The sequence below is a fragment of the Pipistrellus hanaki genome (assembly GCF_964339955.1).
Source record: "Pipistrellus hanaki genome assembly, chromosome: 3".
Taxonomy (NCBI): domain Eukaryota; kingdom Metazoa; phylum Chordata; class Mammalia; order Chiroptera; family Vespertilionidae; genus Pipistrellus; species Pipistrellus hanaki.
Window position 1 is genome coordinate 140,763,466 of NC_140505.1, and position 225,303 is coordinate 140,988,768.

Here is a 225,303-nt window from a genome sequence, read left to right on the forward strand (position 1 = left end):
CAGCTCTAGGCAGTTGAAAGTGGTGGAAAGAGCACAGGACTTGAATTCAAAAGAATAGGGTTTAAGCCCTGGCTGGGTGGCTCAGTTGGTTGGAGCATCATTCCAGGCACCAAAAGGTTGAAGGTTTGATTCCCGGTTGGGGCCTGCACAGGAGGCAACCAATCTATGTTTCTCTTTCATATCAATGTTGTTGTTGTTGTTCTCCTCCTCCTCCTCTTTCTTCTTCTCCTTCTCTTTCTTCTCTCCCTTCCTCTCTCTCTAAAAATAAATGTAAAACATGACTTCCAGTGAGGATTAAAAAAACAAAACAAAAAAACAGGCTTTAATACTGGTACTGTCACCCTTAAATTATGTGATCAGAAGGGACTAAAGAACAGAGAAGCGAAATGACTTCTGCAGGTCACACAGCATACCAAAGGCAGGGCCAAGTCAAGAACTCAGTTCTCCACTGTACCAATTAATTGTGGAGGCAGTAAGTGTGGAATCAGACTTTCTGGATTCAAGCCTTGTTTTTCTTATTAGCTGTTTCCTCTCTGTAAAATGGGGATAATAATTATACCTACTTCATAGATTTGTTGTTAGGACTTAGATAACTTATGTAAAGAAATCAGCACAACATCTAGCACATAATAAGTATTCAATAATAGCTGTTTTTATTATGGTGATGAACATAATATAACTCACCAACCTGAATGACACAAATTGGCCAATGCCTGTAAAATGCTTTGTAATTTAATCACTAGGCCTTAGGGAAGGAGTGAACACTGCTTTGAAATTGCCTTGAAAAGACAGTAGGCTCTCTGTTTTAATGCCTCTAAAGACCACTTCTGCCCTCAAACCAGTCTTATGACAATTAGAATTAGGCTCATATAGGAGGGGTACACCTGGAACAGTTGTACCAGGGGCTCCTTGTTTAGCCATTTCATTCATTCATTGAATACCTCGTTGAAAAGCAGCATGGTTCATCAATCCATCAAACATATATTGAGGGCCCATTATGTGTGCAACACTTTTATAGGCAGTTATCAAACCATGAGTCCATAACATTATTAGCTTCTCTAGTAAAAAAAAAAAAAAATATATATATATATATATATATATATATATATATATATATATATGCATCTTTGAATCCCAAACACAGTTAAGGCAAACGGGAACTCAATAAATGTACACTGAATAAATAGACCCCATAAGAAAGAGAAGAAACATAGATCTTCCTTAATAAGCTTAAACCCTATTTGGGGAGAAAAGACTTGCACACATGAAAGAGTTAGAGAACAATACAAGATAGCAATCATATTAAGACCATGAATAAGTTCTAGGTGATAAAAACTAGGAAGAGCTCAAGAGAAGTGGGGGATGGTGGTGGGCAGGGATGCTCATGAAAGGAGTGGACCTGAAATAAAGAGTAGAGTTTGGAATGGGAGAAAAGGAGGAGGAGAGTATTCCAGCTGCAGGAGTAGTGAGAGTGACAGCACTTGATAAGAATCCATACACACTGTCTCTGTGTTTGAAACAGTCTCAGGAATATGCCGCCTGCCGGTGTTGCTCAATGGTTGAGCATTGACCCATGAACCAAGAGCTCACCAGTTTTCAGATCTGGGTTCCATTTTTCCCCAGTGAGGGGGCATGCAGGAGGCAGCCAATTCATGTTTATCTCTCGATCTTTCTGTCTCTCTCTCCCTTTCCCTTCCTCTTTCTCTAAAATCAATAAAAACTTATTTTTTAAAAAAGAAAAGAAAAACAGAATCCATTTTTGCAACCATATGTTTCTCTGACCATGTTGCTGGTCATCAAGAAAAGATGTTTGGCCGAAGCCGGTTTGGCTCAGTGGTAGAGCGTTGGTCTGTGGACTGAAAGGTCCCGGTTTCGATTCCGGTCAAGGGCATGTACATTGGTTGCAGGCACATCCCCGGTAGGGGGTGTGCAAGAGGCAGCTGGTTGATGTTTCTCTCTCATCGACGTTTCTAGTTTTCTATCTCTCTCCCTTCCTCTCTGTAAAAAATCAATAAAATATATTTTTAAAAAAAGATATTTGTATTTTATATTATTTTAGATTATTCAGACTTTCCCCTATCTGAAAACTAAGAACAAAAACAGTAACCAGCTGCTGCTGTCAGCAAAACAAACAGATTGTAAAAGCAATTATGCCATTATTATTTCTCATTTATCTGCATCCAAGATAACTTACTCTTCCCACATGGTCCCAGCCAGAGCTAGGATTATTACTGTCTCCCTTATAAACTTCTTTTTCCTAGACACACTCCTCCCAGACAGCCTTACCTAAAAAGACTTTATTTTTTTTTCCCCTCCAGCTTCCGTGGTTACTGTGAAGGAAGTATGGTAGTGAGTGGAAAGAAAACAATGTGAATGAGTGGTGGTTATTAAATACCAGGTGCTCTTCACATATTAGCTTATTTAATCCTTACAATAACCCTATGAGGGAAATATTATTATTGTCATTTTGCAAGTAAGAAAACAGGCTCAGAAAGTTTGGTCAGGTTCAAAGAAGAGTTCATAAATATAACAGGAATTCAAATTCAGCAAGAAGGACCTCTTCTACCCCAGATGTCTGTTTCAGACAGTGTCTCCTCCTCCAGAGTGAGGATAACTTAAGGCCAAAGAGTTGTGCCTACCCGGAGCTCCTATATCAGGCTCCAATTGCCAGAGTCCCCTGCCTTGCAACCTCAATCTCACTTCCAGGGCCTCTTCGTTGGGCCCCATCTCCTGAGAGTACAAAGGAGCTGCTGGAGGTCACACCACCAGCCCTGGAGTGTGGGTGGAGTTTAAATGTGTGGCTGCACTGAGCACACACTTTTGTGTTGGGCCCCTCAGGTCGTGGGACAGAGCCAGGAATGCTGGCTGGAGGAGTCCCAGAATTCTAAATATAAATCTCCCAGTTAGTATTGATATACAAAATAAAAGGGTAGATGTTTTATTTAAGTTTGTTAGCTTTGGTTTATGACTCTTACATAGTTAGATATTTGGTATATAGGTTTATATATTTTTATCTTGCCCTAAGCTCCACAAATATGAGCAATAGGCCAACGCATCTCACTATAACATACTGACTCTTTGCCTCCTGCTTTCTATCCTTTCTGCTCAGAAATCCCCAAACTTGCCCACCAGGCAATTCACCCCTCTTCATTCTCAAGGCTTTCCAAATCCACCTTGCACCCGAAACTTTTCAGCTTATTGCAAAAGGAGGTGCTGCTTTCCTCTCTCCTGCCCTCTCAGAGCAGCCAAGATTTTTCCTGCTATTCCCAGACTGAAGAGGATGTAACTAACTCACAGTGCACACCTGTGGTCATTTTACTGTCTGTGCTGCCATTCTCCTGTTCTTTATTTCTAAGGGTCTTCAAGCTGCATAGAGCACACCTCAGAGCTCAGGCCACCACCATCTGTGGCTGGCAGGAGCCACAACCCTGCCTTAGCCCCTGTGGAATGATCCTTACTGTATAAGCTCTCAATCTAATACACAAGGCAGGGCCTAATGACTTGGGCAGAGTTAAAAAAGCAAGGACACAACCAGGGGATCTATGGTAGTTTCAGTTTCATTTAGCAGGGAGAAAATGGAGGGAGCAGAGCTCAGAATAAAGGTCAGATTCCTGTAGGCTCATCCAGTACAGGACCAAGCTTAGAGCATGGTCAGCCTAGGGGCTGGGGTTCCTATGTTGTGGAGCAAGCCCATCAGGGTGGTTCATAGGATGTGGAGGTGCAAAAGGACTAGGCTTGGAAGAGAGTCAGGAAATGGCACCACTCAGGGACTCAGGCCAGAACACTGAGCACCATCTTTATCTCTCCCTCAATCCTCCATCCCCCACAACGATCAATCACTGAGGCCTGATCACTTCTTTCTAAACCTTCCGAGCTCTGCCTACGTCTCTCCATCCCCACTGCCACCTCAGAGCTCAGGCTACCACCATCTCCCACCTGAATTATGACAACAGCCTCCTATTGCCCTCTGTACCCCCAGTCCAACCCCCAGCCCTGCCGCCAAGCCATTCTTCACACGAGAGATAGAATGATCTTTCTAAAATGCAAATCTGAGCTTCTCACTCTTCTGTTAAAATAATTCCTTGCTGCTTTCGGGATAAAATTCAAATGTCCTAGCTTGATGCTCAAGATCCTTTGGGATCTAGCTTCTAACAACCAGTTTCACCTCTCTGCACCTTGCCACTCCCACAACTGTTCATTCTGGCCGTACTGAATCACATGTAATCCTCACTTACTTATTGTTTCTTCTCTATGGGATAGCCTCCTATTCCCTCCTTATACAGGGCTTTCAATTGTCTCATAAATGTCACCTCCTCCTGGAAGCCTTCCTTGACTACCAGTTTTCAGAACTGGATTCATGCTCTTCCTATGAGCTCTGATAGCATCAAGTACTTACCCCTCTTGTAACACTATTGTACGGTATTAAAATAATTTGCCTTTTAATTTTCTGTATTCCCTGCTAGACTATTGACATTTTAAAGTCAGGGACTCTCTAATTCACCATTCAATCATTCATGAAATTTCCTTTGAGAGCCTAGTATGTGCCAGGTACTGTTCTAAATGCTGAGGATATAGTGGTCAACAATGTCCCTGCCCTGGTGGAGTTTATCTTCTGGGGGGAGCGGGGAGAAGAGAATAAATAAAAATAAAAATGTAATAAATGCTAAAAAGAAAAATAAAGGAGGATAAAGAGATAAAGAAGGGAAGGTGATGGCTATTTAGATTGGGTGGTCAGGAAAGACTTCTCTAAGGAGATGATATATATAGTACTGGAAAACTATTGGGAGGCTTTTATTGATTTTTCACAGAGAGGAAGAGAGAGGGACAGAGTGTCAGAAACATTGATGAGAGAGAATCATCAATCAGCTGCCTCTTGCACACCCCCTACTGGGGACGTGCCCATAACCAAGGTACATGCCCCTGACAGGAATCGAACCTGGGACCCTTCAGTCGGCAGGCTGATGCTCTATTCACTGAGCCAAACTGGTTTTGGCAGGAGGTGATATTTGAGATAAGACCTAAATGAAATGAGAGAATGAGCATGATTTGGAGGAAGAATGTTCCAGGCAGAGGAAACAGCAAAGGGCCTGAGTGGGAATAAGTTTGGTAATAAGTGGGAATAAGGATCAGGAGTAATCTAGTGTAGCTGAACCCTGACATTTCTTCTGTGAGTACTGGAAAACTATTGGGAGGCTTTTAGTTACATTATCTGACCTACATTTTAAAATATTACTGTAGCTACTTACTGTGTGGAAAGTAGACTAGGGCAAAGCCAGATTGGAATCAGGAAGGCTATTCTAGTGGTCCAGCAAGAGATGTCAGTGGCTTGGACCCAACTAGATTTTGGAAGTGGTAAAGGGTGAATAAATGTGGGATTGTATTTTCAGTGTCTAGCATGATGTCTGGCTAGACATTCAATAAATATTTAATGAATGAATTAAGAATTAATTAATTCAACTAAATGAGGGCTCTGAGCTGGAACTGAAACCATCCATCCTTTAAACCTCACTAATAGCTGCTACTAACAAAGGATCAGTACTAGAATATATATATATACATTCCTATAAATCAATATGTAGATGACAAATAACTCAATAGGAAAAAAGGCAAAAGGCATACACGAATAGGCATTTCACAGAAGAGAAAACATGATTGACCAATAAATATATGAAAAAGTGCTCAACCTGCCAAAACCGGTTTGGCTCAGCGGTAGAGCGTCGGTCTGCGGACTGAAAGGTCCCAGGTTCGATTCCAGTCAAGGGCATGTACATTGGTTGCGGGCACATCCCCAGTAGGGGGTGTGCAAGAGGCAGCTGGTCGATGTTTCTCTCTTATCGACGTTTCTAGCTCTCTATCTCTCTCCTTTCCTCTCTGTAAGAAAAATCAATAAAATATATTTTAAAAAAGAAAAAAGAAAAAGTGCTCAACCTCATTAATAACTAGGCAAATAGAAATTGAAACCACCATGAAATATAATTTTTATATTCAACAGATTGACTAAATACCAAAATTGGTAAGGATAGGATAGCAACTGAACTCTTATATACTTTGATAGGTATAAATATTGGAAAACAATTTGACATTATCTAGAAAACTTAAAGATTTTCATATCTTACAATCATATATATATATATATATATATATATATATATATATATATATCCTGAAGAAACTATTGTCCATGTATACCAGGAGACATGTACAGAAATGTTTTGAGAAGCATTGTTTGTAATGGCAAAAAGCTAGAAACAAACTTAACTACTCATCAACAGGGTAGTTAATCAATAAGTTGGTGGACTATTATACATCAATGAAAATGAATAAACTACAGCTGCCTACATCAACATGGATGAATATTAGAAACAAAATGTTAAATAAAAGAGCAAAAAAAGAAGTCTAAAAATAATATTATACCACTTTTAGAATGTTTTCTAAAGGGTGGAGCCCAAAATAAACAATATATGTCAACTATATCAAGAAAAACCTTGAAATGGTAAACATAAACTTCAGGGGTTACTATAGGAGAGCAGCTTGTTAACCTCCCTCCTTGCCCCATGGAACTAGTATTTTTTTTTTTCTTTTCTTGAATTTAGGGTGGTTTAAGGGGTGTCCATTTTATTATTATGCTTCATCCTTCTTATAATAAAAGCCTAATATGCTAAGTGTCTGGTCAATGGGTCAACAGTTCAACCAATCAAGGCAGAATATGCTAATGATATGCTAAGGCAGCTCAACCCTTGCTATGATGTGCATTGACCACCAGGGGGCAGATGCTCCAACCGGTAGGTTAGCTTGCTGCTGGAGTCCTGCAGATCAGGACTGAGACAGGCCAGATTTGTCCTGGAACCCTCCTATGGTCCCTCCCTAGCCCCAATCATGCACTGGTGGGGGTCTCTCAGCCTGGCCTGCACCCTCTCACAATCCAGGACTCCTTGGGGGATGTCAGAGAGCCTGTTTCAGCCCAATCCCACAGGCCAGGCTGAGAGACCTCACTGGGGCATGAATTCGTACACTGGGCGATTTATATAAAATGATTTATATAAAATGTCAGCTAGTGATTTATATAAAATGTCAGCTCTGGGAAGGCAAGGGATTTCTGTCCTGTTTTGTTCAGAGCTATGTTTCCAGAACCTAGGACAGTGCCTGGCACATAGGATCTCAATAAATATATGTTGAATAAATGATATTCATTACTTGCAACTTTTTAAAATATATATATTTTTATTGATTTCAGAGAGGAAGAAGGAGGGAAAGAGAGATAGAAACATCAATGATGAGAGCCATTGATTGGCTGCCTCTCGCATGACCCACTGGGGATCAAGCCCACAACCTGGGCATGTGCCCTTGACCGGAATCAAACCTGGGACCCTTCAGTCCGCATACCGATGCTCTATCCACTAAGTCAAACCAGGTAGGGCTCGTTACTTGCAACTTTTATAATTCAAATACTTCATGATTTCTAAAAAGAAGAAAAATACCTACTTTACTCATGGTGCCCCATTATAGCTGAATGTCATACTGCCTCCTCAACTCCTATTACCCATTGAACCTATTAAATTTTGCCACATTTATATATGTACACATCTTTCTTACTATAAATTTATAAAGGGATTATTTCTTCCTCTTTATTCTCAATATGTAGCACAATATCTTGCACACAGTAGATACTCAATAAATATTGGTTGTTTAATTGAAGTCATAGGATCAAGGGCAAACCAAGAAGAACAAATATATGCTATTTATATTTAAAACTGAAAGAGAACAGTCACCTAGTGTTTTTCCTACATTTTGCAAGAGAAAAAAAAATGAAATTCTATAAAGGGGAAGTGATTTTCCTAAAGTCATATGATGAATTAGTTTCTAAAATCTAGATTCAGAACTCTAGTTTGCTGCCCATAGCTCTTCACAATATATCACAATGACTTTTATTTTCTGTTTTGTCTGTGCGTGTTCCTCGGCTTGGGAACCTGCAAATGGCAGGGACCAAATCTGTTCACATAGATACTCAATCATGGCTTCTAGGTAAACATACAGGACCTGTACAAATTCATCTTACAAATTCAGAAGAACTTAGATTCTTCCCCAGCAAAAATGTGTTTGGCCATCCTTTTGCCCCCAATTCTCCCTCAGAGGCCTGGACACTAAGGATCCTTTTCCTTCCTTCATTTACTGTTTTCGGAATAAGTTGGTTTGCTAATTGATGGCTTCACTGTTCTGCTGTCCCAAGAAACTGATTTAGTACGAGAAAGTGTAAAATCCAGCCAGCCTCAGGGGCTTGAAATTAGCAATCACAAACAGAGGATTTAAGACCTAAGAATAGTCCTTATTGGCAGTGCAAAGGTACCCCTTTGACTTGTACAAAATCCTTGGTTAGCAGAAAGAAAGGGACTCCTAGAAGGTTAACTCTGGATGGAACCTTAGAAATCACCTACTTCGCTGTCCAACTGGGGAAACTGGAGCTTTGGCAGGTGGAGTAACGTGCAGTTACTCAGGTAATTAGTAGCAAGGCTGGGACCTGACTCCCAGTCTCCTGCCTCCAAGTCAGCTATTCTTCCCATTGCGTGCTGGCAACATGTGCATCTAGCAAAATGCATCACAAAGTAGCCTCATCTTAAACCATCAGGAATGAAAAACAAATTATGCAAACCCCTCCTCTCCTCTCTGGCAATTATTTTTCTTTGTATTTCCCTGTGTCCTAGTCTCTCTCTCTCTTTTTACCCCTCTTATGTTTCTCTCTGTGAATCCCTTCCTCTGTTTGGGGTTTCAAATTGAGCTGTAACGTGCCTGCATGATTCTCTTGATTCTTCTTCACTAAACGACTGTGTCTTTCTAAAAGCAAACATGCATAAACCTATCAAGACTCTTGGTGACCTCTGTGGAAAAGAACACAGAATATCCGTATGAGAGGTGCTGGACCTCCCTCCTCGCCTACCCAGTCAAATAAAACGAGTCCCTAGCCCGGATGTGTTAACCAATCCTGAGAAGGAAAAGATCAATCTCCTTTCTTCGTCACTGCTGAGCAGGGAAGCGCTAACCAGTCAGAATCTGCCACCAAGAGTCATTAGAAAAGCTGGCCAATCAGACCAACCTTGTTACATGGTCTGGTAGGAAAAGGAAGGGATTGATTGGGAAGGATAGTTCTGGCTCCACACCCTTTCCTTCCTGGACCGTTTTCCCCTCATTGAAGCGAGAGAAGGACTCTTTCCCAAGTCCTTAGTAAAGAAAATCCCTAGGCCCCTTGCTAATGTTCTCCTGAGTGATCTTTCCACCACTCACTCACATACCTCTGTCCACTTTTTGTAATCTCATTGTTCCCTTATTGATATAACATCTGGCTTCGGACCTAGTAGCAATAACCCCCAGGATTCTCAGCCTTCCCCCCCAGATCTTCAATCACCAACCATGTCAAATCACTTGTTTTGGATGATTGATGTAGGTGAAAAAATGTAGTTAAGTTACAGTTGAGTATATTCAACCATCATTGAAAGAACCTTGTAATAACGCCTCTTGAGGAGCAGTGCAGAATTGAATGGCAATGCTAACACTAATAGTAATAATAATAATAATGCTGTTACTACTATTACTAGCATTAGCTACACTCTGAGTTCCAAGCACCTTGTTAAAAGCTTCACGTTTATTACCCCAGTGTTCGCTGTGGTGTACGCACTAATATTATTCCCCATTCACATAGAAGGGACTCCATCTAGAGGGGCTAACCAGCTTGCCCAAGGTCACGCCGAGATTTGAGAAACGAGGTTTGTCTGATTCCAGGGCCCGGTGAATGGGAGGAAGGGGGGATTGGACATGGCAAGCTGTAACAGCTTTTGAGAGGGGCCAGCGTTAGCCCCTCAGAGCCCCTTCTCCACACCTCCTTGGGGATTGTCAGCGGTATCTGAGAAGGTCAATAGTGTCCCTCAACAGCTGCAAAACCATTTGGTGGTAGCGGCCCTGAGAAGCATGAACTTTTTTTTTTGCCTCGGAGGACCTGGAGCTGGGAGCTCAAAGGCATTCCGCAGGGACGGAGTGGGGGTGTCTGGGGACCCGAGGGGCCCCTTGCTCGCCTGCCTTCCCTTGTTCCTCGGCATCTGGCAGCGCCCGGCCCTGCCTGGACCTCGGTAAATACCTGTTGATTGATTCGCAAGGCTTCCGGCTTCATTCCTCACTCACCCTCGTACCCCCAAGACACCCCCTGGCCCTGGAGGGAGATGGGGGGTTTCAGGGGAACCCGTGAGAATCCTCATGCAGCTGGAGTCGCGGCTTTGGGGGGGGGGGGGAGGGAGGTGCCCCCACCCGCTCCCTGCGCCCGCGTCTCCGGTCTCTCCCTGCTCCTTCCCCCCCCTTTCAGGAGCTCGGGGCCATAAAAATGCAGATGGAGGATCGGTGTGAAATAACGGGCCCATATAAATCCCTCTGCCGCCCGCCTGCAAGATGGATTGGCCACATTGAAATTCCTCCGCGAGGATAATTAAACTCGGGGCCTCATCCGGGCAAAATTACATTCCTGTAATGGCGTCGCTCGGGGTCCCGGGAAATTGCTCCGTGGGCTTTCAGCGGCGGTTTTTATCGCCGGCCGGGGTGTGCCTGGCTGCGGCTCGCCTCTCCTTCGGGACCGTAAAGCTGCTGCCGTGATTTATCCTCCCCTTCTCCCAAATCCGATTAAATGGAGGAGCTCGGGGCCGGGGCGCCGCGGGGCCCGGGAGCCGGGAGGGGGCGGCGGGAAGGACGAGGCCAAGGAGGGGAGGACAAACGGCCCCTCCGAGGCCGGTGGATTTGGCTTTATTTACAGCCGCAGCATTCTTTTTATTTTTTATTTTTTTACGGGGGTTTGGTGAGCTTTCCCCGTCTTTCTCGTGCTGCGTGCACGCCCGCCGCCTGGACGCCGGGGTTTGGACAGGAGGGCGCTGGGCAGGCCTTGCACCGCCTCTTCAGAGGCTGTCATACCCCGCGGGAGACGGGGGCCCGGAGGAAGCAAGGGGGCCGTGGCGCCCCCACTTCCTTACGCGGCCCGTGGAAGGACAGGACGAGGGGAAAGCTGAGGGGTCTTCATGAGAGCACTTCACTGGGGGTCTGCTGGTCTCAGAAGCCTGGGCAGAGAATGGGCATGCCTGGCGTGACCTCGCAACCTCACTGCAGGTCAGTTTCAAGCGTTAGAGTCAGGAGCTTGAGTCCCAGCATCTTTAGCCCCTGTCTTCTGGTTCGCTGATGCTAGTTTCCTCGTGGCTGATCACTGGAATTGGGGGGGGGGGGGGGAGGGGTGATCAAAGCAAAGCCACCAGAGATAGCTGGGGTGTTTTGCTCTTTCCCCATTGAGCAGGTTTGCCATCCATAAAGCCAGAGTTTCAGGGGCAACAAAGCAAGAACCCCGCTACATTTTGGGCACTGAACCCCAATCCTGATTGTATGCTATTTAACATTGAATTACTAGGTAGATTTTTTTTTTCTCTCAACGTGACTACGCATGCTCGGGAAGGGAGCGCGAGTCCAAGATCCCAAAGGCTGTGCAGACCGTACCACAGGCCGCATAAAGGGTCGGCGGAGTTAGCCTTATTTCTTCAGTCCGCTCCGCCTGCAGTTCCTCCTCTACAACGCCAGGTGGAGCGATTGGCCGGATGCCGCCACCGAGGTGGCAGGCGGCGCTGTAGCGCCTGAGCCGCCGCAACATGGCAGTCACTCTATCCTCGGCGGAGCGACTCGTTGGTCCGGGCCGCGCATGCGCCGAGCCTTCCTGTCGCTCTTCCAGCCCCCCCGCCCCTCTCTGTCTTCTCTGCACTGGGAGCAGGTAAGGTTTGGGCCCTCGCGCCCGCTTGCGCCGCGCACGCGCGCGGGGTACCCTCCCTCGCGCGGCTGCTTTGAGGCCCGTCCCTTGCATGCTCCCACCCGGGTCCTCACGCCCTTCCTGGCTCCCGGTGTCCCCGCGTCTTAAGATCTGCCCCTTCCGTGTGCCGCTGACCTCCAACCGCGCGGGCCTGGCGCCATCTTGGATGACTCGTGGTGGGAGGGCGCGCTGGAGCTGGCGAAAGTCATGCCGCAGTGCTCCTTTCACCTGTCGTGACTCAGCCCTTGCAAACGCTCTTTTCTCACCCCCGTGCCCTCTCAGAGTTATCACAGCCCCATAGAGTCTCCCCTCCAATCTCTGCTGTATCCTCTCATCCTTACTCCGTGCCTTCCTTTATCCTGAAACCTCCAGACTTTCAGGACCTCAGGTTCCGAGCCATGGAGATAGTGGATCATCCAAAGCCACCAACCCCTCTAGTCAGCACCCTTCCATTTAAAAAAAAGTAAACCGTGAACGTGGTAGAAGTGGACAAAACAGTCAAAACATCCCCTTCAGGCTGTGATCTGGGCGATCTATTGCAGAAAAGATAGACTTTGGAACCTTTGGTTGTCTTCCAGGACCGCTCTCTTCCTTTCTCTTCGGTGAAGTTGGGGGGAAAAACACACAGTGGACTGATAGTGAGGTTTTCTGAAACACACAGTGGACTGATAGTGAGGTTTTCTGTTGGAGGCAGCAGGCTCAGAAGGGTAGGATGGGATCTGCATGGGATAAGGTGCACCTGCCCGCTTTTGTCAAAGGCTCACTGAGAGTCCCTGGGCTCTGCCCACAAAAGGAAAAAGAAAGGTTAAGGAAGGGAATGGTGAAGTGAGCAGTCCAGTAACTCAGTGACTGATCTGCACGGAGGAGGAAACCTGTGCTGACGTAGGTCCTCTGGTTCCGGATGGTCCCGTTGCCTGGGGTGTGGTAGGCTAGCAGTTACAGACTTGCCAGGCTGGGTGGCCAGGGGAGCGAACGCTTGCTGCAGGCTCCCTCAATTGTCACCCTTGGGTGTGGTCTGACTATGGGCCTGCACCACATGAAGCTCTTTACATAAGTAATTTCATTTAATCTCCCTAAGAACTGCATTTTACAAATGATGATAATTGAGGTTTAATCCTTGGGGAAAACCAGTCCTCCCTTTTTTTAAGCTTTAAAGGAATTTTGGATGTGACCCAAGAAAACCCAAATAGTTCAGCACAAAGTTAGGTTAGAGTTAAATATGGGCAGAAATAAGAGTTCTTGACAGGATAAGAGTTGAAGACCTCCATTAATCTAAAAGTAACTTTAAAAGATTCTGGATTCCCAAGAGTAACCTAGGAGTCCAACTCCTTTAAGGAAGTGTCACTTAACAGGCCTAAGCAATCAGTGAGTATTTTAACCTTTAGCATATTATAAAGCTTTCATTTATTAGTAAGGAGAGTTAAAGCCCTGGCTTTACCACTGTCATAATTTAAGATTGGTTGTTAGATGGTGCCTTTAGGATGGATAGGAATCACTTGGGAAGCTTGTTTGAAATACAGGTGCTGGCCTTAACCCCAGAGATCTTGACCAGGAAGGGCTAAGGTGAAACCCAAGAATATGCATTTTTAATACATACACACATCCTTACACCTAGATAATTAATTCAGGTGGGCCTTTTGCCTCCCTTGGAAAAACCCTGCCTTTAGATGTTTAACTCACTCGGTATACCTCTTAGATAAGTTCAATTCTACCAACTTAGGCACCTACAGAGTGTCAGCATTGTTTTAGATCTTGTGTATACAAAATTGAATGCCCCTTAGTGTGATGGTGAAAATGAATACTTTAACAGTTGTTGCTAATTAGAGTAATGGCAAAATTCCTCATTGATCTTCGCCCTGTTAATTGATAGAGGAAATGGAGAATCAAATGCTTAAAGGTAATTAAAAAATCATTGGTGACCCTTCCAGTGTTTTGGCTTTCTGCAAATAATTCCCAAGAGTCTTTACAGGGCAACTTTTTTAGGCCCAGGTAATGAGGTCTTAAAAAGGGTTCCTTTTGAATAGAAACTGAGGAAAACTTGGGCAAATGACAGAGTAAATTTCCTCTTGACAACCCCAACTCTTTAGGCTATGGAAGTAAATAATGGGTCTTAAAACGGACCAAGTGGCTATTTGCTCAGACCACGGAAGTCTGTTGATTATAAGGAAATCTTGCCTTCATAGTTCTGATTCCATCTCTTCTAAGACTTTAGGTCAGTCACTCTGCTCTCTGGGCCATTTAAATTTTCCAGAGCCCCCTTTATGCGGATAAAAATGTCATTTGGTGAGCAAGGACAGTGTTCACAATGTGCTTCTGTAATTCCAGCTCCCCTCATCCCCTGAAAATGTATGCCTGCACCAAGTTTGTCTCCACCCCCTCCCTGGTGAGTACCTGCCTTTTCTAGGAGACTTTTCAAGAGGGGCATTTTGTCTCTTCCTTGCAGCACCTTGTTCTGGACAGTTGGGCTGGGGGAAGATCCTTTGCTATGCTAGCCTGACAAGAGACAGTGAATGCTTACCTGCCCCATATCCTTTGGATGCCAGTTAATTCTTCTTGTCCAACAATCTCAGAAGAGTCTAAGTGAGAATCTAGACTGAGATCAGGTTATTTCTAACCCTAAAACTGTCTGTAACCTGGAACCCAGCCAGAAATGGTAAACATGAAGTAGATTGCCTAACTTGCATTGAGTATGCACTGTGCACAGGATTTTGTCCTGTCGGAGAGCCATGGCTAAGAGACCCTCTGGGAGCTTAAATTTGGGTGGGAAGCTAACATACATGTAAATACACATTGGAAAAATCTTTTACTCAGAAGCACTAGCATGGAAGAAATTACAAATTATTAAATGGTGGAAGTGATGCTATTGGTGGGTACTATTTATTGAGCACATACTAGGCCTTGCTCTGAGTTTACCAGTTTGTATATACAATCTTTTTTTTTGTTAATCTTTACCCGAGGATATTTTTCCATTGATTTTTAGGGAGAGTGGAAGAGATAGGGAAAGACCAAGAAACAAAACACCAATGTGCCTGCCCTTGACTTGAATTGAACCCAGGACCCTTGAGTCCGCAGGCCAATGCTCTATCTACTGAGCCAAACCAGCTAGGGCAGTGATCGGCGAGCCACATGCAGCTCTTTGGCCCCTTGAGTGTGGCTCTTCTACAAAATACCATGGCCTGGGCAAGTCTATTTTGAAGAAGTGGCGTTAGAAGAAGTTTAAGGTTAAAATATTTGACTCAAATGTCAATCGTTGTACTGTTGATATTTGGCTCTGTTGACTAACGAGTTTGCCAACCACTGAGCTAGGGCTACACAACCTTTACTCCTCAAGTCAACCTTGAAATAGATTATTTCCATTTGAAGATGAGAAAGCAGGCTTAGATATAAGTGATTATCCTAAGGTCACACAGCTGATTACAGAGTAAGATGAATCTAGATATATCTGATTAAATCCCTGGCTGTTAACCACCCTGTCTGCCTTGGAGATACTGGCTTGAGCTTAGAAAGGCTAACAGAAGGTGGTGAATTTAGAGCTTGGATCTTTGTGCCTAACTTTAGAGGAAGGATGTATTTAGGGAAAGACACTCCAGCCATTGGCTTCCTTCTTATGGGCTAGCCAGTACCAACATAAATCTCTTATTGAGGGAAGCAAATCCTTCTGAGGCTTATATCTTTTCCCATTCTCAAGGCCTGTGGAAGGATACAGTGAGGGTAGCCCCTTACAAAGTAGATTTCCTTCTCTTAAGCAAAGGAGAAGCCTGGGAAGCAAGAGAGAAATGATGAGTTTCTTCAATCTAGAATTAGCTAAAAGTAAAAGAATGACCCAACGTTCTGATTTAAGTTTGAAAGAATGAAGGAGCATTGAATAACAACTTTGGGTTGTTCTGAAACTCCTCTCCAGAGCCTTTCTTGACTTTCTTGTCCTTGTGTCATTCCTGCTAGGTCAGGAGCGCCTCTCAGCTGAGCAGGTCAATGTCTGCAGTGGTGCTGAAACGACCAGAGACACTGACAGATGAGGTACCTTATAGGTGGAGTTGGGCCTGTGGTTTGGGTTAAGGGAGTGTGGGGGTTTACCTAGAAGAACCAGTAGGGGGAGTGCTGGGGGCAGTCATCACAGGAAAATTAGTGAAGGATGGAGGCCATTGGTTTTAGGTGGAGATGCAGAACAGTTGGTAGCATATATGCTCTAGTGCTCCAGCCTGGCACTGGTAGCACATGCTTATGTGTGCTACTGATGACTGCCATTACTTGGCCTAATTTACAGATTTCATTTGGAACATACCAAGCACAGGCTAGGGTTTTGATCTTGGAGACCATACTTGAATTTTAAAGGTATTTGAAGTTTACCTCTTATATTAAAAAGTTTTCCTTGGCAGCATTTCAGGAAGTTTTCTAGAAAGTAAAAGATTTTCTGTTTGGGGGGGGGGGGGGGGGATGGGATTTGACAGCATAAAGCTCTCTTTAAGTTTACAGAAGTTTGCAAAGCAAAAAGGGGATTCCTAAAAATGTTATCTCCTATATTCCTCCTCTTCACAGAGCCGCAGCAGCTTGGCAGCCCCACGTCCCCTGACCTCGCTTGTTTCTAGCCGCAGCTTCCAAACCAGTGCCATTTCAAGGGACATCGACACAGCAGCCAAGTTCATTGGGGCTGGGGCTGCCACAGTAGGGGTGGCAGGCTCTGGGGCTGGAATTGGGACTGTGTTTGGGAGCCTCATCATTGGTTACGCCAGGTAAGATGGGCCCTCCATTGGTCTCTGATATGTTTTCCAAAGGTTCGGACAGAAAAATTTAGGGATCTAGAGCTATATTATCCTATATAGTAGCCACTAGCCACATGTGGCTATTTGAATTTAAATTTCAGTTAAAAGTACACCAAGTTTAAGTTTTTTGTTTTTCTGTCACACTGGCCATATTTCAAGTGCCTAGTAGCCATGTGTGACTAGTGACTACTAGACAGTGCAAATATATGTTATTGAACAGCTTTGGTTTAGAGCAGGAGTAGACAAACTAAGGTGGGTGGGGCCATAACTTGTTTTTTATAGCTGAGCTAAGAATGGGTTTTACATTTTTTTAAAGGGTCATGGGGGTGGGGGGAGGCAACAGAGACCATATCTGACCTGCAAAAACTAAATATTTACTGTCTGGCCCTTTACAGAAAAAGTTTGCTACCTCTGGTCTAGAGCCCTCTAGAGTCAGTAGCGTTTCACTGCTGTTTCTCCCCATCCCCGAGAAGTCCCCTCTCACTCCTGGGAAAACTGCCTTCGTAGCCAGGCCCACTGCTCCCTGAACACTTGGGACTGCTTGGTCCCCACCAATTCTGGGCACCTTGCTGTTAAAACTAAATTTATTCTCTAGAGGCCCTCAAGTTCTCTTAATGTCTTTGGGAAAATGAGTTTGTTTTAAGGTTTGTGTGAAACAAGAAGCCTAACTGCTTCTGTGTCCAGAATTCTGTTCAAAGCTGATGTCGCTTTACTTTACCATGAAGGCTTCCGGAGATGACAGAGGAAGGGAAATAGAAATTATATATTGGCTTTCAGAGTTGGGAGTTCTTTATACCATTTTGATTCATATCACCTAAACCCCATAAGCTCTGTATAACTTCTTAAAGTCCTAAATCTTTTGACTATTTTGAAATGAGAGAAGGTATTTTCCTCAGACTCCCTTGTCCTCTAGAACAGTGTTTTTCTAATTGTGCTCTTAAAGCCCTAGGGTTCTGAGGGTAAACCCCAGAAACTGTCTTAGAAGAATGAAGGGGAGACCAGTCAAACAAACTTTTACAATCCCCCACTTTTTTTACCTTTGCATTTTGGCTTTTATATATTTTCTATTTCGGGGTTCTGCTGTTTAAAGTTTGAAAATACTATGATAGGTCATGCCCCTCCAGATACCTCTTCCATCCTGGTTGGGCCCTCGATAGGTAAGTTCCAGGCCCAGAGGTCTTAAGTTATGACCATGACATGGGTGACCCAGTAGAGGGGTAAAGTTCGTGCTTGGGCCATGTTATACAATTTTGGATTGTCCACTCCCCTCATTTAGTCTCTAGACCTTGATGTGTCAGGTCAAGAATTTGGGAATGATAGTATCACCCTGAGAAACCTGTTTCATAAGATGAGCTTGAGGAAATGAATTCTCCCTGAGCCCACCTTTGATGTTTATGCTTTTCTTTATGTGGACTAGAAATTGAGTCTTTTTTCTTCCCCTTCTCCCAGGAACCCTTCTCTGAAGCAACAGCTCTTCTCCTACGCCATTCTGGGCTTTGCCCTCTCAGAGGCCATGGGGCTCTTCTGCCTGATGGTGGCCTTTCTCATCCTCTTCGCCATGTGAAGGAGCTGTCTCCACCTCCCATAGTTCTTTTTCCCGTGTCTTGTCTGCCCTGTATGCACCTTTTCCTATACCTCCCAGGCAGCCTGGGGAAAGTGGTTGGCTCAGGGTTTGACAAAAGGAAGACAAATAAATACTGTATTAATAAGATGTTTCTTGAGTCTCCTGTGTATATTTCTTTTCCACAGTTGGCTGAGTGCCTTGGTGAGAGTATAAGGCCTCAAGGGTGGTGATGATTCTAAACTCAACATGGGTCTGGCCTCCCTTGTTCCTCAAGCTATGTCAGGGACAGCTTTATTCAAATTAGGTAATAATTTGATAATTTTCACCTGCCATGGCCTGTTATTTACCTTAGATCAGTGGTCAGCAAACTCATTAGTCAACAGAGCCAAGTATCAACAGTACAACGATTGAAATTTCTTTTGAGAGCCAAATTTTTTAAACTTCTAATGCCACTTCTTCAAAATAGACTCGCCCAGGCTGTGGTAATTTGTGGAAGAGCCACACTCAAGGGGCCAAAGAGCCGCGTGTGGCTCACAAGCTGTGGTTTGCTGACCACTGCCTTAGGTGATTAGGTCAGTGGCAGCTTAAGTGCTGGCTTAAAATTATGACTAATAGTCTCTGTTTCCACTGTGGCTGTCCTGGCTCAGACCCTCATTGCCACCAACCTGGTCTGTTGCAGTAACTTCATAACTAACCTGCCTCTAGTCTCTTCCTTTCAGCTTTACTTCTACCCACCACTGCCAAGTCAATCCTCCAACATAGAACTGGTTTTACCATTTATCAATTCAAAAAACAGTCTGACCTCAATTTTCTCAGCTCAATGTTTTATTCCATACATTACCAAAAGTGAACTAATTGTCATTTTCTAAATATTTTCCCTGTGTTCCTGTCCTTATCCTATCTTCAGGCCTTGCCCTTTGGCCATCTCTGCTTTCTTTCTCTGAATCTTTGCTTACTTTTTTTTCAAACTCTCCCTGTTATTCTGAAAGACATAGCTTAAATGCTACCTCTTCCATGAAGCTCTTACCTGGTTTCCTTCATTCACCATCAGTCAAATGAACATTAACTCATAAAGGACTATAGAACACATATCCGTTATAATGTTTATATGGTCTATGATAAATTATGGATTTGTATATGCCTTATCTTCCATATTAGATTGTCAAGTTTCTTGGGGCAAAGACTATGTTTTGTTCATCTTTGTATTTCTAGAATTTGTTATTTTCCCAAGAAAGAAAGGACAAAATAAGGAAACAAATATTTTCCTTTAAAAACACATCAATAGGTCCCCAGTCGGTTTGGTTCAGTGGAGAGAGTATTGGCCTGTGGACTGAAGGACCCCAGGTTCAATTCTGGTCAAGGGCATGTACCTTGGTTGCAGGCTCAATCCCCAGTAGGGTCTGTGCAGGAGGCAGCCAATCAATGATTCTCTCTGATGTTTCTATCTCTCCCTCTCCCTCTCCCTCTCTGAAATCAATAAAAAAAATTTTTTTAAATCAATGGGGAAAATATCCTCCAGTGAGGATTAAATCAACAACAAAAAACTTATCTAAAATGCCATCAATAGGGACTCTGGACAGTGGAGTTAGTATCAGGTTTGGTAAAGAATTATATTTTCTGCCGAAACCTGTTTGGCTCAATGGATAGAGCTTCGGCTTGGGGACTGAAGGGACCCGGATTCGATTCCGGTCAAGGGCATGTACCTTAGTTGCGGGCATATCCCCAGTAGGAGGTGTGCAAGAGGCAGCTGATCGATGACTCTCTCTCATCGATGTTTCTAACTATCTCTCCCTTCCTCTCTGTACAAAATCAATAAAAAAATATATTTAAAAAAAAAATTATATTTTCTAAAGGCTGGGTCAACCTTCACTAAGCTTTATCTTGCATCTGTTTGAAATAACTGAGTAAAATCTTTTCAGAAATGATAATGTATATCACCAAAATGTGTTTTCTTGTAGTTCAATCAATACTATAAAATTAAAGCCCAGGGCAGAGACTTGATCCCAGGGTAGACAGATACACAGGAAACAGGTCACCTCAAACCATTCACCCTTGCCCTTTTGCTGTTGTGATCAGGGGTTGATAGGAATCCTATCTACAATTGGCTTTCAGATTGCTATACTATTCCCAAATAACTATTCTGGTCTGTGGGGCTCAAAATGGACCTCACAAAAACCCCAGTCAAGAGTTCTACAATTGGGAGAGGATCCAAGATGGCTGCTCGGGTATACACCTAGCCGCAGCAGCTCACAACAATTTCAAGGGAATACAACTAAAATGTAGAGTGGACATTGCCCAGAACTACAGGTAGTCGACTGACTGAAAACTCTACAATAGGAAGGAGGGAGAAAACCAGAAGGAAAATCAGAGGAGCTGAAAAAAAGCCTAAGGTACGGAGACATGCTGCGCGCTGGCACGCACGCGCGCACGGAGAGGTCGCAGCCGGAGAGGAGGAGAGGGCTGGGTGCTGCCTGGCGTTCCCAGCAGGAAGGAAATAGAACCCCCAGCCTGGGCTGAACCCCCGAACCGGCAGCGCTGAGCCCCAAGGTATGTGCCAGAACCTGGGGACCCAGGCTCCGGCAGGGGGAGACAATCCCGGAGGACAGCGAAATGCAGGGCGCGCAGAGGACTGAATGTTGACTCTGATGCTGGATTACCCTAGCCGGAAGAAACAAAGCCTCCAGCGGCAGCTCTGAGCCTCAGTCCAGACCGCCCCGAACTCCAGGTCTGGGCCAGTCCCTGGGGACCCAGGCTCGGGCAGGGGGAGACGGAGCTGTGAGGTGGAGTCCTGGGAGCGCAGCGAAAGGCCGAGCCCCCGGAGTCGCGCACACTGTGCGCAGAGGACAGTCTGTCGACTCTGATCCTGGACTCCCCTAGTGGGAGGGAGAAATAAAGCTCCAGACTGGAGGAACGCCACGAGGAGCAGGAGCCCCTGCCGGACACCGGCCAGCCGGGCGCCAGCAAGGAGCCGGGCGACGGGGCCCCCAGTGGGGGGGGTGCCCCTGAGCCTTCCACTGCTGAGCGCTGGCAACGGAGCCAAGGACAGGGGCTGCTTCCTGGGCGGCGCCGACCCCGGCAACAGGCTGGAGCAGCGCGGGAGCCCGCGGAGAACAAAGGGGTGCCACAGGCCAACCTGCTGAGCTCCCAGGACAAGGAGGAAGAAACCAAAGAAGTTCTCAATGTGAAGAAATCAAGTGAGAGCAAATGATAGTAAAATTACTTAAGAAAGAATACAAAGAAGATCTTGAAAAATCAAAGACTAAGTCAGAACTCAACGCACCAGCCAACATTGCAACATAAATGCGTTTTGTTTTTTTTAAAAAAAAAGAAAAAAAAAAAGAGAAAAAAGGGACAGAATGTTGGAACAGCGGCGACCAGGCCTAGAGTGGCCAGGCACAAGGCAGTGGCAGCTGGGCCCGGAGCAGCAGTGGCCAGGCCCCAGAGCAGCAGCAGCCAGAACAAGAGCATCAACGGCCAGCACTGGAGCAGCCAGACCTGGGGCAGTGGCAGCCAGGCCTGAGGCAGAGGCGGCCAAGCCCAGGGTGGCCAGTCCAGGAACACCCAGACACGGAGTGGCTGGGCCCGGAGAAGCCCGGTCCAGAGCAGCCGGTTGGGAGCAGCCAAGCCCAGAACAGCAGTAGCCAAGCACGGAGCATCCAGGCTGGGAGCGGCCAGGCTCAGAGCAGCCGGGTCGGGTGCGGCCAGGCCCGGAGCAGCAGCGGCCAGGCTGGGAGCGGCCAGGTCCGGAGTAGCTGGGTCTGGTGTGGCCAGGCCCGGAGCAGCGGCTGCCAGGCTGGGAGCGGCCAGGCCCAGAGCAACAGCTGCCAGGCTGGGAGCGGCCAGGCCCGGAGCAGCCGGGTCTGGTGCGGCCAGGCCCGGAGCAGCGACTGCCAGGCTGGGAGCGGCCAGGCCCGGAGCAGCCGGGTCTGGTGCGGCCAGGCCAGGAGCAGCGGCTGCCAGGCTGGGAGCGGCCAGGCCCGGAGCAGCAGCTGCCAGGCTGGGAGCGGCCAGGCCCGGAGCAGCCGGGTTTGGTGCGGCCAGGCCAGGAGCAGCAGCTGCCAGGCTGGGAGCGGCCAGGCCCGGAGCAGCCGGGTCTGGTGCGGCCAGGCCAGGAGCAGCGGCTGCCAGGCTGGGAGCGGCCAGGCCCGGAGCAGCCGGGTCTGGTGCGGCCAGGCCAGGAGCAGTGGCTGCCAGGCTGGGAGCGGCCAGGCCCGGAGCAGCGGCTGCCAGGCTGGGAGCGGCCAGGCCCGGAGCAGCCGGGTCTGGTGCGGCCAGGCCCGGAGCAGCGGCTGCCAGGCTGGGAGCGGCCAGGCCCGGAGCAGCCGGGTCTGGTGCGGCCAGGCCCGGAGCAGCGGCTGCCAGGCTGGGAGCGGCCAGGCCCGGAGCAGCCGGGTCTGGGGCGGCCAGGCCAGGAGCAGCGGCTGCCAGGCTGGGAGCGGCCAGGCCCGGAGCAGCCGGGTCTGGGGCGGCCAGGCCAGGAGCAGCGGCTGCCAGGCTGGGAGCGGCCAGGCCCGGAGCAGCAGCTGCCAGGCTGGGAGCGGCCAGGCCCGGAGCAGCCGGGTCTGGTGCGGCCAGGCCAGGAGCAGCGGCTGCCAGGCTGGGAGCGGCCAGGCCCGGAGCAGCAGCTGCCAGGCTGGGAGCGGCCAGGCCCGGAGCAGCCGGGTCTGGTGCGGCCAGGCCAGGAGCAATGGCTGCCAGGCTGGGAGCAGCCAGGCCCGGAGCAGCGGCTGTCAGGCTGGGAGCGGCCAGGCCCGGAGCGGCCGGGACCGGAGCAACCGGTCCCAGAGCAGCCGGGTCGGGTGCGGCCAGGCCTGTAGCAGCAACAGCCAAGTCCAGAGCAACTAGGTCAGGAGCGGCAGTGACCAGACCCGGAGCAGCTGGTTGTGGAACGAACCAGAGCAACAGAGGCCAGGCCCGGAGCAGCCAGGCCCGAAACAGCTCGCTCCTCGCCTGTACCTGCCCAAGGCTGCCTCTCAGACATGGCTGGAAACTTTTGCGGGAACTTGAGGGTCTGCTGAATCAAGTGATGAAGGCTTAGATCTGGATGTGTTCAGTTAGTATAGCGCTGGGGTGTTGATCTGTGAGTGCCTTGGGTGGGGCCTGGATGAGGCTGGTTGACCTATTTGGAAATGTCTTTTGTGTGAAGTGTATCATTGGGCATGTGGAGGTATTATTGATATGAGAAAATGCTAAGTAACAGATTTACTATCTGAAAAGGGATTTACTATCAGGGAAAGGGAGGGAGGAAGAGACTGAACATAAACTGTGCACCTATGGATGAGGACAATGGGGGATGGGGAGGGGGCAGAGGTTGGGGTGGGAACCTGGTGGAGGGGGGAAGAAATGAGGAACCTTTGTAATAATATGAACAATAAAGATTGATTTAAAAAAAAAATAAATAAAAAATAAAAAAATTTAAAAAATAAATAATAAATAAATAAATAAATAAATAAATAAAAAGGCAAAAAAAAAAAAAAAAAAGAGTTCTACAATTGGCTTTCAGATTGCTATACTATTCCCAAATAACTATTCTGGTCTGTGGGGCTAAAAAATGGACCTCACAAAAACCCCAGTCAAGAGTATGTGGAAGGTATCTATATATTTGGAAATGAGGAATACCCCTCCTTTTGTTGGGGTCCCCTGGGTTTGAACCTCTAGTAGTAGCCTCAGTCGCCCATACCTTTCCCGAGTCATCAGATCAGAGTAATCTGTTTTCTTTCCTTGACCCTCTTTGGGATTGAATCTAGCTAACCCCTAACAACGTAGGTGCTTGGAGACAGCACAGCTTGGTGGCCCACGTGTTTTTGTTCTCTCTTGAGGTGAATGATGAGATGTGCTGCAAGAAGCTTGGAAGCAAATTTCTTTAAGAGGAGGCAGGCAATCTGGATCCTCTTTCAGGCCCCAAGAGAGATGGCAACACAGGTGGCCAACAAAAAGGGGTAGAGGAGTGCTATGTTTTAGCCGAGAAGGTCCAAGAGCAAATTTGCTGAAGATTTTTCCAATTTTGATAACATTATGGAGTGAAAGCTTTCTACCTGTCCTTGTAGTTAGAAAGTGCACATGATTTGAAATTAGGAGATATTAGTTCTAGTCTTTCTTATACTACTGTCCATTGTGACAATGAGCAGATCACTAACAAATAACTTTTTCTAGGACCTCAGTTTCTCCCAGTATAATAAATAGGGATAATAATTCACATCCTAGGAATTATTTGTGTGCAACAGAGATACATTAAGTATTTGGAAAGAATGGTGCCATCATAGTCTAATGTATATTGATTTTTAACTTGCTTTCTCATTTTTCATGGAGTTCAGAGTACATTATGGGCATTTTCTAGACAGCTTATACCTATTACGGGTATCATAGACCATCTAAAATTTAAAGTCTGGCTGTAAAGCATTTGGAGAGAGAATTCTGGGATTCTGAAGGCAGCAAGGCTTACTTCCCTCTTATTCCTCAGTTTCAAGATTCCGTTGTGTTTCTTCAGTACCAGGGGAGAAGTGTCTGTAGGTTTCTGCCATCCTAATCTGAAATCATCTGAATGCTTAATAGCAGTGATGAGGAATGGTTCCAGCCTCCCTTTCAGGATAGATTTATTAGTTGGAAGCCTTTTCAGATCATCATGATGAGAGAGCTGTTAAGGAAACAACACTGTTGATTTAGCTGAAGTTGGTGTCCAGGAACCTAAAGGCTACACTGCCTTCTTAACTCCATTCAAGAGAGATGAGATGAAGGAATGTGAATTGAATTCTGAAATAGACAAAGAAGAGTAGCATCACACTGATGAGTACAGAATATTGTCCTAGTCCTCCCAAGTTTTGAGCAATGAAACTTTTTATTGAGCCATACCTAAAGATATGCATTTTTCAACATGTATTCTTAGAACACACTATGGGCCACTTTATGTTCTGAACGTTTGATGAGAAAAAACTAAAACATAGGAAATTTTTTTTTAGTCCCCAGGCATTCCTTAAAATGTCTTTATCTCGAGGCACTGTGAGTACTAGTACATTGTTATTAAAGCAGTCACTTTATAAATGGCAGAGTACACGATGGATAGAATACCAGGGATAAGGTCAGGCCTATACTCAAATGCTTGGCTTCTCCTAGTAGTGTAAATGGTTAGATAGTTTATTCCCACTTCCTCTCTCTCTAAACCCCAAAAGAGATAATTTTCTGTCATCTTTTAGTAAGTGCTATGGTAGGCAGGATTTTTTAAAATGACCTAAAATGTCCTGCTCTAATCCCCAGACCTATAAATTTCATTGGATATTACACTTATGGTTATTGTGAAAGAAAAAAGCCACATGCTAACCTGACAAGCTCAGGGAAGGCCTGCGTGGCAGTCTTGCAAACCCAGAGACCTAAGATAACCACAAAAGATGGTTTGAAAATTAAATATCTAACAGGTTATAGTAGGTAGTCATGTCCCAGATATTTTCCCAGACAAAGATCAACTTTGATCTTTTTACTGAGCCCATTTGCCTTTTTGCTTCTAAGATAACATATCTGTGAGATGTCTGGGTAACTTGTAACTTCCCTTTATCCGGAGCCCCTGGGGAACAACCAACTGTGGAGGGCCCCAGGACAGATGCCTCAAATTCCTTCTTTATCATGTTAATTGTTCCTGCACTCACCTGAGTACCTGCCCATCATTTTACTTTTTATCCAATCCCAGGAGTTTCCCACCACTTTGCTTTCTCCCGCCTCCTTACTCCATCACCAATGAATTTCATGTAACTCACCTACGTCCCTCCTTTGATTTCAGTGTATAAATAGAGAAATGTAACCTGCCATTCTTTGGAGCATTATCTCAATCCGTTGAGGTTCTGCTTCCCGGCAATTGTCGACAGTAAGGCTCAAATAAACTCTTTAAAAAATTCTTTACAGGTTTCAATGGTTTTTTCGTTAACATTATGTATTACATGGCACAGTTGACTAAGTGTAAGATTGTCCCTGTGGACCTGTTCTAATCACATGAGCTCTTAAAAGCAAAGAGCTTTCTCGGGTGCCAGGAGAAACAGATATGAAGGAAGGTGTGCCGTTTCTGACTTTAAAGATGGAGGGGGCCATGTGCAAGAACTGGAAAGTGGCCTCTAAGACCTAAAATTGACCCCCTAACCAACAGCCGGCAAAGAAATGGGGACCTCAGTCCTATAATTTTAAGAAACTGAATCTGCCTGGCCGGTGTGGCTCTGGTTGTGTGTCAACCTTTGAACCAGGAGGTCATGGTTTGATTCCTGGTCAGTGCACATTCCTGGGTTGCAGATTTGATACACAGTTATGGGGGTGTAGGAGGCAGCCAATCAATGAGTCTCTCTCATCATTAATATTTCTGTCTCCCTCTCTAAAATCAATAATACACACACACACACACACAAGAAACTAAATTTTGCCAACAGCCTGAGTGAGCTTGGATTCACTCAGAACCTCTAGATAAGAGCTTAATTCAGTCAGTACTTTGACTTAAACTTTGTGAGACCCTAAGCAGAGAACCCAGTCAAGCCTGCCTGAATGGATATGTTTTATTATTATTTTCTATTATACTTGACGTTAGATATTTAAGTGGCTATTGTTTTAAACCACTAAGTTTGTGGTCATTTGTTATGTAGCAATAAGAAGCAAATATAAGTATAGTCTTCTAATCTGCAAAAGTAATGAAGCTTCATCTGAATCTTGCATTGAAAGGAAACTCTAAAAGTTGACTTCTTTGACCCTTCTAACGTAATTCAATCTAGCTCAGAAGGGTTCAACATAAAAAGACTGTTAAGCAATAATTGTATGCCATGTTCTTTTACTATAGCTATTTCATTTGTGTGAAGTAGATATTTTTCTCTGTTTTAACAGATGACAAAAAACAAAGACTCAGGTTCTAGAACCACGATTTAGTCTTCGAGGTTATCTAGGTAGAAAGTGATAAAACAGAACAGATTCCCATTACCAAAACTTGTATAATGCCATGTCACAAGGTATAGGGACTACAATATCACTGGAGGAAAGAGAAAGACAAATCTGGACAGTTTTTTAGATTTCGTAGTGAAGGCAATTGACTTGTTTTTCTTTCTTTTTTTGTTTTGTTTTGTTAATCCTCATCCAAGGACACTTTTCCATTGATTTTTTAGGGAGAATGGAAGAGAGAGGGAAAGACAGAGAAACACATCAATTGATTGCCTCCTACATAAGCCCGGACCAGGGCCCTGGCCGGGAAGGAGTCTGCAACCAAGATACGTGCCCTTGACCAGAATCAAACCCCAATCCCTTCGGTCCACGGGCCGATGCTCTATCCACTGAGTCAAACCAGCTAGGGCTTCTTTCTTCTTTTTTAAAAAATGTTAAAATAATTTTTATTAATTTTAGAGAGGAAGAGAAAGAGAAAGATTAATGATGAGAGGGAATCATCAATCAGCTGTCTCCTGCACACCCCACACTGGGGATTAAGCCTGCAACCCAGCCACATCAACTACTGAGCCCCGCCACCTGGGCTCTTCTTTCTTTAAAGAAGAACCGGTAGAAGCACTACCCTTTGTTTGGCAATTACCATTTTCTTCTTCTTTTTATTCTTTTTAAAGATATTTTACTGATTTTTAGAGAGAGAGAGAAACATTGATGCAATGGGCTGCCTCCTGCATGCCCCCTACAGGGGATCAAGCCCAGAACCTGGGCATCTGCCTTGACTGGAATCAAACTGGCAACCTTTTAGTGTACAGGAAGACGCCTAAAGAACTGAGTCACACCTGCCAGGGTGACCTTTTTTCCTTATAATTACCATCCCTGTTGTTATCTTGCAGATAGTAGCATTTTGTCTACTACTGGTTTCATTTTAGCCCTCTGCTCCTTTCCTGGGTTCCTGGGCAGGCTCGGTTTAGTTGGCTCGTCTGTCTCCAAGACAGATATTTTTAACCATTGTGGATTAGAGCCTTCCAGGAACTGTGTGGCTTCTTTTACAGAAATGGGCTATGCAGATCTTGCTGGCAGCAGGAGTATGGGGTTGTATGTATGTGTAGATATGGTATCTGAGCCTAAATAGACTTGTCTCTCCTTTGTACTTGTAAGGCATTAACATCCACATCTAACAGCTGGAACAGGGACTTTTAAGTTTCCAAAACATAGCTGCAAAGGGTAACAAACAGCTAGTCCATAAACTCCCTTAGCAACAAGAGAATAGTCAGTGGGGATTTAGCTCAGGGAAAATTTGTGCAGGGCAAAAGACCCATAAAACTTTCAGAAAATAGCGTGGCCCTGTGGAGTTGACCAGATTGAAAGTCCCAGAATCCTGGATTCAAGTCACTTTGGGTTAACTCTTTGTACTTTTAAGTTCCTCCCCTTGTGTGAAATTGGCACATTTCTCTGAGATGGGCCTCCTGGAGGTTTCATAAAGTAAGTAAAATTAGACTTCTTTAAACTTCTCATTGGAGACCCAGGTCTTGTAAATTATCTGTCTCTGCTGTTTCTTAGTCACCCATTTTATCAGGAGTAACTTAACACTAGAATTCTCTGCCAGTACTAAAATTAGACTCTACCACTCTGGGGCTTCCTTTTCTCCGTTTGTTTTTAGAGCTTGAAGAGAAACATGTGCTGCTGGAGTCAGTAAACGAAAGACTGAAGAATACTTTTCCCTCTAGAAAACACTGTTTTCATCCTTCCCACCTTATCATCCTTTTAAAGAAGGAACTCAAGTCCACCCAGGATTTTATTATTTGATTCACTCATAGAAATGGACCTGGGAAAGCCTAGGAATCCCTTGGGAATGAGAAGGAGGAATGAACTGAATTGGAACGGAGACAAGCGAGGCTCCTGATCTCTCCAATCAGTCTCCCTTTCCCAGCCTGACCGGCTTCCTGCCACTAAAACTTTGAAGTTCTCTGTTACTTCAAAAAAGAGCCTGGAGTTACTCTTAAGTGTGCTGACAAATCTGGACAGCTTTTTAGATTCAGGTATTGGGCACTTTTCCTGACCAGGGGTCTGGAGAAAAGGAACAGGCAAGGAGGGAGTCAATCTTTCCCAACTGCAACGTAGAGAGAAAAGGAACAAATTCTTCACCAGGAAGATTGTGTAAACAGAGCCTTTGGCTGCAGCCATAGACTTGGGGAAGCAAAGAAAGGGATCTTTGTTCTCCCCTAACCCAGCCAGAGCACAATCGTAGAGCTGGGATTGTTTGCTTTGGCGAGGTACTCCCTGCCTGAAAGGACTAGGCATTCCAGAGGCTGGTGAGGCCTCTGTTGGGTTTCCCTTATGAAGCTGAGGAGAGGACAACCCCCAGCCTAAATCTTTTACCCAAGGAAGTGAGCTGGGAAGCCTGGAGGGACTAAGGCATCTGGCCCATTCTTCTCCAGCTTTGTTCACCTCCTTCCCTTCCTACCTTTATGCACTACAGGATGTTGGTTAGCCCCAATCTTCCTGCCTTTGAGGGTACTTTTGGTTCTTGTATTCGTGTTCTAGCCCTCAAGAAGCTATATTTTCACAGGGAGCAAGATAATCCAGGGGCTCTTTTCTAAGGAATCCAACAGGAAAAAGGGATCATCTCCATCTTGTGACTTTTATTTATTTATTTTGAATATATTTTATTGATTTTTTTACAGAGAGGAGGAGAGAGGGATAGAGAGTTAGAAAATCGATGAGAGAGAAACATTGATCAGCTGCCTCCTGCACACCCCCCACTGGGGATGTGCCCGCAACCAAGGTATATGCCCTTGACTGGAATCGAACCTGGGACCCCTTGGTCCCAGGCCGACACTCTGTCCACTGAGCCAAACTGGTTTCTGCCATCCTGATACTTTTAGGTTGTATATTGCACATGACCCTGATAGTTGCTGTCAGCCTTTCCAAAAATCTCCAGAAGTATTCCATTTTCCTTGGGTAGCATTAGTGTTTCACAAATGCAAAATAATATTTATGTAGTGCCTGCTTATCCCAAGTGTTGTGCAAATGCCACTTCATTTTAATCCTTGTGACTACCCTAGTAGGTAAGTACAATTACCCTCATTTTACAAATTAGGACACTAGACATTAGCAAGATAAAGTAATTTGTCCAAGGTCACACAGATGATGTATTAGTTTGTTAGGACTGCCATAACAAAGTATCAGTAACTGAGTGGCTTGATATTTATCACCTCACAGTTCTGGAGACTAAAAGTCCATATCATTGTGTTGGCAGAGTTGGTTCCTTCTGAGGCCTGTGAGACAGAATCTGTTCCATGTCTTGCCCCTCGCTGTTAGTGGTTTGCTGTTCATCTTTGGCATTCCTTGACTTGTAGATTTATGCCTTCACATTCAAATGACATTGTTCCTGTGTGCATATCTGTGACCAAATTTTTGTTTTTATAAGGATACCAGACATGGATTAGGAACCTACCCTACCCTAGTATGACCTTACCTATATATTTTTAAACATTTTTGTTTAATCCTCATCCAAGGACTTGCTTTTTATTGATTTAAGAAAAAGAAGGAGGAGGAGAGGGAGAGATTGAAACATTAATGTGTGAGAGAAACATTGATCAGTTGCTTCTCAGAGGCACCCTGACAGGGATGAAACCCACAAACCAGATATGTGCCCCAATTAGGAATCAAACACAAGACCTTTTGGTAGAGCCACACCAACTAGGGCTTGGCTTCATCTTAACTAATTACATCTGCAATGACTGTAATCCTAAATAAGATTGCATTTGAGGTAATGGGGGTTAGAACTTCCACATGAATTTAGGAAGGGATACAATTAAACCCATCATAAGATTTGAACTTGGATCCATCAGATTCCAGAACCATTTATGTTCTTTCTACTTACTATATAGACAGTTCTCAACATAAGATGGGCTGACTTACAATTAGTGTGAAAGTGATGCACATTCAGTAGAAATGGTATTTTTGAGTTTTGATCTTTTCCTTGGCTGAAGTATGATACTTTCTTGTGATGCTGGGCAGTGGCTGCTGCAGATCCCAGACTTTGTAGTGGTTAACAGTGGCATTCTTTCATGCCTCTTTTCAGCCTACTTTCTCAAAACTCTCCCTCCATTAATCACCATAAACTCTAACCATACTGACCTATTTGCAATTTCTCAAACACATTATTCTTATATACTTTTTCAGGCCTTGACTTTATCTATTTCTCCCAATATGTACCTTTTACAGTTATCCTCATAACAACTGTTCAAACAAAACAAACAAACAAACATTACTGATTCTTCTACTTCCTTCACTCTATACATCCATCTCCACTGTCACCACCCTAGTCTAAGCCACCATCACCTTTTACCTATGCTACTAAAATAGCCTCCGGTCGGGTCTCCTTGCATTCATTCTTGACCATTCCAGAGTGAAATGATTACTTAAAGGGACATTTTGGTTGTTATTCTTCTGAATAAAACCACCAGCCCGGCTTAGACCCATGAAACAGGAGGTCACAGTTCAATTTTCCGGTCAGGGCACATGCCGATGTTGTGGGCCCAATCCCCAGTGATTATTTCTCATCATTGATGTTCCTCTCTTTCTCTCCCTTTCCCTTCCTTTCTCTGAAATCAATAAAAAACATATTAAGCTGAAACCGGTTTGGCTCAGTGGATAGAGCGTTGGTCTGCAGACTAAAGGGTCCGAGGTTCGATTCTGGTCAAGGGCATGTACATTGGTTGCAGGCACATCCCCAGTGAGGGGTGTGCAAGAGGCAGCTGGTTGATGTTTCTCTCTCATCGACGTTTCTAGCTCTCTATCCCTCTCCCTTCCTCTCTATAAAAAGTCAATAAAATATATTTTAAAAAAACATATTAAAACACACACACACACATACACACACCAATGGCCTACCATCCATTGGACTTAGAGTTAAATCTGAAGCCCTCACAATGGCAATAATTCTAAAAACTCTGGTCCCTATCTACTTCTCCAATTTCACTTCAAATTATACCCCCATCCCTCAGTATATTAGCTATCCATAATTGTGTAGCAAATTACCCCAGTCTTAGTGGCTTAACACAACAAATATTTATTATCTCTCAGTTTCTGTAGGACAAGAATTTGGGTCTGGCTTAACTAGTTAATTCTGGCTCAGGATTTCTTGTGAGATTGCAGATATGTCAGTCAGGGATGCAGCCCCAGTTGACTCAAGGATTGGGGCTCAAAGGTTCAATTCCAAGATGTTTCACGCACATGATTGTTGGCAAGAGGTGCCAGTTCCTTATCGTGTGGGCCTCTACATAAGGCTGATGAACGTTCTCACAGTATGGTGCCTGGCTTCCCCCAAATCTCAGAACGAAGAGAAAGCAGCAGTGCCTTTGGTGGCATATTCTCACAGGTCACACACCATCACTTTTGCCATAGTCTCTTTATTAGAAGTGTGTAACTAAATCAATCCTGCCCACGCAAAGGGGATGGGATTAGGCTCCATCTTTTTGAAGTGAGGCGTGCCAAAGAATTTATGAACACATTTTAAAACCACACTCATTGCCAGAGTTGGTTTTTTTATTTTTATTTTTTATTTTATTGATTTTTTACAGATAGGAAGGGAGAGGTATAGAAAGTTAGAAACATCGATGAGAGAGAAACATCGATCAGCTGCCTCTTGCACACCCCCTACTGGGGATGTGCCCGCAACCAGGGTACATACCCTTGACCGGAATCGAACCTGGGACCTTTCAGTCCACAGACCGATGCTCTATCCATGGAGCCAAACCAATTTTGGCCCAGCGGTGGCTTTTTAACTTCAGTTGACTGAGGAATAATCTCTATACAGTAAATTTACTACTTTAACATATACCCTGTTTCCCCGAAAATAAGACAGTGTCTTATTTTCAGGGGATGTCTTATTTTTCCATGAAGAAGAATATGGTACACATTTATTGTTAAGTGAAAATAAAGGAAATTTATTACCTGTATACGGTACGGTAGTACAGTAGTTGTCAACACAAACCAGACAAACTGAATCCTACAGTATCAAGAATTTACTCATTTATTCAATGACAATCATGTCATTATCTTCTGGAACATCATCAAAACAATCCAATTCCTGAATTTCCTGGTGAATTTCTTGTGACTCCATTTCTTTCAGAATCAGTGGACCAAATCTCTCATGTTTAGCAATAGCACTGTCTTTAAATGAGTACTTCTTGTCAAGGTAGCCTGCTCACAGTGCATTTGCAATGCAACTGTCAGTGATTTTCTCCCATGAATTCTTCACCCAAGTCACAACTTCTTGCAGTTTAGGTTTCACAAAGTTTCCACTCTGATTTCTCTCCATTCTATTTTCAATGTAGTCATTAATTTCCATGTGCAAATTGTCTTTGAATGGCTTGTTTATTGCAATATCAAGAGTATGGAGATAGGCCGTCAATCCTGCGGGGAATCATTATCTGATCTACTTTTCTTTTGTGAAGAAATGTCTTCATGTCTTTAGCGCGGTGAGTGCTGGCTGCATCCCAGACTAGCAGACCTCTTTGGCTCCCTCGCATAACAAGCGGCAACATTAAATCAACCCACTTCCTTATAACTGCCTGTGTGGCCCAGGCTTTTTCAGTTTCAAGAAATAAAACGCCCAAAACACATTCAATCTTTTCCTTCTTGCCCTTAGAAATGATTAAAGGTGGGATTTTAGTGCCATCCAGACGAATTGCCAAAATACAGGAAACACGTGCACTTTCGTAAGCAGTGGAGGGAATGTACACTAAGGAGGCACCCCTCTGTTCAATTGTTGTTTGAGATGATTGGCCCATAAACACTGCAATTTCATCCATAGCAATCATGTTGGAAAGATTGTATTTAGAGAAGTCAGTATCATCAATAAAGGACTTGAATGCAAGTGCTCGCTTAATAACTTGAGTATCTTCCAACCTAAACAATGTTGTAGATCTTCTTAAAGACAGTTCACTTCGCTGAAGGAAATTATCCAGCCAGTGTTGTGATGCTTTGAAGTCTTTGGGGGCCATGTCAAACTGTGGTGCCATTGCAAGGGCAAATTCTTGAATCTGAGCCCTATTCACAAGCACAGCCTCTGCTCTCCTGTCAATAACCCATTCACAGATCAGGTCTTCCAGCTCGGAAAATAATGGTTGCCGACCTAATCCACACTTGCGCTTTTTAGCATTTCCCTTGTCCACTTGTTCAATGAGGTTACCATACTCTGCTCGCCATTTTCGAACCAATCGGATACTCAACATCTTCTCTTTGCAGAAAGCAGTAAGATTTGGCCCCAAGAGTCTTCCACGATTCCTTTCTTGTACTCCATGGAGTAGCTTTTTCTTTTTGCGCTCATTTCTAGGGGTAAAAAAAAGGAATTGGGGTATCAAGGTAGGGGGAGGGGATCACTTAAAATGACACAGGGGGGATCAGAGGGGGGAATCAAAATGGCACAGGAGAATCAGAGGGGGGATTACCATTTTAGTAACCCCTTTTGATCCTCCTGTGTCATTTTGATTGCCCCCTCTGATCCTCTTGTGTCATTTTAAGTGATCCCCGTCCCCCCACCCCTGTGCCACTGAACACCTTCACCAGACATCCCCCCTACCCCTTTATCAGACATTTACCCCCTGGGGCTTGCCTGAGACTGTCACTGGGCTTTCTGGGGCCTGGATCTGGGCTGGAGCAGGGTCTGCCACTGACTGAGAACCTTCAGTCATCATTGTGGGCAGCCGCGAGCATCAGGTAGGGTCACCAGAGACAGACCAGCACTCACCACCTTCGCTGTGTCCCATCTGCTCTAATCCTCCTGTTCTTCTACACGCATCTGCGAAAGTCTCCTCCTCTCTCCCGCCCCGCGCTCACCGCTCACTCCGACCTCTGCTCCGCCTCCACACAGCAGTGACGTCAGGACTCCATGTAACCTCACTGGTTGCTAGACGCCAGTTGGGGCGGCCCTAGTGACCAGTTTACGGTAAATTAATTTTCATTCTGAGACAGAGCCTATGGGGCTTAATTTTCTGGGGATGCCTTATATTTCACTCAGAAGGAAACCTGTAAGTAGGTCTTATTTTCGGAGGATGTTTTATTTTCGGGGAAACACGGTATAATGTTTTGATTTGGGTAGATGTGTACAATAATGTAGCCATCACAATTGAGATATACGACATTTCTATGACCCCAACAAATTATCTTATGCCCCTTTGTAGTCAGTCCTCTCCACCACCACCACCACAGCCTCTAGCAATCACTGATTTGATAATCCTGTCTCTATAGTTTTGTCCTTTCCCAGAAAGTCAGTAAATGGTATCATACAACAAATAAGGTTTTGTGTCTGGCTTCTTTCACTTCTCATAAAGCTTTTGGGATTCATTCATGTTATTACATGTATTATTCTTTTCTATTGCTGAGTAATATTTCATTGTATTGATATACTATAATTTGTATATATATTCACCTCTTGATAAGGAATTTCTAGTTTGGGGTTATTACAATAAAGTTGCTATGAACATTCATATACAGGTATTTGTGTGGGCATGCTTTATTTCTTTTTAAAAAAATATATTTTTTATTGATTTCAGAGAGGAAGGGAGAGAGAAAGAGATATTGAAACATCAATGATGACAGAGAATTATTGATCAACTGCCTCCTGTACACCCCCCACTGGGGATTGAACCCACATCCCCAGCATGTGCCCTTGACCAGAATCAAACCCAGGACTCTTCAGTCCATAGGCCAATGCTCTATTCACTGAGCCAAACTAGCCTGGGCTATTTCTTGATAAATATGTATTCAATGAAAGGAATTAAGGCCTTAAATATATTGCTTCTTCAAACTGAATAATCCTTTACCTTCCAAATTTATCCATTAAAACAGCTCAGTCAAAAGCCTAAATTTGTCAACTCTCTTTAGAGTCTGTTGTTTCTTCTTCTATGTGGCTGTACATACATTTATTATAGCCTTACTACATCATATTATAATTATTCATGTATTTGTGTTAGCCACAAGATTGTGAGTTCCTATGACATAGTAGACACTCGATAAATATTTTTTATTTTTATTTTTATTATTATTTTTTAAAAATCAATCTTTATTGTTCATATTATTACAAAGGTTCCTCATTTCTTCCCCCCTCCACCAGGTTCCCACCCCACCCTCTGCCCCCTTCCCCTCCCCCATTGTCCTCATCCATAGGTGCACAGTTTATGTTCAGTCTCTTCCTCCCTCCCTTTCCCCGATAGTAAATCCCTTTTCAGATAGTAAATCAGTTACTTAGCATTTTCTCATATCAATAATACCTCCACATGCCCAAAGATACACTTCACACAAAAGACATTTCCAAATAGGTCAACCAACCTTATCCAGGCCCCGCACAAAGCACTCACAGATCAACACCCCAGCGCTATACTAACTCAACATATCCAGATCTAAGCCTTTATCACTTGATTCAGCAGACCCTCAAGTTCCCGCAAAAGTTTCCAGCCATGTCTGAGAGGCAGCCTTGGGGCGGGGGCAGGTGAGGAGCGAGCTGTTCCGGGCCTGGCTGCTCCGGGCCTGGCCTCTGTTGCTCTGGTCCGTTCCACAACCAGCTGCTCTGGGTCTGGCCACTGCCGCTCCCGACCTGGTTGCTCCGGGCTTGGCTGCTGCTGCTCCGGGCCTGGCCACACCCAACCCGGCTGCTCTGGGCCCGGCTGCTCCGGGCCCGGCCACTCCGGGCCTGGCCGCTCCAAGCCTGGCAGCTGCTGCTCCAGGCCTGGCCGCACCCGACCCGGCTGCTCTGGGCCTGGCTGCTCCGGGCCCGGCCGCTCCGGGCCTGGCCGCTCCCAGCCTGGCAGCCGCTGCTCCGGGCCTGGCCGCACCCGACCCGGCTACTCTGGGCCTGGCTGCTTCGAGCCCGGCTGCTCTGGGCCTGGCTGCTCCCAGCCTGGAAGCTGCTGCTCCGGGCCTGGCCGCACCCAACCCGGCTGCTCCAGGCCTGGCTGTTGTTGCTCTGGTTCTGGCTGCTGCTGCTCTGGGGCCTGGCTGTTGCTGCTCCAGGCCCGGCTGCCACTGCCTTGTGCCTGGCCACTCTAGGCCTGGCCGCCGCTGTTCCAACATTCTGTCCTTTTGTTTTTATTATTTTAAAAACGTATTTATGTTGCAATGTTGGCTGCTGAGTTGAGTTCTGACTTAGTCTTTGATTTTTCAAGATCTTCGTTGTGTTCTTTCTTAAATAATTTTACTTGATGTTTGGTTGATGTTTGCTCTCCCTTGATTTCTTCACATTGAGAACTTCTTCGGTTTCTTCCTCCTTGTCCTGGAAGCTCAGCAGGTTGGCCTGTGGCACCCCTTTGTTCTCGGCGGGCTCCTGCACTGCTTCAGCCTGTTGCCAGGGTCGGCACCGCTGCCCAGGAAGCAGCCCCCGGCCTCGGCTCCATTGCCCGTGCTCAGTGGTCAAAGGCTCGGGGGCACCTCCCCCCCCGGGGGGCCCGTCACCCGGTTCCTTGCTGGCGCCTGGCTGGCTCCTGCTCCTCTTTGCGTTCCTCCAGTCTGGAGCTTTTTTTTTCTCCTTCCCGCTAGAGGAGTCTAGCATCAGAGTCAACAGACTGTCCTCTGTGAGCAATGCGCGCGACTCCGGGGGCTCCGCTTTTCGCCGCTCCCCCAGGACTCCACCTCACAGCCCCGTCTCCCTCTGCTTGAGCCTGGGTCCCCAGGGACTCTGCTTTTTGCCGCTCCCCTGGGATTCCGCCACACAGCCCCGTCTCCCCCTGCCTGAGCCGGCCGGGGCTCCTGTTTCCTTCCCTCCAGGGCAATCCCGCATCAGAGTCAACATTCCTTCCCTTGCGCACAATGTGCGCGATTCCGGGGGCTCGGCCTTTCACCGCTCTCCCAGGACTCCACCTCACAACCCCGTCTCCCTCTGCTTGAGCCTGGGTCCCCAGGGATTGGCCCAGAACTGGAGTTCGGGGCGGTCGGGAGTGGGACTCAGCACCGCCGGAGGCTTTGTTTCTTCCCGCTAGGGCAATCCAGCATCAGAGTCAACATTCCGTCCTCTGCTAGCAATGTGCGCGACTCCAGGGCCCTGCTTTTCGCCGCTCCCCTGGGATTCCGCCTCACAGCCCCGTTCCCCCTGCCCGAGCCTGAGTCCCCAGGGTCTGGCCCATAACTGGGGCTCAGAGCTGCCAGTTCGGGGGTTCAGCCCAGGCTGGGGGTTTTATTTCCTTCCTGCTAGGGAACGCGAGGCAGGCACCCAGCCTTCTCCTCCTCTCAAGCTGCGACCTCTCCGCGCGTGTGTAGGTGCAGGCGCACAGCATGTCTCCGTACCTTAGGCTTTTTTCAGCTCCTCTGATTTTCCTTCTGGTTTTCTCTTTCCTTCTTGTTGTAGAATTTTCGGTCAGTCGACTACCTGTAGCTCTGGGCAATGTCCACTCTACATTTTAGTTGTATTCCATTGAAATTGTTGTGTGCTGCTGCAGTTAGGTGTCTACCTGAGCAGCCATCTTGGATCCTCCTCGAAAAATATTTTTTAAACAGCCGAAACCAGTTTGGCTAAGTGGTAGAGCATCGGTCTGTGGACTGAAAGGTCCCAGGTTCGATTCCGGTCAAGGGCATGTACATTGGTTGCGGGCACATCCCCGGTAGGGGGTGTGCAAGAGGCAGCTGGTTGATGTTTCTCTCTCATCGACGTTTCTAGCTCTCTATCTCTCTCCCTTCCTCTCTGTAAAAAATCAATAAGATATATTAAAAAAATATTTTTAAACAAATAAATGAATGAAATATCCTACATTATTGTATGTTACAGTTTATCATTCTCTAAGATGGGGCAACTTAAAAGCAAAAAAAAAAGGAAATATACACACATAAAATAAAAAGTAGGACCACTGTTAATATAAGATGGTTTGGTTCAGTGGATGGAGCATCTGCCTGCAAACTGAAGGGTCCTGGGTTTGATTCCAGTCAAGAGCATGTACCTTGATTGTGGGTACATCCTCGGTAGGAGGTATGCAGGAGGTAGCTGATTGATGTTTCTCTCTCATCAATGTTCCTAACTCTCTATCTCTCTCCCTTCCTCTCTGTACAAAAATCAATAACATATATTTAAAAATATATCAGATGTAAGTAATAAAAATGGAATAGACCCTGGCTTGGTAGCTCATTTAGTTAGAGCATTGTCCCCATACTCTAGGTCAGTAGTCAGCAAACTCATTAGTCAACAGAGTCAAATATCAATCAATAGTACAATTGAAATTTCTTTTGAGAGCCAAATTTTTTAAACTTAAACTATATAGGTAGGCACATTGTTATTAACTTAATTAGGGTACTCCTAAGCTGGACTTTGCTAAAAACTCAAGGGGCATGTGGCTCACGAGCCATGGTTTGCCGACCATTGCTCTAGGTCACAGGTTTGATCCCAGTCAGGGCACAGACAAGAAAACAACCAATGAATGCATAGAGTGGATAAATGGTGATGAAAATAAAAAAAATAAAAAGTTTTAAATGCATAAATGAGTGGAACAATAAATCAATTAATGTTTCCCTCTGCCCTCCCCCCTTCCTCCCTCTCTAAAATAAAGTAGTAAGTACAACATTTAAATATATAAAAATATCCCTAGCTGGTTTGGCTCAGTGGATAGAGCATCTGCCTGTAAACTTAAGGATCCCAGGTTCTATTCCAGTCAGGGGTACATGACCAGGTTGCAGGCTCAATACCCAGTAGAGGGTGTGCAGGAGGGAGCCGATCAATGATTCTCATTATTGATGTTTCTCTCTCTCTCTCTCTCTCTCTCTCTCTCTCTCTCTCTCTCTCTCCCTTCCTCTCTTAAATAAATTTTATATATATATATATATATATATATATATATATATATATATATATATATATAAAATCATGGATGCAGATTAACCAAACCTAATCTAATAATGAAACCTGATTTTTCTACCACAAGTAAGAGTAACCAACAATACTCATGTGAATGATAATCAGAAATTAAAATGATTTGAGGATTTTTTTTCTTCTTAATTAAAAATAATTATGAGCCTACCTGTCTTCTTCCTCCTTCCTTCCTGAACAATTCAGTTGAAAAACCCCTCTGTGGGTAATGTAGGAGTCCAGCTAGATGGGCAGCAATAGTGGCCCACTGGGGGATGTTGGAACCTGAGGAGGGTAATGATGTTTCTGATTCTGTGTGGTGGTATCATTGTGGGAGCCTGGCGTGGGTGTTGAGCTCAAACAGGCATTCATGGTTGGGGGGAGGGACAGGCACCAACAGAAGATTGGCTATGTGTAAGGGAGATTGATTAAATGAGTAAATAAATAGATTGTAAATGGAACCAGGTTTCTTTTGCCAGACAAGGGTCTCAAGTTGGAAAAGGAGAATATCAGAATGAATCATGTAGCATGAGGTTAGAATGAGAGGTATCAGGGTAAAAATATATAAATATATATCATATATAAGATATATATCATATGTTATGTCATATATATAGACATATATGTGTAAATATACACATACACACTCACACATAAATTTTCCTCCTAATTCTGTTCACTGAGAGGGCCTGGGAATAGTGGCACTCCATAGGAGATTACACCTGATATTGGTTTTTAAATACCATTCTCCACTAGAAAACATCATTGCTCCTTGAAGAAAGGACTGATTCAAGGGCTTGGGAAGGAAAGTACAAGGTGAGCCTGAAATATGTGGTTGTGCCATGTAAGTGTGGAATGCTCAAATAATAATGGGGATATGTCAAAGGGAGACTAGGGTCTGCTTGAAGGGACTCCCACTGGCCAAATCTGGGACAATTTGAACATCAAACTAAATAAGAACAATAAAATATTAGAATCCACTGAATAAAACAGGAATCTGAGTCATTCTGATAGTAATAAATTAATTAAATGGGAAGAAAAAAGACTTTCTCAGGAAATGACAACTGATGAGTGTAGTAGGAATGATGGAGTTAGAAAATGCCATTAAGTGACCATTGTAGAAATAATTAAGCCACAAAACATCAATGAACACTAAACACAGTGGGTGAAAATTTGATGAGATGTAGGATATTTTCAGTCTCAAAGCACTTTCCCAGAAAATACTCATTAATTACAAAAAGAAAAATAATAATTTTACAGTGGAGAAACCTGACAAACATCACCAAAATCAAGGGATCAAACTTAACATTATCATTAATGGGACAAATCAATATAATCTTTAAGCTGATTGCAATTAAGGGTTTCTGTATTCTGCTTGAATGGGGCGGAGTCTCGGGTTGGCAGCGACCTGAGGATTTTTTTTTTCTTCTTAATTAAAAATAATTATGAGCCTACCTGTCTTCTTCCTCCTTCCTTCCTGAATAATTCAGTCGAAAAACCCCTCTGTGGGTAATGTAGGAGTCCAGCTAGATGAGCCGCAACAGTGGCCCACTGGGGGATGTAGGAACCTGAGAAGGGTAATGATGTTTCTGATTCTGTGTGGTGGTATCATTGTGGGAGCCTGGCGTGGGTGTTGAGCTCAATTAAGAATGCAATTAAACCATCACTTCTGTTATAATTCCTGACAAAAATATATAACCCAAATCTATCTAATCATGTGGAGTGATCAGACATACCCTACTGGGGAACATTGTAAAAGTATCTGGCCTATATTGTTTTAAGAGTTAAGATCATGAAAGTCAATGAAAGACCAAGAAATTTTCATACTGAAGGAGAGTAAAGCAACATACAACTAAATGTAACATGTAACTCTGGGCTGGATTCTTTTGCTCTGAAGGATATTTTTGGGACAACTGGCAAAACTTGAACGGGGTCTGTGGATTACATGGTAGTGATATATCAAATACTAATTTTCTGACTCTGGAGTCTCTATTTGGTTTTCTAGGAGAATGCCCTACTTAGTAGGAATCATACACTAAAGGTTTCAGAGCTGATGAGACATTGTGTCATCAACTTATTCTCAAATGGTTGGTGGGATTTGGGGGTAATTATTTGTACTATTCTCTCATCTTTAAGTTTGACATGAATTAAATTTTTTTTATATGAACCATTTGACCTTGGCTGGTGTAGCTCAATTGGTTGAGCGTCATCCCATTCACTGAAAGGTCGCCAGTTGAATGTGCGGTCAGAGCACATGCCCAGGTTGTGGGTTCAGTCCCCAGTAGGGGTACGTGCAGGAAGCAACTGATCTATGTTTCTCTCTCACATTAATGTTTCTCTCTCTCTCCCTCTCCCCTCTCCTCTCTCTAAAAATTTTTTCAATAAAAACATTTTTTTAAATGAATCATTTTAAGCAAATAGAAATGCATTGAGAATTATAGAGATGTCTGCTCTCACCACTTATATTCAATATTATACTCAAGATTCTAGTTGGTACAATAAAGAAAAAAAAAAGCATACATTTTAGAAAGTAAGAAGTAAAATTGCTTTTTTTCATAGATAATATGAGGGTTTATATAGAAAATCCTATGAAATCTAAAAAAAAAAAAAAAAAATCACTAGAACTAACCAGTAATTTAGCAAGGTTATAGGATACAAGTTTAACATGCAAAAATCAATTGTATTTATACATATTAGCAAAAACAATCCGGTATTGCCACCGAGCAGATTCTGTATCTGAGTCTTAAAAGCCATTCTACTGTTCTGTTAAACTAGCTACTTCAGCATGGTGGGGGAACATGATAACACCAGTTTGGTAAGCAGAGGCCCACTGTTGCAATTCTTTTGCTATGAAGTGAGTTCCTTGATCAGAAGCATTGCTGGGTGGAATACCATAACAGCATTCCTTAAGTCCTTTGATAGTAGTTTTGGCAGAAGCATTTCCTGTAGAAAAGGAAAATTCACATCAAGAGTGTCTATTACAGAAGGACCAAAATGCTACCTTTTCCATGCTGGAAGTGGTCAATGTAATCAACCTGCCACCAAGTAGCTGGCTAATTACCTGGGGAATGATGCCATATAGGGCATTCAGCAGTGGCCATAACCACATTGGCTTTGATGAATGGAAGTCCAAGTTGTGAACTCATGCATAACCTCCATCCCTACCACCTTGGTCCTTTGTTCATGAGCCCATTGAGTGATGGCAGGAGTGGCTGGGGAAAGAGGCTGACTGGTATCCACAGAATGAGTTATTCTAACCACTAGATTATTAACATCCTCTGCTGAGGTCATCCTTTATTGGGCATTCACAAGTTACACAAAGGCCTTTATGTTCTTTCCCCATTCAGAAAGGCCTATATACATCTTCCCCAAGTTTCTTTGTCACCATTTTTTCACTCATGTTGTGCCCATCCAGCCAAACTTTTGATCGTAAACAAATGGAAAACCATATATTTCTCTAGCAAAATGAGTGTTTTTGGGAAAAACAAAGAATTGCAATTCAGGTCATGAGGTGTAATGGCAAATCATGTGCAAGTCCAGAGAAACAAAGGAGAGGAATGCTTTTTTATGGACTTGGGAGGAGTGGTTATAAACAAAGAATCTATTAGAGGAAACTTAAACTCACCCAGAAACACCCTTATAGACATGATTAACTAAATATCTGGGTACTCTATGTCCCAGGCAAGTTGACACATAAAATAAACCACAACAAAAAAAATCAACAAATTGTGTTTCATCAAAGTAAAAACCTGTTGTTTTTCAAAAGACACTTCCTATATAATAAAAGTGTAATATGTAAATCAAGTGGTGAGCAGGCAGCACCAGGCCAGCCAAGGCATATGCCAGCAAGCAGAGGGAGGGGACAGTCCCCTGATGGGCCCACAGGTCACCTCCCAAGAGGGAGGCCAGACTGTGGCTTAGGCTTGCTCCCCGTGGGGCATCCCCTGAGGGTTCCCAGTCTGTAAGAGTGCGCAGGCCAGGCTGAGGGACAACCCCCCAGACCCACCGAGTGCACACATTTTCATGCACTGGGCCTCTAGTAAGAAAGTAAAAAGGCAAGTCACCAAATGAGGGAAAATACTTGACAACCAGCCAAAACCGGTTTGGCTCAGTGAGCATCTGCTTGGGGACTGAAAGGTCCCGGGTTCGATTCCAGTCAAGGGCATGTACCTTGGTTGCAGGCACATCCCCAGTAGGGGGTGTGCAAGAGGCAGCTGATCGATGATTCTCTCTCATCGATGTTTCTAACTCTCTATCCCTCTCTCTTCCTCTCTGTATAAAATCAATAAAATATATTTTTTTTAAAAGAAAGAAAATACTTGACAACCAGATATCTGAAAGTATGTAAACTACTGTAAATAACTCTTAAAACTCAATAAAAAGACAACCCAATTATTTATTTATTTATTTATTTATTTATTTATTATTAAATTATTATCTGTGTACATATTTTAACATTGCTCCCCCCCTCCCATACATACCCTCCCTACCCAGAGTTTTGTGTCCATTGGTTGTACTTATACAGTATGCATGTAAGGACAACCTAATTTTTAAAAATTAGCAAAGGATTTGAGCAAATAATACAAGAGAAGATATGTGGAGGGCAAATAAACTTAAAAAAGAATAATGTCTATATAATTAGCATATTTTTAAAAATTCTTTATTGTTTAAAGTATTGTATATGTATCCTTTCCCCTCCCCCATTGACCTCTCCCCAGCCCCTTCCATCCTTTCAACCCTCCCCCCTCAGCAAATAAACTCTTGAACAGATGATGAACATCATTAGTATTTAGAGAAATGCAAATTAAAATCGCATACCTATCAGAGCCAATCCAACTTTCACACACTCCTGGTGGGAATGCAAAATTATATATTCACTTTGAGAAACAGTTTGGAAGTTGATTTCAGAGAGGAAGGGTGAGAGAGAGAGAGAGAGAGAGAGAGGGAGAGAAACGTCAATAATGAGAGAATCATTGATCAGCTGCTCCTGCACACCCCCTATTGGGATCGAGCCTGAAACCCAGGCAAACTGTGACCTGGTTCATAGGTCAAAGCTCAATCACTGAGCAATACCAGCTGGGCTAGAAGTTTCTTTCTTTTTTAATATATATTATTGATTTTTTTACAGAGAGGAAAGGAGAGGGATAGAGAGTTAGAAACATCAATGAGAGAATCATCGATCAGCTGTCTCTTACACACTGCAACCCAGGTACATGCCCTTGACTGGAATCGAACCTGGGACCCTTCAGCTGCAGACTGATGCTCCATTCACTGAGCCAAACTGGTTTCGGCTAGAAGTTTCTTCTTTTTTAATAAAAAAATTTTTTTTTAAAATATATCTTTATTGGGCTGGCTTTAGCTCAGCGGTTCCTTCGAGTAAATATATCTTTATTAATTTTAGAGAAGAAGGGAGAGGGAGAGAGAGATAGAAACATCAATGATGAGAGAGAATCTGATTGGTTGCCTCCTGTATGTCCTCCAATGGGGATGAAGCCCATAACCGGGGCATGTGCCCTAACCAGGAATTGAACTGTGATCTCCTGGTTTATAGGTCAACGCTCAACACTGAGCCATGCCGGTTGGGCTATAAGTTTCTTAATTAAATAAATATGATAGTTCTTCCCTTATCCACAGGGAAAATGTGTTTCAAGACCACCAGTGAATGCTGAAACTATGGATAGTATGGAACCCTATATTTGGTACTAAGTGACTTATGGTCAGATAGCATATAAAACAAGGATATACTGGATATATCCTCATGGTGAATGGTGTGGGACCCCTCAAAATTTTGCCATGCTATCAGGACAGCACACAATTTAAAACTTATTGTTTATTTCTGGAATTTTCCATTTAATATTTTTGGGCTGCCAGTAAATGAAACCACAGAAAGCAAAACTGTGGATCATGAGGGACTATTATACACAAGAAATGTATTCAGCAATTTCTCTCCTAGGTATTTTCCAAATGAAAGCATATGTATATGGAAAGATTTGTATATAACCTGTGGTATACCCAAACAATGGAGATCCATTCAGCAATAAAAATAAATAAACTACTGATAAATGCACTAGTATAAATGAATCTCAAAATAATTATGCAGAGTCAAAGAAGCCAGATTAAAAATAGATGCAAGCCATAGCTTGTTTGGCTCAGTGGATAGAGCATTGGTCTGTGGACAGAAGGGTCCCAGGTTCAATTATAGCCAAGGAAACATGCCCAGATTGTGGGCTCGATCCCCCGTAGGGAGCATGCAGGAGGCAGCCGATCAATGATTCTCATTATTGATGTTTCTATCTCTCCCTCTCCCTACCTCTGAAATCAATAAAGAAATATGTATTTTTAATTAAAAAAATAGGATGCATATTGTATTATTTTATTTATACAAAATTCTAGTAAATATAGGCCAATCTATAGTAATAGAAGAAAGAATAGCGGTGGCTTGGGGAAAGGTTTGGGAAAGGGTAGGTGAGAGGTGAGAGGTTACAAAGGAACAGGAGGAAGTTTTGAAGGGTGATGTTTATGTTTATTATCTTGATTGTGGTGGTGGTTTCAAGGGATAGTAAAAATCTATCAAATTGTACATTTTAAATGTGTGTACTTTATTTTGTGCCATTTACACCCCCAATACAGCTGTAAAAATACTCAAAAATGTAAACTGAGCCCAGCCAACATGGTTCAGTGGTTGAACATTAACCTATGAACCAGGAGGTCAATGGTTTGATTCCCTTCCCCATGAGGGCACATGCCTGGGTTGCAGGCGTGGTCCCAAATGGGGGAATGTGCAGAAGGAAGCCAATAAATGAGTCTCTCTCGTCATTGATGTTTCTATCTATTGCTCCCTTTCCCTTCCTCCCTGAAATCAATAAAAATATCTTTAAAATTATCAAATTTTCTCCTTTAAAAATATATATTTTATTGATTTTTTACAGAGGAAGGGAGAGGGATATAGAGTTAGAAACATCGATCAGCTGCCTCCCATACACTCTCTAATGGGTATGTGCCCACAACCAAGATACATGCCCTTGACCGTAATGGAACCTGGGACCCTTGAGTCTGCAGGCCAATGCTCTATCCATTGAGCCAAACCAGTTAGGGCCAAATTTTCTCCTTTTTTAAAAAAGTAAACTGATAAGTAAAAATATTAATAAACTAGAGGCCCGGTGTATGAAAATTCATGCACTGGAGGGGGTTCCCTCAGCACACCTGCCCCCTCTTACAGTCCGGGAGCCCTCAGGAGTGGGAGGCGAACTGGCAATCAGGGGAAGGCGATGCCCCCATCACATTTCTGCTGTTGCCACTGCCAGCAGCACAAGCCTCAACCTGGCCCTGGTTACCTGAGCCTCGGGCGTCCTGATTATCTGTGCCTCGGGCTGGCCCTGGCTGGCTAGGCAGCCACCATCCAAGGTTTGCCTGCATCTCGGCCATCAGCTGGGTAGTTGCCATTCGAAGCTTGCCTGAGCCTTGGGCCAGCCCTGAGCAGCTTTGGGGCTGAAGGGACTGGGGCACTCTGGAGGCAGGTGCATGGAGCACACGCCTGCCCTCCCAGCCAGCGTGGCTGAGGGGACTGGGCGCTGCCATCTTTGAGGGCATGGCAGTCAATTAGCATATTCCCTCTTTATTAGATAGGCTATAAAAATTTTAGATACAGACACAACTCTACTTACCAGTCCTTTCCCTTTTTACACAGATATAATCACATTACTGACATTGTTATGTATAATTTCTGTGTGTTTTTATACTTTTATAACAGATATTTATAAACTATATATACTATAAATTATACATATTGTTTAGCATATTTTATAATTATAAATAGCACTAAATTGTATGTATTCTTTTTTAAAAATTTATTTGACAGAGAGAGAGAGAGAAGCATTGATGTGAGAGAGAAACATTAACCAGTTGCTTCTTGCAGATGCCACAACCAGGGATTGAACCCACAACCTGAGTATGTGCCATGATCAGGAATCGAGCCTGGCACCTTTTGGTGTATGGGATGACACTCCAACCAACTCAGCCACACCAGCCAGAGCATAGATAACCTGCTTTTTTTGTTCAAAGTTACTTTCTTGAGATTTGTTCATGGTTTTTTTTTTGAGACTTTTCCATAAATGTAAATGTAATTCATTCCTTTTAACTGTGTACAGTAGTCCATTTTTGCACTGAAGGAGAGTTTTCAACAGTGTTCAATGAACATTGTTTATATGTCTCCTTCAGTGTAAATACTTCTCTAGAAAGACTTCTCCAAATGAAATTACTAGATAATGGAGCACAGTTGACTCTCCATATCCACAAGTTTCACATCCAAAAAGACCTGGGCAGCCCCGACTGGTTTGGCTCTGTGGATAGAGCATCAGCCTGCGGACTGAAGGGTCCCAGGTTCGATTCCAGTCAAAGGCATGTACCTTGGTTGTGGGCACATCCCCAGTGGGGAGGTGTGCAGAAGGCGGCTGATTGATGTTTTTCTCTCATCGATGTCTTTAACTCTCTCTCCCTCTCCCTTCCTCTCTGTAAAAAAATCAATAAAATATATTTTTTAAATGTATTCAGAAAAAGTGTTCCAGAAAGTTTTAAAAGGCATTACACTGATCCCCAATGAATGATGTGTAGACATACCTTACTGTACATACTATACCATCCTATCTAACAAAAGAGTAATATGTAAATTGACCATCACTCCAACACACAAGATGGCAATTCCCATGTGGACACAAGATGGCTGCCACAAGATGGCCAGGTGGGGAGGGCAGTTTGGAGGAACCAGGCCTGCAAGGGAGGGCAGTTGAAGGGGGACCAGGCCTGTATGAGAGGGAAGTTGGGGTGAGCAGGCCTGCAGGGGAGGGAAGTCGGGGGTGACCAGGTCTGCAGGGGAGGGCCGTTAGAGGTGACCAGGCCGGCAGGGGAAGGCAGTTAGGGGTAATTGAGCTTGCAGGGAAATAGTTAGGCATCAATCAGGCTGTCTGGGGAGTGGTTAAGGGGTGATCAGGTTAGCAGGCTGAAGCAGTTAGGGGCAATCAGGAAGGCAGGCAGGCAAGCTGTTGGGAGCCAGCAGTCTTGGATTGTGAGAGGGATGTCCATCTGCCCATTTAGGCCTAATCCTACCAGGCAGTCGAACATCCCTCGAGGAGTCCCAGATTGGAGAGGGTACAGGCTGGGCTGATGGACACACACACACACACACCCATGCACAAATTTTGTGCACTGGGCCTCTAGTTTTATATAAAGGACTTGAGCATCAGCATATTTTGATATCTGCAGGGATCCTGGGACTAATCACCTCCAGAAAATGAGGAATGACTGTATGTGTATCTTTAGCTTTATGACATATTGTCAAATTGTTCTCCAAAGAAGCTGTTCCAAACATTCCCACTAGCTTTATCTTTGCTAACATTTACTGCACTTACTAATTTTCATCTGCCAAATGGTGTGAAATGGGATCTCATTATTTTAATTTCCACTTCCTTAATTACTAAAGAGACTGAGCATCTTTTATATGATTATTATCTGTCTCAGTTTCTTCCCCTTCTTATCCTTTGCACAGCCTTCTTTCCTATTATGTTCATTTTACTTTATTACTGATTTCTATGAGTTTCTTATAAGTTCTACACACTAATCTTTTATGTAGATTGCATATATTTTCTATTCAGTGACTTGTCTCTTCACTTTATGGTACATTTTGATATATAGGATTTCAGTATTCTCAGTCTTTTCCTTTATAGGTATGTCTTCTTAATTTTGTTTAGCAATTCTTCCCTATCCTGTTGTCATAAAAATATTCTCCCACATTTTTTTCCCTAAAGTAAATTATGGCTCTGTTACTAACTAGCTATGTAATCTTAGGCAAGTTTCTTAATCTTCCTGGGCCTCAGAGTTCTCATCTGTAAAATGGGGGTGGTAATGATGTCTATTTCACAGAGTTGTTCATAGAATTTTTCATTTGGATCAAGCAGGGATCAAAGAAAATAGATGTCACTCTTAGGATGATCTGAGATGGTTTATTTACAAAGATATAGGTAGAGAGGAAGCACAAGGGATAGTATAATATCCTGAGGGTAATAACAGCAGAGAAGCTATGGCCACAGGGAGGAGGAGGGTTGGCAGTAGTTACTCCACATACAGAGAATCACCTTGGAGAAATAGTAATCTTAGATCCAGGGACGGGGTAAACCTGAGGCAATTTGGCAGGAAGGAATAAATGATCCAACTTCACTGTCCTTTTTTTTCCTCCAAATTTCTACTGGGGTTCTGGATGGGCTGAAGCCAGAGGGCAAAGAAATCCACTGATGTTGTCCATACTAGATACTGGGAAGAAGCGGGAGAGTGAATCTGGAGGAGCAAGTGAAAGATATTTGCCATACATTCAACCAGAGTTTATTGAGTGCCAACATGACCCAGGTACTGTTTTAGGCACTGAAGATGTAACAATGAACGCAGTGGACTAAGTCCTTGACTTTATGAGCTTTCATTCTAATGGGAAGAAATAGACAATAATATTAGTAAATATAACATGTTAGGTAGTGATGAGTGGTAGTAAAAAAATAAAAAATAAAGCAAGCCCTAACCAGTTTTGCTCAATGGTTAGAGCATCTGCCCTTGGACTGAAGGGTCCTGAGTTCTATTCTAGTCAAGGACATTACTTCTGTTGCAGGCTCAACCAATCAATGTGTCTCACATTGATGTTTCTCTCTCTCTGTCTCCCCCCTCCCTTCTACTCCCTCTAAAAAGAAAATTAAAGGAAAAAATATCCTCAAGTGAGGATTAAAAAAACAAAACAAACAAAAAAAGGAAGCAAGATGAAGATAGAGATAGGGGCATGAGGTGTAGAGTGGTCAGGGGAGCATGTCAGAGGAGATGTCATTTGAGCAATGATTTGAAGGAAATAAGAAAATGAGCCATGTGTATACCTGATAGAAAAAATGCAAAGGTTTTGAAATAGAACTATGCTTGGCAGTCTGAGAAAAGAAGGTATCTATACTAATAAAAGGATAATATGCTAATTAGACCGGACATCTTCCGGACGACCATCCAGACATCCTTCCCAACAAAGCTGGGCCTGGGTGAAGCCGCCCACCCATGGTCCTGGGTGCCAGTGCTTGCAGCTGTGGCCCAGGAGAGGGAGAAAAGCTGCCTGCCCCACTGCTGTGGCCGGCCCCGGTGAAGCTGGCCTGGTTTCCGGGTGCTTGTGGCCCGCCAGGGGGAGGGAATCCTGGGTCCTGGGTGCGGGGCCGAGGCAGAGGTGGTTAGGGGTGATTAGGCAGGCAGGCAGGTGAGCGGTTAGGAGCCAGCGGTCCCAGATTGTGATGAGAGGCAGTCAGACATCCCGGATTGGAGAGGGTGCAGGCTGGGCTGAGGGACCACCCCCCCATCCCAACCGACTCCCCCCTCACCCCCTGTCCTGCCCCATGCAAGAATTTCATGCACTGGGCTTCTAGTTAGAAAATAATAAGTAAGGGGAGAGGAGAGGCTTACATTAGGATGGTAGTAACGAAGACGGTGATGAGTCGTGGGATCCTGGATATATTTTGAAGGCTGAGGATTTGCTGCCTCTACCGGATTTGCTGATGTGGGATGTTTCAGAAAGATAGACATCAAGAATGACTCTAACGGATTTGGCTGAGCCCTAGCTGGTTTGGCTCAGTGGATAGAGAGCATCAGCCTGCAGAATGAAGGGTCCCAGGTTCGTTTCCGGTCAAGGGCATGTACCTTGGTTGTCTGCACATCCCCAGTGAGGGGTGTGCAGGAAGCAGCTGAATTGATGTTTCTCTCTCATCGATGTTTCTTTATATATATATATATATATATATATATATATATATATATATATATATATATATATATATATATATTTTAAACCGAGAGAGAGAGTTTTTAAATATATATATTTTATTAATTTTTTACAGAGAGGAAGGGAGAGAGCTAGAGAGCTAGAAAAGTCGATGAGAGAGAAACATCGACCAGCTGCCTCTTGCACACCCCCTACCAGGGATGTGCCCGCAACTAACATACATGCCCCTGACCAGAATCGAACCTGGGACCTTTCAGTCCGCAGACCGACGCTCTACCACTGAGCCAAACCGGTTTTGGCTCTCATCGATGTTTCTAACTCTCTATTCCTCTCTATATTTCTGTAAAAATCAATAAGATATATAAAAATGTATAAAGGATTTGGCTGAAAAAAAACAATTAGAAGGAGTGAAATATGCAAAAAAGAAGTAGTAAGGACCCCTGAAAATCCACTTCCGTAAAAGAAAGGAGCACATTGGCAAAATTGTCAGGATCAACCTTTTAAAATTTTCAGAAGTTAATCAAAAATTTGCAGTAATGGCCGAAACCGGTTTGGCTCAGTGGTAGAGAGTCGGTCTGTGGACTGAAAGGTCCCAGGTTCGATTCTGGTCAATAGCATGTACATTGGTTGCGGGCACATCCCTGGTAGGGGGTGTGCAAGAGGCAGCTGGTCGATGTTTCTCTCTCATCGACTTTTCTAGCTCTCTATCTCTCTCCCTTCCTCTCTGTAAAAAAATCATTAAAATATATTTTTAAAAATTTTGCAGTAATGAAGAGCGTATGTATGCAAGAAAAAGGACTGAGCCAGGCTGGTGTGGCTCAATGGTTGAGTGTCAACCTAAGAACCAGGAGGTCATAGTTCGAAGCACAGTTGGGACACATGCTCGCATTGTGGGCTCGATCCCCACTAGGGGGCATGCAAGAGGCAGTCAATCAATGATTTTCATCATTGCTGTTTCTATCTCTTCCTCTCCCTTCCTCTCTCCAAAAGAAATAAAAAAATAAAGAAAAAGGACTGAAACTCAGTAAGTGGCATTTTAATTTTCTCCATTCCTATCTTTCCCTCTCCTCAGCTCTATGGTAATCTTGAAAACCAAAACCCTTTAACCATGATGAAAACCAGCAGTGTGACAGCCACTAGAGGGAACAGATTCAGGATGGAGCTCCTCCAAAGCCCATTCTCAGAGAATTATCATTACGTGACCTGTCTGGTGGTTCCCTGGGAGATCCCACTTGTGGCTATCTTTATTTGACCAGACACTGAGCTCGCCTCATGCAAACAGCTTTTTTCCTGAGGGCATTTGTTTAAAACAACGAGAGGCATAATGTCTGACCAAATAGAGAAATATTTCTCCCTCACATTTATGATTTTCACTCTCTCTCCTCCTTCCTTTCTCTCTAAAATAAATAAATAAATAAATAAATAAATATCAATAAAAAAAAAAAAGGAACAGAGCCTCAGAGACCTGTGATATGCCCTCAAGTGTACCACAAAAAGAGAGGAGAAATATAAAGAAAGAATATTTGAAGAAATATGGCTAAAATTCCCCAAATTTGGTTAAAAACATGAATCTACATATTCAAGAAGAAATTAAAAAAGATCCACACTTACACATATCATAAGCTCACTGTCAAATGACAAAGAGTGAATCTTGAAAGCAATGAAAGAGAAGTGATTTATTATAGGTGAGATATCCTCAATGATTTCTCATTAGAAACCATGGAGGCCAGGAACAGTAAGGTGACACATTCAAAGTATTGGAAGAAAAAGATTGTCAACCAAAATTCTATCTCCAGCAAAGCTATTCTTCAGAAATGAAGGCAAGCCCAGCCAGCTTTGCTCAGTGGTTGAGCATTGGCCTATGAACCAGGAGGTCATGATTTGATTCCTGGTCAGGGCACATGCCTGGGATGCGGACACAATCCCAGTGGGGTCATGCAGGAGACAGCCGATTCATGTTTCTCTCTAATTGTTGTTTCTCTCTCTATCCTTCTACCTTCCTCTCTCTAAAATCAATAAACATATGTTTGTTTATTTTTAAATGAAGGCAAAATCAAGATATTTCCAGATAAACAAAATTAGAAAGAATATATCACTAACTAACCTGCCCTATAAAGAAATACTAAAAAAAAAAAAAAGTCCTTCAGGCTGATATAAAAGAACACCAGACAGTAACTATAGTCCATATAAACAAATAAAGAACACAACAAAAGGTACCTATAATACATAGCTAAATATAAAAGAGAATACAAATGTAATTTTTGTTTGTAACTCTCTTTTTCTCCTAATGTATGCATAAGGACAATTGTATAAAAAAATAATTATAAATTTATGTTGATGGGCATGCAATGTAGAAAGATGTAATATGTATGACAATATCAGCATAAAAGATGAAGGAAATAAAGTTGTGTAGGAATAAAGCTTTTTTATGCTATTGAAATTAAGTTGGTATTAATACAAACTAGGTTAACAAAACGAAAAAGAAAAGAAAAATATTATCTCACAAACAGGCGTTGCCAGTGATGTGCACTTCTGGTGGGATTGCAAATTGGTGCAGCAAAACAGTATGGAGATGCCTCAGAAAATTAAAATTATTTAAAAAAAAAAAACAACTACAATATTACCCAGCAATCCCACTTCTGATTATTTATCCAAAGAAATCCAAAACACTGACGTTCATTGAAACATGCTTTACAATAGCAAAGATATGGAAACAGCCTAAGTGTCCATCAATAGATTATTGGATAAAGATTTGGTAAAACCCTAACCATTTGGCTTAATACTTAGAGCCTCATCCAGAGGACTAATGGGGTAAAGGTTTGATTCCAGCCAAGGCCACATACCTTGATTGCAAGCTCGATCTCTCTCTCTCTCTCTCTCTCTCTCTCTCTCTCTCTCTCTCTCTCATCAATGTTTTTTCTCTCTGTGTCTCTCCCCTCACACTCTCTCTAAAAATCAATTTTAAAAAAAATCCTTGGATGAGGATTTACAAAAAGAAAAAGAAAAAAGATGTGGCATATATATGCAACAGAATATTACTCAGCCATGAAAAGAGTGAAATCTTACCATTTGCAACAACATGGACAGATCTAGAGGGTATTGTGCTAAGTAAAATAAGCCAGTGAGAGAAAAACAAATACCACATGATTTCACTTATATATGAAAAACAGTAAGTGAACAAACAAAACAGAAACAAACTCATAGAAACAGAGAATAAACTGATGGTTGCCAGACGGGAGGAGGATTGCAGGACTGGGTGAAAAAAGAGAAGGGATTAAAAAGTACAAATTGACAGTTACAAAATAGTCATAAGAATGTAAAGTACAGCATAGCTGATACTGTCAAAAATATTTTAATAATTATGTATGGTGTCAGGTGGCAAACTTATGGGGGATCACTTTGTAAGTTGCATAAATGTCTAATCACTATGCTGTACACTTGAAACTAATATAATACAAAGGAGAAAAGATAAATTGGCTCTTACCAAAATTAAAAATGTTTGTGTTTGGAAATACTTTACCAGAAAGTAAAAAGACAACAAACAATAGGAGAAGACAGATACAAATCATTTATCTGTTAAGAGTCCAGTATCTAGAATATATAAAGTACTCTTACAACTCAATAAAAGACATATAAGTAACCCAGTTACAAAATGAGCAAAGTAATCAAAAGGTGTATAGATGGCCAATAAGCACATGAAGTGATGTACAACATTATTAGTCATTAGGGAAAGGTAAATTAAAACCATTGCCCTAGCCGGTTTGGCTCAGTAAATAGAGTGTCAGAGCTTGGTCATCGATTCTGGTCAAGGGCATATACCTCAGTTGTAGGCTCCATCCCTAGCAATGACCTTGGTCAGGGCACTGCAGGAGGCAATCAATATATGTGTCTCTTTACATTGATGCCTCTCTCTCTCTCTCTCTCTCTCTCTCTCTCTCTCTCTCTCTCTGTGTGTGTGTGTGTGTGTGTGTCTTCCCCTCCCTTCCACTCTCTCTAAAAATCAATGGGAAAATATCCTCGGGTGAGGAGTGACAAAATAAATAAATACACGAAGAAAGAAAGGAAGGAAGGAAGGAAGGAAAGAAGGAAGGAAGGAAGGAAGGAAGGAAGGAAGGAAGGAAGGAAGGAAGGAAGGAAGGAAGGAAGAAAGAAAATAAAAATAAAAGTTACCAGCTCAAATAAAGAACTAAAAATTCAACAAAACAAGCAACTCAATAAAATTGGGGGAAATTAAAAAGAAAAAAACCACTAAGATACCATTTCACAATCACTTGAATGGCTAAAATCAGAAAGATGAACAATAACGGTGTTGGTATGAGGATGTGGAGAAATTGGAACCTTCTAACAGTGCTAGTTGATGCAGTTGCTGTGAGAAGCAGTTTGGCAGTTTCTCAAAAAGTTAAACATAAACTTACCATATGACTCAGCAATTTCATTCCTCAGTATATACCATGAGAATTGAAAACAAGTCTATATAAAAACTTGTACATGGATGTTCAAAGCAACATTATTCATAATAGCCCCAAAGTGGAAACAATCCAAATGTCCATCAACTGAGGCCCAAAATTCAAGCACTTGGAGGAGGGGGTACCTCAGCCAGCCTGCACCATCTTGCAGTCCAGGACCCCTTGCTCCTTACAGCTCGGTTCGCTTCTCCTTAGCACTGCCACCACTGCGCACCAGCCGTGAGCTCAGCTTCTGGCTGAGCGGCCATTCCCCCTTGGGAGTGTACTGACCACCAGAGGGCAGTCCTGCATTGAGTGGCTGCCCCTGGTGGTCAGTGCACATCATAGTGACTGGTCATTCTGGTCATTCCATGGTAAAGGTTGCTTAGGATTTTATTATATAGACTAGAGGACCAGTGCACGAAATTTGTGCACACAGTAGGGTATGTCCCTCAGCTCAGCCTTCACCCTCTCCAATCTGGGCAGTCGGACATCCCTCTCACAATCCAGTAATGTTGGCTTTCAACTGCTTGCCTGCCTACCTTCCTGATTGCCCTTAATTGCTTCTGCCTGCCAGCTCGATCACTCCCTAACCACTCCCCTGCCAGCCTGATCAACACTTAACTGCTCCCTTGCTGGCCCAAATGCCCCTAATTGCCCTCCCCTACCAGCCTGGTCACCCCCAACTGCCCTCCCCTGCAGACATGGTTGCCCCCAACTGCCCTCTCCTGCTAGCTCAGTCAACTCTAACTTCTCTCTCTTGCCAACCTGGTCACCCCTAACTGCCCTCCTCTGCTGGCTCAGTTGCCCATAACTGCCCTCCCTGCTGGCCTGGTCACCCCTCACTGCCCTCCCCTGCAGGCCTGGTCCCCCCCAACTGCCCTCTCTTGTAAGCCTGCTCACCCCAACTGCCCTCCCCTGCAGGCCTAGGTCCCCCCCAACTGCCCTCCCCTGCTGACCTGATTGCCCACAACTTCCCTCCTCTCCTCGCCATCTAGTGGTGATCATCTTGTGACCACATGGGGGTAACCATCTTTGACCACATGGGGGCAGCCATCTTATGTATTGGAGTGATGGTCAATTTGAATATCACCTCTTTATTATGATGTCCACAGATAGAAAGTAGACTTGTGGTTGTTAGGAATTGGTGGGGACTAAATGGAGAGTGATTACTTGTATGGGGTTTCTTTTGAGAGAGATATTCTGGATTTAGATATTGATTTTAGTTTCATAACTATGTGAATGTACTAAAAATCAATGAATGATCCACTTTTAAAAGCTACATTTTATTTTATGTAAGTTATATCTCAATTTAAAAAATATAGCTGGAGGTACCTTTTACTAAGAGAGGGAAGACTAGGGAACTGTCACATATGGAAGAGAGAGGAAGAATTTGTTTGGAAATAGTAAGTTGGAAATACTGATTAGACATCCAAGTGGATTTATTAAGTAGGCAGTTGGAGATATTAGTCTGCAGTTTAGGGGACAGATATGTGTTGGAGATATAAATTTGGAAAAAAATTAATACCCATAAAACAGAATGCTGTCTGGAGCAAAATAGGATCTATGAAAGTTAAGTATTATATTTATTTTGTATGTGTAGAGTAATATCCATTATTCTAACACAACTATAGAATCCCTTTCTCTCTGATTTGTAATGCCACCTCTGTTATATACAAATCTCGCATTTAGATTGAAAATTATATTTTCTATAATTGCATTATTTTTAGTAGTAATTGTTTTATGGGAGAGTAGATTGGAAGCTAAGATTCCTCTCAACTTTTCTTAGTTCACTTTATAAGAATATAAATGATTCTGTGCTTCTGTATCACCTTTGCTACCTAGAGAAATTACCTGGATTCTTTCTGCCTTTCAGAGGCTGCTATGAGGATAGATGAGATCCTAGGCAGGGATTTCAGAAAGCTGAGCAATACAAAGCTGCAGAAAGGAAAAGAGATTCCATAGGCAATATTTTGAATTAACTCTCCTTATAATTATATTTTAAAAGTTTTATCTTAATTGGTGGCAAAAAAAATACACAACAACATAAAAATTATCATCTAGGTAACCAACCATACGAGAGTAATTTTAATACGGTCTTTGCATTTGATGTTTCACCCAAAATCTCCCCAAGGTTGTTTCCTCGTGGTTCAATTCCAACTCCTGGTTCAAACACTACTTCAAAGAGGCCTTCTCTCAACACCAGGAGCAAAGTTGCTTCCCCACTCCTGGTCTCTTTCTGTCTCATTACTCTGAAACACTCTCCACTAACTGAAATATTTGTGTTCTTTTAATATATGTTTTTATTTGCGGGGGAGGGGGGCATTAATTGGTTGCTTCCATGCATCCCAATAGGGACTCGAACCTGTGTATATATGATCCTTCAGTGCACAAAAGGGTGCTCCAACCAACTGAGTCACACCAGGAAGGACTTACACATTTGTGTTTATTGGCTTATTAATTGTCTCCTCCTTGCCACTAAAATATAAAATATACCACAGCAGGAGCCTGGTCTGTCAGGCTCTTCTCCCCATGCCTAGAACATATGTCCTGATATATACTTGTTATAATAATTGCTGAGTAATAAATATAGTGCTTTTTAATTCTCAAGCAGTTTCAAATATATTATCTCATTTGATCATTTCAACTCTTTGAGCAAAATGGGAATGCTAACTCAATTGTAAAGAAAAAGGCAGAGGACTAAATGAGATAGGCTCGTTATGCTGGGGGTTGCTTTTTTCAATATATTCACTCAAGTTCTAGGGCTAAGGGTATTTTACACTTCCTTGCCATTAAGGAAGTGATGACCCTGGAGGAGAGTGGGAACAGCATGCACGTTTTAAAAGTTGCCAGTTCCTGCAGTTGAACCCTTCCCACTCTCCACCCCGCCCCCTTCCGATTCCCCCCCCCCCACTCCGCACCCGCCCCCGGCCCCCCCCCCCCCCCCCCCCAGCAGATTGTGGCCACAGTGAGGCTACTCAACATGCAAAGAAGAAAATGCAACTACTCGACTGTTTGGAACCCCGAATCCCTTGCTCCCCCACCCCTGCCTCCGGTTTTCCCTCCACTTTTTTCTTTTTAACAGCTTTATTCAGGTATAATCTTGTCTGGTTTTTTTTTTTTTTTTTTTTTTTTGTGTGTGTGTGTGTGTGTGTGTGTGTGTGTGTGTGTGTTTAATGCGTCCCTTGGGATAATCTCATTCCCTAAATATTTACTTCACTTTTTGGATCTCCACTACTACAGGCACCTGTAAGGATTCCTCCTTCTTTTCCTTTCCCCCTACGTTTCGTAACCGGACACGTGTGATCTGTGTGTCCCGAGCTCGCTCAGCCTCGCTCCCCAGACCTGCCCACTGAAAGTCTGGCCCCTACATCTTCCCGGAGCCCCGCCCTCGGCCCCTTTCCAACTCAGGCCCTTCGGATCTCGCCCTTCCTCCAACCCCCACCCCCCCACCCCCCATATCTCGCGAGAGATGCGCGCGCCTGGCCGGACGAGAGGAAAGTATCAGCTCCGCTGAGGGGGGGAAGAAGGAGCTGGAGACAGATTGTGGGACCGAGCGCGGGCGGGCGGGAGGCGACGGAGCTGCCAGCGGGTGAGTCCTGTTAACATTAGCTAGCCCGTGAAGTGACGAGAGTCTCTCCTTCCACTCCGATCCCTCCCAGCCTCCCAGGCCGGGGTCTCCCCTCCTAGGCTGTGTTGGACGGGGGCGCTGAGGCGGTGGCCGGGCCCTGTCTGAGGAAGAGGGTGGGGCATGGGCGAACGCTGACCAATGGGAGAAAAGGAAGCTAAGATTGGCGGCGATAAACACTAGTGGGAGATCGTCTTTACCTCGCGGAGTGCCGCCCCTCTCTCCCTCCTCCCGCCTCCTTCCTTTAGGGGGGGGAAGGCGGGGCCAGAGGCCTGAAGTGTGGGGAGAACTTGGGGGTAAGTAGCCCCGGGGGGCACAGGGCGTGGCAAGATGTGGGGAGTTGACTCCTGAGGGAATGGAAGTGTAGTGGTGTAGCCCAAGGGGAGGATCCTGGAATTGGGGTGGCATGGGAGACAGGGGAGGGGTGCTAGACTGGCTTTTGGAAGAGTGGGGTTGGGGACTTGGCATTGGAAGAAGCTGGAGGTAACAGGCAGAAGAAGGTAGGGATGAGTAGGGGAAATCATGGCAGTAAGTGAGCCTGGATAGATAGCTAGGGTTTAGTCATTGGAAATGAGAATCATGGCATTTCGATTGAGTTGTAAAGAAGACTATCAGGGACATGGTATCAGGGAGAGTACGGAGTTGGAAAAAATGAAGTGAATGAGTTTAGGAAGACACCATAGTGGTGGGCTTGGTGGCCAGAAGACTTCCCTTTGAGAAGAGTATGGGGGCCCCCCGAGGTGAAAGGGAGGTGTTTGAAAAGGAAGCGGCTGACATATGCAGGTTTTGAATGTAGATATCAGAAAAAACTTGGGGACTGTTTTTGGTGGATTTGACATCCAGTCTGGTGATCAGCCTGCAAGAATGCTGGATAGGGATTGAGAAGGAGAAAACACTCACACACACACTTTCATCACTTCTACTCTGATTTCCTTTTTCCCTCTCTAACTTTTCCCACATTGAATCTCTTCCTAACTCGGGGGTGGGGGCCTGGGACGGAAGCAGTCCCAGTTGGAGTCCCCGAAGGAGTAATATGTTGCTCGAGTTGCTTGTTTATGTTCCCTGACGAGGGTGTTTACTACCCAGAGCACCTCCTACCCAAATTCCCATTTAGCTACTTTCCTAACTTTAAAAGTTTGTTTTCTGCTTAGTGGGCGTTTTAGTATCTCTGAGGGTTGTGTCATAAGTGAAGGTTTGTGGGAGTGTGCACAAGCAAGCCCACTTGATTCCTGTGTTTAAAAACTTTGCAATAGTGTAAGTAATTTCTGTAGAGACTTCAGTCTTTATAGGTTTTCGAAGCACAGAGAAATAGACTACACTGGAGGTGTTTTGTTAAATGTGTCTTACCTACTCATATTCTTTAAGAGTTATTAAATGGGTGGTTGCAGTTTTAATTAGCTTATGTTATATATTTTTAAATGGTGTAAATAAAATGGACACATATTTCAGGAAAGTGAAAATTTTCAGTTTTTTTTTTTTTTCCTTGGTGTCCAGACTCAGAAGCTTAATATATGTCATTATATCTTAGGGCAAGGGTTGGGGAAATCAAACACAATTTGTACTTAAACATGGAGGATGTAAGGTAAGTGGAGACTATTACGAAATGTAACATGTCTGTAAGGAAAGAAAAAGAAACTGAAAAAAGTTTGGCAGCTATACTAAGTAGTTTTACCAGTTCTTAATTCTGTACAGAATAATGACAGTCCTTTGCTCTTTGTTTGATAGTTGTGGATTATTTAATGATGAATTGGACTAATAATATAGCCAATTAATAACTTCTTTATTATTACATATATTTATCTTTTGCATTCCTTCTCTTCTCCTTTTACTTTTTTAAAAAAAATTGTTTTTATTGATTTCAACGAGGAGAGGGTTAGAAATATTAGTGATGAGAGAGAATCATTGATTGTCTGCCTCCTGCATGGCTCCTACCAGGATTACACTTGTGGGGATTAAGCCCACAACCTGGGCATGTGCCCTTGACTGGAATTGAACCTGGGATTTTTCAGTCCGCAGGCCTACGCTCTGCCAGGCAGGGGTCCTCAAACTTTTTAAAGTGGGGGCCAGATCACGGTCCCTCAGAGAGCTGGAGGGCCGGACTATATGAACTACTAATTCCTACTGTAACACCTTGGCTGCGCTCACTGCCCAAAAAACCTGGCGGGCAGGATCAGACTCCCCTGGGGGCTGCATGTGGCCCGCGGGCCGTAGTTTGAAGACCCCTATCCACTGGGCCAAACCAGCTAGGGTGCTTCCTCCTTTTACTTTTGAGAAAAAAATTACTAATAGCTGAAATACTGTTAAAGCTGTATATGAAGAGAAACCAGAATATGTTGTTTTGTATTAACCTTTGGTTCTCAGCTACCATTTGAAGCTTTTTCTCTTGGCCCGGAAGTTGCCCACATGGTACACTGAGACCAATTGATTGCTGATCTTGAGCTTTCCTTAACTGCATTTAGTTTGGTAGTTCACATTCAGAACATTACTATTGGACTTTCCGACATTTTCACAGTTTGCCTGACGATAGCACACAGAAATAATCCAACAAAACAGCAAAGCCCCTTGTTTTAGTCTTCTGTGCTAGAATTTGGGCTGGCTTTGACTTGGGCACTGTTAAATGCAAGATTTGTTTTTCCCATTTCCCATTAGCGTTAGCAGAAAGTTAGAGAGCGCTCATCTTTCACTTTGTGAATCAAAGGTACCATCCCATGATGGTTTCCGTGTTGTAGTTAGTAAGCATTCTTTGTTTATTATGGATTTTAAATATTAATGGATATCATTACTGTATCTCCTTTCTTTTTTCCTCTCCCTGCCTTCAACCCAAAATTGAAATCCTTTTTTTTTTTTTTTTAAACAAATTCTTAAGCTACTACTTTGCCTCAAGTAAAGTCCCTGGCTCTGTCTGAACACAGCTGCTCTGAAGTTCTCACCAGTTACTGTTTTGTACATGTCAAGACTGAGTTTTTCCTAGGCTGCAGCAGGAGGGAGTCAAAAGGAGGGAGTTGCAGCAGCCTCCTCTCCACGTCTGATAAGGAGGAGCCTTCTCCTTGGGAGGAAGTTTTGGGTGGAGCAAATAGCATTGCCATATAAATATCTAATTAAGACAACTCTCTTTGTGGGACTAGTCGGCAGTCTGGAGTATAATTGTCCCTTATTCCTTGATAAACTATAAAATTAAGGTGCAGATGTTTCTTTAAGAGAAAAAAAATGCAGTATTCATTTAAAAAGAAGAAGCATTAATTTCTTTTGTTGGTTTCTCTGAAAATGGTACTGATTTTAGAGTTCATGAAAAGTTTTCCATTTCTTTAGAAACATGTGAAAGGAAGCAGTTTTAAGTTTCTTCGCTGCCTTCCTTCCTCTTAGCAGGCTTATTTTGGAATCAAGTATATTCATGAAATGTGAAAAGGCATCGTATTTGGAATCCCTGAAGCATAGTCTTTTTACCTTCCGAATGCTATAAGACAAAGATCCTCACTCACTTCACGGATTCCCTGTTCCTTTTTGGAACTCTGCTTTCAGAACATTCTGTACATTGTGCTGAAGCTCTTTAATTCTGCCATCTCAAGCTACAATAAATAAACCTAATTCCTTGTCAGCATGGTCGTCCTTCAAATATTTGATGACAGTTATGTCTTGTTAAGGCTTCTATTCCTTAAATGACATTTTTAATAAAGTTCAGGTTCCTCATCAACTTAGTTGCCTAATTTTTTAGGGCTCTTGTCTAGGTCTGATTATAACATATCAGATATCTGATCAATAAAAGTACAGGGGAGAGTGGCCTCTTTTTAAAAATGTACTCTATACCTCTAAAGCCTAAGATCACATTAATTTGTGTAATTGATTTTTAAAAAAATGTATATATTTTTTTATTTCAGAGAGGAAGGGAGAGGGAGAAAGAGATAGAAACATCAATGATGAGAGAGAATCATTCATTGACTGTCTTCTGCGTGCCCCCTACTGGGGATTGAGCCAGCAACCTGGGCATATGCTCTGACCTGGGAATCAAACAGTGACCTCCTGGTTCATAGGTTGATGCTCAACTACTGAGCCACACCACCTGCCTGTATTATTGATTTTTTTTTGTAATTGATTTTTTTAATGTAATTGAGGACTTTACATTGATCCCAGTAACTGTCATCTCCTTGGTTTTGGTTTATTGTTTTAGCTTGATAATGTTATTTAGCCTCTTGGGCATTCCTCATATTTTTGTATCGATAGATAAATGTGATAAACATGACTTCTATGGTGTGTGTTTTCTTAATTTAATTTTTTATTGTTGACAGTATTATAGATGTCCTAACACCTAAGTTTTTGTTTAGTGACTGGTAAAATATATAAGGGTGAAGTAATGCTTTAACATCATACTATCATTAGATTGATATTAATCCATTAACCAATCTTTTGGATAAAATTCATTTACAAATCCACCTACTATTTTATCATCTAACCTATATTTCTTATGAAGTATTAAGAGTTTCCCTGTTGTAATCTAAAAGTAATCTAAAAATATTCTATTTCTGGGCATATACCTGAGCTCCTTGGCTAGAGACCCTGTTAAAAAAAGAAAATGTCCCTAACTGATTTGGCTCAGTGGATAGAGTGTCAGCCTGCGGACTCAAGAGTCCCAGGTTCGATTCCGGTCAAGGGCATGTATCTTGGTTGCGGGCACATCCCCAGTAGGGGGTGTGCAGGAGGCAGCTGGTCGATGTTTCTAACTATTCCTCTCCCTTCATCTCTGTAAAAATCAATAAAATATATTTTTTTAAAAGAAAAGAAAATGAAGTTAGACAGTTACTATTTTGCCATCTTATGCTAATGTTTATAGATCACTGCATTACTTGCCAGTTGTTTAAAACCTTCTATTTAATAATTCATTTTATAATCTTGGTAAACAATATTTCATCAGTCTATAATTTCTGGACTCTACCTTCCCTGCTCCCTATTTTTTTCAAGTATGTTTACCCCCATTTCAAAGACTTCTGGTCCTGCTTCCTTTTTTTGATTAAATTAATATAGAATGATTAACAGTGTATCTTTTGTATGCTTTTTGTCATCAGATGAAATTCTGTTGTAGAAACTATTTTAGGACAAAATGCTATTCCCTGAACATTTTAAGTTACATATTAAAGAATTAAACTATTGTCCACATAACAATTGTATTATAGTTTTCCATAATGTTGACATCTCCAATTTAGACCTAACTTTATTTTTTGTTTGGAATAAAAATTTGTACCACCTGTAAAAAATACACATAAATACACACATGTAATTGCCATTTATAATTACAATTTATTGGTGTGGTGGTCAGTATTTGTCATCCCATGTGCTGTAGGTGAAATGGTACCACAAATAAGATAAGACATCAGAAGACATCTCTAAGGACTAAGACTTTATGTTGGCAGCCAACAACTTTTCTATGTGTTAATTTTAGACCTGATAGTTGAATTTACGTTTGAGCAATTTAGCTGGTAAATGCATTGTTAAAGCACCTTCCTCTTTGGGGGCTTTAATTTTTACTTTCATTTTTAGAAAATTGCCAATTGTGAGTGTAAATGTTCATGTGGAATAAAGTAACATGCTGTTAGGGAATGCTTTTCATTTTCTTTTGATACCTTCTATCCATCTGAGATTGTTCAGTTATGAATTCTCCTGGAAAAGTAGAGGGATGGATATGATGACCTCTCAAGGTCCTTGCCAGTCCAAACATTCATAAATAGAGCTCATCTCAGGAAACTTACTACTGAAGAATCAGGAAGAAAAATGGACGGTAAAGAAAGTAAAATTAAAATGGTTCTACTGATCCAGTAGGAATGGATAAACAAAAAGTAAGGAACATAAATCGCAATAAATAACTCTTGAGCAAAAAAGAAAAAAATCAACACCACCAACAACAAATATTTTGCATTGGACATTTCATGTCTTAAAATATTTTGTCATGACATTTTCTCTTCAGAATTTCCCTGGTGGACACTTTCTGTTGAAAGAGAGTTGTTGTTTTTCTATTAAATCATAGTATTTGGCTTCCTTTCCTTCCCTTGTTTGTCCTTTTGTTTAGAAACTTTTTAAATCTGAATATACTCACTGTCTGTATGTAATGAAGCAAAATTCAGTTCAGTTTGAAAGTAAAGATATTGTATGGCTTCTTTGGAAAGGAAGGATGAAGTGTTACTATTCAGGAAAGGTTTTAAGAAAAGATAAATTTCACTAATTTCTAAAACTTTGTAGGCAGACATCTAGGAAAGAGTCCCAACTAAACCAAAGGTGAGTTACTGTATTAGTCTTATGCGGAATATAGAGACACTTACTAGGAAATAAAACTCATTACAAACACATGAATTAACTTTGTTAGTTTTTTTTCATCTTTGGGTAATTTTAATCCTAAGTGTTCTCATACATTTGAAACCCAACTGTGCAAATAGTTTCTCTTTTCTATTCAATTCTGCACTTATCCTTAATAAATATCAATTTATGAAAGTAACAGGAACCAATATGTAGCTTAAAAAGTCATTTTTGAGCTTGTGGCTTGGGCCTCTGTGGGAACAGTACTATTTTATCATAGTCCTACCTCCTCAAAAAATCCAACTTGCTTTCTTTGAGTAGAATTACTTACTAATATCTTATTATATGACTAATTACTTACTAATATCTTATTATATGACTAAATTCGTGCATGGGGAGGTGTGTCACTCAGCCCAGCCTGCACCCTCTCCAAACTGGGACTCTTTGAGGGATGTCCGACTGCCCGTTTAGGCCCAATCTTAAGAACCCAAATAAAATGGGCAGTCGGACATCCCTCTCACAATCCAGGACTGCTGGCTCCCAACCACTCGCCTGCCTGCCTTCCTGATTGTCCCTAACCACTTCTGCCTGCCAGCCTGATCACTCCCTAACTACTCCCCTGACAGCCTGATTGATGCCTAACTGCTCCCCTGACAGCCTGTTCACCCTAACTGCCCTCCCCTGCAGGCCTGGATCCCTCCCAACTGCCCTTCCCTACAGGCTTGATCGCTCCAACTGCCCTCCCTTGCAGGACTGGTCCCTCCCAACCTCCCTCCCCTGCTGGCCATCTTGTGGCGGCTATCTTGTGTCCTCATGGGGGCAGTCATCTTTGACCACATGGGGGCAGCCATCGTGTGTTGGCGTGATGGTCAATTTGCATATTACTTTTTTATTAGATAGGATATAGTGCTTCTTTCTGACATAGTGGACAAAGGAATCTTATATGCTAAATTAGCCAAATTTTATTGGGGTTCTTAAGTTCATACAGTAGAAAAAATTTTTTTTCAGATTAAAAATAGAGCATAATGCCGAAACCGGTTTGGCTCAGTGGGTAGAGCGTTGGCCTGTGTACTGAAGGGTTCTGGGTTCGATTCCAGTCAAGGGCATGTGCCTTGGTTGCGGGCACATCCTCACTAGGGGGTGTGCAGGAGGCAGCTGATCGATGTTTCTCTCTTATCTATGTTTCTAACTCTCTATCTCCCTCTCTGTAAAAAAACAATAAAATATATTTTAAAAAATAAAAATAAAAATAGAGCATAATCATTCTTTTTAAAACAGGAATAAGCCTGACTATATTATAAAAAGCCGATGATTTCTTGAATATAACATAATTGCTATAAATGATTTGTGTTGGCATCAACTTTCTTGCCACTAGTATTTATTTAAGCTTTATCAAACTTGAGTAATACCATGTTGGTTTTCTTTAGCATGTATTTCTGGTACTAACATTTCTCTTCTAGTGCTGTTTTCTTTTCTTTTTTATATTTTTTAATTTATTTTAGAGAAAGAGGAAGGGAGAGAGAGAGGGAAAAAACATTGATGTGAGAAACATCCATCTGCTGCCTCCTGCATCCCTTCCCTATTGAGGATCAAACCCACAACCCAAGCATGTGCTCTGACCAGGAATGAAACTGGTTTCCTTTTTTTTGGTGCATGGGACAATGTTCAACCAAATGAGCCACATCATTCAGGGCTAGCACCATTTTCTTGCTTTTTGTTTAAGTTTTTTGTTGTTGTTGTTGCTGTTAATCCTCACCCAAGGATATATTTTCCATTTATTTTTAGAGAGAGTGGAAGGAAGGGAAGGAGGGAAGAGAGAGCATGAGAGAGAAACATTGATGTGAGAGAGAGACACACACATCGATTGGTTATCTCTTACAGGTGTATTGACTGGGCCAGGGATTGAACTTGCAAACTATGTACATGCCCTTGATTGGGAATTGAACCCATGACCCTTAGTTGTGTGGTCCGAAGCTCTAACTAGTGAATCACACTGGCCATGGCTTTAAAAATTTTTTTGGTCAAGCAGTATTTTGCTAATATTTATGCATCTGTGTTTGGGACTGTTGAAAGTTAATCAGTGAGCATTGGAATACCCCAAATAGATCACTGTGTTGCCAGTATGTGGGCAGTCTTAGAAAAGATTTTGTTAAATTGATTTTAGAGAGAGAGGAAAGGAGAGGGAGAGAAACATTGATATGAGAGAGAAGTATCAATCTGCTGCTTCCTGCACACTCCCTGCTGGGATCCAGCCCACAACCTGGGCGTGTGCCCTGACTAGGAATTGAATCAGCAACCTTTTGGTGCATGGATGACACACACAACCAACTGAGCCACACTGGCCAAGGCAAGTCCATGAAGATTTCTAACCTATTTTTAAAAATTAGCATTTTAAGGTTGATTAGTATTCGTTTATTGCTTTAGGGATCCCTACTTTGCCTGAAAATGAATAGGAAAAAACTGAAACACGACATTAGATTTTGACAGTTTACTAATATCCAGGAATTTTTCTGTCTTTAAAATGCATGTTGAGGCCAAACATAGGTATAATGTTCTCTATTTATTTCTAACTCTGCTTCCTGCTATCACTTTAGCAAGTGGTTGCTTCTTTGTTTTTGCTTTATTAACTTTTCTGAAGATAGTTCAAAAATAGTTCCTTGAATCCTCCAAAAGCCTAGAGAGATAAAACTTCTACTCAAGTAGTTGGCTCTATGAAGCTGCTTCCAGAGACAGGTTCTAAACTTTGGCCACGTGTTGCCTATGACTCAGCTTAATTCTCACTTCCATCTGCTTTTTGTCATTTGCTACAAAACTATTTGGTCTAGTTAATCTGGGTCCTTTGTTTGAAACCAGTTCCTGCATGTCTGAGCCTAAAATTCAAAATTAATTTCAACTTGCTCTTTGATTGATCAATCCAGGGTGGTATTACTGTTTATGTATTTCTTAAAGCAGTGGGTTTCCAATTGCTTTTGGTCTTAGATTCCACTCTTTTTTTCTTCTTAAAAATTAATTGAGGACTCCAAAGAATTTTTGTTTACCTTGGTTATATCTATTGATATTTAGTATATCAGAAATTAAAATGGAGAACTTTTAAAAATAGATATAAATAACATAAATAACAATAGTTTCCAAAAGATTTTTTTTAAACATATGTTTTTATTGATTTCAGAGAGGAAGGGGGAGAGAGAGAGAAAGAGAGAGAAACATCCATGATGAGAGAGAATCACGGATTGGCTGCCTCCTGCATGCCCCACACTGGAGATTGAGCCTGCAACCCGGGTATGTGCCCCTGACCGGGAATCGAACCTGTGATCTCCTGGTTCCTAGGTCCACGCTCAACCGCTGAGCCACACCGGCCAGGCAATTTCCAAAAGATTTAAGAGAAGAGCTTTAAATCTCTTCAATGTCTGATTTAATAGAAAACAGCAGGATTCTCATATCTGCTTCTGCATTCAATTTGTTACGATATGTTGTTTTGATTGAAGTACATGAAGAAACTGTGGGTTCAGACAGATGTGTAATAGGAAAAGAAAAGATTCTTTTTCAGATAATTATAGATAGTCTTTATCCTTTGATACTACACCAAAATTTGAAAAGTGATAGTTTGTTAAAGGTTAGATGTGTAAAATCAAAAACTGTATCTGTGAACTTTTGTTACTCTGTTACAGTAAAATGCATTGGACATGCCTGGGTTGTGGCTCAGTCACCAGTAGGGGATGTGCAGGAGGCAGCCAGTCAATGATTCTCTCTCATCATTGATGTTTCTCTCTCTCCCTCTCTCTCTCTCTCTCTCTCTCTCTCTCTCTCTCTCTCTCTCTCTTTCCCTCTCTTTCCTCCCTGAGATCAATAAAAATATATAAAATGTATTGGTCCCAGCAGATGTGGTTCAGTTGATTGAGCATGGACCCATGCACCAAGAGGTCTCAGGTTTGATTCTCAGTCAGGGCACATGCCTGGGTTGCAGATTTTATCCCCAGTAGGGGGATCAGCTATGCAAGAGGCAACTGATTGATGTTTTTATCTCTCTCTTCCTCTCTTTCTAAAATCAGTAACAACAACAATAAAACATTTAAAATGCATTGGCCTGCCTTGCCCTTTAAGTAGATCTTTAGCCACGTACAATTTAAACACCCATGAACACTCTGAAAGGGATCAATAGGGATCCCTAGAGCTCACTTTGAGAACTATCTAATAGTACCTAACTAGAAAAATACAGCTACTTACCACATAGAAGGAATATATGCTCTACATTTTAGTGCTTCTCAAAAGGTGTCAGAATTACCCAAGGCGATAATTCTTGGAAGCCAAAGCCAAGTGAATACAGGAGGCCTAGGAATCTGTTTCTTAATGAGGTGCTAGGTGAATATGCTAAATATTCAGAACTAGGGTTAATTTTTTTTAAAGTATTTTTTGTTAGGTTTTGTAGGCATGAGGTCTCTATTTAATGCCGGGACCGGTTTGGCTCAATGGATAGAGCGTCGGCTTGGAGACTGAAGGGTCCCGGGTTTGATTCCGGTCAAGGGCATGTACCTTGGTTGCTGGCATATCCCCGGTAGGGGGTGTGCAGGAGGCAGCTGATCGATGACTCTCTCATCGATGTTTCTAGCTCTCTATCTCTCTCCCTTCCTCTCTGTAAAAAATCAATAAAATATATTAAAAAAAAAAATTAAAACTATGAAACTCTGCTACTGTAGCACAAAAGTAGTCATAGACAGCATGCAAAGAATAAGTAGGGCTGTGTTCCCATAAAATTGTATTTATGAACACTAAAATTTGAATTTCATACAATTTTCATATGTCACAAATTATTCTTTTCATTCATCATTTAAAAATGTAAAAACCATTCTTAGCTTGTGGGCCATACACAAACATGTCACCAATGAGATTTGGGCTATGGGCTAACATTTGCCAATCCTTTATTTAGACTATAACTGGATTATTAATTTTCCAGTTATAGTCTAAATCAACAGTCGCCAACCTTTTGGACCTCACAGACCACCAGTGGTCCGCAGACCACCGGTTGGCGACTGCTGTTCTAAATAAAGGGAGTCAACCGATCAATGTTTTTCAATGTTTGTTATAGTGAAATATACTTAATTTTAAAACTATGGACATTATTTTATTTTCCTAGACAAATAATACTCCAAGAACTTGTAGTCCCTCAAACTAATGTTTCTGGACATTCATTTATATTATAAACATAACGGAGACACCTGTTGTATGTAAACTTTTGGAAATACACAATTCAGCAGTCAGTCTACAATATGCAAATTGTCATCCAACTTTTAAAGAGTTATAAAAAGATGTGGTGTCCATTTTTTATCTTACTTGGGGTATGTGAGAACAGGTAATTTAGGGTTCAGGCCAACCTCAACTTCTTGATACATCTTTTGCCTATGTTTTTTGTAGCTCTCTGCCTCAGTTTTCAAGTTAGCAAAGTGCTTTAGAAAAACCTGATATAAACAATAAGGCTAATTAGTATAGGTTATAGTAATATATAAGCTTTCTATATAATGCTTTTGGGGCCTTATTGATTTACCTACTAGCAAACTGTTGTTATGCTAAATAATACAGTGGAAAATGGACCCAGAATTTAGGAACAGAGATTTCAATTCCTCATAATCTACTACATGAGCTTTCTTTGTTTTCTGGGAGTTCACATAACCTGCATTATGGTCTAATAGTTCTTACGTTTACTGGAATCTTCCTTAAGTCAGTTTTTTTTTTTTTTTTTTTTTTTTTTAATATATTCATTTCAGAGAGAAAGGAGGAGAGAGTTAGAAACATCAATGATTAGAGAGAATCATTGATTGGCTGCCTTCTGCATGCCCCACTCTGGGGATTTAGCCCACAACCTGGGCATATGTCCTTGACCTGAATCGAACCTGGGATCCTTCAGTCTGCATGCCAATGCTCTATTCACTGAGCCAAACCAGCTAAAGCAGTTTTAAGTCAGTTTTCTAGCAGCACTGAGTATTCTATGGTGAATAAAATGTTGAGTCTGTCAAGTTGTAGAGATAGTGTTTGTACTCTGCTTAGCAGCAGCTACATTATCTTAGTCTTTGAAACTTGGTCTCCAAAGTTGTGTTCTTGGAAGAGATTTGTTTGTGTATAATTTCTTTTTAATATCAGAAAGTAATGGGGTCTATAGAACTTTGATTGTGTGCCTGTCTAAATTTTTTAGGTTATTTATAGCTGAGCTGAAAGGCATTCAGTACCTGGTAAGCTTGGTAATCAGCTTGCTTTATTCCCGCTGTGATAGATGGTTGAAGAAATTTCTGTGTATGAGTAATACTCATTGTTAGGAGCATTCATGGGATTCTGAAAATGGGTCCTTGAGGGCAACAAAGGAGGAATTATCTTGAATCGCTTGATTTACCTTGTGTATTGATATGTTGAAATTTCCACCATCTCTATTTCTATATGAAGCTATTCCCTTATACTTTTAGAAAGGATTTTTTGAGTCAACTTTGAACTTAATTTGTCATTTGATTCTGTTACTTTGTAATAGAAAATAAACAACTTTGTATGATTTGTAAATATACTGGTTAGTGCTTTGAAATAGTCCAGCAGAACCCGGCTGGTATGTGTTGGTTGGAGTGCCCCCCTGTGTACCAGCAGGCGGTGGTTCGATTGGGGCCAGGGCACATTCCCAGGTTGCACGTGCCCCGGTGGGGGGGCATGGTTGGGGTGTCTTCAGGGCACAAATGGGAGTCAACCTATTAATGTTTTTCTTTTTCATTCTCTCTCTCTCTCTCTCTCTCTCTCTCTCTCTCTCTCTCAACAACAACAACAAAACAGTTAAAAATGTTACTTAAAATAGTGTAGCAGATATGGGCCTTTTTAAAAAGCATATAACGTATTTTTTTAAGTCATGCAGATTGACATTCTTTTTTATTATTAGATTACATTATAGTTTTAAAAATCAGCCTGTGATTATTATAGAGACCTTGGAAGATACTGAAGTACAAAGAAGAAAATAAAGTAATCTGGAATACCATTACCCATTCATAACCATTATTAACATTTGATATTAATGTTCTCTTTTTCAATGTTTATTATTTTGTTTGCTCTTTTATAGATTTGAAATTATGGTGAATATGTAATATTATATCCTGCTTTCCCCTAACTTAGTGTATAGCATTTTCTAATGTCATTAAATAGCTTTCAGAAACATTCTTAACTTAAATATAGTCTGTTTTAAGCCACAACTGGTTTGGCTCAGTGGATAGAGCGTCGGCCTGGGGACTCAAGGGTCCCAGGTTTGATTCCGGTCAAGGGGATGTACCTTGGTTGAGGGCACATCCCCAGTAGGGGGTGTCAAGAGGCAGCTGATTGATGATTCTCTCTCATCGATGTTTCTAACTCTCTATCCCTCTCTCTTCCTCTCTGTGAAAATATATTAAAAATAAATAAATAAATAAATAAATATTATATATATATATATATATATATATATATAGTCTGTTTTAAGGGAGTATCTTAATTTATCCCTTCTTAAACATTTAATTTAATTTCTGTTTTGTTTTTGTTACAAATATGGCTATGATGAACATTTTAATATATAAATAGTCTGTATTTCTGGTTTTAGCTTCAGAATAAAGTCCTTAAAGAAGAATGATTTGTTCAAAGGATATGAGGCATTTTAAGACACTTAATATAAATATTGCCAGATTGCTTTCTAGAATTATTGTCCCAATTTGTACTCCCAAAAGTCATATATTAAGCTGACCTTTTTGCTGCATCCTTAATTAGCATTTATTTTATACTTGAAAATATAGTTTAACAACCCTGGACTAGGTTTTATTTTCAAGGGGCAATTAAGAGTTAACTTGAGCCAAAATCAGTTTGGCTCAATGGATAGAGCGTCGGTCTGCGGATTGAAAGGTCCCAGGTTTGATTCTGGTCACGGGCATTGGTTGCAGGCACATCCCCAGTGGGGGATGTGCAGGAGGCAGCTAGTCAGTTTCTCTCTCATGGATGTTTCTAGCTCTCTATCCCTCTCCCTTCCTCTCTGTAAAAAATCAATAAAAAATATAAAATAAAAAAAAAGAGTTAACTTGACAGATACTTTCTCCCCACCCACCCTCTGCCCTTACCTTCCCCCCATTGTCCTCATCCATAGGAGTATGATTTTTGTCTCCCCCCCCCCCCCCCGAGAATTGTCAGTCCACTCCTTTTCTATGTCCCTGAGTCTATTATATTCACCAGTTTATTCTGCTCATCAGATTTTTTATTCACTTGATTTTTAGATTCACTTGTTGATAGATATGTATTGTTCTTAATTTTTATCTTTACCTTTTTCTTCGTCTTCCTCTTCTTCAGCATTTCATATAATACTGGTTTGGTGGTGATGAACTCCTTTAGCTTTTTCTTATCTGTGAAGCTCTTTATCTGACCTTCAATTCAAATGATAGCTTTGCTGGGTAGAGTAATCTTGGTTGTAGGTTCTTGCTATTCATCACTTTGAATATTTCTTGCCACTTCCGTCTGGCCTGCATAGTTTCTGTTGAGAAATCAGCTGATAATCGTATGGGTGTTCCCTTGTAGATAATTAACTGTTTTCTCTTTTACTTTTTTTATTTAAAAAAAATTTTTTTAATTGAGTTTTTACAGAGAGGAAGGGAGAGGGATAGAGAGTTAGAAACATTGATGAGAGAGAATCATCGATCAGCTGCCTCCTGCACACCCCCCACTGGGGATGTGCTCACAACCAAGGTACATGCCCTTGACCAGAATCAAACCCGGGACCTTTCAGTTCGCAGACCAACACTCTATTCACTGAGCCAAACTGGTCTCGGCATGTTTTTCTCTCTTAAAAAAAAAAAAAAAAAAAAAAAATATATATATATATATATATATATATATATATATATATATATATATATATATAAATTGATTTCAGAGAGAAAGGAAGAGGGAGAGAGAGAGAGAGAGAAACATCAATGATGTGAATCATTGATTGGCTGCCTTCTGCATGACTCCACTGAGGGTCGAGCCCACAACCCAAGCATGTGCCCTTGACCAGAATCGAACCTGGGACCCTTCAGTTCACAGACTGATGCTCTATCCACTGAGCCAAACCAGGTAGGGCTAACTGTTTCTCTCTTGCTGCTTTTAATGTTCTCTCTTTGCTTTTTGCTCTTGGCATTTTAATTATGATGTGTCTTGTTGTGGTCCTCTTTGGATTTCTTTAGTTTGGGGTTCTGTGCACTTTCTGGACTTGTAAGTCTATTTCTTTCACCAGGTGGGGGAAGTTTTTGGTCATTATTTCTTCAAATAGGTTTTCAGTATCTTGCTCTCTCTCTTCTTCTAGCACCCCCATAATTAGGATGTTGGTACGCTTGAGGTTGTCCCAGAGGCTCCTTACACTATCTTCAACTTTATGGATTCTTTTTGCTTTTTGCTTTTTCAGTTGAGTATTTTTTGCTTCTTTGTATTTTAAATCTTTGACTTGATTCTTGAAGTCCTCTAGTCTGGTGTTAAGTCTCTGTATAATATTTTTTATTTCAATCAGTGTATGTTTAGTTTCTAGTTGGTCTTTTTTTCATATCCTTGAGGGTCTCACTAAATTTATTGGCCTTTTCTAGAAAATTCTTGAAAAACCTTATAACCATGGTTTTGAACTCTATATCCAGTCGTTTGCTTTCCTCCATTTCTTTCATTTGTGATTTTTTTCTTTGTCTCCGCATTTTTGCTGCTTCCCTGAGTTGGTATAGTAGCTTTGTGTGCTAGGTGTCCTATAGGGCCCATAGCTCAGCCTCCCCAGTTACCTGAGGTGGACACTCTTGTTGCACCCCTTTGTGGACCGTGTGCACAGCCTTGTTGTAATTAAGTCTTGATTGTTGTTGGTATCACCTCCAGGCCAATTGGCTGTGAGGATCAGCTGTGTCTATGCTGAGAGAACTTCTCTGCTGGAGACACCCTTATGATATGACTTGCAAAATTACAAAAGCCTGTGTGCTCAGCTTGAATGGGGCGGAGTCTCAGGGTGGAGCAGACAGCCTTGGCTAGCCCTGCCCTATGAGGCCTCTGGGTCTCAGTGTCCCTTGGAAATCGCTGCAAGCACCTCTGAGAGAAAGCCGCCCTCGAGTTTCGCCCACTGCCAGACAGTCCAGATTCCCCCTGAATGAGTTTGGGTTCCCAGAGTCTCGCTTGGAACTGGAGTTCAGCACAGTTAGGAACTTCCGTCTCCCCTTCTGCTTGAGAAAGCCAGCCACGCACTCAGCTGCCAGTCCTCCCTACACGTGCGTCTCTGTACCTCAGCCTTTTGCAGCTTCTCTGATTCTCTGTGTGGTTTTCTCTTTCCTTCTAGTTGTAGAATTTTCACTCAGCCAGCTTTCTGTGGTTCTGGACGATGTCCGTTTTGTCTTTTAGTTGTAGTTTTGAAATTGTTGTGTGAGGCAGCAATTTAGGTGTTTACCTATGCTGCCCTCTTGATTTCTCCATGATTTTTGTATTTTAACACATTTTTTGCGGGAAATGAGTAAACTAGTCATATCGCTTTTTGTACCAAAGCGTGGGAGACGAGTTAACTCGTTTTGTTCCGCTAAGCGGTGGGGCGTGGGAAACTTGTAAACAAGGGCGCCAAATGGGTGACGGACTACGCACTATCTATTGTCTACCTGCCGATACAATAAATTTGGGCCTGAACAAAAACAATAGCCATAAAAATAAATAGCGGTAATATTTACAAAAAAACGACACAGTGATTCCAACAAAGGATTTAGTTTTTGCATTTTTGTTCGTTTCTCCAGTGACTCCATTATACTGCTTTCGTTCGGACATATTAGGTTATAGTTTTTTTTATAAGATCTGTTGAAAATTTCGAAAAAATATTGTAATTTTGTATGAATAAAATTATTTTGATTGTGAAAGAGTGTTTTTTTCTATGTTTACCTAGAATGTAGTAATTTTGTGTACATGAAAAATAGAATAACACATATTTTGCAAAGTAAATAAATAGAGACCTCTTTTTAAACTAAAACACTGAAAGTTTCATAGAAAAATATCAAATAGATTGAAAGATATGAATATTTTACGAAAAGTCTAATTTTGGCTAGAAAATATAAAAAAAAACAACCCCGCGTTACGACGCGATTTGGCGGGGAAATGCCCAATTACAAAGTGTAAGCACAGAATTGGTTGAATATAGTCACATAAAATGCCTTAGACACAAAGTAAAATTTCTTCTCTGTGACTAGCTTTAACTCCATAAATAACTGCATAGCAATTGTTTTGTGGTCCCAACAGCTTTCTTCAAAAACTCAATATATACTTGAGCAAAGTATACTTGAATATCACCATTAAATTAAATAAATATTTACTGAACATCAACTGTGTTGTAAGAGGAAGGGCTTCCAGGAATTTTAACCTAAATTTCTGTATTCTATCCCATTCCCCTTTGGTCATAAATAATATAGCCATTTCCTTTTTAAAAAAATATATTTTATTGATTTTTTTATAGAGAGGAAGGGAGAGAAAGAGTTAGAAACATCGATGAGAGAGAAACATCGACCAGCTGCCTCCTGCACACCTCCTACTGAGGATGTGCCCGCAACCAATGTACATCCCCTTGACCAGAATCGAACCTGGGACCTTTCAGTCTGCAGACGGATGCTCTATCCACTGAGCCAAGCTGGTTTCGGCAGCCATTTTATTTTTATTCATAAACAAAGTAGTCCATTTCTAGACACTAATGTCACTATTTAATTTCTTTCATAGAATTATTTGTTATTAATCTAAAATTATTTTGTTTATTGGCTTAATATTTGTTTTTTTCTTTTAGACCATAAGCACTATAAGGGTAGAAACCTTGTCTGTCTCATTCACTGTTGAATTTGGGGGCCTAGAACATCTGGCAAACACTGAAAAAAATATTTAGTGAATTTTAAGCTGAGTAAATTTACTTTTTGGCCTAAAAAGTAAATTGTGGTTATTAGTTCCAAACTTTTTCCTTGTCAGATCTTTTACCAAGACTATTAACCCCTCTTTTTTGTGCTCTAGTTTATACTCAAGAATTGTTAGCAAAACAATTTGATGAATGACTACAAAGAATAGGTGAAATAGCAAGGGGACTAATATGTACAATGATCATCTCTGACTAATTGAACTTATAAATTAAGCCACCATTCTTACTACTTACCTTACATCTTTCCTGTTAGATGACGATTCTTTGCCTGTCCAAATTTTAAAAAAAAAATATATTTTATTGATTTTACACAGAGAGGAATTGAGAGGGACAGAGAGTTAGAAACGTCGATGAGAGAGAAACACCGACCAGCTGCCTCTTGCACACCCCTCACTGGGGATGTGCCCACAACCAAGGTACATGCCCCTGACCGGAATCGAACCCGGGACCTTTCAGTCTGCAGGCCGAGGCTCTATCCACTGAGCCAAACCGGTCCCGGCGCCTGTCCAAATTTTAATGAGGCTCTCGAATCTTCTTTTAGGCCCATCTATGTATGTACTTCTTTGTAAAATCCATTGGTTTTCTTTCTTTGTTTTTTAAGTATATTTTTATTGATTTCAGAGAGGAAGGGAGGGGAGATAGAAACATCAGTGATGAGAATAATTGATACGCAGCTCTGCACACCCCCCACTGAGGATTGAACTCACAACCTGGGCATGTGCTCTTGACTGGAATGGAACCTTCAGTCCACAGGCTGAGGCTCTATCCACTGAGCCAAACCGGCTAGGGCGTAAAATCCAGTTTTAGTAAGAACTGCCCCCTCCACCCTGATATCTGATCACCCTCAGATCTGATCAGGTTCTTCATCCTCCACATCTACCAGGTGATGTCTGATCACTCTGGCCTGTCTTCAGCAAGAATCCTGTTAGGTCAATTTAGCCAGAATCTCCCTTCTCCTCTTAGTAATTTTCTACCCACCGAGGCCCCCCTGGTGCTTGGCTATGTATTCCCACTTGCCCATGCTATATTTGGAACTGAGCCCAGTTCTTATACTGAGATGTCTTTTTCCCTATTGCAATAATCCTGAATAAAATCTGTTTTACCACGTTACTATCCAGCTCTGGTTTTCTTTGACATAGAATATATATATATATATATATATATATATATATACACACACACACACACACACACACACACACATATTTATATTTATATATTTTTTTTATTTTTTTTATATTTATATATTTTTTTCAGAGGTCTATTATCTTTTTATTTTTATGTCCACTTTCCCTTGCACTTAGTAGTTCCTTAGTAGTGTTTTTTGAATGAATGAGTAATAGCTAGTGTGAACCCCTTCTAGATTTTCATGAATCTTTGATATTTATAATATATGTGCCCTTCTCATTTTTTGTACCTAGCAACAGTTGCTTTTTGTTATTAGGAACCTAAGAACAGACCCTTGGGTTTGTTTATATATGGCTTTTATTCCTTACTGAAAGTTGGGTCATCTTATTAACATTAGTTGATTACTAAAGAAATAATTACATTATAACCAGGTCTAGAGAACTGACTCTTTGGACCTCAGTAACAGATTCCATTTTTATTTTATTTTATTCATTTTATTATTTTATTATTATTTTTTAATCCTCATCCAAGGACATGTTTCCATTGATTTTTAGAGAGAATGAAAGAGAGAGGAAAAGACAGAGAAATATTGATGTGAAAGAAACACAGTGATTGGTTGCCTCCTATACCAGTCCCAACCAGGACCCCACTAGGGGCCTGGGCTGGGGAAAAGCCTGCAACCCAGATAACATGCCCTTGACTGGAATCAAACCCAGGACCCTTCAGGCTGATTTTGTATCCATTGAGCCAAACTGGCTAGGGCTCCATATTTATTTTATTTTAAAAATATAAAACAAAGGGAGAGAGAGAAAGATACACATATATGCACAATAGAGAGATAGTTTTTTTATTTGTACATTGACCATTCTAGATTATACTTCTGGCTGTGACAAAATTATTTAACATAGGTTTAAGAAATTATCCCAGTTATTAAAAATCATTCTCTAAATCTTGGGATTTCTTCAGTTCCCTCCTAGCATTCTGATAACTTGTATTTTTTAAGTAAATACTAATTTTTATCATTTATGCATTCAGCTGCTTCTTGAGTATTTGAGCCTTTTCCTTGGCAGACTTGGTCTGTAGGATAGCCTTTTTATGCATCCTTTTTTTTCCTGTTCTAAGATCTCTACTTCCCTTAGGAGATATCTCTAAATATAGGATGTCCTCCCCAAAAATGAATGCACACACTTTGAATAATTATAAAAGGCAGTGTTTATTAAAATATATTTCATTTTCAAAATTGAGCTGTCAGCTTTTAAAGTATATCTACATTTTTGGGGGACATCCTATATATTTCCTTTGCCTATTATTTATTGCTTAATTCTATAACATGCTTGAGTTTCACCCTGAAAATCAAGAAGCATATTATGGATGTGAGTGCCATGGCCAGACACATGACCTACTTGTCAAACAGTACAGTTACAAATGAACTGAGTTAAATTTTAGTGAATGGCAACATGATTATTGATTTCACTTTTTCTCTCAGTCTGTTTATACTATAGAAATGCTTTTTTGTTTTTGAGAGGGCATCAGTCTGACCTCATAACTAGAGATTTTTTTAAAGTATGAAGTAGAAATAAGCAATGTCATTCATTGTAGATAGCAATTGATGCAACAGACTGGGAATGGAGGAGAAATTATTTTTGTTTTATTATTTAAATTTTTTGTTTTTTATTTATTTTGTCAATTTTTAATCCTCACCTTGCTTTTACTGATTTTGGAGAGGAAGGAAGGGGGGGGGGCGGAGAGAAACATCCATGTGAAAATAAAACATCAACCAGATGCCTCCTATTCACACCCCAACTAGGAATGGATCCTACAGCCTAGGCTTGTGCCCTGACTAGGAATCAAACCTTTTGTTGTACAGGGTAATGTTCCAACCAATGAGCCACACTAGCCAGGGCTAAAAAGTAAGTCTTGTTGATTTGAGAGAGAGCGAGGAAGAGAGAGAAACATCGATATGAGAGAAATTTGAGAGAGAAACATTGATCGGTTGACCATACTGAACATGCAACCTGGGCATGTGCCCTGACCAGCAATTGAACTGATCTGCATGGGCCAGGAATTTATTTATTTATTTTTTTTAATGTAAGCTAGAAATTTCTTAAAGTAATGTGACCGATCATTATTGTTGCTAAATATTTAATATTTTAAAAAGATAAATCATTTTAAAGTGAAAAGCAAGAATGATGAACAAGAAAAGGGGCAAGAGATTGAGAGAATGATTTAAGAATAATTGTGGGTGCTTAAAGTGGGCCTCCTTCCTCCCATTGTGATCTCCCTTTGGTGAAAATGGCAAACAAAAGCCAGCAAATAGGGAAGGAAGCCGGAAATCCTAGTTAGGGGCTGTCAGATTAGAATATTTAAGTCATAAAAATGCATGCTTCTGTTACATTTTAATGCTTTCCCTCCCCCCAACTTGGTTTTGCTTCCCTTTAAATTGCTTTAAAAAGTTATGGTTTTTCATCTCTATTTCCTTGTAAAGAGTCAATTAAATAAAATTTGGAAGGCATCTACAGTATTATAATGTGATTGTGAAAAACCAGGTAAATTTTTGAATTTTGTGATTTTTGGGGAAACCATTCTAGACTTTATTTCATTACTTCCTATGCCAACACTGCCCCACTCCTCAACCAGGACTCTTTTCCTCCTCTAGGTATAAAACGGAAAAAAAAAACCAAAAAAAACCCAGCCTCAAATAACAAAACTAAGATAAAAAATAAGGAATCTTGTCTGGTCCTTATATCTTCTCTATTCCTTGTAGTTTATTACTTCCTGACTGAAAATATGCTAGAGAACCTTGTTGAGATAAAAATCTCATTTTTGTGATTATATTCAGAAAGCAGGTTCTGGGATTAGGAAGTGAAATTATCTCCAGCACAGCAGTTGTAGGATTTTTTCTGGAGATAAATGGCTTTTCAGAAATACTCTGAATTTTCAGTCATAATGACCTTGGTCTTTGCATTTATTTGTATTTTTTTTTTGTACTATGTTGTAGTTCCAGAAAGTGCTAAAAAACCATCATGTATTTAAAACAAACAAATAAACCAGAAAAATCCCCTGTCCTGAGGCTGTGCGAAGAAAAATAAAGCTCTCATTTTCCCAGTACCCAATCATCAGCTTGAGCTGGCCTCTCAGGAACACAATTTATTGAAGCAATTTATCCTGGCTAAATGCGATATAAATCTGTGTACACCTATGTACACGCGAGCTCTCTTCCATTACAGCAATAATGCCGCGGCACCGGCTTCTTCATAGTTAGACCCTGTTCCTGTCACCCTGAAAGGTGACTAAGAAGCCCTTTCTATTTTACAGACACCCCACAATTTTAAACACCGATTGGTTGTGGAATTACTGATCAGACTACCAGAAATACTGTTTTCCAGCCCCAGAGTGAGTCTTAAGAGAGTTGAAGAAGCGTTGTTACCTAGCTACCCTCGGAGTTTTAAGCATGGTATTCTGATTTCCGGATCTAGTCTAGCACTTTCATATTTTATTTTAACACAGGCCTGCCTGAGGTTAACCTGACATTTTGGTTTGTCTCCAAGATAAAAATGTGAAATTTGGTTATAATTCTGAAGGCATATTCAAATTTTAGTTCTTTCTCTTTCACCTTCTCTTGTTCATATTTCTTCACATACCTTTCTCTCTCAGAGAAGGACGTTTGAAAATGTCCTTTAAGAGTTTATCGTATAAAGACTGTTTTTATGTCCCTCTCTCCCCCTGCCCACCTTTTCAAAGTACTGCTTTATTTATTTTTTTTATATTTCTAATTTTTGTTCACCTCCACCTCTATTCTTATTCCTAGGAGAGATAGGAAAAATTCCTCCTGCACATTCGTATTGGAATTATTGTTCTTGGACAAAGAATTTCTATCAGCATTGCAAGAGTTAGCTTCAATAATTAAAAAACAACAACAGTATAAACCCTGTTAAATTCTTTAGAGAAATAGAGGGGATGGATGGGATGCCTTTTAGTGCCATTTCTTTATCCCCTGCAGCAGCACACATCTGCTGGCTGCTCCCGATCAGCCCAGGAACTCTGGCCGAGAGCAGCACAAACAGCCGGAACATATTCACCCAGTAAACCCCCAAAGAGTCGACATTTGTTTTATTGCTGCTTTTAAAAACCTAGCCATAAATAGAATCAGAGGGGGAAGGGCACCGATATTTCTCCATTTGCCACAGACTATTGGTGGGGGGAGAAGGAGGCTCCCCGTGGGGAGAGGAGGTTTTTATTTTTATTTTTTATTAATGAAAATTATTTCCCGTGTAGCCCAATAGGATGGGTGCTTTGTTTTCTTTGGCAATAATCTGGGATAAACGGCCCTTGCCAACCGTCTACTAGTTTATACACCAGGGAGCCAGATTATAGCCCTGTAAAATGGAGCACCCCTCCTATAATCCCTTAATTAATTAAATGACAAATTTTGGTCTTCTCTAGTTCAGAAATATGGCTTCCGCATCGAGCGTTCCGTGGATTTATTGACATAGGGAACGGCACTGGTTGTAATTCAGCAGACTGGAGAAGTGTGTTATATACTGTAGCAGAAAGAGGGAAAATCTAGCAAAAAAAGGTTTGAAATTCCTTGCCTATTTAGGTCTAAATTTTTCTAATTAAAAGTTTTAATTGAGGCACAGGAGATCATATGCCACCTGTCTAATGTGTCTCCCCTAAGTAGCCTGTGTTTACAGCTTTGATAGATGGCATTCTTAGAGCACCTGTTTCTAGGGTTGATATTTTTGAAGCACTTTTTTTTAAAACTCCAGCATATTTAACATAACTTTCCCCCCTACCTCCTCCTCCTCAGCTCCGCTCTGCTATATGAAATATGGGAGACGACAGACCGTTTGTGTGCAATGCCCCGGGCTGTGGACAGGTACGTTTACAATATACTTTATTGTGAATGTCTCGTTGTGAATCAAAGTGGCTGTTTTATCACTAAGGCAAAGAGTTTAAAGCCGGTATTTTACGTGATCACTGGAGGTAATCAGATCAGAGGATTTGCAGTGTGTAAATCCAAGTTATGAGGAAGTGTAGGCACTCTACCGTAATGAAATCTGCCTTTCTCTCTTTCGTATTGTTATTCTACTGGTGTTTGTTTCCCAACACCGTGTTGAGGAATACACGTTGCTCTCTCTCCTTTCTAAACCTATCCATCTAAATACAAAGCCAAGCTTTGAAATATCTTCTCCTCAACGTTCATGGATATAAAAGTCAGTTTAATATATTTGGATAGGCTGCTGAGAACGCATCCATTCATTGTTAACCCCAATTTACCAGAGTCTATTTGGATTTTTTTAATATGAAAAAAACACACACACGTTTCTTTTGATTTTGATTCAGAAAATCACTGCCAGCTGCTATGGCATATATCTAAGAAAGACAAATCCAACATAGAACCTGAGATCCCATAGCAATATATAAGCTGCAAGACTTCTCAGCCATTTTCCCTGCTGCCATGTTATTGTTTGTGGATGTGTATATCATGTGTCAGATGTTTTTCATCATATGCTTTTTTAATAAAGTAATTTTTTGAAATTGCCCTTTTCCCCCATTTTGTACTTTCTTGACTCTTCTTCCTATACCCTCCCCTATTTCTGTGTCCCACAAAGGATGAATAAAGGAATACAAAGAAAGTTTTCTCTGTCTTCATGAATTGATTTTATGGATCCTGAAGGGTTGAATTTCTGTTCAGTTAGAAATAAGTCATGTGACTGTCCAGTGACACTTACTGGTGGTATGTGAGATTGCAGACTAGTTCTATTAAACATTGTAAATACTTCGACAAAAAAAAAAGGGAGCGATAAGTTCCAGAGATTCCTAAGAATTGGAGTTTGAGAGGTGGATGAGATGGGAATGGTGACAAGGAATAGGCAGAGGTTGATTTCAAATTCCAGGAAATGCTGAAATTTTCAGAAAAGACTGAAAAAGCATTGAATTTTGAAGTATTCAGCATTGTAGGGTGTATTTCCTTCCTTGTCAAAGTTTTCGGCTATATTGTTGACTACATATTTTCTCCATGTGGTTTTTATTTATTTATTTATTTATTTATTTTTTTATTTATTTAACAATAGAAGCCACTTGGGGATATAGAGTAAATTTGTTTCACTTTTCAGACATCTGTATTGAAGTACATATCTGAATCTGATTCCTCCAAAATTTTGTGTGAATTTATTGCTAAAAGTATTTGATGTGACTCCCATAATTGATACCTGGTACTTTTTTCACTTTTCTTCTTTACTTTAAAAATCTACATTTTTGGTAAAAATATGTATTTTTCTCATATGTACATTTATTTTTAGTCACTTATTATTTAAGCCACTCTGTGCCTATAATCTCTCTTATATGTTTTGTACCTAAAACCATCCAGACAAGGACTTAAAGAAATAAAAATGGATGATAAAAATAAAGGGACACACAGGAAAAGCATCTCTTAAGCTCTCTGAGGATGAAAGTTCTGAATAATGTTTCTTCAAGCTATCTTATCAGAAAAGGGTAGTTTTCACTGAAATTTGAGAGCTGGAAGTTTTTTTTATTTTATTTTATTTTTTTGTGGGGTTGTGTTGTGTGTTTTTTGTTTGTTTGTTTGTTTCATTTTGGACTAGAGGTAAGAAATCAAGGTACTTTTCACTTTGGTTTCTTAACATTGTTGAGTTGTTTACCATAAGCCTTTTTCTTCACCTACTACTTCTTCCCGTTTCTGAGCTGTTTGTTGGTGTTTGGGTTGTTAGGATTAATGATAAACTCTGGGGTAGGTCTTGAAGACTTTCCCCCTCAGTAGTGCAGAACTTCGGGAGACTGCTGCATTCTTTTGGAAGTCACTTACTTGTTTCATAGTAAGTGATAAAAAAGATAGAAAGTTACAACTTAAGGCTTTGAAGGTAGCCAGATTTTTTTTACCTTCTTGCATGCTAAAACTTTATGGTCAGGTGAAAGTGTAGTTCTTTAGTTATATTTTAGTCTTCTTCCAAGTTTTTCCCAATATCTGGTAACAAATAACTATAGAGTGGGATCCCTGCAAGATTTACTGCTATTATGAAATAGTGAAAATCTAGCGGAGAAGATAAATTTGGTACAGTGAACTACCCTTGGCCTGTCATCCTTGGAAATGGTTTCATTCTGGAGACACCTGGAGGCCTTGAAGCTATTTATAGACCTTTGTCATTGATTGAAATTCTTTATTCCAGAAATAGTAAAATAATGAAAAGCTAAGTCCCAGAAAGGATAATAAGGACTGTGGTAATTCTTGTTCTGCATGGTTTAGAATTTAATGCTCTAGAACCGTGGTCGGCAATCTGCGGCTCTTTGGCCCCTGAGTGCGGCTCTTCCACAAAATACCACGGCCTGGGCGAATTTATTTTGAAGAAGTGGCGTTAGAAGAAGTTTCAGCTTAAAAAATTTGGCTCTCAAAAGAAATTTCAATCGTTGTACTGTTGATATTTGGCTCTGTTGACTGATGAGTTTGCCGAACAGTGCTCTAGAAATCTCAAAAAACCAGTGGCTTCTACCAGTTAGAGGAAGAAAGAATGTAAACAAATTATAATTCAAGAGACTGATCCTTAAAAACCAACCAACAAACAAAAACTATAGGATTTTTGCATTATGTTAATATCTGTTGCCTGCCCAGGCTTTACCCCAGGTACCTCCAAACTCAGAAAACATCTTACACTTTAATATTAAGTTAGGAAGGTGAAAGGAAAATTCACCTAAAATAGACTAGTGGATTATGCTCTCCACCATATAATCAAAACCACCAGGCTTTCAATGGATACATAAACATGTTTTGGTTGCTAGGTCTTTAATGGCTGTTATTTTTGGATTCTATTCATGATCCACTTCCCAACAGTAAGTCTGATGTGACACAGCTGAGTTCTAAATATGCTGTCTGTACTTTTTTTTAGAGATGGCTGCTAAAGGTTGTGTTCTCTGCATTCTTATCTGAAAAGACAGGTGATACGGCTTTTCTCTGTTGAGACTCTCTTTCTCTTGAGCCTCATCACCTTCATGAGGAGGAATTCAGGGAAAGCAATATTCCTACTGATACCTCTCTGTGGACTGCGGCAGAAGTGGTAGTTAACAGAGCTGCCTCCAGAGAATGGGTTAGTGTTGTTAAGGCAATTGTGCCCAGATTCCGTGTGACAAAGGACTGGTTAAAGTTGAGTTGAATTGTTTTTTGATGTGATGGTTAAAAAATAGCATATATTGGGGGGTGGGAGTAGATTTATAGTTGTTTGTATGGAAAATACTACAATAATAAATAAATTATAATACAAGAATAACCTCTGTGTTTTGCATATCACAACTGTAAACCTACTTTTGCCAACCGTTTATTTTAAAAACGTGACTATAAAATGGCTTTGCTTGTGTGTGAGTGTTAAATAATAGAAATACAGTTTATGGCTGAATCCAGCAAATCTTAAGATTTTTTTAATGCTTTAAGGGGCACTTTTATTTGAAGATGGATTATAAAGTAGGAAAAATTACTGTGTATTGGTCAGTAGTCTTGGATGTGAGATATTATTCCATGAGGATGCAGTTAGATAACATATCTTTTGGATGCTTTTTGTCCATTTCTTATTTCCAGTAGTCAACCAATTTCATATTTCAATACCTCCTCTCAAGCATAGGTATTGTATTACAGTACAAATTATTCATATTCAAGTAGACTTTCTGGTTATCGTAATCAAGTCCCTGAGCAGAAGCTGATCATATAAGCTTATTACTCTTAAAATGACTATTTCCTTAAAAATGAACGCATTTCTATGAAGAGATATATTTAATGGACAGTATGATTCTATTAGTCATTGAGAAAGGTTTCTGTAGTAACTGCTCTGTATCAGTGCTGTCCTTTGAAGGAAAAACCCTTCACTTGTTTCTCTGTCCAGTGGGACCTGAGGAGCTGCTCCTCTTCCCTCCCCTGAGGGTGTCTGCCACCAGAGCTTTTCTTCTTCCGGAGGACATTTAGGTACAAGTTGAGGTTCCCACCTATCTGAGACATGGAATATAACTTGCTCTTGGAACTCGTGTTTTCCCTTTCTAAAGCCAAGAATAACAGTGGAGCCCTAGTTGTGGTGGGATTGAGGGCAGTTCCTTGTACCTCCTTATCTTGTCATATAGTAGGAAAAATGTTTATGATGCTGTAGTCCTGGCTTCACTTGGCATTTAACCAACCTCCAATGCTGTTTATTGCTTCGTATCCTCTGCCTCCATGAACATTATCCCTTAAATCTCTATTGCCTTGTAATATATGAGGCAACAAATAGCTTCTATGACTGGTTAAATGCTGGCATGCTACAAAGGTATATGTTTTACTGCCTATATAACACAGATCTAGAGAGATTATTCCTGTTATCCCAGCCTTCCCATTAAATGGGCCATACTGATACTATGGGACTCTGGATTTTTAATTCTGTTCCTTTGGCAAGTTTCACTATTAACTGGCATTAGCACAAAAGAAAGGCAAGGAAGAATGGGTTGGCGTTGATTACTGATTTTTTTATATTCAGGGAGCATCATGAATTGGAGAATAGCAAGGGGGAAATGGCTCTGGCAGGTAAATGCCATTTATGATGGTATAGGCTATCTTTACATGCTTCGACAGGTGAGGGCAGTTTCAGGCAAACAAGAAGCCTTTCTTCCTCACCCTCTGCCAAGAGTTTAAAAAAAATTCAAATTTTTATTTAATAATTCATATTTCATTCAATAATTCATCCAGTTCCCATCTGGTAACAGTGCCTGCATGCTGTCAGGCAGCTGAAAATACACTGCATTATACACAATTAGGCCAAATGCTAACCTTGTTTTTTGTAATAATATGTTGATTTTGCAATAGCTTTCAGTTCACTCTGAATATGCTGTAGTTTTATGTAACCTTGTGATGGTAGTAGACCAGTGTTCTGCTTTGTGAAGATAAAATTGGGACTGGGGTAAAAAAAAAATGTAGAGGTTTTACGAACTAGGAATTAAATCCAAGTTTTTAAATGTCAGATCTGGCACTCTTGACACTTATTTTTAGAAACATCTAGGTGATTATTTTAGTTTTCCATGTTATATTTTTATTATATTACTAAATGCATAGTAGATTAAAAGCATTCTTGTTCCAGTCCGCCTCAAAAAAAGCTGTATAAATCTAATTGGAGTTATACCCAAGAAATCAAGGTAAACTTTTTTCATTTATTCAGTTATTTTTCTTGGATATGACTTAATATTTGGAATGAGAGCCCAGAAACTGTTCTCAGAGTATTGCTGTTAGGGAAAAAAAAAAAAAAAATCCCGTATGTTTATATCTATTATATAAATTAGGAGAGGGACGCTTTCCGGCTCCCTTTTTACAAACTGCCAGGTTTATAAAGTGCCTTCTGGATCTGAGATCCTGTCCTTTACTAATTCTCATTTGCCACCCCTGAAAAACCACATATGGGAGGGTTGTTCACTTACAAGATATTGTCATCATTGTATAGCATTCTTCATTCTTTTATGAAACACTCTTCCAGCTAATGTGGCAGATAAAAGAACAGCCAGTGTGCTCCCACTCTCTGGTTAGTGTGTTTCTTTAATGCAGATTGACTTGCTCAGCAGTTGCATTTTGTCTGAAGCCCTTGCTAGGTAGGGCCTGCTCTGTATGTGGATTCATAACACATCTGTGTGTACATCTACAGTGCTGTATAAATAATAATAAGTAATCACCAGATGGCCTATAACTGCTCCTCTGGACCCACTGGGTCTCTTGAAGCTGTTAGGAAAGTCTTCTGGCGTTTTGCTGGGGAAAACATGTCATAGATTTATTTCAAAAAAAAAAATTCAACTCACAACTGGTGTTTAGGACCAGATATTGCTGTCTGTGTTGTAAATATTTAACAGGCTTTGTGCAATGACAAGTAAAAGCGCCATTACTAACCACACACAGTGGCTGTGGAGCTCTTCCCTCCCGGCCATTTAGAAAGGAAACGAAATGCCTGATAAATTGCGCATTATGAATTAAGGTGCAAGAGCTGCTCTTTCTCAGCTCGCTCATAAGGAGAAGAAAGAGAGCTTACACATTCTGCTCAAAGGATGTAACTGGGCAAATTTAAGCTTTTTAACCATATGCCAGTGATTTGAAACATGATGCCCCTTTTAAATTAGACTTTATAATATAAGAAAAGCCCCTTGAGCTGGAGTTTGGTCAGAGCCTGATTTTTATCTTAATTGAGTCTTTATAACCAAATCATAAAACCCTTTGAAAGGGTTACAGTTGTGTTAGTAAATCCTTAGCTACATTTTTAGATTTGGTTATATCTAAAAATTTCACATACATTGTTTGCCAATATTGTTTATAAAGCAAAACATCTTTATTTTGTCCTCCTTTTTTTTGTTAAAAGGGTTGTATTTTTTTTTTTGGGGGGGGGGGTATTCTGGTTTTCGGCTTATACTTTCCTGTGTTATATTTTGCTGTTGCTAACCCTTTTGCTCCAGTACCTTTTCCAGGGTACTTGGTCACTATAGTAATGCATGTTTATAAAAATCAAAATAGAGGTGATTACCTCTAAATTTTAGTGTTTTTAAATTTTTATAGTAACAAACAGATTTTAAACAGAAATTGGATATCTTAGGTTTCTAGCCTAGTTTCCTTTTGTTGTTGTTTTTTTGTGTGTGTGTGTTTTTTTTTGAGGGCTGAATCTATTTAACCACAGAGGAACTGTCCTATAAATCATAGCCCATGGCTGTTATTTTTGAGTTAGGATGTGTAGAAAGCTTTTTTCTTTCAAAAGCTCATCTTGAAGAAATGACATACAAATTGTGAGAAATAACAACAAATGCTGTTGTTAATAGATTGTTGTAGATAGGTTTCGCTTGTTAAATTTTCTCTAACAAAATTATCAGGTTAATTATAGGATTTCAAGAAAGAAAGAATTACAGAGAAAAGATGGAAGTGTTGGGGTTTATCTCTTTGTAATAGTGCTTTTGTGTTTTTACTTTGAAATTTCTTTGTGCAATGAACTATGTAAGCTTCCTAAGACTATGCTTTGGTAAGAATCTGGACTGTTAGCAATTGTGGTGTGAAAGTACTACAGAATGAGGACGACTTTGTGAAATTAGCCCATTCCCAGTCTGGCACACTACGTGTCCTGTGTTGCTCCTGATTTTGCTGGCAGATTGAAGCGCTGAACCAACTTCTGCTCTAAAGACTAAAGTTGCCAGCTATCATTCCAGCTTTTAAATCTTGTAGTTCACATAGATGATGTCAGATTTTGAGCAAACATAGTTCTGTCTTTCGATCCCAGTTGAAATTTGCAAGTCCCTGGGTTGGAAGGAAAGAGTTCATCCTTTTTGCCTTTGAAAAACTGGAGCAGCTCTGCAGGGAAAGTCTGCAGAATAAATCCTTTGAGTCATTGTAGAACGCTTGACTGCTCTGCTTGGCATTCAGCAGACTGGCTGTCGGAATCAGAGGTCTGCTTATCAAAGACATGTCTCTGGAAGAATCATTTATGTTATTCCAGAGAGAATCATCCTGTGGCAAAAGGAACGCCCCCTTTTTTCCCCCCAACAGGTCAAATCTACTTTTGATAGTGGGTAATTATCTCTTGATTTTCCTGGAAAAAAACAAACAAAACACAAAAAACAACTTAAATCTACCATAAAGATTGGCACCAGCTCAGGTTGCGGACTTGGTTTCAATGACAAACTGATTTCTTGGCTACAGGAAGGGGCATCAGGGTGACACTCATACGTATGCTTGAGGCTTAGTGGGGATTTTTCTGCCGAGTATCTCAGTGCCTCTTCTAAGTTTGGTTTCTCTTTCTCTAAGGACTATAACATTTGCTTTAGTTTTTGCACACCAGTCACTATAAAAATGCTGTGAGAATTGTCTTTTTCTTTTTCTCTCACTTCCTCAAGCCTCTTTCCTTGTTTTTAGTTACTGTCTTCTCCAGTTTGTGATCAAGCGCTATAATCTAATTTTTTTTTTTTTACTTTTTGCCTTCCTCTTGCACAGCTTGCCTTGGCTTGTATTAGCTATTGTACCTGGTAGGGATTATTAATCAGCATTACCTCTAACTTAAAAAAAATAGTAGATTCTCTTTTAGATTAGTTTTATTTATTTATTTATTTATTTATTTATTTATTTTAAAAAGAGTGGAAAGTAAATACAGAGTTCCCACATACCCCCATCACTCCACTCTCCCTACCACCAAATTGTTTTACTGTGGTACGTTTGTTACAATTGATGAGCCAGTATTGATACATTATTATTAACTAAAGTTTACATTAGGGTTCACTGTTTGTGTTGTACATTCTGTGGGTTTGGACAAATGTATAATAACATGTATCCATTATTACAGTATGGTACAGAATTGTTTAAGAATTCTTAGCTTTCTTTTCCCTCTCCTCAGCCCCTAGTAATTCTTGATCTTTTTGCTATCTCTATAGTTAGAGTCATGCAGTCCTCTAATTTTGTAAAGTTGTAAGCAAATAATCATGTGATTGAGAATAGCTGGAGAAAGAGGGAGAAAAAAATTAGACATGTGAGGTCACAGCTCCACAGTCCCTCTAAAAGTAAAAGTCCAAGAATCTATCCAGAGATTTAGATGGCCACTCTTTCTTATCTCTTTGATGTTAAAAGATTTGGCTTACCTAGTGACAGTCCTACTGGTTCTAGGTATTCAGAGAAGGACAGAATAAACACTTAATTGGCTATATTTGGGGTGTCAAGGTATTAGGGCTGGGCAAAGCAAGAGGAAGTAGAGCCCTTTTTAAAAAAAAATATTTTTTTTTCATATATTTTATTGATTTTTTACAGAGAGGAATAGAGAGTTAGAAACATCGATGAGAGAGAAACATCGGTCAGCTGCCTCTTGCACACCCCCTACTGGGGATGTGCCTGCAACCAAGGTACATGCCCTTGACTACAATCGAACCCGGGACCTTCAGTCCGCAGGCCGATGCTCTATCCACTGAGCCACACCGGTTTTCGGCAAGTAGACCCCTTTTCATTTGTTGAGGACAATAAAGTCTCTCCTCTCCCCTCCCGAGTCAGCCTTATATGTGATTGAAAAAAATCAGTGCAATTGGAAAGTAAACAGGAAAGATTCCATATCCAGAAATAAACCCTTGTACTTTTTCCCCCTTACGTTTATTTTATACTAGTATTCCAGTGCACGGATTCATGCACATTAAAATGACACACCCTGGAGCCAACATCCCAGGACCCATCCCCAACGGGCCGCACCTGGGGCGGTGCCATGGTTCGAAGGGCTACTATGGAGTGAGCGGGGTCCCTCCGGCAGGTGGGGTCCCTTGGCTTGGTCTGTGGGGATAGACCGCTACTGGTCAGAGCGTCTGCTCCCTGGTGGCCATTGTGTATCATAGCTACCCGTTGGACAGTCGCTTAGCCTTTTATATATAAACCAGTAGCCCTGCGCACGAATCTATGTGCCATTAGCTCTGTGTGGGGCCTGGCTGCTCCATGCCCACTGCCCAGAGGTTCTCAGTAGCCCAGAGGCCCATCCATGCCCCAGCCTGTCCAGAGGCCCTCCGTGGCTAAGGTGGAACAGTTGCCTTGTCACCATGGCAACAAAGCAAGCATTTTGCCAGGCTGCTCACGCTGCTTGCTCTCAGTGGCCACCCCACCCTGGGACTGGGGGACTCCAGCAGGGCTGAGAGGACTGGGTGTCGCCATCTTGTGGCTATGGGCACTGCCATATTTGTGACAGAGTGATGGTTAATTTGCATATTATCCTCTAATAGATAGGACTAGGGGCCCAGTGCACTGTGGTGAGGGTTCCCTCAGCCCAGCCTGCACCCTCTCCAATTGGACGTCCCTCTTGCAATCTGGGACTGCTGGCTTCTAACCGCTCACCTGCCTTCCTGCCTGATTGCCCTCAACTGCCCTCCCCTGCCAGCCTGATCTTGCCCCCAAGTGCCCTCCCCTGGTGACCTGGTTGCCTCCAACTGCCCTCCCCTATTGACCTGATCTTGCCCCCAATGGCCCTCCTGTGCTGGCTTGATGTCACCCCTAACTGCCCTGCCTGCTGCCTGATCTCACCCCCAACTGCCCTTCCCTGCTACCTGATTGCCCCTAACCCCCTGCCGGCCTAATATCGCCCCTAATTGCTCTCCCTTGCCCACCTGATCACCCCTAACTGCCTCTTCCTCAGCCCCCACCACCATGGCTTTGTCTGGAAGGAAGTTGGACGTCTGGAAGATGGCCAGATAATCTGGTCTAATTAGCATATTACCCTTTTATTAGTGTAGATAGATTATATAGGATAGGATTGCTGAAATGGGGGTAGGGGGGAAGAGAAGCCTTTTCCAGCCGGAGGAGATGCTCTTGCCAGACAAAAATATATAATCCCTATATCTGGACTAATAGCCAGCCATATGCACTATACTACCAAACCAGTCATGAAAAAAATTGAACTGCTTTCTTAAACCTTATACCAAACAACTGTTGCCCTTAAAACCCCTCCTCAGCCCCCACCTTAGGTTTTGCCTTCACAGGTCATCCAGATTAAGTTCTGATTGGTTGATTTCTATGCCAGTCTGTGTCAAAAGCTCCACCTCCTAGGCAGCCATTGGCAACTCGCACTTCACCCAGATTTGGTTCTGATTGGTCAGTTTCTATGCCAGTCAGCGTCAAAAGCTTCACCTCCTAGGCAGCCATTGGCTCCTGGCACTTCACCCAGATTTGGTTCTGATTGGTCGGTTTCTATGCCAGTCACTGCCTCTGGGCTTATCTCTGGGCCTAATCAAAGAGGCAGGGATGATCAGCAGTCCCTGAGGAGGCCAGAAGAGAAACAGAGGCGTGGGTGCTGGTGAAGCTGGGAGAGAAAGAGAGGCAAGGACTGACCAACAGCTGCCACAGAGGCTGGGGATCAGACCCTGCCTCTCTTTCAGCAGGCCTCTCTCTGGGCCTGATCCACAGCCCCCTCAGCAGTCAGTGCTGGGTCGCTGTGAGTGCTGGGTCGCCACAGCAACCCAGCACTGACTTCCAGTGTTAGGTTGAGCCTTGGTCATTACAGACCCTGGCTCTTTATATATATAGATTTTTATTTTTTTATAAATCTTTGTTGTTGAATAAACCCATGTACTTATACATTAAATAAAAATTCATGTAAATTAATGTTGTTTAGCTCTGGCTAGTATGGCTCAGTTGGTTGGGCATTGTCCTGTGCACCAGAAGGTCACCGGTTCGATTTCTGATCACGGCACATTCCCAGGTTGTGGGATTGATTCCCAGTGGGAGCTGTGCAGGAGGCAGCTGATCGATGTTTCTCTCTGTCTCTCCATTTCCCTTCCTCTTTCTCTAAAATCAATAAAAACTTTTTTCTTTTTTTTTTTTTTTAAGTATGGGTGCTATAATTCACTCTTTAGTACAAATTAGTTTAACCACAGATGTAATATTGGCTACATAAAGTTTTCATTTGGGGTTAGGAGATAATAGATAAGAATTGGTTTAGGTGGAATGGCCCCAAAGCAAAAGAGACATGGCAACTTATGAGAATGTTTTGGGCTATCTCAACATCCTTCTATTATATGCTTGGTGAGAAGTGTAAATCTTAAGAGCTTACGAGCCCCAGTACACACTAGAAGCAATTTAATTCTCTTTGGACAGAAAGAGAGACATTGTCTCCTTTTCTTGCTCTGGAAAATTTAGATTGATAAAATATGGGGAAATGAAAGTGACCTGATTTCTCTAGTTTTAGGATTCAAGTTTCCTGTATACTTAGAATTCAAACTACCTGGTATTGGTATGGTCTCTTTTCATAGAGATATTGATATTTTATCTACTAAATTTGGCTACATTGAGAATTTTCCAGTCTTGGCCTTAATACTAATTTAATTTTCTTATTTATTGAATCTAACTGACTCTGAGGTAAGATGAATATTGGCCTAGGAAAGTTCTATACCATGATGTTCAAGATTAACATAATTAGTGCAAACCAACAGCTCATGTATACATACATACCCATACAACTTAGAGGAAATGTTGTGTTTATATAAAGTGCAGAAAAATTACAATATATTTCACCCAGGGATCATATGGGGGGTATGGGAGAGAACAAATTGCAAAGAAAATTGTTTAACTTTATCAATGTGATAACAGTAATAACAGTAACAATAACAGAAGCTAACTGAACTCTTATTCTGAATTGTGGAAAAGTGCTTTCCTGGTATTATTTAATCCTAGAAATTCCTTGAGGGAGGATAAAATATTATTCCCGTTTTACAGATGAGAAAAGAGGTTCAGGTTAAATAACTTGTACAAGGTCACACAATATTTTGTGATGCAACTGCAGTGCAAACCCAGACAGATTAGTTTCAACTGCTTTCTTATTTTCCATATACATGTAAATATGTATATATAGTATAGAAAAATATGGGTAAGTAGTGGTTTTTTGGTAAATGGGACAAATGCAGTTAGTTAAGGAAGGTATACCTATGGTTTGCTGCTGATCTAGGCCTGAATGCCATACCAGCGAGAGCTGGATTGACTGCTGAGCTCTGCCTGTACAAAAAGATAAGAATTCTTAAAAGACCTCTCTGCAGAGGCCTTAATCTATAATGTTGTTTTTATCTGCCTGGGAATGCTACTGAGATGTAGCTCTCTGTGAGATAAACAACCATTGTGTTGCAGCAGGGACATGATTTTTAGGTGGGAAAGAAAACTAATTCTTTTTAATCCTCACCCATTGGTTTTTAGAGAGTGGAAGGGAGGGAGAGAAGGAAGAGAGACAGAGACAGAGACAGAGAGATGTGACGGAGACACATCAATAGTTTGCCTGCCACATGCACCCGGGATCTGGATTGGAGATCGAACCTGCAACCCAGGTACATGCCCTTGACTGGGAATCGAATCTGGGACCCTTCGATTTTCAGGCTGATACTCTAACCACTGAACCACATAAGCCAGGGCAAGAAAACTAATTTTTGGCCAACTAGAAATACAGAAAACTGGAACCTAAAAATCACAGTTTCAGCATCCTCCATTAATAGGCCCAAAGAAGCATGTGGAGTCATCTTTGTGAGTTCTAGACTGGATCACTTCCTGATTCATATTTCCTTCTTCTCCATCTTAGTTTTATGCTTGTAAGTTCCCAAATGCAAAGAATGGGTTCTGGGTATCTTGCTTTGTGTAGTGCCATGTAGTAGTGCAGCTTTTGTTAGAGTAGCTGTTATACTAATTGGTAACAAGAGGAAATATGACTAAGGTGGAATTAGGGTATGATTTGAAGTACTTTAACAGTGCAATGAGATGTAGTTTTATCCAGTGATTGCTAGCTTGTTTATTCTCTGATGTTTTTTTACATATATAGATACATGAAGGATCTTACTTGTTGAATAATGTAATTATTTTCCACTTATATTTCACATCCTCTCCTTCTTTGACTTTATAGCACTGCCCTATATCTGCTCTTTCTTTACAAACTGTGGTGTGCTAATGCAGTGGACAAAAATTTATTATTGGAAGTGAAAGTTTATGATTAAATAGATACATGAAAATATTTATGTGAAATAATGTGATAAAAATATGTTGAAGTACACATAAAGGACCAAAAGAGATTGGAGTCTCATAGTTTATATTTATAGTAAAGGAATCCTTTGTATGTTTTGTTTGAATATCTTTATCTTTTATTGGAAAGTTGCTTAAAATATATATATTCCTTCTTGATTCTGATGATTCATTGTATAACTGAGGACTATTTGAAACTAATTCTGCATTCAATTGCAGGAAATATCTGACTACCTTATCTTTTCTACCTTTGATGGTGAAGTCAAATTCTTGGCTTCAGAGCTGAGAATGCTCTTTTGGACAAGGTAACAAACTATAAAAATAATGACTATAGGTGTCCAAAGATCTCATTTGTTTATTTTACTGGATGCTTCGGACAGGCCAGTTAGTTATATGTATGCATATACGTGTGTGTGTGTGTGTGTTCCCTGACAAGAGTTCCTGTAAAACGATAAATGCAAAGGCAAAAGGTATTCAAGGCAGCAACAGACTACAAACTTGGCTCCTATGAGGTTATTGGACAGACAGTGACAGCTCAATAGAATGGATGATTTTTTTATTTTTTGGTTAATCCTCACCCCAGGATATTTTTCCATTGATGTTTAGGGAGAGTAGAAGAGAAAAGGAAAGACAGAGAAAAACATCAATGTGAGAGAAACACATCGATTGGTTGCTTTCTGCACAAAACTGACCAGGGCTCCGGTCGGTCAGGGAGGAGTCTGCAACCAAGGTACATGCCCTTTACTGGAATCGAACCCAGGATCCTTTGGTCTACAGGCCAACTCTCTATCCACTGCGCCAAACCGGCTAGGGCTGGATGATTTTTTTTAAAGGTCTATGTTTGTTTATTTGTTTTTAATATATTTCTTATTGGTTTCAGAGAGGAAGTGAGAGAGAGGGAGATAGAAACATCAATGATGAGAGAGAATCATTGATCGGCTGTCTCCTATATGCCCCCCACTGGGGATCAAGCTCACAACCCAGGCATATGCCCTTGACCGGAATTGAACCTGGAACTCTTCAGTCCACAGGCCAATGCTCTATCCACTGAGCCAAACCGGCTAGGGCTAAAGGTCTCTTTAATGCTAAGCCTCAGTTACCACCTTTTTGTGTCTCTGTTATCAAGCTTGATGACCCTCCCCCCCACAAACAAAAAAATAACACCTTTAACAGGCATGAGTTATATTTGAATCAAGTGAAAAGAGTTGCTGAGATAGTTTTAAAGATCTCAGTTTAGGTGGAGTTATCTGTATAATACCAGAATGGGCAGATAGTATTAGACACCTGTCACTTCTCTGGGCATCGTTTTTTTACACAGTGGTAATCTGTGTGCATTCATTTTCTCAGTGTATTGTGTTTATAACTTCAGACATTTTAGTTCATTTCCAAGGTATTTCTTAGGATCAAGGAAGAGATTATAGTCCACTTAGGCTGAATTGGAAGGGGACAGTAAAAGTGGTTACTCTCAAATGTTCAAGGATCTAGGTTCTAAATATGTGTTTATAAGGCACTGTATTAGATTTTGGCTTTTATTGATTTTTTACAGAGAGGAAGGGGGAGGGATAGAGAGTTAGAAACATCGATGAGAGAGAAACATCAATCAGCTGCCTGCTGCACACCTCCCACTGGGAATGTGCCCACATCCAAAGTACATGCCCTTGACTGGAATCGAACCTGGGACCCTTCCGTCCGCAGGCCGATGACGCTCTATCCACTGAGCCAAATCGGTTTTGGCAATCAGTTGCCTCTTGCACACCTCCCACTGGGGATGTGCCTGCAACCAAGGTACATGCCCTTGACCGGAATTGAACCTGGGACCTTTCAGTCCGCAGGCCGATGCTCTAGGTTTTGTTTTTTTTTTAATTTAGCTATTCCCTCTTAAGCCTTTCCTTTTCTTCTAAGTTTTACATATAGGTAATTGCAAAAGTGGAAAGGGGAGACTTTAGTTCAGCATTCTTGTACTTTATATGCATTTGAAACTACAGCCAGATCAGGCCTTATGAGGCCTTTACTTTCAGTCGTTCACATGCAACTTCTCAGAGAGAGAGAGAGAGAGTAGTGTGCACATATTTAGCATCTCTTGGTAGAGCTGTGGTTAAAGGTTCGAACATATTGTACCTTGTTGGCTATTCCCTAGTCCTATGGGAGGCATTTTGCCCCTCCACAGACAGTAATCAGCTTGTCAGAGTTGAATGGCTCTTTGTTTTTTCTTTATCTAGTAAAATGCAGTAGGCTAAGCCTTTCTGGGAAGCAGTTTCTTCTTTACCGCATGAACAGAAGGTCATGGATGCTGTCTTGAATCAAAGGGGAAATGGTGATAGAAAAATCAGTGGCTGGGGCATAATTGGATTGGAGTCTGTCAAAGAGATAATTCTTGCTTGGAAGCTGGACTTTCTGCTATGCTGTGCTTTTCTGTCTTAAATTAGATTAAATAGCAGTGAGTATTCTACTTCAGGCTTAATTTTTGAGACTTTTTTCCTGAGCACTCTATGAGCATAAAAATGCAACAAGCTATTTACTTTTACTTCGTGGTTCTCAATTTCTTAAGAGTATTTTTAGAGCTATTTTAGATTCACAACAAAATTGAGCAGAAAATACAGATACCCCATATATACTAGTACATCCCTTTCCCCAACTCATAACACAGCCTCCCCCGTTATCAACATCCCCCACCAGAGTGCTGTATTTGTTACAGCCAGTGAACCTACACTTACTTAAAGACACATCACAATCACCCAAAGTCCATAGTTTACCTTAGGGTTTGCTCTTGGTGTTGTACATTTGATGGGTTTGGACAAATGTATAATGATATGTATCTATTATTATCATACAAAGTATTTTAACTGCCCTCAAAATCCTCTGTGCTCCACCTGTTCACACTCCCCTATCCCTTTCCCCACCTCAGGTAATCTATTGATTGTTTTTTACTGTCTCCATAGTTTTTCTTTTTCAGAAAGCCATATAGTTGGGGTGATATATAATAGTAAGTAGTCTTTTCAGATTAGCAACTTTCACTTAGTATTATGTATTTAGGGTTCTTCTGTGTCTTTTCATGGCTTGATACCTCTTTTTCTTCTTTTTTTTCTTAGCACTGAACACTATATCATTGTCTGGATGTACCACAGTTTATCCATTCACCTACTGAAGGATATCTTGTTTTCTTCCAAGTTTTGGCAATTATAAACAAAACTGCTGTAAATATCCATGTGCAGGTTTTTGTGTGCACATAGTTTTCAACTCTTTGGATAAATACCAAAGAGAACAATTGCTATATTGTATGGTAAGAGTATGTATACTCTGATAAGAAACCGACAAGCTGTCTACCGAAGTGACTACCATTTTCCATTCCCACCAGCAATTAATAAAAGCTTCTTTTTTACTAATAAATCTTTATTGTTCAGATTATTACAGTTGTTTTTGTTTTCCCCCCAATAGCTCCCCTCCACCTGGCTCTCCCCCGACACCCTCAGCCCTTACCCCCCTCCATAGGTGTACGATTTTTGTCCAGTCTCTTCCCACACCCCCCACAGTCCTTTCCCCCGAGAATTGTCAGTCCACTCCCTTTCTAGGCCCCGATTCTATTATATTCACCAGTTTATTCTGTTCATCAGACTTTTTAGTCATGTGATTTTTTAGATTCACTTGTTGATAGATATGTATTTGTTGTCACTTGGTTGTTAATAGTTTTTGTCTTTACCTTTTTCTTGTTCTTCCTTTTCTTAAAGAATACCTTTCAGCATTTCATATAACGCTGGTTGGTGATGAATTCCTTTAGCTTTTTCTTATCTGTGAAGCTCTTTATGTGACCTTCAATTCTAAATGATAGCTTTGCTGGGTAATGTTGGTTGTAGGTTCTTGCTATTCACCACTTTGAATATTTCTTGCCCCTCCAGTTTGGCCTGCATAGTTTCTGTTGAGAAATCTGCTGACAGTCGTATGGGTACTCCCTTGTAGGTAACTAACTGTTTTTTCTCTTGCTGCTTTTAATATTATCTCTTTCTCTATTTCTCATGGAATTTTAATTATGATGTGTCCTGGTTTGGTCCTCTTTGGATTCCTTTAGTTTGGGGTTCCGTGTGCTTCCTGGACTTGTAAGTCTATTTCTTTCACCATGTGGGAGAAGTTTTCTGTCATTATTTCTTCAAATAGGATTTCAGTATCTTGCTCTCTCTTCTGGCACCCCCATAATTCTGATGTTGGTATGCTTGAAGTTATCCCAGAGGCTCCTTACACTATCTTCAACTTTTTGGATTCTTTTTTCTTTTTGCTTTTCTACAATAGTTAGGTGTTCTGTTTTTTTTGTGTGTGTGTATGTGTGTGTGTTTTTTTTGTTTTGTTTTGTTTGTTTGTTTTAGTATGTTTTATTGATTTTTTTTACAGAGAGGAAGAGAGAGGGATAGAGAGTTAGAAACATCGATGAGAGAGAAACATCGATCAGCTGCCTCCTGCACATCTCCTACTGATAATGTGCCCACCAACAAGGTACATGCCCTTGACCAGAATCAAACCTGGGACCTGTCAGTCCATAGGCCGACGACACTCTATCCACTGAGTCAAACAGGTTAGGGCCCAGTTGGGTGTTTTTGCTTCTTCGTATTTCACATCTTTGACTTGATTCTTGGGATCCTCTAATCTCCTGTTGTATCTCTGTATATTTTTCTTTATTTCAGTCAGTGTATGCTTAATTTCTAATTGGTCCTTTTTCATATCCTCAAGGGTCTCACTAAATTTCTTGGAGGTTTCTAGAAGATTCTTGAGTTACCTTATAACCATGGTTTTTAACTCCATATTCAGTAGTTTGCTTTCCTCCATTTCTTTCATTTATGACCTGTTTCTTTGTCTGCATTTTGGCTGCTTACCTGTATTGATAGAGTGACTTTGTGTGCTAGGTGTCCTATAAGGCCAAGTGGCTCAGCCTCCCTAATTACCTGAGGTGGACACTCTTGGTGCACCCCTTTGAGGGCTGTGTGCAGTCTTGTTGTAGTTAAGTCTTGATTGTTGTTGGTATCACTGGAGGAATTGACCTCCAGGCCAGTTGGCTGTGAGGATCAGTTGTGTCTATGATGGGAGAACTTCTGTGCTGGAGACACCCTTATGAGATAAGACTTGCTTCAGTAGGGCTTTGGCACTCACTGAGTCTGCCCCCTGAGTGTGTCTCTTATGGATCTGAAGAGTTGTAGTCTGGATGGTCTCTCTCTGACCACTGGGTACTTTGGATCTTGGATCTCTAAGGACAGAGGCCATCCAGCAGGAGGTACAGAGAGATCTTCAGATTCCTTCTCTTTGGGTTTGGAGGTGCCCAGATGAGGCCCAGCTGTGAAGCAATGCAAGCTGCTGTCAAGTGTTGGGTCTTCTTTTGGAAGCTTTTGGGCTCTTTGACCCAGCTGCATACATTAGGTTTCAGATTGCAAAGGCATATGCAGAAGCCTCTACACACAAATTGGATGGGGTGGGGTCTCAGGGAATCACCAGGGTGGAGCAACAGCAATGGCTGACAGCCCTGCCTGGAAGAGGTCCTATGTCTCTATGTCCTGTGGCACCATGCAGGAACAATGATCGCTGAGATCTCTGAGAGAAAGCCGCCCTTGAGTTCTGCCCATTGCCATACAGTCTGGTTTCTCCCCGTATGAGTCTGGGTCCCCAGAGTCCTGTCCAAAACTGGAGTTCAGAACAGTTGGGAGCTTGTGTCTCCCTCTCGATTAAAAAAGACAACAGCGCCCTAGTTGGTTTGGCTCAATGGATAGAGCGTCAGCCTGCAGACTGAAGGGTTCCAGGTTTGATTCCAGCCAAGGTCACATGCCTGGGTTGCAGGCTCGATCCCCAGTAGGGGGCATGCAGGAGGCAGCTGATCAATGATTCTCTCTCATTGTTGTTGTTTCTATCTCTCTCCTTCTCCCTTTCTCTTTAAAATCAATAAAATATATTTAAAAAAAGAAAAAGACAACAACATACTCAGTTGCCAGCCCTTTCCTCGCACGTGTGCCTTCCTCCAAACCTCTGCACTTCACTTCTGCACCTCTGCTCCTCCTCCGAGTCTCAGTGTGCTTTTCTCTTTCCTTCTAGTTGTATAATTTCCACTCAACCAGCCTTCCCGAGGTTCTGGATGGTACCCGTTTTGTCCTTTCGTTGTAGTTTTGAAGTGGTTGTGTGAGGCAGCAAAATCTTCCAAGTTTTGGCAATTATAAACAAAGCTGCTGTAAATATCCATGTGCAGGTTTTTGTGTGGACAGAGTTTTCAACTCCTTGGATGAATACCAAGGAGAACAATCGCCATCTTGGTTTTCTAATAAAAGTTTCTATTGCATCATATCCTCACAAGCATTTAGAGTTGTCAGGGATCTGGATTTTAGCCATTTGAATAGGCATGTAGTGGTTATGTCATTTTTATTTTAATTTACAGTTTCCTGAGGACATACAATGTGGAGCATCTTTTCATTTGCTTAGCTGCCATCTGTATATCTTCTTGGTGAGGTCTGTCAAAATCTTTGGCCCATTTAAAAAAAAATTTTTTCTTATTGTTGAGTTTTAAGAATTCTTTGTATATTTGGGATAACAGTCCTTTATCAGATTTATTTTTTGCAAATATTTTTTATTGCCATGTGATTTGTCTTCTCATCTCTTGACATTGTCTTTCACAGAGAAGTTTTTAACTTTAATGAACTTTAGTGTATCAATTTTTGCTTTTGTGGAGTAAATGCCTTTGATATTTTTTTTTCTAAAAAGTCACTGCCAAACCCAAGATTATCCAGGTTTTCTCCTTGCTATCTTTTAGTTTATAATTTTGTATTTTAAACGTATGCCTGTGACTCGATCCCCAGTAGGGGGCATGCAGGAGGCAGCTGATCAATGATTCTCTCTCATTGTTGAATTAATTTTTATGAAGGGTGTAAGGTCGATGTCTATATTTAATATTTTGCATGTGGATGTCCAATTGTCCCAGCACTGTTTGTTGAAAAGATCATGTTTGCTTCTTTGTATTGCATTTCCTCCTTTGTTAAAAATAATTATGTGGGTATATTTCTGGGCTCTTTTCTGTTCCATTGATATTTTTGTCTGTTGTTTCAGTAATACTATCTTGTCTTGATTACTATAGCTTTATGTCTTGAAGTTGGATAATGTCAGTCTATCAGCATTATTCTCCTTCAATATTGTATTGGACATTCTGAGTCTTTTACCTTTCCACATAAAGTTTAGGGTCAATTTGTTGATACCCACAATATTACTTGCTGTTTTGTGTGTGTGTGTTTTTATAGAGATTTCATTGAATCTATAGATCAAGTTAGAGAAGAATTAATATCTTGACAATAAATATATATTTAGTTCTTTGATTTTGTTTGGGTTTTTTGTTTTGTTTTGTTTTGTTTTCATTTCTTCTGGATTTTCTACACAGACAATCATGTCATCTATGAAAAAAGTTTTATTTCTTCCTTCCCAAGTTGTATACTTTTTATTTCCTTTTTTGTTGAGGATTTTCACATCTATGTACATGGGAGATGTTGGTCTGTAGTTTTCTTTTTTTGTAATGCCTTTCTCTGGTTTTGGTATTAGGGTAGTGCTGGCCTCATAGAGTAAGAAATAAGTAAGAAAGTATTCCCTCTGCTTCTAATCCTTTGGAAGAGATTATAGAGAATAGGTATAATTTTTTCCTTAAATGTTGTCTTTTTTTATTTCCTTTTTTTTTTTTGAAGGAAATATTTGGGCCTGGTGCTTTCTGTTTGGGAAGTTGTTTATTGATTCAATTAATTTACTACATAGAGGCCTATACTTCAGAATGTGACCTCATTTGAAAATAAGATCATTGTAGCTCTAATTAGTTAATATGAGGTCATGCTGGAGGAAGGTGGGCACCTATCCAATATAACTAGTATCCTTATAAAAAGAGGAAACTGAACCATATAAAGATTGGAGTTAATTCTGCCATAGCCAAGGAACAACAAAGATTACAAGCAAACCACAAGAAACTAGGAGAGAAGCATAGAATGCATCCTTCTGAAGAAACCAGCCCTGCTGACGTCTTGATTTTAGACTTCTAGCCTCCAGAGTTGTGAGACAATAAATTTCTGTTGTGTTTAAGGCACCAGATTTGTGGTACTTTGTCAAGGAAGCTGTAGCAACTAATATAGTAGCCATTATCAGCCTGCCACACTGGGGTTGAAATCTACAACTTGCTGTAGTGAGTTGTTACCAAGAAGTGAAAACTAAGAGTTACCAGAGTCTTACTTCTTCCCTGATGCCCATTAGTCTGCTTTTATGTTTATCCTTACTCCTTTCCCAAACTAACAGATGGGACTGTTGTAATGTTAGATGAAGGTTAATAAGAACCCATTAGTACCTCCTGGTTTGTCTGCATTCTGATATAATAGGGTGGGAGATTGTATATAATAACAATTTGTTATCATTTTAAACCACAATCACAAATTGAATATGAGTCTATTGAAATAATAAAATGGCATTTTTTCCCCTTTGTGTATTTTGCCAGATATCTCCAATTTTGAATAAGTCTGGTGGCTGGTTTCCTGAAACTAGCTCATGAATAATTTTCTCAATTCAGTCAGACCTCTATTAGCTCTTGTGAGTTCAATTAATTTTTAAAAATTTGAATATCTATAATGTAATATCTATAATTGCAGTCAGGCACATAACTGCAATTAAATTAAATTATAATATGATAAATGTAATATAAGTACAGTATTTTCAAGTACTGAAAGGTCTGATAAACATCAGGAAAAGTTTCATGGAGGAAATTTTGTTTTAAGTGGTTTTGAAAGATAAAGAGAAATTTGCCAGACAGAGAAGGTGGAAAACATTCCACACACAAGAGAATGTCAGACATGAAAGAAATAAACAGTACATTCGGAGAACTTGTAGGTAGCTTGCTGTTGATGGAGCACAAATGGTGATGGAGAGCAGCAGGAGATGAGGCTGGAGTGGTTAGCAGGGGCAGTTCCTAGGGAAACTGATGTATTGCTTTAGTATTGAATCACTACTAGTATGACAGTAACGAAGCATGTGGATAAGCATTACTCCTAGGCAGCATAGATTCCATTCTTTTCCCCTGCCTGCCTGTTGTCCTTCTAGTCAGTGGCCAATATTCTAAAAAAATATCTCATGACTATAAGGCAAACATTCAAAATTTAAGGAGTTTCCTATTTGCCTGGTTTTATTTCAAAACCTTACAAGTAGACACAAAGATAATCAATAAGCAAAATAAGTCAACAAGTAATGGTAAGAATTTTTTTCTGCATTAAATTAAGGTAGCAATATATCCATGCCTCTGTTTCTGTTTTGTCAGTTTATTTTGTGCATTAAATTCCATATTTAAGTAGGATCACGTGATACTTGCCTTTCTCGGACTGGCTTATTTCACTTAGCATTATACCCTCCAGGACCATTTATGCTGTTGCAAAAGATAAGATTTCCTTCTTTTTAATGACTGAGTAGTATTCCATTGTGTAAATGTACCACTGCTCTTTTATCCACTCATCTACTTGGGCTGTTTCCATATCTTGGCTATTATAAATAAAGCTTCTATGAACATAAGGTTGCATATATTCTTTCTGACTGATGTTTTGGAATTATTAGGGCATATTCCCAGAAGTTGGGTTGCTGGGTTCAAAGGCAATTCTATTTTTAATTTTTTGAGGAAACTTTATACTGTTTCCACAGTGGCTACACCAGTCTGTCTGTATTCCCATCAACAGTGCAGTTCCCTTTTCTCCACATCCTCACCAGCATTTTTTGTTTATTTATTTATTGATGGTAGACATCCTGGCAGGTGTGAGGTGATAATTCATTGCGGTATTGATTTGCATCTCTCTGATGATTAGTAATATTGAACATATTTTCACATGTCTATTAGCCATTTGTATGTCCTCTTTGGAGAAGTGTCTGTTCAGGTCCTTTGCACATTTTTAATTGTTTTTTTGTCTTATTGGTGTTGAGTTGTCTAGATTCTTTGTATATTTTGGAAATTGAGCCCTTCTTAGATGTTCTCGGATACAGTGGGTTCTGTACGGGAGAACATGTTCTCCCATACAGTGGGTTCCCTTTCCATTTTGTCGATCGTTTGTTTTGCTGTGCAGAGGCTTTTTAGTTTGATGTAGTCCCATTTGCTTGTTTTTTTCATTTATTTCCTTTGCCCTAGGGACATATAGGCAAGGATATTGCTCTGAGGGATGTCTGAGCACAATGGAATATTATTCAGCCATAATAAAGAAAGGAAATCCTTTCATTTGCAACAACGTGGATGTATCTTGAGGGCATTATGCTAAATGAAATATGGTAGACAGAGATAGATAAATAAAGTATGATCTCACTTACACATAAACTTTAAAATAGCCAAACTCATAGAACCAGAGAACAGAATCATTACCAGTGGCTGTGGATAAGGGAAACATGAACATGTTGGTCAAAGGATATTGCATTGCACTATATAACTGCTTTTGTTTTATTGTAGTCACTACTAAGTTGGCCTGACTTTTTCTTTCATGAGTCTATCATTTTCAGTTTTTCCTTCTGCATTTCATACTAACATATACTCTGTTAATATAAAATTTAAGAACATGTCCATTTTTTAAAAAAAATAGCATTTAGTGTGTGAAATGCACAGAGCTAAGTGTTTGATACTTACAATTGAATTGATTGTTGCTAATGATCATATGAAGAGAATACATTTCTTCTTACAATTTGATGAAAAAACAGAAGCTTTGTGAGTTTAGGCAAATTGCCCAGATTACAGTTCATAATGAAAATATAGAGACATAAACTATGTTTAGTCTGAATCAAACACCTATGCACATTAAAATTAAGTAGTCATTAAAGTAAAGATATTTAATAATCTTTACTACTTTTATTCCCTGGTCCCTAGAAATTATGCCTTTTTACCATGTCTCTGACATGGGGGGAAAGTAGCTAGCTCCTTATAGTTACTTCTTCCGTTTTTCACATGAGGGAAATACTACATTAGGTAAAGAAACGGGAGGGGGGTGCCAATTGGGGAAAAATGAGACATATATAATACTTTAAACAATAAAACAAATAAAAATAAACTGGGGAAAAATTAAGGTGGCAAGCCAAATTCAGTACATCCTTCCCTACCTACAAGCTTCTGGTTTATTCAAGAGACCTGCCAAACCATTTAAGTCTTTGTCTATTTCTTTACCATCCTATAACCTCTTGCTAAGGCTCTGGAGACTTAAGCTTAGGTAACTTGTTTAAAACAAAAACATTGCTGCAGTTTGGAATTATTTGTGAGTGAGTGAGTGAGTTTGGAGACTGAAGAATATATCTTTCCCCACCCCCCCCTCCCTTCCTCTCATTGTTTCTCTCCTTCCCTCCCTCTAGCCTCTTCAGCTTTAATTTTTATTTTGGCTTAACCATTATAGTACTAAATTGTATAAGCCCTTAAAGTCATTGTAGGCTCGATACTGTGACTTGTATATGCTCTGCTCAGCTCATTGTAAGCATTCAGAATCTCCTGTATTATCAAGAAGTGTTTAGAGCAGGAATGGGGAATCATTTTCTGCCAAGGGCCATTTAGATATTTATAATATCATTTGCCGGCCATACAAAATTATCAACTTAAAAATTAGCCTGCTATATTTGGTCAAACATTTAATTAATTCACCCCTAATGCCTTGGTAGGGCTAGACCGATGATTGTGGCCTGCGGGCTGGACGTTCCCCACCCTAGATTAGAGAGTTCCTTTTCCATAATGAAAATTTTAGTAGCCCAATTGAGAAAAACACAGTATAGTAGGTTTGCCTAAATCTAATGGTTATGGTCCATGTTGTTCACACTGTATCCTTGGCCTTCCCAATCCATATGTGAGCTCCAGGGATGGCTTTGCTTATTACTGTGGAGCAAAGTAGAAGATAAACATGTCCGATGTGTTTTTCGAAAGCTCTATACCTCGTAATATTCTAATAATAGTTTGAGAAGAGAGATGATATTGAAAAATATAAATGGGTAATGTCGGGACTTTTACTGAGTGATAATCACTTTAGCCCAAAAAGAAGCATTCCTTGCTTTGTTAAAAACTCAAGTTATTCCTTTGGGAACTTTAATGGTACCTCCACTAAGCAGAATACTAAAAAGTCTACCGTTAAAGCAAAAGCAGTTAGCTATGTAACTGACACAGAACCAAGCCCTGCTGAATTCTGTTGGAATCTTTGTGCTCCAAGGCACTGATCCTTTAAAGTTTGTTGAGCACTTAATCCATCCAAGAAAGTAGCTGCCATCCAAGGAAAGATAATGAATATTGTTGTTAATTCTTAAGCATAGTTCCCAAGAGTGGCCTGGAGTTTAGTAAAGAGCCAGCCATTATGTATTGAGGGAGGGGAGCAGCCAGAACTAAGAAAAGATGTGACTCAAGCTAAAACTCCAAACCTTAGAGAAGAGTGATTTTTAACTGCCTCAGTTTCAAGAGCAACATCATAAGTTGCTTCTCTCTTACCATTTCGGCCTTCCAAAACCCCCCAAATAGTATGTAACCATTGTTTTTAAGGAACCCTGCGGCAATAAGAAATGATGAGATAGAGTAATTTATTTGGTATACTATGTGAAAGTGAAAAATGGAAGTCTGCATTAGAGTACAATTGATAGATACTCATGAAGATATAGAATGATATACTTCCTTACATATTTCAGTTTCCAAGTTCCTTAAATAGAAAAAGAGGAAAAATCTATATATCTTGAAAATCATCATTTATTGGTTAGGAATGGTTGCAGCTGCAAAGTACCTAACAGTAGCTTTAAATTTTGTGAACCCTTATAACAAAAGAAGTCTAGAATTAGGACTTTTAGAGCAATTAAGCAAAAGGATCTAGGTTCTTTCTACCTCTCTGCTTCACCACTTTTAGCTTTTACCTTTTAGTCTCAAGTTTGTCACCTCAGAATTAGGGGGTGAGGAAGAAAAGAGAAGGAGAAGCACAGGGACTCTCCTTTTCTATCTTTCTCTTTTCTTTTTTAAATATATTTTTATTGATTTTAGAGAGGAAGGAAGAGGGAGAGAGAGATAGAAACATCAATGTTGATAGAGAATCATTGATTGGCTGCCTCCTGCATGCCCCCAACTCGGGGCATGTGCCTTTGACCAGATTGGAAGCTGGGACCCTTCAGTCCGCAGGCCGATGCTCTATCTACCGAGCCAAACTGGCTATGGCTAGGGCTACCTTCCCCTTTTCTTTAAAAAAAAAAAAATATTTTTTTTAGTTTATTGATTTTTTTTTAGAGTGGGGAGAGAGTGAAAGAGAAACATCAATTTGTTGTTGCACTTATTTATGCATTCATTAGTTGATTAATGATGTGCCCTGACCAGGGATCAAACCTGCATCCTTGGTGTATCTGAACAACTGAGTAGCTCTAATCAGCTGAGATACTATCTTTCTCTTTTATAAGGAAACAAAAGCTTTTCCAGAGTTACAGTCTTCTACTGCCATTGGATTTCTGTGTCTTATTGACCTGAATTTTTGTGACAGGTTTAATCTTAGTTGCATGGGAGGCTGGGAAACGAGTATCAGACTTGCTTTTGTTTTTTGTTTTTTGCCTTTATAGTAGAAGACAAGGGAGAAGAGTTGGAAATGAGGGTGGGTTAAGAAACCAATGGTGCCTTCGTCAAACCTATTGCCTCTTCCCTTTCTCTGTCCTTCCCCCAAGCAGTCTAGCAAGTAAGACAACAGTCTTTTCAGGACCAGAGAGGCCTGATAAGCCAAGTCATACAGATTTCTAGTTTCAAAGTAATTGGACACAGAATTTAGTTTATGGCCTTACTGAAAAAAGTCACAAGAGAATATTATTAAAAAGAAATGAACGGATTCTGGGAAGATGGTAGGATAGGAGGTACAAGGAATCTGTCTTCCATCCACACAATATATCAGGCAGGATCTGTCTGATATAACTGTTGTGGCACTCTGGAGTCTGTTGAAGGCTTGCAACTTTCAGGGTAAGAATTAAAGAAAAATTGTGGCTAATTTTAGTCGATTTCAGGAGAAGTTATACATCCCCATTCCCAGTCAGGCCATTGTATATATGTTCCTGGAGGATGGGGTCATTTTTGCCTTTCCTCTAAATATCAGAGATCTGTGCTCTGATTGCTGATTGTTGCTTCTGATCATAGAGGTGTAGACAAAGAGGTTGTTAGCCATTTTGTGGCACCTCCCTGCGTTGTGATAAGCCCCTCTGGCTGATGTGACTTCTAAGGCATTTAAAGCACCTTCCCCCTTTATTTTTAACTATTTCTCCTTTCAGAAACCAGGCATTAAAGACTAGGATATTAAAAAACAATTGCATATGTGGGGAAAATTAGAAAGTGACTGTGCATGCCTAAGGAAAGGCTCATAAAGACCTTAGAAGACATTGAATGTACACATCAGGCCGAATGTTGGCACACAGGTTAACCCTAAGCAATAAAAAAACACAAAAACAATTACTACAAAAAACAGCAAACCCTGGGGAAAGGGTAGAATCTGATTTTCAGGGTTACAACTTTGTTAGAGTCAAATGACCTATGTTCAACAAAAAGTCACAAGGCATATAAAGAAAGAGCAAATTCTGACCCATTAAAAGGGGGGAAAATAAGCTGTTGTGCAAAAGACCTGATGGCAGATCTATTAGACAAAGACTTTAAAACAACTGCCTTAAAGATGCTCAAAGAACTAAAGGAAGATGTGCAGAAAGTCAAGAAAACAATATGTGAACAAAACAGAAATATCAGGGAAATAGGAAACCTAAAAAGAAACCAAAAAGAAATTCTGAAGCTGAAAAAGTACAATAACTAAAATGAAAAATTCACTAGAAAGATTCAGAGCAGATTTGAGCAGGGAAGAAGAGAGAATCAGTGAATTTGAAGATAGGAGAGTGGAAATAATTGAGAGCAAGAAGCAGAAAATAAAAATATTTGGAGGCCAAAAGACAGAGGACCAATATATGCAAAATCCTCTATCCAGCTTGACCGGCAAGGCTCAGTGGTTTAGCATCCCTCGACCTGTGGACCAGGAGGTCACAGTTCGATTTCTGGTCGGAGCACATGCCTGGGTTGTGGGCTCAATCCCCAATTTGGGGCATGCAGGAGGCAGCCGATCAATGATTCTCTCTCATCATAGATATTTCTATCTCTTCCTCCCTCTCTTTTCCTCTCAAATCAATTAAAAATATATATATTTTTAAAAGAATCCTCTGTCCAGCACAACTGCCCTTCAAACGTGAGGGAGTAATTAAGACATAGATACACAAAGGCTGAGAGAGTTTGTGACTACTAGACCTGCCCTGCAAGAAATGCTCGAGGGAGCCTGGAAAGTAAAATGAAAGGACACTGGAAAGTAAACTCAGAGCTGTGGGGGGAAATCAGAATCTCAAGGAAGGTAAGTATATGGGAAATTATAAAGCTAGAATTTTAAAAAATATATTTTCTTGATTCCTCACAGAGAAGAAGGGAGAGGGACAGAGAGTCCACAACACCGATGAGAGAGAAACACCCATCAGCTGCCTCCTGCACACCCCCTCCCAGGGATGCTCCCGCAACCAAGGCATATGCCCCCGACCAGAACCAAACTCGGGACCTCCCCAGTCCACAGGCCGACGCACCATCCACCGAGCCAAACCGGTCAGGGCTAAAGCTAGAATTATTATAATAATGGTTTGTTACTGCACTTTCTGCTTTTTTACAGGATTTAAAAGACTAATAATACTTTTTTGTTGTTGTTAATCCTCACCTAAGGATATTTTTCCATTGATCTTTTAGAGAGAGTGGAAGAGAGAGGGAAAGAAAGAGAGAAACATCAATGTGAGTGAAACACATTGATTGGTTGTCTCCTGCACACACCCTGACAAGGCCTCAGAAGGAGCCGGCAACCAAGGTACTTGCCCTTGACCAGAATCGAACCTGGGACCCTTTGGTCCACAGGCCAACACTCTGTCCACTAAGTTAAACTGGCTAGGGCAAAAGACTAATACTTTTAAAGAAAAAAATTAATGCATAAGCTAATATTACTGTAACTTTACTTCTTTTTTTTTTTTTTTCTGTTAATCCTCACCCAAGGATATTTTTTTCCATTGATTTTATTTTTAGAGAGAATGGAAGGAAGGGGGAGAGACAGAAAGAGAAACAGCAATGTGAGAGAGACACATCAATTGGTTGCCTCCTGCATACACTCTGACCAGTGCCAGCGATCGAACCTGCAACTGAGGTATGTGCCCTTGACCAGAATCGAACCGGTGATTCTTCAGTCTGCAGGCCAACACTCTAACCACTGAACCAAACTAGTTAGGGTTAATATTACTGTAACTTTAACTTGTAACCTCAAATCTTCTTCATAATTTAAGAGCCTAATGTATTTTTAAAAATTATTAGTTTATGTTTGGGGGCCTACAGTGTATAAAGATGTAATTTTGTGATATCAGCAACCAAAAGGGGGGATGAGTTAAGAACTGTAAAGGAGCCGGGACCGGTTTGGCTCAGTGGATAGAGCGTCGGCCTGTGGACTGAAAGGTCCCGGGTTCGATTCTGGACAAGGGCATGTACCTTGGTTTCGGGCACATCCCCGGTTGAGGGTGTGCAAGAGGCAGCTGATCGATGATTCTCTCTCATCGATGTTTCTAGCTCTCTATCCCTCTCTCTTCCTCTCTGTGAAAAATAAATAAAATAAAATAAAAAAACTGTAAAGGAGCACAGTTTTTGCATTTATTGAAGTTAAATTGGCATAAATTCAAATTAGACTATTATAACTTTAGGCTGTTAAATGTAATCATCATAGTAATCACAAAGAAAGTAACTATAGAATATACACAAAAGGAAATGAGAAAGAAATTTAAACATTTCATTTAAAAATCAACTAAAAAAGAAAACAGTAATGAGGAACAAAAAAGCTATAGGTCATATAGAAGACAAAGAGCACAATGACAATAGTTCCTCCTTATTAGTAATTACTTGTAAAGCAAATGGAATAAACTCTTCCATCAAAAGAAATGGATAAAAACGTTATCTAACTATTTGCTGTCTCTAAGAGACTCAGTTGAGATCCAAAGACACAAACAGGTTGAAAGTGAACAGATGCCATCCCTAACCGGTTTGGCTCAGTGGAAAGTGAACAGATGCCAAAAATGTCCCATGCAAATGGCTACTAAAAGAGAGCAGTTGGTAGCTATACTAACAGCAGAATAAGTAAATCTTTGATCAAAATAAGTTATAAGAAATAAAGAGGACATTATACTAATAAAAGGGTAATATGCTAATTAGACCGGATAGACCAGACGTCTTACAGACATCCTTCCAGACAAAGCTGCGGCAGCTGCGAGAGCCGAAGAGGGCTAGTGGCCGGCAGTGGCGGCGGCAGCAGTGGGGTGATGGGAACGGCGCCTTCCCATGATGGCCCGGTCGCCTCTCACAGAGGGAAGCCAGACTGCAGGGAGCGGGCCCAAGCCGTCAATAGGACATCTCCTGAGGGCTCCCGGACTGTGAGAGGGGGCAGGCTGGGCTGAGAGGACCCCTGCAGTACATGAATTTTTGTGCACCGGGCCTCTAGTATATTAACAAAAGTTTCAACACAGCTAAAGGCTATTACAATTATACACATTTAAATACCTAATGATAAACTGTCAAAATACATGAAGCAGAAACTGACAGAATTTAAGGGAGAAACTAACATTAATAGTTGAAGAATTCAATACTTCACTCACAATAATGGATAGAGAGACAAGACAGAAAATAAGAAAATAGAAGACTTAACACAACAAACCAACTTGATCTGACAGGCATATAAAGAACACTCTGACCAACAATAATAGCATACACATTCTTTTCAAGTGCACAGGGGACATTTTCCAGAGTACATCATATTTTAGGCCACAAATTAAGTCTTAATAGATTTTATTTTTATTTTTATAATGATAGCATTTTATTATTATTTTTTAATACTAAGTATTTATTGTTGAGAGTATTACAAATGTACCCCTTTTTTCCCCCAATACCCTCCACCCAGTTCCCACCCCAACCCAGGCCTTCACCACCCTATTGTCTTTGACCATAGGTAAGGCATATATGCATATAAGATACTAGAGGCTCATTGCACAAAGATTAGTGCAAAATAGGCCTTCCTTCCCCTGGCTTTGCTCCCAGCTGCTCGCTGCTGGCTGACACCCAGGAGCCTTTGCAAATCTTTGCTCCCGGCCGCTGCCCAAGAAACTTTGCAAGTCTTTGCTCACAGCTGGCCAGAGCCCCGCTCCTGTAGCTCCCCCCGCCCCTCTCCCCCGCCCTCCCCCTCATAGCAGGCATCCTTGCCCACCTGGCCACTTCGTATCTGTGTATGCAAATTAAGCAACCATCTTTGTTGGGTTAATTTGCATACTCGCCCCTGTTTGGCTGGTGGTAATCATGGAGGAATTGTCAATTTGCATATTTCTCTTTTATTAGTGTATATTGATTAATCTCGTCCTGCTTCTCCTCCCCACTTCGCTCTCAGAGTCATCAGTCTGTGCCATGTTTCCATGCCACTGATTCTATTTTATTCATCAGTATATTTTGTTCATTGGATTTCTTGTTCATTTATTTTGATTTGTAGATTCAATTGATAGATATATATTTAATGCCATTTTATTGTTTATATTCTCCTCCTCCACCACCTCCTTCTTCTTCCTCTTCTTAAAGAATACCCTTCAACATTAGTGATGCTCAACATCACTAATCATTAGGGAAATGCACATCAAAATACAATGAGCTACCACTTTACACCCACTATGATGACTACTAAGAAAAGAAAATAGGCAGTGTGCTTGTGCCAGGACAGGGGGCGCTGTCGCCCCTCGACTCCTAGCTGAACTGTTGGAAGGAGCCCAAGTGGGCGCTTGAAGGAATCAAGGTTGAGGACCACCTTGACCTCATTGTCTCAAAGCCTCAGGAAAATTCACTGTTGCCATTGCCAGAAAGAGCTATTTATGGCTTTTGTTCTTTTCATAAGCTCCCAATTTGGCTTCGTCCTGTATTTCATGTGGAGTTTTGTTCCCGAGTTTTGGCTGAACACCTTAAGCTTGACCTATTGGCCTCAAAAGTATTGGGCAGTTGCATTGCCTGTCTACTTCCTCATTACTATAGTAATCGGGTATGTACTCTTATTTGGAGTAAACATGATGAGCACCTCGCCACTCAACTCCATTCATACTGTCACAGATAACTATGCTAAAAATTAGCAGCAAAAGAAATACCAGTGAGAGGTCATCCCAGCATTAAAAGATATTTCTATTAGTGAAATAAATCAGATGTACTCTCTGATTGCCAAAGGACCTTACACCAAAAACTGAATTGTATATGTATGTACTATCAAACATTTATTATAAGTTATGACATAATAATTTTGACCATAATTATCTCTCTTATTAATACCCAGTATTAAAATATTTTGAAAAATTTAAATTGAACTTCTCTTACATTAAGCTCCATTAATATGATAAAAGTTCTCAAATATTAGTTATTAATGGACAGAATATTTATCAAATATTTTTTTAAAAAAGAAAAGAAGGGCCAAAACCGATTTGGCTCAGTGGATAGAGCGTCGGCCTGCGGACTGAAAGGTCCCAGGTTCGATTCCTGTCAAGGGCATGTACCTTGGTTGCTGACACATCCCCAAAAGGGTGTGCAAGAGGCAGCTGATCAATGTTTCTCTCTCATCGATGTTTCTAACTATCCCTTTCTCTTCCTCTCTGTAAAAAATCAATAAAAATATATATGTAAAAAAAAGAAAAAGAAAAGAAGGTTAGCGAGGATGTAGAGAAATTGGAACCTTTGCATGCTCTTGGTAGTAGTATAAAATGGTACAACCAATGTGGAAAACAGTATGGCATCTTCTCAAAAAATTAAAAATAGAATTACCATATGATCCAGCACTTTCACTTCTGAGTATATACTATTATTATATGGAACTAAAAGTATTGAAAGCAAGGTCTCAAGAGATATTTGTACACCCATATTTATAGCAGCGTTATTGACAATTATCTACAACATGGGTGTCCATTGACTAATGAATAAATAAAATGTTGTAAATACATACAAGGGATGGTATTCATACTTTAAAAGGGTTGGAAATTCTACCCTAGCCAGTTTGGCTCAGTGGATAGAGCGTCAGCCTGTGGACTAAAAGGTCGTGGGTTCGATTCTGGTCAAGGACACCTACCTCGGTTACAGGCTTCTCCCCGACCCAGGTCCTGGTTGGGACTCAAGCAGGAGGCAACCAATTGATGTTTTTCTCTCACATCAATATTTCTCTCTGTCTTTCCCTCCCTCTTCCACTCTCTCTAAAAATCAATGGAAAAATACCTTGGGTGAGGATTTTTAAAAATGAAAATAAAAAGATTGGAAATTCTGCTATATTCTACAACAGGATGACCCTTGAAGACATGCTAAGTGAAATAAGTCACAAAAGACAAATACAGTATGATTTCACATGTTTGAGGTATTTAGAGTAGTCAGAATTATTTAGACAGAAAATATAGGCCTTGGCTAAGTTGGTTAGAGCATTGTCCTGATACGCCAAAGTTGCGGGTTTGATCCTGGTCAAGGCACATGCAAGAATCAACCAATGAATACATAAATGGAACAACAAATCGATGTTTTCCTCTCTGTCTACCTTTCCTACCCCACCCTCCTTTCCCTTCTCCCTCTAAAATCAATTAAAAATCAAAAAAGAAAGTATGGTAGCTGCCAAGGGGTTGAGGGTTATTCTTTAATGGCTACAGAGTTTTAGTTTTACAAGATGAACATTGTTATGGCGATGGATGGTGGTGATGGTTACATAACAATGTAAATGTATTTAATACCAGTGACCTGTACACTTAAAAAATTGTTACAGTGGTGCCCAGCTGGTATGGCTTAGTGTTTGAATGTCGTCCTATGAACCAAGAGGTCATGGTTTGATTCCCAGTCAGGGCACATGCCAGGATTTTGGGCTCGATCTGCAGTGGGGGATGTGTGGGATGTGCAGCCGATCAATGATTCTCTCTCATCTTTGATGTTTCTTCCCTTCTTCTCTGAAATCAATAAAAATATATTTTTAAATGGTTATGATAGCAAATTTATGTTTTGTGTATTCTGCCCCAATAAAAAATAAAAGAGAAAGAGAGGAAAAGAAAGGTTTGTACTTACTACTTTACTGTGATACTAGGCAATCCCATAGAGGAAGTTTAGATGACCAGGCTAATTGCATTGAAACCTGGAGTAAGATTGTATTTCTCAATCCTCCTCAAGTATTAAGCAATATTTAAAAACAAAATACCTAACCTTTCCCAACTTAAACTGATAAGAAATTATATTTTCTATCTTTTTTCCTACACTTCCCAGTTTCTTAGAGTTGGCCTATATTACCTTTGGAGCTCAGTTGCCTTTTTGCTGTAATTTATTGGGCTCTTGCAATTTACTTGGCACAAGACACTACCTATGGGGCTCATGATTTTTCACATTTGTCACAAATAAGAGGAGGGAACAGGAACCAAAATAAAAATGAGTGATCAGCTGTGACTGGGTGTGTAATACTTCTGTTACTTAGAATAGTCGTAGCATTGGTCTGAATGATGTAGAATAATGCATTGATATTAATCTCAGGTTATAATGATGAACCAGCAATTCAAGGTTGACTATGGTTTTAATATTCTTTTCTTACCCCTTTCCCCATGCTTATTAACATGATTGTAATATACCGTATTTTTCGGACCATAAGACGCACTTTTTCCCCCCCAGAAATGGGGGGGAAAAGTCCCTGCGTCTTATGGTCCAAATATAGCCTACACATATACTGTAAAAAAAAAGTTTTTTTACTTGCCCGGCTCTGTGTGGTCTCTGTGTGCTTGCCCGGCTCTAAAATGGTTCTAAATGCTGCTGTTTACTTTACAGGGTTGATTACATGTGTTTATGACTGTGATGTTGGGTTTTAATGCACATAAAATATTTTAGGACACTATTTGTTTCAGAATCTTTTTTTCTTCATTTCCCTTCTCTAAAAACTGGTGCGTCTTATGGTCCGAAAAATACGGTACCTTTTTTCCTTGTCAGGTACCGTAGAGTAAACTTTATAAAATGAGGAATCACTGCCCTAACCGGTTTGGCTCAGTGGATAGAACATTGGCCTGCAGACTCAAGGGTCCCAGGTTTGATTCCGGTGAAGGGCATGTATTTTGGATGCAGACACATCCCCAGTAGGGGGTGTGCAGGAGGCAGCTGATTGATATTTCTCTCTCATCAGTGTTTCTAAATCTCTCCCCTTTCCCTTCCTCTCTGAAAAAAAATAAAAATAAAAATATATTAAGAAACAAAAAATGAGGAATCAGTTCTTGACACAGCTTGACTTCTGTGAGTTGCTGATATTCTGCCCTATAAAATTCAATTTATTTGGATCCTAAAAGAAAATGTTTAAAATGATGTAGTTAAAATTACTACTAGTAATTTGGGGAATGAAGAAGGAAAAGGTTGCTGTTTATGAATTGACATTTTTTATACAAAACATTTTCATTGGTAAGAAAATTAAGTTCAATGATAGAATCAGATACCCAAAGAAAATGAATTGACCCACAATACATGACACCAGTGTCCTGTCATGCACAGTGGTATAACTCCAGCATACAAAAATTGTCCTTGGTGCCTTTCTTTAATAAAGGGAATCTGCTATCTAATAAAATAAATAAATAAATAAATAAATAAATAAATAAATAAAAGTAGGAAGGTTATACTAATTCTCACTTACTTGCATAATGAAATATACTTTAGAAATGGAGATGCGTCCTGGCTGATTTGGCTCAGTGGATAAAGCATTGGCCTACGGACTGAAGGGCCCTGGATTCAATTCCAGTCAAGGGCACATGCCTGGGTTATGGGCTTGATCCCCAGTAGGGTGCATGCAGGAGGCAGCCAAGTCAGTGGTTCTCTCTCGTCATTGATGTTTCTCTATCTCTCCCTCTCCCTTCCTCTCTGAAATTAATTAAAAAAAATTTTTTTTAATATATATTTAATTGATTTTGTACAGAGAGGAAGGGAGAGAGATAGAGAGTTAGAAACATCGATGAGAGAGAGTCATCGATCAGCTGCCTCTTGCACACCCCCCACTGGGGATATGCCTGCAACCAAGGTATATGCCCTTGACTGGAATCGAACCCGGGACCTTTCAGTCCCCAAGCCGACGCGTTATCCATTGAGCCAAACCGGTTTCGGCTAATAAAATTTTTAAGAAAGCAATTTGATTTCAGCTGGTCCTTGGAAAAATTGGTAGGATTTGGATAAACTGAGGGAGATGGGAAGACATGTATGAGAATAGGGAGATTATGTAGAGGCACAAAATTGAAAACAAGTAGACTTTGCATATCAGTAGAGATCCTGACCTGGATAGAAAGCATTAGTGGAAAAATAGGAGCAAATAAAGTCACAAAAATAAAAGAAGTCCAGAAAACAATGATGTATTTTATACTCCTTTAAAATATTTGGGAATAGTTTTTTGTTTTGTTTTTTTATGTTTGTTTGTTTTATTGAGATATTGTAGACATAGAACATGTAAGTTTATTGTGAAATGATTACCACAGTATGTTAGTTAAACCTCCAATCTCTCACATATAATTACTGTTGTTGCTTTTTTGGTGTGGTAACATTTAAAATCTCTTTTAACAACTTTCAAGCATATAATATTATACAATATTACTAATTATAGATAACATGTACATTAGACCCCCAAACTTATTCACCATATAACTGGAAGTTGGTGCCCTTTGATCATCTACCTGTTTTTCCCATCCCCAAGCCCCCGCTGTCTTTGGGAATGATTTTAAACCTTTCCCACTCAGTCAAGAAATTCTTCCTATTGATTTTGTTTTATTTTATGTTGTTTTAAATTTGTCTTTATTGTTGAAAGTATTGCAGGTGATCCTTTTTATCCCCCCTTAACACCCTCCACCCTTCTCTAGCTTCCTCCACAGTCCTTCCCTGCACTATTGTCTCCTTATTGATTTTAAATTCCCTTTGCTGCCTCCTCACCTTCCTTTTAAAAATTTTTATTTAATTTAGTTTTTTAAAAATTTTTAATTGGTTTTTAGATAGAAGGAGGGAGAGAGAGAGAAAGCAATCTCCATGCAAGAGTGGCACATCAGGAGAAACCAAAATGGCGGCATAAGGTAAACACCTATACTGCTGCTGTGCACAACAATTTTAAAACTGCAACTAGAAGACAGAGCGGACATCGTCCAGGACCACTGGAAAGCTGGCTGAGTGGAAATCCTACAACTAGAAGGAAAGAGAAAAGGACACTGAGACTCAGGAGCTGTGGAAGTGCAGAGACCCATGTGCGCGGAAAGAGCAGGTGGCTGAATACGCGGCTGGTTTACTTGTTGCACACGGAGAGGGTGGGCAGCAAACTTGCGGCTAGCTTTTTCGTTTGGGAGGAAAATAAAACCTCTCGACTTCACTGAAATCCAGCACTGGGTGAGACTCTGGGAACCAGACTCATTCAGGGAGAAACTGGACTGTCTGGCAGCAGAGGTGCGCACAGCCATTGCCACGGGACACTGAGAACAGGGCCCTCTGCTCCACCCAGAGACTCCACCCCATCCAAGCTGAGCACAGAAGCCAACGGAAACACTGCTGATCCTCACAGCCAATTGGACTGGAGGTCAACTCCTCCCAATGATATAAACAACGATCAAGGCTTAACTACAACAAGACTGCACACACAGCCCACAAAGGGGTGCACCAAGAGTATCCACCACAGGTAACTGGGGAAGCTGAACTACTGGGCCTTCCTAGGACACATAGCACACAAAGCAACTCCATTAATTCAGGGAAGTAGCTAAAATGCAAAGACAAAGAGACAGGCCACAATTAAAGGAAATGGAGGAAAGCAAAAGACTGGATATAGAGTTCAAAACCACAGTTATAAGTTTCAAGAATTTCCTAGAAAAGGCCGATAAATTTATTGAGACCCTTGAGAATATGTAAAAAGATCAACTTGAAATCAAGCATACACTGACTGAAATAAAAAATATTATACAGAGACCTAAAAGCATAGTAGAGGATCACAAGAATCAAGTCAAAGATTTGGAATACTAAGAAGCAAAAAACACTCCTCCGGAAAAGCAAAAAAAATAATCCAAAAATTTGAAGATAGTGTAAGAAGCCTCTGGGACAACTTCAAGCTTTTAGAATTAAACATCAGAATTATGGGGGTGCTAGAAGAAGAGAGAGAGCAAGATACTGAAAACCTATTTGAAGAAATAGTGACAGAAAACTGCCCCCACATGGTGAAAGAAATAGACTTACAAGTCCAGGAAACACACAGAACCCAAAACAAGAGGAATCCAAAGAGGACCACCCCAAGACACATCATAATTAAAATTCAAGAGCAAAAGACAAAGAGAGAATATTAAAAGCAGCAAGAGCAAACCTATAAAGGCACCCATACGATTGTCAGCTGATTTCTCAACAGAAACTATGCAAGCCAGATGGGAATGGCAAGAAATATTCAAAGTGATGAATAGCAAGAACCTACAATCAAGATTACTCTACCCAGCAAAGCTATCATTCAGAATTGAAGGTCAGATAAATAGCTTCACAGATAATAAAAAGCTAAAGGAGTTCATCACTGCCAAACCAGAATTATATGAAATGCTGAAAGGTATTCTTTAAGAAGAGGAAGAAGAAGAAAAAGATAAAGATAAAAATTATGAACAACAAATACATATCTATCAACAAATGAATCTAAAAACCAAGGGAATAAAAAATCTGATGAACATTGTTAACTGGTGAATATAATAGAATCAGGGGCCTAGAAAGGGAGTGGACTGACAATTCTCAGGGGGAGTGGGGAGTGCAGGAAGAAAAAGCATACACCTATGAATGAGGACAGTGGTGGGGGATAAGGACAGAGGATGGGGTAGGAACATGGTGGAGGGGAGCTATGTGGGGGGGAAAAAGAAGAACAATTGTAATAATCTGAACAATAAAGATTTATTAAGAAAAAATAAATAAAGAGTGGAACATCAATTGGCTGCTTCTTACACACCTCTTACTGGGGATTGAGCCCAAAACCTGGGCATGTGCCCTGTCTGGGAATCGAACTAGCAACCTTTCAGTGCCTGGGATGATTCCCAACTAACTGAGCCACACCAGCCATGGCTATTTTTAATTTTTTTCAATTACTGTTTACATTCAGTATTATTTTGTACTAGAGGCCCGGTGCATGAATTCGTGCATAGGTGGAGTCCGGCCAGCCTGGCCAGGGGGAGGGGACATGGGCAGTTGGCCAACCAAACTCGTGGTCAAACTTGTGGTCAAGGGGACAGTTTGCATATTAGCCTTTTATTATATAGGATATACACTGAATGGCCAGGGTATTATGCGTTCAGAGATCATAATAATATGACCACTGAGTGTATATGTACCACAGGTTTTTTTATCCATTCATCCATTTATGGACACTTGGGTTGCTTCCATAGTTTGGCTATTATAAGTAACTAGAGGCTCAGTGCACAAAATTCATGCACAAGTAGGGTTCCTAGCAGCTGTGGCCGGGGCCTTCCTTCATTTCGTGCCATCCCTTGGTGGTCAGTGCACACCATAGCAAACAGTCAAACTCCCAGATGGTTGAACTCCCAAGGGGACACTTTGCATATTAGGCTTTTATATAGAGAAATGCTGCAGTGAATATAGGGGTACCTATATTTTTTTCAAATTAGTGTTTTATGTTTCTTTGTGTATATAAATCCAGCAGTGGAATTGCTGGGTCATATGGCAGTTTCATTTCCTTTTTCTTTTTCTTTTCTTTCTTTTCTTTTCTTTTTTTTTTTTTTAAGGCAGTTACATTTTTAATTTTTTGAGGAACAATGATGGCACCAATCTGCATTCCCACCAACAATGCTCAAGGGTTCCCTTTTCTCCACGTTCTTGCCAACACTTCTTGAATTATTGATGATAGCCATTCTGATAGTTGTGAATTAATATCTCATTGTGGTTTTCATTTGCATTTCTCTGATGATTAGTGATGTTGAGCATCTTTTTATATGTCTATTGGCTATCTGTGTGTCCCCTTTGGAGAGTGTTTATTCAGGTCCTTTGCCATTTTTTTTATTTTTTATTTATTTATTTTTTTTTTAATAAGTTTTTATTGTTCATATTATTACAAATGTTCCTTTCCCCCCCCCCCACCATTGCTCTCCTCCACCAGGTTCCCACCCCATCCTCTGCCCTTTCCCCACTCCCCATTGTCCTCATCCATAGGTGCACAGTTTATGTTCAGTCTCTTCCCACATCCCCCTCTCCCCTTTTCCCCAAGAATCGTCAGTTCACTCCCCTTCCATACCTCTGATTCTATTATATTCAACAGTTACTATTGTTCATCAGATTTTTTTTTAATTTCCTTGGTTTTTAGATTCACTTGTTGATAGTTATGTATTTGTTGTTCATAATTTTTATCTTTGTTTACTTTCTCTTCTGAAAGAACCCCCTCCAGCAATTCATATAATTCTGGTTTGGTGTTGATGAACTCCTTTAGCTTTTTTTTATTAGTGAAGCTCTTTATCTGACCTTCGATTCTGAGTGATAGCTTTGCTGGATAGATTATCTTTGGCTGTAGGTTTTTACTATTCATCACCTTGAATATTTCTTGCCATTCCCTTCTGGCCTGCATGGTTTCTGTTGAGAAGTCAGCTGACAATCGTATAGTTGCTCCTTTATAGGTAACTACCTTCTTTGCTCTTGCTTCTTTTAATATTCTCTCTTTGTCTTTTGCTCTTGGAATTTTAATTATGATGTGTCTTGGTGTGGTCCTCTTTGGATTCCTTTTGTTTGGAGTTCTGTGCGCTTCCTGGACTTGTAAGTCTAATTCTTTCACCAGGTGGGGGAAGTTTTCTGTCACTATTTCTTTCAGTATGTTTTCGGTATCTTGCTCTCTCTCATCTTCTGGGACCCCCATAATTCTGATGTTGGTTCGCTTGAAGTTGTCCCAGAGGTTTCTTACATTATCTTCAATTTTCTGGATTCTCTTGCCTTCTAGCTTCTGTGGAGGAGTGTCTTCTGGCTCTTTATGTTCCAACTCTTTGACTTGATTCTTGCGATCTTCCCTTCTGTTTTTAGGACTCTGTAAAATATTTTTTATTTCAGACAATGTATTCTTTATTTCTTGTTGATCCCTTATCATTTCTTGATGACTCCTTATTAATTCTAGTTGATCTCTTTTCATATCCTCATAGGTCTTATCCATCTTTTCTAGGAAATTCTTGAAAAACCTTATAAGCGTAGATTTGAACTCTATATCCAGTCGCTTTTTGTCCTCCATTTCTTTCGTTTGTGATCTATTTTGTTGTTGCATTTCGCAGTTACAGATGGGACGGGGTTTCAGGGTGGAGCCTGCAGCTTTGGCTTTTGTCAGCCCCGCCCTATGTGGGTCCTTCAGTGCTCGCTGCCAGCGCCTCTGAGAGAAAGGTGCCCTCGATTTTCGCCTGCTGTCAAACAGTCTATGCTCTCCCCCAATGAGCCCGGTATTGGGGTTCAGTTCAGGTGGAAGTGGAGTTGGAAGTGGTTTTCAGAGCAGTCCGGAGCTTTTGTCTCCTTCCTGCCAGAGCAATCCCGCAGCACAGCCAACCGTCCCTTCTCTGCGCGCAGTGTGCGCACCTCCGGGACCTCCTTTCGCCGTTCCCCGGGGTGCCTCCTTACAGCCCAGCTCCCTATGGCTGAGCCTGAGTCCCCGGGGTCTGGCCTAGAACTGGGGTTCAGAGCAGTCAGGGGCCCAGCACAGTCGGAGTTTTATCTCCTTTCCGCTAGGGAACGCCAGCCAGGCACTCGGCCTCCCTCCTCTCCGGCTCCGTCCTCTCCGTGCGCCCCGTGTCTCCGTACCTTGGGCTTTTCCAGCTCCTCCGCGCCTCCTTCTGGTTTTCTCCTTGCTTCTCGCTGTAGAATTTCCAGTCAGTCAACCTTCCTGTAGTTCTGGGCAATGTCCATTTTATATTTTAGTTGTATTTTATTGAAATTGTTGTGTGCGGCTGCGGCTAGGTGTTCACCTGGGCGCAGCCATCTTGGATCCTCGCCATTTTTTAATTGGATTGTATTTCTGATGTTGAGTTATGTGACTTCTTTATAAATTTTGGATATTAACCACTTATCAGATGTATCATTGCCAAATAAAATTCAATGGATTGTCTTTTCGTTTTGCTGTGAAAAAGAACTTTTTAGTTTGATGTAGTCCCATTTATTTTTCTTTTGCTTTCCTTGCCCAGGATATATATTACTAAGAAAAATGTGAGTTTATACTCCCTACCTCTATAGAGGCCCAGTGCATGAATTTGTGCACCAGTGGGATCCCTTGGCCTAGCCTGAAGGATTGAGCCAAAACCAGCTCTCCGACATCCTCTGAGGGGTCCTGGGTTGTGAGAGGGCACAGGCCAGGCCAAGGAGCCCCACTGGTGCATGATTGGGGCTGAGGAGGAACGTGGGAGTTTGGCCAGGTGGGAGGGACTTCGGGAGGGCTCCAAAGTGTGTCTGACCTGTCTCACTCAGTTCCAATCAGTTGGACCCCTGCCGGTTGGAGCATCTGCTCCCTGGTGGTCAGTGCATTCATAGTGACTGGTCAACTGGCCAACTGTCTGCCCCTGGTGGTCAGTGCATGTCATAGTGAGCGGTTGAGTGACATTAGCATATCATTAGCGTATTACGCTTTGATTGGTTGAACAGATGATTAGATAACTGGACACAGCATATTAGTCTTTTATTATAGGATGTTTTCTTGTAGTTTTATGGTTTCAAGTCTTAACATTTAAGTCTTTTATCCATTTTAAGTTTATTCTTTATGTGTTTTTGTTTTTGCAAATCCCACCCTAGGATATTTTTTTCATTGATTTTTTTTTTTTTTTTTTTTTTTTTTTTTTAGAGAGAGTGGATGAGAAGGGAGAGTGAGAGACATTGATGTGAGAGAGACACATCAATTGGTTGCAAACAAGGTACCCACCTTTGACCAGGAATTGAACCCATGACCCTTCGTTGTGCAGGCCTGACTACTGAGCCATGCCAGCCAGGGCAGGCTCTCTATTCTGTTCCATTAATCTATATGTCTGTTTTTGTGTGTATGTTTTTAATATGTTTTTATTTATTTTAGAGAGAGAGAAAGGGAGAAGGAGAGATAGAAACATCGATAATAGAGAAACATCATGCCGAAACCGGTTCGGCTCAATGGATAGAGCGTCGGCTTGGGGATTGAGGGGACCCGGGTTCGATTCCGGTCAAGGGCATGTACCTTGGTTGCAGGCATATCCCCAGTAGGGGGTGTGCAAGAGGCAGCTGATCGATGACTCTCTCTCATCGATGTTTCTAACTCTCTATCTCTCTCCCTTCCTCTCTGTACAAAATCAATAAAATATATTAAAAAAAAAAAAAAAAAAAAAAAGGAGAGAAACATCAACATTGATCAGCTGCCTCCTGCATGCTCCCTGCTGAGCATGGAGCCTGCAACTTGAGCATGTGCCCTGACTGGAAATCGAACCCATGACCTCTTTCTTAATGCATGGGTCAAGTACAACCACTGAGTCACACTGGCTAGGCCTTTATGTCTGTTTTTATGCCAGTACCATGCTGGGTTTTTTTTTTAAAGAATCAGATTCATGTTTAACATTTATTGAGTAATTACTAGGTGCCTGCTATGTGTTATATCTTTTCACATGCCATGTTGTTGTTTTTTTAATAAGTTTTAAAAATATATATTCTTATTGATTTCGGAGAGGATGGGAGACGGAGAGAAAAATAGGAACATCAATGATGAGAGAGAATCATTGATCGGCTGCCTCCTGCACACCCCGCACTGGGGATTGAGCCCACAACGTAGGCATGTGTCCTGACCAGGAATCAAACCGTGACCTTCTGGTTCATAGTTCAACTTTCAACCACTGAGCTACCCTATGCTGTTTTGATTAGTATGGCCTTGTTAGCATGATTCTTCCAACTTTGTTCATCAGGATCTTTTGTGGTTCTATATAAATGTTTGGATTCTTTGTTCTAGTTCTGTGAAATATTCCATTGGTATTTTGATAGGAATTGTGTTGAACCTATAGATTGCTTTGGATAGTATGGACATTTTAGTAATGTTAATTCTTTCTATTCATGAGCATGGTATATGTTTCCATTTATTTGTGTCTTCTTCAATTTCTTTCTTCAGTGTCTTATAATTGTCAGAGTACAAGTTTTCTACATCCTTGGTTAAATTTATTCCTGGGTTATTTTATTTTGCTTTTTATACAGTTTTAAATGGGATTTTATTTATTTATTTATTTATTTATTTATTTATTTATTTATTTATTTTAATTTCCCTTTCTGATAGTTAACATTTTGCTGCCATTTTGATCTTTTCTTACTCTCTTAATTTTTGGAATTCTATTTGTTTCTTATTCTAAACTCCTTTTATTGGAGCATTCTTAGTCTTAACTGGGCTCAGACTTTAGTTCCATAGGAAAGAGCTGGTATTTAAAATTAACCAACTCTCCTTTTGGATATGGACAATGAAAATTCTCCCGTCCATATCCAAAAGGAGAGTTGGTTAATTTGTACACATGGACAAGTTGGGAATACTTGGTAGCACTTCAATGAGTTATGCTAGTTGACATTTACTTATTCAGCAAATATTTATTAAGCACCTCCTGTTCTAGGTGCTTGGGATCTTCTACAAATAAACAAATGAGCATCCTTGCTCTTGAGGAGCTTATGTTATACCATATGACTTTACTGTTAGACCAACTACCAATAATGTCTTTGCTCTCAAAATTCCTTCTTTTTACAATGGACTAATTTAATCAGCTATTAGAATCTTCTCTTTAAGATACTCAAAACAGTCATCCAAACAGAAAATTCCTCAATCCAGAGATGAAAGAATTTACGTTAAATTCAATGGGTGGGTTTTCTCCCCCTCCCTTTAGTTTGTCCTTCTTCATTCCCCTCACAATATTTCCTTCAGAGTATTTTGGGATGAAGTTTCCTGTTCTTATTTTTCCTCTATAAATTACCTTGCTCACACATGCAGCCTATGAGCTGTTGCTGCTGTGGTTGTATTTATTTGTTGAACAGTTCTGTACTTTGAAATGATTCATTCAAGAGCTATGAAGCATTCAAAGCAGGATGTGTGACTCATTTAATAAACAGCAGCATCTTGAAGTAGAGAGCCGGAGCCTAGGATTGACTATGGTACAGATGAAAGTTAAGTTGGCTTTGAGGTGTGGGTGTTTAGCCTCTTCCCTTCTTCTCTCTTCCCTTACTTCCCCAAACATAAGTGATATCTTGCATTGGGAATAGAAGCTTTGCAATGAGGGTGCAAAGCCTTATCAAGACGTTTGCAGGTCTCTCAGTTTCTTCTTCAGAATATATAATGAATTGAAGTGATGAAGTAATGTTCAGAGAAAGGTCAGTTATTCTTTCTACCCTGCTCATCACTAGTATCACTGTGCTAGAGATTGCTCCCCATACTTTCTCTCCAGCTTCTTTATACTATTTTCCTTCATCAAAATGTGCAACAAAGTACTCGATACTGTAGTAAAAGAAAGCTATTCTGCTCATGAAGCCCTGCCAAACCCAGGAACTTTAGAGAAGTGGGGATAGATAGGTTTCAGCATAAGCGGCTTTTCAGTCTATCACAAATATAAATTCAATTCCTTGTATTATTCCCTAATAGTTTAGGCTTTCAGTGCTCATTTCCTAAAAACTAAAGAGTCCTGATTTGTCTCCTTCCCCCAGTCTACTCTTCTAAAACAAGGAGAGGGACTTGAATTAATCATAGGTCAGGATATAAGAGCATTTTTAAATCTGAGGCAAATCCACATGGAAACTGGAGGTGTGGTGGCCAACAACAACATTTTAGGAATGAATTTGGCTAAGGGTTGAGTGCATATTGCACAAAAATTTCATTGGTCACTATACTTTACCAAGGATTTAGCTTGAAATGATTACATTTCTAATGTCCATATGCTTGTCTTTGGCTCAGAGTCTACAGACAAAAATTTAGCTTTAGTTTGGCCTGAGTTGTCATGTGCCCCTGAGCCTTCTCTTCAGTACTGGTTAGCTGCAATTTCAAAAAGCTTCTCAGAGACTAATATCAACAGGATTAGGAAAAGAACTCTCACTAAACATTGAATTATTTTTCAAAGAAAAACTAACTTTCACTAAACTACCTGTCTTCCTTGAGGATCAAGCCCACAACCTTGGCATGTGCCCCCTGATTGGAATTGAACCTGGGATCCTCAGTCCACAGTCCCATGCTCTATCCACTGAGCCAAACCAGCTAAGGCCATTCCTTAACTCTTCACTTAACTCTGGTCATTTAGTCAGTTTGCTGGTAGGTAGGATTCCAGATTCTTCTATCACAGAAGGACGGGTGAGATTGAAACATCCTAGAAATGGAAGGTGGTTTGACCAAAGATCTGCCATGGAAAATTGTTGTTTTTGTTGTTGTTTGTTAATCCTCACCCAAGGATATTTTTTTCCATTGATTTTTTTTTTTAATCCTTATCTGAGGATATTTTTCCCATTGATTTTGAGAGAGAGTATAAGGGATGGGGAGATGGAAGGAGTGAAGGAAGTAGAGGTAGCCGATGAATGATTCCTTCTCATTATTGACTAAAGACCTGGTGCAGGAAATTTGTGCACAGCAGGGGGTGAGTACCATCAGCCCAGCCTGCATCCTCTCTAATCTGGGACCCCTTGAGGAAAGAGAACTCATTGATCAATTGATCAGTTGCCTCCCACATGTGCCCTGACCGGGGCCAGGGATCAAACATGCCACCAATGTGATTATGTCACAAGTACGTGAGATTTTTTGCATACCTGCTCCGTGACATACCATCACTCTCACTATAAGAAGGAAGACAAGATACTCATTTTGTCTAAGCTGAGAGTGATACTTTCTACTGTTTTCATAGCATTTATTAGTATGTTAAAACTGTGTGTTCCTGGATTTATCAGTGATCTATAAAAGTACATTTTAAACATTTTAAAAAATGTGCAACCCAGGTACATGCCCTTCACTGGGAATTAAACCCTTTACCCTTCAGTGCGCAGACCAACTCTCTAACCACTGAGCACACTAGCCAGGGCATGCCATGGAAAATTGTTAACACGTTTAGCACCCAATCAGTCCACTATTGACTGACACTATATTTTCTGTCCAGAAGACAAAACAGGCTGGGCGCTTAATGTGTTAATAAGAAACTATACTTTCCCTGCTCTGGCTCATTTGTCTGGGTGTCATCTTATGCAGCAAGAGGTTGTTGATTCAATTCCCTGACAGTTGAATTCCCTGTTGGTGCATGTCTGTTTTGTGGGCTCGATCCTCAGTGTGGGGCATACAGGAGGCAGCCTCTGGTGTTGCACTCTCCCATTGATGTTTCTCTCCCCCCCCCCCTCCTTTCCTCTCTCTCTAAAAATCAATAAACTGTTCTTTTTAAAAAAAAAAAAAAAAAAAAAAAGTATGCAGTGGGGGGGGGGGGCAATGGTAAGATATGTACACAGATAATAATTTAATTTTAAAAAATAGTATGCTTTCCCTGCCTATTCTGCAAGACCAGTTTTCAGATTGACTTCCTCATAGCCCTGATATTTCATTTTCTTAACATTTCTTAAACTAAGTAAATCTCTTTTCTCACTAATTTTTTCTCCATTGGGAAAAATCTGAAGTAGCCAAACTTGTTTTGATTTACTTCTTCTGTTTTATCTCTTTGTTACTATCAAGGCAGTATATGAGAATTTCATTTAATCTGTTCTCCCAATTATAGTGCCTTCTGTCTCCATCTTCCTAATTTCCCTAAGTATTTGCAGATCTTGTAATACATCAGCCATTTTATAAAGTGAGGTTGGAAGTTTTCTGCCTTGGTTTTTTTTTTTTTTTTCCAAGATTCAGATCCAAAAACATGTGTTGGCAGTTTGGCGAGGATAACTAAAAAACAGCCTTTTGTTGTTGTTGTTTCTTCCTTTTCCTGTTACCCTGTAGCAGGGTTTCTCAACAGAGGCACAATTAACATTTTGAGTCAGATAATTTGTTTTGGTGAGCTGTCCTATGCATTGTAGGATATTTATCAGTATCCCAGACCTCTACCCTCTAGAAATCAGTAGCATCTCCCCACTTATGACAAGCGGAAATGTCCTCAAACTTTGCCAAATGTCCCATGGGGGTGAAGTTGCCCCTGGTTGAGAGCCAGTGCCATCCTATATAATAAAAGGCTAATATGCAAATCGACCAAAGGGCAGAATGACTGGTCGCTATTATGCACACTTGACCACCAGGGGGCAGGCGCTCAATATAGGAGCTCCCACAGGGGGAGCGCTGCTCAGCCAGAAGCCGGGCTCGCCAGCTGGAGAGCACAGTGGCAGTGGCAGGAGCCTCTCCTGCCTCCGCAGCAGCGCTTAGGACCCCTTGGGGGACCACCAAGAGGGCCCTGAGTGCAAGAGGGTGCAGGTTGGGCTGTGGGACAACTCCCACCCAGTGCACAAATGTCATGCACCAGGCCTCTGGTATAATATAAATTGCATTTAGGGGAAATGAGTTTGGGAGGAGAGATTCAAGATTGGCATAAAATTAAAATTCCTATAAGATCTTTGAGCATATTATTTAGATCAGAGCTGTTCAAAAGAAGTAAAATGCAAGCCACATATGCAATTTTAAATTTTCTAGAAGCCATATTAAAAAGTAGAAGTAAGCCCTAGTGGTTAGAGCATTGGCCTGTGGACCCAAAGGGTCCCAGGTCAATTCCAGTCAAGGGCGTGTATGTTGGTAGCAGACTTCTCCCCGGCCCGGGGAGGCCCATGCAGGAGGCAACCAATCAATGTGTTTCTCTCACATCAATATTTCTCTCTCTCCAAAAAGCAATGGAAACATATCCTCAGGTGAGGATTAACAAACAAAAAGATTATATTCTTGTGTTACCATATAAATCTTCTCTCAAGGCATATAAACTGCCTTCTCCTGATCCTGTGTGACTCAAATTCTTCAGAACCCATTTTGAATAATGCCCACCTTCTGTGTCTTGGAAATTTCTACACATTTACTGAAAATTATCATTTTCCCTTTAACCAGAGTTCCCTGAGTGGCTCTTTGCCAAAACCTTAGTCCTAGGTAAAACCAAACAACAAAGGAAGACCCATTAACAAGGATATTAACAATGGGACAACTAGATTTTTAAGTGGCCAATAACAAAAAGGAAATTTTGGGGAGAGCTCCTCCACTCATTGTAATTCAATGTGTTTTAAAAACACAACCAACATTTCATCACCTAATAATTTTAGGTACTTAGAAAATTTGCTTACAGAGGGATAGTTTCCTAGGCATGCAGTTCAAGACTAATCTAGAGAATTATTAAGAATTAACACTTGCTGAAACCGGTTTGGCTCAATGGATAGAGCATCACCTGCGGACTGAAAGGTCCTGGGTTCGATTCCCATCAATGGCATTTACCCTGATTGTGGGCACATCCCCAGTAGGGGGTGTGGAAGAGGCAGCTGATCGATGTTTCTCTCTCATCAGTGTTTCTAACTCTCTATCCCTCTCTCTTCCTCTCTGTAAGAAATCAATAAAATATTTTTTAAAAAGAATTAACTCTTAATAATGAGAGGGAATATAAAGAACAATGGAATAAAAGCCAAATTGACATTCACTTTGATAAAAAGCTTTACTAAACTTTTATTCTCCCCCTCCTACTCTAGCTGTACAAGAATTGTGTTAGAAATATCAGAGAGCCCTGGCAGAATAGCTCAGCTATTTAGAGCAATATCCGAATACTCCAAGATAGCTGAAACAGGTTTGGCTCAGTGGTAGAGCGTTGGTCTGTGGACTGAAAGGTCCCAGGTTCGATTCCGGTCAAGGGCATGTACATTGGTTGCGGGCACATCCCCAGTAGGGGGTGTGCAAGAGGCAGCTGGTCGATGTTTCTCTCTCATCGACATTTCTAGCTCTCTATCCCTCTCTCCTCCTCTCTGTAAAAAATCAATAAAATATATTTAAAAATAAAAAAACACATACCCCAAGATTGTAGGTTCAATTCCCAATCAGGACAGATATAAGAATCAACCAGTGAATGCTAAATAAGTGGAACAACAAATCTGTGCTTTTCTCTCTCTATTTCTGTCTCTAAAATAGATTTAAATAAATAAATAAATAAATAAATAAATAAATAAATAAATAAATAGAAAGAAATAGCAGAGACAGATGACTGGAGCCCTGCCTTGTAAAATTCAGCCCATTTTGGTCCTCTTCCTGAGTACACTACCAGGTGTAATCAGGGATTCTTAATTTCTGTGGTGTCATGACCCCCATTGGGAGTTTGGTGAAGCCATAAACCCCTTCTCAAAATCATGTTTTAAAATTAATAAAGTGTAATACATAGGATTACAAAGGAAACCAATTATTTTGAAATACTAGTGACCCATTGCATGAAATTCATATACATTAAAAGGGAATTAATTAGAGGAAATATTTTAATATTGCTATTTGCCCTTCCTGTCAGAGATGAAAGAAAATTAGTAAAATGTATATGAAAATATTCCTCCTTGTCAGAGTCTGGGGTGCACCATGAGAATCAGAGTCAAGTCCCCACCCACCTATGTGTGCCTCAAAATTACACAAGATTCAGACCTGACTGGCCCCAACTCCGTCAAGCCCTGCCAGGTGGGGGGGTACAGCCTCAGGTCCCCCATTCCGGCACTGGGCAGGGGCATGGCCTCAAGTCCCTCGGCCTGGCATCAAGGCAGGGGACATGGCCTCAGGTCCCCCGTCAAGTCCTGCCAGGTTGGGGGCACGGCCTGAGGTCCCCTGTCAAGCCCTGCTCGCCTTACCTGAGGTCCATCAGGCCGGGAGGCACAGCCCCAGGTCCCTGCTCTTTAAGGCTCATTTCAGGAACTCAGCCTCAGCTGTGGGCGCAGCCATCTTGTGTTAGGGAATCCCTGCCTCCTCTGTGTGCACAGCCATCTTGTTAAGGTGTGATGGTCATTTTGCATATTTCCTCTTTATTAGATAGGATAGTTGTCAAAATGTTTTTTAAATATTTTATAATATAATATATGTGGTTTTTTAGTAATCCATTAAATAGCAAGTTCTAATGGTAGTTCTGGTGACTATCATCATTTCAAAGTAGTGAGGAGTATAAAGGATATTTTGAGATTTTTAATAGCTGTAATATGATATGAAAATATGTGTGATTGCTATTTTGAATTAGGCATGTTAGGTTTCAGATAGAATTTATGAGAATTAATATGGAATTTTTTTCCCCTATCCATTTTCACAGTTATCAACCCCTCTGAGATGCTAATGGTGGGAGCTCTCTTCACCACCTTTAGTTCTCTTCAGCCCCAACTTTTGATTTGGGGAAAAATAAATAGCTCAAGAAGAAAAGGATGTCATAGAAGGGAGCGAGGTGCAGCAAAGAGGAACAAGAGCTAGAGGACAAACAAAACAAGTCAGGACTGTGCCGCAGAGTTGTAACAGAAGGGGAGTTGCTTTTTAAAATATTAAACCATCCTAATCAGAGCAAAGCCTGGTGGAGGTTTAAAATCTTTCTCTCAGCTCAGTTTTGAGCAAACTGTATTTCTGATAATAGAAAAATACTTTCTGTTTCAAAGTTAGTCTTCTAGATTCTAGAACATTGTGCAGAATTTTCCAAGCTCCCTACATGAAATTTTCTTGAAGAATTTATAAACATACTTTTGGAAAAGATTGTTACAACATTTCCAGTGCATTTTGAAAATTTATACCCCTGTCTAGTTCACTACTATTCTTTTCCCTCCAAAATGGTACTTTTTCTCTATTGTAGACTAGATTCTGCTCTTTTCCTTTTATAGACCACTTGGCAGTCTCAGTGACTTGTTTAACCAATAAATATCATATCGTGGGTAACAGACTATTATTCCTTCCTTTCTCACCCTACCCCATCCTTTTTTCCTTAAGGAAAAAGCTGTGTTGGAAAAAATTCTTGCCTAGGGTTAACCAACTAGTAGAGAACATGAAAGCTCTTGGCTAAATTTCCTAACACTTGATTCACTGGAAACCACTAAGACATTCTTCTTTTGACTGTTTTACTTGTTGGTTCTTTATGCTTTTAGTGATTAAAAACAATTTTTTTTTTAAGAGAGAGAAACCAATGTTAAAGAGAAGCATTGATCGCCTGCCTCCTGCACATCCTACTGGGGATGGAGCCTGCAACCAGGCACATGCCCGGACCGGGAATCAAACCAGTAACCTCTTGGTGCATGGGACAATGCTCGACCAACTGAGCCACACCAACCTGGGCCTTTCAAATTTTAATTGAAATTTCCCTTTGTCCTTCAGGCCTGTGCACCTGACCTAGAAGGATTTTAGGTCTTAAGCTGGCTTTAGTTGTGATAGGGGCTCAGAGAAAACTTGGGGTAAGCCAACTTTCAGGTAAAATAAAGGAACTTAAACAATTTAATGATGCTTACTTGACTTGATAGTAGCTGAGATGAGGCTAACTCCTCTCTGTTAGTTTACAAGCAAGAAGAGCTGTAGGACCGAAACCGGTTTGGCTCAATGGATAGAGCGTCGGCTTGGGGACTGGAAGGTCCCGGGTTTGATTCCGGTCAAGGGCATGTACCTTGGTTGCAGGCACATCTCCAGTAGGGGGTGTGCAAGAGGCAGCTGATCGATGACTCTTTCTCATCGATGATTCTAACTATCTCTCTCCCTTCCTCTCTGTACAAAATCAAAAAAATATATTTAAAAAAAAAAAAAAAAAAAAAAAAAAAGGAAGAGCTGTAGGGGCTCTGGTCGGGTACCTCCGTTGGTTAAGAGTATCATCCTGATACGCCAAGATTGCAGGTTTGATCCCTGGTCAGGAAACATACAAGAATCAACCAATGAATACATAAATAAGTGGAACAACAAAGATTGATATTTCTTTCTATATAGTTCTCCTTTCCTCTCTCTTTAAAATCAATTTAAAGAAGAAGAGCTGTGGAAAAGAGGACTAAAGGTACAGTGTTTGGAGGGAAATAGATATTTAATGAAGCGAGTAAAAAGAGGGAACTAACCAATCAGGTTTTTTTTTTAGAGACAAAAGGAGTGTGTTTCAGAGCCTAGCTGGTGAAGGAACTGTAAAAAGCTGCAGCGTCCACGCTGTTATGTGTTGTAGGTGTGTTTTAATGAGGGAATGTGGCCAGCCAGCCTCAAAAGGAATGTTGAGGATATCACTCTTTTGAATTACTGCTGTTCATCTGTTCTCTTCACCTCCCCCTTTTAAAGAGCACGTCCGAGCATAAATTATTGTCCAGTAACCCTGTCTTATTTAGTCATAAACTGAGGCAGACCTAGCCTCACCTTTTCATTGTCCTTTCACCCAAATCCCTAAATAAATAAAATCTCTATACCATCTTCTTTTCCCTTCCCCTCATCATGCCTACTGGCTTCTCCCTACCCTAACAACAAAAAAAAAAATTCTGCTTGCGTTTTTATTCTGCCACTCCATAGCCAGCAGCACAGCTCTGGCCCCTTTATGGCTCACGGAGCCCAGGCGGGCTGCCCAGTGAGGGGAGACAGCATTTGGCCAATGGGGCTGGTGTGTGCCATTACTGCTGGCCATTGGGTCTCTGTCCTCTACGGCTCCATCCTGACTCATTAAAACCCTGAGCCAAATAGCTGGGCAGGCTCCTGCTGCAGCATTGTGGGGCCAGGAAGTTAAATTGTTCTCCTAATCCTGCATAATTTATCTCCCTGTTACCCCCTCATAAATAGTCCATTTCAGCCCCACCGTGGAGAGCTTACTTCTGAATTTCCTATTTTTGTGATGACCAATGAGTGCCCAGCCTTTCCCTTCTCTCTTTATTATTATTATTAAAAATTATTTCCCCCTTGTTCACTATAAGTTTGCCTTAATGTTTTTGTCCCCCCATTTGAAGCCTCCTGCCTGGATCCCACTTCAGCAACAGTCTGTCCATTTCTCTCATTTGGACCTAATATTACAGAGCAGTTGGTGCTACACTCTGCCCCTTCCTCTCTCCTCCCAGCTTTATAGTGCCTCTTTTTCTCCTCCCCATTTTCTCTTTTTAAACCTATCACCTCTCCTTTCCCCTCACTTCCAATTTTTGCCTCCTTTCCAGTCCCTGTTCAGTCCCTCTTTCCAGCAACTAACCTTATCACAGGATGTTTGGTAGGACATTTTAAAAGGGCACTGAAGTGCTGTTGTTGTTGTTTTTACACATCTCCATTTCTGTTTCGTTTCAGAGATTTACAAACGAGGACCACCTGGCAGTTCATAAACACAAGCATGAGATGACATTGAAATTTGGCCCAGCCCGAACTGACTCAGTCATCATTGCAGGTATTTGCTACCCCAGAAGCCACATGCCTTGATATCGCCCGACAGTTAAAATTAATACCAGGGACCAGATGTACTGGGAGCTACCCTCCCCTTCTCCCATTAAGAGCCCTTATGTGATCTGCATTTAATCAGGAAAAAGGAACACTAAAAGCTCCCAAGTTTCTATTGTGCCCTCTACTCTCTATTTTTAATACAAGATTGGGTTCTTTGGTTTTTGAGGGTAGGTGTGTTGAGGTTTTGTCTTAGCTTTTTTTTTCAGTCTATTTCCTCCTTGCCTTCTTTTTATTAAGACTTTAGAAGATTTATAGACAGAAGATGCCTTTGACATTTCTCCCTACCCATAATAAAGGGGTGAACAAAAGCAGGGAAGCCGACCTCGTCTGGCTGCTTCTTATCCACTGGGTGTCAGTTTTCCCCAAGCAGGCAGATTGTCAGTTCATAAATTCAGCTTCCCTTGTGAACCCAGACACCATTGAGGGCACATTTCCAAAGTTCAAACAAGACATTTGTCAGTGGGACTTTTCTGTGCCAATTTGGGTGACCTGGAACCTCTCACTGGTTGTTTAGAATTTGTCTTGCTTACATACGCTATCTCTAGGGACCATTCTCAGCAAACTCTCTCAAACCGTGTAGCAACAGTTCTGTTGTGCCATTTTCAGCTAGACAAGCATACAAACCAAAGTGGGCTTTTTCTCTCAATACCATGAGGGGTTCTGATTTAGCCTGAGTTAAGCAAGCTTGCATCAGTATTGAACCCCTCTCTCCATATTTCTATTCATGAAGAAGGGTATTTGCCCTTACAGATCTCCAATTCCTTATTAATGAAGCAAATATTGACTGAATATCTACTTTGCTAGGAGCTTGTAATTCCTGAAAAAGGACGTGAGTAGAGATCTTTAATGACCCTTAAGAAAGCTCAGGGGAAGCCGAAACCGGTTTGGCTCAATGGATAGAGCATCGGCCTGCGGACTCAAGGGTCCTGGGTTCGATTCCAGTCAAGGGCATGTACCTTGGTTGTGGGCACACACCCAGTGGGGAGTGTGCAGGAGGCAGCTGATCCATGTTCCTCTATCATCGATGTTTCTAACTCACTATCTCTCTCTCTTCCTCTCTGTAAAAAATCAATAAAATATAAAAATAAAAAAAAAGAGAGAGAGAGAGAAGAAGAAGAAAGCTCAGGGGATCCCTGGCTGCATAGCACAGTTGGTTAGAGCGTTGTCCCAATATGCCAAAGTTTTGGGTTTGATCCCCAGTCAGGGCACTTATAAGAAGCAACCAATGAATGCATACATAAGTGGAACAACAAATTGATGTTCTTTCTCATCAATAAATAAAAATGTAAATTTAAAAAAGAAGGAAGCTAGTGGAGGTTTTAGACAAAAGAGTGACTATAGGATTTAACATATTCAGGTAACATACTTAAATTTATTAAGTCAGGTCATATATTCATGAAAACAATTTTAGTATTTGTAGTTTAATATAAGTGAATAATACAAACAAAGCCGAAACCGGTTTGGCTCAGTGGATAGAGCGTTGGCTGCGGACTGAAAGGTCCCGGGTTTGATTCCGGTCAAGGGCATGTACCTTGGTTGCGGGCACATTCCCAGTGAGGCTGTGCAAGAGGCAGCTTTTTGATGATTCTCTCTCATTGATGTTTCTAACTCTATCCCTCTCTCTTTCTCTCTGTAAAATCAATAAAATATATTTTTTAAAAGAGAATAATACAAACAAATACTAAGATAATTAATATTAAATGGAATTAGTCATAGATAATTTATGAAAGAGGTAAATTTGAGGCAAGGTTATCAAGTTGGAGAGGTTATTAGAAATGGTGTAAAGGCCTATGCTGAGTCTCCAGGAGTGGTGAGAAATTGATACAGGACAGTCCCCAGGAGAGAAAGTGATTTCTGTTATTTTTTACATGCTGTTCTGGAATGCTCATCCCATTGCACATAACTTCAGCTATTTTATCTAGGCTGCTAATTCTCATATCTGTAAATTATGACTTGGTGTCTCACATGTATTCCAACCCCTAATTGAACACTTAGCTTGGCTGGCTTTCTGTCATTCAAATCTTCATGTCGATGACCAAATTTATCTTTGTCCTCTAAACCAACTTCTTTTCCTTTGTTATTCAGTGATGATATTCTCAAAATTTTGAGTTGTTTTATTTTTCTCTTCAGATTCTCTCTCTTCTGTTCTATCCTGTTCTTCCTGCCACTACCCTCATTGTGCTTGAATTCTCCTCCATAGTCTCCTACCTGGTCTCTCTCCTTGACTAGTCTATTATATAATCCATCTTCATTCTATTAAAAAGCCAATCTCCCGCCCTAGCTGGTTTGGCTCAGTGGATAGAGCATCGGCCTGCGGACTGAAAGGTCCCAGGTTCGATTCTGGTCAAGGGCACATGCCTGAGTTGTAGGCTCGATCCCCAGTAGAGGGCATGCAGGAGGTAGCCAATCAATGATTCTCTCTCACATTGATGTTTCCATCTCTCCCTTCCTCTCTGAAATCAATCAGTAAATTAAAAAAAACAATCTTCCTTAAATTCTTCTCCTCCCCGCAAAATCTGTCATTTTCCCATTTTCTCTTACTTTAAGGCTATTCATACTTGGATTTTCAGACCTTCTGTAACCTAGCCCCATGGTACCTGCCCAACTTTATATACAACTAATATACCTAACATAATTATCCTTTGACCTAGACATACCTTTTTCTTCTCAAATATACATAATGCCCATGCCCTGCCTCTCTCTATGCCTTCACCCACCTTAGCACCTGAAGCCATTCTTGTAAGACCCAACTCAAGTCCTCCTAACTACTTGTCATTAATTTATCTTTATTTACTTTCTGCAATAAGTTTATTTTTCTACTGCACATGACTTTTGTATACTATGATGTTATCTATGTATAATTGTTTTATTTCCTCATCTAGAAAGTATTCTCTTATTCTCTAGGGCAAGAGCCATGTTTTATATTTGGGCAAAACTCCTATATTCATATTTCTCTTCTCCCCCAGATTTCTACACAAATGTATGCATGTAGCACCAAAAGATAAAAGGTATTCAGTAAACACTTGTTGATTGCTTCAGAATCATCAGAGCAGGTTAAGGGTTTTCTTATACATTGTTCAGGAATGGAAGAAGTTTGTATGAGCCTCCTGCACAGCCATGCCCTTAGCTGCCCCATCCTGGTTCACTTGAGTGGTAATTTTTTGTGTGTCCTTACTGAAGTGCTCTCTAAGCATAAAGGATGATATTACCTCTACTCACCCAGGGATGGAGGGAAAGTGGCTTTATTGTTGGCCAACCAAAGCTGCCAGAGAAGCTTTTAAAACTATTTTGGGACGTAGTGGTAACTTTTCCAAACACTCTGATTCAGAAGAGGTTTTGTTTAAAAATTTTTTTAAATTATGTTGTTTCCATGGAAAATCCCACTGGATTATTCCCAATTGATCATGCTAGAAGGAGCAATTTTAATACTAGGTGTCACTCCTTGAAATATTATTTAAACATTGTTCTATTTCTGTCATTCAACCTAGTGCTTTGGGGTATGAGATAAATCCATGAGGTAACTATCATGTCAAGGAAAACTATCTAAAAGTGTTAGGATCAGGCTGAAACCAGTTTGGCTCAGTGGTAGAGCATTGGTCTGCGGACTGAAAGGTCCCAACTTCGATTCCGGTCAGGGGCATGTACGTTGGTTGCGGGCACAACCCCGGTAGAGGGTGTGCAAGAGGCAACTGGTTGGTGTTTCTCTCTCATCGACGTTTCTAGCTCTCTATCTCTCTCTCCCTTCCTCTCTGTAAAAACTCAATAAAATATATTTAAAAGAGTTAGGATCAGGGAACAAGATTCAGCTGACCTAAGAGAAAAACTGGATAAACAGAATGGGGAGAGAGAAGTTCAAATCTAAAATTCAAGCTGCTTGGCCCTAGCTGGTTTGGCTCAGTGGATAGAGCGTTGGCCTGCAGACTGAAGGGTCCTGGGATAGATTCTGGTCAAAGGCACATGCCTAGATTGCAGGCTTGATCCCTAGTAGGGATTATGCAAGAGTTAGCCGATCAATGATTTTCTTATCTTTGATGTTCCTATTTCTCTCTCCCTCTCCCTTCCTCTTTGAAATCAATAAAAATATATTTTAAAAAACAACAGGTTTAAACATTTATAAACAAACAAACAAATAAATAAACAAACAAACAAACAAATAAAATTCTGGTTGCTTGAAAAGTTGCCATGGGTTACGGAGAGCTTTCTTCATCCCAAGGGTAGAGAGGCACTGTGTTGAGGTGAGATTTGTGCAGCCCCTAAGAGGATATTTTGGCTGGCAAGTCTAAATCCAAATATCCTGATTTCCGGAATTTACTCTGGGCCCAGGTTTCTGTTCTATTGTTTGCAGTTTCCTTTTCTAGCTCATGATCTTGCTGTCTCGTTCCCTAGATTTGCCTGAAATGCCTTTAGAAGGTAACAGACCTTACCGCAGTGATCACTGAAAGGCAGTACACCATTTCTCATTTGGTAGTGTTAGCAAACTACCACCTGAGCCTCAGTTTTTTCTCCTCAGATTTTAACATTCATCTGCTTATAACTGCTCACTTCAGACCTAGCAGGGAATATATTTAAAGAGAAAATGTCACTTAACTATACTTGGTTTTCAGATCTAAAGGTTTCACAAGCTCTACCTGGGTGGGTGGTTTGGTTTGGTTTGGGGGTGAGGGAGGTGAAACCAGCCTCTGGGAGAAAGGTGGTTACATGGATGGTCACACAGCAAAACATTGTTCTGTCTTCCCTCTGCTGGCCTTGAGGCAACACAGCACAGACACCCTCTGGTGGCCTAGCACCAGCCTTCACCTACTAGAGATCCAAAAAGCAAATGTGCCCTAACAACGAGACTCTCTCCAGATAGAAGAATGAAATGTGCTCTCTGCATACTCCCAAGTTTAATTTGAGGTCAAAACTAAAATTGAATTTCTTTTCTCTTCATGTCTACAGATCAAACTCCTACTCCAACCAGATTCCTGAAGAACTGTGAGGAGGTGGGGCTCTTCAATGAACTAGCTAGCTCCTTTGAACATGAATTCAAGAAAGCTTCAGATGAGGATGAGAAAAAGGTGAGAGGCGGGATTTATACTGAAAAACTGGTGGTGTTCGAATGTAGGCTATTCTCATTGTGCCTGGGATAATTTGCTTGATTGGTTAAAGCAGAATTACAGGTTTGGTTCTATAGAAACAGAGAATACCCACTAATCCTAGTCAGCCACCCCGGTCTTTCAGGGTCCACATGATGAATCAGCACAAGTCTGTCTTCATGCCAGTTTTAGGGGCCTCCAACCTGCTAAGGTTGGTTATGTGGTTACCCAGTTCTTCGATGGATTTTACCGGCTCATTCAGGTAGTGAGTCTCAATGAAGTCAAACAAATGAAGGGCATTTTTTGTCAGTGGCAAGTTTGTGCAATTCCAGTAGTGACTGATTCATTCTTTTTTCCAAGTGTAATGCACACCCCATTGCATTCTGCCCAAACTTCCAGTCACTGAGGTCTGGTTTCTTGATACCCTGGAGGACGATTCGGCCACCTAGTTGGTTCTGGAGCTTCATCAGTTTCTCAGCATGTTCCCTCTCCTCATGAGATTGGTGAAGAAAATATTTGGCAAAGTTCTTCAAGGCCACATCATCACAGTCAAACTAGGAAGACGTGGACAGGTAGTGTAGGAAGCATAGAGCTCCAGGTGGATCTGGCAGTCGATGGAGGCCTCCAAGTCCAGGTGGCAGTTCTGGCAAGCCTGTGAGGTGGACACGGTCCTCAGGGTGGGTGGCTGAGGAGGTGGAGGGGTGGCATTGGAGCAGTGGTGGCGGGGCCTTGGGGCAATCCCAGGGTGCTGTGAGGAGGTAGTGGAAAGCTGGATCTGGGCAGCTGGCTGGGATGGGGAACAGTACTGGTTCCATGCAAGCACTGTTGAAGCAGGAAACCACAGCAACTCTCTGCGAAGACTGTTCTGCCTGTTTTTCTTTTTATGTATTGATTGATTTGAGAAAGAGAGAGACATCGATTTGTCATTCCACTTATTTACATATTCATTGGTTGATTTTTGTATGTGCACTAACTGGTGGGTCAAACCTGCAACCTTGGCTATCAGGACGACACTAATGAACTGTTTTATTTATTTATTTATTTATTTATTTATTTATTTATTTATTATTGATTATGATATCACATAATTGCCCTCATCCCCTGAATCCCATCCCAAACCCCTCCCTACATATGCCCTCACCCCCTCTTCCCTCCCCCCGTTGTCCATGGCCACTGGCCAGGCCCATATGCATGCACACAAGTCCTCTGGTGAACTGTTTTCTTAAAGTGGGATGTTCTTACTGCTTTCCAAAGGAGATCATCTAGACTGGTGAAAGAACTAGAAATTATGTCACTTTAGGAATATTTATAGAAATAGAGAAGTTTTTCTTGGAAAGAGAAGACTTAATATGAACAGAAGTTCAGTCTGAAATATTTGAAGAGTTTTCATGTAAAAGAAGGGTTAAATTTATTTTTATGGCTCAAAGGTAGAAGTATGGCCAGCAGGTGGAAGCTGTCACTGAGTGCATTGAATTATATGTAGGTCACTCAGTGTAGATACTGTGGAAAGGATTAAAATGCTGGAATGCCTTTGCATCCTCAGTTGCTGTTGTTCTGATTTTAGACTTTATATTCCAAATCTATAGAGAATCTTTCAGTTTGGAAGACCAGAGGAAATAGTTCAAGAAGCTGAGTCAAATAAAAATAATTCCCATGGTACAAGGGATTTTAGGGAAAAGGAAACTGAAAAGGTCAAAATTCATTCTACTTTAGAATTGAAATTCTGGGTTACTGGTCACTTTAAAATCAAGTATGTGTTCCATAATAATTCAGAAAAATGCCAGTATATGATCTCAGAACATGTACACATCAACCACATGTATGCTCCACAATTGCATGACACAGTAAGACATGAAATCCCATCAGAATATAGCAGAACCAGAATATAAGGGGGAAAAATGTCCAGGAAAGCTGTTTCCTTCTGAAAGGGAATTGTACATGATTTTTCCATTTAGCTTAAATTGTAAGAATACGAGATAAAGTCTTTACAAATTCCATAGCTTTCTATAAGTTTCTTTTTATGCTGCCTCACTCAAACTAAAAGAAGGCAGGGCAATTCAGTGGCATGTATTTGTAGTTCTATTTTCAAAAGGCAGAACTAACCTTCTCATTCTTTTTCTTTGGAGACACAAGTCTCTCTTTTAAAAAAATATGTTTTTGTCGATTTTAGAGGAAGGAAGAGGGAGAGAGAGATAGAAACATTGATTGGCTGACTCCTACATGCCCTCTACTGGAGATCGACCCCACAACCTGGGCATGGACTCTGATCAGGAATTGAACCTGCAACCTCGTGGTGGATGGGAAGATGCTCAACCAACTGAGCCACACTGGCAGGGCAGTCTCTCATTTTTCAGATGTTTCATCATATGTGGTATAATTTCTCCCTCCCCCAAAATAAAGAAATCAGTCAATTGATCAAGCTGAATTACAAAAAAGAAAGAAAGTAAGGGAGGGAGGAAAGGGGGGGGAAATATGTCAAATTGTTCCCACTAGAATGTGAGGGATTTTAAATCAAACTCATTATAGGCAAATTCAAGAAAATTAGCCTCCCATGAAAAATGTAAGGTCTTCTCCGTGGCCATTTTTGCTCTGTTGACACTTCTGAGAAGCCTCTCAGAGTTGGTGAGGCTTTCCTCGTTGAGTATCTCTTGGCATTTCCTCCTGCCTGTCTTCCCCTCACCTTGATGAGAAGCACAGATTCAATGTAAGGTTATCTCCAGGAGAGTTTGATGAGCCCACAGCTTTCCTGAATCACAGCTTTTCTGGGAGATGCCCCAGAGGGACTTTAAACCTGTGGTTGAGAGGCTTCTCCTCCCACCACCCTCTGGTTTCAGGGATCCCAGGATTAGCTCAGTTGAGCCTGACATCCTAGAAATGTAGAAAAAATTAGGGCAGAAGTGAAACCATCTTTGCTATTGCTAACCTCCATCATACTGGAGAAAAAGAACCATGACCACCTTCTCTAATGTGGTAGACATCAGACTAACTTCCATTTGCTCAACTACCAAGAACATTTTTAGGGATTAAGGTAGCAAGGGAAGAGTTAGAAACAAACTCCTCTTTCACCTAGAATTGTAGGATTTAGGAAGACTAGAACAAAGGACCGACGTAGTCATAAAACTGAACTGCAATGCCATCAGTTCATGCCCCTGTCATGGTGCAGTGTCAGGGCCATCATCTTGGATTGTTCTTTTCCCTGCAAAGCCACTATGGCTCCACGGCTGTGTAAGGTGGTGGCACCAATGCTAGGAATGTACTCTCTTTTCTTTCTGGTTTTCTCCAGTCCTACTCCTAGGACCAACTTCCCATATCTTTCACGGATCAAGTGATCAGCTTTTCCTTTCTCTGTTACCCTGAAGCCCTGTCTTCCTAACTTTTAGCTTCTAGCTCCAGATTTGGGGGTGATATCACCATTAAACATGGGGCATATCCTAGAAAAGGTCTTTCTTATGTTGTTTTTGGTAATCATCAATTTGTCTTTATTTGCTTTTGATAATTGGATAATTTATCATCTGGTTGGCAGAAAAAGTGTTCACAATTCTCCAGTGGCCAATTGAGCTGGTTAGGAAAAGATAGGCACTGGATTCAGGAATTATTTTACTTTCCTGAAAAATAATATAATACTTGGATGGATTTAAATCACATCTTTTTTTTTTTTTTCCTTTCAGGGTCTTTATAAGCATTGTGAGTATTTTTTCCCTTTCAGAATCTTTCTAAGTATTCACCCATGGTGAAGCAGGTGTTATTTCCATTTTATAGTTAGGGAAGCAGAAGCTCTGAGTTGAAAGGATTTGGCCGAAGTTGTACATAAACCTTGACTTCACATTTCTTTGACTTGCAGTTTGGCACTTTGATCAAGGACTAAACTTCTTAGAAGTTTATTCCCTCATCTTTTTTTTTTTTAATATATTTTATTGATTTTTTTACAGAGAGGAAGAGAGAGAGATAGAGAGCCAGAAACGTCGATGAGAGAGAAACATCGACCAGCCGCCTCCTGCACACCCCCCACTGGGGATGTGCCCGCAACCAACGTACATGCCCTTGACCGGAATCGAACCCTGAACCTTTCAGTCCGCAGACCGACGCTCTACCACTGAGCCAAACCGGTTTTGGCTATTCCCTCATCTTTTAATTGGGAAGATATAGATTCAACTTGAAGGGAATCTTGAGGTTAAACTATGCTCATTTCTCTCTTTCAGCAGACTGCTGCAGGCCCCCTTGACATGTCTCTGCCTTCCACACCAGACATTAAAATCAAAGAAGAGGGGCCAGTGGAGGTAGACTCATCCCCACCTGACAGCCCTGCCTCTAGCCCCTGCTCCCCGGTGCTCAAGGACAAGGTAAAAGTCTCTATCAGAAGTCACCCCACATGTTAATTAATAGATTACATTTTGCTTCATTAGTTGTATAAATAGTGTATGATACAGAAGATGGAATATATTCAAATAAATGTTATTTGTTCAGAAGATTTATATAAATTACATCTACTCCATGACCCAGCAGTTCTTCTAAGTCCATGTAGAAATTAGTGTGTATGTCCACCCAAGGAAGTGTATGAGAATGTTCATAACAGTTTTATTGATAATAATAAAAAAGCTAGAAGTAGTCCACCAACAAGAAAATTAACCAAGTATAGTATATTTATAAAATGGAATAATACATGGCATTAAAAAAAAATAAGCTAATGATATACACAATAATAAGGATGAATTTCACAAATTATATTGAATAATAACAAAAAAATTCATACACAGAAGTACATACTGTGTAATTTTATTGACATCAGGTTCAAGAAAATGCAAAATTATTTGATGGTGATAGAACTCAGAATAATGTTTAACCTCTTGTGGGGAAAGGTATACATGAGAACCTCAAATGTTGTTATAAATGGGCTCTGTCTTGATTCACATATGTAAAAAGTCATTTAGTTGTATGTTAGTCAATGCACATTACTGTATCTATGTAGTACTTTAATTAATAAGTGAAAGAGAAAATCAGTTTATAAACTGGACATTAAAAGGTTTTTTAAAAATTTTTCCCGGAAGTAAGTCTTCTAGAGACTTAAAGGGAATATCTGCTAGGATTCTGAAAAAATTTTTAAGAAAATATTTTAAGAAGTGTTTTTTTAATATATTTTATTGATTTTTTACAGAAAGGAAGGGAGAGAGATAGTTAGAAACATCGATGAGAGAGAAACATTGATCAGCTGCCTCCTGCACACCCCCTACTGGGGTTGTGCCTGCAACCAAGGTACATGCCCTTGACCGGAATCGAACCTGGGACCTTTCAGTCCACAAGCTGACGCTCTATCTACCGACCCAATTCGGTTTTGGCTAAGAAGTATTTTTTATACATTTATTGAAATATAGTACATATACAGAAAAGTACATAAATTGTAAGTATACAACTCACTGAATTTTCACTAAATTTATAGACTTTGTAACTAGTGCCCAGGTATCATCAAAACCTCAGAAGCCCCCTCATGTCTCCTTCCAATCTCTACTGTTTTACCAGCAGTTATTAATTTTAATATCCACTTTGAATAGTGCATCTATAGATCATTTTACTTCCCTCCAAATTTGGTTTGATAACTTCTAAAACCATTCCCTCCATAAACATTACACCACCACTTCCCCCACCTCAACTCCCCCACCCCTACCCAAAAAATTACAGCCTTCCCCTCTCTCTCCTTTTCATCAGCAACCAGGTCCTAGAAGCTGTCTGGAGATGTTTTCATGGCCAGTGTGGTAACTTAAGAACCTAACAGAGGGAAGCATTTGTTTTATTACAATCTGATCATTATTTAAACTTCCATAGCCGTTTTTTAAAAATATATATATTTTTTTATTGATTTTTTACAGAGAGGAAGGGAGAGGGATAGAGAGCTAAAAACATCGATGAAAGAGAAACATCGACCAGCTGCCTCCCGCACACCCCCTACCGAGGATGTGCCTGCAACCAATGTTCCTTAAGTGGAATCGAACCTGGGACCCTTCAGTCCACAGACCAAAGCTCTATCCACTCAACCAAACCAGTTTTGGCCATAGCCCTTTTTTAAAGAAGATATTGAGTTGCCTTATCACCAGTCTTATACCTGTACCTGCCATTTCCTGTTAGAGAACAAAGGACACAAAGTTTAGAATGACAGTATCAAGTTTAGAATGACATTATCTAAACTGTAAAAAAGCATAACAATTTTTAGAATTTATATGATACTACAATGCTTCTACAGAGATTTCACGTGATTTTTCAACTGTCATCTCATTCATATGGGCATCATCCCTGATGAAAGGGGGATAGCCAAAAGGTCTTAACTCAGCATTTTTGTTGAATGTGTGAGTATGGTCTGTGACCCTAGAGCGACATGACTTGCTCTGTGCTCTTTCCAATAAATTTGTGCTGGATTTTACCAGCTACATATTTCTCTATAAACAGCCCCTTAAAGCTCTTTGTGATCTGTTGGTCTCTTCTCCCCCAGGAAATTGCCCCAAAGTCTGTTGTGATATCTACCCCAACGCCTACCATTGTACGCCCTGGCTCCCTGCCTCTCCACTTGGGCTATGATCCACTTCACCCAACCCTTCCCTCCCCAACCTCTGTCATCACACAGGCTCCACCATCCAACAGGCAGCTGGGGTAAGTAAAGAGCAGAGAGAAATAATAAGTCTGAATTTTTTTCTGCTTTGTAGAATTATTTGATAAAACAGGGACTGTTTGAATACTCAAAGAAAATGAGTTACTATGATTGTCTCTTTTTTAAAAGTATATTTTATTGATTTTTTTACAGAGAGGAATGGAGAGGGATAGAGAGTTAGAAACATCGATGAGAGAGAAACATCGATCAGCTGCCTCCTGCACATACCCCACTGGGGATGTGCCCGCAACCAAGGTACATGCCCTTGACCGGAATCAAACCTGGGACCCTACAGTCCTCAGGCCAATGCTCTATCCACTGAGCCAAACCAGTTAGGGCACTATGATTGTCTCTCAAAATAAATAGATTCCTCTCCCTTTTGAGTAGATCAGCAAGTATTTATTTGAGGATAATACTTGATTAATTTAGAGATTTAATACTTTTTTATTTTTTTAATTTAGTAAATCTTTATTGTTCAGATTATTACAGTTGTTCCTCTTTTCCCCCCTATAGTTCCCCTCCACCTGGTTCCCATCCCACTCTCTTCCCTTATCTCCCCCCAACACACACTGTCCTCATCTGTAGGTGTGCGATTTTTGTCCAGTCTCTTCCCGCACCCCCCCACACCCCTTTACCCCCAAGAATTGTCAGTCCACTCTCTTTCTATGCCCCTGATTCTGTTATATTCACCAGTTTATTCTGTTCATCAGATTGTTTTATTCACTTGATTTTTATTTTTTTAATATATATTTTATTGATTTTTTACAGAGAGAAAGAGAGAAGGATAGAGAGTTAGAAACATTGATGAGAGAGAATCATCAATCAGCTGCCTCTTGCACACACACACACACACATATGTGCATGCCCTTGACTGGAATCGAACCCGGGACCTTTCAGTCCACAAGCTGACACTCTATCCACTGAGCCAAACCAGTTTCGGCTATTCACTTGATTTTTAGATTCCCTTGTTGATAGTTATGTATTTGTTGTTCATAATTTTTATCTTTACCTTTTTCTTCTTCTTCCTCTTCTTAGAGAATACCTTTCAGCATTTCATATAATACTGGTTTGGTGATTATGAACTCCTTTAGCTTTTTCTTATATGTGAAGCTCTTTAGCTGCCCATCGATTCTGGATGTCAATAGTTTGTCTCCCATATGCACTTCAACCAGGGATTGAACCCACAACTTGGGCATGTGCCCAGACCAGGAATCAAACCGGCGACCTTTTCGGTGCCCAGTATGATATTCAACCAACTGAGCAACACTGGCCAGGGCAATTATTCAGAACTCTTAATAGGATTTGCTTCCCACCCATTTGAGTTCAGTGGTATTTGCTTAATTTGCAAAGTGTAAAGATCTCGAATCATTCCCTGCTTTTCCACCTTCATGAGGGTGTCAAGATTACACAATGTTGCCCTTTAGCTTCTGTAACTGGAGAAGATCCATAGGCAAAAGGGTCTGTATTGTGAGCATTTCACTCCATGTGTCCTCTAGGTCTCCCACTGGCTCCCTTCCTCTCGTCATGCATCTTGCTAATGGGCAGACCATGCCTGTGCTGCCAGGGCCTCCGGTACAGATGCCTTCTGTTATATCGGTAAGCTCTGTAGCTGGGACAGCCAGCCCTACCAGCACACACTCCCTCCCTTCCACCTGAATGCTCTTAAACACGGGAGCCCCAGGGAAAAGTGGGCTCTGGTCTGTATTAGTGGGGCATGGAAGCCTGCCCAAACACTTCACTAACCTCTGCCAACCCAGTACTATGGAACACTAGACAAAGGCTCATCTGGACAATTGGCTCCTTGTCTAGGAATTGATCTCGCCAGCCTGCTGATTGGTTGCTTTCACTTGGCTCTTAGAACCTTCCAAATTGCCCACCACTTGCCTCAATATAGCCCCAGCCTTCCCGTAGAAGTTGTCATAGCATTGGAAGATTAGATTCAGTGCTGTGGGGGGAGGTATTTCCCAGGATCCCTGTATGCCCTGTGGGCAGGTTGCACAGAACAGGCCCTGATGTGCCAATCTCAAAATCACTGCATTTTGGGAAGCTGTTGCCCCACCAATACTATTATGTTCCCTTCTGGTTTTTCTTCCTTCTCTTGATCCAGCTGGCCAGACCTGTGTCTATGGTGCCCAACATTCCTGGTATCCCTGGCCCACCAGTTAACAGCAGTGGTTCCATTTCTCCCTCTGGCCACCCTATGCCATCAGAGGCCAAGATGGTGAGTATATTCCAGCCTGGGGCAACAGTGGCTCTTTGTAAGAAAAGTGGGATCAGCCCAGGTTTTTCAAATGAGCCAAGCAAGGGACCCTTCTGGGACGTGGCAAAGCTAAAGATACCCTGTTGTGAGGTCTGTAGGAAAAGAGACCCTGATTTCGGACTCCCATCTCCTCCCTTCCACCTTTAGAGCCTGGTACATAGACCATGGCAGTGAAGAGGAGCACAGATTGTTTGGGGAGGAACACTTGCTGTTTCAGTTCCAGGGTGACAGATGGAGGGTGGATGAGTGGGCAGGAGAGCTGGCCAAGAGGTGAATAGCTGCGTAACCAGCGCCTGGCCGGGCTCCAGGAGAGAGCTTTCATCTGGACTCTATTGCCTCAGCCACCCCCACCCTCCAACTGTGCCCAGGATGACAGCCAGGGAATAGAGCAGGCATTTTAGGGATCCAGGTGCACACTCTCTCCCCGTCATTTTCTTTTATTTCCTCTGTTAAGGGAAAATTGTTATGGAAATTTTAGCTATTTGTAAGTCAGTAATAAAATCCAAGCCCATTCTTCCCATCCTTGATAGAATCTCAGCCTTGAAAACCTTTTATTTTTTTTTCTTATCTTTTTCCACAGAGACTAAAAGCCACCCTAACCAACCAAGTCTCCTCAATCAATGGAGGTTGTGGAATGGTGGTGGGTACCGCCAGCACCATGGTGACAGCCCGTCCTGAGCAGAGCCAGATCCTCATCCAGCACCCTGACGCCCCATCCCCTGCCCAGCCACAGGTCAGTTGGGCCCTTAGATGGGGGAACCAGCTATGTCACCATTGCTTTTTAAGTCCTATGTTTTTCAATGAGCAGAAAATTTAGAGAAGAATAGATTTCAGCTTTCTGGACACCTTCCTGTGCTTTGATTCTTGTTGACAATTTGACAGTAGTAAAAAGTACCATTCTTTATCCACCCTTGTGTTATACTTACATGTAAGCAGACTAGATAATACAGAACTGTCACAGAGGAGGTCTTAATTTTTGGTGTAACCTATATGAGAATGATGTATGTGTACCAGCCAAAGGAGGTTCTCTTAATCTCTTTCTCATCTATTGTCTTAAAAACACACACACAAAAAAAAAAAAAAAAAAAAAAAAAAACCCACCTGAGCAATGATGAAGTGGCTCGAGAGTTTGTGAAGCTCATATCAGAGCCTCTTTTCAGGGAGGAGGGGACCTGAGCCCCTGAGCTCCTATGCCAACCAGATGGCACCAGTTCCACAAATCAGGGCCAGTGAGAGTTACTGTGTAGCCAGCTTAGGTCCTTATAGTTAAGAGACTGACTCCTTCCATTATAGAAATTTAAAGAAAATTTTGGGGTGGTGGGAATTTGGCTTTCCACAGAAAGGGTCATGAATCCTTGACTAGGAGGTCTGTGGTGCTAGGGTGTTACTGCATAGGGAGATTTTCAGTTGTTTGTATTTATTGCTTGTTCAAATCAGTGATTTGTAAACTTTTTATTCCAGACTTGCTAAAAGTTCCCGATATCCTTCTTTATGCTTTCCTTCCCTACAAGATTCCCTATAAGAAACAAAAAGTGATCCTGGGTTCATTTTGTCTATCTGTCTCAGATAATCAGTTTCCAACTGAGTTCTGGTTGTATACGTATGGGACTTGAGAAGACTGGAAGGAAATGGGAGGCAGAATGAGGGAACAATTACAAAAGAGAAGCTAAGGGTATACATAGTGATGAGACTTGCTGTGGTTACAGAGATTGATACATCCCTTTACAGGTCTTACCAGTATACCTTAACACCAGGTTTAATTCCTTTCAAGTAACTCCGCTTCCTTCTTGGGCAACAGGTCTCCCCAGCCCAGCCCACCCCCAGCACAGGCGGGCGCCGGCGGCGCACGGTGGATGAAGATCCGGATGAGCGGCGGCAGCGCTTTCTGGAGCGCAACCGGGCTGCTGCCTCTCGCTGCCGTCAGAAGCGGAAGCTGTGGGTGTCCTCCCTGGAGAAGAAGGCAGAGGAACTCACTTCTCAGAACATTCAGCTGAGTGTGAGTGGGTCCTAGATGGTTGTCGAGATTGTTGAGTCTTGAAAGTGTTGAGTCAGAAAAAAATGGGACAATATAATAGAAGATGGTAATTATTTAAGTTAGGACAGATACAGAAGATGTTCCAGGAAGAATCTCTTACTGCCAGAGTTGAAATCTCTTCCCCAGGGATTGGAAAAGACATCATCGATTGCCAAATCTGCTACTGGGATGATTTATTCATAGACCCATTTGGATGAAGGGAATTAAATTAAGCACCCCAGGATGCTCTTTTAAGTCATCAGTAAACTCTGACTGGGGTCATGGAATACCCGAAGGGAAATGCATTTGTCCCAGATAAATCAGCTTAATAAAAGAAAGAAAAAGCCACACAAGCAAAAATAGAACAATTATAATCCATACATTTTCTTTTCTTTTTTTAAATATATTTTACTGCTTTTTTACAGAGAGGAAGGGAAAGGAATAGAAAGTTAGAAACATCGATGAGAGAGAAACATTGATAACCTGCCTCCTGCACACCTCCTACTGGGGATGTGCCTGCAACCAAGGTACATGCCCTTGGCTGGAATCACACCCGGGACCCTTCAGTCCACAGGCTGATGCTCTATCCACTGAGCCAAACTAATCAGGGCCATACATTTTCTTGAATATTATTTTTCCTTCTGATTATTTAAAATATTTCATTACAAGATAATATTTTCACATACATACACACAAAGATGTAGAAGAAAAACACCGTCTCGCCCTGGCTGGTGTTTTCAATGGTTAGAGCAGTGGTCTGTAAACTGTGGCTCACGAGCCATATGCGGCTCTTTGACCCCTTGAGTTTTTAGCAAAGGCCAGCTTAGGAGTACTCTAATTAAGTTAATAACAATGTACCTACCTATAAAGTTTAAGTTTAAAAAATTAGGCTTTCTAAAGAAATTTCAGTCGTTGTACTGTTGATATTTGGCTCTGTTGACTAATGAGTTTGCTGACCACTGGGTTAGAGCATCTCCGGACTCCACCCCACATCTGAGCACCTAAGGGTCACAGGTTCAACTCCAGGTCAAGAGATATACCTGGATCATAGGTTTGACCTGGCCCCCACGATTGGGCGCTGCTGCAGGCAACCAATTGATGTGTCTCTATTTCACATAGATGTTTCTCTCTTTCTCCTTCTCCCTCTGAAAATCAGTGGAAAAAATCCTCAGGTGAGGATTAACAACAACAACAAAAAAAAAACACCACAAAATCCCTCTTCAGCATGCCTTTCCAAACTTATTCTTTCCCCTATAGGTAAGTTTGATGTGCACCTACCAGACACTTTTTTTAGAAAGAAAGAAAAGAAAGAAAGAAAGAAAGAAACATCAATTTGTTATTCCACTTATTTATGCATTCGTTGGTTGATTCCTGTATGTGTCCTGTAACTGAACCCACAACCTTGGTGTATCAGGATAATGCTCTAACCAGCTGAGCTACCCAGCCAGAGTCCAGACATATATGTATTTCTAAATACTATCTTCATTTATAGTTTTTGTAGGGGAGTCAGGGAGGGATTGTGTGTTTTTTAAAATGGCTGGATAGTAGTACATTCTGTAGTGTAGTTACATTACAAGGTCTGGATATTTGTCATGTTTCTAATTTTTTGCTAGAACAGCAATGCTGCAGTGAACATTATACACATTTGAATAGGTCATTCTGTTAAATAGATTCAAAGTCATGGAAGTAGACTTTCTTAGTCACAGGACTTATGCATTATTAATTTTGGTATAATCATGTTTATCCTGTATAGGAGTAATTTTTCTATTGTAAGTCCCTACCTTACATTGTAAGCAGCTCCTGTCATCGAACTCATGATTCTACTGGCCCTGGGCTAGCTGAAGCCTCGCTGGGTCAGAAGTCTCCAGATTTGGAAGAGAAAATCCAGGCAGTATTCTGTCGTCACTTTGAGAGATGGTCACTGGGGGTTAAAGAGTGAAGGATGAATTTTCTTGATACTGTTTTCTTCCCTCCCGTCCCCAGAATGAAGTCACATTACTACGCAATGAGGTGGCTCAGTTGAAACAGCTACTGTTAGCTCATAAAGACTGTCCAGTCACTGCACTACAGAAAAAGACCCAAGGCTACTTAGGTAAGTGGCTTACAACCTAAGCAAGGTCAGAATGCACTGAGTGTCTCGATGTTTGTAATTTTATAACTCTGTTCTCAATGTTCTGGGGGGTCCAACCCAGGCATGTGCCCTGACCGGGAACTGAACCCTGACCTCCCGGTTAATAGGTTGATGCTCAACCACTGGGCCACGCCAGCTGGGCCATCAGGTTTTTTATTCATTTGATTTTTAGGTTCACTTGTCGACAGATATGTATTTATTGTCACTTTGTTTTTATAATTTTTTATCTTTACCTTTTTCTTCTTCTTCCTTTTAAAGAATACCCTTCAGCATTTCATATAATACTGGTTTGGTGGTGATAAACTACTTTAGCTTTTTCTTGCGTATGAAGCTCTTTATCTGACCTTCAATTCTAAATGATAGCTTTGCCGAATAGAGTAATCTTGGTTGTAGATTCTTGTTATTCATCACTTTGTAAATTTCTTGCCACTCCTGTCTGGCCTGCATAGTTTCTGTTGAGAAATCAACTGACAGTTCTCCCTTGTAGGTAACTAACTGTTTTTTTCTTGCTGCTTTTAAGATTCTCTCTTTGTCTTTTGTCCTTGGCATTTTTTTTTTTTTTTTATTGATTTTTCACAGAGAGGAAGAGAGAGGGAAAGAGAGATAGAAACATCGATAAGAGAGAATCATCAATCAGCTGTCTTCTGCACACCCCCCACTGGGGATGTGCCCACAACCAAGGTACATGCCCTTGACCAGAATCGAACCCTGGACCTTTCAGACCACAGGCCGACGCTCTATCCACTGAGCCAAACCGGTTTTGGCTGTCCTTGGCATTTTAATTATGATGTGTCTTGGTGTGGTCCTCTTTGGATTCCTCTTGTTTGGGGTTCTCTGTACTTCCTGGACTTATAAGTCTATTTCTTTCACCAGGTAAGGAAAGTTTTCTGTCATTATTTCTTCAAATAGCTTTTCAATATATTGCTCTCTCTCTTCTTCTGTCACCCCCATAATTCGGATGTTGGTATGCTTGAAGTTGACCCAGAGGCTCCTTACACTATCTTCATATTTATGGATTCTTTTTTCTTTCTTTCTTGGCTGTTTTTTGCTTCTTTGTAATTCAAATCTTTGGCTTGATTTTTGGGATTCTCTAGTCTGCTGTTGGATCTCTGTATATTATTCTTTATTTTAGTCAGTGTACCGTAATTTCTAATTGGTCCTTTTTCATATCCTTGAGAGTCTCACTAAATTTCTCAGAGGTTTTTAGAAGATTCTTAAGTAACCTTATAACTGTGGTTTTGAACTCTAAATCCAGTATTTTGCTTCATACATTTCTTTTTATTTGTGACTTGTTTCTTTGTCTCTGCATTTTGGCTGCTTTCCTGTGTTTGTTCTATGTACTTGGTAGCTGCTAAGTCTCCTTAAGTTGATAGAGTGGCCTTGTGTTGCCCAGTTGCTCAGCCTCCCCAGTCACCTGAGGTGGACGCTCTTGGTGCACCCCTTTGTGGGCTGTTTGCATATTCTTGTTGTAGTTAACACTTGATTGCTGTTGATATCACTGGGAGGAATTGACCTCCAGGCCAGTTGGCTGTGATGACCAGCTATGTCTACACTGGAAGATGTATTGCACAGGAGACACCCTTATGGGGCAGGACTTGCTTCAATGGGGCTTTGGTGCTTACTTAGCCTGCCCCCTGAGTATGTCTCTTATGGATGTGAAGAGTTGTAATCCAGTATGGTCTCACTCTGTTCACTGGGTACACTGGCTCTTGGATCTCCAAGGAGGTGCAAGGTCAGCCACTGTCTGGGGTCACCCAGCAGGATCTATAGAGACATTTTCAGATTCCTCTTCTTTGTATGGGATTTGGAAATATCCAGATGAGGCCCAGCTGTGAAGTAAGGCTGGCTGCTGCTGCCAGTGGATCCTGGGTCTTCTTTTGGAAGCCCTGGCTCTCTGACCCAGCTAGAGTTGGACAGATTTTTTTTTTTTAATATATTTTATTGATTTTGTACAGAGAGGATGAGAGAGAGATAGAGAGCCAGAAACATCGATGAGAGAGAGTCATCGACCAGCCGCCTCCTGCACATCCCCCACTAGGGATATGCCCGCAACCAAGGTACACGCCCCTGACCGGAACCGAACCTGGGTCCCTTCAGTCCCCAAGCCGACGCTCTATCCATTGAGCCAAACCGGTCTCGGCGAGTTGGACAGATTTTAGGTGGAAAAAGGACAGGCCATTCATATTCAAAGGCCGATGCGAACAGCTTGGGTGGGGTTGTAAATTGGGTGGAGCAGGGTCTCTGAGAATCACCAGGGTGGAGCAAACAGCAGTGGCTTCCAGAGCAAACATCCCTGCCCTGGAGAGGTCCCCGGGTCTGAGCGTTCTGTGCCCTGTGCAGGAACAATGATCGCTGTGAGCCCCTCTGAGAGTAAGTCACCCTCGTATTCCTGTCCCAATGCCAGACAGTCCAGTTTCTCCCCGTATGTGTCTGGGTCCCCCAGAGTCTTGCCTGGAACTGGAGTTCAGAGCAAGTGGGAGCTTGTATCTCCCTCCCAATTAAAGAACAGCACATCCAAGTGCCAGCACTTTCCGCACCTCCACACCTCTTACACAGTTTCAGTGTGCTTTCTTCACCTCTCTAGTTATGGAAATTCCACTCAGCCAGCTTTCCCTCGGTTCTGGGTGGTAGTTGTTCTGCTTTTTGGTTGTAATTTTGATGTGGTTGTGAGAGGCTATGTTTACTTATGCCGCCACTTGGTTCTCCTCATTGATGTTTCTATCTCTCCCTCTCCTTTCCTCTCTCTGAAATCAATAAAAATGTATTTTTTTTATTATTTTAAATAGTAAATGCTTGGAAGAAAAAAATAAAACATGAAGAGAAATATGCAGTGTTGACCGCAAGGTTGAAATTTTAGATGAGGTGGCTTTTAGGGTTTTTTTTGTTTGTTTGTTTCATGTTTTTGTTTTTTTGTTCTTGTTTTTTTGAGGTAGCTTTTGAATAAAGACCTTAAGGAAGTGAGGGAGCTAGCCATGCACTTATGTGGGGAAAGTACTGCAGGAAGAAGAGCAAAGGCAAAGATCCAAGGTGGGAGCGTGCCTGGCACATTCTAGGACCATCAAGGAGGCTGCGTGGCTGGATTAGAGGGAATGGGCCTGGAGACCAGTTGGAGATGAGATAGGGAAGGTAAAGGGAGCATCTTTGTGGGGGGCCTTGTCAGACATGGTGAGGACCTCAGCTTTTACTCTACACTGAGGACCATCAGAGGGTTTTCGGCAGAGCTGTGACATGACTGATCTGACTTACATTTGGACAGGAAACTTCAATTTGCACAAGAGTTGTTGGAAACTTGGACCAAGATGGTGGAAGTGAAAGTGGTGAGAAGGAATTGAATTCAGGATATTTTAAAGTTAGAGTGACAGGGTTTGATGATGGGGCCAAATGTAATAGTATATATGAGAACAAGAAGGATAAAAGTTACACCAAAGTTTTTGGCCCAAGCAACTGCAAGAATGTATTTGCCATTAGTTGAAATAGGGGAAAGTGTAGGAGGAAATTAAATGGGAGGTATATTTGGAGCTCATTTTTGGACAAGCTGAGTTTAAGAAGCTTGTCAGTCTTTTTGTTTGTTTGTTTGTTTGTTTTTGTTAATATTCACCAAGGATATTTTTTTCCATTTATTTATTTATTCATTTATTTTTAGAGAAAATAGAAAGTAGGGAGGGAAGGAAGAAGAAAAAAGGGGAGAGAGAGAGAGAGAGAGAGAGAAATATCAGTGTTCGAGAGAGACATTGATTGGTTGCCTCCTGCACACACCCTGATCAAGCCTACAACATGGGCATGTGCTCTGACTGGGAATCGAACCACCACCTCCTTGGGACATGGGATGAGGCTCAACCAACTAAGCCACACCAGCTGGGCAGAAGGCTATTTGTTTTGAAGGTGGAGTCAAGCAGACAGCTGGTTACATGGGTCTGCAGTTCAGAGGAAAGTCTGCAAGATATGACGATGGGAATCAGCAGCATATAGTTAGGTTTTTATAAATACATTTTTATTGATTTTAGAGGGAGAGGGAGAGAAATGGAAACATCAGTGATGCGATAGAATCATTGATTGGCTATCTCCTGCATGATTGGGGATCAAGACTGCCACCTGGGCATGTAACCTGACCAGGAATCAAACCGTAACCTCCTGATTCATAGGTCGATGCTCAACCACGGAGCCATCGTAACCAGGCTAGTTTTTAATGCCATAAAACTGGATGAAATATTATTGTCAAGGGAGAGCCCATAGGTAGAAAAAGAGAATTCCCAGGGCTCAGCCCTGGGATACTACAACATTTGAAGAGGTCAGAGAGATGAGAAGAAATGCACAAAAGTGACTGAGATGAGCAGCCTAGAAGGTAGGAGGAAAACCAGCTGAGTAGCTGAGTGTGGTGGTCTGTTAACCAAGGCTAAGTGTTTTACAATGTATGATCAACCGTCTCAGAAACTTCTCATGAGCTAAAGCAAGAGGGGAATGTCCGGCCCACAGGCCCTGTAGGGCCCACAAAATCATTTGGTTTGGCCCTGCCAAGGCATTATGGGTGAGTTAATGAAATGTTTGGGACCAACAATAGCAGACTAATTTTTTTGTTATTGTTGTTAATCCTCACCCAAAAATATTTTACATTGATTCTTAAGAGAGATGAAGGGGAGGGAGAGAGACAGAAAGAGAGAAACATCAATGTGAGAGACACATCAATTGATTGCCTCCTCCATGCACCCTAACCAGTGCCAGGGATCCTGCAACCAAAGTACATGCCTTTGACCTTACTCGAACCCGGTATCCTTCATTCCACAGGCCAACACTCTATTCACTGAGCCAAACCAGCTAGGGCAGAAGACTAATGTCCCCCACCCCATGGAAAAAAAGCCCTCTTCCTTATTTGATTAAACAAAAATAAAATAAGCTGCATATGAACAATTTTAAGATCCACAGAGACACCAACTTTGTTTTAAGGCTGCAGTAGCTGATACAGCATCTCTTTGCTCCCTTCTCCAGCCTTCTCTGTGGACCACAGTGATACATTCAGAAGCTCATTAGGCGACAAAGGAGTTTTAAACACTTGTCCATTGTTTCCTCACCTGCTCATGGCCTGTCATGCCTGTGGCCTGCAGTATAACATTTGAGATCCAAAGTAAAAATCCACAGGGTTTAATGAAACACCCCACCCCAAACTAACACAGATAGCAGACTGATTTTTAAGTTGATAATTTTGTATGGCTCTCGAATTATTTATAAATATCCAGATGGCCCTTGGCAGAAAGGAAGACAAGGGTTGAATATTGGTATGAAAACTATATACAGTAAGTGTTCTACTCAACCCCTATAAGAACTCTGACATGTAGTCATTCCATTAAACTCCTTATTTGTTACAGCAAAAATGTATGTAGTTCCTGCTGTGTGATGTAGACATTATAGTAGGTATTTAACACAATACAAACGAAATGCTGTCTCTACCTCTGAGAGACTTGGGGCTATGAGGAGATAAACATGTCAACCTGTTAGTAGGGTAAGCACAGATATCCCTGTTAAGAAAGCTCTTAGCCCTAACAGGTTTGGCTCAGTGGATAGAGCATCGGCCTGTGGACTGAAAGGTCCCAGGTTCAATTCCGGTCAAGGGCATGCACCTTGGTTGCAGGCACATGCCCCATAGGAGGTGTGCAGGAGGCAGCTGTTCAATGTTTCTCTCTCATCGATGTTTCTAACTCTCTATTCCTCTCCCTTCCTCTCTGTAAAAAAAAAAAAAAAAAAAAAAAAAAAAAAAAGATCAATACACAGAGTCTTCTGCAGGTTGCATTATTCACTATAAAGGTGGAATGTTTGGCTTAGTAATAAAAACCAATGCTATGGGGGGGGGGAAATCAATAAAATAAAAATTTTTTAAAAAAGAAAGAAAGCCCTTAGATTGGGAGCTTCCTAAAGACAGGGATACCATTTTATTTTTTATATACCTCGGTGTCCAGCACATGGACAATGCTCATTAAATATGTGATGAATAAATGAATGTGTGCTCTGAAAGCACAAGCAGTGAAATAGTTAATTTCCTGAGTGCAACAAAGAAGGCTTCGCAGATTCTAATAGAAGACTCAGGCATTCTTCAGGTCAAAAATAGAGCTAAAAATAATAATGATAATAATATATATATATATATATATATATATAGCTAACTATTGGAAGTTTCCCCTCATCCCAACATCTCTCTCTCTAAGCAGCCCATCAAGGCTGTCAGCCATTTAAGAAAGCTCCTTGACTGATGAGCAACATGGAACTATCAGTATGCAGTTCAGATACTTGTGTTTAGTGAAATGTTACTGTCACGTTAGGTGGAGTGGCAAAACTCATCAAATATTTTAAATCAGTAATGCCTAGCTAAGTAATAGCTTGGAAGGTAAACTCTTTGGGGTTTATTGTGTTAAGTGAACCTTGGCCAAGGACTAATTATTTATGACATTATTTGATTGTAGCTTGATGTTTATTAGGCTTACCTATGGTGTAACGACATTCTAAAGGAATAGAAAAAAGAATGGAATGATTCAGTTCCTGTGGCAATTAATCAGAAAAGATAGCTAAAAATAAAGCTATTTCAAATCACCTGTGGTCCTGGTTGGGGTGTTCAGTGGCAAAGGCATTGACCCATGCACGAGCATCACAGCTTCAGTTCTTGGTCAAGGGCACGTAGCTGGTCCAAGTGTGTGCAGGAGGCAACTAATTAATGTGTCTCTCTCACATCAATGTTTCACTCTCCCTCCCACTCTCTCTTAAAAAATAAATGGAAAAGTATCCTCGGATAAAAATTAACAACAACAAAAATCACCTTTAAAACATGACTAAGAAGACTGTTCCAGTAGGGTAATGAACTGCATACAGAGACCTAGAAGCCAGACAGTGTAATTAGCATGTTGGGGATTTGCTTTATTGGATAGGTAGGTTAATTTGTTTAGTTTTTGTTTCCCTTCTCATGGCTTACTGCTTCCTAGCTCATTCATAGCTTAGAAGCCAAAATCTGGGCAGTTTCTCCACCATCAAAAAGAAGATGGGCTTCCTTTTCCTTCGGTCTGCTTTAGAATTGCGGCGAAAGGTAGTTCCGCCTGTTTCCCTATGCTGTTTTCTAACCACTTGCTCTCTGCTGTTTGCCCTCTTTCCCTGGCAGAAAGCCCCAAGGAAAGCTCGGAGCCGACGGGTTCTCCAGCCCCCGTGATCCAGCACAGCTCAGCAACAGCACCCAGCAATGGCCTCAGCGTTCGCTCTGCGGCTGAAGCGGTGGCCACCTCAGTCCTCACGCAGATGGCCAGCCAAAGGACAGAACTGAGCATGCCCATACAGTCGCATGTGATTATGACTCCACAGTCCCAGTCTGCGGGCAGATGATGCCTCCCCTGGTGGAGAGGTCCCCAGCCAGAGCTCGCCGTTCGAGAGCCGAGAGAGGTGTCATCTTATCCCCTCCCGTCTGCCTTAGACGTGGCGGTGTGGGGGAACTGTGTGTTGTGAGTAAAGGACAGATGTGGGGCTTTTCTCTTCAGCCACATGGTCGTGTACGTTGACACCTGTACTAGGAGCCTCCCAGCCCCAGAGCCACATAGATCATCCCCGAAGGGGGGGTTTCTGAAGTCCTCACAGCCAGAGGCCCTTCCACATGGTCTGAACAGTCAGCCACCCTCGCCCATGCACCGTACTTCTCTCTTTTAACACTAACCCTTGCACTTGTAGGTTACCGGTTTCCCAGTTTCCTCTCTTCCCAATAAGCCATAACTGTTACCTTCTTGTTCCTTAGCAGCATGTCACTATCTGCTAGGTAGAGAGAGCCAGAATTGATGGAGAATCAACTGCTGACCCATCTCCAGCCCCCTCATGGACTCAGGACATTGTGTCCCAGTAGCTGCTTATATCCCTTTTTACCCATCCAAAATTCTAGTCAAAATATTCACTTAGGGAGATTGTAAAGTTACCTTTGATGTATGAAGTAGCAATATTTTTTCCAGCTCTTCCATAAACTTTAGTCCTTCTCCCTATTTTCTACCAAAACAACCAAAAACAAAAAAACAAAAAACAAAAAAAAAGGAAAAAGAAAGAAACAAAACCCCAAGAGTTCTAGTCCTTTTTAATCTGTTTGCAGGGCTATTTGGATAACACGTTTTGCCTCTTGAGTTTTCCCAGTCTAGTGGTGGGGTCTTTTCCACTTCCCACTAAGCCTTGCAATCACCTGGTGGCCTTATCAGCTAGGGCTTGGCAGGGAAAGGGGAAGAGCCCAGGATCTGACTAGCTGACTCCTCCCCTCCCCACTCTCTCCTTCTTCAGCCTAATCATCAGGTCAGGCAGGAAAGCTTGTTCCATCAGGTTAAGGGAGTGACTCTTTGTTGTACAGGAGTTGACTGACCAAAGCATGCATATTCCTTTTGGTCAGCTTTCCGCTTCTGCCTCTCCCTCTTGGTTCTCCTGGCCACATGAATGCCTTTCTCCACGGCTGGTTCAGATGCAGCCCTGAACCAGCTGTCCCTCACTTTCCCCTTCTCAGCCTCACTCATCTGCCTTCCCTGAGCTAGGGTCTTGTATTCCCACGTGCCCCACCCCCTCTGGATCTCCCTTCTTCCTCTCAGCAGGCTCGTAGCCTGGCCACCAGGCCTCTCTTCAGCTCTTTTCTGCTTCTTGCCCCCTCGATGCGGTGCTTCTCCACAGGCCAACCCCCAAGACTCAGGCCTCACAGCCAGGGCCCCGCGAGGGTTTTCCGAGTTCAAGGTTGGATGGGGGGGCAGGGGGAGGAGAGGGGGAGGTGCAGTTCTGAGCTCAGCAGAAGAGCCCTGCTTGTTGAAAGGTCTAGCCTGCCTGGGAAATGGGTGACTATTGCCCTCAGCCATTCTTACTCTGAAGAGTAGGGTTACAGAGGAGGAAATTCATCCCTCTGGTCTCTCTCTCTTCCCCATGAAGACTTCTCATCTTCCTTTGGCTCTGAACTATGCAATTTCTACCAGGGCCATAGGAAGCAATCCAAAGCCAGAGGCCTGTGGATAGGTATGTCAGCTTTAGTGGCTCTTCAGTCTGAAACCCTTCCAATTGTCCCAGCGCCGCCACCTGCCACCTGCCAAAGCCAAGAATGTCCTTTTCTCCATCTCTCTACCTCCGTCTTAAACATACAAGCAGGTAACGTCCAGCTTCCTTTGTTGTTTTGTCTGGCCCAGGGGAACGAGGAAATGTTCCCAGCTACAGGATTGCAGTCTCCTCAGAGCGATAAACCGGTGGGCCAGTCAGGTGACATGTTCCACTGCATTGTTTTTAATTTCCCCTTGCAGAGCTGGTGCTGAACAAGCCACACCTGGTGAAGAGAAAGGAGAGAAACGTGGTTTTCTCATCCTCTACCACCCGAGACCCAACAGGAACAGCCCCTGAGGTGACTCAGATTAGCAAATGGCAAGGCAGATGGTCAGGATGCAGGTTTCCGCCTCCAGGGACTCCTCTCGCCTGTAAAACTCACAGCCATAACTCGTGCTCAGGGCTCGCAGACGCTGCTCCCGGGCTCTTCTGCTTTAGTTTTGTTTCAGTTTTTTTATTCTATTGATTTCCCACCATGAGCCTTGCCCTTAAGCTTGACTGAGTTTATGGCTCCTAAGGAGCCTTCATAAGACCCTTCACTATTTTCTTCCGCCTTCAGTCAAGTGTGTTTCAGGTGAAGAGTCTCACCCCGGCCTTGCCGCGCTGCTGGGCGCTGGCGGAGGCTGCTCTGCCCACCTGCCCCTGAGCAGGAGGCTCGTTTACGTCGAGGGTCTCCGTCGTTTCTTCACCCCGCGTCTAACTCCCGTTTCCATCAGTGGGGGGTTCGCACTGCGGACCCGAGTGAGGGGCATGGCCAGAACCTCAGTAAGAAAGCAGCAGTGACTTGAGGAAGGGGCAGGACCTGCAGTCTGCCCATTGAGCCTGCAGACCAATCTTCAGTTGGTCCTCGGTCTCACTACAAACCGAGGACAATTGCTTACCGTGAGCCTCTCATACCAAGGGGAATGTCATGACCTGGTCCTCGCTGCCTCCCTGGCTGCTCTCCCGTGCTCTTTGCCTTCCAGACTCATCTGCACCAGAACCAAACACCAGGGAGAGTGTCCTTTAGCCCTTCGTTAGGCTGCCAGGGAGCCCGGGGGAGACACTTCTGAAGGGGCTGGGGTGTGGACCCTAGGACTCTTCCACCGAGCACAGGACTCGGCCTCTCACTTCACTCCAAGACACAGCCGCTAGACGTGCAAGCCATACAGCAGGGGTGGGGAACCTCGGGCACGCAGGCCGTGCAAGGCCCGTGGAATCATTTGGTCTGGCCTTGGCAAGGTATTGGGTGAGTTAATTAATGTGTAACCAAATACAGACGGCTAATTTTTAAGTTAATAATTTTGTATGACCTTTGAATAATGTTATAAATATCCAAATGGCCTTTGGCAGGAACAAGGTTCCCCACCTCTGACCTAGAGACAGGGGCCAGAACCAGGTCTGGCGTGCAGTCTGCCCATTTCCTGGAAGGCGTGCTTAGAGCTGAGAAGCTGAGAAGCTTCCCCATAGCTCGGAGACAGAAAGAGGAGGAGCTTCTTCCCTCACTCTGTGCCTGTTGGCTGTGTGCCCCACATCTGGCTTCCTTCAGCTGCTTCTCCTCTTCTTGGCCCTAAGACCAGACCATGAACTCTCGGTGGTGGTAAAAGAAGTGACCTAACCGAACTTCACCTGTGGCCTTCCTATGCCTGCCGTGCTGTTCTTGGCTCCTTTCCCGATTCCCTGCCCTGGCACCACTCAGAGCCGGGGTGCTTAGTCATCGCCAGGCCTGTTTACAGCCTGCCCACCGAGCAGACACGTTCTCCTCTGGCTTCTGAGGCCCGCGTCCCACCTGAGAGGCTCCATTAAAGGTGCTACCCTGAGACCGCTCGCCCCCCCCAAAAGTTCTCCCTTTCTTTCAGAACTTCCTTTCCATCCCACGTCATTAATTTCCATTAATATTGTACATTGTATACACAGGAAGGAAAAGTATTGTTTTTTATTTCATAACCAGTCTGTTTAGAATCCAGTCCTAGCTGTATCACATATGCCTTTGTTGATGTGCTCTTTGTGCTTTCTTTAGACTTCTGTTTGACCGGGGCGGAGGGAGGACTGAGACAAGTGAGGATCCTCAACCTCCCACACCCTAATCTCCCCTCAGAGTACAAAACTGTTTGTTTCTGTTTACAACACACACGTGCACCCAGACACAAACCCCCTCCCAGGGTGCTGACCCAGCTGGAATGAGCAGAGGCGGCTGCTGGCCACCATTCCCACCTTTGTACCACTTCTTTCATCTCTTTTTTGGAAAGAATGAGAAAAGGCTGGGGAGAGTAGGGGAGGTTAAGGCAGCTTGTGCCCTTTGTAGAGGCAGGCTTGTGCTGTGCTGGTAGGGTTTGTTTTTAATGGGGGCTGGTAGCACAAAGATATCTTACGGCATTAGCTACTACTGGTGAGTGCGGTTTTAGCTGTAAGAAGTGGCTCTGAGCATTAGTTGCATTGGCTTTTCCTTAGGGCGATGGTTCTCAGAACATGGCCCAGGACCAGCAGCACCCACGTCTGGGAACTTGTGAGAAATGCACGTTTGGGCCCCACCCCTGACCTGTTGAATCAGAAACCCAGGGAATGGGCTCCAACAAGCACTCCGAGTGGTTCTTATCACACTAAGGTTTGAGAACCACCGCCCTCGGAGCAGCTGGGAAGTTCTTGCAGGGTATCCAGACGATTTGAGTACCATCCTTTGCCTTAGCACTAACACATGTTTTTTTTCCATTTCCTCCCGCCCCTCTCCACCCCCATTAAAACAACAACCACATCATTCATCTCGAAATCTAGGTTTATCTTCGTCCCACTTAGCCCTAAAACCTGTCCTGCATCGGCTGGGCAGATGTGTCCCATATTCCCTTGCAGACTGGTCACTCCACACTCTTCGTTACAGAAAGGACCAGCTGGAGTTTAGCTGTTCAGTTCACACACACACACACACACACACACACACACACACACATCTTCAGGCAGGGAGATGAGCCTCCAGCCCCGCAGCAGAGGCTGCCACCTCTTGATATAGTATCTGTTGAAAAGAAAGCAGTGTGTATCTATGGTTATATCTCTGCTCATCTGTATATCTTTGACATGTAGCAAAACCTCTCCATCTCATCAAGGAACTCTACTGGGGGTCTGAGTCTCCCCGGTGGTGGGCTTTGACAGGTGGGAGCATGCAGTGCTACAGGCTATTTTGTTACAAAACCATGGTCTCCCTCCCCCTCCATCCCATTCAGCATGACCCCTGTGAGCAGGCTCACAACCCCCGAACGGGCGAGGCAGAGGCTTCGCTCCGTTCTCCCTCACCGTCCCTTCTTCTCTCCCCTTGCCACTCAGCAGTTACCCCCAGGCGGCCTTCCCCCTCTCCCTTGCCCAGACATATATTGTGCCTTATTTATGCTGCAAATATAACATTAAACTCTCGAGAGAACTACTGTTATGTCTGATGTTTCGATCCTCTGATCTACAAGTCCCACTGTCACTCTTCCTGGGGACTCATTGGGCTTCACGTCTGTGATCTTCCTCACCTCCCCATTTCCTAAAACAGGAGGAGCCGGGATTCTTACCCTTCCTTTTTCTGCAGTGAAGACACAGTCTAGACAAGGCGGTGTCTTAAATAAATACATAACACAACCGAAGGCAGGGCTCAGATCTGTGCACTTCCCTGGGGACAAGGGCCCAGAGCATCATGGGAGCACTCACTGGAGGAGGTGTGTGCTTTATCTGGATGGGGGATGGGATGGTGTTTGAAAGCAAGTGTCCTCTCACCTTTCAGTGTTTTGTACCCACCCGCTCCCAGCAATTTTTTTAAAACAACAAAAATAAACCCTATCTTCAAGAAGTGTCCAACATGATGAGGGAATGCACAGAGATCAAAGGAGAACCTTTCTATGATAGGATAAATGCTATGGGCATTGGGGGGCGGGCATTGGTTAGGTAGCAGGTAAGAGAGTTCTCAAAAAACAACAACAGGTAGCACTGGCCAGTGTGGCTCCGTTGGTTGAGTATCGTCTCATGCACCAAGAGGTTGCCAGTTCAATTCCTGATCAGAGCACATGCCCGGGCTGCGGGTTGTGGTCTCGATCTCCATTGATGGGGGTGCAGGAGGCAGCCGATCAACATTCTCCCTCTCTCTTTCTCTTCTCTCTCTCTCTCTAAAATCAGTAAAAACATATTAAGAAAAAGAAAAGAAAGAAGAAGAGGTGATGCCTACGAACCATACGGAGTGAGGAGGTGTAGGGCAGTCACTACTGATTGCATCCGTGTGTTCCTGAGTGACTCACAAGCGCAGAGAGGGAGCCGGTGTAGAACTCGACCAGGAGATGGCAGGTGTCTCTGGGTCTCTCAATGGGAGAGAAATGATCTAAGAAACTGTTTGTGGCTGGTGTTGGTTTCATTGACACAAACAGGGAGACTGAGTCTCCTCAGAAGTAGAAAAGGCAGACGTGGTCTTCATTGTGTTGTGTCAGGAACACACAGAGGGCCCAGGAGGGTCGGAAAGCAAGTTGCTTAAAGCCAGATCCTGAAGCCAAGATGAAGAGGTTTGGGAGGTTTGGGATGAGGCTGAAGGCAGGGCAGTTTCCCACGCATTCCAACCACTACCCAGAGGAGACCGGTCACCTCCATCCTGAACCTAGGAAGCCAGCTAGCTCAGCTCATTGTTGTAGCCTCAGCTCAGATAGTGTTGTGCCTGGTGATCAGAGACTAGTAGAGGGGAAGCCGCAGGGTGAAAAACACTGAGTGCCTGTGCTCATGGAAAGCTAGATGCTTTGTGTCACTTCCTGTTCATAGCCATCTCTTCAAAATAGGACTAGTTGCCTCATTTTATCGATGATGAAGTGAGGTTAAGGTTAAGACACTTCTCCTAGGCACACAGTGCAGTGCCAAGAGCTAGGATTAAAGTTGAATTCTGTCAGACCCCAGAGCTGCTCTTCGCAATGCTCCACCCACCCTCTGTTCCTCTGGACTTCTGTGGAGCCAGATCCATTTCCCACAGAAGAGCCATCTACCTGTGGTCTCAATTCTCCCCTTTAAAAAGAGGCGGAACTGCAAGATGCAGAGGTGAATGCCAGGTTCTGTGCTGGGGACCAGTGTGAGACAAACTCAAGAAAGGCCCCCTCACTTAGGCTGCATTAACAGAAATGTAGTATCGAGAGCATCCAGATCAAAACCTGCTCTAATCTACCTGCCCACAGTAGAGTTTGCTTTACAAATGCCTTACTTTAAAGAGAAATGCGTCCCTTGAACAAAAAAAGACTACAGGGTAGAAGAATTAAATGTCTTCAAACCTGTTAAAGGCTTGCATACATGAAAGAATGAAGAGATGTTCTGTGAGACTTAAGAGGCAAACTAAGACCCCCTGGTGGAGGCCACAAGGAGATGGAAACCAGCTCGGTGCAAGGATAAATCTGCGAAGACTCGGGAGATGGTAAGTTCCCAGGGCTCAGATGTGTCGCTCCTCACAGCTAACATTCTGAGGACGCTTGCTGTGTCAGATCCTGTGCTGGACGGATGGCCAAGTAATGCTCATCCTAGGAAGTCGTTTTTTCATGTTGCCATGTTCTGGGTGAAGAAACTGCAGATTAGAGGTAGACAGCTTGCCAAGGCCGGTCACAGCTCTTTACCTCGTGGCACCTCTCCAGGATGGCTACAGAACTACTGACGGGGGGTGGGGAGCGGGATCCTGGGATCAGAAGGGAAAGGGCACCAGGTGACTTGACTTCCTGAGAAGCAGGTATTCCCCAAGGCTGGATTCTAGTCATGCGCCCCAGTAGGTCAGAGCCGGGCAGAGACGGGGTGACTAGAGTGAGATGGACAAAATCATAGTCCAACTCCTGTATTCTGCCCCTGCCTTTCTGGAACTCCGTAGAATCAGGGCCCTAGGCACCTCCATGCACCTGATCCTTCGAAGAGCTCTAGTCAGAAAAGGAAATGACTGGACCTGACAGTGTGGGGCTGTGGCCACAGGGTGGCAGCAGTGCCTCAGCTGCGAGGACGGCTCCGTCGCCGCAGGTGAGGCAGGTCCTAAGCAAGCAATTGCCCTCTAGTGAAGATGGGGCCCGTCCACAAAGATGTGAAGCAGTCCCCACTCTGTGAGCCCCCCACTTTCATTTTGTTCCCTCCTGCATCTCACTTTTCTATCCACAGGCACTTCTCAGAGCAGTGGCTCTAAGAGGCACACACGCAGGAGTGTGCGTGGGCTGGGTGACCCTGGCTGCAGCCGTTAGGGGAGGAAGCCCGGCTGGGACACACCGGCCAGCTGTGACCCTAACTCCTCCCCACTCCCTCTGTTCCAGGACAACACCTAGCCCTTCCTGACAGGGGTTTCTTTATGCTTTCATTCTACAAGTTAGAAGAGAGGAGGAGGTGATCAATTGGAGCTCTCCAACCTGTTGAGGGATTGGGGGTTCTTAAAGGCCCCCCAGGGCCTGGCGCTGACAAAACATGTACAATTAATGATGCTTCTCGAGCTCTGGAGACAGGATTTATGCATCTAATAAAAGTCTGTAATTCCAGGCTTAGGGGCTAGGGCCGGAGGCTGAGAGCAGGAAGTCCCGGAGGGGCCATGGGCGGGGATCCCAGGGGCTCTTAATGGAGTCGTGCATTTCCATTGCCTGCTCCAGATTCCCCCTCCAGCTGCGGTGGGGGTGGCGGGCAGGGGGACAGCAGGTATAAGAGGCAGATGTGGCCGGAGGAAGGCAGAAGACAGCATGGATTCCAGGCAGGCGGCGGTGCTGCTGGTGGTGCTGCTTCTACTAACGGGCTGGGGCCACGCTGAAGGACCAGGGGGCCAGGGTGGAGAGCAGATCTTCCTGGTAAGTGGGCGCCCCTCCCCACATCACTTTTTCTCTCTACCTCAGCATGGGGCTGTGCTCTAGGTTCAAGCACTTGCGGCTAGGGTCTTCGAAGCCTCATCCTTCCCCTACTGACCTCAATGTCCAGTCTTTGCCCGTCTCCCTGCTGGATGTCCCTGTGCTGCAGGAGGAAGACGCCGGACCCCGCACACCACAGGATGCCCAGGCTCCTGCGTCACTCTTCCTCTCCCTGCTCCAGGCCATGCAGAGACCCGGCCGGGGCCCAGCCTTCCCGTTTCAGCCCCAAAGGTGAGTCTGAGAGGGGCACACGCAAGGCGGGGCCAGGGGAGGAGAGAGGGCGGGGGCTAGAGAAGGGGGACTGGAAGGACCTACAGCTGAAGATGGATCTCTCCCAAGGTTTGGCAGAAATGCCCAGGGCTCCAGGAGCAACGAACGGCTGAGTATCCAAGCTGGGGAGGGGCTGAGCTCCCCGTTCTGGAGTCTGGCTGCCCCTCAGCGCTTTGGGAAGAAGTGACATGTCACCCCTTGATCCATCTGCATGCAAGGTCCACACCCATGTGTCCTCCCCCTCCCGCCCCCCCCCCCCCCCCCCCAATAAAGCTGCCTGGCTTCTGAATCAGGTGTCTGTGTCTAAGACTTGATGGGGCTGGGAGGGAGCCCATGGCAAGAACCAGTCCCTCCATCTCCACCAAACTCTCCAGAGACACAGGTGATGGGGTTCCCAGAAGTCACTGCACCCAGCCTCCTGCCACCAGAAAAGCAAGCACAGGGACAGTGTGCAGAACAAGGTGGGGAGGCACAGAGGGGAGGTGATTGGGCACGAAACTCTCTGCCATCAACTGCTCAGGGAAACAGAAAGATGAGGGTTTGGGGTTCCGAGGAGCAGCACGTTTATTCTGGGCTCGGGGACAGTCCGGTTTCATTCCCCTCCGTCACCAGTAACAGGACGGATCCTGGGCCACTGAGGCACTGTGGTCCCTGGCTCCTGGGCCCATGCCCTCCTCGGCCTGCAGGGAGGCAGTCTGTGTCAGAGGTAGAGATGGCACCTCCGGAGGGTGCGCGCGCTGGGCCGGAGCCTGGGCCGAGCGCAGGAAGAGCAGGAGCGCGGCCGCGTGTCCGTGAGTCCGCGGAGCTTCACTTGCTGCCCGCCATGATCTTGAGGTACTGGAGGGCGCGGCGAGCCGCCTCGCCACGCGCGGCCTCCCTGGTGGCTGCGGAGCCGTGACACACAGTGATGGGCTGTGTGGACAGCTCCACCAGGCACTGGCAGAGCCCACTCAGGCTCAGCTCCTCTGGAGACAAGAGAGGAGGAGGAGGCAGTGTTGGGTGGTGAGGCAGCACCGGGGGTCAGGGGTGGGGGGTGGGATCCATGCCGCCACCATGCCCTCTCCCCACTCCTTATACCCATGTGTACTTGCTCTGGTCCAGTCCCCACCATCCCCGGCCCCCCAACCAGCCATACCAATATCCAGGTAGCTGACATGGAAGGCCTGCTCCTCAGACAGCTCGCTGAGGACGCCGCAGCAGGCAGGGCCCAGGGCCCCCAAGGAGCCCAGGGAGCAGCTGCGGAGGGACAGGATCTTCTCTCCCACCGAGTTCCGCAGAGAATCCCAGGTGCAGCCCGGGCCCCGGCTCCGAAGTCCGTCCAGGCGGGAGCCCACACCCTGACGAGATGAAGACAGTGAGACAGATGTGGCATTGGGCTGGCAGACCCTGGCATTGGAGAGACATATAATGTCCCAGGAGAAAATAGCCCAAAGAAGGTGCCTCCAGCCTGCCCCCCTCAAGTCCATTCCCGTATGACCCCCTATTCCTATCCCTATCAGACCCGACTGGATGGCCACGCTGCCTTCCTCATCGCGGGCACAAAAGCCTCAGGCCCCTGGCCTCACCAGCTCCCCAACACACTCACCAGGGGGCCTACAGCTGAAGCTGAAGGAGAACTCCAGAATCCTGACCCCGATAGGAAAAGGGACAGAAGCAGGCCTGGGACCCAGAAAGGCTCACGCCCGAGTCACAGACCGAGTCCCCAGCGTCCGGCCGGGCCCACAGCCACTCACAATGGAGAAGTGGTCGTCGTCAGGTTCGGCCTCGGTCCCATCCCGGGCATCCAGAGGCACCGTGTGCACTCGGAGCAGCATTTTGGCGGCCGCGTTCCGCTTGGCCAGCTTTTTGGAAGTGCCGCTGCCTGCACGTGGGGAGAGGGTTACTGGATCATAACTCCCAACAGACTCAGTGCTTCCCACCAGGCTGCAATCTGGGTTGCGGGTCCCCTTAAGAGATATCGATCAGAAACGGGAGCTCAGGACCTGCCATGCACCTGAGAATCTGGTTGGCCAGAAGAAGGGGGAAGACAGGGCGTAAGGAAGAAGCTTAGAGGCAGGAGCCAAGCTGGGGGTCTCAGCCAAAAGTGGGGGGCTGTCGCAGCGAAGCTAGGTGCTGCCTGTGGCCAGGACTGGAGTGTTGGGGGACAGGAACTGCAAGAACTCCCTCCTGCCCAGTTACCAATCTCAATGAAGCGCTCCACTCTGCAGGTCATGGTGAACTCTTTGCGGTGGGCTGGCCCCGACTCCTGAGTCACCGTGTACTCAGGCAGCCGCCAGCCCTTCTGCACCACCAGCTCCTGGGAAGGGAGAAGGAAGGGTGGACAGGCTGAGTGAGAAGAGTCCAAACATCCTTCCCTCCTTCCCTAGGAGCCTCAGGTTCCAGACCGGAGGAGGAACAAATGGGGTGAAAAAAACAACCCCCATAACCTTCCCTCAGGGCCCCTGGTTCACGGGAGGACGGGCATGCACAGGAAATGAGGGGGCACACCTGCAGAGCACCAACAGGGTTGCACTCAGACTGCTGAGGGGAGACAGGGGGCTGCACCTCCATGGGGGGGCTCCTGAAGGAAAAAGGGCCAGGGCCAGAGCTGAGGGGGCTGGTTTTGTCTGCTGCTGCCCAGGCGCCCTAAGCCTCGTTTCGGTTTCCCCCATCCCAAACTCCCAGCCTCCTTCCTTCCCCCTCCCCTGCAAGTGAGTCTCCTCCAGGTCCCAGACCCATTTCAATTTTCCGGAACATGTGACCATCACCCCGCCTGGACAGTGGAGAGGGGCTGTATATCCAGTCCCCGGGAGAACCGGATGGGACTCACACACAGGACCATCATGGGTCTAACTCAGAAGAAAATGGGACCTGCAAGACCCTTAACATGGGTCAAACGTCATCCACATGGCTGTTTAAAAATAATTGGTGACTTGTCCCAAAAGCTTACCAGCTGCTGCAAATTCTTCGAACTCTGGTCCCCAACTACTCCAGCCTCTGTTTACTCTCAGACTTCCTCATGCCTGACCAGCCTGGGCCCAAGGGCTGGGGGCCAGGAGCCAGGACCCACTCCTCCCTTCCCCCGCCCGCCCGCCCGCCCGCCCGCCCGCCCGCCCGGCAGTCAGAAGACAAAGGTACCTGGCTGGGGCAGCAGATGGAACAGGCGTAGCAGCCGCTGCAGCAGCAAAAACTGGAGCGTCCTCAGGCAGTGAAGAGTCTAAGGGAGAAAAAGAACTTCCCGAGGGGAAGGAGCCTCTGATTCACACCCTTGTGGAACGGGGCAGTGAAAGGGTGGGGGACCCAGGTCCTCCTCGCATGCCCATCCCCTAAGAAAACGCCTTCCCGTTTGAGCCAAAGACTCAGGGAAGCTCAACCACCAGCTCTTCCTCCTGGGATCCTTTGCTTGCCAAACACTGGATCAAAAAGACTGAGGAAAAGAGAAAGAGGGTCTCTCTACCCAAGAACTAGAGAAGCAAAAAAACCCCTCCAACCTCCGTGCAGAAGAGGAAAGGATATTTTGCCAGATGGAGAAGGCAAGACCCTCCAGCCTCAGCCTCCACCCCTCCCCCTCCTTAGCCAGAACCCCAAACCACAGCCACAATCCCTCCGCGGAGCTGGCCATCTCCCCCAGGAAGCGCCCTGCTCAGGTCCAGAGGAAGCTCAGGAAGAGAAGATCAAAGTGGCTAAGTGTCACCAGGTCAGGCCTCCTGGGCAAAGGGGCTGACGCAGGGGCCTGGGCTCCTGGCAGGGCCTCTAGGATGCCTCAGCTGTTCCTCCCTCACCTGCTGTCCTCCAGGGCCGGCTCCAGCATGCTCCCCCCTTTGAGGTGTTTGAGGGCCACCTCAGCTGCCTTGTGCTTGGCTGCCTTCTTGCTGGGGCCCTGACCTGAGAGAGGGGGCGTGGGCAATACTGGAGGTCACTGGGAGAGAAACCAGCATCCCACAGCTACAGCGAGTCAACCAAGCTCCTCCTCACTGACCAACCCCTGTCCAAAACTGGAAGTGTCTTGACTCCCCAAACCGGGCCAGGCCAGACGGAAGTGCTCCTGAGCTCAGACACCTTCCTTTCCTTTGGGAAGCACTTTCTCTCAGTAAGTGGAGATGGTTGGAAAAATAGACATAAGGTAGGTTCTAGTGTCAAAGCCTGGCTCTGACTTACTAAGAATGTGTGACCTTGCACCAGTCATTGAGTCCCTCTGGGCCTGTCTCCTCCTATTCAACATGAGGGCACTACCACCTACACCACTGGACTAGACTGAGGTGTGTGATTACACAGGAATTTAATTAAGCACCTGCTACAGAGCCCAGCACAGCTGACACTCACTCCCCAAACACCTCGCTGAGAGTTCGGTTTGTCTTCTTTTCTCTTTCCTCTAGGATGCTGACGATGTGTCAGATCGCTGTGGCTATCTTGGTTGTTCCTCTAACTCTCCCAAGAACTACCCACCTCCTCACAGACCCGTTCTCCCAATCCAGCCCGTGGCTTTCCGCCCTGAAACCTCTCCCTCCCTCACTGCTCTTGGAGAAGAGGACTGTGAAGAGACTCCAAGAAATAAAGCCAGGGGGCCCTGTGAATGAACACCCCAGCAAGGCTGACCCACGCCTTCCTCACCAGTGCAGCTGGTGTCGCCAACGGTGACCCGAAAGGTGAAATTAGGCTGGTGGGCTTGGCCCTCGGCTTTGAGAAGGTCGTACACGGGCGTCTTCCCTATTCTGGTCCCATACTCCTGCAGAAGGCTGATCGGGGTCTTGCCTGGGTTGGCTGCCAGCATTTGCTCTATACTGGGGGGGAGGGGCACAGACCCTCATCACACCTTCCCTCTCTGCACCCACCTGGCCAACCACTGCTGTATCAGACCCAGGCACACTATGGGGGGTCACAAGGTCCAGGGGACCCCAGGCAGCACAGCAGTCATAGGCCAGGTTCAATGTTTAGAGGTGCAGGCTGGGAAAGCAGGGTCCACTGCCCTAGGGCAAGCGGGGAATGCACTGTTCCTGCCTCAGTTAAGGCGTGGGATCCTGCACCGGAGTGCAGGTTGGAAGTGCATGTCCCCTAACACAGTGCAGCCAGGTACTCAGTTACCCACCAAATGCACTGAATGTCGGGGGCATAAAGCCCAATGCCCCAATGCAGTCTGGGAACCGGACCAGCCCCCAAACTATTTCGAGCTGGAGGCTGTGGCCACTGCTCGGGTGGATGGGTGGATGCCGGGAACCGCGGCCCAATACCCCAGTGCTTGCCGGGAACAACCCCCAGGCCAGGTGCATGCTGGGGCCGCGCCGCTACCCCTCCGCACGGCGCCACGCTCTTCGCCCCGCAGTGGTCGCTGCCAGGCCGCTCACCTGGGCAGCCCGCAGCCCGTGGTAGTGCCGGAGCCCTGCTCCTCCTCACTCATTCCCTCCTCCGTCCCCGCGAGCGCCACCGTGACTTCTGCCTCCACGTGCCCCAATACACCGCCGACAAGCTAGGGCCGGGGCCAAGCCCGGAGTAGCGGCCGGTCGGGCCCGCCGTGGGGCATTCTGGGACATGGAGTCCCCCCGCCCGCCCGCCTCCATGCGTCTCCAGCAGCAGGGGAGCTATCCGCCCCACAAGCCTCCGCGCGGCCCGCCCTCGCAGGCAGCGCCGCCTTCTGGGAGGAGCGGACCCCTACACAGTCGCTCTCCGAGATGAGGGTGGGTTGTTTGTTTTAAATACTATCCCGCCTCCTTCCTTCCTTCCGCGCCTCCTCTCCTCTGGCTGGGGGGGGGGGAGGCGGGGAAAGGAGGGAGCTCCGGACATGCGCATTGGCAGCGTGGAAGCAGCTGGGGCGGGCAGTAGGGCGAACCCCAGCGGGGATGGGGAGGGATGGGGGCAAGGTGTCCAGCGCCCAGAAAACTACCGAACCCAGCAGCTCGCGGGTGACGTTTGTCGCAGCTGGGGAGGCAGGGTCAAGCTGGCACGAGAAGCTTCCGGCGCCATTGGTTATTCCCGACTGCGCTTACTTGCTCTAGGTGTATTGCGATTGGTTACTTTCCCCCGAGGGGGGCGGGACAAGGAAAAAGTCAGTCCCTTTAGCCCCGCCCCCTTCTGGAGAGAAGGTTGTGATTGGCCAGCGGTGAGGCTGCCGTCGGGTCCTGACTGTTCGCCGTCTGCGAGGGGCGGTCTGCCCGGGACGGGGGAGCACCGCTCCCGGCCCCTCCGAGTGCGAGTCCCTCTCAGACAGTTCACCTTGGCCCTCAGCCCAGGCCCCCGGCGTCCGGGCCTTCGTCTCACAGAACCTGCTTCCTCTTCCTAGATTGTCCCTTTACCTCTCTTCCCGTGTAATTCTGCCCCGCAGCCTGTCGGTGTCCGTTTCTTTTCTAAAGCCTTTTTAGAAAGAACCTCTCTGTGGCTGTTCCCGGGTTCGCCCTAGGGAGCCTCTGTGGCCGGCCAGGAGACCCCTCCGGAGCCCGAGAATCAGGGGACAGCAGGGTTGGAAGGACTAAAGCACGCGGTGGTCTCATCGCCGCCGCCCTGGGTCTGGGGTCTCAGCTGAGAGCAAGGAAAAATGTTGGCCTCTTAAAACAGTCGGCTCATCTGACTCTCCGAGGTCCAGTCCCTCCTTCCCAAAGTCTCATAACCCCTGAACGAAAGGTGAAGGGAAAATCTTGTGACCTTGCAGAGAAAGAAATCACGAAAATTTTCCGGTTCTAATGGGTGTCCTAAGAGTGGGTCCGGGAAGAGAAGGCCGGGCCGGGGTGGGGGTCCAGGAGAATCTTGGACTATCGGGGGTCATCCAGGAACACGGAGGGGGCGGGAGTTGGGCTGAGAGGATTCCCATTGGCTGGGACTGGAGCGGTGACAATTCGGGGAAGGAAAGCTGGCAAAATCGGTCTGTCTGGGGGAGCAGTGCTGGTGCGCAGGGTGGGGTGTTTTCCCGTCGCAGGGGCCACTGCCTCGGGGTGTAGGCGGGATTATAGGACTGGTTTTAGGGGCGCCTATGGAATCAGCATAAGGTGGGCGGCGGGGGCCCCGGACAGACAGGGACCAGCCCGGAGAGCACCGGGTGGCAGCGGCGGGCTCCTTTAAGAGGCCGGCGGCGCCGGCGTAGCATCCCCCGCTCAGGGCGTGTCCGTCCCGGGGGGCCGGGGGCCGGGGCCTGGGAAGGAGCGGGAGTTCAAGCGCAGCAGGGACGGGGCTAGGGGCTGGGGGGTGGGGGGAGACATCTGGGGCTGACACCGGTACCCCGCGCGAGCATCGCCTCTGAAGGCGCCCCGGGTCCGGTGGAGGGCAGCGGGGGGAGGAGAGGAGGAGGAGAAGGAGGAGGAGGCGGGAGCAGCATCCGGAGCCGAGCTGCAGCAGCGCCGCCTTTTGTGCTGCGGCCGCGGAGCCCCCGAGGTGAGAGCCGGGCCGGGGGGGGGGGGGGGGGGGGGGGCGGGGGGGGGCAGGGATGGGCCCGGGTCCTGCGATCCCGGTGGCGAGGGAGGGTCGGGATGCAGCCCTGGCGGGTGCGGGAGGGTGCGGCGGGGATGCTGAGGTTGTGGGAATGGAGGAGCTGTAGACCTGGACCCGACGCCTGTGGGGATGGAGAGGAGCGGAGCGGAGCGGAGGGACGCTGCGGCCCAGCTTGGCCCAGCTGGGAGATGGAGAAGAAGAGCCTCAGACGCTTAAAAGGACAGTATAGGGTGGGGGTGGGGTGGGGTATGGTTGGGGAACCGATTTAAGAACAGCGGGCAAGAGACCATCCTCCTCTCCTCCTCTTCTCCTTCCCGAGGAAGAGGGAAGGAGGAGGAGGAGTTTTGGCCCTTGAGAAAGAAGGAAAGGAAGGATGGACAAGGCCTGGTGTACCCACCGACCCCCAGCCTCCCCCCAAACACACACCCTTAGCAGGCCGCACCTGAGGGTTATAGGCAGCGAGCACCTGTGCCTGCAGGCCCAGGCAGTGGTCTCCGTTCCCTTCCCCCGCGAAGCCCCTCAGCCCCTCCAGCCGTGGCATTCACCTTCTCCATGTAGCTGTGGCACCCTCCCCTCCTCCGTTCATATGTGGGTTTCTCCCTCCGTCCTTCCATCCCCTCTGGTTTTCCTAACCCATTTCCCAAGCCCAGGCCTTGCATGAATCTCCTCCTCCCTTTTACCCACACACTCCTCAAACTCCTTGGCTTAAGAATACATAAGAATCCTAGAATTTAGGGAGTAGCCCTACCTTTTAACCCCATTACCTGGTCCCTCTTGGGAGGAGAGTGAATGAGGGGTCCTCATCCAGGAGGAAGTGCCTGTGAGGTCTCTCCCCGCACCCGAGTCATCTCAAGACAGTCAGTGCCTTCCCCTCAACAATGTGCAACTCCCTTCCAACTTCCAGGACTAGCCCCATGGCTCTGGGGACTCTGGTTTCCAGCCTGAGTGTCATTCATGCCAAGGAGAGGCAAGCAGAGAGGATTCAGGAAGGCAAGGACCCAGGTGTGCCCTGGGCCTCTCAAAGCAGACACCGAAGTTCCTCCGAGCTGGCAGAGTCCACTCTTCCCTCTCACACTCAGAGTGGCAAGAGCAGCTTCCCTCTCAAGCTGCTGCTCACACTCACATTGGGAGACCCACCTCCGGCACACATGAAAATGCACCATTAATCCCCATCCCCTCATTAGACCCAGTCATGGGCAGAGGAGGCGATAAGGTTAGAAAGGAAGTGGCTCAGGACTTACAACCGGGGATGGCAGAACCCCTCTAAAACCACCTGCTGTTTCCCAGTCCTTCCCAGGAAGCGATGGAAATGGTGATGGGTCATCTGGCTTTGCCAGGAAGAAGACTAAATCCTAGTACCCTCCACCCAGGACTCCCCTAATGGAAAGATGGCTCATTGTGTTAGTCCTGCCTGAGCTGGGACACAGGATGGACTGGGGTCCCTGCTGGGGGAAGGAGCAGGGTGTGGAGATGCCAGCAGGGCACAGGGGTTGCCCACAGACACTGGCCTCTCTGCTTCCTTTGCCCCCGGGACTCGGCTGTGTGTGTGGGGAAGGTGATGAGGAAGAAGAGACCAAAGGTCACCCAGGATAAAGAGCCTCGTCCTTTGCTTTCTTCTTTCCTTGCTCCCCTTTTCCTCCCCTTCTGTTTGTCCATGTCCCATGTCCCTTTCCACTGGGACCCTGCCTACTGCTACTTGCTTTTGCGGAAGAGGGGAAGGGAAAGAAAGGGTGGGAATTACATGAATAAAAGCCATACTAACACTTGTCAGGCACTTTTCACACGGCTAATGCTTACAGGGGGCTTGCTGGGTGCCAGGGCCTGGCTGGGAACTTTCTTCAACAATACTTACAACAGGAGTAAGAGGCAGTGTTATCCTCAGCAGCTCTGTTTTAGGGATGAGGAAACTAAAACTTGAGTAATCTGTTCAAAGTGAAAAGGTTAATATGTGGCCAGAGCTGAACCAGAGCCTGTGTGCTCACCCAGTGCACTGTATATGCCATCCCATTGTGTGACAGGTACCACGGCCCCTTCGGAGAGGAAGGAGCCCATGGCCATAAAGAAGGCGCATATGCCCGGTTGCCCAAATGACCAGGAGCAGAGACAGGATGTCAGCCAAGCCTCTCTGATTCTCAGTTCATCCACTCTCCATTGCACACTGTCCCAAGCTAGGTGACAGAAATGCACAACACTCTGCAATTTTCATCTCTTTAAAAATAGATTTTTAAATTTCTTACTTTAAAGCAATTTAAAGTCATTACTGAAATACTAGAAAATAGAGATAAGCCACAAGAAGAAAAACACCCACAATTCCACTTACCTAGAAAATGGTACGCTGGTAGGTATCTATCCCTCAAGCTGTTTTAAAAATCCACATTCAGCTCAGGGGCTATTTGTTAAAATATGCTGAACTCCCTCCGGATTCTTCTGAGGTTCTGAGCAGGAAAGACCCTCTGTGAGCCCCGTGGCCCATCATACCTTGCTCCTCCCCTTCCCTTCCCCTCAGACTTTAAAGAGCAGGGCCCAGGGGTAATGCTAGACCACACTGGCCAGGGGGTGAGGTGGGTGCAGAGAACTGGCCTTCCTCCTCAGACCAGAGGAGGAAGGATGGCAGGGTCTGCAGAGGGGGGACAGAGGATCTGGTGGAGGGATGACGGGACTCGAGCACACACTGCCATTGTGACTTGTCCTGGAACCTGAAATGGAGGTTTGCCTTGGGGAGGTAGAAGGTTGGAGACCAAGTCTCCCTTTCTGTGGTCAGACAGAGAGAGGCGGCCTTTCCAGAATTCACAAAGACCTGGTGTCCAGCCAACCAGGAGGACAAGCCAGGGCCTGTGTTTAGAACATTCCTACGTCGCTTTATTAACCCTCCCCACCCCGTGAGGTACAGTTAGGAGCCTTGGAGAGGTTACATTTCTTAAACTAATTTTTAACAAAACTGATGTTCTAGTTCAGATCGATCCAAATCCAAAGCTGGCTTTGTTTTTCCCTCCATTTCTCAGCACCTTCACTGCCCACTCTGCTGGAAGATGGGGTGGCCATGAGGGTTCTCGGGGCTTGGCCTGTATGAGGCTGAGGGCCTGGGTTTCGATTTCTCCAGGTTCTCAGAAGGCATTTCCCCCTCATGAGGGCACTGAGAGAGGCTGTGGTTCTTTTTGTCTTGAGAAGAATCCCGGGGCCAGGACCATGGACTCTTAAGATGCAAAACAGCAAGCTGCAGCCAAATGACCAGAAGGCATGGCCAGAGGGGTCAGTCCATCCTCCAAGGGTCTCAAAGCCTGCAGAGGTGAAACTAGCCTTCCAGTCTTGGACCTTTTTTTATATATATATATATTTTATTGATTTTTTTACAGAGAGGAAAAGAGAGGGATAGTTAGAAACATCGATGAGAGACAATCATCGACCAGCTGCCTCTTGCACACCCCCCACTGGGGATGTGCCTGCAACGAAGGTACATGCTCTTGACCGGAACCGAACCTGGGACCTTTCAGTCCCCAGGCCGACGCTCTATCCACTGAGCCAAACCGGTTACAGCAAGTCTTGGGTCTTCTTCCCCCATGAAGGCCTCCCTTCCCACCCCCACTCAAGAAAGGGAATCTCCCTCCTCTTCCTCAGTGCCAAGTGAAGGCCAGAACAAGTGGCTCAGTGTGAACACCCAACATTTAGATGGCTTGGCCTCACAACTGAGCCTCCATGACAGCCAGATAAGCAGCTTGGCATTGAGACGATGCTGTTAGGAGGAACCAAGAAAGAATTCAAAGGGTTTCCTTGCCACAGACCGCCAGCATCTCAGGCTGGAGAACCTAGGAAGAAAAATTAAAGGGGGGAGAGGGTATTCCCTGCCTTCACCCCACTTTTTAAAAATATATATATATTTTATTGATTTTTTACAAAGAGGAAGGGAGAGGGATAGAGAGCCAGAAACGTCGATGAGAGAGAAACATCAATCAACTGCCTCTTGTACACCCCCTACTGGGGATGTGCCCGCAACCAATGTACATGCCCTTGACTGGAATCGAACCTGGGACCCCTCAGTCCGCAGACCGACACTCTACCACTGAGCCAAACCGGCTTCAGCTGCCTTGACCCCACTTATACAGCCTCCTGAAGAGGCACTCTGGGAACCAGCACCAAAGCAGAGAATCTGGTAGCTGAAACTGGGTGTCAGGATGTCCAAAAAGCCTCTTACCCTGGAAGATGTATAGCTTAGGGACCACTCTGTCCCCTCATCCAATCTGGGACAGAGTTCTGCACAGTAAGCACTTGATAAATAAGGTGGACAGATGACTGACACATCCCTGCCCTTCCCCCATGCTCTGCATAATTGATGTGTGGGGAGACGGCTCCCCTCCCCCAGGTGACCAAATGTCTGCACCAGGGGTTCCCAGCCACATTCCCCCAAAGCCCTGGCTCCAAGGCCCAGCCGGGGGAGGGGGAGCAGTGGGGCACAGCTGGCAAGTCAGAGAGAAAGGAAAGGGGGGGCAGAGTGCTGCAAGAGAGAAATCTCCCATTTACTACAGCTCCCTGGAGCCTCACCCCCAGGTCAGTCTGGAAGAGTTGTCATTAGCCTGAGAACAGGGTGAGGTGGGCTGAGCCTGGATAGATTCCCTCCCTTTCCCGCAGTCCCATCTTTTTCTTCAGCTGCTCCCACCGCCCTAAAGACAAACAGGTGAAATGGCTTCTCTCCTCTCCCCAGCTGCTGGCCCTGGAGACCAGCGGCCTCTCTGGGGAAGCCCGGGAACTGGAGAGGCTGGGCTTCATGTCACCCTCTCATGCCTGAACCTCTTAGCTGCCAAACGCCAAATGAAGGCAAACAATTTCCTTTTAAAAGCCAGGTGTTGTGCCTACTCAAGGCTCCGCTTCTAAACAGAAAACCAATCTTCCTGTTCTTCAGTCAGTCCCTTTTCCTCCTTTTCCTCAGTGTCTTGTCTGCTTTTCAAAGTCAGTTCTTCAACCCATTCTTCTCAGGTTTGACTCTTCTGACTTCACGCTGTTTCTGTCTTTGTACCTCAACTTGTCCCTCCCTCTCTGGCTGTGCCTGTTTGTCCTTTCTGTGTTTATTCTCCCTGTCTCCCGATTCCCTGCTTTCTCTGTGGCCCTGCAGCCCCGATGCCGAACTCAGTGCATCTCCAGCGTCAGGCTCCCTCTGCTCGCGCCCCGCCGGAGGTCTGCCTGAGGGTGCAGGGGGTTGGGCTCGGGCAGGTGCACCGGAGCCGCCGGCGCTGCACGTGGGCCGCCGGGCCGGGGGGCGGGGCCGAGCGCAGCCCCTCCCCCGCCGCCGCGGCTCACGTGACCCCGGGCTAATCTGGTCCCGGTGACTTCACGCGCCGCCTCGGGCCCAGTCGTCATGGTTACGCCGCATCGCCCAGCGCTTTCCCCAACTTGTCTCCCCCTTCCCGACCCGGACCCCCCCCTTCCGCTGCCAGGCCCCCCCCCCCAGCCACGCGGCACGTGACGGCCGGGAAGGGGTGGGGGTGATGGGCCCGTAACCCCTTCCTCTCCGCCTCGATGGGCCTCCGCTGGGGCTTCTCCGAGCCCGCAGGTGGTCCCCGCTCCTCCCCACACGCCGACCCGCCGCCTGCCGAGGAGCCCGCCTGTCTCCTCCGGGGTCCGGAAGGGAAGCCGCAGATCCTCCGGGGGGATTCGGGCTTGTTACTTGGCCGTGTTTGTCGTTTGCATGGTGGTGCCATTTACATCTAACCCCTTGAAGGCGCTTATGTCGGGGGATGTGATGGAGACTCAGAGGCTGGACCTGCCTGGTTTCAGCTCTCTGCGCCTGCTTTCTCAGGAATATACAGGGGCCAGTGGTGGTATTTCCTTCGCTGGCCGGCTCTGATGATGGGTGGTGTGGGTGCAGCCCTAAGGCCTTCCTCTGCGGCGAGGAAAGCAGCGGCCCCGGCTCACTGAGCGCCTGCCGGCCCGCCCGCCCGGTGCTGCTGAGCCCTGGACAGAGCCCAGGCGGGATCCTGCTCTCAGAGGAGCCGGCGCCCTATCGCATGCGGCCGGGGGAATGGGAGCCATGACAGAAGCGCAGGGGACTGGGCCGCAGCAGCAGGGACGGGGAGGAAGGCTTCCGGGGGAAGTGAGATGGGAGAGCAAGAGATTCGGCTGGAGAGCACACCTGGGGACCGATTCTGAGCCTTTTCCTAGCTCAGCTTCCTGGGCAGGTTATTTAATAATACCTGTCAAATGGGCAAAAGATGCCTCCCATGGAGCTTTGAGTATTAAATGAGCTAATGTGACCATGACAGCGGCTAGCATATATAGTAAGCCTTCCATGAGAGTCAGCCATTCTTGACCCAGTTCTGTATGGCCTGGGCGGGCACCCATAGCAGTGGGAGATGACTGGGAAGGGGCCAGAGCGCAAAGGTAAGGCAGGGAGCACACCGAAGGGTTTGAAACAGAAGAGGGGTTGCTAGCCAGCTTTTCGTTCGGAGCATCCTCTGATACACCCAAACGCGTTTTTTACTTCAGTTCCTGGTCAGAGCACATACCTGGGTTTCCAGCTCCATCCCCTGTCAGGGTGGGTGTTTCTCTCCTTCTCCTTCTCTCCTTCTCCCCTTCCTCTCTCTCTTTCTCAAATCAGTAAATATATCCTTGGGTGAGGATTTAAAAAGAGAAAAAGAGTATTTTAAAGGCTGGTGGAGAATGGGCTCAGGGAGCGGGGGGCTTTGGAAGACCTTGGAAACCATTTAAGAGACAGTTGTTCTGGGTCAGGTGACAGAGCTAACAAGGCCTGAATCAAGTACTGTAGTAAAGCGGGAGTTGAGAAGAGAGAGTAGAATGGCATTGGGTCAGAACTTTTTATTTTTTATTTTTTTAAATATATATATATATTTTTTTTTTAAATATATTTTATTGATTTTTGTACAGAGAGGAAGGGAGAGAGATAGAGAGTTAGAAACATCGATGAGAGAGAGTCATAGATCAGCTGACTCTTGCACACCCCCTACTGGGGATATGCCCGCAACCAAGGTACATGCCCTTGACCGGAATCGAGCCCGGGGCCCTTCAGTCCCCAAGCTGACGCTCTATCCACTGAGCCAAACTGGTTTCGGTGGGTCAGAACTTTTTAAATGTGTCAGGCACAAGAATCGTCTGAGGTGCTTGTTCTATACACAGATTCTGGGTCCAACACACCCTCTGAGAAAGGCTGAGAGAGGCCTGGAAATTAAATGTTACAGGAGCTGAGGTGCCAGGCATCCATGTTGGTCTGCATCGTTATCAGTGAGCCTTTTCTATGTGGAGATTCCTGACACCCCTCTCCTGAGGGGACTCAGGTTCTGGGGCAGAGGGCGAAGGAACAATGAGGACTGCTGTCCTCAGGAACCTTCATGTCACAGGATTTGGTTAACCGACTGGATGTGGAAGGAGCCGGGCGACTAGAATGACCCCGTGTCAAGCTCTGGACAAGTTTGGTATAGGGTGCAGAACTGGCTGTGCCTGGATGACAGCTAGTTTGCCCTTCGTAAACAGTTGGAGAAACAGGCTCAAATACAGCTTTGCCTGAAGTCACACAGCCAGTAAGTGGCAGAAGCAAGGCCAGGATTCAGAGTTCTTATTGATTGCTTATGCAGCATCCAGCTATGGATTGGGACATATCTTCCTTGTCTAGAAAGCTGGGTCTTGGTTTGGGAATCTGGGAATGAGGCTCTGGAGAAAGAGGAGACAGGGTCTCCTCTAACTGGCCCGCGGGGGAGAAGCTGGACTGATGGGGGTTCGGCTGAGCAGGGTGACGCAGTAGGCTGGCTGCAGCTAGTCCTGACAGCAGGTACAGCTTCTGTGCCCCCATTGAATGGTTCGGCCTTGTTCCCCACCTGTGCTGGGGAGACAGTGAAGTTGATTGGTTACTGCCTTCACGTACCTGGAAGCCCAAGTGTGTACTCTGAGCACCCTCACGGGAGACCAGATGTGAGCTCTGAGCCTCAGGACACTCTCACCTGAGTTTAGTGTTTCTGCGGCCGCCTCCGCTGGGCCGTGTGGAAGTCCACGAGCACGAGGCCCGGGAATGTCACCTGAGGGCGCCGAGTGTATCACTGTCACCTTGGAAGTGCTGGGGCCTAAGGTCGAGACTCAAAAGGTGTATATATCTGAGACCCCTACATGACGTGTGTGTGCATGTGAACCTCAAGTGAAAGAATTATGTGCTCCTAAAGCAAATGACAGTCATCTTACAGGGAGAAAGGACTAGTCTGGTACCATAATACTTGAACTTGAGATATATTTTACTTAGTGCCTGAGCAGGGCCTGTGTCTACCTGAGAATGATCCTCAGGTATGTTACCCGTCTGCCCGAGTACCATTCTCAGGCTTGTGTTACTAACAGACACCTCAGTGGAAGCCTGCGTATCGGGTTCCCTAAGATGGGTCCCAGGTGAAACTTGCCAAGGGGGGTGGGTACCTGGCAGTGAGACTCGAATGTCGTATCCTGTGGGGAGCCCAGCTCCCCAGCTTGTGCCTGTGACTGTAGAGCGAACATCTGAGCTGATGTGCCTGTGGCTCTGACCATTTCTCCCTCCTCTGTTCCTACAGGGCCCATCGCTCACCGCCACACTGGGGCCTAGAGGCCATGGCCTGCCTCCACGAGACCCGCACACCCTCCCCTTCCTTTGGGGGTTTCGTGTCCACCCTAAGCGAGGCGTCCATGCGCAAGCTGGACCCAGACACTTCTGACTGCACCCCTGAGAAAGACCTGACGCCTACCCAGTGTGTGCTTCGAGACGTAGTGCCACTGGGTGGGCAGGGCGGGGGTGGCCCCAGCCCCTCCCCAGGTGGAGAGCCGCCTCCTGAGCCTTTTGCCAACAGTGTCCTGCAGCTACATGAGCAGGATGCGGGAGGCCCAGGGGGAGCCGCGGGGTCCCCTGAGAGCCGGGTGCCCAGAGTTCGCGCGGACGAGGTGCGGCTGCAGTGCCAGAGCGGCAGCGGCTTCCTGGAAGGCCTGTTCGGCTGCCTGCGCCCCGTCTGGACCATGATCGGCAAAGCCTACTCCACGGAGCACAAGCAGCAGCAGGAAGGTAGGCTTTGCCCACTTTGTCCTCAGGGACTCTCCCTGTTTCCCGAGCTCGAGATCTGTTGGACAGTCCCATCTAACTCACCTGTTGACCCAAGCCCCTTATCCATCCATCAGCTACCGCCTTCCCGGCTTTTTTTTTAGGCCGCCCATTCACTGCATTCCCTGTCCCCACAAACCTAGTCTTTGTGACCTATTTTGGCTACTTCTTTGCCTCACCCTCCTTGCGTCATTTCAGCTAACCCAGTCCTCTCCCCTGTACCTGACCATCACAAGGCCCTGCGGGTGGCTCTCTCTGAACCTTGTGACACTGTGCCTTCTGTCCACAGACCCTTGGGAGGTCCCCTTTGAGGAAATCCTGGATCTGCAGTGGGTGGGCTCAGGGGCCCAGGGTGCTGTCTTCCTGGGGCGTTTCCATGGGGAAGAGGTGGCTGTGAAGAAGGTACGGGACCTGAAAGAGACTGATATCAAGCACCTGCGAAAGCTAAAGCACCCCAACATCATCACTTTCAAGTAAGGTTCAGGGCAGGGGTTGGGAATACTATGCTGAGGGCAGAGACCTCCTTGGGCAGCAGGGATCTTCCCCACCCTGTTTATTTACTTAAAAAAAAATTTTTTTTAATATATTTTATTGATTTTTTACAGAGAGGAAGAGAGAGGGATAGAAAGTTAGAGAATCATGCATCAGCTGCCTCCTGCACACCACCCCCTTGGTTGCAGGGGATGTGCCTGCAACCAAGGCACATGCCCCTGATCAGAATCGAACCTGGCACCTTTCAGTCCACAGTCCGATACTCTATCCACTGAGCCAAATCGGTTTTGGCTAAAAAAATTTTTTTAAAATATATTTTATTGATGTTTTACAGAGAGGAAGAGAAAGGGATAGTCAGAAACATCGATGAGAGAGAATCATCAATCAGCTGCCTCTTGCACCATCCCTACTGGGGATGTGCCCACAACCAAGGTACATGCCCTTGACCAGAATATAACTCAGGACCTTTCAGTCTGCAGGCCAACGCTCTATCCACTGAGCCAAACTGGTCTCAGCTAAAAAATATTTTTATAAATGTTTTTAATCCTGTCCTGAGGATATATTTTTATTGGTATGAGGGAGAGAAATATCATGAGGGAAACAGCAGTCGGTTGCCTCCTGGATGTGGCCTCACTGGGGATTGAACCCACAACCCAGAATTGAACCTGAGACCCTTTGGTGCACAAGATGACACTCCAATAGATTATGCTACACTGGGCTATCCTACCCTTTTTTTATATTTTATTTTTTATTGATTTCAGAGAGGGAGATAGAAACATCAATGATCAGAATCATTGACTGCCTCCTCCATGTCCCCTACTAGGGACCAAGCCTGCAACATGGGCATATGCCCTGACCTCCTGGTTCATGGTCGAGGCTCAACCACTGACCCGCACAGCCGGGCTACCTTACCCTTTTAATTTATTTTTTATTTTTATTTTCTAAAATATATTTTTATTGATTTTAGAGAGGAAGGGAGAATAGAAACATCAATGATGAGAATCATTGATCAGCTGCCTCCTGCACGCTCCCCCCATTGGGGATCAAGTTGGCAACCTGGGCATGTGCCCAACTGGAATCGAACCTGGGACCCTTCAGCCCACAGGCCAACACTCTATCCACTGAGCCAAACCAGCTAGGGCTACCCTATCCTTTTTAAAGGAGACACCCAAATGGCATGGTGGGAATGAGGTTCCAGGTGTACTGGGCTGGTTCATACTGCTGTTTGGTCCCCAGGGGTGTGTGCACCCAGGCTCCCTGCTACTGTATCCTCATGGAGTTCTGCGCCCAGGGCCAGCTGTATGAGGTACTGCGGGCTGGCCGCCCTGTCACCCCTTCCTTGCTGGTTGACTGGTCCATGGGCATCGCTGGTGGCATGAACTACCTGCACCTGCACAAGATTATCCACAGAGACCTCAAGTCCCCCAAGTGAGTAAGCAAGCAAGCAGGGGAGACACTGATGTGCATGGTCTCCTGCCGATAACGCCACCCATGTCAGTGTAGCCATCTCCCTGCTTCCAGACCCTGTCCTATGTCCGTATGGCCATCTCAGAAACCCCTTCCCGTGACAGTCCTCTCTCGGGAGGGTTGTGGTGAGCCCCTGGGTGTCCCAAAGGATTTAACAGAAAAGTAGAGTTGCTGCACTGGATGAGGGGTGTGTAGGGGCCTGGACCCCAGCTGACTACACTCTTTGCCAGCATGCTCATCACGTACGACGATGTGGTGAAGATCTCCGATTTTGGCACTTCCAAGGAGTTGAGTGACAAGAGCACCAAGATGTCCTTTGCAGGCACAGTAGCCTGGATGGCCCCTGAAGTGATTCGTAACGAGCCTGTGTCTGAGAAGGTCGACATCTGGTGAGGGCCAGGCTGAGGACTGAGGAGAGCGGGTGGCCAGCATAGGGAGTGTGGGAGGGAGGAGGGTTTCCGGGCCTGAGTGCAAGTGAGAGGTGCTGGTAGCAAGCAGGTCCTTTGGAGGGGTCACCTCCCAAGTGATGTCCCCTCTTCTCCCCAGGTCCTTTGGTGTGGTGCTATGGGAACTGCTAACTGGTGAGATTCCCTACAAAGATGTAGATTCCTCAGCCATCATCTGGGGTGTGGGGAGCAACAGTCTTCATCTGCCTGTGCCCTCCAGCTGCCCAGACGGCTTCAAAATCCTGCTTCGCCAGTGCTGGTAAGAGTGGCCTGCAAAGCTGGGAAGCTAAGGGGTGCTGCTGGTTAACCAGCATATAGAAGCCACGCATTCGGGCCCAGAATCCTGGACAGGGAAAAGGACAGAGTTGCCATATATGGCTTTTGAAAACCCCAGGATTCAGACCGTGAATCCAGGGGACTGCACTGTAGAAATGAGAGGTGGATTAACTGGTAATCTGCGGGAGCGCATTAGATTCAAAGCCACGCAGGCTTTCTTTGGCCATGGACAAGCTCCACAACTTTTAGAACACAGCAGGAGGAGCCCTGGTCCCTATTTGGAACCTAGACCCAAAGGCAGGCTGAATATTTCTAATCTTTGGTTAAACGTTTCCCAAAGTTGTTTCTTTCAACGGAGTCATTAGGGAAAAGGTTTGTTTTGGCAAGCAAGTTGAAAATGAATAGGTTTGCTTACTGCAGGGCTTTGCTATGCTAACAGGTAACATTTCTTAGACATAGTTGAATAGGGAATTCTTTTATCAGAGTACATTCTAGGATTGGGTTCATTAGGACATTGAAAAAGAATGTCCTAATTCCTCTCTGGTCCTCCCTCAAATTCCCTTTAATGCCTCCAGGAACAGCAAACCACGAAATCGTCCATCATTCCGACAGATCCTGCTACATCTAGACATTGCGTCAGCAGATGTCCTTTCCACACCCCAGGAGACTTATTTTAAGTCCCAGGTGTGCAGGGGGAGGAAAATGAACACCTGGGCTCCCCCTTTGAGGGCGGCTGGGAAGGGCTGATTGGGATGGGATAAATGTGCTTTGGGTGGCCGAGACCTGGTGTTGGTCAATCATGTACTTCACTCCTATGTTCCTCACCCCTCATTATTTCTCCACCCCCAGGCAGAGTGGCGTGAAGAGGTAAAGCTGCACTTTGAAAAAATTAAGTCAGAAGGGACATGTCTGCACCGCCTCGAAGAGGAGCTGGTGATGCGGAGGAGGGAGGAGCTCAGGTGTGTGCCTGTTTGGAAAGGGGATTTCAGCAACAGCAGGGACCGTGAACCAGTTCTCAGGGACTGGGATCAACTATGGCGCCCAGGGAAGCCAGCTATCCTCAGGGACCCTTCTGCCCATTGCAGACACGCCTTGGACATCAGGGAACACTATGAACGGAAGCTGGAGAGAGCCAACAACCTGTACATGGAACTCAACGCCCTTATGTTGCAATTGGAGCTTAAGGAGCGGGAGCTCCTCAGGTAACCATGCGGCCCTTACGCAACCCTAACGCCCCTTTCCTGAAGCTGTGCCTGACTCACATGCTACCAAGCCTGGGTCCCCCTTCGTGGTCACATGCCAAACCGAAGTGCTGTCTTTAGGAGGGAACAAGCTTTGGAGCGGAGGTGCCCAGGTCTGCTGAAGTCACACCCTTCGCGGGGCCTTCTGCACGGGAACACAATGGAGAAGCTTATCAAGAAGAGGAATGTTCCACAGAAGCTGTCACCCCACAGCAAAAGGTGAGACCAGAGTTAAGTGCTGAGATTCAAAATTGGCAAGAGGGATGCAGAAGCAGGGAGTAGGAGTCAAGGATGCCAGGAAGCCTGGTACTGTGTTTAGGAAGGGGAGAGAAGTGCTTTGTGTACTGCCCAAGGTTAGGGAATGCTTTCAGTTGATAAATTTGTTAATCTCAAACTTGTCCTTCCCCTCTCCCACCAGGCCAGATATCCTCAAGACTGAGTCTTTGCTACCAAAACTAGATGCAGCCCTGAGTGGGGTGGGTCTTCCTGGGTGTCCTAAGGGTCCCCCCTCACCAGGACGGAATCGCCGTGGCAAGACCCGTCATCGCAAAGCCAGTGCCAAGGGCAGCTGTGGGGACCTGCCTGGGCTTCGTGCAGCTGTGCCACCCCATGAACCTGGGGGACCAGGAAGCCCAGGGGTGCTAGGAGGGGGACCCTCCGCCTGGGAAGCCTGCCCTCCAGCCCTCCGTGGGCTCCATCATGACCTCCTGCTGCGAAAGATGTCCTCTTCGTCCCCAGATCTGCTGTCAGCAGCACTGGGAGCCCGGGCCCGGGGGGCCTCAGGGGAAACTGGGGATCCTGGCTCACCACCTCCCGCCCGGGGTGACACCCCTCCAAGTGAGGGCTCAGCACCCGGCTCCACCAGCCCAGATTCACCTGGGGGAGCCAAGGGGGAGCCACCTCCACCAGTAGGGCCTGGTGATGGCGCGGGGCTGCTGGGAACTGGAAGGGAAGGGACGGCGGGACGGGGAGGAAGCCGGGCTGGGTCCCAGCACTTGACCCCAGCTGCACTGCTGTACAGGGCTGCTGTCACCAGAAGTCAGGTAAAGTATGAGAGGGTTCTGAGTTCTTTTTCTCCCTGGGGTCCAAATCTATTGACTCACCGCCCACATTAGGCTCTATCTTCAGCCATTCCCTACTTAATGCTTTATAATTATGTTTCCCTTCCCTGGGCCCAATGCCTCTTCCCACTTTTGACGAGTCTATTCCTCTTTCCTACAGAAACGTGGCATATCATCGGAGGAAGAGGAAGGAGAAGTAGACAGTGAAGTAGAGCTGACATCAAGCCAGAGGTGAGTGATGGAGCACAAGTAATGACATTCTTTTGCTTCCTGGGCTGCAAGAAGCGCAGTCAAGCCGAAGGTGTCTCGCTGACCTATAGGTGGCCTCAGGGCCTGAACATGCGCCAGTCACTTTCTGCCTTCAGCTCAGAGAATCCATCAGATGGGGAGGAAGGCACAGCTAGTGAGCCATCCCCCAGTGGCACACCTGATGTTGGCAGTACCAACACTGATGAGCGGCCAGATGAACGGTCTGATGACATGTGCTCCCAGGGATCAGAAATCCCACTAGACCAACCTGCTTCAGAGGCGGTTGCAGGCCCTGCACCCTCCTTGCCCATCCAGCACCATGACCTACTCAAGGGGGAGCAGGTGAGTAACAGAACAGCCAGTATTGGGCAGGGAAGAGATACCTGCTCATTTGAGACCTACTGGGGAAATAGATGCAGAGATAAGAAGATTTTTGCATTTAAGTCACTCTATCTGAACCTGTTTCCAACGGTACTAAAGAGCAGTATCCACATGGTGGAATGAAGGCAATTTTTAGTAGGCTAGCTTACATAGTAGCCAGACATTGCAACAAGGGAGGTCCTGAAATTAGGAGTCTTGTACTTTGGAGAATGGCCTGAACAACAAAATCTGGGGGCAGTAAAAAGCAGTAAGTTGCTGGCTATTGTAACAAAGATTTCAGTAAGGGATCCTAAAGGAATCTACAATACAAGAGATCCTGAGCCTCACCCCTCCTTGCATGTCTCCTTTTCACAGGGCCCTCCCAATCCCGAGGATTCGGACTGTGACAGCACTGAACTGGACAACCCCAACAGTGGTGACGCCTTGCAGCCCCCAGCCTCCCTCCCTCCATGAAGCCACTCTTGTTCTTGTACATAGGAGTATTTATATAAATAATATATATATGCGCCACATAATCAACAGAGGAAGATAGGGCTATCCCAGCCTCAAGTCAGGCTCAAGAGCCTGACCCCCTGACCAATTCACCTAACTGGCAGCTGTGGAAATGAACAAGGACTGCCCTGGGTCTGGGGGTAAGGGCAAGCGGGCCAGTCATGTTCAACAAGCAGTCAGGCAGCAGCAAAGCCCAACTTGCCTCCTATGATCCTCTACCCTTTCCCCCCAAATACCAGGGAGAAGGAAAGGGAGCCACTTAACTGCACTTTTTTGTTTTCCATTTACTGTTTACACATTTTGCACGTGGGAGGAGGGAGGCTAAGGCTGGCTCCTCTCTTCTGAGGTTTATCAGGTGCAATGTAACTAATTTGTTTCTTCATTTCTCTGCCCAAGCACTGACTTAAGGTCTAGGGGGAGGTTAGAAGATTGTACAAGCATGTGATGGCTCATGCTGAAGAACTGGGATCTTAAGTCCCTGCTTTTACTTTGGTGCCTGATTGGGGTGGAAACTGTCCTATTGTAACCCCTGTGAAAAACCTTGAAATATAACCACTCCAAGCAGGCCCAGCTGTCGAGGGTTTTCTTGGTGAGTGAATGAGGTAGCATACGTGATCAAGGAGAAGCCTTGGGCTCCAGACATTATCTGAGGGCTGTGGATAAATTACTTCCTCCTTTTATGCTCTTCTCTCTAAATGAACATCACTTGAAGCTCCAACCTTCTAAACTTATCTGCATAAATGGGAGCAGGTAACTAAAGGATGTTAGGAGGCAGATCTTAAAATACTCCACCTTGCAACCTGAATCCCAGCCGGTCACACTTCCAACAGCTTCCAGGTGTATGCATGTGCATCCTTTCCCACAACCCAACCCCCAGGTGACTGCCTATTTACAGATAAATCATAGGAAAATGTAACCCCCAACCTTTGAAATTAAGGGCACAGCTACTAGATCACCTTTCAATGCAGGCTCAAGAGAAAATCTAATCAAGGGCTACTGAAATAAATAAGAATGGAGTGGTAAAACAGAAGAAAACATCTTAACTGGAATAAATGCTTATATTCAAAACCCAAGCAGGGTCCTTGTCCTTTGAGGGATAAAAGGTGCAAAAATAACAGCAAGACAACAGGAATAAAACCCACATGAATCACTGTGGCATCCAGTTTCTATTCACAAAGAAAAAGCTCCAGTCCATCTTTTAATTTTTTTGAAAAATTCCTGACATTACAGAACTAAACTGAAATGTATTAATATTCCACTCTTACATTTCCATGACAAACAAAAAAAATTTCATGAGCCAAAAAAAAAAAAACAAAACAAAACAAAAAAACAACAGGGAGAAGCTTATAAAACTAAATATGGATCTCAGCATTAACAGCTGAACAGAGAAAGGAATTAAAACGCTTTAATTAAAAAATCATGAGTGGATGATAAAGTGTGTAGAAACTGAAAATTTACAAACTATTTAAAACCTGGAATCGCTGACTGTTCAGAAACTACACAGATGGGTCATGGGTGGTGGTGAACAGCAGAAAGGGGTTATGGATGAATCTGCATTGTTCTAGCTGCTCCCCATGCCACCCGTCTCCGAAGAAAGCCTGTAACACAAAACAAGACTCAAAGTTAGTTTTTTTAAATGCTCAGCTGCACCTCAACTCCAAATTTTCCAACCTGATTGGTTGGTGAACTGTGAAGTAGTTTATGTGAAACAATCAGTGGTTCAGTAACAAGGTTTTTGAATTAACCAGTACCATGTGCCTGTAACCCCTGCAATCGAATAAACTTCATGAGGGGAAGTTACCTCAGAATCAAAGGAAACTGAGGCGGCTTGGTTACCAAGTGTGGGCGTCCCTCAAACTATGTTCCTCCAGAACCTTTGTGGGAGATGTACACCGTGACAGTAAAGTATCTTCTTCAAGTCACAAATCACAGAAGCAATGTCTCTTTATTGCCGAGCTTATTTCCAATCTCAGAATAATTTAGGAAACACTTATCTGAAAGTAGCCTCACAAAGCTAGTGCTGAAAACAGCTGCTTTTCTAGAACAGTCCTGGGTTTCTCTATCAATAAAGGCCATTATTAACAATTAAGAGATAATGAAGTTTCAAACGCTAAGAGATGTCAAACAGGTAACAATTATAGGAAGGGTCAAGAATTATACTCAAGCTATAGTTTTTATGGTTTTCACAACTTAAAGGTGAAAGCTAAAATAATTTGTTTTAGCAACTCTATAAGCTCCCAAATCTGTGTTCTTAAGACAAACATACCTGGCTATAATTCCTTTGAAAACATCATTTGCAGCCCTGGAGTCCAATTTCGGGCTTTGAGGGAGGTATGTAGGCATTTGGCTGCTTCACTGATATTAGGCAGCCAGCAAGACTTAGATTCCATTTCAAAGAGAACTAAATGTTACAACTGAAGTTTCAGTTCATAAATGTATTTCACAGACTTTAAAGTGACTTGCCTAAGTCAAGGGAGCATCTGTATCTCTTCTACCACAATGAAAGCCCAGCAGCTGGCCAGCTGGCTAGAAGCAAGAAAAACCAAGGCCAAAATAGATGGGTCTTTCAACTATGAATTAGTATTTTAGTCAGAAATGGTATTTCTACTGGGTATAAAGGAGAATATTTTGTTCTTAAAGAGGGTAGAACCTTGACAATGCCAAAATGGAATATCTAGAGTAATGTACACAACAGGCCCTGAATCAAAGTTTAGGGAGGAATTGCTCAACAGTTTAGCTCTAGGACCTAAAAAACTAAATTGATGCATAAAGGTGGTGGCACTTTGTCACTAAAGGAACTGTTCATGCACATAGCTTGAGCAGATTGGAAGGAGCAGGTATAAGGGGTACAAGGAATAGGAAACCCAACAAAAATATTGAGGACTCCATGTGACGGTAGTCAGCCCCTTAAAACATGTAGATTCCTTCCTAGCAATCTTTCCTTAGGAAGAACTCATTAGGTGAAGAGGCCTTCCAATCAAGAACTAGATAAAATAAAACCAGTACCTGGAGGGGAGGGGAGGGGATATGATTATCAGCAAGATTAAGTCCAAACTACAAAAAGAGCTTACCTAAGGGAGAACTGGACTATATGATAAAGGAGCAGCTAGAGCAACTAACAAGAAAAAGTCTATCTGGGCAATTAACTAATGTTTGCCCCTCCCATCCCATGTAGACTTGGGGGACATGTAAAACAAATTCATTGGCCCAATATGGGATTGAGGGCCACACCATCAATGTAATATATTGCAATACTCATGAGCAATTGGTTTTAGCACAAACCAAAGGGACCCTGCCTAGCATAACTGAATGGTTAAGAGCATCAGCCTGTACACCAGAGGGTTTCAGGTTCAATTCCTAGTCAAGAGCATGTACCTGGGTTGCAGGTCCGATCCCCCTGCTCCGAGTCGGGCATTTGTGGGGAGGCAACCAATCAATGTCACATCAATGCTTCTCTTTACCCCTCTCCCTTCCATTCTCTAGAATTACGGGGGGGGAATCTAATCCCCAAGGAGTGAGGATTAAAGCAAAAATAAAAAAGGTAATGTGGGAAAAGGTTATCAGGGGAAAATCCTCTACACTGGTGCTTTGGGAAGAACATTATACTTTCATTGGTCCTCAGGTAGAATGTAATTCTACTAGATGGCTTTTGCCATTATACCTACAGTATTTCTACTCTTTTAAGGAGAGAACTATGGTTTTGGATAAGAAAAATAATAAGGCTTCAGGAGATTAAGTGCATTTTGAGTTGTTAGTCCTCACTAGTCATCCATGTGATTTGCAGACTTAAGTTTTCTTAGGGCTTCTATTTTTTTTTTAACCTTGATAAACGAGATTGATGAATTACAGCTGATTATTAATGGTTCCTTCCAAATTTAAGTCTATAATTTTCTACACATGATAAATAAGGGGGTTGGTGGGAGACAGAAGGGTAAACAAGGAATAGAAAAAAAGATACTTGAATAAATTAGGGATGATTTAGGATGACTGGCCAGAATCCAATCAAATTTGTGGAGATGTCACATGTTGGTTGTTTTAAGATTTACCCAATGTCACAGGAAGAGGACTAATGCTATTTCACAGGAATGCAGACATGCTGGCAAACTTTGAGACTTAAAACAAACTTGCCTCCCCATTCTGGGTAAAGAAATAACTTGTTTGAGTAGTCACTCATCAACATAAAAAGCCTGGGATGGACACCCCTGTTACTTGCTGCTTTTGGCAAGGTAAAGGATCTGAGAAATCAGAGAAACTAATTTTCACTAAGTAAACTTGCCAATTATGGAAGACTCTCTGGATTTAATCTGCCACAAGCCCATCTCCCTTTGTGGGGAATGACAAAGGGTTACAAAATTAACCAGGGATACAAAGAGGTCCAGTCAGTTTTATACTCCCTAGTCAAGTCAAGTCACAAAGTTCCCACCCCTTTACCCTTTCACAGCACACGGTGAACTAGGGTTCTTACTGTGGCAACTTTATTACAGCTAGAAACACAAATCTGGCCAAGAAGGCCAGCTGATAACCATTAAATAATAATAATAATAAAAAGATTAATGGAGAATCTTTTATTCGTTAACACAGAGCCTAACACATTGTTATATTTGCAAGGCAGGATAAAGCTACAAAAAAAGTAACAGAATGAGAAAGAGCAAGAACTATGGCTCTAGATAAAATATTCAACAAATCAGACTCAGAAACAGGCACTCAGCTGAAATGGCCTAAACCTAAACACCGTTACCATTGCCCCCACCCCCACCCAGTTATCCCCCAAATAGTAAAAAGGAAATGTCACAAACTCACAATTGTTTCTCACCAATGTTAACAAAGGAAAACAAAATGAACCAAGAATTACTTGAGGGGGTGCCTCAAGATCTGCAATCAGTAGGGGGAGAATCTCTGTTTCTCGCCTTTCAGTTTGTTAGTTACACATGGCACGGCAGAGGTGGTGGTGGTGGCAGCTGAAGCCCCGGTACCCTTAGCAGCAGACACAACATTTAGAGCCAGGAGAGGGATGGGTTTCATGCCAAGCAGACTGGAGACACAAGGGGCGGTCGGAAGAGGGTTGGGGAGGCTGGAGGGTGCGTCGGAGGTCCCCGCTGTGGCGAGCGAGGGGGTGGTGGTGGAGGAGGAAGAAGAAGAAGGGGTGGAGGGTTGAGAGAGGTTGATGCTGAGGTGATCAGGGATCGTGACGGAGGCTGCCTGGGAGGAGGGTTTAGCGTTTTCTAAACTGTAACAGAGGAAAAAAGGAACAAAAAAAACCGGGTGGGTGGAAGGGAAGACCACAAAAGGGTAAAAGTACAGGACAAAAACCGCTTCAGTTATCAGTGTTTCTGATTGCAAATTAGGAAGACCTAATACAAACTGTGACAAAGCTGTCTCCCTTTTACCTTTATCCCACCCTCTAAAAATGTATACCCGCCAAATTCCACTCCCCAGTGCTATTTAAACTTGCTATGATGAAGAAAAAGCTCATAGGTTGAAAAAACACATTTCCATGTATGACACATTGATCCAACCCAGAGGTCAGAAAGGAATGATTTCAAGTAGAAAATGAAAGCACTCTATCTCCAAAGAAGAAACAAATGTTTCAGCCACCAATCACTTGTGAAGCTTTGGGATATTAACCCACAGAAAAACGAATGAACAAAAAAACTCCCCTGTAATTAATAAGAAATCTTGCTTCCATCTCCATTGCAAACTAACCAATACATTAGGATGGAGAGGGGAAAGAGACCAAAGTAGGTCAATGACTAATTTCAAACTTGAAAGAATGTAGCATTTTCAAAGAAAAATGCTGAGAACAGAACATAGATAAGTAGGGAAGCTTCACTTCTGGTGAGCTGTTATGATGGGGGGGACGACTATTTGTTTTGTGATTGACCATATTTGTAATACAGATCTTACAGAATTGGAAGGAACTCAAGCACTGCCAAAAAATTCATGTTCAAAAAGTAAAAATACCATTTCTACTCCTAAAATAACTCCAAATGACAGAAATGATCTGCAATTCCCAAATGCCTACACATGTCTAAGTCAGAAGGTCTTCAGCCTGCCTGGACAACCCACCCCAAAAGATGAACTCCTCTAGGACAAGGGGGTTAGGCTCCTCTTAAGACTCCATTTTGTCATTATATAAGCCCAGGACAGCTGCAATCCATAAAGGAGAGGATAAAGGAACCGATTGCCAGAATCAGGCCAGAAATGCTCACAATCCATTACTGAAAGCATAGAAATATTTCTTGCCTAGTATTAACAATAAAACCAGTTTGTTGCATTCAAATGGGCTAATAAGATGAGAAATGAAGACTAAGCAGTGTGCAGGCAGAGCCCTTGCTTTGATGTTAACTCAAGTTGACTTCAAGAGGTTTTGACCCAAATCCATAGCCTAAATGGTTTTATTAAATAGGATGATCATGAAGAGGAACTAAACCAGGAAACTAAGTTCTGCTTCCTTACAATGTAGCCACTGACATAATATAGGGGGTCAGGCAAGAAGTTTCATTTCAACACTCTCTGACAATATTCGTGGCAAGCCTCCCAAAGAAAAAAACAACTTCAGCTTCCAAGAACAAGATTCCTGCCACTTAACCACCCCAAACTAGAAACAAGAGGAAAAACCTTTGTAAACTGTTTCTGTGAAAAGCTTACTATTATTTGACTCTGAACATTAAGAATTTGATGTGATTGATAGCTGAAGAAAAAAGCAGACACAAACACAGAAGTCTTTTCCTTAGTAAATACCTCACGACATAAAAAGACTGAAAGGGGGGGCAGAACCACTATTGAGGAACTGATAAATTCTTAAGCAGGGAATAAAGACCATGGAATAAATACATGGTTAGTGTAAGCATGATGATATAAAATTCATACTTATGAATTCCTTTGTCTTGCACTAAGAATCAAAACTAGAATGCACAAGGGACCAAATAGTTATAGAGGGAAAAGCAACTAGACAAAGGCTACCTACATAAAATGGATGGCTAAGCCCCTTGGGAAATGAAATGGGCTAACACTGGTTTGAAAATGTTAGTAAGCAATGAAAATGTGGCATAAGCACTAATATTGAAAAAGCAAGCAGTGTTTTCTTAAATGCCCTGTAGGATGCCCATTGGACTATAAATAGTCTTGCTACAATCATGTATTTAGTTAACATTAGCTAGCTTTGAATAAAAAAACTACAATTTCAGGAAGTCATTATTGAATGAGATGGTAGAGGAAAGAGAAAACACCTAGGCATTTCTGAAACATTCCAAAACCTTTGCCTCCGCTTTCCCAGAAGCTCTGAACAATGAAAATCATTTGTGATTTGAGGAAAATTCATGTTTTCAGAATAAAAGGTAATAGCTACCCCCAAGAAACTGCCTTGCTGTCTGTCATATTACCTCATTATCCTCATTTCAATTGAGGGTACTTTGGAGCCTACACCCTATCAGTGAAAGAAACACTGGGCTATATGGCACAGTCAAGTCCCACATTGAGTCTGAGTCTGAGTGGCTCCAGTCAGAGCCCCTGACCTATTACGGAAGACACACTCCCCACCTTTCCATCCCCAACGAGCAGAACTCAAACCCGAGCATTCTATCCCCCTTCAAGCCCAGGCGAACTTACTACAATCTGGTTCCTTTTTCTGCTACACTAAACATGGATGAAAACAGGGCTAGACTTAAACTTCTCCCCCATCTCCTTCTATCCCCATTCCCATCCCCCAAATAACCCCTCACTTAATAATACATTCTTAGCTTTCCCCTACACACACATTACTTGTGTGTTGACATCGCTAAGACAAAAAAGGCAGGGAGCTCTTACCTGACATTGATTAGATATTGAGCCAGGCTGATGCTGGCAGCAGATCCAGTGATGGTAACCTGCCTATCAGTAGATCCTTCCACTGGGTTCGCAATTTTGATCTGCGCCCCAGACATCTGACGGATCTCATTGATTTTGGCGCCTTGACGCCCGATTATGCAGCCAATCAACTTTAGGGAGAAAAACAAGAATGCACACCAAATTAGGAATAGCATGGCTAGGTCCAAGAACTTCATCCCACCCCCCCAGCCTTCTATAACTTGGGTCTATAAACAAGGCAATGGAAACTACTGCATCCTACACTCTACTCATATACTCCAGATTGAGTTGCAGATTGTGCTCAACTCTTGCCTATTCTTTTTGTCAGAGCCAACTGAGCCTACAGACCCCAACACAGCCAACTGAGCATAGCTCATTTTCTTAGAGTAAATCCAAAGAAAAAATAAAACAGAGCCAAGATAATAAACCTAATTTATCATAATAAACCTGGAAATAATAGTAAAGGTATCTTTGGTTTTTTGGGTAACAGATATCTAAAACTCATCCTGCCATGATTACCACTATGGATTTTGGCTCATTTCTAATGTTTTTGCCTTGAGAAAAAGTAAAAAAAATTGGTCTACATTTGCATTTTCCAGTACTATAGGTACTAATAAAATGTGATTATTGATCTGTTCAATAATCACATTTTATTAGTACCTATAGTGTGGTGTGGCTAGTAAGATTGAAAAATTGAATGTTTTAATCTTCTTAGTTTAAATAGCCACAAGTGTTTAGTAAGTACCATATTAAACAGCACAGATAGAACACCCAAGACCACTGCTTTAAGGATAAGGCTTCAGATTCTACAAGAAACAAAGGCAAACAAGAATTTCTACTTGCGATATAAAATTCTTTGCCTCATGAATACTCAACAAGTGTTACCAACTTTCTCCATCTATTTTTATTCAGAATTCTAGATGCTCTAGTTTTTAATTCGGTATCTAAAACCATTTCCTTTCCCTAGGCCTTAAAGTGGCATGACACTGGCTAAGACTTCTATTCTTTAAAACCAATTCTTATTTTCATCCCATGCAACCCAACTAACTATACTTACATCATTTGGAATGGTGAGTTCATGAGAAGTAGTCTGAGCAGATGCATCCAAACCTGCTAAAAGACAGAAGAGAGCAAGAAAATTCAATGTGCAGCATTACAAACCCCAACTGATTTGCACATTAACCTAACAGAAGGAAACAAACTGGAAACCCAGCATTGGCTGTTGGGATTCATCACTAACTTAGAAACCTCAAAGAGTAAAGAGGGGTAGAGGAGTATAGAAATAATTCTGGAAAGATTCCTCTGTACACTCAGGAGAGCTGATTTCATACCATTTCCTGCAAAGCCCAGCCTATTAAGGTGTAAGGGGACGGAATCAAGGGGAAAGGGAATGTGGTATCCTTAAACAGGACCAAAATCTAACCAAGTCCTTCTGCACTTCCCTTTCCTTAGAATTTCCTGCTGTTATGTTCCAATTTTATCTCACCTGATGCTCACTAGCACCAGTGCCAATATCATGCCTGTTATTGGGTACCATGGACTCTTGGTACACATGCAGAGTTGCTTTAAATATATCTGTATCAGATTAACAGTGCCTCCCCTCACCAACCACACACATATCTTAACCTACATTTGAAGGTCAGAGAGAATGGCAGTCAGGTGAGGAAAGTGAATTTCTCCAGATTTATTCCCTGTCTTTTGCTCAATTGCTCATTAATTTGTTCTGGTTTTTATTGGTTTCCAAAGAAAAAGAAAAAAAATCTAATCAGCAAACACCCATAACCATCTATAATGGCACCTGGATTGGACCAGGGCAGCTAGCTAAGTCTCAAGGCTAGCCTTGCTCTCAACTGTGGTTGCTAAATTCAATACTTTTAGAAGGGGGTTGGCCAGATCCACCAAGGGACCCCTCAGGGGCACCAGGCCCACCCTTTTGCTCTCTCAGCTTCTTTCTGCCATGTGTATGTTGCTGCTATGTCATGGGCAGTGAAACAAGACTCCCACCAGTTTATTAATATAACAGTAGAATACTACAGATTTTTTTTTTAATCATTACCCCAATAGCCTTTCACCTCTGGAGAGCTGGATTCAATGCCTGTTAAGATACAAGTGAAAATGAGTTTGGTGGTCTCATCCTAACCCTATCGGACAAGTTATTCCTTATACAGAAAAAAAAGCCCAAAACAAAACAAAATAAAAGCAAAAACACTACACAATTTGGCACAAATGGATTGTTGTCTCTACCCAGGTCTGTAAAAGCTGGTGGAAAGAAAGGGGGTGCCAATCAGATCAAAGGGGCAGCACTGAGAATGGGTTAGAGGAAATGTCAGCCTACCCTTTGCCTGACAAGCATCCCCTGACTTCACCCCAAACCTTCAAGGGCCTTTTTTTTTTTTTTTTTTTTAGAATAACTCATCCCAAATGAAAATCAAGTTAAACACATTACCTCCTTTGGTTTAGCCACAGAAGATAGTCAAGTTTAAACCAGCAGGATGCTGGGTAAGTTTGTCTTAAACAGATGCCAAACTGAGGCCTTGGGGCTGGCCTCTGTCTTGCACTACACCTTACAAAAATAAACACTGAGGTATCCATACCACTGAATCCGGTGTTGCCATGCGTCATGGGAAAATGAGACTGTTGCATTGCCAACTGGTGCAGCTTGGTCAACTGCAGGGATGAAACAGGAGAGGTTGACATTAGAAGAGTAACAGAGCCAGGGTTCAAGATCATTCAAATTTGAAAATGCAAAGCTCCCGATGATCCCCAAAGTTGTCTCTACTACTCAAATTACAACAGAGGGTAAGGATGGGTCTTACCCTTTGGGGATAGACAGAATATGAAGGGTTAGAACAGGAATCAGTACAAGAAAATGAATGCCATTTTGGGTGTGTGAAAAGAAAAGCAGCAGCATCCACCCAACAATCATCCCCTGTAGGCTATTTAATGAAGGTGTTTGCAGCCATTGCCAAAGTTGCCTCAGGGACAAGCACAGACAGGCTGGGTAAACTGTGCAGTGGTGCTAGGGAAAACACACCATGCAGGGTTCTATCAGTATCGGGTAAAAGGAAGGAGATGAGGGGTGAAGGGTGGGGGGTGAAGGAGACTATAAGGAGATTAAGATGAAACCAAATGGGTTTTAGTCCCTCCCCCACTACTAGTTTTTACAGCTATTTTTCTTCATGTATATAAACTGTCTTGGCTGTTGTAAAATAATCTCTCTTCAAGTATACTTCCCCTTCTGGGCCCTAACACTAACTAAGAGCCAAACTCAACTTTCCTACTCTAATGCTCAGCACCTAAAAGGGTTAGTCATGATAAAGAAACAGTGCAGAAAGAAATGTCTTTAAACAAGTCTGATTATCATCACTTTTTAAATAGGAATTTTTAGTGGCAAGGAAAGTTCCATTGAGTTTAATACCCAAATATTCAGCTTCCTATCCCTCCCTGTATAAATAAGCTTCTTTCCCACCCCTTTGGATGCTTTAAAAATTACTATCTCAAATTGAGGAATACCCAAAGGCAAAACCATCTCCCACCCCATCCCCAATTGAAGAACTCCATACAGAGATGCACAGGCCACTGTTAATTTAAATTATGCCCAGAAATAGAAAGAATAGATGGAACATTTCCCTTTTAGACAGAGTAATCTGGAACAGGCAGGAGAGTAGAAACTAATATTCTGCCAATCATAATTTCCAGAGATTAAATGTCAAAAGGCAAACAAGGTGCCATTATGCCGATTAAAGATTATTTAAGGGTTGAAATATGGGATTCATCTTTTGAGGAAAACAACTTAATATTCCAATTGTTTTAAAACCCAACTGTTTTCTGCCTACATGGAAGAAAGGAATGAGACAATTTGGGATGGGAAAGGGAGCTTTTCAAAAGAAGAAGTGAAAACAAAACTTACATCTGGCTGTGGAATGGCATACTGTCCTTGAATGGTATAGGCCTACAAAAGGAGGAAAACAGTTCCTATTAAAAAACCAATCACGGACAGCCACCCAGTTGGGAGAAAAAGACATTTCAACTAGCCAGGAAGCCAGAGTTGAACTACAGAATGGGGAGGCCAAGATTGAGGCAGTAAATGATATCTCACAAATACAATCAGACCCAAGTTGGCCTTCTTTGAACCCTAGATATGACTTATTCTGGGAAGCCTTTAAAGGGAGCCATAGTCATGTTCCCTGCAATCAAAGGCAAAATACACATCAGTTCCTAAATGAAAATGTGAGAAGTGGGATTAAGCAATGCCTGGATTGACCAAGCCCCCTTCTTTCTCCCTAGGTGTAAGACAGCCTGGGAGAAAAAAGATTTCTTCCTTCAAACCATCCAACCCCTCTAACAATCACGGTGTTGTGAATGATTTGTGTTTGTACAAACCTACATGAAATGTTTTAAAAAACTTCCCTTTCCCTATTTTACTTTTCTCTACATCTGCCTAAAGACCTTTAAATGCACTGGAAGCTAGTTCAGTCCCTAAGTACTAGGGAGCCAACCACAGAACACACACAAAAAATCACTGTGTTCTAAGTCCTGCCAGCTCCCACCTCCCCTCAATAAAAGGCACTTGCAGCTCCCACTACACCCTCCTCCCCCCACACCATAATCTCAGAAAAAGGAGCTGGGACTTCAGGGCAATGGGGTTGGGGACAAGGAGTAGGAAGGGCAGGGAAGGAAGGAGTGGCTGGCTAAAAGGATATGAGATTTCTCACATCAGTGGCCAGTACCCCCAAAAGTGCACCCAGGTAGGGGTGGGAAGGTGAAAATGGGGGAGGAGTGGGATATAGGGGAGAGGGGTTGAACAAAAAGAAAAAAAAAAAAAGAGTTGGTGTTACCATCTGGTGGGCTACGCGGCCTGTGTGAAATGAGGTGTGGGGGGGTCAGTCCAGGTCCCCGTGGACAGGTGGTGTCCACAGCACAAAAATCACCAGCGTCACTGGCCCCCCGCGTGTTGGCAGTCTCGGCTGAGGCGGAAGGATTGAGTGAGCCTTGGAGACTGAACATCCCCTCTCACCTCTAGAGGTGGTCCCTCCAGGTCAGGGTTGAGGCACATGGACGGGGTGGTGTGGGGAAAGCTCGCACTGTCGCTGCCTGTGCTGTACCTGTCCTGTGGATAAATAGAGGATTTCAGTCTCCAGGGCTGTCAATCCGGCACCTTGTCACCAGCATGAAATTCACATAAAAAAAGTTGTTTAATTTTTTTTCTTTTCCTTTAAAAAGTAGCTCACAACACAATTTGAAACGAGCTGCAATCAGTCGATTAAAAAAAAAGTTACCTAGAGGCAGGTTTCACACTGCACAATTGGGCTATTTTCAGTAAGAATAAAGGGGTAAGGCAACAGAGCTGATGCCAGCTCCTGGTCAGCAGGGATTAAGTTGAACCCCTATAGAGCCCACTTTATCACAAAGAAACAAAAGACACAGGTCCATCTGTGGGACATGGCATAAACTGGTCCATTTAAAAAGGCCCATGGGAATAATCCATGACAGGGCCAATTGTGGGAGAAACTGCAAGCTTTTGGAGGGTGGTCAACTGAATAAAGGAGAGGGAGGGAGGGGAAGCAAATAGGCAAGAAAGGGAAAGTGGGTAAGGAAGGGAAAAAGGAAAATGAAGGAAGGATTGTAAACAGAAAGGATTGCTGTGGCACAGCATGGGACTCTTTATAAAGGGGAGTGGTAGGATCCAGAAGAGTAGGAACCTGGAGTTCCCGGGGAGAGGGAAAAAACCCCTAAAGCTTAAACTTGCTACACTAACTCTGGCTGGGCCTTTGCTTATCCTGCCCCTAACCAAACTGACTGAAAGCCCTTTGATCAAACCAGTTTGTACAAGGCTAGTGTTAAAAGCAAGGTACTAAATTGTTTCAAGGTAACACTGTGACATGATTAACTTGTGAAAACCCCAGAACTACATGACAAACTAAGTCCCCCAAAACCTGGTCAGCTTTATGCCAACTCAACAGAGTATGAGCAGGACAGATTTCAAGTTCATGCTTCCCGTTAAATACAAGATGGGACTAAATAATTGTGCTTTCGAACAGGACAGCCTCATGTGGGTAAAGGTATTTTGAGTAAAGCACTTGTTTAGGCAGGTACCAAAATGAAGGTCACTATTCCAACCTGACTCCCAGTATTTTAAACACTAACCTACCTACTCCTCAAATACTAACCAACAAAGCATAAAATTACCATGATGATCAGTGCTTGTGTCATAAAATTCTAACTTCATAATAAACCATCCATGTGCCAAGGGTAAGTGTTCAGGTGAGTGAAGGAGCAGAAGCCCAAGGGGGTGCTTTGGTGTTCTTACTCAAACACCAAAGGTCAACATCACCACTGCCCCACATGCTCTCCCCCTTCTATTCTTGCATACTGAATCATTATCCCAGCTGATTCGTTATGCCATGTGGGTTCAAACCAGTGTTTTATGAGCTTAAGAACCTGGGAGACAAATACACTGGAGTTTGGGAGTGAAGGGGTAGGAGTAGGGGAGGGGAAGTGGGGGAAGGGAAATTTGTAGGACACTCAGGTTCTGGACCCCAAAATTTTGAGAACACCATCCAGTATCTCCTTCAGAGGTCCAAGTCTTTGCTACCTTTATTCAGACCTCTGAAGAATATCCCATACATAAAATAAATATGGATGGAGTGGGAATAGGGAGGATAGTGATACTGAAGCAATTTAATCCTTACTTCTAAGCCCCACCTTAAGTCACCAAGTAAATGACCTCTTCGAGTGCCTACAAAAGTCCCATTGCCTACTACAAATTAAGTAGGGCTTGGCATTCACAGCTTTCTCCAGTACAAAAAATAAATAAATAAAACTAAAAGCAGGTCAAACTATGGCCAGAGTACAGGTTTCAGCAAGCATGCAGAGTGGCCTGATGTGCTGCTGGCAAAGTTGACAATTCAAATATAAATCTCTTTCTTATCTAGCCCAGCAATAAGAATTTTCTTACCTGACCACCTGCAAAGATGACCGGTGAACTTGACGGCTTGGGCCGGTACGGGATGGTAACGCCCTTCGGGGGGGACTGGGAGAGAGTCAGAGGGGAAAAAAACAAAAAGAGATAAGGTTTCAAAGCTGCTTCAGCTGTGTGGCTTAAGCTCACACAGGTCAGTTAAATTAAAAACTGTATTTCCATCCCCTCACCTACCAACGTTGTCTTTGGCTAGATCTAATCTGAAATCATCTGCAGTTATTTGCCTTTAAAGTAGTAAGATGGTCCGTGGACTACACAGCTCACACTAATTCTCATCAAGGCAGATCCCCCTGTAATAATTTAGGCATTATTTCCATGATTTCAAATAAGCCTAACAAATATGAAAAACCTGTGTGTGTACATATGTACATTTTAGTTGGAGACTTTTTAGTATACAGACACTGTCCATAAATACTCCAAAGTCTCCATCAATATTTTTCTATTTGGAAATTCTACTTTCCTTTGTTGCCAAGATGGGTCCAACCCCATATAACAATTCTAAAAAGGCTTACTGTCTCTTAATTTTGCTATTTTTGCTTTAATCAAATAACACATATCAGTACCTTATAAGTCATTCATAAACACCATTTTTTTCTATACAACTACCACTTTGAATATAACACAGAACACAGAAATTTAAATATTTCAAAGTTGAATATAGCAAAAGTTGAATATAGGAAAAATTCTGTAATCCAAGAGGCAACTTAGAATCTCAGAAATCCACATACATCTTTTATCCACTGAGTCCAAGCAGTAAATCTTCCCCTACCAACCCTACTAGAACTGATATAACCCAAAAGATCACCGCTACTTAGCAGTTTCTATTTTTTGCTTAGACTATAAGAAAAGCCAAAGCTGGGGAAAGGAAAATATGAACTCAGGGATCTTCTTCCCCACCCCCACCGGAGGATTCTAATAGCCTCACCTAATTCTAGTCTTACTAAATATAGATTAGGCTGTCTCCCCTAGAATCACCCTCCCCCCATTCTCAGCATGAGCCTGAGGGCTTACCTCCAACATGACCACGCAGATCTGTTTCACACACTCAATGATGGATTGTGGGATGCCAGCAATAGTGATGGCCCGCTCAGTTGAGTTCGGGAGCATATCCCCTGCCACCTGGACTTGAGCTCCTGTACTCTGGGGTAAAAAGAAATTTAAAAATCAGAAAAAAAAGAAGAAAAAAAAAAACAGCTCATACTTACTCTTCCAATTCCTCCCAGTAGCAACTTTAGAATCTAAAGATCAATAGACACTTACCCCACCTCCTACCTTACCCTTTTTTACTTCCCTTCCCACTCTTCCCTTATTCCAGTTAGGACTGTTTAATCAGTTATAAATAAATTAGCCTTTGAAAGCCAAGAATAAACCTGAATAACAGTCTAAATTTAACCTGCTCTTAAGAAAAAGGCCCTTCTAGACAGTTTCCTTTCAGCTAATGTTAATTGTGGGCCATCAAACAAAAACCCTACAAATCTCACCCACCTTTCATTCATATTAATCAAATGTTTATATTAAGCCCATTTTATGTGCCAGGCCCGTTCCAGGTTCGAGGAATACATCGATGAACAAATCAAAATCCCAGATTTCTCCTGCTATGTACAGTAGAGGCTCTCAAAAACTCCATTTTCTTTTAGGAGTCATTCAAATTTCATTCCAACATCCAATTTGGTAACTCCCAGATAGAGTTAAAAGCTTCCATAATTCAATGGAATGCCACAATTTAAGAGAGTAAGATTACCACTACATCCCAATATACTTTCCCATTCCCATCCTCACGCCCGCTATAAAGGAATCTGGCCAAGGAAAATATTTGCTACTATTACATATCAAATTGTAAATTCTTTAGACATAAAAAAAAGAAATATGCAGATTCATGGAAAAGTTGCCAAATTAATAAAGATCAATTGTACAATACTTTTCATCTCAATATAGTCAAATTGTAATCTTCTAGGACTATTTCTTTAATAATAGCCTTCATCTCATCAAATGCTAACTTTTCCTAGTCATACTTAAAGCTAATAGGAAAAGCTGCATTTACAATACTTAATTCAAAAAAGAGCACAAAATTTTACCAACCTCTCTTATTTCCTTGATCTTGCAACCACCTTTTCCAATGAGAGAGCCACATTGACTAGCAGGGACCACCAGCCGCAGGGTGACTGGGGGTCTACTGGCAGCTGTGCTATTGGTCATAGAGCTGCTGATGTCCTACAAGAAGAAACTAGTCAGAACACCAAAATATAACACGTTTCTTTTTTAAAATGTGGAAGTTTCTTAAAATGTGTTTTTATTGATTTCAGAGAGGGAAGGGGAGATAGAAACACTAATGAGAGAATCAATCAATCATTTGCCTTCTACACACTCCCTAATGGGAATCAAGCCTGCACCCAGGCACATGCCCTGACCCTCTGGACCAGGAATAGAAATGTGACCTCCTAATTCAAACTGAGCCACACCAGTTGGACAGAATATAAGTTTTAAACAGATCCCTTGGAACCCATAAATGCCATAAAAGAACCACATACCCTTAAATAAAAGACATATTATATATATCCCCCATCAACAAATGCCCAAAAATGTCCCTTCAAAATAACCATTTCTGAAAAGATAAAAACACCTACAAACTTGCTCAGAATTAGCCCTGTATTTATTTATTTATTCACCCTGGGGAAAGTAAATGTTTTTGATAGAGGAAGAAAAACAATTATTAGTTTTGGAAATTAACTGGCCAAAGGAAATCAAGATTGAAGTCACAGTTAAATAAAATATTAAGGTGAAACAATGCAACCCAAATTCAAATAACTAATTTTGTCCTCTTAAAATCTAGAAAGATTAAATAGTATACTTCTATATACCATTGCTTTAATTTCTTGGTAATTGTACAGGTAATGAAATTGAGCCTGAGTACTTGCCCCAATAACATCTATCAAGCTGTAGATTTAAAATTAAACGATATTGGCCCCAATGCCCAGTTTTTCCAATAACAATGCTGCATTCAAAAAGTCATGGTTTTAATCAATTTAGCTTTCTGAAAATTAACTACTTTAAATATCACTATCCAGCTTTAACCTCTAAATAGTATTTAGACCTGGGAACTGCTTATAGTCAAGGACATGTTTCTTAGTTGGTTCAATTATGAACATTTTCTTAATGTTTTTTAAGCCACAAGTTCTGGATTAGCAGGGCTTGTAGGTCAAAAGGTTAACATTTCTGATCTTGACAAGGATAAGATTTCAGCCACCAATAAGTATCCAAGGACCAGTCAAGCAGCAGCCAGCAGCTCTCCTCTGCCTGTGGTGTCAATTAGAGATTAGCAGTATTATGGCAGAAGGGAGAGGAAGCCAAGACTTACGACCTACTCGATGGTTAATGGCTGGCTGTTCAGTACCTGAAGGGCGAGGTGGCTTGGTGAACAACAAAAAACTTCCTTCTGCCAAAAGGCCTGAAATCAATATTTTGCTTCCGATAACCTATAAAACATTCCCTCCCTCCTAGCTCCAACAAAAAAGTTATCAGATTGATTTTTTTTTTTTAAAGTATAACTGAACCCCGTGCTGGAAGATATCCATATTTATAGGGTATATTAGTATTCAGCAGGGCCATTTATTAAAAGCACATTAATCTAATTCACTCAACTATGAACTGCGGACAAAGTTTACCAGTGCAGTGGTGGCATTCCTTAAAAACCGTTTGTCAAAAGGACTTGTATGCATGCCTGTTAGTATAACCAATGGACAGACACTGGGGAAGTGGGGGTTTGCCCAGGGTGGGAATGGCTGGGGGGAGGGTGTCAACTGGAGAAAAATGAGACATAATGTAAAACTTTAGACAATAAAAAACCCCAGCTCCAAATAGGAAAAAATAAAAATAAAAGACGCTGCTTTTTTAACACCATTATTTTATAGTGAGTCCCTGGTAACAAACTATTTGTTTTAATACTCAAGTGACTTATTTTATAAACGATAATAAAATTTTGGGGATGCTGAAGGGGAGCAAAGAACCCATCTACAGATTTTTATAATCCAGTCTGTCCTGAAAATTAAAAACTCCTTTGGATATCAATAAGGTATCGAGAAGCAATTATATATGAAGAATGAGAATGAGGAAAGAGGGAGAACAACAAACCTCTTCCAGTTTGTCAATGATCATAGCAAAGGCTTTGAAGATGGCATTAGTGGGTCCAGCCAAAGTGATAATTCTCTCTGGACAATTCCCTTCTGAGATGTTGATACGTGCACCACTCTGGATAAGAAACAAAAACAAGGTTAAATAGACAAAATATCTAGCATATGTAGATAGAGACCTCCTGAATAAGATGGGCAAGGAGCTGCCTATATATGATCCTGATACAAGGTATTATCAGCATCACTGCAAATACTGTACTGTGTTTGTCCTCAGACTACAGAAATTGCCTTAAGCTCTGGCCCATGTAGCTCAGTTGGTTAGTGTGCCAAAGTTGTGGGTTTGATTCCCGGTCAGGACATATACAAGAAGCAACCAATGAATATATAAATAAGTGAAACAACAAATCAACGTTTCTCTCTCTCTAAAAATTAATAAATTTAAAGAAAAGTTGCCTTAAGTAATGAATGAATGAAGACATGCTAGAACTACATTTCCCAACATACTATTTGTGACCACAAAGCCAGAAAAATATTAACTTCTCGAGACCTTCTTCCTCCTAAGCTCCCCTTAAACAGAATTTTTGCTTTTAAGCTTTTAACTTCCCAAGGTAACAGTTCCCCAAATCCCCCCATAACTCACCTCCTCGCGCATCTTCTTAACAGATTCTCCTTTCTGTAAGAGGGAAAAAATCAAGAGTGACTTTAAACTGCTATTTCAACCCAGACTGACTAATAGTAATTAGAGTGGAAGTGAAACTATCTTACCTTTCCGATGATACTGCCAACTTCCTACAATGGAGAAAACTAGTGTCAAATACGAGGAAATTCTAAGTGGTCATTATCATGAAAAGAAATTTTAACTGTCCAAAGTAATGAAAAAACTAAGAATTATTGGAAAGAAGAGTGGGCGGGATTATTCTTTTCTTTGCTCAAAATGTAAGTGGAGCTCTCAATAAGGAACAATAATGCAGGAGTGATTAAATGCTATCTTTGTGTTCGAAATACAAGGTGTTATTTTAAAATAAACAAAAAATACATCATCCACCCTTAAAGTTTTCCAAAATTGCAGGGGCAATCTATACCTACCACAAGCTATAGCAACCTCTATGAGAAAAATCTTATCCAGGTATGACGTAGTCTTTGGCTCTAGGCTCTAGTTAAGCCTTTCCTGCTCAGTGGAGCTTCCCAGAGAAGTCTGTCCATTTTCCTACTACACTCTCATCTACTCTGATAGAGAAGAGTGCTAAAGCCAGACACCCTACAGTGCTAATCTGATGAGCTCCAAGACACATACATGCCCTCTCTTCCTGGCCCCTCCCCTAGCAGTTACGATGACCCAATTTCCCAAGCTGGTGCATACCTTCCCATGCATAAGTAGCCGGATGGTGAGAGTGACGTTTAATCCACCTTCAATCACACCGGTGTCCATGTCGAGCAGTATTGTGGGGAGCTGGACTTTGAGTGGTAAAGTCTTTGGTCACTGGTGGGGGGGAGGGAAGGTGAAAGCCAAGAACTGAAATACAAACATGACCAAATAAGAAGAGGAAAATAGAATATTTGTTATTTTCGCCACTATCAATGTTTTCAAACTGACTCTTCTTTAAATGACAGCTTTTCATCTGGCAGGCTTGTATACATCCAGCAAAACTGCAGCATCGACCCCCATTAACAGCTCAGGTTCTATTCAATATGGAAAGCGACTTTGTCGTCTCATTAATGGCAGGGTTTCTGCTGATTCTCAGGACGAGGAAGATTGCTTCAATAGGCAATGGTTCTAAGGGGAACTGCTGAATGTGCACCAGTCACCCTTCACCAGAATTAAACTTCCATAGGATACAAAAACACCTGGAAATTATGAGGGCAAACCTCAAACTAACCAACTACAACAGAGAGGGCAAGTGACCTTCTGCTTTCCTGTTAGGGAGCAGCTCAGGCTGAAAGCTAAAGAGGACACATGTCAATTTTCTTATTAGTAGCAATTTCTAGGTAAAGAAAGTGAAATGAGTCTATCATTAAAAGTTTAAGTGTTGATAAATGACATCAAATAATTTTCCAAAGGTTTAAATCAACAACCTCACTGAAAAAGGCATCATCTGAAATGCCCTCCATGTAGGTTGATGTTCCATATTCCCCCCTTTAGAAAATGACTCAATACATTCACTAAGTATATATAGCCTTCTCCCAACCCAAGTTAATAGTCACTCAGATCTGAAAATTTCTTTGCTTCTGTGTATTAACCTTTGTTACCACTCAGTCTTTATCAAGTCTCTTAAATTTTCTTACAATCAAAATAAAACTGGTACTGCTAAAAATGTATTGTGTAGTTGTTTTGAACAACAATAATGAGCCTTTCCTACTGAGGAAGCCCTTTCCCCATCTATCCTCTATTTTTTAACATTTGTTTTAGAACACTGATTATATGAAGATTTGTTTAGGATATACCTTTGCCTACAATACCGCCTTAGGACAAAATAAAAGTGGCAGCTTTAAAAAGGCTCTCTCCAAAGTTGTTAAAATTTCTCCAGGGACATTTCTAGTATTCCTCCCTTCAAAACTGAACAACGGATCTCTCTTACAAGTAGCCACCGTTTTAACTTTGCTCTAACACAAAGCCCTTACCCTAAGTACTTAAGTGGCTGCCAGATCCTTCTGTATATGGCAAGCTGCCCCAGCGTGTGATTATTTAAAAGATGGGCTTTGCATCCCCAAAGCACCCTTCACCCATTTCCAGAATAATTAATTGCTGGCAAAATCCCAGAATTAAACAATTTTTAATCATGGAAAAAACAAAAGTGCTGGGGGGGAAGGGGGATCTGCCGCCGTCGGGCCAGAGTTCAGTCTACAAGAAAGAATGGCTTTCTTTTTTAAAATAAGACATTTTAACAAACTGACAGTTTAATTCCTTATCCCCACTCATAGGAAGCACTTTACAAATACAATAAAGCAAGTTTGAAAGGGCAAGAAAACTGAAAGTCTATCTGAAGCCATTTCTTGAGGTAAGGCACAAAGGTGCATTTCCAACTCCAAATCATCCAAGAAAATCTCTCTTGACTAGGTCAATATTAGTACACAATCCCAGCAATCCAACTGTTAATCCGGCAGTCCATTACTCCTTCTATAAATAGTTCAGTCTGGGTCTATATCGACAGGCATTTTGTAATTTCAAAATTCGTTACCCCGAGAGAACGTCCTGAATAACTCGGTAACTGGGAGGGCCCGTCTACCCTTTCTTTAACTCCGCAGCCCCCCTCCCCTTGGCCATCCCAGCGTTTTCCACTTTAAAAAAGCCCCCCCTCCCATCCCTCGACTAGACTAAGAGGAAAAAATAAACGGTTCGGTCGGGGGGGGGCGCTGCGCCCCAGGGGGAGGGGCCGGACTAGCAGCGCCTCCTCGCGTGGCTGCGCCAGCGCCTGACCCCCGCGGGGAGACGCGCTCACCCGCCCGGCCTGCAAGCCGGCCATCGCCTCCCCGCACCCCCCTCCACCAGCAAATCCACCGCTGCCCCCGACCGCGCGCGCCCTCCTTAACTCCTGCGCAGCCGTCACCGGGAATAGGCGGAGGGAGGGGGGCAGGCCTTCACGAGGCCTACTAGGCCGCGCAGGAGCCAGGACCTCGCGTGAATGGCCGACCTGGCTGAGGGAGGGAGTAGGCGCTCACGCGAGAGTACGCGAGGCCGGGGCTCGTGACGAGGAATGGAGCCCGCTAAGAAACATGGCAAGAAGTGAAATAGTGCTATAGCCGGGGGCGGAGGGAGAATTTTGAAGCTTACCTGCAGGCGCGAGGCGACTGAGGGGAAAAGGGGAGCGGGCGGGAAGGGGAAGGGCGGGAGGCCGGGGGCGGAACAATAGGGGCGGGCGGGAAGGCGAGGGGGGCCCCGCGGGCGGGCGGAGGAGGAAGGGGGGGGTGGAAGAGGAAGGGGGAAAGAGACCCCGGGGCGGGTGGAGGGCGGCGGAGGGCGGGCGGGCGGGCGGAGGGCGGGCGGGCGGGAGAGGGCGCAGGCTGCGGCTGCTCCGGCTGCTGCCTCTGCTGGTCTGGGAGGGGGACGGGGCGGAGCGGCCCGCTTTCAACCCCGCGCACCCTCCGACCCCGGAAGCGCTAACCGCCCGGGGGCCGGCGAGGCGACTGCGTCGTCCAAACCTTCCCCACGCAGTATGGAAAGGCCTCCCAATATCCTAGAGCGGATGCGTGGACAGCGTCAGCACCACAGAGACAACAGCTGATAGTCCGTGGCGAAGTCTATGATAGAGCGGCAGCATAGGGGCAAGGAGGAAACTAGTGGCCTCTAGTGGCCGAATGGGAAAGTCCAGGCGTAAATGTTGAGAGTTGATAGTGGATTTGGATAAAGGGGAAAAGAGATGGCTGAGGACATCCATATGAGATGAGAATTGAGAAAATCTAGGTAATCTATAATAACACTCAAAAACAGAGAGAGAGCCAAAACCGGTTTGGCTCAGTGGATAGAGCGTCGGCCTGCGGACTGAAAGGTCCCAGGTTCGATTCCGGTCAAGGGCATGTACATTGGTTGGGGCCACATCCCCAATAGGGGGTGTGCAAGAGGCAGCTGATCGATGATTCTCTCTCATCGATGTTTCTGGCTCTCTGTCCCTCTCTCTTCCTCTCTGTAAAAAATCAATAAGATACATTAAAGAGAGAGAGAGAGAGAGAAAACAATTTGCCACATTGGAGGTAACTTTTACACTAACTCCTTATTATGAAAATTGCTAACTGAAAGGAAAGATTTAAGCATTTACCCTCTCTCTTTATGGGAACTGCAGCCCTAGCCGGATTGGCTCAGTGGGTAGAGAGATGGCCTGCGGACTGAGGGGTCCCAGGTTTGATCCCAGTCAAGGGCACATGACCAGCTTGCCAGTTCAATCCCCAATAGGGGTTTTGCAGGAATCAACCAATCCATGATTCTCTCTCATCATTGATGATTCTATTGCTCTCTCCCTCCCTTTCTGAAATAAATAAAAAACAATAATTATTTTTAAAAACTGCAATTATTCTTAGTAAATGAGGGAAAACTCTTTTCAAAAGACATCTAATAAATGTAGAAGACATAAAAGGGTTAGAAAATCACCATTCACTCTGCACCCCAAAATGAAATTCAGGCAAGTGTTATAAATCACCAAAACTTTAAGCAAAAAGTTGTTAGAGAACAGGATATTATCATGATGCCATATATATATATATATATTTTTTTTTTTTTTTTTTTTTTTTTTGGCAAACGTATGGGAGGGGGAGATAAAATATAATGACCAGCCTGGCCAGTGTGGCTCAGTGGTTGAGCATCGACCCATGAACCATGTCATGGGTTCCATTCCCAGTCAGGATGCAGTCAATCAATGATTCTCTCTCATCATTGATGTTTCTATCCCTCTCTCCTCTCTCCGAAATCAATTTTAGAAAAACACGACATTTTTTTAAAAAGGAATTTACTGCCAAAACTGATTTGGCTCAGTGGATAGAGCTTCAGCCTGCGTACTGAAGGGTCCTGGGTTTGATTCCGATCAAGGGCACACGCCTGGGTTGTGGGCTCGATCCCCAGTGAGGGATGTGCAGGCAGCAGCCAATCAATGATTCTCATCATTGATGTTTCCATCTCTCTCGTCCTTTCCCTTCCTCTCTGAAATCAATAAAAATATATTTTTTAAAAACATATCACACTAAAAGAGGCAACCAGCCAATCCAGAATGTGGGACATCCTATAATACAACTAGCCTGGTTCTTCAAAAAGGCAATGCAATAGAACAAAGGAGGAGCAAGGGGAGAAGAATGAAAAATTTTAAAAGCAATAATAGTCTAATGCAGTGTGGTATGCGTACCCCCGGGGTACAGGAAGAGTTTGGTGGGGATACATGTTGCACCGTAGTTTGGCGGGGATATGCACTGCACCGTGCTTAGCTGCACCTAATTCTACATTCTCATGAGTACGAGGGGTACTCAGCGTTACAAAAATTATAGAAGGGATACACACATGTCAAAAGTTTGGGAAACACTGGAAGGTGTAGTCTTATTTGAATTCTGGTTTTTAAAAAATTCCTATCTAGAATTATTTTGGAGGCAATTGAGGAAATTCAAACATGAACTGAATATTTGCTAATATAAGGAAGTATTGTTAACTTTCTTAAGTGCAATAATGGAACTGTGGTTATGTAGGAGAAATACTAGTTAAGAGGTGCATGGTAAAATATTTAAGGGTGAAAAGTCATGATGGATGCAACAGATTTTCAAGTGCTTCACATAGTATATCAATAAAGCAAATATAGTAAAACTAGAGGCCCAGTGCAGGAAATTCATGCACTGGAGGGTGGGGCATCCCTCAGCCAAACCTGCCCCCTCTCACAGACTGAGAGCCCTAAGGAGATGTCCTACTGACAGGAAGCAGGCCTAAGCCGCAGTTTGGCCTTCCTCTGTGGGAGGTGACTGGGCTGGTCAGGGGAAGGCACCAGCCCCATCACCCTGCTGCTGCCACTGTCACAGCCACCAAGGTGTTCTCATTAACATGGACTCCAGTCCCTTCACCATGAAACAATGACAACTTTCTTTAGGCACTTTCAAGATGTGTCTTTCATAGGATATGACCTTTCTTTCTTTTTTATCCTCACCTGAGGATATGTTTCCATTGATTTTTAGAGAGCTTGGAAGAGAGAGGGAAAGACAGAGAGAAACATCAATGTGAGAGGGACACTTGGATTGGTTGCCTCCTGCATGAGACCTGACCTGGGCCCTGGCCAGGTGGAGCCTGAAACCTAGGTACATGCCTTTGATCAGAACCAAACCCAGCCGAAACCGGTTTGGCTCAATGGATAGAGCGTCGGCTTGGGGACTGAAAGGTCCCGGGTTCGATTCTGGTCAAGGGCATGTACCTTGGTTGCTGGCATATCCCCAATAGGGGGTGTGCAAGAGGCAGCTGATCGATGACTCTCTCATCGATGTTTCTAACTCTCTATCTCTCTCCCTTCCTCCCTGTACAAAATCAATAAAAAAATATATTTTAAAAAAAGAACCAAACCCAGACCCTGAGATTGGCAGGCCGAGGCTCTATCCACTGAGCCAAACTGGCGAGGGCAGGATATGACATTTCTTAGCCCCCTGAGCAGCAGACCTTAGTTTTTCCTCCAGGAGTGAGATGGAAAAACCCTTCAAGTTACCAAGAACACTGTGAGCCAAAACTGGTTTGGCTCAGTGGATAGAGTGTCAGCTTGTGGACTGAAGGATCCCAGGTTAGATTCTGGTCAGGGGCATGTACATTGGTTGCAGGCACATCTACGGTCGGGGGTGTGCAGGAGGCAGCTGGTCGATGTTTCTCTCTCATTTATGTTTCTAGCTCTCTGTCCTTCTCCCTCCCTCTCTGTAAAAAATCAATAAAGTATTTTTTTTTTTTTAAAAAAAAGAACACTGTGAAAGGCAGCTTATAGGGAGCTTAGCCAATGAGCCTTCAGAAAAGATGTTTCCACCCTAACCGATTTGGCTCAGTTGATAGAGCATCAGTCTGTGGACCGAAGGGTCCCAGGTTGAATTCTGGTCAAGGGCACATCCCCTGTAGGAGGTGTGCAGGAGGCAGCTGATGGATGTTTCTCTCTCATCAATGTTTCTAGCTCTCTATCCCTCTCCCTTCCTCTCTGTGAAAACTCAATAAAATATATTTTAAAAAGAAGGGGGGGGAAAGGTGTTTCCCCTGCAGCTCATGCATAGAGGACCCCCTGCATTGTGTCTGCAGGGTTTCTGTCCACTGGGCTGGGGGCATGCCCCAAGCCACACTGCTGGGGAGCTGCTGGGAGCATGCCCTCACCCCAGCGGCCCCACTTTCTGTCAGCTGGGCTTCTGTTTGCTGGGCTGGCGGCATGTCCCAAGCTCTGCTGTGGCGTCTCAAAGCACGCTCCCGGCCCGGCAGCCCAGAGTTCTGTCTGCAGCCCTTCCTCCCTCTGAGGCCTGGGAGTGGGAGCATCCAGCCCTGGCACTATGGGCGCCGCCATTTTTGTAGCAGAGTAATGGTTAATTTGCATATTACTCTTTTATTAGATAGGATGTTAGCAATTGTTGAGTGTAGGTGGTAGGTTTATGGGTGACCATTGACCATTGTACAGTTTAAACATATATATATATATATATATATATATATATATATATATATATATATATTTTTTTTTTTTTTTGATTTTTTTTTACAGAGAGGAAAATAGAGGGACAGAGAGCTAGAAACATCGACCAGCTGCCTCCTGCTCACCCCCTAGCGGGGATGTGCCCACAACCAATGTACATGCCCCCGACCGGAATCGAACCCGGAACCCTTCAGTCCACAGACCAACGCTCTACCACTGAGCCAAACAGGTTTTGGCCAGTTTAAACTTTTTTATATTTTTTTAATTTATTTCAGAGAAGGAAGAGGGAAAGAGAGCTAGAATCATCAATCATGAGAGAGAATCATTGATCGTCTGCCTCCTGCATGCCCTAACTGAGGATTGGGCCCACAACCCAGACATGTACCCTGACCAGGAATTGAACTGTGACCTTCGGGTTCATAGGTTGATGCTCAACCACTGAGTTATGCTGGCCAAGCTGTTTAAACTTTTCTTAAAAGTATATTTTACTGATTTTTTACAGAGAGGAAAGGAGAGAAATAGAAACATCAATGAGAGAGAAACATCAATCAGCTGCCTCCTGTACACCCTCTACTGGCGATGTGCCCAAAACCAAGGTATATGCCCTTGACCAGAATCAAACCTGGGACCCTTCAGTCTGCAGTCTGACACTTTATCCACTGAGCCAAGCTGGTTAGGGCAAGCTGTTAAAACTTTTTTAAAATAGCCAAAACCGGTTTGGCTCAGTGGTAGAGCATCAGTCTGCGGACTGAAAGGTCCCGGGTTCGATTCCAGTCAGGGGCATGTAAGTTGGTTGCGGGCACATCCCCGGTAGGGGGTGTGCAGGAGGCAGCTGGTCGATGTTTCTCTCTCATCGACGTTTCTAGCTCTCTATCTCTCTCCCTTCCTCTCTGTAAAAAATCAATAAAATATATATTAAAAAAAAACTTTTAAAAAATAATTTTCATTAATAAAAATTGGGAAAAATATGATGTGGAATGGAACAAGATTGGCTAAACTTTGATAATTACTGAAAGAAAATTATATATAGGAGTCCATTAAACTGTTTTCTCTACTCTTGTTAATTTCAACATTAAAGCTTTTTTTTAGCCCTAGTTGGTTTGGCTCAATCGGCCTGCAGACTCAGGGGTTCTAGGTTCAATTCTGGTCAAGGGCACATGTCCAGGTTGCAGGCTCAATCCCCAGTAGGGGGTATATAGGAGGCAGCCGATCAATGATTCTCTCTCATCATTGATGTTTCTATCTCTCTTTCCCTCTCCCTTCCTCTCTGAAAATCAATAATATATATATATATATATATATATATATATATATACATACACACACACACACACACACACACACACACATATATATATATATTTTTTTTAAACAAAAAACTTTTAAAAACCCCAGAAGCTCTGAAAGGGAATAAGACAAAAAAAGAGAGTAATATGCAAATTAACCCGCTACACTAACAAGCCATACCCCCAGCCATGCCCACCAGCCAATCAGAGAGAGTATGCAAGTAAATCCAACCAAGATGGCTATGGCCACAGAGAGCAGGAGGGAGGCTTGGGTTTCCCAGGCAATGGGAACATCCTCCAGACCCAGGCTGCTCCTAGCCTGTAGGCCCATAGGCCCTGAAGAGCAAGGGTTTCAGAACGCCCCCTGGCCACTTGGAGCCTATAAGTGTAGGTGCCAAGCAGCTGGGGGCGGGGTGGGAACATCCCAGCGTCACAAAGTGATGCAGGTCCCTGCCCTGCCTGCAGCCACTTGGGAATGCTCCAGCACCAAGCGGTGGTTTGGGACCATGCCCCCAGCCTGGGCTCTCAGGCTGGCAGAGGCTCGCAGACCCACGCAGAGATCCCCTCCCAGCCCAGCCTCGGTTCTCAGCCACTGAGTCACACTAGCCAGGCAGATATGGAGGAATCTTAAATGTTTCTTTTCTTATATATATTTTATTGATGTTTTACAGAGAGGAAGGGAAAGGGATAGAGAGCTAGAAACATCTATGAGAGAGAAACATCGATCAGCTGCCTTCTGCACACCCCTCCCATTGGGTATGTGCCCCCAACCAAGGTACATGGCCTTGACTGGAATAGAACCTGGGACCCTTGAGTCTGCAGGCCATTGCTCCATCCACTGATCCAAACCAGTTAGGGTTGTCCAATATGTTAAAGAAAAAAACCCTATCAAATAAAGGGGGAATATGCAGGGGAGGGCATTTGGGGGTGACTGGGCTATCAGGGGAGGGCAATTGGGGATGATCAGGCTGGCAGGGGAGCAGTTAGGCATCAATCAGACTGGCAGGGGAGTGGTTAGGGGGTGATCATGCTGCCAAGGAGAAGCAGTTAGGGACAATCAGGCAGGCAGGCGAGCAGTTGGGAGCCAGCAGTCCAGGATTTTGAGAGGGATGTCCGACTGCCTGTGTAGGCCTGGCAGGTGAACATCCCCCAAGGGGTCTCAGATTGGAGAGGGTGCAGGTTGGGCTGAGAGACACACATCCCATGCACAAATTTCATGCACAGGGCCTCTAGTAAGACAAAATAA

General features: G+C 43.3%; 7 protein-coding genes across 71 annotated transcripts; 5 read left to right on the top strand and 2 right to left on the bottom strand.

Annotated features, from left to right (window-relative positions):
* The first annotated feature begins 11,524 nt into the window (after positions 1 to 11,524).
* ATP5MC2 (ATP synthase membrane subunit c locus 2) lies at positions 11,525 to 18,286 on the top strand. 2 transcript variants are annotated; one of them, XM_084879041.1, is made up of 5 exons: positions 11,525 to 11,779; positions 14,141 to 14,198; positions 15,758 to 15,832; positions 16,352 to 16,545; positions 18,025 to 18,286. In XM_084879041.1, exons 1-5 carry the CDS (start codon positions 11,661 to 11,663, stop codon positions 18,137 to 18,139), a joined length of 561 nt encoding a protein of 186 aa, XP_084735167.1. In that variant the 5' UTR covers positions 11,525 to 11,660; the 3' UTR covers positions 18,140 to 18,286. The 2 variants fall into 2 exon arrangements, with proteins under 2 accessions (XP_084735167.1, XP_084735168.1); XM_084879042.1 differs by lacking the exon at positions 11,525 to 11,779 and adding an exon at positions 13,906 to 14,027.
* Positions 18,287 to 59,554: 41,268 nt separating this feature from the next.
* Positions 59,555 to 169,458, top strand: LOC311620036 (cyclic AMP-dependent transcription factor ATF-7). Of its 8 annotated transcripts, XM_084878952.1 has the most exons (13): positions 59,976 to 60,020; positions 61,253 to 61,306; positions 83,853 to 83,921; positions 138,734 to 138,830; positions 143,822 to 143,940; positions 148,158 to 148,298; positions 150,437 to 150,594; positions 152,089 to 152,188; positions 152,700 to 152,813; positions 153,433 to 153,585; positions 154,651 to 154,848; positions 156,850 to 156,958; positions 164,133 to 169,458. In XM_084878952.1, exons 3-13 carry the CDS (start codon positions 83,874 to 83,876, stop codon positions 164,348 to 164,350), a joined length of 1,455 nt encoding a protein of 484 aa, XP_084735078.1. In that variant the 5' UTR covers positions 59,976 to 60,020; positions 61,253 to 61,306; positions 83,853 to 83,873; the 3' UTR covers positions 164,351 to 169,458. The 8 variants fall into 8 exon arrangements, with proteins under 8 accessions (XP_084735076.1, XP_084735079.1, XP_084735081.1 ...); XM_084878950.1 differs by lacking the exons at positions 59,976 to 60,020; positions 61,253 to 61,306 and adding an exon at positions 59,555 to 59,688; XM_084878953.1 differs by lacking the exons at positions 59,976 to 60,020; positions 61,253 to 61,306 and adding an exon at positions 59,572 to 59,688 and having other exon boundaries at positions 148,161 to 148,298.
* Positions 116,150 to 119,177, top strand: LOC311620051 (phosphatidylinositol N-acetylglucosaminyltransferase subunit P-like). Its single transcript, XM_084879046.1, is given in 3 exon segments — positions 116,150 to 116,711; positions 116,715 to 116,732; positions 116,736 to 119,177. Coding segments are annotated over 3 exon segments (357 nt in total). The 5' UTR covers positions 116,150 to 116,462; the 3' UTR covers positions 116,826 to 119,177.
* A 735-nt stretch (positions 169,459 to 170,193) lies between the features above and the next one.
* NPFF (neuropeptide FF-amide peptide precursor) lies at positions 170,194 to 173,455 on the top strand. Its single transcript, XM_084879047.1, has 3 exons — positions 170,194 to 172,839; positions 173,006 to 173,127; positions 173,236 to 173,455. The coding sequence occupies exons 1-3, from the start codon at positions 172,735 to 172,737 to the stop codon at positions 173,351 to 173,353; spliced, it is 345 nt and encodes a 114-aa protein (XP_084735173.1). The 5' UTR covers positions 170,194 to 172,734; the 3' UTR covers positions 173,354 to 173,455.
* A 214-nt stretch (positions 173,456 to 173,669) lies between these two features.
* TARBP2 (TARBP2 subunit of RISC loading complex) lies at positions 173,670 to 178,692 on the bottom strand. Of its 6 annotated transcripts, none has more exons than XM_084879018.1 (9): positions 178,488 to 178,692; positions 177,757 to 177,926; positions 176,928 to 177,030; positions 176,284 to 176,379; positions 175,654 to 175,753; positions 175,345 to 175,462; positions 174,900 to 175,027; positions 174,302 to 174,503; positions 173,670 to 174,131 (listed from the first exon to the last, which is right to left on the bottom strand). In XM_084879018.1, the coding sequence occupies exons 1-9, from the start codon at positions 178,538 to 178,540 to the stop codon at positions 173,974 to 173,976; spliced, it is 1,128 nt and encodes a 375-aa protein (XP_084735144.1). In that variant the 5' UTR covers positions 178,541 to 178,692; the 3' UTR covers positions 173,670 to 173,973. The 6 variants fall into 6 exon arrangements, with proteins under 6 accessions (XP_084735144.1, XP_084735142.1, XP_084735139.1 ...); XM_084879016.1 differs by having other exon boundaries at positions 175,654 to 175,726; positions 176,284 to 176,362; positions 178,488 to 178,628; XM_084879013.1 differs by having other exon boundaries at positions 175,654 to 175,726; positions 178,488 to 178,628.
* Positions 178,693 to 178,713: 21 nt separating this feature from the next.
* MAP3K12 (mitogen-activated protein kinase kinase kinase 12) lies at positions 178,714 to 197,045 on the top strand. Of its 3 annotated transcripts, none has more exons than XM_084878940.1 (14): positions 178,714 to 178,817; positions 189,090 to 189,571; positions 189,897 to 190,080; positions 191,336 to 191,527; positions 191,797 to 191,955; positions 192,113 to 192,271; positions 192,864 to 192,972; positions 193,138 to 193,247; positions 193,374 to 193,490; positions 193,611 to 193,748; positions 193,948 to 194,572; positions 194,751 to 194,821; positions 194,911 to 195,181; positions 195,575 to 197,045. In XM_084878940.1, the coding sequence occupies exons 2-14, from the start codon at positions 189,127 to 189,129 to the stop codon at positions 195,671 to 195,673; spliced, it is 2,679 nt and encodes an 892-aa protein (XP_084735066.1). In that variant the 5' UTR covers positions 178,714 to 178,817; positions 189,090 to 189,126; the 3' UTR covers positions 195,674 to 197,045. The 3 variants fall into 3 exon arrangements, with proteins under 3 accessions (XP_084735066.1, XP_084735065.1, XP_084735067.1); XM_084878939.1 differs by lacking the exon at positions 178,714 to 178,817 and adding an exon at positions 179,968 to 180,501; XM_084878941.1 differs by lacking the exon at positions 178,714 to 178,817 and having other exon boundaries at positions 189,091 to 189,571; positions 193,138 to 193,490.
* PCBP2 (poly(rC) binding protein 2) lies at positions 196,898 to 218,887 on the bottom strand. Of its 50 annotated transcripts, none has more exons than XM_084878978.1 (15): positions 218,436 to 218,887; positions 216,027 to 216,146; positions 215,432 to 215,455; positions 215,307 to 215,339; positions 214,668 to 214,784; positions 212,619 to 212,750; positions 211,551 to 211,679; positions 210,516 to 210,590; positions 208,575 to 208,667; positions 207,468 to 207,509; positions 206,152 to 206,224; positions 205,614 to 205,652; positions 204,615 to 204,670; positions 203,519 to 203,688; positions 196,898 to 197,310 (listed from the first exon to the last, which is right to left on the bottom strand). In XM_084878978.1, exons 2-15 carry the CDS (start codon positions 216,093 to 216,095, stop codon positions 197,274 to 197,276), a joined length of 1,089 nt encoding a protein of 362 aa, XP_084735104.1. In that variant the 5' UTR covers positions 216,096 to 216,146; positions 218,436 to 218,887; the 3' UTR covers positions 196,898 to 197,273. The 50 variants fall into 50 exon arrangements, with proteins under 50 accessions (XP_084735104.1, XP_084735102.1, XP_084735101.1 ...); XM_084878976.1 differs by having other exon boundaries at positions 204,615 to 204,667; positions 210,516 to 210,602; positions 216,027 to 216,179; positions 218,436 to 218,753; XM_084878975.1 differs by having other exon boundaries at positions 210,516 to 210,602; positions 216,027 to 216,179; positions 218,436 to 218,753.
* Positions 218,888 to 225,303: the final 6,416 nt, after the last annotated feature.

Excerpts from the sequence above, each read along its gene's own strand:
- ATP5MC2 (XM_084879041.1), top strand. The coding sequence starts at position 11,661 with ATGGCAGTCACTCTATCCTCGGCGGAGCGACTCGTTGGTCCGGGCCGC. Across the intron at positions 11,780-14,140 it reads CTTCTCTGCACTGGGAGCAG|CTCCCCTCATCCCCTGAAAA; the intron begins GTAAGGTTTGGG and ends CTGTAATTCCAG. Across the intron at positions 15,833-16,351 it reads CAGAGACACTGACAGATGAG|AGCCGCAGCAGCTTGGCAGC; the intron begins GTACCTTATAGG and ends TCCTCTTCACAG.
- LOC311620036 (XM_084878950.1), top strand. The coding sequence starts at position 83,874 with ATGGGAGACGACAGACCGTTTGTGTGCAATGCCCCGGGCTGTGGACAG. Across the intron at positions 150,595-152,088 it reads CCATCCAACAGGCAGCTGGG|GTCTCCCACTGGCTCCCTTC; the intron begins GTAAGTAAAGAG and ends TGTGTCCTCTAG. Across the intron at positions 153,586-154,650 it reads CATCCCCTGCCCAGCCACAG|GTCTCCCCAGCCCAGCCCAC; the intron begins GTCAGTTGGGCC and ends CTTGGGCAACAG.
- NPFF (XM_084879047.1), top strand. The coding sequence starts at position 172,735 with ATGGATTCCAGGCAGGCGGCGGTGCTGCTGGTGGTGCTGCTTCTACTA. Across the intron at positions 172,840-173,005 it reads GTGGAGAGCAGATCTTCCTG|GAGGAAGACGCCGGACCCCG; the intron begins GTAAGTGGGCGC and ends CCTGTGCTGCAG. Across the intron at positions 173,128-173,235 it reads TTCCCGTTTCAGCCCCAAAG|GTTTGGCAGAAATGCCCAGG; the intron begins GTGAGTCTGAGA and ends ATCTCTCCCAAG.
- TARBP2 (XM_084879018.1), bottom strand. The coding sequence starts at position 178,540 with ATGAGTGAGGAGGAGCAGGGCTCCGGCACTACCACGGGCTGCGGGCTG. Across the intron at positions 176,380-176,927 it reads CCGGCCCTGGAGGACAGCAG|TTCTTTTTCTCCCTTAGACT; the intron begins GTGAGGGAGGAA and ends CCCCTCGGGAAG. Across the intron at positions 175,463-175,653 it reads ACCCTGTTGGTGCTCTGCAG|GAGCTGGTGGTGCAGAAGGG; the intron begins GTGTGCCCCCTC and ends CTCCCTTCCCAG.
- MAP3K12 (XM_084878941.1), top strand. The coding sequence starts at position 189,127 with ATGGCCTGCCTCCACGAGACCCGCACACCCTCCCCTTCCTTTGGGGGT. Across the intron at positions 189,572-189,896 it reads GCACAAGCAGCAGCAGGAAG|ACCCTTGGGAGGTCCCCTTT; the intron begins GTAGGCTTTGCC and ends TTCTGTCCACAG. Across the intron at positions 191,528-191,796 it reads AGAGACCTCAAGTCCCCCAA|CATGCTCATCACGTACGACG; the intron begins GTGAGTAAGCAA and ends ACTCTTTGCCAG.
- PCBP2 (XM_084878969.1), bottom strand. The coding sequence starts at position 216,095 with ATGGACACCGGTGTGATTGAAGGTGGATTAAACGTCACTCTCACCATC. Across the intron at positions 210,603-211,550 it reads TCTGCGTGGTCATGTTGGAG|ACTCTCTCCCAGTCCCCCCC; the intron begins GTAAGCCCTCAG and ends TTTTCCCCTCTG. Across the intron at positions 207,510-208,574 it reads TGGAGGGACCACCTCTAGAG|GCCTATACCATTCAAGGACA; the intron begins GTGAGAGGGGAT and ends CTCCTTTTGTAG.